The sequence below is a fragment of the Sciurus vulgaris genome (genome assembly GCF_902686455.1).
Source record: "Sciurus vulgaris genome assembly, chromosome: 11".
In the NCBI taxonomy this organism is placed as follows: Eukaryota; Metazoa; Chordata; class Mammalia; order Rodentia; family Sciuridae; genus Sciurus; species Sciurus vulgaris.
Window position 1 is genome coordinate 27,173,753 of NC_136472.1, and position 219,618 is coordinate 27,393,370.

The 219,618-nt window shown below is 43.2% G+C and overlaps 4 protein-coding genes across 14 annotated transcripts; 2 read left to right on the plus strand and 2 right to left on the minus strand.

Annotated features, from left to right (window-relative positions):
* The first annotated feature begins 12,056 nt into the window (after positions 1-12,056).
* Positions 12,057-185,820, plus strand: AMBRA1 (autophagy and beclin 1 regulator 1). Of its 8 annotated transcripts, none has more exons than XM_079103398.1 (19): positions 12,057-12,284; positions 40,174-40,286; positions 46,874-47,127; positions 47,509-47,567; positions 48,099-48,282; positions 49,071-49,243; positions 50,700-50,766; positions 51,325-52,781; positions 79,275-79,361; positions 83,877-84,053; positions 95,865-95,945; positions 96,797-96,897; positions 138,415-138,525; positions 151,864-152,052; positions 153,488-153,642; positions 166,443-166,582; positions 175,048-175,140; positions 176,396-176,589; positions 184,265-185,820. In XM_079103398.1, exons 3-19 carry the CDS (start codon positions 46,993-46,995, stop codon positions 184,753-184,755), a joined length of 3,894 nt encoding a protein of 1,297 aa, XP_078959524.1. In that variant the 5' UTR covers positions 12,057-12,284; positions 40,174-40,286; positions 46,874-46,992; the 3' UTR covers positions 184,756-185,820. The 8 variants fall into 8 exon arrangements, with proteins under 8 accessions (XP_078959524.1, XP_078959523.1, XP_078959527.1 ...); XM_079103400.1 differs by lacking the exon at positions 40,174-40,286 and having other exon boundaries at positions 12,058-12,284; positions 51,325-51,585; positions 51,745-52,781; XM_079103402.1 differs by lacking the exon at positions 40,174-40,286 and having other exon boundaries at positions 12,059-12,284; positions 51,325-51,471; positions 51,745-52,781.
* A 3,527-nt stretch (positions 185,821-189,347) lies between these two features.
* Positions 189,348-196,835, plus strand: CHRM4 (cholinergic receptor muscarinic 4). 2 transcript variants are annotated; one of them, XM_079103944.1, is made up of 2 exons: positions 189,348-189,396; positions 194,256-196,835. In XM_079103944.1, the coding sequence occupies exon 2, from the start codon at positions 194,285-194,287 to the stop codon at positions 195,719-195,721; it is 1,437 nt and encodes a 478-aa protein (XP_078960070.1). In that variant the 5' UTR covers positions 189,348-189,396; positions 194,256-194,284; the 3' UTR covers positions 195,722-196,835. The 2 variants fall into 2 exon arrangements, with proteins under 2 accessions (XP_078960070.1, XP_078960071.1); XM_079103945.1 differs by lacking the exon at positions 189,348-189,396 and adding an exon at positions 189,445-189,483.
* Positions 196,836-196,962: 127 nt separating this feature from the next.
* MDK (midkine) lies at positions 196,963-199,513 on the minus strand. 3 transcript variants are annotated; one of them, XM_079103947.1, is made up of 5 exons: positions 199,462-199,513; positions 198,544-198,620; positions 198,246-198,413; positions 197,964-198,125; positions 196,963-197,346 (listed from the first exon to the last, which is right to left on the minus strand). In XM_079103947.1, the coding sequence occupies exons 2-5, from the start codon at positions 198,617-198,619 to the stop codon at positions 197,321-197,323; spliced, it is 432 nt and encodes a 143-aa protein (XP_078960073.1). In that variant the 5' UTR covers position 198,620; positions 199,462-199,513; the 3' UTR covers positions 196,963-197,320. The 3 variants fall into 3 exon arrangements, with proteins under 3 accessions (XP_078960073.1, XP_078960074.1, XP_078960072.1); XM_079103948.1 differs by lacking the exon at positions 199,462-199,513 and adding an exon at positions 199,146-199,164; XM_079103946.1 differs by lacking the exon at positions 199,462-199,513 and adding an exon at positions 198,927-199,032.
* A 569-nt stretch (positions 199,514-200,082) lies between these two features.
* DGKZ (diacylglycerol kinase zeta) lies at positions 200,083-217,739 on the minus strand. Its single transcript, XM_079103943.1, is given in 33 exon segments — positions 200,083-200,874; positions 201,099-201,198; positions 201,423-201,456; positions 201,534-201,654; positions 202,077-202,120; positions 202,371-202,402; positions 203,369-203,508; positions 203,999-204,039; positions 204,172-204,241; positions 204,326-204,405; positions 204,510-204,610; positions 204,921-205,120; positions 205,487-205,598; positions 205,681-205,754; positions 205,853-205,915; positions 206,040-206,095; positions 206,261-206,339; positions 206,843-206,983; positions 207,071-207,184; positions 207,285-207,345; positions 207,449-207,531; positions 207,791-207,886; positions 208,175-208,246; positions 208,339-208,455; positions 208,560-208,631; positions 209,476-209,544; positions 209,906-209,962; positions 210,988-211,065; positions 211,393-211,440; positions 211,442-211,489; positions 211,812-211,920; positions 212,237-212,986; positions 217,606-217,739. Coding segments are annotated over 32 exon segments (3,360 nt in total). The 5' UTR covers positions 212,968-212,986; positions 217,606-217,739; the 3' UTR covers positions 200,083-200,757.
* Between the last annotated feature and the right edge of the window lie 1,879 nt (positions 217,740-219,618).

Sequence of the window (219,618 nt, forward strand, 5' to 3'; positions counted from 1 at the left end):
TTTTTTGCAACTTAACTCACTAGATGGTGGCATGAAGCCTGAGTGGTAAGAACAGTCTTGGAGAGATTTCAAAAGCAATTTCTGTGAGATCAGATGCAGGTGACCGAAAGAGAATCAGACCAGAAGTGGGGAAGCAAAGCTGCATTGAATGAGCTCTCTGGTGAGGTTCCCTGGTCCACCAGAGTGAGGGCTAGAGAAGCTGCACCTGGCCCCGGGCTGGGCGGCACCTTTATAGTCCGGGGGTAGGCAGGGGAAGTTTGAGGACCTCATGTCCTTCTGGAATTGGCTGGGGACTCCGCTGATCTTCAGGAGGTTTCGAGGCGCCGTTAGGGTTTATCTGCCAGCGCCTGACTGGTTGTTCCTTGGTGAATGCACAAGCTGCCCGATGCCCTGCCCCCACCCTGCTGCCTTGGACCACTCAAACATTCTGACCTTTTTGATTATATAGGGGGCCAGAATCCATCTGGCTACTTCCTGCTGACTAGGGGTGCAGGAGCATTTGGTTGACAGTGACCTGGGCCACCTTGCTGATTCGGTTGCGGGCAAACCTGAGGAGACATGGAGCGATTATCAACAGGAGTCCTAACACTAATATGGGAGTAAGAATGGGGGCTAGCCAGGTGGCAAGAGTGGAGTTTAGCCATCCTGGCCAGGGACCATCCAATTGCAGCCGTTTAAGTCTTTCACTCAGATGCCTGAGGGTTTCAACGTTCTTTTCTACCAGCACAGTTTCATCAGTGTAGTAACAACATTCTTCTTTTAGGAATAGGGGCATTCCCCCTTTGCTGTCAGAAGATCTAGTTCTCGGAGGTTCTGTAAGGAAACTTGGGCAATAGATGTTATTTGCCTCTGTAGCCAGGAGGCAGCAGATGCCTCTACTCCTTCTTGGAGCTACTGTTCTAGTCTCTGGGTGGTGGTGACTGCATAACCAAGTCCCCCTGCCTCCAACCTGGAAGCAGTGAGTGAGGACGCTAGGGAAAGTCTTACCACCACTGGTAGGAAAATGGCCTGTTTTGTTCTAGGGATGAGAGTTTGAGCAAGCCAGCCTAATTCAGCTTCACTGTACATCAGCTGAGGAACTAAAGTAGAGGGAACACAGAAGGTGAAGTGCACACTGGAACTTAAATTCTTTGTTTGGATGATGTTGCACCAGAAAAAGAATCCTGGAGGAGCAAACGTTGAGGAAGAGACCTGTATGATGTGGTTGCAAGGTGCTGAGGTAGAAGAAGTGTAACAATAAGAAAAGTTCCCTGATGAGTTGTGAAAAAGGGGTATCCCCTCAAGAGGTGAAGAGGGGGGTCCTTGAAGCTCTGAGGAGATATTAAAGGGGGAGCCAATAGGAACTGCTGTTAGGGGAGTACAGTCCAAACCTGCACAGAGATAGCAGTCTGAGATGTTGACTCTGGACAAATTGAGAAGTTGAAGACCTTGACGTACAGGACGAGCCATAAGAAGGGATCAACGCTAGGATGAGAAATTGCATCGAGTTTGTGTTGGAGTTTCTTCTCCTGCTCTTGGATGGTTACATGAACTTGAGAAAGTACCTGTGTAAAGACTTTCCAGATTTTAATTGGGGCCAAGGGGTAACTGGCCCCTGCCCAAGAATACAGTTCGCCCATATTACTGGAGGTCCATTTGGAGTCCCAAGGGTCCCTAATCTTTAGCTTGAACAGGTGGTGATCTGAGGTATAGCAGGATTCAGGGAAATGCTTCTCACAAGAGTTATAAGGGCATCCATCATAGGTTGTAGGCCACCATCTGCAATAGTCTTTGGTTTGATTAGACAAGAAGCAAAGTATAACAGGGCTTACAGAGGAGTAAGTCACACTTTTAAATTCTGTAATGTTTAGGGTAACTTCTTGGTTGCAACCTGTGGGAGAGCAGTCACCCTGCCCTATGAACTGGGAATGAGTTCTGCCATCTTGATGCCATGTCTCCTGAACATAAAAGTGCCACCTGTAGGCTGAGCTAGATACTTGAGGGAAGTGTAGGAGCAGAAGGAAGAGCAGAGGGCTGGTGGGAGATAGGAAACTGGGGACAAGAGGGGAATTTAGTTTTGAGGTTTCAGCTGGATAAGGACTGGCTTGTGGTGGGAAGCTACGATCAGCTTGGAGGTATCCCAGACTTGAGGGCTGACTAGGTCTGGGGGCAGCGGTAAAGTAGGTGGGGTAAGTGTGCTAGAAAGTGTAAGGATCAGAGGTAGGAGGAGGTGTGTAGTAGAAGCCCTGGCGAGAAGTTATAAGGTAGCTGCTAGGAGTTGAAGAACATCCCTGCCTAGGAGGGGAACTGGGCAGGAGGGAATGACCAGGAAAGAACGTGTGAAAGAGTGTTCCTCTAGAGTACAGGCTAATTTAGCTGTCTTTTTTGGGAAGGAGGATGTCCCATCATTTCCCATAACCGAGACCTGGGAAGAAAACAAAGGCCCAGAGTGGGCAGGCAAGACAGAATAAGTAGCCCCCGTGTCCACAAGGAAGATTATGGACTTACCCACTACCTGGAGCTTAGTAAGGGTGATGGGGGTCCTCAAGTCCAGGCTCCTTCAGTCTTCTGTGAATTCCAACAGCTCAAGGGAAGGGACTACCTTGCTGGCCATTCCCTGACATGGAGGTGCTGGAGAAAGGCCAACCATAGGGCAGTTGCTCTTCCAGTGTCCTGCTTATTTGTAGGTGGGACATGGCCTGGAGGGGGGCAATGGGTTTGGGCACCGATGGGCCCAGTGACCTTCTCGTCCACACTTGAAGCAAGCCCCTGGTGGAGTGGATTGCTGGTTCCCTTTTGAAGTTCTTACTAGAGCTGCAGGCTGTAGGGCAGCTACCAAGGCTTGGGTTTGGAGCATCACCTTTTTCTGAGCCTGCCTAGCCAGTTCAGCTGAATCCTCTTGGGCATTATAGACTTTGCAGGCCATTTTTACCAGATCTTGGATAGGGGTTTGAGGGCCCTCCTCAGCTTGTTTGAGCTTTTTTCTGATATTTGGAGTAGACAGAAATAAAGTGGGTTGCTAGTACTATAGCCCCAGAGGGAGAATTAGGGTCTAGTTCAGTATATTTGTTTAGGGCCTCTGTGAGATGATTAAGAAATAAGGCCGGGTTTTCATCTGGGTACTGAGTAATTTCCTTCAATTTACCAAAGTTAACCACTTTATTGGATACTGCCTGCATGCCTGCTATAAGATATTGGACCATGAGAGCACAATGGCAGTAACCCTGTTGGACTTCCTGGTAGTCCCAATTTGGTTCAGTTTCTGGGACTGCCTTGGTGCCCATGGGTAGGGTTGTGTCTGTTAGGTGGACCTGGTTGGCATGATCTTGTGCCACCTGTTGGATGTGGGTTCATTTGTCTGGGGTGAGAGTGGAAGAAAAAAATGACATAGATGTCATGCCAGGTGAGGTCGTAAGCCGGACAGAGAATCTAAATTCCTTAATATAAGTAGAGGAGTCAGCAGAGAAAGACCCTAGGCACTTCTCAATCTGGGAAAGATCCTGGAGTGAGAATGGGATGTGGACCTGCACAATGCCTTTTGTACCAGCCGCTTCCCAGAGAGGACAAAGGAGTTCCGGATTGGGTGCTGGGGGGAGCCTGATGAGATTGGGTGCAGGTGCTAATGGGGGACGAGAGAGGTGAGGAGGTGGAGGGACCTTCTGAAGAGGGATTTGGAAAAGGGGAAGGTGAAGCAGGGTGGGGAGAGGCATCTGGAGGAGGAGGAACTGTAGCTGTAGGAGAAGAGGAGGAAGTAGGGCCTGAGTACGGAGTGGGGAGGGTGGAGCTGAGAGCAGTTCCAGTGGATCTGAAAGGAGGAAGAAGACGCAGAAGAGCAGTGCAGGAGGGGTTTGGGACCGTCCCTGGCTAGGAGAACCTGGGCAACAGAACAGGTAGAGCGAAGGGAAGGATGACAGTGTAGATTCCAAAAGGCCTGAACATAAGGGACTCCTGACCATTTCTTTGTCCAGTGACAGTAATTGTCCAAATCAGTGAGGATTTGAAAGTCAAAAGTTCCCTCAGGAGGCCATTTTGAGCCATTGTCTAAAACATACTGAGGCCCGGCCACAGTTGAGTAAAAGGCCAGCCGCTTATGGCATAAGTCTTGGGCAAGTCCTAATTTGGTAAAATTAAATATAGACAGCCCAGAAGAGTCTAAGGGGACTCAATGTTTCCCATGACCTTTCAGTATCACTCGGGGGTGAACAGAAACAGAAAGAGGCACCCCAAATTCTGATTGTGCTCACCCTAGGAGCGGGAAGTGGCTGGGATGTCTCCTCAGTCTATCAGGGCCCAGATGGAATGGGCAGGCATTTGGTGCGCATGCAGGACTTACGGGCAGACCCCCATAACAGAGGCTGCTACCAGAAGGCCAAGGGAAACAGTTTGCAAAGGAACTTACCCCACTTCTGTCCGTTCTAATGAGGAGGAAAGGATGGTGCAGGAGTTCCCTGGTCTGCCCGAAGGAGAGGGTTGATCTCTCCCCGATGGGGAAGATCAAAAGACCCTCCCAGGTTTTGGCACCGAATGTGAGATCAGACACAGGTGACCAAAAGAGAATCAGACCAGAAGTGGCTAAGCAAAGCTTTATTGGATCAGCTCTTGGGCGAGGTTCCCCTGTCCACCAGAGTGAAGGTGAGGCGCCATTAGGGTTTATCTGCCAGCACTTGATAAGTTGTTCCTTGAGTGTTCGTGGGCTGCCTGATGCCCTGCCCCCATCCAGCACGTTTGACCGCCCTAACAATTTCAAGTCTATTTTCTTACACACCAAGGATAATCTCTATGCACTGAACTGACTGAACTTGGCTGGCAGTGTTTTTTCCCAGGAATCATTTTATTTCCTAACAATTCCACAAGATAACTCATCAAATGTATATACCTTTTAACTGGGCGTGGTGGCACACGCCCGTAGTCCCAGTGGCTGAAGCAGAGAATGGCAAGTTCAAAGCCAACTGCAGCAACATAGGCAGACCCTAAGCAATTTCACAAGACCCTGTTTCAAAGTAAAAATTGAAAAGGGCTGGGGATGTGGATCAGTGGTTAAGGTCCCTTGGGTTCAATCCTTGGTACCAAAAACAAATGTACACCTTTAACATCTGTTCAACCTGGATTTTTATAAGTTATTCTTTTCAGTTCATAGTTACACCATCCCCAAATGATTTAGCAGAAGGATTGGGCCTATATCATTGTTTTTGTTTATCTTTTATACTGGGAATTAAAACCAGAATACCAGAATCACTCTACCACTGAACTACATCCCTAGTCCTTTTTTTTTTTTTAATTTTTAAGTTGTAGATGGACACAATATCTTCATTTTTTTTTTTTTTTTTTTTTTTTTTGTGGTACTGGGGATCGAACTCAGGGCCTTGTGCTTGCAAGGTAAGCACTCTACCAGCTGAGCTATCTCCCCAGCCCTGGACACAATATCTTTATTTTATATATTTATTTTTTATGTGGTGCTGAGAATCAAACCCAGTGCCTCAGACGTGCTAGGCAAGTATTCTACCAGAGTCACAACCCTGGCTCCCCCGCCCCCAGCCCTTCTTATTTTTCACTCTGAGGGTTTTAGTCAGTTGCTCAAGCTGGCCTCAAACTTGTGATCCTCTTGCTTCAGCCTCTAGAGTCGCTGGTTTACAGGTGCCAGGTCTATAGTTTCTTTATTTTATTTTATTTTAATTTTACTTGTTCTTTTTAGATATACATGACAATAGAGTGTATTTTGATATATACATCCATGGAGTATAACAATCTTTTTTAAAAAGTATTTTTTGGTTGTAGATGGGCATAATACCTGTATTTTGTTGATTTTTTTTTTTTTTTCTAATGTGATGCTGAGGATGAACCCAGGGCCTCACACATGCTAAGCAAGTGCTCTACCACTGAACTATAGCCTCAGCCCAGAGTGTAACATTCTAGTTAGGATCTCCATCCTGTGATTGTACGTGATATGAAGTTTTCACTGTGGTGTATTCATATATGTACACAGGAAAATGTTTTTTTTTTTGTTTTTGTTTTTGTTTTTTTATAATTGTCTGAGAAGGTTTCTCCTCTTGAGGTCCTTTGTGTGGATTTTATTCCTCTTCCTGGCATGGTTTTAGGAAACTGTCCAGGATTTTGCTTGTCTTGTGCCAGTCTCATGTTTCCATAGAAAACTCCATCTGGCTAGCATAGGGAGTTTTCCAGATTTGTTCTTAGATGTTTCAAGACCACAAGGTTCTACCATATATCAAGGGGAAATTGGCTAACCAATTCCAAATTATAAAAAAGAGGGACCATGGACATATTCTTGGTTTAAATGGATTGAACAAGAGTTGAGTTTGAGACCAGCCTCAGCAGTTTAGCAAGATACCGTCTCAAAATATGGAAAAAAAAAAAAAAAGAGCCAGACATGGTGGTGCATGCCTATAATCCCCGCTACTGGGGGAGACTGAGGCAGGAGGATCATAAGTTCCAGGCCAGCCTTGTAAATGTTGTGAAACCCTGTCTCAAAAAAATTAAATTTGAGCCAGGCACAGTAGGGCTGGGGCTAAGGCTCAGTGGTTAAGTACCCCTGAGTTAAATCCCCAGTACCAAAATAAATAAATAAATAAATAAATTGGGCTGGGTAGATAGCTCAGTTGGTAGAGTGCTTGCCTCGCAAGCACAAGGCCCTGGGTTCTGATCCCCAGCACCGCAAAAAAAAAAAAAAAAAAAAAAAAAAAAATTAAATTTGAAAAAGGACTGGAAATATAGCTTAGTGGTAAAGCACAAGTAATATACACTTACTGGTGAGTTTGTTTGTTTTTGGTGTTGTTTTTGTCTGGGGCTAAGGATTAAGCCAAGAGTCTTATGCATGTACAACATGCACTCTACACTGAGCCACATCCCTAGCCACATAGCAAGATTTTATCCTTATCTTACACAATCTGAAAATAGCTCAGAGACTGAGCTTAGTGTCATTCTCCCTGGTAATGGAGTAGTTAGGAGGACAAGAAAATAAGACATCAAAAGATCTTACATTGAGGGGCTGGGTTTGTGGCTCAGTGGTAGAGTGCTTGCCTAGCATGTGTGAGATACTGGATTCGATTCTCAGGACCACATATAAATAAATGAATAAAATAAAGATCCATCAACATCTAAAAAATATTTTTTAAAAAAAGATCTTATATTGAGTATTCATATGTCCTCATGGCCCATTTTGCTTTCTAGAGCACACCAGGATTTTATAAATTGTGGTTTTGAGAGATAATGGATTCAGAATTGATTTCATTGATTAAAAGAATGGTGGTGCAGCTGGGTGTGATGAGCATGCCAGTAATCCCATCTACCATGGAGACTGAAGCAGGGGGATGACAAGTTTGAGACCAGCCTCAGCAACTTGGTGAGACCCTATCTCAAAGTGAAAAATAAAAAGGGCTGGGTATGTAGCTCAGTGGTAGAGTGCCCTTGGGTTCAATACCCAGTAATGCAAAAATTAAATAAAAATAAATATTTTAAAAAGGTGAAGAAATTAGTACAACCATTATGGAAATTAGTATGGAAGTTCCTCAAAAGACTAGACATGGAGTCACCATATGATCCAGCTAACCTGTTCCTTGTTATTTATCCTGAAGAACTGAAGTCATCATACTACAGTGGTACAAGCATATCCATGTTTATAGCAGCGCAATTTACAATAGCCACACTTGGGACCAGCCTAGGTGTCCATCAACAGATGAATGAATAAAGAAAATGTGGTATATACACAATGGAGTTTTTATTCATTCAGAGAGAAAAATGAAATGTCATTTCATTTCCAGGAAAATGGATGGAACTAGAGAATATTATGTTAAGCCAAATAGCAAAATAAATTAAACTCAGAGGGTTAAGGTTCATACGTTTTCTCTCCTATGTAGAAGCTAGACAGGAAAAAGGAAAAGTGGAAGCAATCTCATGAAAATCAAAGGGAGATCAGTAGAGGAAAGGAACCAAGGGCTGAGAGGTGTGGAGGGAGTGGGTACTGCTGGGAGTGATATTGGCCAAATTATATTGTTATATTGTATATTGTGTGCATGTAGGAATATGTGACAACAAATCCCATAACTATGTACAACTAAAATGCACCAATAAAAAATGTGGGAAAAAAGGTGCAGGAAGGAAGACAAAATTCTACCTTACCTGAAAACTGGGGACATCTCAAATTCCTAACATAAAATCCACAGTTTTTTTTTTTTTCATGACTACATCCTAAAACTCTCTTATGATCATCAAGTTGGAGTGATGAGATCTCTCAGTAGTAAACAGAAAGATCTCGAAATCATAATAACTGAGCAAATTTCAAAAAGTTATCTCCATATTTGTCTTGCAGAACATGAAGGATCTACCACTCCATTGAGATGTTAACTTTCTCTAACCCTTACATATTCTGATTTTTTTATAGAGAGTCCTAATTATTTTGTCATTCTACAGCCTTAAAATATTCATACATTTCGATCTGTATTGATAAATTCCATCACTGGAAATTTATCCTATATAACTAATCCCAAAGAAGGAAGCACCTCATTCACATTACTTTTTGCCAGTGGTTTCTGTCATTCTGGGTCTCTCCTCTTTCCTGCGTTGCCTTAGCTTCTACTTTTACCATTGCAGCCCCAAGTGTGTACATTACCCCCCACAGCTTAAGGAGAATAAACTACGAAAGAACCAACTTGAACTGAAAAGATAAAATCTATAATTGGCTCATTCTTCCTACTTAAGGCCTATCCCCTCTTCCTGGACCTCCACAGTAAGATGACTCAAGAACTGTTACAGAGTTATCTCACCCTAGGTTCCAGCTTGGTTTTACCACCCAGAGAATGTTAGAGATAGTTTCTCAGAACCCAGAACCAAGATAAGAAACAGTCTCCCCCTTAACCCTTAATTCAGACAATTTTCTAGGCCAACAGCCTCCAATCCTCTTTTCCTCATATAGACGTTCCATATGTATTCCATGTTATTGACAGTTGCAAGTTTTTTTTGTGTGTGTGGGTTTTCAATCCCAGTACAGGATACAAACCAAGGACACTACCACTGAGTTCATCCCCAGCCCTTTATATATTTTATTTTGAAACAGGGTCTCACCAAATTGCCCAGTCTGGTCTCAAACTTTTGATCCTCCTGCCTCAAGCTCTTAAATCAATGGAATTACAGGTGCTCTCCATCACACCCAGGTGGAAAGGTACACTTTTTTTTTTTTGTCCTAGAATTGAACCCAGTCATGTTCTAACACTGAGCTACATCTGCAGCCCTTTATTTATTTATTTATTTATTTATTTTTTAAATTTTAAGGCAGGGTCTCAGTTGCTTAAAGAATCATTAAATATGCTGAGGTTGGCCTTGAACTTTCAATTCTCCTGCTTCAGCCTGCTGAGTTGCTGGGATTACAGGTGTGAGCCATCACCAGGCATCAGTGTACCTTTTAAATCTTTTCTAGTATAGATGTCAAGTCCGTAAGACTGAGAGCTAGCTTTGCTTTCTTATTTCCCCTGAAAGGTGTTCATACCTTAGTCCTAAATCGGGGGTGGGGGAGGTCCTGTTTTTCATGGGGGTCCATCGGTGTGTCTGCAGTAGTTTTACTATTACACTGAAGCTTAAATATGCACTTGAAAGAGTTCCCTAAAGGAGACTGAGCCTGATGCAGTGGCACACTCCTGTAATTCCAGCAACTAAGGAGGCTGAGGCAAGAGGATCACAAGTTCAAAGCCAACCTTAGCCTCTCAGTGAGGACCTAAGCAACTTAATGAGACCCTGTCCCAAAATAAAAATTAAAAAGGGCTGGAGATGTGGCTCAGTGATAAAGTGACCCTGGGTTAAATCTCCAGTAAACCCTGCCTCCAAAATAAGACCTTGTCATAAATAATAAGGTTATAGCTGCTTCTTTTCAACAGCAGCAATACCTATTACACAGGAAATGTTTAGAGGCAACATATAGATCAACAATGGGGAGTGTGGCAGTATATCCCCTCAGTGGAATGTTGTGTAATCATTGAAAGCAACTATTACAGCCTTTAGTTTCTTTCCTTTTTGAACCCAGTACCTCTCACATGTGAGACAAGCACTCTACCACTGAGCTACATGCCTAGCCCATTTTAAAATTTTATTTTGAGACAGGAACTGGCTAAATTGCCCAGGCTGGCCTCAAATTTGCCATCCTCCTGTCTCAGCCTCCTGAGTGGCTGGGATTATAGGCATGCGCTGCCATGCCCAGCCTAGCAAAGCCTTTAATATGGAAATTATATGATGCAAACAACACAGTTGTTATCTCTGCTTGAATTAAGCTTTTAAAAATTCTGTGTAGAAGCCAGGTGGGTGTGGTGGCAAAGATCTGTCCTAGTGATCTGGGAGGCTAAGCCAAGAGGATTGCAAATTCAAGGCCAGCCTTATCAATTTAGTGAGACCCTCCCTGTCTCAAAAAAAGAAAAAAAAAAAGATTTGGGGATGTAACTAAGTAGTAAAATCACGCCTGGGTTCAATCCCAAGTACCAACAATATAAAGTTCTTTATATTTTTTTTATTTTGAGAGAGGGTCTTGCTAAAATTGTTAAGGGAGGTCTTGAATTTGCAATCTTCCTGCCTCTGCCTCCTCTGGAGTCTTTGGGATTACAGGCACCACCATGCTAAGCCAAATTTTGTGTTTTGAAAGCATATTTTCAAGGTCTTTCTTTCTTTTCTTTTTTTTTTTTAAATCCTTTAAAACTATGATAGAAAGTAAAAGCTTGGCTTCTTGTCCATATGAATGGCATATTGTGGATTTTTTTTTTTTTTTTTTTTTTGGATGGGGCATTTAACCACTGAGTCACATCTCTAGCCCTTTTTATATTTTTATTTTGGGACAGGGTCTCATTAAGTTGCTTAGGTCCTCACTGAGAGGCTGATGGTGGCTCTTGCCTCAGCCTCCTTAGTTGCTGGATGTGCCACTATGCCCGTCTATGGATGCTGGTCTTATACTGTATTATATACATGGGTTGTCCTTTAAATATTTTCACTGATTTAAAGGAGGATTATTTATTTACTTATTTTTGTGGTGCTTGGGATAAAGCCCCTGGCTTTGTGCATGCCAGGTAAGTAACTTGCCACAGAGCTACAGATCCAACCTTAGAAAAGATTTTTTTAAAAGTCACAGTAAAGTGTTGACTGAGGTTAATATTGTAAGAAGCACTCTGACTTAGATTACAAATTGTTAAAAGTCTTGGATTAAAAAAAACGCTCAGATTATCTTTTTTCCTTTTTTTACACCCTTCCTCTGTGGGTCTCCCCCCTACTTAGGAGGAGGTATGTTTAGATGCTTATGGCTTATATTTCGTAATCCATACAAATACTTGTGTTTTATTGGATTTTATCTGGAATGTGTGTACAATTCATACTTGTGCAGAGCATATTCATTTGTTTACTAAGAGCGATCAGAAAGAGGCCACTGAACCTGGTGATGTAACTGAGTGGCATGAGGTCTTGAGTTCAATCCCCAGCACCACAAAAAAGGAAAAGCCATTGTAGCGATGAAAATGGCAAATCAGGTTTCGAATCCAGAGACTTGTGATCATCATCTAAGAAACACACTTATGGTTTTAGGCCTTTAGAAAAAAATAAGCAACCCGTGGCTTTCCCCCACCTTAAGGTCAGAATACATACCCCTGGATTTTCCTGTGTTCTCTTGGCTTTGCTTGTAAGAGCCAAATTGGAACTTTTATAGCGATCGTTCACTTTGTTCCTCAGTCTCTCTCATATTTCATTCACCTCACTATTAGGAAACTATTGTTAAAGGAGGTGAAGTGATTTTCTCAGTTGGGATTAGTAGTGAAGTCCATAAGGGAGTCGGTGAACTATATTAAAAAACAATGTTATTGTACTGATTTGATCTTAGACACGCTTACAAAAAAACTCCAGTTCTCTATAAACAACTTAAAGAGCAGGCAACCACCAGAAAAATGGCAGAAGCGTAGAATACTCTACAGTTTATGATCTGGGTTTGTTTACTTATGCCTTGGGCCGGAGCCGGACCTTGAGTAAGGGTTGCGATGCTTTTCGACACTCGACTGCAGTTCCCTGAACGATTGCTTGGGCCTCTTCCTTTGATGTCTGGGGTGTTCGTGCGTTCGGTGATCTTTTGCGCCGTCTTCTTGCTTGATGTCTCCTGAGCGGCGGCTGCGGCGCCAGGTCGAGGGCTGAGTTATCGGCGAGGCCCTGGACCCGGGCCGCTTTCTCCCGCCGGTCGGTAGAGCGGACCCCTTGCTTCCTTCCTGCCTCTTCAGCCCTTCTCTCTGTGGCTCAGTCCGATCGCTGGGCTGCAAGCCGAGTCCTCGCCCGCCTTGCAGGTAGGCCCGGGAGGAGCCTGGGAGGCCTGGCCGGCATCCTTCCGCCGCGGGGTTGAGAAGACCTTGGCGCCGGCGGGTGGGCGAGCCGGCCGGCCGGCCTCCTAGACGCTGCCTGAGGAGAGTCTGCCAGGCTGTGTTCGGGGGCGCGACCGGAGGGCTGTCGGACCTGAGGGAGAAGCCGGAAGGAGGGAGAGGTGCTGGGGCTCCCCGGTGTGTTTTGGTAGGAAGGGGATGTTGGGTCTAGGGCGGGCTTCGGTACCCCTGGTGTGTTGGGGAAAAACAGCTTTCCAGGAACGGTTAGAGCTGTGCGTGTTTTGACCCTCCTCCTTTTCTCCCACCTAGGGCCCCCGGTGTCTTGACTTAATTGCACTGGGGATCCCCACTGAGTCTAGCCTTTGAAGGGACCTTTGAGTAGGTTGGAGGCTCGTGAAACAAGGCTCTCTGCCTCTTCTAAACCGAGTGTCATGTTATCGCCGGCCCCCCCCCCCCTTTTTTTTTTTTTTGCGCAGGGAAACAGGCTGAGGTCTGAGACCTGATTTTTTCCCTGTATCCCCGACAGGTCATTGAATGCTCCTAAGTCACTTTTTGTCATTTATCCGTTTTCTTTTTTTCAACCTCCCAATACAACAGTCACTTGGCTCACGGTTATTTGTCACTTGACTGCCTGTGATCCTTCCTTCCTAGGAATATAGATTCTGTCACTGGAGGCTTCAGAAGTTAAGGGCACCATGTGATCTTTGGGCTGGTTGTGTTTTTTCAATGTATGTTGTTTTCGCGGGAGTAGCGATGATAGTTTCTTTCTGTTTCTTGAGCAATATTTTCTTTGCTGTCCAGTTTTCCAAATGGTTGTTACTGATTTCTTCTCCTTAATCTGTTGTCCGGAAAAAAATTCAGCTGTGGTGTTAAGTGGTTAGTGTCCTACAGAGTATGCTTAAGACAAGTGTTCAGACACTTGTCTTGTTGGGATTTGTTTTCTAGGAAGTATCCAAAGGGTTTCTTTCTGAACAGTTTTGTTTCTTTTCATTGGTGGTTTAGTTTCTGCATATACTAGAGTTTAAAAGACGGGTGTGTAAAAATCATTTCAACATTGAGATACTTAAGTTGAAGGTTAAGGTGTTGTGAATACCATTATTCCTTTTCTTTCTCAACTTGGAAACTTTAGGGACTAAGTGTTCTTATTTATTTTATTTTCATTGGATCCTAGTCGGTATTCCTTATTTATTGAAAAAAAATTCAGCCTGGAGGTCGTAGATTGGATAAGTTTCCATAAATATTTAGCATCTGTTGGAGAATGGCTTTAAGAGAGTATGGAATAAATTCCTAGTTTTTGGATAGAAACTATGTAGGTCTATGTTTCTCTGAAGTTTTAGGATTCTCTTCTGAATTTTGGAAAGCCTACTGTTTCTTTAACTGTGTGTGTGTGTGTGTGTGTGTGTGTGTGTGTGTGTGTTCAGTAAAATTTATTTATTTACTTTTCTTTTGTGCTCAGTGCTTCATGTCTCACACGTGCTAGGCAAGGACTCTACCACTGAGCTACAGACCCAGCCCAATCAGTGAGATTTAAAAGAAGGGTCTTTGATCATGAGCGATTTCCTAGTTACCAGAACTGCAGTGTTACGAATAAAGGATTAATGAAAAGCCACCAGACACCTTTTTTTTTTTTGGTATGGAGAATTGAACCCAGGGATGCTTAACCACTGAGCCACATCCCCAGCCCCTTTTATTTTTTGAGACAGGGTCTTGCTAAGGACCTTAGGGCCTCCATAAGTTGCTAAGCCTTCCTTGAATTTGCCATCCTCCTGCCTCAGCCTTGTGAGTCGCTAGGTTTATAGGTGCACGCCACCATGCCGATCATCCACTAGACTCTGTGGAGAACCTGTATTGGGAATTAAGCTAAGAATGTGCATTCTCTGAACAAGTATTTTTATGATAGGAAAGAATGTATATCAGAGGAAGGAAGTTAAAGAACTGTCATTGTCCTCTGGGGATTGATAGACTCTGCATAGAATTTCAAGTTACAAGTAGTATCAGAGGCTCCTAATTAATTCTAAATAATAAATGGAGATTGCTATTGAATGACACTTAGAAATGTTAGGAACATTTTGTTTTGTTTCTGTAAGAAATGCTCAGAGGTTTAAGTTGATTTGAGGTAGACAAGAAATTTGTTGCAGGTGGAGTGGGAGGTTAATAGGAATAGAGCTTCTTATCAGCTTCTCTGCTTTGTGATAGAAGATTACACAAATTTTATGTGGTGGAATAATTTTTTTTTTTTTTTGAAGTGGGGATTGAACCTAGGGGTGCTTTATCATTGAGCTATATCCCCAGTCTTTTTCTATTTCTGCAGTGCTGGGGATTGAACCCAGGGCCTTATGCTTTCGAGGCAAGCACTGTGCCAACTGAGCTATCTCCCCAGCCCTCCTCAGTATTTTTTAATTTTTAATTTGAGACCTGGTCTTGCTAAATTGTTGAGGATCTTGGTAAGTTGCTGTGACTGGTCTCAACTTGTGATCCTCTTGCCTCAGTCTCCTCATTCACTGGGATAACAGTACTTGGTTGAATCTTGTATCATTCTATAAAAGTCAAATTGAGCTTTTTTTCCTGACTTTTTTCCCCCTGGAAATGTTTAGGTTCAGAGTATGGTAACAAAGTTCTTGGGGATTATTAAACATGTGAACTTCTTTGAATGTATTCTAGAACATGACTGGAACAGAGTTGAAACAACTGTTTTCATGATACTGGGGATTGAACTGAGTGATGCTTTACCACTAGCTATGCTCTCCAGCCCTTTTTATTTTCTATTTCGAGACAGTGTCTGTCAGAATTTCTCACTCTGCCTTAGAATTTGCAATCCTCATGCCTCAGCTTCCTGAGTATCTGGAATTACCAGAATGTGCCACAGTGTATTGGGCTGGATTTTTTTTATTAATACAGCAATAACTACCAATAATTACTCTTTTTTTTTTTTTTTTTTTTTTTTTGGTACTGGGGATTGAACCAGGGGCATTTTACCAATGAATTGTACATCCCCTGTCCTTTTTATTTTTTATTTTAGGCAGTCTCCTTAAATAGCTGAGGTTGGCTTCGAACTTTTGATTTTCCTGCTTCAGCCTCCTGTGCTACAATTACAGGCGGGTGCTACAGTTCCAGATTAATAACTTACATTTTAACTCTATATAATTTTCAAAGTATTCTCAATGTGTTTTAGGAAGCTTATTTTTATTCTTTTAAAAAAATTTAAAATTTATTCTAATTGGTTATACATTTTGATCATGTTCCTTTGTAAAACTGATGAATACTGAATCCAAATATTTATGGTCTTCAATATCCTCTTGAAGGTTGACAGTTTAGGTCAACATTTTATCTTACTCTTAAAGGAATTAGAGAAAAAGTTTTGTTTTCAACACACTAAGGTCTCTTTTGTAAGATGTAGTTCAGTTTTGATAGAGTTATTTTGAAATGAGATATACTTTTTTTGTCTAGTGGTTTGGTTTGCCCCCCAAAAATACAACAAATTTAAGTTTCACTAATCCTGGTCATTTTTGCTTCTTTCTCCTGTTGTTCCTAATAAATTCAGAGAGAGCTTTCAGTTTCTTGTTTTTCCAGAAATGCTATGATACAGCTTGTCTTACTCTTTGGGAGTAATTTGTTTGATCTTTTTAAGCCCTTTCCTCCCAAACTAATTTAAAGAGCTATTTTTTTTTCTTTTCAAAAAGTTAAAATTAGTTACTAATAAGAATTTTGGGATCAGTTATTGGTAGAATGTTTTTATGTGCCCAGTAGTGTGTGTGGCAATCTGCCAACACAGTGTGGTGAGAAGAAAATAGATTAGGGAATCAGGAGACCTGAGTTTAAGCCCTGAGCTTGCCAGCTTATTAGTTGAGATATCTTGCCCAAATTATTTAAAAAGGCTGTAGGGAAGGTAACTGTCCTTGATTGGGCATTTACTGTGTCATAATCTTTACATGTGTTCCTCATTTAATACTCTACAGTCCTTTAGGGTAGATGTTATTTTCCCCCTGGAGATACTGTTTGCTCTTTCTCTATACTGAAGCTTAGAGACGGTGAATAATTTGATGACGAGACCAGTTCTGCTCATACCCCAAGGGTACATAGCAGATTCATATCTAAGGCTATTTTTTTTCTTTTTTCTTTTTTCTTTTTCTTTTTCTTTTTTTTTTGGTGCTGGGGATTCGAGTTTATATTAGAAGAATGGGAAAGTGAATACATCTATCATTATATTTCTGTTGAAAAACACAAAGATGAAGTACATGGTAGGGTGCTTGCTTAGCAAACACAGTGCCATGTTCAATCCCTAGCACCACAAAAACAAAACAAAATAAAAACCAAAATATTAAAAGTGCTTTTCAAATATCAATTTAGAGCAGCAGTCAGCTCATCTTGGAGGTTCTTAGGTGGCTTTCTCCTTTCAAGACAGCCTTGTGTCAGACAATCATGAGGATAGAGGTGAACAAACATTAAAACCAGCCCTGGATGTGTTTACTAACATGTCTGTGGAGAGAAGTAGTGCTTGTAAGTACTAGTGAAAGGCAGGAGTTTTAGATGTTGCATGTTTACTTGGGATGAGACTCAAGATATTTACCCATTTTCTTCTAGTAAATCTTGGTTTATGTGTCTATAGATTAGTGTTACCTCTATCATCTGACTTGTTCTGTCTCTTCCTCTGCTTTAAGGGTTGATAATTTCTACTTTTCTACTGTAACTTTTGCCTTTTTTCATCATGTATTGTTCTTGTATTGTTTTTTGCCCTCCTGAAGTTTCTAGTATTCCCTCTTATAATCTTTTGGAACTTCCTTTTTTCTTTTTTGGTTTTGGTACTGGGGATTGAACCCAGGGGCACTTAACCACTGAATGACATCCCCAGCCCTTAGTATTTTTTATTTTGAGACAGGGTCTTGCTAAATTGCTGAGACTGGCTTTGAACTTTCAAATCCTTCTGCCTCAGCCTCCTGAGTTGCTGGAATAATAGGCATACACTACCACATTCAACCTTTGGCTTCTGCTTCTTTTGTTCTTTTCACTGTGCTGGAGGTTGAACCCAGGGCCTCACATATGACAGGGAAGTGCTCTTACTGAGCTACTTCCAGAACCTGTGGAGCTGTTTTGTTTTGTTTTTTTTTTCTTTTTTGGTATTAGGCATTCAAACCAGGGGCGCTTTACTACTGAACTACTTCCCCAGCCATTTTTATTTTTTATTTTAAATCAGGGTTTCACTGAATTGCTTAGGAACTTACTAAGCTACTGAGGCTGGCCTTGAATCTGTGATCCTCCTGCCTCAGCCTCTGGAGTTGCTGGGATTATAGGCAGGTTCCACCTGCCTGGTCTGGGGAGCTGTTACTTGATTGTGACTAGTTTCAGCCCTTGCCTTCTCAGATTTTTTTTTTTTTTTTTTTTTCTTTTTTTGGTACTGGAGATTGAACCCAAGAATGCTTAACCACTGAGCCACACCCAAGCCCTTGTTATTTTTTATTTTGAGAAGGTCTCACTAAGTTACTGAGGCTGACTTTGAACTTGTGATCCTCTTGCCTCAGCCTCCAGAGAGTTGCTGGGATTACAGGTATGGCGCACTACACTTGGCTACCTTTTCAGATTTTTTAAAAAATAATTCTTTTATATTGATGCATTATAATTATAAATAATAGTGGGATACATTGTTTCATTTTCATAAATGCATATAATTTGGTCAGTTTCATTATCCAGTACATTGCCCTTCCCTTTTTTCCTCTCTCCCTCTGGTCCCCTTTCTCTACTGTAGTGATCTTTCAAATTTCATGAGATCTTCCCTCTTTGTTTTTTCTTTTCTTTTCTTTTTTTTTGATGGTGCTGGGGATCAAACGCAGGGCCCTGTGCCTGCAAGACAGTCACTTTACCCACTGAGCTATCTCCCCAACCCCTTCTTTTTTTTCTTTGTAGCTTCCACATATGAGAAAAAAACAGGACTCTTGACTATGAGACTGGCTTATTTCACTTAGTATAATGCTCGCTAGTTGCATCCATTTTTCTGCAGATAACATAATTTCATTCTTTGTGGCTGAATAAAACTCATTGTAGCCAGGTGCCATGGTGTACATCTGTAATCCCAATGGTTTGGGAGGCTGAGACAGAAGGATTGCAAGTTTGAGGCCAACCTCAGCAATTTAGTTAGACTAAGCAACTTAGCAAGACTCTGACTTGTAATAAACAATAAAACAAGGGCTAGAGATGTGGCTGTGTGCCCCTGGATTCAGTTCCCTGTACCAAAATACAAAAATATAAACAACTCTGTTGTGTGTATTTATCACATTTCCTTTATCTGTTCATCTGTCAATGGACACCTAGGTTGGTTCCTTGTCTGGTTCTATAATTTGGCTATTGTGAATTGCACTTCAATAAACATGGGTATGTTTATATACCATGCATTGCTGTAGTATGCTGACTTGAATATTTTAAATTATTTTTTTGGTGGTATTGGAGATTTAACTGAGGGCCTCATGCATGCTAGGCAGGTGTTCTACCACTGACCCATGTCCCCAGCCCTAACTAGAGTTGTTTTGGATAAATTTTTAGTCTTGTTCATCTAGAAATGTTTATTGAAAGCTCATTAGATTCTGGGATACACAGGTACATATGGGTGTTGTTACCCTTATGGAGTTTATTCCAGTTGGGAGTATATTCAGCCAGATATCAGGTAAATACTGTTATGTAGGCAGCAGCAACTGCTCTGAAGGGAACAAATAAGGACTGACAGAGGATTAAAGGAAAGAGGTGGGCACTGGGTGTCCACAGGGGTTGGAACCTATAGTCATGGAGCCATAATCCTCCTGAAAAGTTGCAGTCATGATATGATTCTGTAAATTAAAGTTCCTCTGCTACAATCACCATGGAAATCTTCATTTAAGATTGGTACGTGTAATATTTGTCTGACCGTTAGTATATGATGACATTTGGCACTTCAAAGTATATCTATGACATAAATATCCAGCGTGCGTGACTGATTTTCTAACTTTTAATATGAATTTAATTAGTTCTCATTTATTAATTTTTTCCAAATTAAATATTCTTTGAAGATTGAGTTCAACATATTTGAATGTTGGATATTTGCCTTCAGGTGCATTTGTAGCAGGAAATAAGCTGAAGTACTTATGAACCTTGTACTTAGGGAATTGACTTAGGAGAACTGTGAAATTGAGAGAAGGAAAAGTGTGGGCCGTTGTTGAGTTTATATAAAATAATACCTTCTGTTTTGTTTGGTGCCTTTCTTTCAAGAAATTAAGTGTCTTGCAAACAGTTTTTACTACTCCTCATTGGAACTGTTTTTATCTGTAGAATTGAACATTTCATGATTTCATCATTTCTTTATTCCCTGCCCCCAGCATAGAACGTGTATTCTCCCATGAACCATTGTGTTAGGGGTGTGTGTGTGTGTGTGTGTATTTATGTGATATAAAATATATATAATGAAGTATCTAATTTTTTTTTTTTTTTGGTACTGGATATTGAATCCAGGGGTGCTTTTAAAAATATTTTTAGTTGTAGATGGACATAATAACTTTACATTTTTTTTTTTATTATGTGGTGCTGAATGATCGATCAAACCCAATGCTTCACATGTGCTAGGCAAGTGCTCTACCACTGAGCCACAACCCCAGCTCCAAGGATGCTTTACCACTTGAACTATATCCTTATCTCTTTTAATTTTTAATTTTTAGATAGGATTTCACTAAATTTCTGAGGCTGTCCTGGAACTTGTAATACTCCTGCCTCAGACTCCTGAATTGCTGCAATTATAGGTGTGTACCACCATATCTGACAAGTATCTAATTTTGCTTAGTTGGAGAGAATTAATATGCTTGTTTGGGGAGTGAAATTGAATATTTCAGTCTTAATGACTGGTGAAAATAAGGCAGAAAAATGTCTCTTTCCTAACTCTAGAATAATAAATAGCATAGTGGTATTGAATCTGGGCCCAAATAGCCTGGTTGGGTTCCAATCCCAGTACCACACTTACTGGCTCTACCAACTTAATCTGTGTCTCTTGTCATCTGTTAAATATCATATAGTTGTGAGAATTAAATGAATTAATACATGTAGAACTTTTAGAATAGCAATGTATATGCCAACTCTTATTATTATTATTATTATTATAACAAAGCAAAAGATTGTGTTCTTCGAAAGAAGACATAATATTGATGCTTAGATTGAAATGTGGGTGCTTTTGAGAAAACTTTATTAGGGAAGAGAAAGGTTAAACAAAATAGTTATCCCTCCTTTTCCTCAGTGCCCTTCACATTAAAATAATTAGTTTTTTAAAATTAATTTTATTTTTTTAATTTTGAAACAAGTCTTGTTAACTTGCAGAGACTGGCCTTGAACTTTCCATGCTCCTGCCTCAGCCTCGTGAGTTGCTGGAATGACAGGCATGTGCCACTGTGCCCAGCAGAAGGATGAGTCTTTACTGGGTGTAAGAAACCTCAAAAACAACAGTGACTGAAACAGAGTTCCAAATATAAGATAGATAACACATTTTTGTAAGATATTTTAGCAAAACAGGCCAGAGTCATTTTAGGACTAGAAGAACATTTCTTTGCAAAACAGGTAGAAAATAGCTAACCATCTGATTTTGCCATCTTTTTGAACTGATTGGTGCTTAAGGGATTTGGAAGTTGATAAAATGAATGGAAAAGCATGATATTTAGGGAAAAAGTCAAGGCTAACGAATCTCCTTGGGTAAAATTCCGGAAGAATGAACAACAGGGTACCATGACACAAACAGATAATCTCAGCTGCTTGTGTATTTTTTTCCCCTTGTATTGGGGATTGAATCCAGGGATGCTTTACCATTGAGCTACATTTCCAGTCCATTTCATTTTTTATTTTGAGATGGTCTCCCTAAGTTGATGAGGTTGACTTCAAACTTACTATCCTTTTGTCTTTCTTAGCCCCAGAGATGCTGGGGCATGGCTAATCCCAGCTACTTGGGAGGCAGAGGCAGGATAATATCAAGATTTTTTTTTTCTTTTTTTGTAGTAGGGATTTAACCTTGGGATGCTTTACCACTGAGCTATATCCCCAGTCCTTTTATTTTTTATTTTGAGACAGGTAATCACTTAGTCGCTGAGGGCCTCATTAAATTACTCAGACTGGTTTCAAACTTGTGATCCTCCTATCTCAGCCTTCCAAGTCACTGGGATTGCAGGCATGTGCCACCATGCCCAGTTAATTTTTTTTTTTTTTTTTTTTTTTTTTTTTTTGCGGTGCTGGGGATCGAACCCAGGGCCTCGTGCTTGCAAGGCAAACACTCTACCAACTGAGCTATCTCCCCAGCCCTTAATTTTTTTTTTTTTTTTTTTTTTTTAAATTGCACTGGGAATTGAACCCAGAGGTACAAACACTGAGCTAGTCCTCAGCCCTTCAAAAAAAAAAAAAAAAAAAAAAATCTTTTTAAAAATTTTGAGACAGGATCTCACAAAGTTGCATAGGACCTTGGTAAGGTGCTGAGGCTGACCTTGGATTTGGGATCCTTCTTACTCAGTCTCATGATTCTGGGATTACAGGCATGCACCACCTTGCCTGGTTTATTTTTTAATTATTTTGTTGTTTGTAGTATTGAGGTTTGAACTGAAGAACGTTCTACAACTGAGCTAGATCCATAACTATTTATTTTATCTTTAGATACGGTCTTGTAGGTTTGCCCAGAATGGACTCAAACGTAGAATCTTTCTGCCTCAGTCTCCAGAGTAGCTGGGTCACAGGCGTTTGCCACCGCACCCAGGTTTTTGTAGACTTTACGGTTGAATGTCATGACCTAATATATGCTTTTTTTTTTCCTCCTGGTGCTGCGGATTGAACCCAGGACCTCACACATGGTAGGTCAGCTCGCTATCACTGAGTTAAAGCCCAACCCTTTTAAAATTTTTAATTTTGAACTGGGCATGGTTGGATATGCCTGTAAATCCAGCAACACAGGAGGCTGAGACAGGAAGATTGCAAGTTCAAGGCCAGCCTCAGCAATTTAGCAAGGCCCCCAAGCAACATATTGAGACTTTCAAAATAAAAAGGGCTGGGTTTGTAGCTCAGTGGTAAAATTCCTCTGGGTTAGATCCCAGTGTTAAAAACTTTTTAAATTTTTGAGATGGGGTCTTGCTAAATTGCCCAGGCTAGCCTTGAACTCTTGGGGTCAAGTATTCCTATCTCAGGCTCCCAGTAGCTGGCTGGATTACAGGTGTGCATCTCCACGCCCAGCCCTAATATATGCTTTTAAAACAATACTCCTCTGTCTTCATTGTGGGGAGTGGTTTAGAAAGATAAGAAATGGAGGACGTATAGTTGGGATGCATTTAAGTTGTCCAGGCAAAAGATGATGATAGTCTGGATTAGGTTGTAGGCCGGTGAGATGGAGAGAAGTACAAAGATTCAGTGGCTATTTTAGAATTAGGACAGGCAGCACTTAATGATGGATTGGTTGTGTGGGAAGAGAGTAGTGTCAAAGTATAATTCCAGATTTCTAGCATGAGCATCTGATAGATGAAGGTGCCATTTCTGAGATGGAAACATTGGAGGAGTAGCAGATTTTGACTAGAGTTGGGGAGTGGAACGAAGACCTCGGTTTTAGTCATGTGAGGTGTGAGATGCTTGTGAAAACATACAAGTGGAGACATCAAGAAAGCAGTCTTTCCACTGATGTGAGGAGGTGGAGCTGGAGAGAAGTCTGGACGATTTTGGTAAATATATGATATTTGTAGGTAAAGACAATGGATATGCTCACATGGTGGAATGAGAAGAGTGCCCCAGAACAAGTTCTAAGGAATTTAAGAGAACAATCTGAGAGATAATGTTACAGAAACAGGTATATGTTTTCTTTTAAGAAGGAAGTGATTGCCAGGCACAGTGGCACATGCCTGTAATCCCAGACTGGGGAGGCTGAGGGACTAAGGCAGGGAGGCAGGGAGGCAGGAAGGTTGGAAGTTTGAGGCCAGCTTTAGCAACTTAGTGAGGATCTAAGCAATTCAATGGACCCTGTCTCAAAATAAAAAAAATAAAGAGGGCTAGAATATAGCTCAGTTGTAATGTGCTTCTGTGTTCAATCCCTAGTATCAAAAATAAACAAAAAAGGGAGGAAATAATCTCTGAACATGAGGTACAATGGCACAGTCTTTTTTTTTTTTTTTTTTTTTTTAAGGGGGTACTAAGAAATAACCATATAACCCAGGGGTGCTACATCCCCAGTCCTTTCTTATGTTTTTTATTTTGATAAAGGGTCTCTCTAAATTGCTCATGCTGGTCTTAAGCTTGCAATCCTCCTGCCTCAGTTGTCTGAGTTGCTGGGATTATAGGTATACACAGCCCATCATGCTTTTAAACTTTTCTATCTTCAGGTTTTCTTTTTTCACCTCCCTACAGAATAGGTCTTTGTATCTTGGTTTTATGGGCTTTTATTTTTCTATTCCTTATCTTTATTATTTCTTATTGCTCTTCTGTGGTCATCGTTGGTGTACTCTGAGGTCCTTAGTTAATCTTTTTATTCATTTACTCATTTATTGGTTCTATTTTCCTTTCAGTAAGTTAGATAATTATGACAATGTTCTGTATTTTATTTTATTTCCTTACATTTTTTGTATGCTGAGGACTGTACCTAGGGTCATGTTACCACTAAACTACATCCAAACCCTTTTTATTTTTTATTTTGAGACACCCCTCGTTGACATTGTTGAAAGACCCTGAATTTGAGATCCTCTTGTTTCAGCCCCCTGCCCCCAGTTGCTGGGATTACAGGTGTGTACCACTGCACCCTGCTCTATGTTTGGTTTCTTTTGTTTTCCATTTATTGCCTAGAAAATGATTAGCTTTATTGAGATAATATGAAACATTTGGTCTTCAATCCTGTCTTAAAAAAATTTTTTTTTGGTACCTGGAGTTGAACCTAGGGGTGCTTAGACATTGACCAACATCCCCAGAATCCTCCTTTAAAAAAATTTTTTTTTTTTTTTTTCTTGAGACAGGGTCTCATGAGTTACTTAGGGTCTTGCTAAATTTCTGAGGCCAACCTCGAACTTGTGATCCTTTTGAGTAGGTGGAATTATAGTTGTGTGCCACGATGCTGGGCTTCTAAAATTCTACATAACTTTCCTGTAGAATGCTAAGCATTTTGTGGACATTAACCCCCTGGTTCTAGTATTTTTAAAAAAATATCTTTATTTTTTTTTATTTTTATTTTTATGTGGCACTGAGAATTGAACCCAGTGCCTCACATGTGCTAGGCAAGCTCTCTACTGATGAGCTACAGTCCCAGCTTATTAATAACTTTAATAACTTATTGAGGTGCTGTTAACTTCACATGAAATTAACCATTTTAAGGTGAACAATTCAGTGGCATTTGGTTAATTCTAAAGTTTCCACAGTTCCCCCATGTCTTGTTTGAAGACATTTCCATCACTCCAAAGTAAAAACCTTTGAAATAGGGCAGTTTCTTCTCATTTCCCCTAGCCCCTGACAACTACCAGTCTTCATTCTGTCTCTGTGGATTTACCTATTCTGGATATTTCAAATACATGAATCATATAATCTTTGTGTTTGGCTTCTTTGACAGTATATTTTGGTAGTGTGTTTATCCACATTGGAGTAATAATCAGTATTTTGTTACTTTTTAATGGCTGAATAATATTCCATTTTAACATATATGTCATAATTTGTTTATCCATGTACCTATTTATTGAACATTTGGACTGTTTTCACCATTGGCTCTTGTAAGTTGTATTGCTGTGAACATGCATGTGCATGGACTTATATTCAATTACTTTGGGTATATACAAAAGTGGAATTACAAAGTTCTATGGTAATATGTTATTGATGTTATTGCTAAGAGTCTTAAACCAGAGATTAAAGCTAACATCTGCAGCTTCCACAGAGAGTGTGATTCGAGAGTTGTTAGGTGAACTTAAACTGGGACTCAGAATCTCATATATTTAACTTTTTAAGGAACTAAGTTCTAACATTGGATTTTATTATTTGCATTTTACTGATGGGATAATTGAAGCACAGCATCTGCATGGTTTTTAACTTCCTATCATCTACAGAGTAAGTCAGTGATGGAATTAGGAATTTAAACTCTTAATCATGTTCTTTGTCTAAGGTGACCCACATAAAACCATGTTGCATTTGCATGAAACTGTTTGAAATGGGCTTCCTATATTTTATAATCTCTTGAAGGGGTATTGTTCAGGTGGTGTTAAGCAGATGTTCTTCCATAAAGAACAGGACAAGAGGGAATATATTTTAATTGCAACAGAAGGGATATAGATTACATGTTAGAAAGAACTTCCTGACTACAAGATACTGGAATGTTACGGAGGGTGATTGTGAAATATCTTCCCTAAAGACTTAGTAACCATCTTTTTGGTATGATGTAGGTGTGAGTTTGTTTAGAAGTGATGGAGATGACAAGGATGACTTAGTAAGGTCGCTAGTAGCCCCAGGACACAATTGATGGTTAACCAAAACAATATCCCTGGCATTTTATATTATTTTATTTTTTGGTACTGGGGATTGAATCCAGGGACGCTTAATCACTGAGCCACATCATCACTGAGCCACATCTCCAACCCCCTTTTTAATTTTAATTTTGAGACAGGGTCTAAAGTTGCTGAGGCTGGTCTCAAACTTGGATCCTCCTGCCTCTGGAGTTGTTGAGATTACAGGTGTGTGCCACTGGGTCTGACTCCCTGGCATTTTGATGAGTATATTTTCTTTCTTCTTTTTAAAAATAGTACTGGGTATTGAACCTAAGGGTGCTCTACCACTGAGCTATATATCCAACCCTTTATATTTTTCATTTTGAGACAGGGTCTTGCGAAGTTGCCAAGGCCGGTCTCAAACTTGTGATCTTTCCTACCTCAGTTACTGACTGTAATACCAAGTTACTGGTATTACAGGTGTGTATACCTGGTTGTATTTTCATTTTTCTTATAAAAATAATAAACAAAGTAGGTGAATTGGTCAAGGTCTTGTGGTGAAATATTAGTCTTCTGAATCTTCATAACTTCTGTGTCCATGTTGAATACTCATCCATATGTTCCTTAACTTTTTTTTTTTCAATTGTCTTGCTGTGTCGCCCAGACTGGCCTCAATATAGGTAATCCTCCAGCCTCTTTAGTAGCTGGAATTATAGGCCTGGTGGACCACACCTGGCTTACCTATTTTTTTTTTTTTTAATCTTAAATGAGACTTTTCTTGGCTATGTGATGTGTTGTGGTTTTTCCTAAACCATAGGAATCAAAGCCAATGCCTGCATCTTCCATAGAGTGTTTGATTTGAGAATTACTGGCTGAGTTTAGATGGGGACAGAGAAAGTCTTTCCTCAAAAATTTGGTCTCTGATTGTACATGTAGAAATGGGAACACGTTAGCAGTAATAGACCAGGGTAATGGATTCTTTATATTTTTAATTTTTGTGGTGTAGGGGTTGAACCCAGGGCTTTGTGGCTGCTAAGCAAGTGCTCTATCCTCAGCCCTTTTTATTAATTTTCATTTTGAGACAAGTTCTCACTAAATCATCTAGGCTGGCCTCAAATCCTTTTGCCTCATCCTCTCAAGTATCTGGGATTATGGATGTGTGCTACTACACCCTGCCCAGTAATGGATTCTTTAAGACTAGTTTAGACAAGGGTCAGGTTAAAATTGCTTAGGTGAAGGTGCACATAATCTAGATGTATTTTTGATTTGTGCTCTTTAGAGAAATAAAGGACCAAAAGATAGGCAAACTAACATTAGTTTCTGTTATAGAACATGAACATAAAAGTATTTATTAAATGCAGAATTAAATCGCTTGTTTAAATGCTCAGTTCAGGAAATGCCAACGTTAGAGATTCAGAACAACGTAACTTATCTACCTCATACTTAGTATCTACAGTAAGGTATTTCATAAGGCAGCTCTTGTCTGTTATCAAAATCATGTTTTGAGATCTGGGGGTTAGTATCTTACTGGGAGACTGAGCTGGGAGGGTGCTGTCATTTGAATGTTTATATTGGGACAGAATTCATGTTGATATCCTGGCCCAGAAGGTTGGTGATATTAGGAAGTGTGACCTTTGGGAGATTATTAGGTCATGGGATGGAGCCTTTTTTTTTTTTTTTAAATTTCTTTTTGGTACTGGGGATTGAACCTAGGGTGCTTTACCACCTAACTACATTCCCAGCCCTTTTTATTTTTTCTTTTGAGACAGTGTCTTGCTAAGTTACTTAGGGCCTTAAGTTGCTAAGGCTGGTTTTGAATTTGTGATCTTCTTGCCTCAGTCTTCTGAGTCACTGGGATTACAGGTGTGGGCCACTATGCCCAGCATCCCCAGCCCTTTTTAAAAAATGTTCTTATTTTAAATTTCGAGAAAGTTTTGCTAAGTTTCTCAGACTGGCCTTGAATTGTTATCCCCCTGCCTCAGCTTCTAGAATTGGTGGGATTACAGTTCCACCATGGTGGGGAATAATTTTTGAATACTTACTATGTATAAGAAATTTTATTCTCCGTGTACTGACACAAATTTATAAAGTAGATGGTGTTATCTGCATTGTAAAGGATAAGAAAAAAGTGAAACATTCTTTTTTGTCAAACATTAGACTACAACTAGACAATGACTACAACAAACATTAGACTATAACTAGACAACTCTACATCTAGGCAGAGATGGAGAAAGCAGGGTTCTATTTCACTCAATGTTTTTTTAAACTATTCCTTGGAGGTACCTGGAGGTGGCCATGAGAGTTTAGGAAAACTTTTGGTTTTCCCACTTTGCTTAAACTTTCCCTTTTTGAAAAGGAAATATGGAAGACCATTAATCTAAGAAATTATAAAATAAAATTAAACAATGTGAAGATTGAAAAGATGTCTAAATTATGTAACTGCCATGCTAAATTTCAATTTAAAGATTGAAAAGATGGTCAGATTGAGTCAAAGTTTGACGTGACATGATTTCACAGCCACACATTCAGTGCTGTTCTGTTCTTAGGAAATTTGGTATTATGGGAATAGATTGAATTCTAGGCCAGCCCCTGGGTAGAATCTGAGTGTGATCTGAGAACACTTGTCTAAATTTGGAGGCCACAAATAAATGTATAATGGGGATAGACCCATCTTTAAAATTTTTTTTTTTTTGGTATTGGAGATTGAAACTGGGTGCCCTATAATCACTGAATTATATCTTCTGCCCCATTTCTTTTTTCGTTTGAAGCAGTGTCTTGTTAAGTTCCCAGGCTGACATTGAACTTGTGATACTTTCTGTCTCAGTGTCCTAAGTGCTGGGATTACTGTGCCTGGTGATAAACCCACCTTTCAAGAATGGTGTAAGAGCCAGGTGTGATGGTGCACACCTGTAATCCCAGCAGTTTGGGAGGCTGAGGCAGGAGTATCTCGAGTATTTCTCAGGAAAAGTGAGGTGGTAAGCAACTTAGTGAGACCCTTTCTCTAAATAAAATATGAAATAGGGCTGGGGAATGTGGCTCAGTGGTTGAGTGCTCTGAGTTCAATTCCTGGTACAGCCCCTCACCCCAAAATTGAAAAAAAAGGAAAAGATTGTAAGGGTCAGAAATATCAGGTTTCGAGTTCAGAGTAATCACTTCCAAAACCAGCTTACTGGTAAAATGTTGATAATGTTATTGATGACAATTTTTAAAGGTATATCAACACATCCCTTTCAAATGCCTGAAAGCTTCTACTATATCAAGAATAGGTCCTTGCTGGGCACCATGGTGCGTGCCTGCGATTCTAGTGTCTTGGTGAGAGGCTGAGTCAGGAGCATTTTAAGTTTTAAGACCAGCCTGGGCAAGTAAGTGAGACCCTGTCTTAGTATAAAAATAAAAAAATTAAAAAGGGCTAGTGATGTAGCTCAAAGGTAGAGTGCTTTTCTAGCACGTGCAAGGCCCTGGGTTCAACCCTCAGTATAACAACAGCAAAATGCTGTTCTTTACCTACTATATATTCCTTATGGGTGGTGCCTAGCATGTTTGTTTTTGATAATCTTTTTATTTATTTATTTGAGACAGATGTTAAGTTGATCAGCTTGACCTGTGGTCTAATCTGTTTCAGTTTCTCAACTGACTGGGATTACAGGTGTGTGCCACTCGGTCTCTTTATTTTTTAATTTTTTTGGAACTGGCAATTGAATCCAGGGGAGCTCTACCACTGAGATACTTCCCCAGTTCTTTTAAATTTCTTTTATTTTGAGACAGTTGCTTAGTTGCTGAGGGTCTTGCTAAATTACTGAGGCTTGCCTCTGAATAGCTGGTTTATAGGTGTGTTATATTGTGTCCAGCTTCAGATCATCTATAAATTGCTGGTTGTTTTTTTTTTTTTTTTTTTTTGTTTTGGGTACTGGGAAACCCAGGGGTGCTTTACAACTCAGCTCCATCCCTTTTCAATTTTTTATTTTTAGACAGGGTCTGCTAACTGGCTTGAAATTTCCAATCCTCCTGACTGAATCTCTTGATTTGCTGGGATTATAGGCTTGAACCACTATATAGGGAGTGAATGATTTTTTTATTCATAGGTGCAGCTATTATTAATGAATGAGAAAACTTGAATTTCTTTTTTATTGGACTTAAAAGAAGCAGCAACCCTGGAAAGGACCTGGTTTTTTATGTCTCAGAACTGCCCTTAGTGAGTCTTCAGGCAGGTTAGTTCAAGGTCTTGTGTTTAAATGCTGTTTAAGTCACATTTAATTCTAGTATACCCATGATTTGACCAAAAAAGTTAAAGTATTTTCATTACCATAGTTTCAAAAAATTACAGCATTGTTTTTTGGGAAGGAAGTTTATGCTGACTTGAACTGGCAGGCTTATGTGCATACTTACTGAGCATGTCTAGAGCAGTGTTTTGTGTAAAAGGACCTTGGGAACCTTATGCCCTGGAATCAAAAGGGGAAATTTGTTACTTATAGACTATCAGCAGAATTGAAACTAGAATAATTGTAAGAAAGCTAACATGAGAGATTATCTTTGCTTTTGGGAGGATAGATTGATTTTTCAAACCATAACACTGTTCTTCCTAAGGTTAACACTTAACTGGGCACTACCTGTAATTTCAGAGATGCCGGAGGCTCAAGGAGGAGAATCCCAAGGTATCCTCTACAAGTTAATCTCAAGATAATCCTCTACAAGTTAGTGAGACCCCCTCTCTGAAAATAAAAAACATCTGGGGTAAAGTATCCCCAGGTTTAATCCCCAGTACCACAAAAACCAAAAAATAAACAAACTCAAAAGGTTAATTCTTGCCACTTTCCAATATAGTAGTTATAGTTACAGTGTGTTGCAGTTGTGGTCTCCTCAGTAGACTGAAATGTCTTTGAGACTGGGAATCTTTTCTGTTTGTTTTCACTTCTTTTGGGGGCGGATAACCCGGGATTGAACTCAGAGGTACTCTATCACTGAGCCGCATCCCCAGCCCTATTGTGTATTTTATTTAGAGACAGGGTCTCATTGAGTTGCTTAGCACCTTTTGCTGAGGTTGGCTTTGAATCTGGATCCTCCTGCCTTAGCCTCCCGAGCCACTGGGATTATAGGCATGGGCCACGGTGCCTGGCTTGTTTTCACTTCTTTGTCCCTATCACTTACTGTAGGTTTTGGCATATGGTGTAGTCTCCCAAAAATATGATAAATGGAAAAAAAAATCCTAGTTTGAACCAAGGTCAGTAGCCATATTTTGGTCCATATTTTGGAAAATGGCTTGTAACTAAGTATACTTGTTAAATGTATTGATAATACAGAAGAACCTGAGAAAAGAAAAGAAGCTGTACTTTTGTAACTGTCAACCTTAAGTTGATCACTTACTGGCTGTTTGATGTGGGCAAATAATTTCACATTGAGGCAGGTTTTTGTATGTAAAGTAGGAGTAGGATAGGAGGGGACTTTAGAAACAGTATATAAAACATAGTGATAGTAGCTATTACAAATGAATGTTTTAAAAATAATCAGTAATACCTTTTGCAGTTCTGTTTGAAAAAGGAAGTTTTTTTTAATTAAAATTTTTTTATTTTTACAGACTGCATTTTGATTCATTATACACATATGGGTACAACTTTTCATTTCTATGGTTGTACACAATGTAGATTCACACCATTCATGTAATCATACATATACATAGGGTAATACTGTCTGTTTCATTCTACTATCTTTCTGTCCCCCCACCCCCTCCCACCCCTTTTTCCTCTACACCATCCAAAATTCCTTCATTCCCCCCCCCCACACCCTCCCCATTATATATTGTCATGCACTTATCAGAGAAAACATTTGGCCTTTGTTTTTTTGGGCTTGGCCTATTTCACTTAGCATGATATTTTTTAGCTTCATCCATTTACCAGCAAGTGTCATAATTTTATTCTTTTTTATGGCTGAGTAATATTCCATTGTATATATACCACCGTTCCTTTATCCATTCGTCAATTGAAGGGCATCTAGGTTGGTTCCACAATCTAGCTATTGTGAATTGAACAGCTGTGAACATTGATGTGGCTGTATCTCTGTAGTATGCTGATTTTAAGTCCTTTGGGTATAGGCTGAGGAGTGGGATAGCTGGGTCAAATGGTGGTTCCATTCCAAGTTTTCTGAGGAATTTCCATACTGCTTTCCAGAGTGGCTGCACCAATTTGCAACTACACCAGCAATGTGTGAGTGTGCCTTTTTCCCCACAGCCATGCCAACAATTATTATTGCTTGTGTTCTTGATAATGGCCATTCTGATTGGAGTTAGATGAAATCTTAGGGTTGTTTTAATTTACATTTCTCTAATTACCAGGGATGATGAGCACTTTTTCATATATTTGTTGATCGCCTGTATATCTTCTTTTGTGAAGTGTCTGCCCAGTTCCTTAGCCCATTTATTGATGGGTTCTTTGTATTTTTGGTATAAAGTTTTTAAAGTTCTTTTTAAACTTTGGAGATTAGTGCTCTGTCTGAGGTGTGTGTGGAAAAGATTTTCTCCCACTCTGTAGGCTCTCTTTTTACATTATTGATTGTTTCCATTGCCGAGAAAAAGTTTTTTTAGTTTGAATCCATTCCATTTATTGATTCTTGCTTTTATTTCTTGCGCTATGGGTGTCTTGTTGAGGAACTCTGGTCCTAAGCCAACGTGATGGAGATTCGGGCCTACTTTTTCTTCTGTTTTATGAAGGGTCTTGGGCCTAATTCTTAGGTCCTTGATCCATTTTGAGTTGAGTTTTGTACAGGGTGAGAGATAGGGATTTAATTTCATTTTACTGCATATGGATTTTCAGTTTTGCCAGCACCATTTGTTGAAAAGGTTGTCTTTTCTCTATTGTATGTTTTTGGCACCTTTGTCTAGTATGAGATAACTGTACTTATGTGGTTATGTCTCTGTGTCTTCTATTTTGTACCATTGGTCTACCTGTCTATTTTGGTGCCAATACCATGCTGTTTTTGTTACTATTGCTCTGTAGTAGAGTTTAAGGTCTGGTATTGTGATACCTCCTGCATCACTCTTCCTACCCAGGATTGCTTTGGCTATTCTGGGTCTTTGGTTCTTCCAGTTGAATTTCATGATTGCTTTCTCTATTTCTATGAGAAGTATCATTGAGTTTTTAATTGGAGTTGCGTTAAATCTGTATAGCGCCTTTGGAAGTATGGCCATTTTGATAATATTAAATCTGCCTATCCAAGAACACGGGAGATCTTTCCATCTTCTAAGGTCTTCTTCAATTTCTTTCTTTAATGTTCTGTAGTTTTCATTGTAGAGATCTTTTACCTCTTTGGTTAGATTGATTCCCAAGTTTTTTTTTTTTTTTTTTTTTTTTTTTTGTGGCTATTGTGAACGGAGTTGTTTTCCTCATTTCCCTTTCAGATGTTTCATCTTTTATGAATAAAAATGCTTTAGATTTATGCATGTTGATTTTATATCCTGCTCTTTTGCTGAATTCATTTATGAGGTCTGGAAGTTTTCTGGTGGAGTTTTTTGGATCCTCTAAATAAAGAATCATGTCATCAGCAAGTAGTGACAGCTTGAGTTCCTCTTTTCCTATTTGTATCCCTTTAATTTGTATCCCTTTAATTTCTTTAGTCTATCTAATTGCTCTGGCTAGTATTTCAAGGATAATGTTGAATAGAAGTGGTGAAAGAGGGCATCCCTGTCTTGTTCCTGTTTTTAAAGGGAATGCTCTCAGTTTTTCTCCATTAAGATTGATATTGGCCATGGGCTTAGCATAAATGGCCTTTGCAATGTTGAGGTATATTTCTACTATCCCTATTTTTTCTAGAGCATGAAGTGGTGTTGTATTTTGTTGAATGCTTTTTCCGCGTCAATTGAAATAACCATGATTCTTAACCTTAAGTCTGTTGATGTGATAAATTACATTTATTGATTTCCAGATGTTGAACCAACTTTGCATTCCTGGGATGAACTCCACTTGATCATGGTGCACTATCTCTTAATATATTTTTGAATTCGGTTTGCCAGGATTTTGTTAAGAATTTTTGTGACTATATTCATCAGAGATATTCGTCTAAAATTTTCTTTCCTCCATGTGTCTTTGTCTGGTTTGGGTATGAGGGTGGTGATAACTTCATAGAATGAGTTTTGGTAGGGTTCCCTCCTTTTCTCTTACGAAGGAAGTTATTGTCAGAGAAGTTTTGTTTGCTGTGACTTGTGTACGTAGGAAGACTGTTCCCTCTTATGATTGTTTTTGGTCCGGGGGCCTTGCACATGATAGGAAAGCGCTTTGCCCTGAACTGCATCCTCAGCCCCCTCTTGTAGTTTTCTGCTGAAAGGAAATAATTTAAGATTAATTCTTCTGTGGTCCTACAGGCTAGTTCCATGGCACAGAGTGGGAATGGGCTCCTTCGGGAAACCTTGCTTTTTGCAGATCTCTTTATAATGCTACTTCCATGTTGCACACTCTGCCTCTTTTTCTGACTGACTCAGCTGTTCTACATCAGCTGGGTAAACATTTGCTAGGTTTGCCCCAGCCAGAAAGAATGCTGTACTATCCTCTTGCTTGGTGCTTAGAAAAGGTTAAAAAAAATTTTTTTGAAGCTGTGATTTAGTGATAATCAGTGAAAAAGGAGCTGAGTTCAATGGCACACACATGCGATCCCAGTGGCTCTGGAGGCTGAGGCAGGAGGATAAAAAGTTCCAGGCTACCCTCAGCAACGTAGTGAGTCTCTGTCTCAAAATAAATAATGAGAAGGACTGATGATGTAGCTCAATGGTAAAGAGCCCCTGGGCTCAATCCCCAGTACCGATAAAAGAAGGAAAAAAAAAAAAAATGAAAAAGGTAAGCTACAGGGTAGTAGGTGTTTATTGTGATCCCATTTTGAGATTTTCTTTTTTGGATTGGGGATTGAATCCAGGGGTACTTTTATCACTGAGTACATTCTTAGCCCTTTGTATTTTTTTTGAGACAGAGTCTAAGTTGCTGAGGCTAGCCTGCAACTTGAAATCCTCCTGCGTAAATCTCTGGATTCACTGGGATTACTAGTATGCACTGCTGCACCCAGCATTGTGTCTGTTTTTGTGCGAACATTAGTTTTCATTTTTTTGAGATGAATCTTTGAGTGTGCAATAGTTGGGTAATGTGCTGTGTGTTACTTTTCCCAACTAAAATAACTAAATTAAAGGCACAAAATAGTTTGTTTTCGGAGTGTTCATTCTCTATGTTCTTGGCGCACATCACTTACCTTGATTTCTGGTGCTTTGCATTAGCATCAAAGCATTAATGTCACTGGAATCAAATGTCCTGGCTTCCTCCTGCTCCAGTATCAGTACCAGTATTTGGGAGAGGAGTGTTGGTTGGAAGGAGTCAGGTTTATTCAAGGCCAGCTCAGAAGAAGATAAAGGGGCAGGCTCCTCAAAGCTCTGTCCATTTAGGCTCAGGGAATGGGAGGGTTTTTGTGGGGAGGGAGGCTGGCATTGAGGCTGCATTCTGGGCAGAGCCTTTGTCAGCCAGCAAGTGTGTCTTTCTCTGGAACATCACAGAGCATTTTGACGTCCTTTAGCTAGTAACTAAGGAAGGGTGTTACAAAGGACTTCTGAGTTCTCTGAACCTGAGTTCAATCCCAGACCTTCCACATGCTCGGCAAGCAGTCTACTACTGAACTCAAAATTTTATTTTGATACAGGGTGTTTCAACTCAGATATGTCAGAGAGACTTTTTTTGCTCACCCTAGGTTAAAAAAACCTTTTTTTTTTTTTTTGTATTTTCATTTTTCATTCCTAGCATGTATATTTGAAAATATTGTTTATATTTTTTATTATATATCAATATTTATCATAATTTATTGTTATAGTGAGTTCATATTATGTATGCAGTAAACGTCTTTTGACTGGCTATCATTACTCTTGTGTTTCGTGTAGTTCCCCCTCGTGAGTGTGTGTGTGTGTGTGTGTGTATGTATGTGTATGTGTGTGTTCTTATTTGGAAAATTAGGGAAATGGAATCCGGGTTTTTAAATCTAGTGTTTTATTTTGACTGGCAGAGAAATGTGATTGGCAGGGTAGAGGGGCATGTGAACCTTTTAGCATAACTCTGCATTTAATAATTTGACTTTTCTTTATCCTGAAGCCTTGAGGGAAATTTTTCCTTTCCCTATTATAGTCAGCCAAGATCCTGACCTGGGCTGACTCTTAGGACTGGAGACACTGAACAGAGTCTCTGTTGAGCCAAGGACTGGGAGTCAAGTTCTGATATGATCTGAAGGCAAAACTGAATTTAAATCCTGCCTTGGCTACTGACTCATCCAGTGAACCTAGGTGGATTTCTTAACCTCTTCTAGGCTTTATTTTTCTTATTTGTCCAGTGAGTAATCCCTTCTGTCCCGAAGCTTGTGAGGCTGCCTAGCCTAGGTTAATGTTGTCAAACTTTGTTTTTGTTTTTGTTTTGTTTTTAATTGGTGCTGAGGATCTAACTCTGGGGAGCTCTACCTCTGAGCTACATCCCCATCCCTTTTTAAAATTTATTTATTTTTATTTTTTGGTACCAGGAATTGAATCCAGAGGAGCTTAACCATTGAACCACATTCCTACACCTTTTCATTTTTAATTTTGAGATGGGGTCTCAGTTGCTTATGACCTTGCTAAATTGCTGAAGCGGGGCTTGTATTTGTGGCCCTCCTGCCTCAGGCTCCTGGATCCCTGGGATTACTGGTTTGCGCCACCTGCCTAGCTCTTTCTTATTTTTTTGTTTTGTGTGACAGGGTCTTGCCAAGTTGCTGTGGCTGTCCTTGAACTTGTGATCCTTCTGTCTCAACCTTCAGAGTCACTGGGATTATAAGCGTGCAGATGTCAAGCTTTTTATAATATTGTTCTGTAGCTCCAGGGATTTCTAAGAATTGGGGGCAATGTGGTGCTCCAGGGAAGAGAAACTCTTTGCTAAAGATTATGCAGAAGACAGAAAGATGTGATCCTTTGTGATTTGAAATTGACTCTACTTCAGCCTCCTGATATTGTTGGTGGATGAGAGTATGATGTTGTCAAAGTCATTAGACCTATTTGTCTGAGGCAGCTGGTTTCAGTCCCCATTTCTGGGGTTAAGCTGTTTATATCTCTGTGAAATTCTTCCTTCAAAAGCTGCTATTTTTTCTTTGCTTGCAAATAGAAAAATCTCTTGCTATTTTTGTTTTTTTAAGGGTAGACTTCCTGATCTTATTGATTCTTTAGATAGCTCCAGGCCAAAAAGTTTGCTTTAATTTCTTCGTGGTTCACTGACTCTCTCTTTGTTCTTCTTTGAGTTTTTAGGAGTTTTTGTGTTCTCAGTGCACTGTTTTCCCCAGAATAATTTTCAGATAAAATTTCTATTTCCTTTTTCTTTTTCCTCATTATTCTGAGGTAAGTGGGAGTAAAGAAGATCGTCAGTCTCAAGTTTGGGTCTTATGGCTTTCTATTTCCAGTTTTGATCACACTTTGTTTTGAGCATAAGCTTTTCTGTGTTTCAGGCATTAGGCAGCATCATTGTGAGTTACTTTAGGAAGCTCTAGTAAGCAGTCTGTAGCTGAAAATCTGGTGTTTCACACCCCTCCCCCAGCTTTATAACAGCAATTAGAATTATTATGTATTTTATTTTAGAATTTTATTATGTATTTTATTTTAGAATTATTAAGTGTTTTATGAAGTTGTTAGCCCATTTGTGATATACCCTATAGAGCTCTGCCTTATACTAAGTTTGTATATCACTGGGAAGAGAGTGAATTTGAGAACAGAAATAGGTTGCATTGCTTGTTTATCATTTTGGTGCATTTAGATTGGTAACTTCTCTATCAGGTACGTTGGTTGAGCATTACCCAGTCTGAATTTCTAGATGCAGAACAGTTACTTTGGAGTATTTGTAATTCTGAACATAAATGTTGTTACTTGAGATCCAGGTTCTGTTAGTAGTTTATAGTGGGGCTTTAGTTCCTTTTTTTTTTTTTTTGGTATTGAAAATTGAGCCCTGGGGGCTCTACCACTGACAATATCCCCAGTCCCTTTTTTAATCCTTTATTTTCTTATTTTTTATTTTGAGATAGGGTCTTACTGGCCTTGAACTCAGTGGGCCTACTGAGTTGGAATTACAGGAGTGTGCCACCATACCAGGCAGCTTTGACTTCTTATGAAGGAACTGCATGGCCATACATGGGTGTTCACACCTCTGATAATCCCAGTGATTTGGGAGGCTGAGGCAGGAAGATAGCTAGTTCAAAGCCAACCTAGGTAATTTAATGAGGTCTTAACCAATTTAGGGAGACCTTTCCTCAAAATAAATAATTAAAAGGACTGGGGATGTAGCTCAGTGGTGAAGAAGCCCTGGTACCAAAAACAAACAAAAAAGGTACTGTGTACTGTGTATAATTTTGCCTGTATTAGTCTTGGTTCTATCAAATTGTTTCTTTTCAGTCTGTAAGGTGATTAATTTGACATAATCCTTGATTCTGCTTTATATAACCACCATAAATTCCTTTACATTCATTCTTTCAGAACTGCAGGTCCCAGACTTCTTTGTACCAGCTCCCATTTATTGTGTACTCTATTAATTGTTGCTCTCTAACTTGACTGTTACTTCAAAAACTTGTAATTCTGCCTTGAATTTTTGTCATCTATTTCTTCTGAAGATTCTCTAAGAACTTTATTCCTATAAGGTAGAAAAGAGGATATTTTTGCATTTAATTGACACATGGATGAAAAGTTGAAATTCAGCAAGGTTTGAAATGTCCAAGAGTCTATAAGAACACAGTGATAAAAATGGGTCATTGAGGCTTCTTACCTTTTAATCTTATCTTTACCCATTAAATCACGTTGTTGTTATATTGACTGACCTACCCTGCCCACTGCAGGATCAACTTTCTCAGGGAATAAATTAGGATGAAATTTTTATATCTAGCATTCTCAAGTTTGAAATTTTTATATCTAGCATTCTCAAGTTTGTGCTCTTAGACTAACTACTGCCTCTACTTTTCTAAATATACTGTGTTTTAAATTTAAGGATATTAAAAGTGTTGTCATCTTTTTTTTTTTTTTTTTTTTATATAGGGAATGAACTCAGGTGCACTTAACCACTGAGCGCACATTATTTTGAGTCAGGGTCTTGCTATTTTGCTTAGGGCCTTCCTAAGTTGCTGAGACTGGCCTTGAACTTGTAGTCTTTTGCCTCAGCCTTCTCAGTCACTGGGATTACATGAGTACACCATCTTGCCTGGCCATCTTTGAGATATCTCTCCCCCCCCCCCCCCGCCCCATCCATATTTTAAAACTTTCCCATAGTAATGGGAGTTGATGGATTTATTCTTTTATACTCTGTTACCTGGCTCTCTTGTGATTAATGACAGGGTCTGATGGGTGTATAATAACTGGTAGGTAGAGAATGAGTTAGTTATGGTACAGACTTTTCTCTTTTTTAAAGGTAGAAATTGAATTTATGACTTTAAATACATTTGTATCATCCCATAACTGACCACATTTTTTTCCCTAGATATTGCTGCTTTTGAGAATTTCTGTTTCTCTTTTTTTTTCTCCATAACTTTGAATATAAATGTGTACACATATTCATTCCATTCCATGCTAGGCACTATGTTAGATACTGGGACTATGCAGAAATGATTTTGCCCTCCTAGAGCTTGCAGTCTAGTAAGAAAGAGAGGTTTTTTTTTTTTTTTGGGAGGGGGGTGCTGGGGATCGAACCCAGGGCCTTGTGCTTACAAGGCAAGCACTGTACCGACTGAGCTATCTCCCCAGCCCATCAAGAAAGAGTTTTAACAAGAGATTTCAATGTGACAAAATAAAAAATATTTTGAGACACCTGGGGTTACCTAAATTTATTTAATTTTTATATTTTCAGGAAATTTCTGAATATTGAACAGGTTTTTTTTCTTTTTCCTTTTTTTTTTTTTTTTTTAAATGGTACTAGGGATTGAATCCAGGGGAGCACTCTTATCACTGAGCTACGTCCCCAGCCCGTTTTGTTTTATTTTTCTAAATTTTGAGACAGGGTCTTGCCAGGTTGCTGAGGCTAGCCTCAAACTTGTGGTTTCTAGTCTCACCTTCCTGAGCAGATGCGATTTTAGGTATGAGTAATCACATGCAACATAATAGTAGATTTTCTATAGAAAATTTCTGATAATTTGTCAGCACTGGATATTAGGTAGGTGATGTTTTAGTTCTCTGTTGCTGTATAGAAAACTACCTCAAAATTTGTGACTTAAAACAATTGTGATTATTAATTCTGTGGATTAGGATTCAGACAGGGCTGATCTGGATGGTTTTTCTGTCCTATGTTGCATCAGTTGAGGATCATTCATTTGTTTGCTTTTCAGCTGGTGATTGGGCTGGGCTAGAAGGTCCATTTGTGTTGGACCTTGATAGTCTCTCATGTGGCCTCCCTCTTTCCTGTGGTATCTTAATATTTAGGGTGTCTCTCTCTGGTTTTTCTCTCCAGGGCATCCTGTATTTCCTTACAAACCTGTGACTAGCTTTCAAGAGTGAAAGTAGAAGCTGGCTGCCAGGCCTGAAGCTAGCATATCATTCCTTCTGCTACATTCCGTGGTCAAAGTAAGATAAAAGTTCAGTTCATATTCAAGAAAAGAAGAATAGGTTCTCCCTTCTATATTTATTTATTTACTTTTGGTTCTCGGGCTTGAACCCAGGTGTGATTTTCCATTGAACCTTTTAATAAAATTTTTTATTCAAGGATAGGGTCTTGCTAAGTTGCTTAGGACCTCACTAAGTTCCTGAGGTTGGCCTCGAACGTGCAATCCTGCCTCAGCCTCCTGAGTCACTGGGATTGCAGGAGTGCCCCACCTTATCCTGCTGTTCTTGGTTCTTGATGGGTGTAGAGTAGCATATGAGTAAGAGTAGTAAGGAATTGGGGGTGTTGCTTGTTGGTAGAATGTGTGTTTAGCATGTATAAAGGGTTTGTGGTGACAGTTTTGGGTAGAATCCACAGGCAGTTACACTGAGGTAGTTAAAGAGAATCCTTATTTGGGTCCGATTATGAAATTGCAAGGGAGTAACTAGCACAAGTGTCTGTCATGTGGATGAGAAAAAGATGGCATCAGAGTATTCATGAAAACTTCATTTTTTCTGTTCTTATTATACTTATGTTTTTCATATTTATATAACCTTTTCCTGTGTGTGTGTGTGTGTGTGTGTGTGTTTGTGGTGTTGGGGATGGATTGTTCTTGGGGCCAGGCAAGCACTCTACCCTTGATCTATACTCTGAGCCCTGTGTTTCAAGTTTGTGAAAAGGATACGAACAGATTTGACAGAGTGGCACAGTTTCATTTTCTGTTGATTTTATTTTTTGAGATTTATGACTTATTCCAGGTGCCACACAAAAGTATATTTACTATGGCATCTGTCTCTATATCCTGATAGGTAATTTTTCTTTTTTTAATGCAGTAAATACAGAGTAGCTGAATTTAATGTTTTCTTGTACTTCATTGATTTCAGAGTTATTTCTTGTTAGAGGATTTGAAGTCCTTTTGTCTCTTAATAACTATGTAATTGGGGACTGGGGTTGTGGCTTAATGGTGGAGTGCTTGCCTAGCAGAGATGAGGCACTGGGTTTGATCCTCAGAACCACATTAGAAAAAAAAGCAATAAAGTAAAGGTATTATGTCCATCTACAACTAAAAAAAAAAAAAACTATGTAAATGAATTGTTAGGAGGAAGTGAAAGATTATTTTCATTTTCCTTATTTATTCTTTTATTTATTATCTAGTGGTCTACTTTTACTTATTTTTTTACTGGGGATTGAACCCTGTGATGCTCTACACTGAACTACAGCCACAGCTCTTTAATTTTTAAATTTTTAACTCAGTTGCTCAGTTTGCTAAATTGTTGCTGAATTTTTGGGATTACAGGTGTGTGCCACAGCATTGGACTAAAGGTCTTGACCTCTGATGAAATGAACATCAAAAATAGAAAGCCACCTTTCAGTTGATACATTGGAACATGATTGAGGCCCTGATATATATGGGCCTTGTGTGTGAAATATTGAGAGACAGTTGGAGATTTTATCTTTCTGTAGTAAGATAAATATGTATTTAAACTCTGGAAACAGACTATGTTCGAAATTTGAATCTACTGCTGACTTATTCTCTCAGATTCTTTTTTTTTTTTTGGTGCTAGGGATTGAATCCACAGGTGCTTAACCACTGAGCTATATTACCCTGCCCCTTTTAAAAATATTTTGAGACAAAGTCTGGCTAAATTATGGAGGTTGATCTGGAAATTGTGATCCTTCTACCTCAGCCTCCCAGGTAGCTGAGATTACAGGTGTGTGCCACCATACCTGGTTCATATGGTAAATTTTTTAATCCTCAGGCTAGCCATAATGTACATACTATCAGCAGTCATATTTTATGGATGAGAAAACTAAGGTACAGGGAGGTTAAATCACTGTTGTAAAAAAACAAAACAAAACAAAACAAAAAAACAAAACCAAGAAACATTCATTAAAAAAAAAAAAAAAAAGAGCTGTTTGTTTGTTTGTTTGTTTGATTTAGGTGCTGGGGACCAAGCCCCGGTCCTGTTCAGGTAGGCAAGTACTCTGCCACTCACTTCTATCCCCATCCTGTGCTGAAATTTGATCAGACAGTCTGATCACCAGATCCATATATATGACTATACTGTAGTGTCTTTAATTTTGAAATTATGCATAAGAAAAATAAAATAAACACTACTTTTAACTTCTCCATCTATATTTAACCACAGTTAGCACATTGGCATATACTAAAATATGCTTTATTGGTCTACATATTAGTAGAAAAACAGTTCATGAAATAATTGGAATTTTTCTGCTTCTGGGTGTATTTGTCTTCAGAATGTGTTACTTGTTTACAGTTCTAACTTGTGATGCATGGCCCCAAATTATGTGTCCTCCTGTTGTCAGGCAAAAGCTGTTTAGAGGTGCAGTATGGTTGGTGGTATTTGGATTTTGAACTTGGGGTTCTCTATGATGTCATTTGAAGTATCCTGCAGTTCCCTGTTAAAAGGTTTTATTAATGAAAATAAACACCCCTGTAATCTCAGTGACTCAGGAGCCCGAGTCAGGAGGATCACAAGTTCAAGGCCAACCTCTGCAATTGAGAGAGACCCTGTCTCAAAATAAAAAATGAAATGGGCTGAAAGATGGGGGGTGTGGCTCAGTGGCAAAGGGCCTATGGTTTCAATCCCTAGTACCAAAAAAAAAAAAAGAATAAAAAGGAAAGCTGCCAATTATAGGAAACACTATCCACATTGAGTTTTTAAAGAGTACTGGACCATTTTAGGCCTCTAATTAAAGATCCGACATTTTGTAGTTAATTTTCCTGTTATTGGGAGAACTTTACTTATGCAATTTTAGATTTAGTATGTTAAAAATTTTTCCCTCCAGTTCTGGGGATTGAACCCAGGGTCTTGTGGCAGAACCTGTGGCAGAATCACAGGTTCTGCCACTGATCTCCACCATCCTGCCCCAGGTTTTTTTTTTTAAGAATTAAATCCTTTTGTAATTTCTCTGTGTTCATATGTTAGTATGTAGCTGATTTGATTCTTAGACCTTGCCTTCATAGACATATTGAAGTGGAGGAAAGATACAGTTACTCAAATAAATTATGGCATTGGACTCCATTTTAACAGCACCTTGCAAGTCTTTGTGTGTGTGTGTGTGTGTGTGTGTGTGTGTGTGGTTTATTTATTTATTTTCCTCCTCCTTTTTATTATTATTATTAATATTTGTAATACATATACTTGTTTACAAAATATACAAAGACTGGAAAACTCAATAATCAAGTAATGCAATTAAAAATTAACAAAACACAGAAACAGGTATTTCACTGAAGAGGATAATCAAATGGCAAATAAGCATATGAAGAAAAACCCCAGCATTACTTGTTGTTACCTTGCAAGACTTATTTACTGACTTACTGTTCCTAGCAGCTTTACAAAGAAAAGTTTAGGGTCTGAATTATTAGTTTGCAAATATAGCTCTAGTAGTTTGTTGTGGAATTTTGGTTTTTGCTCTTGGGGCCCTAACCCAGGGTTTCCCGTGTGCTAAGCATACACTCTACCACTGAGCTATATCCCAGCCTTCGTACTGGTTTTTAGTTTACTTATGTAGAGGTATTTCAAATTGTATTTAATTATTGTTGCCACACAACCATAATTTTATTTTTATTTTATTTTTCCCCCCAAGTACTTTTTACTTTGAAATGTTTTTTTTTTTTTAATCTGCTATTTCTCCAGGCTTAGTGGGTACACATCTATAATCCCAGTGACTTAGGAGACTGAGGCAGAAGGATCTCAAGTTTGAGGCCAGCTTTGGCAATTTAGAGAGATCCTGTCTCAGAATTAAAAAGAATTGGGATGTAGATCAGTGACCCTTGGGTTTAATCCCAGTACCAGAGGAAAAACAAAATCTGCTACTTTGGGGAACTGTGGCATTCTGGACTCTGGTTTTAGTTTCCATTGTTTGGTGAGGGAAACCTTAAGGAACCCTGGAGGAGATTCAGTTCTAATGACAACAATAGCAGTAATGATATTACTACTTCCATATCTCTGATCTTGTTGGAGCCTTACCACAACTCTGTGAAATAGATATTGCAATTCTGGTTTTACACAGGAGGAAACTAAGTCTCAAAGAGGTTTAGTAACTTATCCACAGTCATATGGCTAAGAGGGTAAAGTAAAATTGCCATTAAATGATGATCAAATTGCAAGGGGAATCTGTAAATAAACTTAGTTCTCACTGCATTGTAGCATACTGTAGGTGATTTTTATGACTAGTGAATAAAATAAATATAATTATGTCTTAGAATTAAGCAGAAAAATTTGTCAGGTGTGTTCATGTTATTGGGTGTTATGTGTTTGGGGCAGAATCTTGGCATTTGTCTTTTGTAGATATTTCAGTCATATCCTTTTGTTTCTATGTGCGTAAAGCTTTTAGTGATTGAGAGTTGATTTGGGGACTCTAATGGCATCACAGACTATTCTTGGCACCCTCTGTCTTAATCTACTTTTACTTTAAAGGACAGTTTGGGAAACTTTTTTCCTTTTAGAAAAAGAGGAATGAAAGACACCCTTGACTTCTTCCTCAGTCACGCGCCTGTCTGACTTCAGTTTGACTTAGCTCCTTTTGTTTATAGGGAATGCAGTAAAATCTCTTCTCCAGTGACTGTTAAAGCATATCAGAGAAGTCCCTTGTCCTTTTAAAGCAAAAGCAAATATTTGTCTTAAGACTAAAGAGTTGTTTTAGACCCTGTCAGTTTTGATTGGGCAGACTTTTTCTCCTTTGAACTTTTGGTGTGTCTAGGTCCCTGGAAATTGATAAGACATGATCTTTGGTAATCCTGAGCTTTTAGTTTTTTAGTTGTCTTGATACTGATATTTGTAGCTGCTCTTTCATCTTCCTTCTGATTCCTGTAGGAACTTAAGGTTGCATCACAGTTTCTGAATCATGACCTATATTTTGTTCTTCCTCTTGAGTTTCAGGAGGTCATGTCAGTTTTTTTTTTTCTTTTTTTTTAAATACAACCGCTACTGTTTCCCTCATTCACTGTAAGTTTATAAATGGCTTAGATACATTTCCTTTAATGTACTTTTAGATTGCACTATTAGAATATAAGAATCTTCAAAGTGTTTCTTCTGAATATCTCTATATTAGGTGAAATATTGGGAACTGTATTTCTCACACCTGCCTGGCTAGTAATTATTCACTTACGTAGCACTTTGATCAAAGGGCAACCTGGGTCAGGTTCACATGTATAATTTTTGTCCTAATTTGTGAGTTGTTAGGGTCACCAAGATTATTTCCTTTGATATTTTTATTCTTAACCTATTTAGGAGGTTGACTTGCAGCTCTTCGATGTTTTCATTATGTGCATATTTATATTATTCAGTAATGATTGATAAGGACTGGAGGTGTGGCTCAGTGGTAGAGTGCATGCTTAACATAGGAGAGGGCCTGGGTTCATCCCTTGCACAAAACAAAGAGTGATAGGGGGATATCATGAGGATACAGTTTAAAATTTGTTACCTTGGAACTTTCTAGGGAACTGTGTGCTGTAGAGGTCTAGGAACTTGGGAGTCTTTTACTGTGGAATATGACTACTACTACTACTACTGCTATAATGACTAATTATTATTTTTCTTTTATCATCATCATCACCATCGTTATTATTAGCTACTGGGGATTGAGCCCTTAAACATTGAGCTGTATCACCCCCGGTCCTTTTAATTTTGAGACATGTTCTTGCTAAGTTGCTGGGGCTGGCTTTGAACTTGCCCTCCTTTCCTGCCTTAACCTTCCAAATAACTGGGATGACAGGCTTGTGCCACTGCATCCAGCTTAACTTTTTACATTTTAATACTTTGAGGAGAAAACTCCTTCAGTGCAGGCGATCAATATTTTTCCTTCTGTTTGTATTTGGATGCATCTGGTTTTGTACTTTTTAGATTGCGGTCTGTTGAGAAATGTAAGGAACTAAATACTGTTTGACATTTTACAATATGTAGTTATTATCTTTTTTTTTTTCTTTCTTGGTACTGAGGATTGAACCTAGGTATGCTATATCCCCCAACCTTTTTATCTTTTATTTTGAGCCAGGGTTCTTTCTAAGTTGCTGAGGCTGGCTTTGAACTTGTGATCCTTCTACCTCAGCCTCCTGGGTTGCTGGGATTATGCGCATGTACTACAATGTTCAGTGATTTCTTTCTTTTTATTTTAAAAAAAAATTTTTTTTGTAGTTGTAGGTGGACTTTATTTTGTTTATTTTTATGCGGTGCTGAGGATCGAACTCAGTGCCTCATACATGCACGGCAAGCACTCTGCCACTGAGTTACAGCCCCAGCCCAATTTTTTTTTTTTTAAAAACTAGATTTTAGGCCTTTTTTTATCAAGAGCAAAAGTTTTGCCTTCATGATGAAAGAAAAATATCAGATTAACTATTTTAGAGAATGACCTGTTCTTTAGATTTAAAGTAATGCTGTGGAAGATATGACAGAAAAAAATTAAAATTCTGGGGAGAAGGGTCTTTTTGGAGAAAGTATGATTAAATAGGAAAGGGATATTTTCCCCTTTGAGCTAGAATTGTAATTGCAGTGGGAAACTTCTCTTGCAGGATGGGTGTTCTCTAACATTATTCTCCATTCCTTAGATTTCCATGAGGATAACTGACAAGGACCTGAATGGCCTCATTTTAGCTGCTTCAGTGTGTGGAGCTATTACTTGCTCCTTTGTTTCTTGGGCCTGGTGTGACAGTGGCTACTGAGCACCATGAAGGTTGTCCCAGAGAAGAATGCTGTCCGGATACTCTGGGGCCGAGAACGGGGTACTCGGGCCATGGGAGCTCAGCGGCTTCTGCAGGAGTTGGTGGAAGATAAAACCCGGTGGATGAAATGGGAGGGCAAGGTAGGAAAAATGGTTATTTTTGACTTAGATTTGTAGGGATGACAGTAGAATGGGACCTTAGAATGGGTTAGTGATAGAGACCTGAGAGAATTTATCTTGTGTGGAACAATCAGAATATATGATTTGGGGAGATAGTTTATAAATTTTGAAGGAATTTAAGGACTAGAAATATCTTTTACCTTTAGAGCTAGACATTTTTTTCTGATGGTAATTTAGATTTCCCTCTCTATTTGTAACTTGATTATTGTCTCCAGCTTTTTTTTTTTTAACCTATACTTACAGTGAATTCTAATATAGAATAGCCCATGTGCTTTTGAGATAGGTTAAGCCATAGTTTATAAATATTTTAACTTTTTTTTTTTTTTTTTTTTTGTCTCCTAGAGAGTAGAACTTCCCGATAGTCCACGTTCTACCTTCTTACTGGCCTTCAGCCCAGACAGGTACCTAGTCCTTATCTGTAACTTCACATTAAGATTTGTGATAGCATCACTTTTTGTATGTTTGGACTAGCTTGAACTTTCAAGTTAATCCCTAGAGGTTTTGTGAAGCACTGTGTAAGTAGAACTTTGCCAGCTTAACATAAAAGAATAAAAAGTAGATGAGCAGTACTAACCAGAAAAGTAATGGGAATATTAAAGGAAATTGTGAACATTAAAACTTGGAAAGTTTTTCAGTAACAATCCTTTTGCCTTGGTGATATAGACTACCAATGGCATGATGGCTTTTATCAGCTGGCAAAAATATTTTATGAAGATAATAAGTGTCACTTGGGGACAGTGTGGAAAAGCCAGAAGCTTTTAAAGATTTTAGAGTATTTCTGTTGTACATAGATATACTGTCTAATGCACAAGTCTTAGTTTCTTTCATGCTAGAATGGGAATAGTATCAATTTTCTCTGTTGCCCAAAGCTGAAAAAATTTATTACCTTCCCACATGCTTCTTAATTTCACTCCAATTCTTTGATTCCCTAGGACTCTCTTAGCCTCCACCCACGTGAACCATAATATCTATATTACGGAGGTGAAGACTGGCAAGTGTGTTCATTCTCTGATTGGACACCGCCGCACTCCATGGTGTGTTACTTTTCATCCTACCATCTCAGGCCTTATTGCTTCTGGCTGCCTAGATGGGGAGGTTAGGATTTGGGATTTACATGTAAGTATTTTCTTAGGTCTTCCTTTTTTTTTTTTTTTTTTTTCCCCCTGGTATTCTAAATATAGACTTATTTGCCAATAGGTTCTTAATTCTGGAAGAGAAGCTAGCCATATTCTTACTTCATCTGAGTGCATGTAGTCATTTCTCACTTAATTCATAGTTTTCCATTCTGAGATGAAAAACTCTAGGACTATTCTTCTACCTGCCTATTGTGAGATAGAATAGGAGGTTTTAAGATGTGTTTATGATGGATTTCTAATGTTTCAGAGCAAAGATAAGAGTAAGGATTGTACTGTACTCAGATCATGATTGTCAAAGCAAGATGCTCCTTGTCCTTTTGACTGGCCCATAGGTTGTTTTGTACCATGTTACACACCTTGCTAGAGTTTTGTAGGCATTAGAAACAGAAACTGCAGGAAAGCTTGTTGCTTGTAGATTGTAAATGACTTGAAGAACTGAGCTGACAGTAATATTTGTCTGATAAATTAGTGGCACTGCCAGATCACCAGCCTTGGACATTGTTTTATAAAGGACATATTTAAAGTCTGTCCATTAAGTGGTCATTTTATCTTAAATGGGTTACTTTTTTCTTTTCTCCCCCCCCCCCCCCCCCCCCCCCCCCCCCCTTTTGGCAGTGCTGGGGGTTGATCCCATTGCCTTGCACATGCTAGGTAAATGTTGTACCACTGAGCTACACCCCCAACCCCATATGGACCATTCTTGAAGTTGACTTCCCACTCTATTAGCAGTTTATAACCAGAAAATATTTGGGCTTGGTTCATTTGCAGGGTGGGAGTGAAAGCTGGTTCACAGATAGCAACAATGCCATTGCCTCCCTGGCTTTTCACCCTACGGCTCAACTCTTGCTGATCGCTACTGCCAATGAGATCCACTTCTGGGATTGGAGCCGACGGGAGCCCTTTGCTGTGGTGAAAACAGCTAGTGAGATGGAACGGGTCCGGTGAGTGCTCCACCCCACTGGCAATGTCTGGCATAGGATTGATAGAACAGAGAACACTTACACCTCAGGAGACAGGTTGTTATCCCTGCTCAGGGCAGGTTATTATCCCCACAACTCCTTCTACCTTTTTTTTTTTTTTTTTTTTTTTTTAAAGTGGTACTGGGGTTTGAACCTGGGACCTGGAATATGTTAAGGTGAATGCTAAATCTCTAAGCTACATCCCCAGCTCTGTAAAATATTTATTTTGATATAGGGTCTCGCTAAGTTGCTAGAACTGGCCCCAAATTTGTGATCCTCTTACCTCAGTCTCCTATGGAGCTGGGATTACAGATGTACACCACTGTGCCAGGTTATTCCTGCTTTTAAACAGCTGGTTAATCATCTGGGAGCAGTTCATTTTTTTCATTCCAGTCATCATAATTTTATTAGCTTTATCTTCTGGTCTTTGTAGACCAGGGTCATTCAAACCTTTTTTTAGGTTCAAAGCTATCTATGTTTGATATAGTCCTCCTCAGGGGAACTTGGAAGAGATTTGGATGGTGTTTTAAATAGCTTGGTGGGTCACTTCTCACCCTTTCTTATCTATGGAACTGGACTATAGAGATTTCAATTTGCTAAGTATTACTTATTTAGCCTTTAAGATCAAAACACACATGGGGGGCTGGGGTTGTAGCTCGGTGGTAGAGCACTTGCCTGGCATATATGAGGCACTGGGTTCAATCCTCAGCACCACATAAAAATAAATAAATAAAAATAAAGTTATTGTGTCAATCTACAACTAAAACACACACACACACACACACATACACACACACACACACACACAGACACGTAGAGTAGGCTAAAGATGTAGCTCAGTAACAGCGTACTTGCCTAGCATGCATGAGACTCTGGGGTCAGTCCTTAGCACTACAAAAAGAAAAAAAAAAAGAAAAGAAATTGAAACAAAACAGAAAATTCTACTTATTTTAATGTGTTTTCTTTTAATCCTTTTGATATTGTAGTTGGATACATTCTGATTTTCTAGTTTCAACTATGTTGCTTGTTACTGATACTGTTCATTGCCACCAGAGTGCATATTTCTTCCCAGTGTAGCTGCTGTATGAGGGAAGAATTGAACCTTTGGTAGAGTACAGGAGCATTGTATGCTTTACTTTGAGGTGGGCTCTTAAATATGAACAGATGTATACTTAATGTAGCTGCCTCCTAAGATGCAAACCCAGGTGTTTTTCAAAAGTGAAATTGTTATTTTTGTAATATATGTTCCTTTATGTTGGCTAGAAATATTTAGCCTTACTATTTTAATCTCTTCCAATGTTTTGAAAGCATGAAGTGTATGCCTAGGTTATACCACAATTATTGGTAACAATTGTTGTAAATTCAAAGACAGTTTTTCTTTTCATTTAACATAATCTTTCTATGTATGTCTTTATTTTTCTTCCTTCTGTGATTCCAGTCTGGTGAGATTTGATCCACTTGGACACTATTTACTCACAGCAATTGTTAACCCCTCTAATCAGCAGGTAAGAATCCAACAGTTTCAATTCTGTCTGAACTGTGAGTTACTTTATAAATGAGAGCTCTAATTCTGATTGGATTGGATTTTAATTCTTAATATCTGAGTCTTTTTTTTTTCTAGTCAGGACTTTGGTTAACTTCAAATCATATAGTCAGAGTTACAGCCATAATCTTGACAGTAGAGTCAATTTTTAAACCCCCTAGTGATCAGTCACCTCATAACACTTGTTGTCAATAGGACATGTTGGGTAGATTGTCCCTATGCCTCTGGCTGCTTTACATTGAATTTCCCCCACTCTTTTTATGTCATGGAGATGCCTTTGATAAGAGAATTGGTTTGCCATCTGTACTCATTGAGATATGTTGCGAATTGCAAATGAATAATATATATGATGAATCTGAATCTGAAGGCTGTTAGTCCTTCGTACTCCAAGGGTAGAGAGTTGTTGCTCATCTAAGAAGGTGATTCTCCTTGGATGATTATTGGTCATTTTCTGGATTTACTTGGAATTTCTACCTAACTGCCTTGCTCTACCCCTGCCCCATGCTGGTCCATGTTGCAGGGTGATGACGAACCAGAAATTCCCATAGATGGAACAGAATTATCCCACTACCGTCAGCGTGCTCTCCTGCAATCACAGCCAGTTCGCCGGACGCCTCTCCTCCATAATTTCCTGCACATGCTGTCCTCCCGCTCCTCTGGCATCCAGGTGGGAGAGCAAAGCACAGTGCAAGATTCTGCTACCCCCTCACCCCCACCGCCTCCCCCTCAGCCCTCCACGGAGCGCCCCAGGACTTCCGCTTACATCAGGCTCCGACAGCGGGTCAGTTACCCCAACACAGTTGAGTGCTGCCAGCACCCTGGGATCTTGTGCCTTTGCAGCCGCTGCTCTGGCACTCGAGTTCCTTCCCACTTGCCACACCAGGACAGTGTCCCCCCTGCTTCTGCCAGAGCTACTACCCCTTCCTTTTCTTTTGTACAGACCGAGCCCTTCCATCCCCCGGAGCAGGCCTCGTCAACGCAGCAGGACCAGGGCCTCCTGAACCGGCCGTCTGCCTTCAGTACGGTCCAGAGCAGCACTGCCGGCAACACGCTCCGCAACCTCAGTCTGGGTCCCACCCGTCGCTCTTTGGGAGGCCCTCTGTCTAGCCACCCTTCTAGGTATCACCGAGAAATAGCCCCTGGGCTGACAGGATCTGAGTGGACCCGGACAGTACTCAGTCTGAACTCGCGCTCTGAGGCAGAAGCCATGCCTCCGCCCAGAACCAGTGCCTCCTCAGTGAGTTTGCTGTCTGTGCTGAGACAGCAGGAAGGTGGCTCTCAGGCGTCTGTGTATACTTCAGCCACAGAAGGGAGGGGTTTTCCAGCATCTGGGTTGGCACCTGAGTCAGATGGAGGGAATGGCTCCAGCCAGAACAACTCAGGCAGCATTCGCCATGAGCTTCAATGTGACCTGAGGCGCTTCTTTTTGGAATATGACCGGCTGCAGGAGCTGGACCAGAGCCTGAGTGGGGAAGCTCCTCAGGCCCAACAGGCCCAGGAAATGCTCAACAATAACATCGAATCTGAGAGGCCAGGCCCTTCTCACCAGCCCACCCCACACAGCAGTGAGAACAACTCCAACCTGTCCCGTGGTCACCTGAATCGCTGCCGAGCCTGCCACAATCTCTTGACCTTCAACAATGATACCCTGCGCTGGGAAAGAACCACACCTAACTACTCTTCTAGTGAGGCTAGCTCCTCCTGGCAGGTCCCCACTTCCTTTGAGGGCATGCAATCAAGTGGCAACCAGTTACCACCTCTTGAGCGGACTGAAGGCCAGACGCCCAGCTCCAGCAGGCTGGAGTTGAGCAACTCTGCTAGTCCACAGGAGGAGAGGACTGTGGGGGTGGCCTTTAACCAGGAGACAGGCCACTGGGAAAGAATTTATACCCAGTCCAACAGATCTGGAACTGTATCACAGGAAGCCTTACATCAGGATATGCCTGAGGAAAGCTCCGAGGAAGATTCCCTCAGGAGGTAAGCAGTTGTTTTCCTCTGCATCCCTGCCTTTTCTCCTCATATTTCTTCCTTCAGTCCTATAGATGGTGTGGCTCTAACTGAAGTGTCTTGGACCCACGCATCTGGTTCTGATCTCCTCATTGCATAATCTTAGAAAATTTTGCTCTGGTGGCAGAGACAGGATTGGGCCTAGGATGAGTCAGTTGGCAGTACCAGATCTATTTCTGGCTAAATCCAAGGCCCTGGCTTTGGCCTTGAAAAGAGAGTGTAGGTGAGGTTAGAGAGGCATGAGGAGATAGAACCACTGACCTCTGCCCTGCCTTTTGACTTTCTTGAAGGATTTTATATATAGGAGTAGTTACTGTGAGATAAGAAAATGTCCTAGAGTGTCTAGGAATAAGTATCAAAAGAGAACTCCTCTTGGTTTAGATTAGTATATTGTACTGGCTTTTGTATTTTGTTGCTTTAGACAACCTCCTAATCATTACCTTTTGGAATACTGCAGCTTGACAAAGGGCAAAGATACATACACACGCGCACACACACACACACACACACACAAACACAAACACACACACAGACAGATGTTTATATAAAGTAAGTGAAATTCAGAAACAATTTCTAGGTATATATCTTTGTGTATATGTGTGTGTGTGTGTGTGTGTGTGTGTGTGTGTGTGTGTGTGTTTGGTACCGGAGTATGAACCCAGGGGTACTTTACCACTGAGCTACATCCCTGGTTCTTTTTTATGTTTCATTTTGAGACAGGGTCTTGCTAAATTGCTGAGTCTGACCTTGAATTTGCAATCCTCTTGCCTTGGCCTTCTGAGTTGCTGGGAATACAGGCATGTGCCACTGCACCAGCCAGATATATGTCTTTAAATAGCATCTTAGTTACTCAATTAAGAATTTTTGTTTTGTTTTTTCATTTGTTTGTTGCTGGGGATTTTTATTTATTTCAAGATGGGGTCTCCCTTTGTTGCTCAGGCTGGTCTTGAACTCTGGTCTCAAGTGATACTCCCATTTCAGCAACCTGGATAACTGAGATGATAGGTATGTGCCACCATGCCTGACTTGGTGCTGGGAATTAAACCCAGGGCCTCATGTAGGCTCAGCACATGCTCTACCACTTAGCTACATTCCAAGCCTCAAGATTCTTTGAATGGACCTTTCAGATGGACATTCATCCTGGTGTGAGAAAAAAGAATTCATGGAAAGAAGCCTTCTCCATACATGGATTGGCATCCTGGCCAACTCTTTGATGAAAGAAACAGAGTGGGCGTAGTTGATCACCCACCACATGTTCCATGTATGGCTTTGTGCGCATTTATCTTGATTTATTAGGGACTTCTTTCTGTAATTTTGTGAAGGTCAAATCTAGCGTAATCACCAGCTTCCAGAATATGCCTATTGGATCCAAACAGCATATTGTTCTTCATTATATCCTCTGCTGAAGCAACTGAAATTTCTTTGCCATAAGATTCTAACAAGGGGAGGAATATGGATTGTGCACATAATGTACTAGTTATTTTGGGAAGTTGCTTTAGACAGTCACTCGGTCAATAAGCATTAGTTGAATGGTTATAATTTTTCCAGCACTTTGTTAGGCACTGCACACTGCACTGTGCCCACTGGAGTACACAGTTTTATTATGAATGCAACACTTATTTATATGAAATTTATCAAAAATTTAGATGATCAGCCAGGTGTGGTAGCATAGGACCATAATTCTAGCTATTCAGGAGGCTGAGGCAAGAGGATCACAAATTCCAGACCAACCCAAGTAACCAGAAGAGTTTCAAAATTTAGTAAGACTGGGGATGTAGCTCAGTTCATGTGGTCCTGTGATCAATCCACAATTCCACCAAAAAAGAAAAAGTATAGATGATCAAGTGCTTCCTTATGTGGTACTGAGATTAAATGTACTCTAAACAAACAAACAATAATAAAGGAGTCATTTCAGAAAAAGTGAGGTAACATCAAACAAGGATTAACAAACTCCATCTTGAAAGATGGTAGGATTTAGACGAAGACCTTTTTATAGGGGCTCAGCACATACTAAAGGAGTAAAGTGTATGGTGTATGTATGATAGTAGGCAGTTACTAAGGATTTAGAGTCAGGGACAAAGGGGAGCTAGGCTGGATGTGAAGGGTAGGCAAAAGTAATGGAGAATTGTCACTGTGTCCAAAGAGTGAGACCAGTCCTGGATGAAAACTTCTCAGTTCCTGGTTTTGGAATATTTTGCCTTGTATAATGACCCACATCAAAAGTTTAGGATTCTGTTGTCCTCTTTGTCAAGATAGATGAGAAGGCATCCAGCATAGCACTGATATGTAGTAGACCTCAAGGTTTATTTTAAAGGCAACCATGAAGGGACTGTCTTCTTATTGCTGTGAAAAACCTAACAATTCTTGCCTCCTTAGTGACATCGGGCTTCTGGTCAGCTTTTGTCCATTCTGTTCTGACAGTACTTCTTCATATGTGGTTCTTATGAGCAAACCCCAAGTGATTAAAATGAGAACTCTACTGTGTGATGATAATTTCACATACCAATTACTGAGTGCCTACTATGTGTTAGGAACTGATCTTTCTTTTCTTTCCTTTTCTTTTTTTCATTTTTGTACTGGGGATTGAACCAAGGGGCACTTAATCACTGAGCCACATCCTCTCCCCTTTTTTATACTTTATTTGGAGACAGGGTCTTGCTAAGTTGTGAGGCTGTCTTTGAACTCGCACTCCTCCCTCCTCAGCCTCCAGAGCTGCTGGGATTACAGGCATACACCACTGTGCTTGAAGTAACTTTGAAGTAATTTTGGGGGATTGATGGGGTGAAGTAATTTTTCCTAATTTCCAAAACTGTTCAGGGCAGGTATTACATTTCCCATTTTGCTATGAAAAGCAAGGCTCTTAGTGGAGTCAGAATTTCACATAAAAGCTTATATAGTAGGTCTCTGAGGATTTGAACTCTGGTCTGCATGACAGGGCTTTGACCAAACCTCCACCTAACATTCCTTACTATGATAACCTCATTTTTTAGTGAGCCACTTTGTTTTTCCTTCTTTGTAATTTTTTATTATGGAACTCTTCAAACATATAAAAATGAAAAGTATAATAAATGAACTCCCATATACCTATCACTTGACTTCAAAAATTATGCTTGGCCAACCTTTTTTCGCCTATATTCCCTACCAGCTACCCCAATGCAGATGTCCTATAATTTTGTCTGTACTCCTTCACTGTTTCTCTAGAATAAGACTGTCCAAGAATACTTCATGCCATGATGGAAATGCATGATAACCTTTAGCCACACTTGGTTATGGAGTAGTTGAAATGCTGCTAGTAGGATCTGAGGAACTAAATTTTAAAAATTTTATTAATTTAAATATAAATAACCACATGTGACTAGTGGCTACTTTGTGCACCTAAAATATTGATCATCATAAAGTAGGTCATTTAAAACCTGGAAACTATTAAGGATGTACCAGAAGTTTCATTTACATTTTTTTTTTTCTGGTGATGAAAATAGTTTATGTTATAGTTTAACGAAGTTTAAACATTTAAAGTTATATGTTGTAGAAAAGTCCCTTTGTCATCCTGTGATAAAAAATTTATATTTGTTTTTCACTTTTAAAATGTATAAATAATGCATATTTCTCATTATAAAATAGTGAATAGTAGTTCCATTATTTATGGAGTCACTTTTAAATGAGCTAGGTTATAGTATACCATGAGATGGCTATTGGCTGACTCAAAAATGAGGAATATTGTAAATATTCTAAGTGCACATATGTTAAAGAAGGGCCATGGCTTCCTCATACATTGGATGGCTGTATTCTGGTGTAAATCACTAGTATACACAGGTGCTAATCAGCATCTTTTGCCTTCTAAAGGGCAGATGGACCAACCCTTGCTTCTATTTCTCCAGCAGGTGTCACTGTTGGGTTACTGCTGTGGTTGCTGCTGCTTTCTGCTGCTGCTGGGCTAGGATGTCAGGGAAGAAGAGGTGTCCTTACTGTTTGTGTAGGAGGTTGGATCTTATAACAAAGCAGTTTTTATAGGTGCTATTGTCATTAAGTGAGTAGAGTTCCCAAAAGGTGATTGTACTTGAAGGGAAAGGGTTTTGTTCTTTTGTCTTATAGTGGGAGATAGGCTAAACAGGTGTTACAATCCTTGGTACTGAAGGGACAATTAATAGTGTCTTCAAATACTGAGAGTATTAATAAGTATACAGTATATTTTCAGGATAACTCTTTGCTGCTGCATGGTAAAAATCACTACAGTGTTTGTCTCCTTTTGCCTAAGGGCAGTCAAGGGCAAGCTGTCTGTGTAATTGACTGCTTTACAAGTTGGGTGTCGGGCCATATGCTTCACTACCAGAAACATCCTTTTTGGTCTGAGAGTACAGACTTATGAAAGAAAAGGTCAGGGTAATGTGACTTCTTGCAGTAGGAGTCCCTTGATCTTTAAAGAGTACTGAGAAAAAGTATTGAAATGGCATCTTTATTTAGTCCAGACTCACTGTCTGTCTGTCTTTCTCTGTCTTTTAATGCTGGGGATCACTCTTGGGAATTTGTACGTGCTAGGCAAGTGCTCTACCGTTGAACTACATAGCTCGCCCAAATGTCTCTCTTTTTTTGGTACTAGGGATTGAATCCAGGCCTTCTTCACCACTAACCTACACCCTCAGCCTTTTTTGTTTTGAGACAGGATCTCAGAAGTTACCCAGGCTGGCCTCAAACTTGAGATCTTCTTGCCTCAGTCTCCCAGGTCTTTTGGGATTACAGCTAGGTACCACTGCTTGCAGCAACTGCTTCCTCTTTCTGATGATGAAATAAAATCTTGTGGGTCTTGTGCTTGGCATCTCAGTAACTTTATTATCTCTGTTGGTCAATGCTGTTGACTTTTTTTTCTCCTTAAAGATATATCTGCAGTTTTTGGTTTTTTTTTTTTAATTTTTAAAAAATTTTTACAGATTGCATTTTGATTCATTGTACACAAATGGGGTACAACTTTTCTTCTCTATGGTTGTACACAATGTAGATTCACACCATTCATGTAATCATATATATATATATACATAGGGTAATACTGTCTGTTTCATTCTACTATCTTTCTGTCCCCCACCCCCTCCACCCCTTTTTCCTCTACACTAGCCAAAGTTCCTTCATTCTTCTTTCCCCCCCCGCCACCCTCCTCCCACAATATTTTGTCATGCACTTATCAGAGAAAACATTCAGTTTTTACACCTGCAGTTTTGATGAAGGTATACTTGATTTTTTTTTTTTTTTCTTTTTCCAAGTGCTAGGGATCATCCCAGCACCTCACACATGCTAGGTAGATGCTGTACCATTAAACTGCTTCCCTACCCACTTTTATTTTTTATTTTCAGTTAAGATCTCATTATGTTGCCCAGGCTGGCCTTGAATTTATGATCCTCCTTCTTCAGCCTTTCAAGTCATTGGAATTATAGGTGTGCACCTGCAGGCCCAGCACTTGATTTTGATATAGTCCAAATTAGATGTGAATAATTGAAAGAAATGTGAAGGTTCTGTTTCCCATTGATGCTTTATTATTATTATTTTGTTTCTGTAAAAGGCTTTTCATTGAATTTACTTAGAAGTGGGATGATGAGCATTTAAGAAAGTGTATGCTTCGTCCTTTTTTGAGAGAGGGGTCTGATCATTATCAGAATGAATGGGTTTTTTGTTTGTTTTATTTTGTTTTTTGGTATCTGGTATTGAATCCAGTGGTGCTTAACCACTGAGCCACATCCCCACCCCTTTTGTGGTTTTGTATTTTATTTAAAAAAGGTCTCACTGAATTGCTGAGGGCCTTGCTAGGTTGCTGAGGCGGGCGTTGAACTTGTGATCCTCCTGCCTCAGCCTCCCAAGCCACTAGGATTATAGGCATGCGCCACTGTGCCTGGCAGGACAGAATCCTTATATAAAGAAAACATTTTGCTTTATCTTTAACTATATAGGTTTTTTGTTTTGTTTTGTTTTTGTTTTTTAAGATTTTCACTAAGTTGCTGAACTGAGGCTGACTGGCTGACTTTGAACTTGTGATCCTTCTGCCTCAGCCTTCCAAGTAGCTTGAATTATAGGCATGTGCCACCATGCCCAGGTCTGATTATGTAAAATAGGAATAGTTGCCCCTATAAAGCCTGGTGGAATTGTTGTCTTTGTATTCAAGGTAAAACGAACCCTTAAAACCATTTGAGTTCCTACTCAGAAGTTTGGCATTTAGGGATAATGAATAGGGAAGAATCCTTAATCAAGAGAATTTCATTTGTGGTATGGGCAAATTATGTTCTCCTAGGAGAACCAGGTATTGGGAAGTCAAAAAGGGATCAAAGCTTATGTTGGAATATAGCAATTTGGTTTATAAGAGGTAAAGGAAGTTGGAGGAAGGTAAGCCCAGGCCTCTGAGAAAGGAACTGAGGAGTACATAGAGGGCTGCCCTTTATGTACTTTTAATATAACCCTAAGACTTGGGCTTGGAAAATGAATACTCTGATTAATCTGTTCACTTACTCAGTTAACATATTTATTAAGCACCTAGTTCTGTGTAATAGGAACTATTTAAATATTCACTTTAATCTCTTATTTTAGTGGGAGAATGACAATAAACAAATAAATGAAATATTTAGTATGCTAGGTGGTAACAATATGTAGAAAAAGAAAAATGTCCTAAAAATAATAGGGTATGCTGGGGTGAAAGTTTGCAGTTTGAAATAAGATAATTAGGTGAGGTTTGATAAGTGACGTTGGCGCAGAGACTTCATGGAAGTGTGGGCGCAAACCCTGCCCATATGGAGTGCAAGAGCATTCCAGAAAGCGAAGGGCAAATGCAATACCCCGGAGGTGCTTGCCATAGTCAGGTGTGTAGCTTAAGCACAATAAGGACTGGATTTATTAGGTAGGGTCTTTAATGCCATTTAAGGGCTTTTGCCTGTTCTTCTGAGTGATCTGAGAAGTCATCAGATTGGCATAATATTTTATATTAAAGATCTTCTGTTATTTAAAAGGATCACTGTGGCTGCTGGTTAAGAATAGACTGACGAGGCTCTGCTAAGTGGGGTAAATTAAAGTTATGCCAACCTCACACACTTTTAGATTAATTTAACAGTCTTTAACTGTGGTGAAAACTAGGTGGCAAGAGTGCACTGTGTGTCAGAATAAGAAAAATCTTAAATATGTGGATGAAGATGAAAAATCTTAAATATGTTCAATGAATGAATGAATCAGTTCTCTTAGTAGGCACATTACCTACAACAGTGCCTCTCCACTCCCTTATAATCCTCAAGTCAGGAAATGTGTTACTAAAACTGTGAGGAAGGAAGAGCCTTAAAAATTTATAGTAAACAGGGATTAAAAAATAGAAATTAAAATCCTGGGTTTTGCTTCTTTCAAAACTAATGCAAATTTATTTGTAAAATTTTAAACATTTTAGAAATGTGTGATTATAGTAAATAAATGTGCTCTGCAGAGCCCCTGCTCAGAGATAACCACTGTTAACAATTTGTGTGTGTTAACTCCAGAGTTTTTTTTAATGCAAATAAAAAAATTTCTTCCCTTGATGTATACATTTTGGTCATTTTTTCATGTTTAATATTCCTTTTTACAATGGCACAGTATTCCAACAATTGAATGCATCGTAATTAACTTATGCAGTGCCTTGCTGATAGAATTTGGATGTTTTTCTATCTCACAATGCTACAGTATCTTTGCATACTTGTGTTTCTAGAAGATGAATTTCTAGAAGTGGAATTGTTAGGGCTGAAGAATATGATGGTTAATGGTAAATGAAAATTAATTGTATTTATTGTTATCTTAAATAAGATGCACAGAATATTTCCTATATCCTGTTTTATTTTACTGAATATAATTTCATAGGTGTCATAATTTCAGAGATTAGGACCTCCAATCCTGTGGGTTTTTTTACCCCCCATAAATATGTTTTAAATTTCTCAGCAAATTTTCTCGCCATTTTGTTTTCAGGGTTGAGAAAGACTTGTTTTATTAATTCTAAATATCTACCACTTGGAGGTGTTACTGTATTTTCCTTCTCCAACATGCTTGTATAAGTAAAACATAGTCCCCCACCTCCATCTCTGACATTTACTTCTACATGGGTTTTGAACCACTTGGTCTTGTGTGTCTTATTAAATGATTGGAAGAATCCAGTTGGCTCATTGCTCATCATAAGGCTGTGACACTTGTATGTTTATCATCCTTAGTGATTAGGCAACCCATTTCTCTCTTTGGCAATATAGGGGTGAGAATAGGGTGGAAGAGAGGTACTATTGCTGTTAATTTTTCTTACCTTTGCCTAGTTAGGTCATTTTGTGTGTGTATGTGTGAGTGTGTGTGTGTGTCTGTCTGTCTGTCTGTCTGTGTATCGGCCTTACTAAGCATGTGTCTATCACTAAGCTACATCTCCAGTCCCCATTCATTTTGTTTTGAACCTCTTTGAATTCTGGGCCTGGTTTTTGCTCCACCTTCTACATCAGGGATTGGCAAACTTTTTCTGTAAATTTACAGGACAAGATACATTTTTTTAAACTTAATTTTTAAGTTTATTCTTAACTTATTCTTTTAAAATATTTTTAAAATTTATTTTTATTGTAAACAAAGGGGATACATGTTGTTTCTGTTTGTACATGGAGTAACAGCATGCCACTTGCATAATCATATATTTACATAGGGTAATGTTGTTTGATTCATTCTGTTATTTTTTCCTTCCCTCCCACCCCTCCCACCCCTCTTTTCCCTCTATACAGTCCCTCCTTCCTCCATTCTTGTCCTCCTCCCACCCCCCATTATGTGTCATCATCCGCTTATCAGTGAGATCATTTGTCTTTTGGATTTTTGAGATTGGCTTATCACACTTAGCATGATATTCTCTAATTTCATCCATTTGCCTGCAAATGCCATAATTTTATTATTCTTTATAGCTGAGTAATATTCCATTGTGTGTGTATATATATATATATATATATATATATATATATATATATATATACCACAGTTTCTTTATCCATTCATCAATTGAAGGGCATCTAGGTTGGTTCCACAGTCTGGCTATTGTGAATTGAGCAGCTATGAACATTGATGTGGCTGTATCCCTGTAGTATGCTGATTTTAAGTCTTTTGGGTATAGGCCGAGGAGTGGGATAGCTGGGTCAAATGATGGGTCCATTCCAAGTTTTCTAAGGAATCTCCACACTGCTTTCCAGAGTGGCTGCACTAATTTGCAGCCCCACCAGCAATGTATGAGTGTACCTTTTTCCCCACATCCTCTCCAACACCTATTGTTGCTTAAAAATGTTTTTATTAGTCCATTACACTCAAACATAATATTGGAATTCATTTTGACATAATCATACATGCATGGAATATAATTTGTTTCACTTCAGTCTCTAGTATTTCCCTTTCCCTCCCAACCTCCCATCCCCTATTCTCCTTCCTCTACTGTTCTGGTCTTCCTTGTGTTTGTTTATAGTTTTTTAAAAATCATTTTTAGATGTTTATTATTATTTTATTCATTATTTTATTCATTTATTTGTGGTGCTGAGAATCAAATCCAGTGCCTCACACATGCTAGGCAAGCATTCTGCCACTGAGCCACAACCCCATCCCCAATATAGTTTTTTTAGATTGGTGCTTTATGGATATACAAGGATAAATATTTACAAGTACATATTTGTGAACTTTGCAGGCAGTATGGTTTCTATTGTAACTTGCTCCAAAGCAGCCATAGACCAATATGGCTATGTCCCAATAAAACTTAGAGGATGGGAGCAAATTTGATTTTATATAATTTTCACATGTCAAAAATCTTTGTTGTTTTTCAGTCATTTAAAAGTGTAAAAACCATTCTTGTGTGTTGTACAAAAAGAGACAGTGACCCTGAGTTGGCGTATGAGTGTAGTTTGTCAATCCCTGCTTTATATAAAAGTGATTTGGAAGAGTCAGGTCCTGGAGTAATAGAAGGCTTCATGACAGTGTGGGCCCAGAAGAGGTCAGCAGGGGACTCCTATACTTGTTCTTGTTCTCTTTTTTGTACTTTGAATTAGATGAGTGCATAAAGAATTTGTTTCCTGTACTGTCTGCCTTGAAGCAAGGTTCTCCAGCCTCCCTTTAAGTGTTATCTTGAGAATTGCGTGCAAGTGAGGTAGCTGCCTTGGCTGGGACCCTCCAGGTCCTCAGGCAGCATGCCTGACGGGCAGCCCTTCCCCCAATGTGGGTCAAATTAACACCTGTTAGGCTGAACTAAATTATCCCTCCTCATTCCTCTCTGGAGAGGTGTGCTTTGTGTACACACTGAAACATGAAAAGATGTAATTGCTTCTGTCAGCTCAGCGGGTTGGAGCACCGTGGTGAAATCTATATATTTGCTGCAGATACATTGAGAGCAATTTCCCATGTACTCATCTTTCTCACTTGGGGTTCTCTTCTTTACTGTGTCTATCAGAGTAGTGCTCTAAAGGGTACGGAGGATGTTTCAGACAATAACACCAGGTGTAGGGGGTTCTATTTGCATAATATATTTTGCTTATTGTAATCAGTTCCAGCCCAATAGAACTAAACAGTAGCTTCCCCTCCACCTCCTGGGTTTCTTATATATTTGTAGGTCCAGTACATCTACCCACTGACCCACCTCCCTCCCTCCCTCCCTTCTTCCCTCCCTCCCTCCCTCCCTCCCTCCCTCCCTTCCTTCCTTCCTATTGAACCTTGAGGCACTTTACCACATCACCAGCCCTTTTTATTTTTTATTGAAGCTGGTCTTGAACTTGTGATCCTCCTGCGCAAGCCTCCCGAGTTGCTAGGATTACAGGTGTGTACCAGCACTCTTGACGTGCTCCTTCTTGAGAATACTCTTGACAACATGTTTGTGTGAGCAAATTCTGCTTTAATGAGTAGGTCTGGTAAATTACCCAGATAATACAGAATATTGTCAAGGTGTGTTTGGCCCTCAATGTTTCAAAAAATTGAAAATTTCCAAAATAAGTTCAGCTTTCTGTGTTCAATTGAAAAAAAAAAATTATTAATCAGGAAGCAGTGATTTGTATTTCCACATAACAGCAGGAGTTGAGTAGTTGCTGCCTCTTGAGCCAAGGCATGGACCTCTTTGATGTCTTTATGCTAGGGCAGACATGTTTCCAACTCAGCTGATTTTCTGTATATGACTATTGCTTTAGCTCAAGTGAAATGTGTTGGTTAGGTGTGGAATCTTTCCCCAGCGCCTTTCCATGGGGCTTCACACTGGGAGGCACTTTCTACCCCACCTGTCCTGTTTAGTTCACCATAGAAGCTCCCCCTCCTTGATGTAGGTTGACATGCTGACAGCACTCTCACCTGAGAAACTGCCTGATTTTTTAAAAATAACAATAATTAAAAAACTCCTCTGTTACCAAATGGGGGAAAAAGGGTTTCTCAGCTAATTTGTTGGATGAGGCTCATTTTAGAGGGTAGATCTCCATTATGTCTACTTACCCAGCATGAGAACAACCTTCTTTTGGAATATGAAGCACTTAAAACCTCTTGTCCCTGAGAATAGAGCACATTGGACAGACAGGCACATTCCAGTGAAAAGGGCATGTGACTTGGGTGTCACCTGCCAGGAAATTAAAATCCAGTTATGAGCAGAAGTAGAAAATGGTAATAATAAAGTAATCAAAGGCAGATAGTGGGACCTTGTTATAGAGAATTGCAGCTTGTTGACCTTGTGCCCCATTCCTTTGCTGCGTTAGAGGGTATAAATGCGAATCCTTTTGCCTCTTCTACTTTTCTCCTCTCCTGCATATGTTCATGTGGGTATCCCAGCTTCTTTTGCTTGTTTCTCCCTGCTGCCCTCTTAGATCACTTCACCTTGGTAAGATGACTTTTGTCATTTTCTTTCTTTGTTCTAGCTAGAGATGTAACACACACCCCCTTTTTTGGTACATGTAACATAGATGTGCCCTCAACAATTTTTCAAGTATGCACAACAGTATTGTTAACTGTTTGCACATTGTTGTACAATAGATCTTGAGAAGTTTTTACACCTTGCATGCATGATTGAAACTACACCCATTGAACAACTTAATAAGCCCCTGGCAACCACCATTCTGCTTTTGTGTCCGTGAGTTTGATTACATTAGAAACTTACCCCTCCACACACTGAGAATTGAGCCCAGGGGCACTCTACCACTGAACTATATCCCCAAATTTTCTTGTTTTTATTTTGAAACAGGGTCTCACTAAGTTTTCCAGGCTGGCCTAGAATTTGTTATCCTCCCTCAGTAGCTGAGATTACAGGCACGTACCACTGCACCTGGTAATAGTTGTGTTTTTATTTTTTATTTTTTGATACCAGAAATCGAACCTAGGAGTACTTAATCACAGAGCCACATCCCTGGCCCTTTTTTGTTCTTTTATTTTGAGGCAGAATCTTGCTAGGTTGTGAGTTTGGCTTTGAACTTGTGATCCTCCTTCCTCAGCCTCCCAAGCCGCTGGGGTTACAGATGTGCGCTACCACACCTAGCTAATAGTTTTTTAAAATTTACATTTCTCTGATAATTAGTGGTATTGAATATCTTTTCTTAAGCTTATTGACTGTGTGACATTGTTAGAGAAGTGTGTTCTAATTGTTAAAATGGTTGATTTTTTGGTAATTGAGTGTTTAATATATTTTAATATATTATTTAATATATATTTGATTTAATTATTTAATATATATATTTAATATATACCCTTTTGTGATATTTGGTTAGCAAATATTTTCACCCATTCCATAGGTTGCCTTTTTAGTCTATTGATTATTTCCTTTGCTAAAGTTTTAAAGCTTGATGTTATCCCATTTGTCCATTTTTTATTTTATTGTTTATGCTTTTGATGTTGTATCTGAGAAAACATTGCCCATTCCAGTGTCAGGAAGGATTTTTCCATTGGGAGTTTTATGGTTTCTGTTGTTCTGTTTAGCTTTAAATTTATTTTCAAGTGAATTTTTTTTACATGGTATAAGATAAGGGTTCAGGTCCATCTTTTTTTTTTTTTTTATTTGTGGATATCCAATTTTACTAGCTCTGTTTGTTGAAGATAATGTCCTTTCTTAACCATGCAGTCATGACATCCTGTGGTATTTGAGATTAAACCCAAGGATACTTTTACCACTGAGCTGTACCCGCAACCTTTTTTTAGTTTTTATTTTGAGTCAGGGCCTTGCTAAGTTACTGAGGTGGGCCTCAAACTTGTGATCCTCCTGCCTCAGCCTCCTGAGTTGTAGGGATTATAGGTGTGTGTTACATCATTCTTTTCTGTCTACTAGAGTCAGTTTGTGAAGTAAAGGCTTCCAGGAGTATGTATGAAATCCCACCATTATGGTTTATATCTCCCCAAAAGTTCATGTATCTGTATAGGAATGTTCAGTAAAATGATTAGATCATGATAGCTGTGACCTCATTAGTGGATTAATCCATTTGTGGGTTAATAATTTGAATAGACTACTAGGTGGTAACTGTAGGCATTTGGAGCATGGCTGGGGGAAGTAGGTCCCTGGGGGCATGGCCTGCACTGTATTTGTCCATGGCCTTTCCTTCTCTCTCATTTTCTGGCTGCTGTGAATTGAGCAGCTTTCCTCCTCCATGCCCTTCCCCTGACGTTCTGCCTCATCTTGGGCCCAGAGTAATGAAGTCAGCTGACCATAGACTGAGACTTCTGAAACTGTGAGCCCAAAATAAATTTTTTCCTCTTAAGTTGTTCTCATCAAGTATTTTGGTCACGGCAACTAAAAGCTGACTAACATACCCACCATTTAAAATTGAGGTAAACTGAGTAGAAAGTGAGGTTCCCTTTTGAAGGGAACGTAAGGCACGGCTGTTGTGATAGGACTGAGACTGGTTACTCTCCTTAGTTACTTGCCTCAGACACCAAATGGATCTATTTTGGAAAGTTCCATAATGCAGAACATAGTTTAGTTCATAGCAAGGGAATGGAATATTATCCTAATTTCTCCTGCCTCCCTTTTTTTCTTTTTTTCAAAGGAGGCTGGGTGCAGTGGCTCATGTCTGTAATCCCAGGTTCTTAGGATTCTGAGGTGGGGGTCACAAGTTTGAGGCCAGCCTGGGCAACTTAGTGAGAACCTGTCTCAAAATTTTATAAATGGTTGGGGATGTAGCTTAGTGGTGGAGAACTTGCCCTACTGTTAATGGTAGAAATCAGAATTGGGTTTGTGTTTCACGGAGTTGAAGGATGAACACCCCAAACAATGAGACAAGCAAGTGAGCAGAAGTTTATTTATTTATTACTTATTTTTAAAATTTGTTCTAATTAGTTACAGAAATTTATTAAAGAGGAAGTTAAAGTTCAGAAGTGTAAGAATTTCCCAAAGGAGAGTATGGGAGGAGCAAGAGTTTGGCCAGGTCTCTTGGCATTCCTTCTTTTAAAGGCATACGAGGGGAAGGTGACCAACCCCTTGTAACCTGTCCTTGAGATTTTATATTGTCGCCTGTGCCAGGCTATTGCATAAATATCTTTTTGTTAGTATGGAGTCTTTTGTCCCTTTTGGGAAACAGATGATGTTCTTTGACATGCTGGAGCATATCTCAAATAGCAGAGCATACCTCAAATGGTCTTGGTATCTGTCCTCCTTATTGATCTTCACTGTTCTTTCCTGCTCTGCCTGCCTATTTCCCCTACCTCCTAGCATGTGCAGGGCACTGGGTTCAGTCCCCAGCACCACACTTAATCAGTCAATCAGACAGTGTCTTTCTGTGTAGTCCAGGCTGCTGACTTTGAACTCTGGGGCCTCTTGCTTTAACATCCCAAGTAGCTGGTACCACATGTACACAACACCTTACCTAGCTTCCTGCACTTCTTTTCTTTTCTTTTTTTTTTTTTTTTTTTCCCAGGGGAGCCAGTGGTGGTACTGGGGATTGAACTCAGGGGCACTCAACCACTAAGCCACATCCCCAACCCTATTTTATATTTTTTAGAGACAGGGTCTCACAGAGTTCCTGCACTTTGTTTTAGTGATTTGTCCTGCTCTTGATAAGTGAGGAAGAACAAAAAGCCTTAATTTTCCAAATCCCAGAACTATCTTCTACACATAGAGAAGTAGCTATCCAGGGCTGAAGTATATCTTCAGATTGGGAACCTTACAGGAGTAGGTAGGAAAGAGCAGTGAGTCTTTCATTCTTACTTTAATTTGATCATTCTGACCAATATCAGGACTTTGCTTTACACACACATTGAGCAAATTTATAGTGAGTCTTATTGTTACAATCTGTTTTCAATGTCCATCTGTTTTCCTCCTTCCCTCCATCCTTTCTTTCCTTTCTTTGGTTTCTTTGAGTTGAGATGTGGTTTCTTTAGGGCTGTAAGCTAACTTAATGGACTTAGTTCTAATGCTGCTATTGTGACTAGATTGAAAACTGTACAAATAAATTCTTTCCTACATTGATGCATAACAAGGCACAGATCAAAATTTAGTGACTTAAAGCTACAATTTTGTTATATTTCATACTTCTTTGGATAGACTTGACTCAGAGGGTAAGTTCTCCTTGGTCTTCCTTGGTTCTCTCTAGAGCCATCTGGAGGCTCACTTGAGACAACTGGGTCTCTCTTCCTTCCGTGTCGTCTTGGGGGCTTGTCTCTCTACATGGCCTCTATAAAGTAACTAAACTTTTTACATAGCAACTTAAGACTCCCAGAAGTGATAGTTTAAGAGAAAGGAAATGGAAGCTGCCAATTATCTTACAAAGGTAGGCCCAGAACTAGCATTGCTAACACATTCTCTTAATTAAAGCAAGTCACATACCAATCTAGGTTCAGTGTGGGAGGGGACCACACAAGGGCAAGAATGCAAGAGGGTTGGGTTCCATCTTAAGGACTTCTACAGGGACCATACGTATTTCTTTTCTTTTTTTTTTTTTCCAAAGATAAAGGATTATTTTATTTCAGTGACTGATCTATATAATCACCAAGGGCACTATGTACATGCCCACAAAAGGAACTTTATTTTTTGTTCTCTTTCTCCTTGGACAGAATCTTGGTGATCTTTTCATGCTAATCTTCTCTGTATTGTTACAATTTTAGTATGAGTGCCACAGTGAGCATAACCATATCTATTTATATACAGATCACACATCTCTAATCCCAAATCCAAAGGCCCCCAACTCTGGAACTTTTTGAGCACCCATGAACATTTTTTGGGATAAGGGAATGCTTTTATTGATTGATTTTGGGTAAGGAATACTAACCTATGCTAATAGATAACCAATAGTGGGCAGTTAGTATTTGTAGTTTGAATCAAGGGTTTAATGGACTGACATACAGACTGGTGGATGGAAGTCTTACTACTCTTTTTGGTTTACTTGATGGGTTTCATGTGGTTTTCAGAGCTCAGGTACCCACATTTATGCCTTTACAGTATTCATCCTTCAACACATGTCTTTCTTTTTAGGCATAGTGAGTTCATTGGCCATAGTGCATCATATTCCCTCCATATATTTTGGAAGTTGTAATCCAAGGAAGAAGAAAAAAAAACCCAATGGGCTACTTATTATAATATATGCCATGACTACTGTACTTCACTTAATTGCAATTATTTATATATTTGTGTGCGTGCGTGCGTGTGTGTGTGTGTGTGTGTGTGTGTGTGGTAGGACTGGGGATTGATCCCAAATGTGCTTTACCACTGAACTACCATCCCCATCCCCTTTTTATTTTTTATTTAGAGACAGGGTCTCACTAAGTTGCCAAGGTCAGAACTTGTGGTCCTCCTGGCTCAGCCTCCTCAGTCACTGGGATTATAGGCACATACCACTGCATGTAGCTCTTAATGATAAAAATTTTATGACATAGGAATTTCCCCTGGAATGTGGAAGGAAGCTGAGGATAGTGAACTTGCCTGAGGTCATATAGCTAATAAGTGATACAGGTTGGAATTTAAACTACAATCTGCCTAATTCTAAAACTCATAAACACCAGATTACTTCATATTTTAGTTATTTAGTTTCTATTGAATAGTCTCAGACTCTTAAGACATATCAGGAGGTTTCTCAATCACAGCACTTTTGACATTTGGGTATAGATAATTTCTTATTGTGGGAGGCAGTCCTATGCACTGTAGGATTTTTAGTAGTAGTCTTGCCTTACTTAATAGATGGCAGTCGCACTCCTCAGAAGAAAAATCTCTCCAGAAATTACCAAACACCCCCTAGGGGAACCCTTCTCCCATTGAAAATCACTAATAAATCATTTAATGATTACTGCTGTCCTTTGATCTTTCTGTTATTTTACTATATCTTGCAAGGAACTGGCAGCAACTTCAAACCATTATTCTTATAATAGTACTGCCTGGTTCTGATGGTCTTGAGTCATGCCTTTCATTGCCGCTCCCCTATTTTTGCCTTTTTTCCCCCCTTTTGTCTGTGATTCCCCTAAATAAAATGCAGCTGGGTAAAGTGGTATTTGTAAGGACATTTTACACAGGTAACGATTCAGCAGGCATTCAGGTCTCTGCGATTATAGCCATTAGTGCTAGTAAAAGAAGGCAATTTACATGTTTTCTAATTATAGTAGAGGGGAGAAATGCATAATTTTTAGCAAGCTGGGAATTAAATGGCTTCCAGACTACACAGAGTTAATCTTCATGGGGTAGTATTGATTGACATGCTGGAGGACGATAATGTGCGATTCTTTTGGGGAACGGGGGAGGAGAGTGGAAATTGCAGTTTCTCTACTAATTGTACTTTAGGTGTCATTTATGACAATCTCATGTTGTCTAGACAGAGGGAAATGATGGAGAAATTATTCCAGTGGAGTCTCGAATGCTGAGTCCAAAAGGAATCAGGTGGTTGCCAGTCAGGATCAGGGTAGAAGGGCAAGTAGTATATCCCTAGAGGTAAAGCAGTACAAATCAAATGTTACTTAGAAAAGCAGTTCAGAAGGAACCTTGGTTATAACAAAAATGAATATACTCTGAACTTTGTGTTGCTCAAGGGCTCACAGTTGATTGTTTGGGGGCAAGCTGATAGAGTTTCCCTGGAAACTTAATCCCCAGATCACCCCCTCAAAAAGAAAAAAAAAATGTGTGTGTATATATATTATATCCTATTATAGAGTACTGTTTGTAATATGCTAATATGCCAGGTCAAGGGCTTGTCACTTTTTAATGAATGGCCTTTAGTCACGAGTTTTTAACACTTTTGGTCAGGAATGTAAAAAATCATCTTAGAGGATTATACTGGTTTGTTTGTATTAAAGTAGCAAAGGGTCCTATCAATATATTCTTTGTGGAATTAGTAGACCCAGAGTTAGACTTTTTAGGATTTATTTGTTATTTTGAATAAAGTTAACTGATGCTGGGCATAATTGTATATGCCTGTAATCCCAGTGGCTGGGGAGGCTGAGGCAGGAGGATTGTGAGTTCAAATCCAGCCTCAACAACTTAGTGAGGCCCAAGCAACTCAGTGAGACCCTATTTCTAAATAAAATACCAAAAAAGGACCGAGGATGTGGCTCAGTGTTTGAGTGTCCCTGAGTTCCATTCCCGGTACCCCGGGGGGGGGGGGGGGGGGGTTAACTGAGAAGTCATGGTTATGGAATTCTGTGTCTCTTCTTGATTTTTTTTTTTTTCTTTTTTTTTTGTAAACCATTCAATTAGGATGTACTGCCTCTTAATTAAGGTTTGAACCTACGTATACCAGCTGTTATAGAACATGTGTGTGTGTGAGTATCCTAGCTGTGGAACTTTTTATTCATTGATCTGCTCTTACTTATCCTCTGGTGGAAAGCCTGTGATCTAAATTCTTGATTTGAAAATAAGTCTGATCTATGAGTAGACTTCCCAAGCCTGCCAGCTAAAATGGATTTGAATACAGCCATCTTTGTAGATCATTTTGGGCCTTTGAGTTACCTGTAGACAATAGTGACATTTTTTATTGTAAATAAAGTTTCATAACCATATTGTAATGTGTTGAGGGTGTGTAAGAGCTAAGCATAGTGCCAGTCATTTTACGAATGTATTAAAAATAACTACTCACCAAAAGCAGAGGGTCATTTGTCCCAGAGGAACATGGCTGACTTTTCAAGCAAGCTTTTAAATAGCTAGATACATGATTGCACACCACATATAAATTTTGTTGCCAGCCTCTTCCCTTTTGGTGTCTATGTGATTATGTTGCGCTCCGATGTTACCATCTATTGTTCACTGCCCAGAGGCATTGTAGAATACATTAATGTTTGGTATAGACATTTTTGAGCTTTTCTGGTGGAAGGCATTGTGAATTGTTTATGCTTGATGATAGTAAAATCAGGCTGAGCTACACTATAGGCATATGAGCCCTTTCTGTAGTGTGTCTGTTTTTTTTTTTCCCTGAGGTTAATCTTTCAGCAGTGCCGCCTTGCCTTGGTCCACCCCACAGCAGGAGCAGGAATTGCCTGCCAGGCTCTGCTGGCAACTGTACCACGTGCTTTAAGTGCACCCCTAGAACTAGGGGGCCCTACAGTTATCAGATGAGTGCCTATCATTGGATAACTTAAATGATAATTGCTAGTGTGTGAAATGGGGAGGTTTGGAAGCCTCTGCTTTAAAGCAGAGATGTCAATTCAGAAATCATAATAGAGGTGTCGTTTCAGAACACACAATTATTATTTTTTTTTTTTTAACAAAGAATAAGGGCTTGTCATCTCCCAACTTGGGCATGCGCCTAAGGCACAGATCTAGGGCGTGCAGAGCAAGATTAAAAAAATGAAAGCTATAGTGCAACTGAGTTTCTTTGACCTTCTGCCCCTTCATTTCCCCATTCATTGCCCTCTTTCTCCTATGAGGTCTCTTTTGGCAACATACAGTCTAGGAGCATTGGTGGTAGTTTCTTAGGCAAATAGCCAGCCTTGGACTCTATAATTTAATGAGCCTCTCAGGGACCAGGCAGCATTGCATTTATCAGGACAACTATGTCAGCACTTTAACCTGAATGGCTTAAATGATGAGAATGATGAAGAGTGATGTAAGCAATTTCTGCAAACTTTGTTTCTTTAGGAATTTTGGTGTAAGTTTTTGGACACCTGGCAACCTTGTCTTGAGACTCACCAGGTCACTGAGGGGAAAAAACACAGATAAATTGTCTTGTTTCTCTTTCCTGGTCTAGTTAGAGCTGCTGTTTGATTCACTTAGATATTTATTGGTCTCTGTTACATGTTAGTTAGGATGTGAGTTTTGGTGGAGATGAAAAGATGTCTTGGACCCAGTACTTGGTTTCATTCATGTAGCTTGTAGTCCAGTGGCAGAGAATATAATTCTAAGTGACTGCAAAACAAGGAGACTTGGGAGAAGGCCTCTTAAGAAAGGTACAAAATGCTTTGGGGTATCAAGGAGGAAGGTGAATTTCTGGCTGGAGGAGTAAGTCATTTGAACTTTGAAAGATTTTTATAGGCAGTGATGAGAGAGAAGAACTTTCCAGGAAGAAGAAATGGTCAAGATAAATACAGGGTCAGGATAGTGAGGGTTTGTATAGTTTAGCTAGGACAATAATTTTAAGTGTGGTCTGGAAACCCCAAAGTCAAAAGCTACTTTTATAATAATGCTGACATGTTCTTTGTGTTTTTCACTTTCATTCTTTCACAGATGTGCAGTGAGGTTACATGATGTGTAATGTCATCATTCTGATGACTAATTGAATGTGTGCTTATGTATTAATTCCTCAGTTCTGCTGGGTGCAGTGGTACACATCAGTAATTCCAGAAACTTGGGAAGCTGAGGCAGGAGAATTGTAAGTTCAAAACCAGCCTTGGGCAATTTAGTGAAACCATGTATAAAAATAAAATTTAAAAGGTATAAGGTTGTAGCTCAGTGGTAGAACTCCCCTGGGTTAATTCCCTAGTAATGCAAAACACAACAAAACCAAGAACATACAGAAAAAGAAAACCACTGGGCTTAGAGCATATAGTATATCTAAAATGAATGAGAAGTGCTGCTGCAAAGTTTTGGGTGCCAGACATTTTATTTCCTAGGTAGAAGGGAGCTGTTAGTTTGGGTTTGACTCTGCTGAATTGAAATAGCAAATGCCACCCTGACTTTGAAACCAGGCAAGGAAATAATTCCTTAGATATGGGCCAACAGTGGCATGTTAGCTTTTGGTAGCAGGCTTTCCCTAACTGAAGAGGCCACAGTTATGAGGATTGATTGTTTCCAGTGGCTAGAGAAGGTCTGAACATGTTTGTTTGCTTTAGGATATTGATTTCCTCTGTGATCTGACAACCATTTAAAAGAATAACTTTGGGATATAATTATTTAGCAGGGAGGAGTTGTAGCGACTTGTTTATTCTGTCTAGACTAGTACCCAGACTTTCTGCTTCTCAAACTGATGTCCCCTCAAATCTGAAATGAAAAGTTTTATTTTAAAAGATAGTCCATCTCATCTACCCTGATCACTTTTTCTGTTCAATAGTTTTCTTCCACTCTTTTTATTGTCTTCCTAGTCATGAATAGTCATCAAAAGATAGAGTTGATAAACCTCTTAGAAATATTTAAAATATTAATTGAAAGGAACAAATAGTCATGTTCATTTACAGTGTTAGAACTTCTACAACTTGAATTGTGTGCCTCTTGAGGGCTTCAGCAGGGCTTAATTTCCTTCCTTCCTTCCTTCCTTCCTCTCCTTCCTCTCCTTCCTCTCCTTTTTCTCCTTCCTTCCTCCCTCCCTCCCTCTCCCCCTCTCCACCCCCACCCCTTCTCTCGCTCCTTTCTCTCTTTCTCTTTCTTATACTAGGGTTTAAACCCGTGGCCTCTCTCATGCTAGGTGAGCATTCTACCACTTAGCTATACTCCTAGCCCAGGAATCATTTTTGATGGCATTCACTAATGCATGAAATTTGATTTCTAGTTTTGTTGTTATTGTTGTTCTGTTTCTTAGTAATTATACCTTGTCTTTCAAGGCATTTTACATGAGCAAATATTTTACAGCAGGAGTGGGCATACATTTTCTGTAAAGGGCTAGGTGGTATTTTGGGCTTTGTCTTTTAACTTTGCTTTTCAAGGTCCAAAGCAGCCAAGGATAATACATAAATGAATGGATGTGACTGTGTTCAGACAAATTTATTTACAAAAAAGCTATCTCACACAGGGTTATAGTTTACCAAACTAGATTAAGAGCATTAGGGTATGGGGCTTGAGTTGTGGCTCAGTGGTATAGCGCGTAAGGCACTGGAATCGGTTCTCAGCACCAAATAGTTGTCCATTGACAACTAAAAAAAATTTAAAAAGAGCATTAGGGTAGGTTGCTGTGTGAAGGAATCTTTTATTTATTTAATTTTATATTTATTTATTCTAACTAGTTGTACATGACAGTAGATGCATTTTGACACATCATACATAAATGGAGTATAACTTCTCATACTTTTGGGTGTACATGATGTGCAGTAATCTTTTTTAGAAGTGAATAATTATTGTGAAAATGACTACCTCTTTAACTTCAGTATTTATTTTCAGATTTTTTTACATTGAATGTTTTTATTTTCTTATTTTGACATAATTTCAGACTAGTAGAAAAGTTGCAAAGACTTTAGTCATCCCTGTACCAACCCCTACCCCCCAAAAAAACCAAAAACAACCCACTGGTGAACCAGGCGCCCTGAGGGAGAAAAGAAAGAAGTTTTAAAGGGTTTTTGTTTTGTTCTAAAAGGCTTCAGTGACCTTTTGGGGGGGGCGTGTATTGGGGCTTGAACTCAGGGACATTTTACCACTGAACTCCATCCCTAGCCCTTTTTATTTTTTATTTTGGGACAGTGTCTCCCTAAATTACTAAAGCGGACCTCAAACTTGTGATCTTCCTGCCTCAGCCTCCTGAGTTGCTGGGGTGATAGTCATGTATCATCATGCCCTACTTCAGGTAATTCTTTAAAATAGTTCTAAACTGAGATTGTAGTTCAGAATGAAATAACTGCTTCAGGCCTGAACAACCCTAACTGAACCCTCCCTCACTCCTTCCTGATTTTGCATTATCAAATTGCAATATAGATTATTAAGTTAAGTCAAATTTGTGGGGGCCAGAGCAGACGGTGCACAGCTGCTATCCCATTCCATTTTCTTGTGGCATTTCCCATTGATAGCTCTTTGAAAGAGCTGACTGTAGGAGAGAAAGATCTTTAAGATTTCTAGGAGTGGTGGTGGTGATGTTTACCTATCTAGTAGCTCTATTTCTTTCTTTATTCCAAACTGGAGAACTCTATTTTCACTCCAGATAGTACTTGTGGAGAGTTTATGTTTTATCACTGATTTGTATATGTGTGGAAGTACTATTCATTCTGCTTTGCCCTCTGGATTTTGTGTATTAGCAGCCAAAATGCCGTGTGTGTGTTGTGTGTGTGTGTGTGTGTGTGTGTTTTTCCTGGTACTTCTATATTGTCTGGGAAGCAATTGGTGCCAAAAGATTCTGTAGTAAGTAGGCACAGGCGATGATTGTTCAAAGAGAACCTCATCACTGACTCCCCAGGGACAAACCTTAACATTTTGATTTTACTCTGATTTAAAGAAGTCTTTCTAATTAAGATAGGAAGTTAGGGTAGGAAGTAGACTGCAGGATTCTCAAATAGAATCATTAAAATTATTTAATCCAATCTCTTCCAGTTCAGGAATCTCCTTTATAGCATCCCTGATAAGTTATCTCATCTCTCTCAGTACTGTTGTTGCCTTGACACAGTAGGTGGCAATATTTGCCTCATAACTTACCAGGTTAATTTTCCAGGCATAAGCACTGAATATATATTGGTCACACTGGAGGATGCTCTTCACCAGAGCTCCTCTGCTTTACTAGGCAGCTGTTTGGAGGGTGATACAACAGGACTGGGACGAACTCAGAACTAACTCCAAAGCACTTAAGAATGGAACAATTGTTTAGGTTTTCTAGGGCAGCCAGCTGCTCCCAGACTTTACTTCCATTCTTTGACCCATTGACCCATTCTTTGATCCTAAAGAACTAGTTTTAGTTAATAAAATAGTAGTATTATAAGGTGACATATTTTGATCCATAGCTACTAAGTTACAGTTAGGATAGGAGCAGGAAGTTCTGATGTGCTATTGCACAGTAGAGTAACTATAGGTAATAATGTTTTATATGTTTCAAAAACTAGAAGAAAGGATTTTGACAGTTTTCAACATGAAGAATGAAAAATATTGAGGAAATAGATGTTTAATCTGACTTAAACATTATATACTATATCCATGTATTGAAGCATTACATAGTACTCTACTAATATCTACTATTTTATGTTTTATGTATCAGTTAAAATTTTTTGGAAAGAGGACTTACATGCTCTGAATGGTCTCAGAATTTTGTTTTTCTTCTTCTCCAATCTATGCAGCTCTCACTTCCCCTACTACACACAAACATTTTTGTATTTTAAAAATTCAAAGACATGTAACTGGGATTGCTTGCCTAGTAGCATGCATGAGGCACTGGGTTCAATTCTCAGCACCCCATATAAATAAATAAAATAAAGGTCCATTGACAACTTAAAGAATATACATATGTATAAACTCAAAGACATGGAGATTTTTGTGTGTCCTGATTGGAAAAAAAAATTGACAACTTAGAATGCAAGGGGAAAAAAAAGTGTTTTGGAATTGATGAAGCACATCATTTCTGCTGCTGTGAACACTGTGATATCACTGAAGAGTTGGGTGTTCAACCAGAGAGATGTATTTTATTGCTTTCCTCCTCTTCTCACTGGTTATATTGTGTTTTCTCCATTCAGTGACTTTCAATTGTGGGCATATATATAGTCCTTGTCTAGATAGAAAACATCACTTAACAGGTGGTTGTGAGGGGCTGGAGAGGTTGGAAGCCAGGTTGATGGGGCTTTGGCTTTATCTCTTCCCCAGTCTGTTATGGGAAAGGTTGCAGTAGGCCAGTTGCTGGAATAAAGTGACTGCACATGACTAACCCAAAGCCAGCTGGTTTTAATAACACTGAATTGAATTAAATCAATTGGAAAAGATTGGTAGCTGCTGTCCTTATTCTGCAGATCTGCTTTAAAGAAGAATCTGGCAGGGAACTGGAGACTCTGGGAGCCTCAGGCAAAATGCGGCTGGAGAGGAACAATATGCATTTATTTCTGGGACCACTTTTTTGTTTCTTGTCTTCTTCTTTTTTGTTGTGGTACTGAGATCGAACCCAGGGGTGCTATACTACTGAGTTGTATTCCCCATCCCTCAACATTGTGATCCTCCTGCCTCAGCCTCCTGAGTCATTGGGATTATAGGTGTATACTATTGAGCTCAACTCTAAGACCACTTTCTTTTTTTTATTTGCGGTGCTGGAGATTGAACCCAGGGCTTTGTACTTGTGAGGCAAGCACTCTACCAACTGAGCTATATCCCCAGCCCTGAGACCACTTTCTTTAGAATGTGTTCTGTGGCAGGAGCTTTACTGGGTACTAAGATACATATGAATTAAGAAGTAGTGTGGTAGCTATGGTAGACCAAGAAGCCCCTGGGCCATATTAACTGGCTCTTGTATGAGGAGGAAGAAAATATGTTCTAGCTAAAAATTTAACAAACAGAAGATTTCATATAAAAGTCCAAATTTTTGGCTTCCCTTAAAGAATAGGAAGAGCCATCAATACTGAGCCCACATTGTAGCTTGGTAACACTTGCTGGTGTTGAGTGATGGGATACATACCTTCCTGTTTGCCAGTGTCCATTACTCATGAGGAATGCATATAGTAGGCACTTGTTTCCCGGGTGGACCCTGGATGGTTCTGCATTACAGCACAGCATTTTGGATTTAAATATAGACCTTCCCTGGATTTCTTACACTACCTGTTAATAGCTGTGTGCCTTGGGCCCACATACTTAGGCCCAGTGTTCTCATGTGTGCAGTAATACCCGTCCCTAGATTGTGGTGAGGTTTAACTAAATACATGTGAAGTTCTTAGCACATTGCCTGGTACTCAGTAAGTGCTCTTTACTAATAAAGTGTGTATCATGTATGATCAGTTGTACTTTTGGTTGGGCTAGATCATATAAGGTTTTTGTCAGTTAAGAGAGCCCTAAGAATACTCTTTGTCTCAAAAAGAGTATGGGCAGAGCAGAATGAGTAGAAGATAAGGGGATGGTGGATTATAATGTCATGAAGGAACTGAACACCAAGAAAAATGTTGGCACTGCATAGTAATCTCTGAGTGCACTTAATTTTTCCCTCCTGTGTTGATCCCAGCCTTCTGTTTGTCTATTGGCAGTACTGCGAATAGAAATAAGATCCTGTTTCTGAGGCACTTGTTCATTACCCGCTGAAGAGCAGTATTCAGCATAATACAGTGGCTGCATCCAGTGTAGGAGCTCTGTAGCTCTTCTTTAATTTGTGTCTCTACATACTTAGCTTGTTGGAAGTGTATGCTCTCAGAAAATAGATCTTAGCAGGCGGCAATGGGGGATGTTATTTATCTCTCCCCCATTTTCCCTAATGAATGACCTCTGAGTTGGTAATTGACAGGGATTATTGCCATTTTTTTAATCTCTGCTAGGAGGCTGCTGGAGTCTTCCCTCATTTCATTATCCCGTTATGATGGAGCAGGATCCAGAGAGCACCCAATTTACCCAGACCCAGCGAGGTAAGGCCAAAATGAGAAATGGCACTAGGTGGGGGGAGGGGCGGCCCTTGGGGTTGCCGAGCTGTTGGAAGCCCCATCCTGTGCCTCTCTGGTCCTGGTGCTCTTTTATTCTTCAGTTACAATTTTTGAGACAGGTGATTCAGGTGATTGGGAAGTGTTGCAGGTAAGTGAACAGCACCTCTGGAGACTGAGTTTCTTGTCCTTTGTGACTCACTTCTGTCATTGGGGCACTAGAAAAGAGACCTGTCAAGGCCATAGGCCATCAGAGGATATTCTTTCTTGCTGGCCCATAAGGCTATTGCCCATCAGATGGACAACCAAAAGAGGAAGAGGAGTTTATTATTATTATTAATAGGAAAAATACTGCAAATTAAACAAAGACCCTATTTGCTATAATTACAATATCAAGGAACAGAAGCCAAGTTCCTTTAGTTACTGAATATTTGGAGACTACTTAAAGGAAGAGATAAAGGTAGAGATAACTGAACGAAACAAATTGCCATTTTATTAAAGTGCTTGCTTTATACTTTTTAGAAGATATTTGAAAAATTCTTGAAGGGATTAAAAAAAAATTCAGATCAGCTCAGGGCCCATCCTTCCATAGTGTGAACCAAGGATGAAACATTGAGCTCTTGTATAACATCTATTTGTAGAGAGCAGCACCTTGGGGTGCTCACAGCAGGATGTACTGATTTTTAATCATTAAAAAGTGGTAACCTGCACATTATTGGAGCAGAATACATTGTGAGGCTTTGCTAAAAGAAAAGTGTAGTTTATAATGGTGGGGTTGACAAATTAGCAATTTAGGTCAAATAAAACTAAATTAGTTTTCTTCAAAACTAAGGCTTTCAAGTCCACCTGAAAGCATCTTTAGACCAAGTTGATTTCAGGGATACCGAATGATTTTGTCATTGGTATAGTTATGTCATGACAACTGAACATTCTAAGATGCTAGTGAAAAGGATTCTCTGTTATCCTTTCATTTTTGTTTCCACACCCGAGAAATTGTAAACGTATTAATCAGGGAACATAGGAATTGATGATTCTTAAATAGGTAGGCAAAGCTGAGCATGGTAGTGCACTCTTTTAATCCCAGCTATTCGGAAGGTTGAGGGAAAAGGGTCACAAGTTTAGGCCAGCCTCAGCAACTTAGCAAGAGTATTTCCCAAAATTTATAAATTGCAAAAGGATCAGGGATGTAGCTCACTAGGAGAGCATCTCTGGGTTCAATCCTCAGTACTAGAAAACAACAAAAAATAGGTTAGACTTAGAAGGTGACTGAAGCCAGGAAGTTTATGTTAGCCTTTAAGTATGTTTGCAAATTATAGTTATAAGCTCTTGAAAAAGGAAGGAACATTTTTTTTTTTTTTTTTTTTTGGTAAATCAAAAACTTTGAAACAGAGATAGAAAACTTCTTGCTATACTACAGTTTCTTCTAGAACAGCGGTGGAAGTCTTATTCCCGGAAATTTTAGCCTGGCAGAGTTTAACTGTGGTTCTTAAAGACTGTTATTTGTAATCTGTTATTCCCACTTTGATTTCTTTATTACCAACAGTGTCATACTTTGTGGTGTTATCTTTTGACATTTTCTCTTTGAATGAATACAAAAGAGAGTTTTTGGAGGGAAAATTGTTTCTTCCTTGAAGAAAACTTGAGGATTTATTTAAACATTTAAAATTTCACTTGGAACACGTTAGGGTTGTTTAATGGCTTTCCAGCTCTTCCGCAGGAGGATGCTTGTCATTACCTGTTGTTTAATTTCTTTTTCTTCTTAGGCTACATCCTATATTCTGTGTATAGGTAAAGCTTTTGTACGATATCTCCTTAGCACAAAACTCAGCTTCCCTTTGTATACATAAAAGAACAAGGCTAGGATGTCAGGAATCAGTTTTTCTTCCTTTCCTTTTCCTTTCCTTTCCTTTCCTGCCATTGATATATACCATCATAGTTTTAGGGAACTTCTGTTCTATAGTGGAATTAAACAACTGGGGTTACCTAGTGCTGAATGATTATGTCCCCATATAATAGAGCAATCTTTATTATCGTCACTATCAACATTCTTTTTACCACCATCACCAATAATATTATAATCTTACCATTATTCAATGTATGCTATAAACTGAGGAAATGAGTATATTATGGTCACTTTTCAGGATTAATTCTATAAAATGAATCTTTCTCCTTGAAACTTTTCTCCTGTTATATTCTTTTCTAGTTTGATTTACTTGAACATTTAACCAGTGCTTGATTTCTGTTAGAATGTATCTGTATATTTGGTACATATAAGACCAACTCCTGAAATTTTTGTATTCTGTAATTCATCCTTGTAAAATGGATGGGAGCAGGGACCCAAATGGATGATGAAAATTCATCAATTGAGGTTTTTAGGAAATAATTCTCATGCTCTGATTATCTTGACCAAAGCATTTATATGTCTCATGCCTGCTTATTATTCAAACATAAATTATATTCAGTGTTGCTAAGTGCAGCATTTTATTGAGTATTGCAGATTTTTCAGTTCCAAAGACTGTGAGCCACCTCCTAGGGAATTCCATTTGATGGTTGACCAGAAGGACACCACCTCTGATGGCAGGCATTTCAGAGACAGCTCTAGTTTCTAGAACAGCTGACTGCAGAATCTCCTTCAGCCTGTGTTGGTAGACTTATTAAGGACAATGTCTCCAAGTTCTGAAAAGTCAGGCTGTGAGATGTTTGCAAATACTTTTTTTTTTTTTTTTTTTAATAGCTGGGATTGAACCCAGGGGAGCTTAACCACTGAGCCACATCCCCAGCCCTTTTTTGTATTTTATTTATAGACAGGCTATCACTGAGTTGTTTAGGGCCTTACTAAGTTGCTGAGACTGGCTTTGAACTTGGAATTCTCTTATCTGAATCTCCTGAACCACTGGGATTACAGGTGTACATCACCATGCCCAGCCTATTTTGTTTTGTTTTTGAGATGGGGTCTCACTCTAAGTTGCCTAGGCTGGCCTCTAATTTGCAGTGCTCTTGCCTTGGCTTCCTGAGTAGCTGGGATTATAGGTACAAGCAACTATACCTGGTAACAAAGATTTTTTGTATCATTTGGAAACAACTTTCTCTTTTCTATCAGATTCCCATTTAAAGAAAGAAAAAATGGAAAACACTCTGTTTTCCTTTTTATACTTAAACATTGTATAAGTATATGAAATATAAAAGTCCCCAAGAATCCTCATGAGGATTGCTGTCTCTTTTAGTTTTTTTTCCCTAATTGGGTAAATATATATTTTTGTATGCATATTAGTATATACATATCATTCTTCAATCCTCCTGCCTACTTAAAATTTTAGAGACCTTTCCTTGTGAGCATATAGGTATGACATTCTTATTTATAGCTCCATAGTGTTTCTTTGTGTGGATTCAGTTTATTTAGTTTGTTGCAGGGCATTTGAGTTATTTCCCAGGTTTTTAGTAAGGACGACAATGTTGCAAATCCTTGTGTGTATTCTTATGTTTTCTGTAGGATAATATTCCTAGTGGCATTATTGAGTCATAGTGTGTCTCAGGTTTTAAGTCTTAAAATTGCTTAGCAATCCACTTAATATTATCATATAAAACATTTTTGTTATTGTTCCTCATTCTTAGTTCATAGCCTCAAATTATATAACAGTGTTGTAAAAGATGTAGGAAGATCTTCAGAAAGGAGGAAATGGAATGTGGGGAATCTGGTGGTACACTAGAAGTTGTCAGGGAGTATCAAGATATTATTTAAAGCCTTGGTCTGAAGAATCTTAAGTCTAGACTGATTATTTATTGGAATAGCCCTGGTAGGAGAAATGTGCTACAATAGCCTGATTTGTAAGAATAGAAAAATTTCTGTTAGATCTTCTGTTTTCCCAAGTATATATTACTCCCAGCCCCTGTCTTGAATATTTTTTCCATGTTACAAATACCTATGATTAATGTATAAGGATAAGAGGTTTACAGGGATAGTTTTAAGGAACTAGTTCAATCTGGAGCTCTGTGTGTTTGTTGGAGAAGAACGAAGTCCTAGTGAAGTGATGGCTGTGGATGCCTTTTTTAAGCATCGAAGGGTTACCATCTCCTGTCCTATTTTCTCATCTATAAGATGAAAGAGAAGATGATTGTTAAAGTACCTTTCATTTCTTACTCTTTGCATATGGATGGTGATCAAGGAAAAGCTGTGAATCTGTTTAAGGGCACCCTGAGAAGACAGGTCCCTTGAGAAATTAAAAAGAAAGGCCCATTATTAATCCTCTTGGGAATGGGCAGCTTTGATCAGAATATGATTGATTAAACTGCCTATTTGCCTTATCTCAGAACAGAAACACTGGTGATAGTCTGATAAACATATTCTGCGGTACAAACCTCCTGGTGAGTTAAATGTCCTTTATTTTTCATGTATCCAGAGTCTGTCTCAGCAGGGAGATACCATGGGAGAGGTGAATTTACTGTCTTTCACAGTATTCCCCACATTAGTGCTAGTTTGTGTTTGTCCATCTCTGTCTCACTCAGATTATCTCCTGCTGCATACTACGCCCAGAGGATGATCCAGTATCTCTCACGGAGAGACAGTATTCGCCAGCGCTCCATGCGCTATCAACAGAACCGTCTCCGTTCTTCCACCTCTTCTTCCTCAGACAACCAGGGTCCATCAGTAGAGGGAACCGACTTGGAATTTGAGGACTTTGAGTAAGTACATACTCAGCTTGATTTCTTTCCCCTCCTCCCAAGCTGTGAGCGCTTCCAATTTGGCCACTGTCTGAGTGACAGTGGTGAATATTTTTGCTTCGAGCCCCTAAGTTATTATTTATGAGAAACAGCATGGGGTGAAGGACAGAAGGCTCAGATGCCCAGAGCACTGCCACCTCTGGCAGTTTGCTGATTCACTGGAGCCTATGGGAAGAGACAGCCCATTGGACCTCAGGCCAGGGTGTGAGAGGATGGCTGCTGCTTGCCAGGCAACATGTGTATTTTCCTGTTGCATGAACAGTGAAATGCTTCTCCCTCTGTCCACTTAGGGGCAAGTTTGGATGCATTTTGCCAGCAGTAAAGGGAACTGAACTCCTCCATTCCCTTAGCCAGGCGGACTCCTGTAATGACACACGTTCTCCAGTAGATGTTATGATTTTTTAGCACCAGGGTCCATTCAGAAAAACAGTTTACACATACGTGCCAAGGGGATGGGGTGTAACTCAGAGGTAGAATGCCTGCTTAGCATGTTTGAGGCCCTGCGTTTGATCCTCAACACAGCAAACAACAGTGGAAACTAAACCAAGCCAAAAACAAACAAAAAAACCCCAAAACCATTTATGCTGAGGCTCCTGGCACTTAGTGCTATGGAAAATCCTTGATGTCTTTCTGCCAATAATCCTGTGGTGCCTTGGGAGTTAGTGCTGTGGACTGCCTAGCCCTCTTTCCATGCATGCTTGGAAAGTTATGTTACCTCTTAGCAGTGGTGAAATGTGGGGCTCATGCCTGTGAGCTGTATCCTGCCTCGTGACTTGTCCTTCACAATGGAGTTCTGGGTTAGTTTAAAATGTTCTGTTCTCATCTTACCTTCCCTTTCTTCTGCTACCACCTCCTCGCTCTCCCTTTCCTTCCCCCTCGATTTTCCTGTGTCAGACTGCCTCCTTCCTGAGCTCCCCCAGCCCACCTGTGCTCTCACCTCCCTGCTGGCTTCAGCACGACCTGATTTCACATTCCCTTCACCTTTCATGCACTGGCTCACCATTATTTTTTCCCTAGAAGTCTTGTATTATTCTCTAGTTAGTAGTAGTGGGCTAATTTCTCTAATGCCCCTCTGAAAGCCCCTCCCCTGGCTGTTTGCCTTTCTTCTGGGGCTAATGCACACTTTAATTTTGTTTTTAATAGCAGCTGTGGATTAGTCACCTCAACATTAGTAGTCCAGATCTTCTAGTGAAGGATGTTGCTGGCTGGTTGATACTGTTGTACTGTCTGTCCATTCTTTTTCCATCTCCTACCCTCCTTCCCTACTGTAAACTGACTACTGCTTGTGGTTGCTTCTCTTAATTTCTAGTTCTGAGGAGGGAGACAGTGAAAAATTAGGGCATATACTAGCCTATTTTAATTTTTCTCCCCTATTTATCTTCCTTAACTTTGATAACTATAAGGGAAATTAGAAGATTATACAGTCACAATTTATAGTTCTTTCAGGTACAAGAAGCAGGTAAGGTACATACAGCTGAGAATCCTCCTAACAATTGTGACACTATTAAGAGACACTATTCTTTTGTTGGGTTTCCTCACCTCCACAGCATATCGTGCTTCTAATCGTGTGGCCTTATATTGACCTCTCGACTCCTCTTTCATTTGCAAAGTCATAGATTGTTTTGGCATTCTTGAGCTCTTCCCATCAAAGTTCAGTGAGTCTTCTGAAAACCAAGGGGCCATTACTCAGATCCTATCTTTCGTTCCCTCCCATTATACTGAATGAAAAGTATCAGCTATAATACTATGCTTTATATGCTTACAAATTGATAACATATTTGTAGCATATATACTAAAATATCCATTTAATATAATTGTACATCTATATCTAGATAAAGATACAGATTTGAAAACCTTGCTTAGCTGGGCAAGGTGGCATGTGCTTATAATCACTCAGGAGGCAGAGGCAGAGGGATCTCAAATTGAAGGCAAGTTCTTGGCAACTTAGTGAGATCTTATTTCAAATAAAAAATAAGATGGGATGAGCATGCATCCCTGGGTTACATCACCCACTACCACTAAAAATAACATAATATAAAATAAATAAAAAACACCACACACACACACACACACACCACCACCACCACCACCACCACCACCACACATACACACATGCGTGCGCGCGCACTCGCGCCTTGTTTAATCCTCACAGTAACCAAATGATGTAGTTATTTACTGTTGTATTTTCCTAAATGAGGATACTGAAAATTGACCAAATCAGATATGTTTCAGATGAAAGAGAACAGAAACAAGCATATTTAGTGTCCTGCACTTTTATTGTCCTGCAGATCTAAAATCCTTTAAAAATTATATGCAATCATATTTGAGCTCTTTCATAAGCTTGCTGTGGAAATAAGACCATTAAGATTTATTCTCTAGGGAGAATAGCTTTGGAGATTGGTCAACCTCATGTTAAAATTTCTGTTCTCTTATGGTCTGGATTAATGACCATCTTCCCAGGCAGGCATCCTCTCCTGACATTTATCTCTGTCTGTGGTGAAGATTGAGATGGCAGAATCCTTGTGTTTATCAAAATGCATGAACAGGGCATCCAGAAACCTGCTGTCGGCAAGTCTCTCCTGAAGTCCTCAGCAGTTGTCTTTGCATAAAGATATTCACAAGTAAAGATTTGACTGCATGTGACATTGTTGTCTGTCTGTTTGTGAGTTCAGACCACCTAGTAGAATGTCGATGACATATAAGCATAAGGAAAACTTCCTTTTTAATTTTCATTATCCTTTTGGAAAGAGGACAGGTAGCTCATAAAGACCAGATTAAGTGCTGTTTCTAATAGTTGATAAGGCCTGCAAAAGAGGTGGTATGTGTGCCTTTATGACTATTGTTCCAGCTAGCATTGTACCTTTCTTTTTTATCTGTAATTCTGAATCTAATTATAGTCCCAGAATCATCCCGAGCTCATATCCTTGCCCTTCCTGCCTCTTTCCGGAGCTGCCTTGCCTTCTAAGGCAAAGGATACCCTGACCAAAGTCCTTGCTAATGATAGCCAGCACTAGAGATGCTTCAGATTAGATCAACCACAATTATCTTCACCATACATACCAGGCACTGGATAATTATATTCAGCTTCTTAAAAATTGTTGCTAGCACAGAAGAGAACAAACCCTTCATTCCCAGTTGTGACACTGGACTTTACTTTGGGCTTTTGCCTGGGAAAAACATCTCAGTGAGAATTCTAGTCTTTCAGCCCTAAGATTAAGTCTCTTTAGATTGATTTATTTTCTTCCCTTTTTAAATTTATCTGATTTTGGGCTGTGGTTGTGGCTTAGTGGTAGAATGCTTGCCTAGCATGTGTGAGGCATTGGGTTCGATCCTTAGCACTACATAAAAATAAATAAATAAAATAAATGTATTATGTTCATCTAAAACCAAAAAGTTTTTTTAAAATTATCTGATTCCATATGGGTCTGCTTTACGCAGAAATCCATATGGCCATCAAATACACAAAGATGTGTAGTGTTGAGTGTGCCTTCTTTCTGGGTGCCAGAGATGAGTTCTGGTTTCTTCTTTTGGCATGGTATGTTCTAGCAGTAATACACATGTACAGAGGAGCCTCCTACATCAGGAGCTTCTTTCTCATTCTTTTTGTTTTTGAGGTGGGATCTTGCACTGTTGCTAAGGCTGTTCTGAAACTCATGGGCTTGCCTACAACCGCACCACCCTGAATGTGCCTGATCTTGTCTGAAACTCATGACTCAAGTGATCCACCCACCTCAGCCTCCTGATAGTTGGCACTACAGGTTTGTGCCACATTGCCTAGCTGAGCTTCTCCTTCTTTGGTGCCCTTGCTAGACATGTTCTTGTAAGTAAGTCATTAACAGGTCTGCTTGGTGCATGATGTCACTGAGGAGAGTTCTGAAGACTGTCAGCTTTGACATCTGATTGTGTGTGGCATAGGGGAAGTTTCTTGCCTTTAATTTATTAATATTTTTCATCTTCCTTTTTGGTATAATGGAAATTTAGTTTAGCCATGGCAAAGAAAAATACGTTAGATACCAGATAACACTCCTCTTATTATCAAGTGATAATCCTGATGGTTTTGTGAGATTCATATATTTACTTCATGTTCTCCTGGTTAGAAATTTGGCAGATTGAAGCCACATGTCCTTTGTAGTACTTGTTCATACCCTCTGTTCTGAGCCTGGGATTTCCAGGACTTCTGTAGGACTCAGTGACTAGCCTCTAATAAATACATGACTTATAGCCAAGAAATGAAAGGGTAACTTTTGGCATCTGCAGTCTTCTGAGGGAGATGTCATTTACTTCATTTTGAAATGGAGTTGCCTTTGTCTCTGCCTTTGACATATAAACTGTGGACTCCGAATTTAGAAGTTTAAGAAACTCAACATTGTAAAATTTTTATTCTCTCTGTAGACTGGAACCTGCTCATTAGGGATCTGCCAGTTATCTACATTTGTTGAGTGGTGATTTTAATACTTTAAAAAATTTTTTGTAGCAGTATTGGGATGCAACCTAGGACTTTGCACATGTGAGCTTCATTCCCAGTTTTTTTTCATTTTTTTATTTTAAGATAGGGTCTTGCTGAGTCGCTAGACTGGCCTGTGATCCTCCTGCCTCAGCCTCCCAAGTAGCTGGGATTATAGGAATGTAATATACCCAGCTTTAGAATTAATTCTATTTTCTTTTTAAATTCTTTTTAGTTATGACAGTAGAGTATATTTTGATATATTTATATAAACATGGAGTACATCTTATTCTAATTAGGATCCCAGTCTTGTGGCTGTACACAGAATTAATTCTTAATGTGAGATGAGATTAAAAGAAAAATTTTTTCCTATTTGCCAGAGATTTTTTGAAATTTCACTTACTTGGGTTTTGTAGTGGTTGATTATTTTTGTAAAGTAGGCTTATAAAAGGAAAGGCATAAATCTTAAAATAGGCCCTTTTTGTAGCTACACTGAGGGGAAGGGCAAGTAGATGCCTACTTATAGAAATGTGTAACAGAATGGAATGTTTTGGGGATCTTCTTATTAGTAGGTATGGCTAAAGGCTAAGATCTTCACAGAGGCAGTCCCTGAGTTGACATGACACAGATGTTAACATGTTTGATGCGACTTGCAAAGAAGGTGAACTTTATTTTGTAGGATAGAGGGAGTTGTTGAAGTGTTTAATCTGTGTAATAACATGGCCAGAAACATCTGAAAAGGTAGACTGTAATAAGTTACCACTGAAGTACTGGATACCTTTGCATGAAGAAGAGAGAATTTGAAGAAATGTGAGCAGACTTCGTGGATTTGAACTAGAGTGTAAAGACTATAGGACTTTGCAAGATGGAGAGGTGAGGAGAATGGTTGTAAGCATGGAGTTTCTAGATAAATGGAGGAACCCAAGCATAAGCCCAGAGACTGAAGGTTTATAGGGTTTATTCAGGAACCCTAAATAGAACTGTGAGTATTGGTAGTAGAAGAGAGATCGGAGGGCATGAAATGCCTGGCTGAGATGTTTGGTCTTTCTGTTTACTGCACTGGGGCTGCAGGAGCAGCCATTGTACTTTAGGCACTGACTCTAATAGCACTGGTTTAAATGACTGGCTGAGGCAGGTGTTGTGATGCAGGAGAGCCAGAGAGAGAACAACTGGCATAGGGCATTTGATGGTTGAATTTTAAGTATTAGGTCCTAGAATCCTTGTGTTTTCTTAGAGTGGGGCCTGTTTGTGGATGTTCTGAGTTCAGTCATCTCACATCTCACATCTCACACCTCACATCTCGCTTCCCACTTCCCACTTCTCCAAATGAAATTCTACCCAAGTCCTTTTCCATATTCTTATTGGAGCCAGTTTTGAACTAAGTTTGTAAATTCACAGGTGACTCCCAGAGCAGCAGTGATTCGATGTAGGCTCTCTTATCAATGCCTGTTAGCCATATTGTTTGGGTACAAGTCTTGGCTGAGCCTGTATCTTCTCATTGGATTTTGAACAGATCTTTTTTCCACATAGGCCTCTTGTCTGATCTGTTAAATGAGATTAAATGTCATCTGAAGTTTCTTGTCCTAATGTTCTTGGATCTTTGTTGGTATTGACTACTATAGGAGTGTTTCCCTTATACTCAGAAAAGATGGATAAAAGTGAAAAGACTCAGGAAAGTGAGATATTCTAAGTGTTAGGAAGTAGGCTAACAGGTACTTTTCAAGCCTCAATGTTTATACAATATGTATCCAGGCCAGTGCAGTGGTGCATGCCTATAATCCTGGCAAGGATTGGAAGGCTGAGGCAGGAGAATCACAAGTTAAGGCTAACCTCAAAATAAGAAATAAAAAGGACTAAGGATGTAGCTCAGTGGCAAAGAGCTCCTGGGTTCAATCCCCAGTACCAAACTTGAATGTTATTATAGTTCTTTATCATGGATTTTGACCTGTTGATTAGAAATATATAATATTGCTTAACAGCTTTAGCATTAGTACTCTTTCTGGACAAATAAAATATATATAAATATTTGTTTGGGGGAATGTAGAAAAAGAGAAGTAAAAGAAAGTGGAATATGTCTGGGTTGTGCCTGGGCTTAAAATGGGAAAATACAGAAGGGAAGAATTAAACAGCCAGGAAGTGTGGGGAAGAATACATAACCACTTAGATTTATATGTTTTTTATCAGAAAATGCATAATATGAATATGGATTTGCATAACGTAGGCGATGAAATTAAAAGGTAGAAAGAATAAGGGAGGAGAGGAATTTGTAAGTGATAATTATCTCTTATATTACTATTCCTTGGAGGAAAATGAAGGCTCTGCAGTTCCAGGTCGGTTGTTAAGTATCTTCTGTCAATAATTTCCACTGGGACTATGCCTTTTTCCCCAGAAATCGAAGCTCTTGCTTAAGTGTAACATCCTTGGACAGAGACTGGGGCCTCAGTTTCTAATAGCACCAAATAAGGAAGGGACTTGACCAAGATCTTGTGCCCACCAGGTGCAGGAATACTACCTGGAGATTGGGTAGACAGAGTAGCAGAGGGAAAACAAGGGTTTTTAAAATGGTCTAATTTTCAGCAACATCAACTGTGTGCTGTAAGAAGAGAATGGCCTTTTGAGCTTCTTGACACAAGAGATTCCTTTATAAAAGCTCAAGTCAGAGTCGTTTGTCACTGAGGAGCAATGACAACTTGACTGTCTGGTCAGGACTCAGACAGCAGTCTGTAGGTGTATTTTTCATTCCTTTAAATTAACAGCCTCTCTCTGAGGCAATTAACCCTGGTCATTTAGGAAAGAGGTGCTGTTGTGTTTCTCCCTTGTTCTGAAGATGCCTCGTCTTTTATTCAACACTTGTCTTGGAAACTTGATTGTTTGAAGTGCGTTTTTTCCTTGTAAAATCATTTACAAAAAGATTTTAGTTTTTTCCCCCTCTCTTTCCCAAATACCCCTCTGAGAGTTAATCAGAGATGCACAGAGTTCAACAACTGGGAAAGCCATTAATAACCCAGCTAGCTTCTATCCTGCTGACTTTAAGGCAGTTTCTGGCTGTTAAAACTGATGAGGATTTCTCTGGTGTTTCCCTGAAAGTACTCCTCTTGTGTTGGACGAGCTTTGCACAATCTGTTCTTCACTTTTTAAAGCCCCCCCCACTTTCCCACAAAAAGGGTATTGGCTGTATTGTTGAAGCCCAGTATTTAGCACCCTCCACTCTCTGGGTCCATCTTTCCCCCATTACTCATCTGGCAAACACGTTCTGGTCCATTCACATTCAATCTCCACCTGACTTAATTTGTATCATTCTGTTTGTGGATCCTTGCTTTATGTTGACCACTGACACGCATGGCAGACTCTTTAAGTTTTTTGACTACATCATTGTTTTAAGAACTTTTAGTTCATTTGGTCTTTTTTTGAAATTCTTAACCATTGTCCTTCTCCCCTTTCTTTAGCTCTCTTCTCACATCTCCTGTTTATTGAAATCTGTTTCCTAATTTCAGCTTCTTATCTGTGATTCCTCCTTGTCTTGTAGACAGAATCTGAAAGTCTTAGTTATCTTTTCAATTCTAGGTTATTGGGAGCTGTGCCTTTGGCCTGGAATTTTAGTGTCCTGGTACTCAAACTGTACTTTTTACTTCTTGTTTTCTGCCTTGCCCTTTGGTTGAGCATTCTGACCTTTGCCACCTCACCCTGTCGTTTGTAAGGTTTTTCTGGGCAGGGAGTGAGCGAGCTGTTTGGGCTGTTTTCTTACAGAAGCTGTTTCCTTCTCCCCGAGGCAGCATCTCATTTGTGTGTTTACAGCATTTCCTGTCTTCCTAATAAGTCTGGTTCCTGTCCTGTCATTTCTCTTTCTTTGCTACAGTCTTAGCATTTTAATTTGAAGACTTCTCTGCATTACTGAGTTGCCACTTAACTCTTACTTTTCTATCCTTAGCCAAGATGTCAAGCTGTGTACCAGCGCAGGCACTGCCACTTGGTATTTTTGCGCCTTTAAAAAAATTTTTTTTAAATTATTTTTTAAGGTTTCTTGCAGTGCTGAGGATGGAACCCAGGGCTTCACACATGCTGAGCAAGTGCTCAACCACTGAGTGACACTTCCAGCCTCTATTATGTTTTGTTGTTCTTTCATGGTTCTTTGCGTCTGAGAATTTGGTTGTGTCTGAACCAGAACCAGCTGATCTGTCTTATTTTTGTTTTATATCCTCTAGTAATTATGAACACTTTTAAGTCATTACCTCTAGTCACATTTTAGTCCCCTTTCCCTTCCAATTTTTTATTGTGGTAAAATTCATATAATATAAACTATTATTTGAATCCCCTGTCTTTAAAAAAAAAAAATGAACAAAGAAGCCAGGCATAGTAATGCATCCCTGTAATCCCAGGGACTTGTAGGGCTGAGGCAGGAGGATCACAAGTTCCAGGCCTGCCTGGGTAACTTGGACCTTGTCTCAAAATAAAAATTAAAAAAGGCTGGGGATGTAGCTCAGTGGTAGAGCTCAACTGGTTCAATCTCTAGTACTGTACCTCCCCTGCCACCCACCCCCCAAATAAATGGAGGAAGAAAATGAATCAGAAAGAAGTTGATTGTTTTTAGGTTTTAATAACAACAAAAAGGGATTTGTGATGCATGTCATAGGTGTTCACATTTTTTGCCAACTCTCGTGTTCGTCCATTGTTCTAAGTTGTCTCCCTGGGTCCTTTCTCCAAGCTTTGTCATCTTTGGATGTTGGCAGCTCATCAGTCCTGCCTAGTGCACTGGTGTCTCCTTCCTTGTTTACCCTTCATGCCTACTAATACCCGATAGAGTGTTCTTTGTTGCCCAGAAGGAGGTGGAACTTGTACTTGCAGGAGCAAATTGCCAGCTCCATAATGTGATTCTGTGAAGGCCAGCTCTCTCCCAGAGCTGTAGAGTAATTGGATTTGCCCCATGAAGCTTCTTTCTAGTTTAGTTTTTATCTTCTTGAGGCTTAGGGGCCTCTGCCTTTTTTCCTCCTTAGAACCCTTTTTTCCTCTTCATTTTTAATTGATGCATTATAGCTGTACATAATGATGGGATTTGTTGTTACATATGCATACATGTGCCCAAGATAACAATATAATTTGGTCAATATCACTACTCTGTACTTCTTCCCCCCACCCTCTCACTCCCCCGGTCTCTTTTCTCCATAGAGAATCTCCCTTTGATTTTCATGAGCTTCCACCTGCTCCAATCTTTCTTTTTCCTCTCTAGCTTCCACATGTGAGACAAAACATAATGATGTTTGACCTGAGTTTGGCTTACTTTGGTTAATATAATGGTCTCTAGTTTCATCCATTTTCCTATAAATGACATAATTTCATTTTTCTTTAGGCTGAATAAAACTTCATTGTTTTATAAATATATACCACATTTTCTTTATCCATTCATGGACACCTAGGCTGGTTTCATAGTTTGCTCTTGTGAATTGTGCAGCTAATAAACATGGGTATGCATGTATCTTTATAGCTATAGTGGTATAGCTGGTCCCATACATAGTCTTTTAAGGAATCTCCATACTGATTTCCATAGTGATTGTACACATAGGGATTGTTACAATCCCAACCAACAGTGTAAAATTGCTGCTTTTTCTCCACATCCTCTCCAGCTTTTGTTATTGTTTGTAGTCTTAATGACTTCCATTCTGACTGGTATGAAATCTTAGTGTAGTTTTGATTTGCTTTTCTTAGGACACTTTTTAACTTCAAAAGCTTTCCTAATTCCTCTCATGATAATTGGTTGTGCCCATTGGTAACTTTTAAATATACAATAATATAAAGCCATCATGAATTCAGTTGTACTTTTAAATGAATTGGTGTTTTAACTGATCATAACTGGATTCTGCATATCTTTGAAAAACAATAGTATGTTTAATTTGGGAGTGATCTTATGTGTTTGATATTGTGTATGTGTAATAATTTGGGGGCTCTGCAGAAATTGCATTCTGTTGGTCAGAGACTTCTGATCTCATTTTTTATACTTCCTTTTTACTTTCTATGTAGTCTTATCTCTCCTTTTGTTTACAAAGTTTCAAGTCAAAGGAATATGACAACTTAACAAAAACAATAGTGTGCTTTCTCTTTGGGGAAAATAAAAACCAAATACTTTTAATGGTTCAGCTTTCAATATACTTAGTATTGATTCCTCTTAATGCTCAGCAGCCAGTTCTACCAAGATGAAAAAACCTCTTCCTCGGCATTTGTTTCTGGTTTGTACATCTCCCAGTGGTCCACTTAAAAGAGTGTTGCCTTCACTTTGGTTCCAGGGCCAATTTGAAGATTATCTCATTGATTTGAAGATAATCCAAAGGGAGAATTTAAAAAATGTCCCAGATCAAGCTTTCAGGGGGTCAGTTATTTTGTAGAGTTGTTTAAGCAGCTAATTAACTGCTCTGTCCAACCAGTGCCCTTTGGCTTATTGTTCCTTTGATGCATTGGAAACTAAGCCACGTGAAGTTCCTTTCCTCTCTTTTCTTGTAGGAAGCAGTGAAATGTAACAGAAAGATTCAGATCTTCCTTGAATCTTGCCTCACCCTCTTAGTAGCTGTGTGAATTTGGGTATTCATCTATCTGGTTCTTAGTTTTCTTATCTGTAAAACAGAACTAATAATACCTCATGCGATAGCTAGAAAGATTAAGTGGAATAAAGTGTTAATAACCACAGTGTAGGAACTTAGTAGACAATAAATGGTGGTTATTACTATTGTTTTAATAGTCCATAAAGAAAACAGATTGTTTTTACTCAAATGACGTGGCTTAGGATTGCATTTTCTGATAGTGTCTATTATTATCATATTTTTCAGTCTTTCAAAAGCTAACTGGTTTTGTTATTGTGCTATTTTTTTCCTTTTACTTGTCACTGATTTTTCTACACAGGGATCCAAATAGATTCATTTGAAGATGACCATTTGCCAAATGATACTGGTAGGAGGAATTTTTCTTCCTTCAGGATCCCCAAAGCCAGTTTTTTCTTCGTGTCTTTCAATTCAGAAAAATGTTTATATATATATATATATTCCAGATCCTAAGACTTAAACTTGACTTTAATTTCAAATGCTGCAGTGTTCAGAGACCACATTAACTCATGAAAAATTCTCTTCTTCCTGAACTGTTAGTAAATTCCCATAGAGATTTTACTGAGGTAGTCCAGAAATATGGTATAATAATGTACCACCCAAATTAATGAACCACCAGATCACTGATTTCTGTGAGCTCATCTCTAAGAACAGGAATTTAGTTTGGGGGATTCTTGTCTTTTGGGCTGGTGGGTAATTCTGTCTTAGTGACTTTCTTATGTGTAGTCTTTTTCTTTTCCCCAGGGACAATGGTGATAGATCCAGGCACCGAGCTCCTCGCAATGCCCGTATGTCTGCACCTTCGCTTGGACGCTTTGTCCCAAGGTAAGAGTTAGGTTGTTGGGAATAGAGGGAGCCTTTATGAGAGCTAGGATTTAGTTTTAAACCTGCTTTGGGTCTTTGTATTATCCCTATCTTTAATTATTTCCTAGTGGGTCTATATACTCTAGCCCTGTCACCTGAAGACTTGGTAGATTATTAGCTACAGTGAAAATAGATAGAAAAATGGCATTGAAGTTGGGCACAGTGGTACATGCCTTGTAATCTCAACAACTTAGCAGCCTGAGACAAGAAGACCCCTAGTTTAAGTCCAGCCTGGGAAACTTAGTGAGATCCTGTCTTGAAATAAAAAGTGAAAAGGACTGTTGATGCAGTTCAGTGGTAGAACCTCCCTGGGTTCATTCTCCAGTTCCACAGAAGAAGAACAAGAAGAGGCATTGGGAATGTTTTGTTCAAAGATTGAATCCTTGGGTGGAGGGGCTTTACTTTAGAGGGGCAGGAAAGAAATGTAATTTGTCCAAGGCCAGATCCTGGGACTTTTGTTGTGTTTTTGTAGTACTGGGAATTGAGTTCAGGGTCTTACCCCTGCCAGGCAAGCATTCTACTACTGAGCAACATCCCCATCCCATATAAAAAATTTTTTTGAGACAGTATCTCACTGAGTTGCCCAGGCTGACCTCGAATGTGTGGTCCTCCTGCTTAAGCCTGTTGAGTTCCTAGGATTAAGGCATGCATCACCACACCTAATGATCCTTAGAATTCTTGCACATTTCTGGGCTTCTGTGGAATCCTTTGGATCAGTATGTCCCTTAGCCTAGATTTTTGAGTGTAGATAGTATTGCCTTTGTTTCATTCTAGTCTTTAATTGGCTTTTCACACATGATTTCTTCTTATAGACGTTTTTTGTTGCCTGAGTACCTGCCTTATGCTGGGATTTTTCATGAACGTGGACAGCCTGGTTTGGCTACTCACTCTTCTGTTAATAGGGTCCTGGCAGGTAAGGAAATGTATGTTTGGATTTTGAAATTGTGAAGGGGCAGGGAGCCAGATGAAGCTTCTCCTGCCTGTGTAGGTATGATGGTATCTCGTCATATTACTAAAAACTGTTGTGGGTTCTATACCCAGTTCCTTACTTTCAGGCAAGAATCAGGGTTGAGGAAAACCATTTATTTCTCTTGCCTATTCCTACCTCCTTCAGACATTTTTGTTATTAAAAGAAGAAGAAAGAAAAAAAAAAAGAAATTGTTTAAACCACTTGTTTTTTAATTCAACAATTAAATCCTAGCCATGTTTTTAATTGAATGATGAAGATATTTTGTTCATGTTTTGGTTGGTGAGATCCTCATGATCCAGACCCTGTGATTTAATTAGGAGCTTAATGTACACCTCTCCAACCCTTTGCTATTGCCAGCACATGGAGTTTCCGGGCACTGTGGAATCTTCTGAGGAAGGAGGAGGGGAACAGACCCATGAAGCTGACTCAGAACTCTCCACAGAATAGAAAATGGGCTGGGTAAGCCCTGATGAGGCAGTTTTTTTGTTTGTTTGTTTGTTTTTATTTTTGTTTTTGTTTTTTAAAGATATTTTTCATGTATATTTTTAGTTGTATGTGAACACAATATCTTTGTTTATTTATTTTTATGTGGTGCTGAGGATTGAACCCAGTGCCTCACAGCAAGCGCTATACCACTGAGCTAGAGCCCCAGCGATGAGGCAGTTTTATGATGACTGAATTGCTTAGTGACCAATATTTTCAGCTCTGAGGTATGATGTGACCAAGCTCTCAGATATGGTGAGAGCATCAGCTTTCAAGAAAGTTTCCAGAGAAGGAAACAAAGCAGAATTCTATTTTTGTATGTGTGACAAAGGTTGTTTCCCCATCACACTCTACCCCGACTCCTATTTCCACTGCCAGCTTATAAATTTATGTATGCAGAGGCAAAAAGGAATAAAAATCAGCCCCATTTAGGAATATCTTTAATAAGCATCTTATTAGAAATTTTGAAATGACATTCTGGTATGGAAACCTAGGCCATGTGGTAGTTTAAAGGCAAGAGAGACAGTGGCACTGTCAGGCTGGGAAAATGTCGCAGGCTTTTTTTGTGGGGGGATTTTACCACGCTGCTATGACAGCTGGCAGGCAGCTGTCGGAATCTGGACTCCCTGAAGTAGTATCCTTGACCCAACCTCAAGGCCAAGAAATCCCAGAAACCTTAGGGGGCTTCTCTGCTGTACATCAGTACTTCACAGGCCCTGGCTCAATAAGGGAACAGACTGTACTGCAATCTCCTGACAGTCTTGTCTGAGGAGGGCTCTGGCCCTAGTTGTTAAATAGACTCTGTGGCCTTGTTCCTCTCCTTGCCTGGCACTGCTCTGTGGCTTGGCTGAAGGCATGTAGAAGCTCCTTGCTGGCAGATAATCACTTGCTGCCAGACAGTAATACTACAGAGATCTTCTCCACCCTTCTTTGTTTCAGACATCTGCCTCCACCACCCCCAACAGCACCTCCTGCTCCTCTACTGCCGGCAAATCTCTGTTTTCTTGGCATTTAGCTTTTTTGGAACAGCTGTATGTTGTTTTTTTCCTCCTCCAGTAGCTCTTATCTCTATTTCCTATTCCCTGCTTTATGACCAGTGGTCTGACCCCAAGTGGCCTAATTGCACTTACGGATTTCTTTAGAAATATGGGCTGTGTTCTAGCAGCAGTTGTTTACAGATGTGGAATTTACTGAGAAAAGTTCTCTATCAAATGATGCTAAATGCCACTAGCAAAATGAAATCATTCTTGAGTTAAATTAACAGATGGTTTTTATTCACAATTAAACCAATTTCTCTTATTTTCTCAAGATTCATCTTAAGAGTATTGGTCTTTCCTTTAAAGCTGCCATCATTTGTAAATATTTGGACCTAGCACTTGGCTTTGTACTCAGTAGTATTTTAAGTGCTTTACACGTATTTCTTTTATTCAGTTTTATTTTAAAAATTAATATTATTATTTTTTGTGATGGGGGCTCTCACTGTTGTCCCAGCTAGCCTAGAACTTGCTATCCTTGAACTTGCTATCCTCCTGCCTTAACCTTCAAGTAACTGAGATTACAGGAATGTGCCACCACACCCAGCTCACATTATTTCATTTCTATGAAAGGAGTGCTATTTCCTCCAGTGGAGGAAACTTTTAACTTGCCCACAGTGATGCTGGTAGGAAGTAGAGGAGCCAGAAATGGGCCCAGCAGTAGACTTCAGGGCATGTAGTCTAAGCCACTTTCCTGGTCTGCCCAATCACAGCTGTTTTAAAGAACAAAACATCAAAATAGAATTCCTTTTTTAGGACCTTTATCTAAAACAAAGAACGAACTTCCAGGGAACTTATCTGATCTTCAGGGTTTTTCTTATTCAATTTTTCCATTTTATGTGGTACCAGGACATGACTTTTTACAACCAAGTGGTGCTTACTGAAGAAAATTTTATACTGTAACAGCCCTTTCCCCAAGCCTTCTTGTCCCCCTGAATACAGATGTTTTGCTTTTTATTAAACTTACTTGTGATCATGTATTTGAGCTATTGTAATAATGGCTTTCAAAGTGAAAGAGAAATTGGCCTTTTAGCAGTAAGCACTCCCAATTTTCCTGGAAAGGCACTTTCTCTTGTATGATTGGAATGAGATTGTGATGGTCCCAGAACAATTATATTCAGCAAGTATTTATTCTTCAGCAGTTATGTGCCAGGCTCTGTTCTGGGCTAGCAGGGTAAATAAGATGGACATGATCCCTGCTCTGAATCTCTGTGGCAGGCCATACCTTAATTTTGCTGTTTAGTTCTTGGCTCCAGACATAAGTGAAACCTTTTTATGGTGAGTGGCTTTTTGCAGGGGTGAAGCATGGACATTTGGCAGATCTGGAGGGACAAAGCAGACATTCACCTGCAGTTTTAGGAGGTCTGACCATTACTTTGGTGGCTTCAATGATTCTCCTGTGAATCCTAATCAAAGCTATTCAGAAACATCAGCAAAAATGGATATGTAGAAAATTAAGATCCTTTCAGTCTGCTTTCTCCCTCAAGACCTGGGAATGATAACAGAGAACAGAAGCTACTGCACTGGAATTCTAATAGTGTGTTAAACTCCATCCCTTCTCCCTTATTGTGGTGCCTTCTCCACAGTTCTGTGGATTGCTGGTGTCCTCCAGCCTCCCATCAACCCAGGTTCAGACTCTGAATCCATACTTAAAGAGGTGTAAATACATCTAACACTGCTACTCTACCAGGTACATTTTTGGGGAAACAGGCAGAAGTCTAGGAAGCTCCCCCTGCTGACTTTTAAGCAAAGTCTAGTTCTGTATAGTGACAGCAACTGAAATGAAGGAAATAAAGCCAAGGACTACCAGCAGTGGACCAGGTACTATCCTAAGTGTTCTGCTTTAATCATTGCATCAACCCTGTGAGGCAAGTGGTTGAGTTTCCATTTTCCAGGGAAGAAAACAGGTTCACAGAAGTTATGTCACTTGCCCATTAATACCATGAGAGGCTGTCTCTCTTCCTTTCCCTGCCCTGTATTAAACAGAAGACCTTGTACCAGGCAAGTGCTCTACCACTGAGCTACATCTCTATCTCAGACTTGGAACTTAAACCATGTCTGCCTGACTCATAAAACCTCTTATTCTATCTTCTCTGCTGTTTTACTTATTCAAGTAGGGAGTATCTGCCAAAAGGTTCTTAATCTTATAATATTTTTATGCATGTTTGAGGCTTCATAAAAGTGAAATGAGAAATCCTGACATTTGACAGCCTCCTGATAATTACTGAAAGAACAAAAATCTTCTGAGGGATAGCAACCTGGGTAATTTAGGATATTAGTTATCTGTCCTGCATAATTTTTTTGACTTTCATCCTAATGAGCATCTGTTCCTGGCAGATGTGGTCCTGATGTACTTAATTTACTATTTTGATTAAAATCAATGGGAAGTGTCAGGATTTTCCTGCTCCTGCCCACAGGTCATTAGAGCCTGGTCAAGTGTCTTAGGCTACAGATGGCTATCTGCCCAGTCATCCTAATTTCTATTATAATTTCTTCTTTGACCCCTTAGTTGTTTAGGAATGTGTTGTTCAGAATTTACATATTTGTGAATTTCACCAGTTTTCTTCTGTTTTTGATTTCTTACTTAATTTCACTGTGGCCTCTAGCACTGAGCTATATCCTTAGTCTTCTTTATATTTTTTATTTTGACACAGTCTTTTTGAGTGATTAGGCTGGCCTGGAAGTTTCCATCCTCCTGCCTCAGCCTCTAAAGTTGCTGGGATTACAGGAATGTATCACCACGCTCAGCTCTTGTTTTTTGTTCTGCCAGGCAATATAAACCTTTGGATTACTTAGTCATCTTACCTCTAATGTTGTTATTAATGCTGTTGTAGAGTTTAGTCTTCCATTTGTTTTTCATATTTTTAATGTCTTTTTTTATTCCTCAGTTTTTCCTATACTGACTTTGTGTTAAATGGATATGCTCTAATATACCGTTTTAATTGATTTTTGTTTTTTTTTTTGGGGGGGGGGGAGTGAGGAGATACTGGAGGATTAAAGCCAGTCAGCCAGTCCTGATTACTGAGTTATATCCCCAGACCTGTAAAAGTTTGTTTTTTTTTTGTTTCCCCCAGTACTAGGGATTGAACCCAGGGGCACTCTATATCTGAGCTACATCCCTAGCCCTTTTAAAATTTTAGCGTTATGACTGGATCTGGCTTAGTTGCCACTTGTTTGAGTGACCTCAAATTTATGATCCTTCTGGCTCAGTCTCCCAAGACTCTGGGATTATAGGCTAAAATTTTTTTATGTTTGAGACAGCCTCATTACGTTGCCCAGGCTGGCCTTGAATTTGCAATCCTCCTGCCTTAGCCTCTTGAAAAAACTGGGATTATAGGCCTGTGCCACTGTGCCTAGTGCTTTATTGAATTTTGAAGTATATTTTATTAGGATCTACTTCAGATTTATATAGGCTTGATTCTGGTAAGAAATAAATATTCTCCACTATGGATCCATTCCCTTCGCCCTCCTTTGTGTTACTGTTGTCACATATATTACAAATACATATTACAAACCCAACAGTTACATTGCTTTATGTAACTTTATGCCCCAGGCATCCTTCTGTTTGTTGACTGCTGTGGGTAAGAGAGCTACTCCTTTGACAATAATTTACTTATCTTTCCCTTGTTAACTTATTTTTAGTTGTCATTTTCCTCCTATTACTCTCTCTTCGATGGTCCCCACTTACTTGGTTCCTTAGGGAGTACTTTCAGGAAGCCTTCTAGTCTAGTTTGGCTACTTAGTGGACATCTGGAGCCTTGAGCTTATTGACCTTTAGGAATTAGCCTGATTTCACAACCTGATAGCATAATTGTCTAGTACATCAAATTGCTTAATCCCTCACTATCAAATCTTCACTTGAAGTCACAAATCTGGGAAAGATGGGTAATAGTTGATTCATTCGAGTGCCTTCATGTTATTATTGAAGTGAGTATGAGTAGAAATGAACAATGATTCTGGTGTTGGACCCTTTATTTCCTTGGCTGAACTCTGTCTCTCTCTGCTCTCTATCCCTCTGGTACCCAGTAGCCAGGCAAATGAAGTGAATGGCACATTCCAACTCAACATCAATTAGGATGACTGTTTATAAACTCTAGATAAATGGACAATTAGTGCTGGTGGTACTAACTAGTGCTGCTTTAATAATTAACCCAATTACCTTTCCTTCTGCTCCAGTGATGGAAGTAAACCCGATAAGGGGCTGGCTTGGTTGCCTGGGAAATAAAAGTAAATGTAGCACTCCTCCCAGAGAACACAGCCTTCCCAGCTGTCTGACAACACCCAGGTCCTTTTGCTTATTTGGTGTGCACTGATCCTGGAACATTCATGTGCTTTCTGTTCAGCCCTTTACCACATCTTACATCACTAGTGAAGGGTGTGTTATTGGGAACCTGGCTTCCAGTTTCTGTGTTGAATTGCTTGTATTTCTTTAGGCTTTTCTAGGGAAAATATTGGGCCTTGTCAGTGAATTTTTTCATCTCCTATGTCTGACTCAGTTTTCTGGGGCGTTTGTCTTTCCCCAGGAAATTTTCTCTTGATCTTTCCCCACTGCTGCTTTCTGTGCTGCTTTCCCCATTTGCTGCTTTCTGTATTGTCACTTTGGAATGTATATAGCACTTTCTCAATGCTTAACCTTTTCCAGGGTGCTTTGGATATTACAAGAGAATTAAATGCCCACATGGAGTTCATCTTCAAGCTAGGAAATAGTATGAGTTTGTGTTTTTATGGTGGGACAGGCGGTGTGTGTGTGTGTCTATAGGGTAGCTATCCTATTCTGTTCTGAGATAAGGTCTTAAATAAATTGTCAATTCTTCTGCCTCAACCTCCCCAGTAGCTGGAATTTCAAGCATGTGCCACCAAGCTGAGCTTTTTTTTTTTTTTCTGTTTTTTTTTTTTTTTTTTTTTTTTTTTTTTGTTATTTGTTGTTTGTTTTGTTTCTAGCCTTGCCACTAAAAATTTAATAATTTCCCCTAAAATTTTAACTACCATTCTGAGAGTTTCATCTGTAGCACAAATATGGGCTTGGATCAAGGCTATCTATATTTGAGTGTGGTTCATAAAAATCTTTGTGTCCACCTTCATCTTTTGAGTGAGGCACAGGAAAGATAGATGCCCTTTGCCTGTGAGGCAACATAGCAAAATGTTTGGGCTTTGGAGCCAAACTGCTTAAATTCAAATATTCATTCTGGTACTTCCTAGCACTTGTGTGTTTGAGGAGGAGTGGAGGTGCGCTCACGCGCACGTGTTACTGGGGGTTGAACCCAGGGATGCTCTACCTCTAAGCTACATCACCAGCCTTTTTATTTTTTATTTTGATTTGGGGTCTTGCTAAGTTGCCAAGTCTGGCCTTGAAGTTGTGTTCCTTCTGCCTTAGCCTCTACATTAGCTGGAATTACAGGTGTGTGCCACAATACCCAAACCCTAGCATTCTAATGTTTGGTGATTTATTTTACCTTTTGGACCTCTGTTTCTTCATCTGTACAGTATAATGGGCCTAAGAATAATACTTAGCACATAGGATTGTTTAAAGGATAAAATGAATTAGTGTAGTATTAGTATTCCAAAATCTGAAATCTGAAATATATGATACTACAAAGGAGAATTCCATACCATGGAGCATTGTTTCATGTTCAAGATTATTTAAAATATTTTATAAAATTACTTTCAGGTTATGTGTATGTGAAACATAAGTGAATTCCATCTTTGACTTGGGTCCTATTCCCAAAAAAAGTTCTTTGTTTATATGGAAATGTTCCAAAATCTGGCGTGGGGGGAGCGGATATGAAATCTTATCACTTCTAAACCTAAGCATTTTGAATATGGGATACTCAATTCATATATATTTGAAATACTTGAGTAATATTATATGGCACATAATAAGTGTTCAATAGATGTTAGCTATTATCATTATACGTTTTTTGTTATAAGCTTTGGGGCCAATATGAATTAGAATTATGGCAGTTCCCTTACTGATAGACCCATACTTCGGCCTTTCTCCCCAAAAGTGCACTTCCTGGGTCCCAAGGAGGGCTTTGACCTCTTTTCAATGATGAGTTGAAAAGTCTGGGAGCTTGGGCTCTAGGGTGCCAACATATGGTGAACTGAGGGTCTATGTTTTGACAGTTTGACAATCTGTGTATCCAGTGTTGCCTGTAGCTGTTATCCAAACAATAAAGAGTAATCCCAAAGTTTGCATTTGAAAAACCCTTGTCTTTGCTGATGAAATAAACATCTACTCTATAGATCAAGTACTTGCTATTATGTAGCCATGGCAACATGGAATTCTGAAAAATGTAGTTCCTGGATAGTTAGCATCAGAACTTGTTGCAAATGCAAATTCTTGTGCTGTACCCCAGACCTCTGAGTCAGAAACTCTGGCTTTAGGGTTCAGGAATTTGTGTTTTAAAATGTCTTCCAGATGATTCTGGTGAATTTTAAAATTTTAGAACCACTGCCTAGATTAATTTTTTAAGCCAAAAACAAAGGCAGAGGCATGAGAAAAGATGACTTGGTACCACATTAAGGGGTATGTGCACCAGGAACCCAAGATGTTGTGCTGGTGAGCTCCTGAGGTATAACTCTTGGTCTGGAGCTATTAATAATGTGAGGAAATGAATTAATTCATAGCCTGCAGAGTGCTTAGCTGGTATATTAGCCATTTTGACCCAGTAAGCATTTATTAAACTTTTTTATAGAATAGTGTTAGGTATTTGATGGTATTCAGATGAACAAGATGTTATCTCTGTCTTCTATAAGCATATTATCTACTGAATTTTGTGCTCATAAAGACCTACAGGACAGTGAGTGTTGTGCTAAATGCTAAAGTAAAAGTATAAACAGAAGACTGGCTGAGAGCTCAGGGAAACTTACATTTCTACAGCAGAAAACAAAAGATAATTTAGCTTTGTGCTGGGATATCTGTCTGCTAGGCATTTCTTTCCTAGGAGAAATGATCTTTTCTTCCATCTTTATAACTTAACTTTGCACTTGTTCCTTTCCTCTTTCAAAAAAGAAAATGTTAGTATGTCTGAATTGGGATTACCCCCCCCCCCCCCGCCACACACACACACACACACACACACTGTTTACTTGTATTTTAAGTTCTCTGGCCTCTGTCCATCTTGTGTGATCTCAAAACTTAAGTCTCACGATTGTGTACTCTAGATTGCTACTCATTTTGAAGATGCTAGAAAAGATGCTCTCTAACCTGTAATGACCCACTGTAATGCCAGAATCTTTTACTTCTCTGTTTAGGAAATAATTGGTCTGCACTTTGAGATGTTTTATAGTCCCTGAGGACAAATGATATGATGATCTAGAAATCTGCAGAGATGTAAGGAAAGAAAAAGCCAAATGTGAGGGCAAAGCCCATATTTTCCAGTGGATGTAACAGAAGCTTTCTTCAGAAATTTCTCAAGTCTAAAACTTGGTTACGATTAGTCCTGGAAAGACTTGGAACAATCCTCTTAGTTATCCTTTGTATTCCATCAGGTTTTACCTAAGTGATCAATATGAATGCTGGAAGCTAATAACCCAAGCTGACTCCTGCTTCACTTCTAAGCTCTGAGCTCACATTAATTTTTCTTTCTCTTTTCCTTTTCATGTCCCCAAGCAGCCTCTTTTATTCCAAACTGATTGAAAATGCCATGGAAGCTGGCAGACAGCACCTCTCACCCTCTCTACCAAAGTAGAGCCAATCTGTGGGTGTTAATTTCCTCTCTTTTAAACCTGCTGATCCACAAGACCAGCATGTCCCCTGGGTCCTTGTGTCTGTCAACTGTAACAACATCATTGTATGTCTTGGTTTAAGCCATGACCTGCAGGTGGGTGACTGGGGGCCTTTGGACCCCTGGGAGTGTTTCTCCCTACTTTGGTGTTGGGGATTAAACCCAGGGGCTCCACCACTGAGCTGTGTTTTATTTTGGGACATGGTCTCACACTAACCAAGAACTTGTGATCCTACTACCTCAGGGTCCTAGTGCCTCTAGTCCTGCCACTGAACCAGACTGTGATGGGGAAGCCGTGTTTCTTTGGGGTATCTCTTGAGTGTCACTCCAGAGCCAGGTAGTCGTCTTTAACCACTTCATCCTATAAAGACAGTCTCTCGTTTTACAGGGCTGTTGAAGTGAGTTCCTGGGTTCAACATGACCCAGCCCACTGCAGCTGTGTGCCATGCAGGAGGGACCCAGCTCCACTTCCCTGTCTTGAGCTTTGGGGCTGTTTTCTTCTGGGCTTACTGGCAAACAAACTTATAATTCTTACTTTTGTGGCTTGTGACTGGTAAAACAAAATCCAAAACTATTCCTTCCTAAAGCAGAGAAATTAACTGGTTTATAAAAGGAAAAGAGGGAAAGCTGCACAAGGAGGTAAGTCTCAAATGAGAATTTAAAGGGAAGTGGGGTGCACAGTAGATCCCTGGAGAAAATAGAGCATTTATTTTCACAAATGAAAATGATTAGAAGGGTGAATTGTTTCCCCAGTCGTATTTTTTTTTTATTGTAAATAAATGGGATACATGTTGTTTCTCTGTTTGTACATGGCGTAAAGGCATACCATTTGTGTAATCATAAACTTACATAGGGTAATGTTGTTTGATTCATTCTGTTATTTTTTCCCTTCCCCCCACTCCTCCCACCCCTCTTTTCCCTCTATACAGTCCTTCCTTCCTCCATTCTTGCCCCCCTCCCTAACCCTAACACTAACCCTTCCCTCCCCCCATTATGTGTCCTCATCTACTTATTAGCGATATCATTCGACCTTTGGTTTTTTGAGATTGGCTTATCTCACTTAGCATGATATTCTCCAATTTCATCCATTTGCCTGCAAATGCCATAATTTTATCATTCTTTATGGCTGAGTAATATTCCATTATATATATATGCCACAGTTTCTTTATCCATTCATCAATTGAAGGACATCTAGGTTGGTTCCACAATCTGGCTATTGTGAATTGAGCAGCTATGAACATTGATGTGGCTGTATCCCTGTAGTATGCTGATTTTAAGTCCTTTGGGTATAGGCCAAGGAGTGGGATAGCTGGGTCAAATGGTGAACCTGTCGTATTGACATATTGCCACTGGCTGCTTTTTATGTTTTTGATTTTTCCCAATAACAAGATTTCACACCACTGCCTTTATTGTGGTTTCTCTCCGAGTAGTAACATATATGAAAACAATGACATGAAAATATCCCTAGTCACCCTTGTTTATTAGAATGAAGTTTTTACTCATGCAGATAATTCTGATACTGTGACAGTCCTCTAGCAACCTTTGAAATTATCCAAAACATTGCCCATTGTACTAAATTGATGGAGTGGTTGTGGAAATACAGAATTTAGTAACTGAGGCTTAGATTTGGTCATGAGCTAGTATTAAGTCATGCTTCTAAAATGTAGTGATTATGGAATATGGTGCTTCAAAAGTGTATAGAAATCAAACCAAACCATAAGAGCACTTGTTCTATACGAAGTATTACTCTAAGCACATCTCACATATTAATTTATTTAATCTTCTCAATATTCCTGTTATAAACTCTCATTACTGATTTTTACATATGAGGAAACTGAGGCTAAAGAGAGATGAAGTAATATGCCAAAGACCACAGCTAGTACTTGAAAGGGTTAGAATTGGGATTCTGCCCATCGACCTATAGATTGGGATTTTTCATCTGGAGCCATTAAGAGGTGTAGGGTGGTTCTTCATTGGTGCAAAAATAGGCTGAAATCTGAACTTGGTTTTAAAAAGAAGAAAAATAATTGGTTCAGCTTGCAAGAGTGCTAAGGGGCAGGGGGCTACAGATTCTCTTATATTCTTGTTGTAGCTCCTTTCTGCTGGAAAGAGGACCCTGTAGCAGAATTACATTCCCAAACAATGGATCCTGAAGAGGTAATTACACTGTTGCCATTCCATTGGGAAGAAGGCTGGGGCGGTGATTACATTCCAAAACAAAGCTGTTTTGGTATAATTGCACTGTGCTGCTCTTATCAGTCTGGGGAAGGCAGGCCTCTGGTCTCCATCCTCATTTGTTTTTGAGATGGAATCTGAATAGCATTCAATTAATAGTCAAGACCCAGTCACAGGGAAGTCAGCCAAAAGAGCCAAGGGGACATTAACTTGCTATTGGCATTTTCCTTCTGCTGAAGCTTTCCAGACCTTTAAGCATCAGCAAACTTAAGAGGGAGCCTGTTTGAGAAATGTATTTACCTAATGAAAGGTAAGAGACCCCTGTTTCAAGACTGCTCCAATGTCCCCCTAGACGGTTTATGCCTCGAAGAGTAATGGTTAGGTGACAGTGAAATTTCGCCCTTCCATCATCAGCTTTCACACTATCAAAAGATGGTCCTTACTTCAGATCTTTCTCAAAAACTTCCAGCGTGTGTAGTTGTCATGTATATATCTTCTAGGTGTACAGCAAAAAGTTCCTCTAGGGTTCTGTTGAGAGAATAATACTAACTTTGGTTTAATTTAAATAGTAATCTTCAGATCTTGACTAGAGGAAGAAATCTTATGACTCAGGAAACAGAAGACTGCCGGTGACCTCCTAGTCAGTACTTGTTGAACTAGTGCAGAGAAGGAAATACACAAGTTACTGGGCCGAGGGTGGCACAGCCCTCAGGAGTGGTATAGCCTTTCTCTTGTATCAGTTAGCTTTTGCTGCCCAAGCAACCACCCCAGCATTAAGTAACTTAAAACAACATTTATTGTTAGGGTTTAGCCACAGGCTTGCTTTACTTATGAGACAGTAGCAAAAAAGACACAACATTTATTGTTCAGGTTTAGGCACAACATTTATTGTTCCTCACAATTCTTTGGGTGCTGTTCATCTGATGTGGGCCGCTTGGCCTCTCTTGTGTTCTATGGCATACATAGTAGATAGTATAATAGTCTGCCAAAGAGGTACACATCCTAATACCCAGGACCTGTGAATACATTACTCTTGGTGGCAAAAGAGTCTTTGCAGATGTGATGAAGGTTATAGATCTTGAAATGTGGTGACTGTCCTGAATTACCTTTGTAGACCCAGTATAATTACATGATCTTACTCATGTAGAAGAGGAAGGTAGAATGGTCAAAGAGGTGCAGCTGTAGAAGATGGGGATGGTTTCAACTGTAGTCAGCAAGGAAATGGGGACTTCAGTTCTTGAGCTTTAAGGAACAGAATTGTACCAATGACTCAAATCAGCCTGTAAGCTACAGATGCCCTTGACCTCCTAGAAAGGAACGTGGACTTGTCCATACCTTGTGTCTAGCCCAGTGAAACCGTTAGACTTGAAGAACTGAAACATGATAAAATTTTTGTTGCTTAAGGCTCTAAATTTCTGGTAATTTGTTTTGGCAACCATAGAAAACTAATGCAGATGGCTTTATATACATATGTGGCATTGGGCAAGAGGGTTGACTTTGAGATATCTTGTTGCTTTTCTCTTCACCAATAAATTAACCCTTTTTTATTTACAAAGTATCTCGGGACTTTTAAAAAGAAGCAAGAGATATCAGGCTTCAAGCAAGCCCTGGGGGCTTTTCAAGTCTTTTTGCCTTTTTTGTTACTGTCACATAGCTAAAGCTAGCCTGTGACTAAACCCAGTTCAGGGAGTGGATGGGACTCTAACTGGAAACATAAAACATTAGGGACCATTACTATAAACATTCTGCCCTAAGTAGATCTGAGTAGTCTAGTAGCTCACTCCAAACAAATTGCTTTTTAAAAGTGTCCTTACATATGCTGAGGACATGTTCAGCATGCCAAGGGATATACATGACTTTTAAGCATATCTTGGATCATTATTTGGGTTATTTGGAGAGAAATGAATTTATAAATGACATTCAAATAAGAATCTGGGCTCTAGCTTTCTGGATGTCTTATTTCAGAGAAACTACCTTTTCTCTTTTCCTGGGTGTTCACTGGGCTGTAGCCCTCTATTTCTGTGTGCTGGAGGGTAAAAAGATGTGCAAAAGAGCTCTGTGGGTGGTTAGACCCCTTGGGGCCACGTGTATTTCTGTGTAGGAGGAAGACTGACAGAATTAACTGTGCAAGCACTTACTAAATTGGCTGTAAGTGAACCTGTACCCATGGTATCATTTATAATCCACAGTTCCTTTAACAGAAGCAACTTGGAAGAAAAGTTCCTGAAAACAAAGGCAAGGGATCTTTGTGTGTCCAATTACTGTGGCACATCATGCTTTCTTTGGAGGAGCTGGAACTAAATTCTTCTCAAGTATGACATTTAGGCTTTTTGGTGATGTTAGTTAAACACTACTTTATGGTTTCCAAATGTGAATGCATGGATTGAGCCTCAGTGCACATATAGACAGATTTCCATATTCACCAGTCATCCTTTTCAAATAGCCTTGTTCTTTCAGAGCCATCCCATGAGGGGTGGGATGGAGCCTCTGCTGTTGGTAAGCCCTGGATTTTGCACGTGCAGTTGCATTTTAAATAGTATAGATGGCATATAAGAAAAATGTCTCCTTATTCTGGAATATTTAAGCTACTTGTGACAAGAGCGTCATGAAGCTCAGCAGGGCATCCTGTGGGTTAACTTGTTTGTTAAACATCTCTTTGCCTTGCCTCAAAGCTTAGTCAAGGCTCATAAAATGATTGTGAGGCACAAAGGGGGCCACTGCCACAGCTGAAAGTGTGCGTGTATGCTCTCTGAAAGGGAAGTGAAGTGACATCGCAGTTTAGTTTGGAAAGGGGAAAAGGTAGATTCCACTCCGGAGAGGAGATGAAGCAGTGATACACTCCGGAAAGGGAGAGTAGTGCCGAGAATGGAAATGTACAGACTGTAATCTAAAGTGCCAGGGCCTCTCCCCAAAGAAAACTAGACCTTATCTCCTATTGCCTGATAAGAGTGGGTGATGAGATTCAACCAAGGTCCTTTTCTTCTGCCTTTGCTCTGTGGCTCTCTTTCTCTTCCTCCCTCTCCCTTTCTCTCTCGTGAGTCTCAGTATTTAAATAGAATTTGAACTTTATTTTCTTTAAATCAGAACTAATACAGCTACCATAAGAACTAATTGAAAGCTAATAAAAACCACAAAGTTTCTTGATCTAAATATTTTTCATTGATGGTGCTAATTGGAGGTGACTAGGGAAAAGTGGTAAATGGTATATTATTTAAAGTTAGGTAAACTAATTTAATCTGAAAATATCAATACAAAGCTGAAGTAAGTGGTTTTAAATGCCTAGTTTCTTCACTCACATGTTGTAGTTAGAGAGACCTTAGGGATAACTTAGGAGCTCCTATTGCTAAGACGTTTCCAGCCATTCTAATTTTTGGCTTAGCTAGGAAGAATTTCAAGGTCCTGTGGGTTAGAAACAGCCTTAGCACCAACGGTTGCTGTGGGATATTTTAGATTCCTCCCCAGCACTATTCATCAACACCAAAGCCACCCCACCAAAATATTCCATCTAAATGAAAATGATGTGCTTGCTCTGCTGGCAGCTTCAAGATAAATCACCTAACCTGTCCCTGCCCTACCCATTCAGTTGCCAACCCCAAGACTCATTTATAAAATTTCTCAAACTGCCACTGGGTGGAAGTAGCAGAGAAATTGGCCATAGAATTGGAGAATACATTGCTGAAGGAAAGGCTGACTGGCTCTTTCCCCCCCTTAACTGCATGCATACTTTTTGTCCCTGTCCATCATTATTTCTGTGTACTCCCGTGTTTTATGTTTGGTTAATGTGGATTTATCAGTCTTGTGTTTTCAGGTACCAAATGGAGCCCAATCCCCTACCACCCCACCTGTCCTTTGCTTTGTGGTTTTATTGTCTCTCCAATCTGGGGGAAGGACTTTTTCTGAATGGCTAACGTAGCTATAGAGAGAGGTAGTGTTCTTTCTTGATGTCTAGAGAAAAGTTGTTAGAGTTTAAAAATTCTGGAAAAATATCTTAGTTTTGATATTTGAGATAGCTTTTACTTTAGGCTTCATGCTTTCTTCCCTCTCCTTATTTTGAATGCCACAGTTCCCTGTTCCACCTTTTTCTTAATCTGAGATGTTAAAATGAAAGTGAAATGTATGTATCAATAAATTATGCACATATGGCCTTTGATGCTTGGGCTAATTCTAACCCACAGGACTTTAAAATTATTTCTAGGTAAGAAAAGATTAGAGTGACCGGAACTTTTTCACAGAAGGCGCTCCTAAGCTTTCCCTGTGGCCTCTCCAACTGCAGCATAGGAATGCAGAAACTGGATTTTTAGAACAACTCATTTCAGCCTTGAATTGATATTTTCAGCTTTAATTAGTTTACCTAATAAGCAAGAAATTATGTTGTAGTGGCAAGTGCCTGTGATCCCAATCACATAGGAGGCTGAGGCAGGAGGATTACAAGTTCTAGGCCAGTCTCAGTAACTTAGTGAGATCCTGTCTCTAAATAAAAAATTTAGAAAGACTGGGATACAGCTCAGTGGTAGAGCACTCTGGGTTCAGTCCCCAGTACCACCAAAAAAAGGAAGGAAGGAGTAAATCATGGGATTTTTTAATGAAGAGATTGGTTGCAGCTTGACTATGTGACATTTTACAATTTTATTTGACTCATAACTTTTGTATGGGGAGCAATACTGAAATAAATTATCAAATTAGGAATGGCCTCAGTGGCCCTGTTACTAAAGGAAAAGGTTGGAATTTTGATTCCTTAGGCCTTCTAATTTTGACAAATTAAATTATCCTCAGCGCTTCTCTTAGATCTTTTTCCTTTCTTGGTTGAGTAGTCTCTTAGGGAGGGGTATTTTGTGTGCAGAGGAATAGACTCAGTCAAAGAATATTGCAAACTAATACAGGTGGGATTAGGGGGCAGTCTACTCCCCACCGATATGCAAGTCTGTGTCTCTTCACTTTTTTAAGTCAGGACCTGCACATTAAATTATTGAATATTTTACTTTGGCTTTGATGTTCTTAAATGTTGAACACTAGGAAATGTCAGGGATGCACACCATACCTCCCTTCCTTTACAAAACCAAAGATGAAGTATTCTCTTAATTGTGATTAATATTTTGTATTGCAAATTATTCCTAGCATTAGGCTCCAGATGCTGCCTACCAGATAGATTGGCTAGGGTTTGAAGTTAGTTGAGTTGTTATTCTACTTTGCCAAAAGACCTAAAATGAATCCATCCATCGCCTTTCTGTCTTTAAAGACCATGTTCAGCATCTCCTTGGAAGATGGCATATTCAGATGAACCAGTACTGTATTTCTGTGTTTGAGCCTAATCTTAACCTGTGAGCCAAGGGGAAATCTAAAATAAGTCCTGGTCCTTTGTGGATTTCTCCTTCTTTGTCCATCAGACAGCATATGTGCTTTAGAAAAGAGATTAGAATTTGATATATGTATTGGGGTCTCATTTTGTATTTGAGAAGTACATATTGATCACATGCCTCAGTATACTTGTTCATTTTTTCCTCTTATTCCTTGGAAAGTATTTTCCTCCAGTGGTTCCAATGTTCATTATAAAATTATTCAACCAGGAAAAATAACAAAACTGGTAGATTTTGTTACTGCATTCATTGCTCTCCAAATGGATAATATAGTCCTATTTTCAACTTTATATATAACGTATTCATTGGACTGTTCTTGAGTGCTACTATGTGCCCTCCCTGCCCCCACTTTTTCTTTTTTTGGAACTGGAGATTGAACCCAGGGGTGCATTACTACTGATCTACATCCCCAGTCATTTCCATTTTTATTTTGAGACAGTCTCCTGAGGGCCTCAATAAGTTGCAGAGGTTGGTCTTGAACTTGAAATCTTCCTGCCTCAGCCTCCCAAGTTGCTGGGATTATGGGTGTGTTCCAGTGTGCCTGGCTTCTCCTCCCCGCCCCTTTACATTTTTTAATTTTTTTAAAACATTTTTGTGATGCTGGGGATTGAACCCAGGGCCTTGTACATGCTAGGCAAGCACTCTCCTGCTGAGCCGTGCCCCGAGCCCCTTCCTTTTTTTTTTTTTTTTTTTTTTTTTTTTAAAGAATTGAGTGTCTCACTGTGTTTCTCAGGCTGTCCTCAGACTCCTGGGTTCAAGTGATCCTCCTTCCTAAGCCTCCTGAATAGCTAGGGCTAAAAGCACACTACTGCACCTGGCTCTATGCACTTTTTAATAAAAAAAAATTAAGTTAACTTCACTAAAAAGTCTCCCAGGTTTGATAATTATTTTTCTGCATTTTTAGTCCCTTCATTCTTATTGTCATTTTACACTCAAAAATTCTGAATTTTATATGATTCCTTACCCTCTATCATTATATCATTCTGTGACAGTTTTACCAAGTAATAGTAACACTTTGTTCTTTTCTCTTTTCTTTTCTTTTTTTTTTTTTTTTTCTCTCCTGTGCTGGCAGTTGAACCCAGGGCCTTGCCTATATAAGGGATGCATTTTACCACTGAACTAACACCCCCAGTCCCTAACTTCGTTTTATTATAGGGCTTTACTCATCAGAGGAATGTTACAGAAATACAAATTATCATTTCTCTAGGCAAGTCACCTCTCTGCTTTTCCCTGTGTCTCTTAGCCACACCTTAAGTTCCTATCACTCAAACCATACCTTAACAGCTGTCTTTACAGTAAAGCATTTACTCACCAAGCATTTTGGGGGAATTACAGTGTCTTTCCAGTTTTGGCTCCCAGAGACCAGGTCAGTTGTCTCTTCCTGGACATCATTCTGAATGACAGTTGTCTCTTCCTGGCTATCATTCTGATGTGATACAGGAGGATGTAGTTCTTAATGAGTGCCTTTGGCATCACTTGTCAATTGCTTATTTCCTAGTGATGCTGCACTGAAATATTAATCAACTACTAAATTCGAGTTGACCTCTTACCTGATGAGGCTGTTCTTTCCTGAAGATAGACTAGCACATTGGTATGCCACCAACTCTCTGATCAGTGCACTTTTACTAAAACTCTTATTGCAATGACATGTTGACTTGGAGGTCCAAAGTCACAACTGTGTACTAGAGTGGGTACAGATTGTTAAGAGTAAGAGTCTTGTGCCAAAGTGTGAGCTTGTGTTTACTGAAGCACGAGAGAGGTTTGCCTTGTGAGCGGATGACTGAATACAGGGCAGAGAGAACAGTTCTGCCCATGACACACTGCTAAAGGTCACCAGATAGGGACTCTTAGATATTGCCTCATTGTAATAGTGATTGTGGGGCTGGAGTTGTGGCTCATTGGTAGAGCACTTGCCTGGCATGTGCGAGGCCCTGCACCACATCCTCAACACCACATAAAAATAAAGAAATAAAGATATCGTGTCCATCTACAACTAAAAAATAATATATATATATATATGTATGTATGTATAAAATAGTATTTTGTTGTTGATTTTGTTGTTGTTTTGAGTCTTTTCTGATTTCAAATGAACTGCCAAAAACGTATATCATCCAAATATATGTCATGAACACAAAAATGTTGAGAGCTACTGATCTTATGTTTTAGAAAATGACATAGTTAACAGCTGACTCGTTCTTATTCTGGTTTATTCATTAGTTTGCTAAATATTTTGAGTGAGTCACTTTATCTCTGTCCACTTGGCAGGTAAAGGGGTGCTGCCTACCTACCTCCATGTTTTTTTCCAGGATTAAGAAGGAAAAATTGGTAAAGCTCTCTACCTCCCTTTGAAAAAATCATTATCTGAAATCACAAGGAATCAAAGTAGATGTTGTGCCTTACCACATATATTATTTGCAGTACCTGAGCTACTTGAAACAAGCTGGGACTGCCTACTATAGATATTTTAGTGACAGGAACACCTTAATACTAAGAGGCAGGCACTGGTGGCTGAAAAGAATCCATCTCAGTCTAATAGAAGGAGTTACTAAGAAACATCTGAATTGTGCTAGGCCCCCTTGGTGCATGAAATAGGAACTCTTGTTGAACTAAATAGAGGCAGCCGCAGCAGCAATAAGGAGGAGGTAGAACTTGTCCAGGATTTGTGCATAATCTCACAGGCCGAATGTAGCTCAAGAAGTATCCTTTGACTATCTCTAATTGTTATTTTGATCTCTTCTCAGCTTTACAAGAAAATAATGTCAACCAAAGATCTTAGGCCACTCATGACTTCTTGGAAAAAGTTAATTTGTGAAATGAAACATCAAATGCTGAAATAGAAAGTTATTCCTTAATTCTTTGGGGGGATTAAAAAAGTCAAAATAGTTTTAAAGTAAAGCATATCTTCATTTTTGAATTTATTACTGACTTGGGGAGAGACCCAGTTAAGGGGGCATAATAAGGGCAGCTGAATTCAGATTTTACCTTACCCCTTACTAACTGGGTGACCATGGGCAATTTGTTTAACTTGTCTAGTTCTCATCTTCTCCTCATCTCTAAAATCAGGATTCAGCAAAACCTTGCAGAAACTATCCCATCTAAAATTGTCAATCCTCCACTGTTCATTCCTCTTCCCTGTTAAGTTTTCATGGTACTTAACATAATTTAACGTACTATGTGGCAGACATATTAATCTTTGCTCTCTTTCCCCTAGAACGTAATTTCCATGAAGATAGGATTTTTTTGTCTGTTTTGCTCATTATGTTTCATGTAATTAATAGGCTGTCATTAAATCATTTGCCTAACGAGTACACAGACTTGATTTAGGGTAAAGGTTGAGAGCTATAAAGCACCTGCCATGGCACTTGGCACATCATAAACATTTAAAATATGGTAGCAAATGGTAAGTTTTACTTGGCTCTAAGAAAGATAATAGAGGTCTTATTTGTGTAACTGATTAATGTTTAAAATATCTTGCTACATACTTTAAAAAATGATCATAGAGGGTGGGAGGGGGCAAAAATGGAGGAAGGAGGGACTGTATAGAGGGAAAAGAGGGGTGGGAAGGGTGGGAGGGAAGGAAAGAAAAAAAAAATTAACAGAATGAATCAAAAACTATTACCCTAGATAAATGTATGATTACACAAATGGTATGCCTCTATTTCATGTACAAACAGAGAAACAAGATGTATCCCATTTGTTTATAATACAAATAAATTTTACAAATGATCATAAATCATAATGCTTAGTTACATCAAAATGTAATATATGAGGCTGGGGTTGTGGCTCAGTGGTAGAGCGCTTGCCTAGCAAGTGTGTGCCCATCTACAACTAAAAAAATTTTTTTAAAAAGAATGCAATATATGGATCTAGATGATTATAACTTTAAATAATGAGCAGATATGTATGACAGATATGGTCACACATATCTGTTGTAATCCCTAGGACTTGGGAGACTGAGGCAGGAGGATTGCAAGTTTCAGGCCAGCCTCAGCAATGTAGGGGAACCCACTTATATATCCCCTATAAACTGGCATTTCCTATATTTAGGTCCCAACAACCTGGTTTGGCTGGAAGGATGCTGGTGTAGCCAGATCCCCTGGTGAAGCCAGGAAAGCTGCCATTCAGATTCTCCAGTGCCTCAGCAATATGAGGAGAGGCAGAGAGGGGAAGGTGAGGAGGAGGACTGAGGGGGAAAGGTGAGACAGAAAGAGAGAGAGCCACTGACTGACTCAAACACTGAATAGCTCTCACCAATCACTTGTCTTAAATTGCCCCTGGATTCAGTCCCTAATCCCATAAAAATAGGTAGTTAAGTAGGTAGGTAGATGGATATTGCTGTCTTATTCTTAGGTTTGTTTTACTCTTAACAAATACATTGAGAGGAAGAATAAATTCTAGTGTTTTTACAGCATAATAAGGTGATTGTAGTTTATAATGATTTATTATATATCTCAAAATAACTAGAAGAGAGGAGTTCAAAGTTTTCCATCACAAAGAAATGCTAATTACTTTGATTTGATCATTATACATTATATAAATGTGTCAAATTATCACAGTGTTCTCCATAAATATGTACAATTGTTATGTGTCAGTTTTTTTTTTTTTTTTTTTTTTTTATAAAAGATAACATATTCAAATTGTGTCTTGTTTGTCCAGTGTATTTATACTATTCCTGGTAGTCTGATACTTGGGTACTTTTTTCTTTCCTTCTAGAATATTGGTTTTCTACAGTAAAAAACCTTGTCTTTTTCATATTTCTGGTCCCCGGTGTTACTGTTATAGCCTGTTTTCCCAGGGTTCCTAAGACATTGGGAAAAATTAAAAAAAAAAAAAAAATTATCATAGAAACAATTATTTCATTTTAGAGGTGGAAGAAGATTAGGAACTAGAAAGTTCAGCATACAAACACCACATTTACCTAGAGCAATTTCTATTAAAATAGATACGAATGCTTAAATTGCTGTTCCCTAATTGAGATAATTCAGGTTACAAAAATTTGCATTTTGGATAAGTTCCTATGCTCATATACTATAATCACTCAGTGCATATTTATTGATTAATTAATCGAAAGCTGATAAAACCTTTCTCTGTTTCCTCCTAATATGATTTCAGAGCAGGACAGTTGAAAAACAGGCTGAGTGGATGATTTGTTGTTTTTCAAATATTTTTTTGGTATGGATGATTAAATCTTGGGCCTTGTGCATGCTAAACAAGTGGTCCACCTCTAAGCTATATCTTAAACCCCTTTTTGTTTTATTTTGAAACATTATCTCAATAAGTGGCCCAGGCTGGCTTTGAATTTGCCTTAGACTCTGCAGTGGCCAAACTTGCAGGTGTGCGTTACCACACCAGGTTTATACTGAGTGTTTTAAGCAGTTTTTTAGACTTTAGAGCATTTCTTCTTCAGAGGAAATAAAGTTGCAAGGAAAAGGAAATATAAACATATTATACCATGGGAAGGGCAATAGATAAGGAGATGACTGCCACTGAAAAGACAATTTATTATTTACATTTCCCAAGAGCAGTGGTGTGCATTTATATTTTGATATAACCATAATAGTGTAAGTAACAAAAAATTTGACATAACTATTTTGGGTGGATGGGGGAGGAATGGGGGTAGGAAAAAGTCATTTCTCATCAGAGGAAGCCAATAGATACCAGCCAAATAGAAAAATCTGTAATAGAACTATGATGGTTAATTATCAGAAGAAAAACAGCAAAAATATTTGGAAAGAAATCGCCTCTTGAGAGCAGAATTAAGGGAGTGGGTCATGGTTCTTTAATGTTATACCCTTGTAATACTCATTACCTTTTAAAATTTAAGTATATATAGTACTTTGACTTTAAAGCAAAAGCTGTCCACTATGTAATTCCCTTATTTTAAAAATTTCAAAGTATTTTTGTTTCTTGCCACACAGATGACAAATTTCATGTCTTTTCTCAACCTGATATTTTTATTCTTCCCAAACTAATATTAGCACTTGAATCCTGAACACACCTTGAGCAATAGCCTCTTTCATTGCTGAAATGTCTTCTAAACTTTGTCACTGTTCCTTCAATCCTTAGCTCCTCTTTCCTCCCTAAGCATACCTGTTCTTTCTCACATGCCTGCCTGTTCCCAGTGACTCCCTCCTAAAAGGCTGTAATTGTTTGTCCCCTCATTAGACACTCACATTCCCTTTTCTTGTTTATAATGTTTTGATCAAAGTCTTATCTTGCCAACTGGATTGTGGACTCCATCTAACCAAGCAAGAAGAAGCACATCTTATTACCATTTTATATACATCTTCCACAGTGCTATGTTTGATAAATATCTGTTTAATATTCAGTTCTCACTCAGCCATCAAAAAGCTTTCTGTTTTGAGATCACTACTCTCTATTCTGGGCATGTCTCAAGACTCTGTACTTCGGTCTACGCTGGGAATCTCTGTATCTTTGTTAGCCTTCATGAGACTGAAAGCCAAGGCTTTATCTCTGCTGGTGATACTATCATTGGTTGCCTCAGTTGTTTTTACAGAATATAACATGGACAATTCCTATCTTTCAAACCCTATGACTGTTTAAACAAAATCATATCTATCTATTTCAGAAGTTTTCTATTATTTGGGAGAAATGCTAATCTGTCATTACTATCACTAGGTATTTATGAGCCTGCCTTTTTACTCTCTGTTCTAGTGATACCCTGTGCTGCAAAGAACCAAGAAATGCCAAAAGTAAACAAAGTCCTCTGCAGTTTCTCTTTGTTCTGAGAACAACCACCTGGCTTTGCATGTACCCTAGAGGGACTTCATCTGAGATATGTCCTTGCCCGCTGAGATGAGGCCCCAAAGTAACCTAAAACATGTAGATCACTAGTTCTTAATGTTTTACAGGACGTGAACTCTGAAATATTACGATTAAGGATTGGGCTCTATGCTCAGAAAAAATGTGTATGTATAACTATGTTAAAGTGCACCTAAGATTTTGGTTTTACTGAGTATGATAAGGGCAATTGATAAGGAGATGATCATCCCTGGACAAGGTGTCACACCATACCACACCATATAACACAATGTCACATGAAAAAGTACCAGGAAGTCAGGAGGCAAAACAGGGATGAAGGGGGAAGCATGGGCCACAACCTTTACTGGAGCTTTCAGGGGAAAGAATGGGTAAGGTAGGGGTAGGTTTGCTGAGGAAGTTTAGAATTAGATTATTTGAATAATTTTGTCTCAGATTTCTGGGCTATAGGAGTAGTTGTTAGTTGTCCATTCCTTGCCTGGGAATTTAGGGCTTGGTATGTACCAGTGTAATAAAGGAGATTGTTGGGTTATGGGTTCTGAATTGATTGGTTTGCAAGTTATTTACTATCTTTAGAAATTAACTAACCCTGGGAAAGGCAGTTCTTTGTCTGCAGAGCCCCCAAGATATCAATGGATCATAAAATGCAGACAATTTAAAAACATGATTATTATAAGAACACATACCTGTGCACTCATCCAAAAGGTTATTTGCTTTTGCAATGTTTCTTGAGCCTTCTGAAGTCTGTCTGTAGACCCAAAGTTCAAAACCCAACTTGGGTCCTGCAAGCTGTATGTCTTTTTAATATAGTGTTTGAGTTTATCTCATCTTAGAAAGGTTTCTACCTAAGTAACTATTAAAGCAGGAAAATGTTGCAATTGCTTGACTTTATGGAAAAGATTTTCTTTCTACATTCTTTTGACTTTTATACCAGAAGCTTATTTGTGGGTATTTTGTGCCAAGAGGATAAGCCTGTATTCCCTAATTGCTGCATCAAGTCTCTGCTCACAGGGCGTCCTGATGACATTTTAAATACATGGAAATTTTTGAATGCATGAAAATGTCTAGTGCTGATTTTCTGCTGCATTTTTGCTCTGGCACCTGCTCCTCTCTTCTTGGAGTTTATCCCATTGCCTAATTCTGTACATTGTTTCCAAACCTTTCATTAACCATTGTTGGAAATTTTGCTTTTTAACCTCAACATTCCTGCTTATCTTTTGAACAGAAACAGAACCAGTCTCTGACTGGTAGGCATTTCCTAAAGTGAAAAGCTCCCCATCTTGCCTTTTCTGACTTTTCAGAGCATGAAATGGCTGTGCTAATCCTCTTGGCCTCAAGGCAAAAGCCTTGCAGAGGCCAACAAAGGAGAAGGCCTGCTCCCAGCTTGGATCCTCCACAGGCCAGAGGGGGAAACTTTTTTACATTTTACCAACTTGTAGTGGGAAATCTGCCCACCCCTGCTTTGTTTTGACTGCAGTTATGAAAGAAGTAAAATCTTGGACTATTTTCCCTGTATGAAACCATCAATTTCTTAGTGCCTTGAGAACTGCGCTAGATAATGTTTTCAGACGTTGGTTGCTTTTGTGGAGATGCAGAAATCAAACAAGTGTTTTTTAGGAATTCTGAAGTGTTCTGCTAGTTGAGTATTTCTCAAAGCCAGATATTCTTGGAGTCCAAGTCAACAAATTTGAGTTGCAACTCTGCTTTGAACAGGGTGCTCTTGGGAGCAAGGACTCAGAGGTACCTACATCTCTTGGGGATTTAAGATGGTTCTTACTCTTAAGGAGCTGACAGTCTTGTAATAAGAGTCAGACATACTCAAGTGATCCTTTGTTTTGTATTTAATGTGAAGTTATTATATACTTTGTGTTAGAGCATTAAAATATCTCATACAAAGATGAGGAAATGGTATGTGTCTTTGTTATCAAAGGGGATGCGGGGCTAGTGTTGTGGGGGGACCAAGTGAATACACTTGGCTTGTAGATTTGAGTTGGCCCTTAGTCGGCAAAGTTTTAGGACCTGTCCTCAGGCAGAGTGAATGACCGTAGAGCATACTGCCTGAATAGGAAGGTAGGAAATTGAGCAGAAGGAAAGTGACAGAAAGAGAGAGAAAATGCTATGGGGCTTCTAAGAGGACTCTCAGGTTAGTGCGATCGGAAAAACTTAAAGGGGTCTGGAACAGGAGATAAGGGATCAGGGAATTTAAGTAAGCATTTACTAGGAGGGAGAGGGAGGAGTCTTGGTAGTGGGCAGTATGAGCAAAAATATAAATATGAGGATATGTTTGAAACACATTTACAAAATGATGTGATTGACTAGCCGTGGAAGATAAGCAGAGAAAAGTAAAAGCATAGGCAAATTGTTTAAGGGCTTTGAATAGCAGACTAGGGAGTCTACCTTAATTTAGGCATTATAGAGCCATTAAAGCTTTTTGAGTAGGTGATAGAGTCAAAAGTTTGCTTTTAAAACTGGTCAGTCCTGGCACTGAAAGATGGACTGAGAAGAATAAAGAGGAAGATAGGTTTTGAAAGGGAAAAGGACCCTTTGTTTAAAGTTAACTACTAGATGACTTCATGATGTTTCCCACACTCCAAGGGGTGTTTCGAGAAGTTTGCTGGTCTTTATGCATTCTCTGTGCTGACTAGCAACAGGGTTGGTCTTCAGAAGGTGTATGTTGCACAACATGCTGGCTATTTCACAGGTATCCTGGAGATTTGACAGCAGATTCAGTATTTCTGAGAGGTGCAGGCAAGCAGCTCTGACAGAAGGTAAGACGCTAAAACCTAACATCTTAATCTCCTTTTGCTGTCCTTTGTAAAAATTTTAAAGGGTCTAGCTAAATTGCCCAGGCTGGACTTGAACTTGCAGGCCTACCACCTTCCAAGTTGCTGCACTTATAAGTATGCACCATTATGCCTGGTTACTTTCTGGTATTTAAAAAATTGCTCACAATTGGAAGGAAGGAAGCAAACAAACAGAACATGAGCAACTGGGAACACAAAGGAAAGAACCTTTATATGCTTTCCCACAATTTTAAGCCTTGCCCATTAAGTTATGGGGGAGGTAGTAACTGGCTATCATGAAAATTTGGGGGTTTTTGAGTCCCAGTAAATTCCAAAGTGGGTAGGGAGGCTACATTCTGTTTACTTGGAATTCCTGACATAAATGATTACACCCACTGGAACATGGTCTGAGTGTTGAAGAATCAAGTTTATGCCATGGAAAGCTTGTGCTACTGCATTGGTATCCTGTGAATGACATATGGTCACACAAACTTTGTACCCCATCAAAATGGAGACTTGCAGCCTTCTGTATTCAAACTAGGAACAGTCTGTCTGCACAGTGAAAAACACACACATCACCAGCCCCCATGTTTTCTCTTCAGTGCTCTCTGATGCCATATACCATTTTACCTTGAAGATAAGAGCTTATTTTTAATGTCAGGTTAGATACATTTCTAAGGAAAGCCACTGACAACTTTCTAGTTCTTAAACTTTTTTAAATTTTAAAATTTAAAAATTTTACAAAGGAAAGTAAAAGGAGATTAAGGTATGTTTTAATGTCTTCCTTTCTGCCAGAGGTTTACAGATGGGGCCTTTGAGAAGTGATTGGAATTAAAGTTATTAGGGTTGAGCTCCCATGATTGAACGGTGGTGACTTTATAAGAAGAGGGAGAGGACCAAGCTGTCTCTTGCCATGTGATGTCCTACATACACTACCTTGGAACTCTGCCAGAAGGCCATCACCAGATGTGGCCTCTCAATCTTTGTTTTAGTCAGCTTTTGTGCTGCTGTGATTAAAAGGATCTACCAGCACAATTGTAGAGGAGGAAGAGTTTATTTGAGGGCTCACGGTTTCAAAGGTCTCAGTCCATAGACAGCTAACCCCATTCCTCAGGGCTTGAGGTGAGGCTAACTATGGCGGAATAGTGTGGCAGAGGAAAGCTGCTCACATCATCAGGAAGCAGAGGGAGCCTCCTCTCTCCAGAAACAAATATGCACCCAAAGCCATGCCCCAGTTCCCACCTCCTCCAGCCACACCCTACCACTTCAGTTAACACTGAGTTAATCCCTATCAGGGAATTAAATCACTGATTAGGTTTAAGACTCTCATAATCCAATCATTTCTCCTCTGAAACTTCTTGCATTGTCTCACACATGAACTTTTAGGGAACACCTCACATCCAAACCATAACAACCTTGGACCTTCAGACTGAGCCAAAATAAACCTTTTTTCCTTCTAACTCACTCACTCTTTGGTGTTATGTTATTGGCAATAGAAAATATGCTAATACAAGTAATAAGGGCTGTCTAGGATATATTATCTCACTTGTAGGAGAAACAGTTTAAAAGACCATCAGTTTTTCCCACCCTTGTGTATTTAATGTTTATTGTATTAATGGAAATACTCTTAAGTCCCACGATGGTACAGTATTTAAAATTAGAGGGGAAAGCAGACCCTTCTTTCATGTGGTTTATTAAAAGGAAAAATCATGCAGTACCAATTGAAAATTGATGACTGAGTGCAGAGACACAAAACACTAGAGTTCAGAACAAACTTTATGTATTAGTAGTCAGGTAACCCAACAGATGACAAGTGTTTTGTGTTATGAAAATAATATTGTGTGGGTGGGAATTTCTCTGTGATTGAGGAAAGCTTCTGGGAGGAGGTAAGATTTTATTTGGGTTTTAACACTAGAAAAACTAATCTGGATTGTCGTCTTGTCTTCTGGTTGCATCTTTTTAGCAGTATCTCAAAAATGGCTTATAAATATATTTTTTTATTGTGTGCCTGGTATTAATATCTGAACAGTGGATTTTGATTAGAAACTATTCTATATTAGCTATCCATATGGTAAGCACTGTGCTCCCAGGACTCCACAGCATGTGCCTGGTTCTAGGGACTAAAGTATCTGAGCAGGTTGTGGTGTAACCTGCCTGTTCACTATGCTCTCTCCACTTATTTTTGTTTCCTATTTTCCATTGGGTTCCTGCTCTTGAGAATAAAGGTCTGGAATCTTTTTTTTTCCACCTCGAAATCTAAGGGAAAATAGCATGTCTGCCCACCCGTGCAGAATGTCTTTTAAAGCATCTATGTACTAATATTTTTGTCAGGCCTACTTTTAGCAGAATCAGGATGTAGTTTTTACAAAATTCCTAGCCATCTTAGAAGCAGCTGCTACCACTTGGATTAGAAATAGCTAATCTTTTGACCATATTCAAAAAACTGTAGCCTGGCGTGGGGATGTAGCTCAGTAGTAGAGTGCTTGTCTAGCATGGGTGAAGCTGTGACTCAATCTCCAGTAGCTAAACAAAACAGACTCTATTCTCTTGCTTATTGCAGTGGCATAGGCCTGTAATCTCAGCTACTCAGGAGGCTGAGGCAGGAGGATTGCAAGTTCAAGGCCACCCTGGGTAACATAGGCAGACACTGTCTCAAAACAAAAACCAGTCTCTTCTAAATCCTTTATCTCAGTGTCACACATCCCAAAATAAACACTTCCCTTAGACCCATAAAATCATTGGTCTGTTAAATGTGAAATTGGTGAGCAAGATGGAGTGTTTTGGATTCTGGAGTCTGCCTTCTGATCTAGCATCACTTTTTTTTTTTTTTTTTTTTTTTTTTAATTACCTTGAGTTTCTGTGGGTTTCTTTTTTAGCCCTTGGAGCTTAGTCTTTCTGTCCCTGTGTAAATGGTAACGAGGCAGTAATAGCAGTGAAGTAGCACTATGTTGTTTGTGGAGCCTGAGTTCACCAGACATTGAATTAGACTTGGACAGACTTGAGGGTTCTGTGCCTTTCCTCTCCGAGGCCAGACCTGAATTCTTGCTTGTTGGCCCCAGCTGACTTTACTGTGTGATGCTGTACCCTGAAATGTACAGGTGCTCTTTTGACAGAAGCTTTTCACCCTTTAGAAGCTGGGCCCCCTAATGAGAATGTAGGCTCATAGAGCAGTAATTCACGTGTAGGTGGCCTGTAAGGAAAGTTTTAACAAAAGAGTTGGTTAAGAAGCTGATTTATTTTCTTGCTTTAACTCTCTTGTCATGTGCTGAGTGGGGGCGGAAGAGGAGGGGAGGGTGGGGAATGGTGCTGCTGAAAGCATTTATCTTCATTTCTGCCATCTCCCAGTGTTTATTACCCTGTGATCGACAGATGAGGAAAGCTGCCAGTCAAACCCACGTTCAGCACATTTCCATTTCCCTTCATTGCAGATTTTAGGCTTTTGAAATCTGCATCCTTTTTGCAGCAGTAAAGGTCGTTTCCCTCCTGCTGCTGACAAGCCCAAGAACCTCTGGTCCAATTTCACTCACTTGTGCTTCCACCAAACAATAAAAACCACAGGAGTCTCAGCAACTTAAGACAAGTGATTGGTGAGAGCTATTCAGTGTTTGAGTCAGTCAGTGGCTCTCTCTCTTTCTGTCTCACCTTTCCCCCTCAGTCCTCCTCCCCACCTTCCCCTCTCTGCCTCTCCTCATATTGCTGAGGCACTGGAGAATCTGAATGGCAGCTTTCCTGGCTTCACCAGGGGATCTGGCTACACCAGCATCCTTCCAGCCAAACCAGGTTGTTGGGACCTAAATATAGGAAATGCCAGGTTATAGGGGATATATAAGTGGACCTAGAGTAATTCTTAATAGTTTTATCCACCTGTATATCTTTTGTCACAGGTAGAGGCTTTGAGGAAATCCCTGCCTGGTGGGGGTGAATGCTAGGTGTTTTTTGTTTGGGGATTTTTGTAAGGTTTCGCTCCCCTCTCATCCCTAAATGCTGTGATTTTTGGAATGCTGTTCCTAAGAATCTTTCAGTACATAAGTTCTTATGAGCTTATTTGTTTTTGTCTTAAATAATGTTTGTGGGTGGAAGAAAGGTAATGATATTCATTTCTTTGAAAATGAATGTTCTGCTTTCATAATTACTTGTCCCAATTACATCATTAGTGAAAGTGCAGGTAATTGCTTCATTAGGACATATGTATTGAAGAAGGGCAGGACTCCACAGCGGTGATGAAAATGGGCTTCAGCCTTTTCATCTACCCACACAGGAGCCTCTTAGCTTGACTTTAGCGATCTAGGAGCTACCATTTGCCTTGACAGTAGCCAAAATTAACCTGGGTTTTGATACCATGGGAAGAAGGAAGAAGGACTCACTAAGAAGAGCTTACTCTCTTTTTGGGGGGTTGGGGTGGGGGGATGGAAACACAATGTTGAACTCCAGATAACATAGGTGCATGTAAGGCAATGTGACTGAATCATTGGGGTTTGCTGAATTAGGAATCAAAGTAGTCTGATGGCATCCTGCTACCCTCAGTATTTCCAAGGATCACTAGTTCTGATGGCATGAGCTCTGTCCTCTGTTTGACCTTTTTGCCTGGCTTTTTAAGGCGAATGGTTGTGCTAGGTCTAGAGGTTCCATTCTCTAGTTAGACCTAACCACTTTCCTCTAGATTTTAATATTACTCTAATCATGCCACATTTGTGAATGATTTTGTATGTGTGCTACCCTGTTTAGGCATCTCTTCTTTCAAGGCACATGTTAAAAAGCCAATACAAAACCACCAATACCATAGAGTCTACTTGGTATCTAAAGTAATCAAATTCACAGAAACAGAAAATAAAATGATAGTTACAAGGGTATGGTGAATGGGAATGTGAATTGTTTAATGGACATATAGTTTCAGATTTGCAAGATGGAAAAAGTTCTGGAGATCTGTTTGATGACAGTGTAAATATACTTCACTCGGCAAACTACAGTTAAATATGACTAAGATGGTAAATTTTGTGTTAGGTGTTTTTTACCACAACTAAAAAAAAAAACAAAAACAGATTCTTTATATTGCTTACACTTACTTTGAATAGGAAGATTGTAACCACTGCTGTGACCCTACCGAGCATCAGACTGTTTACTCTTGCTTCTCATGGCTGTTGTAAACTTTGCTGTAGCCAAACAGTCCTACTTTGAACTAAGAAAAAAAAGATTTATGAAGCTTGTGATATATAAAAAACATTTTATGGCTGTTTCTTTTCCTTTTCATGTTCACTACCCATATTCTAGGCTTACTAATTGCTGTGTTGAACTCCCAACTATCATTTATTTTGTTGGCCTTATCGAACACCTTTAATCTCAATAATATCTTTCTTGGTTCTGCCCCTAAAGCTCATGATTTGTCTGTGAACTAATATTACTTTTGTTATTCAAAGCAGGAGCTTTGGGTCCCTTAGCAATTGAATAATAAAATTTTGTTGATTTATGGGCCTCACTCCTGCAAAGAACAAATGTGATCCTTGAAGTCTATATTTACAAAATATTCACCTTTTAATTTATATTAAATATATTTCAGAATTATATGATGATTGATCTCAGTATCAGATTAGGGCTGAGGATGTAGTTCACTTCCCTAGCATGCAGGAGGCCCTAGGTTCAAAACAAGAAATTTACTTTAGCATCAGAACCGGGTACAGTGGCACATGTCTGTAATCCCAGCAGCTCAGGCGGCTGAGGCAGAAGGATAGAGAGTTTCAAAGCCAGCCTCAGCAACTTGGTAAAGCCCTAAACAACTCAGAGAGACCCTACCTCAAGATAAAAAATAAAAAAGGGCTTGGGATGTGGCTCAGTTTTTAAGCACTCCTGGGTACCAAAAAAAAAAAAAAGAAAAGGTTCAACATCAGATTTAGTGATCTGTAAAGTGGTTATTTGACAGCCTAAATCTAATAAACAGGTGAAATGCCTTACATAGAACATTTCCTGTGCCAAATGCCAAAGTCATCAATACCCACATGGTGTCTTTTTGAGTTTTGGTGGTGGTTTTTAGTGTATATGTGTGTATATGTTTACAGAAAGTGATATCCCTCTAGTATTACTCTTATCTTTAATTTTGGCCTCAAGCAAAGAATCAGTTTCATATAGGTAATATACTTAGAATTGGTCTTTGATACTCTCATCTTTTCCTTCTAAAGGAAGTAATTGTTTCCCTTTAGAAATTTGTTGTTGTTGTTTGGGGGTGGGGTTTTTTTTGTGTGTTTGTGTGTTTGTGTGTGGTTCTGGGGATCAAACCCAGAGCATTGAGTAATTTTGTAATAGGTTTCCATGCAGTATATTTCCTATAAATTTTTTTAAAACCCTATTATCTAATTCTCATATAAACCTGTGCCTCAGTTATAAACATACAATAGAATATTATTCACCCATAAGAAGAAGGAAGTACTGATTGATATGTTCTATAGCATAGTTGAACTTAAAAACATGCTAAGTGAAATAATCATACAGTTCAGTAGGTGTACTGTATGATTCTATTGCATGAATGTTCCTGAGAAACAAAACTATCATGAGAGAAAGTAGATTAGTGATTGTGGAGAGCTAGGAAGGGAGTGTGGCAGAGTGAAGGATTCTGACAGATTATGATGAAAATGTCCTGCGATTACATAGTAGTGATTATTGTACAATTGACGATGTGATGGTTACACAACTGTGTGAATATACTAACAACCCTTGAATTGAATTCTTTAAATAGGCAGACCGAAAGGTATGTGAATTATATCTTGATAAAGCTGTAATTTTAAAGAAACACACCATTGACCATTTTCCTCAATGAGAACTATAAGTGGGAACTAAGAGAAACTTGGGGCACTTCTCCCATGAGAAGGAAATCTTGTTATTTGCCATCAGGCACCCTTTCTAGGCCCCAGGGTACAGGATAATTGACTATGATTTTTAGACGAGTTTGTTAAGTGGTGACAGAGTGAGTGGGACTGAGTGCTTAGTTATGCCCTGTTCTTAGGACACATTTAAAAGACTGTATTTGAATGAAACTTTCATTCAAAGTTAAATGAAAAGATAAAGTGGTTCTTCCTAGGATTACATTCAATATGCACTTACGAAGGATGGTTTTTATGGCTAAATATTTGTTACACTGCTCAAAGAATTACCTTTCATAAACAGAAGCCAGTTCATTCACGTACAAAGAGCTTGGACAAATCCATAGAAATAGTCAAAATAACAAACATTAAAAAGCACATAAGATTTGGGTAGGCTAGACACATTAGAAGAAATACAGCGAGCCCCAATACACAAATGAAAATATGCTCACCAACATTGTAAGTTATTAAGAAGTGCAAATGGATACCAAAAATAGAAGTACCATTTTTTACTTAACAAATTGACCAAAATTTATATTAACAAATGTTTAATAAACAGCCTTATTGAGTAATTCACCTACCATATGGTCTACTTATTTACTGGTTTGCAGCCCAATGATTTTTAGTATATACAGAATTGTATAACCATCACTATTATCGATATATTTTAGAACTTTTTTGGGGATGGTGAACTTGGGCATGCTATATTCCCAGCCCTTTTTATTATTTTGAGACCGAGTCTTGCTAAGTTGCCGAGGCTGGCCTTGAACTTGGGATCCTCCCTCAATCTCCCGACCTACTACTCCCAGCATATTTCAGAACAGTTTTATTACCTTCTAAAAAGCCCCATAGCTTTAGCAGTCATTTTCCTTTTTCCCCCTCCCTCACCTCCGTCTGGCCCTAGGCCACCACTAATCTACATTTCATCTCTGCATCTTTGCGTTTTCTAGACATTTCATATAAATGGACTCCTGCTCAATGTGACTTTCTAAGTAAAGAATTTTGAAAAGTTGTTCAGTTGGAACTGCCCTGGGGTTTCTGGGCTCAGCTCTACTAACCAGTTAGCAAGCTGATTTTTACCTCAGTTTACCAAGCAGAAAGACAGTCATTTTGTCTGTTAAGGCCAATGAGTGCTTGTACCCAGCCCCATTCTTATTCCATCTTCCCAGCAGCAACACGATCAGACATGGCCATTCTGAATTATGCAGCCTCAGATGAAACAGATTTTATAGGACCAAAATGTAATTTAATCATTTCCTTCTTTGCAATTTGCCCTTTTTTACCCTCCCCAAATTAGCTTTTCTGATAGATTTGCTAATGATTCCCATTGTTCGGTATTCTCACTGAACTGTTGAATCATACTCGTCATATCCCTGTTGCTAGAACAAAACTTGGAGAGAGGCTAAGAAACTGTTTTGACAAAAGGTTCCCAAATTCTTTTTTCTAAGCAACAGAAGAGAGAATCTGAGATAAACAGAGGCAGAGAGATGCATGCAGGCCATCAAACTTGGTAGACCAATTTGGTGACTGTCAAGACTTATGATTTTTATCCCTAGGCACCTTTTTATTGTGGTGCTAGGGATTGAACCCAAGACCTCATGAATGATAGTTAAGCTTTTTGCCACTGAGCTATATCCCCAACCCTGCAAAACACATTTCTGAAGCTTCAAGCCAGTGAATTGAAGCCCCGACTCTGAGCACTGGCGTTGAAGCTCAGTGGTGAAGCACTTGTCTAGCATGTGCCAGGCCCCAGGTTAAATCCCCAATATCTACAAAAAAATTAAGTAATTAAATTAAAATTAGATGCATATTTTTTAAGACAAAACTCCTGGAACTTGAACAAAATTCTTGGGCTCTTTTTTCAGTAATAAATTTTTTAAAGAAGTTCTCTCCCTGCTCATACCCCCTTTTTTCATGGCCCTGGGGATAGAATCCAGGGACTTGAATATCCTAAGTATGAGCTCTACCACTAATCTATACTGCCAGTCCATAAAAGAAGACTTTTGGACTTATAGAAAAATTGAATGGAAAGCCCAGAAAGTTCCCCATATACCCCTTCTCACCATATTCACAGCCTCCCCCATCATCAGTATCCGATACCAGAGTGGTACATTTGCTATAATTGATGGACCAACATGGCTCTTATCATCCAAAGTACATGTTAGAGTTCACTCTTGATGTTTTAAATTCTATGGATTTTGGCAAATGTGTGATGACATATCCACCCCTATAGTATCACACAAAATAACTTTACTCCCCCCTCCCCAGTCTCTTTGTGCTTCACCTATATATCTCTCCCTCTCCCCAAACCCTTGCCTACCAACCTTCAACCTTTTTTCTGTCTCCAGAGTTTTGCCCTTTTCCTGTCATATACAGATTGGGTATCCCTTATTTGAAATGCTTGGGACCACAAGTATTTCAGATTCTGAAATATTTGCATAGGCTTAAAGTTTCAGATTTCTCACAAAGTATTTCAGATTTTGGGTTTCTGGGTTTCAGATTAGAAATGTCCAACTTGTAGTTGGAATCATATAGTATTTTGTCTTTTGGCTTCTCTCACTTAGTTAATATGTATTTAAGATTTTTCCATGTCTTTTCATACCCTGAGAGTGTTTTTTTTTTAAGCAGTAAACAATATTCCATTGTAACCACAGTTTATTCATTCTCCTATTGAAGACTGTCTTGGTTGCCTCCAAGGTTCAACAATTGTGAGTAAAGCTACTAGAAACATCAATGTGTAGGTTTTTATGTGGAAATAAGTTTGCAGCTCAGTTGGATAAATATCAAGGAGCAGGATTGCTAAATCATATGGTAAGAGTATGTTCAGTTTTGTAAGAACTACTGTACTATCTTCCAAATAGGTATGCCATTTTGCATTCCTACCATCAAATGAATGTTACTCCATATCTTGCTAGCATTTGGTGTTATCAGTATTTTGGATTTTAGCTATTCTGATACATGGGTAGTAGTTTCTTATTAAATTTGAAATTTTCTAATGAATATGGTGTTGAACGTCTTTTCGTATACATATTTGCCATCAATGTATCTTCTTTGGTGCGCTGTCTGTTCAGGTCCTTTGCCCATTTCAAAAATCAGGTGGTGCTGGGCGTGGTGGCATACATCTATAAACCCATTGGCTCGGAGGCTGAGGCAGGAGGATCCTGAGTTCAAAGCCAACCTCAGCAAAAGAGGTGCCAAGCAACTTAGTGAGACCCTGTGTCTAAATGAAATACTGGGGATGTGGCTCAGTGGTCGAGTGCCCCAGAATTCAATTCCCGGTGCCGCCCCCACAAAAAAAATCAGGTAATTTTTTTGTTTAGTTTTAAGAGGTTTTTTGGTTTGTTTGTTTGTTTTGTTTTTTGTTTTTTGTTTTTGTGGTGCTGGGAATTGAACCCAGTGCCTTATGCATGCAAGGCAAGCACTCTACCAACTGAGCTATATGCCCTGCCTGAGTTTTTTTTTTTTTTTTTTTAATACAGTTTACATAGCAATCCTTTATCAGATACGTGTTGGACAGATTTCTCTCAGTCCGTGGCTCATCTTTTTATTCTCTTAACAATCTCTTTCATAGCAGAGATTAATTTGAATGAGGTCCAATTTAATTTTTGATTTCGTGGGTTGTGTTCTTGATGTTATATCTTGAAGGTCATCAGTAAACCCAAAGTCACCTAGATTTTCTCTTAGATCTTCTAGGGATTAGATCTAGTGTTTTACATCTAGGGTCTATGATCCAGTTAGAGTTGATTTTTGTGAAAAATGTAAGATTTGTATCTGGATGCATTTTTCTTTTTCTTTTTTTGCATGTGGATATCCAGTTTTTCTGTAAGTGCCATTTGTTGAAAAGACTTATCTTTTCTCCATTGAATTGCTTTTGATTCTTTGTAAAAGATCAGCAGACTAGATTTATACAGATCTATTTCTGGGCTTGCTTCATTCATCTTTGTGTCTGTTCTTTTGCCAGAGCCATTCTATCTTGTTTGTTTGTTTTGTGATGCTGGGGATCAAACCCAGGGTCTCACACATTGCTAGGAAAGCACTCTGCCACTGAGCCATGTCTCCAGCCCTTGAAGCCCTTCTCTCTTGATTATCATAGCTTTATAGGAAGTATTGAAGTCAAATAATGTCAATTCTCCAACTTTTAAATTTCATTCTATATTGTTTTGGGTTTCTTGCCTTTCCATATAAACTTTACAGTTTCTTAATAATCATGAAGTAATTTGTTGATATTTTGATTGGAAATGCATTGAATCTATAGGTCCAGTTTGGGAAGAATCGACATAACAGTATTAAGTCTGGCTGTCCATGAACATAGGATTTCTCTCCAACTTAGTTGTATTTTTTGTAATTTCTCTCACTGGTTTTATAGCTTTCCACACATAAATCTTGAAAACATTTTATTAGATTCATACCTGTTTTTTTTTTTTTTTTTTTTTTGCTTTTGCTTTTGCTTTAGTTGCCTCCTCTTCTTCCTCCTTTTTTTGGTGTGTGTATGTGTGTGCTAATGTAAATGATGTCATAATTCAAACCATTTCTTTGTTCACTGCTGTATATTGGAAAGCAGTTGACTTTTGTATACATGACTTTTATTCTGCAGCCTTGCTGTAATCACTTAATGGTTTCTAGGTTGTTTGTTGATTCCTTGGGATTTTCTACATAGACAGGTATATCATCTGGTTTTTAGCATTCAATTCTGTGAATTTCTTTCTATGTACTGTTTTAACTGCATCCCAAAAATTTTGATAAGCTATATTTTTATTTAATTCAGTTCAGTTTTTAAATTAATTAATTAATTTGGCAGTGCTGGGTATCAGACTCAAGGCCTTGAGCATGCTAGGCAAGTGCTCTACTACTGAGCTACACTTCTAGCCCCAATTCATAATATTTTAAAGTTTCTCTTGATATTCTTCTTTAAGAAAAAAACAGAATACTGAAGTTTGCTAAGAAACATTTGTATAATTCTGTGCCTTTGATTAGTTTCTGTGATCAGTGTTATTATTAACAGTTTTGGTGCCTTTGGCAGCAGGCATTCCAATAGCGCTGCCTTCTTGAGTACCTTTTTGGAGTTAAAATGTTGGCTATATTCATCCGGTGTTGTGTTTCTCAACCAATAATGGTTTTTATCCCTAGGAAATATTTGGCAGTGTCTGGAGACATTTTTGGTTGTCACAACTGGGTGGAGATGGGTGCTTTTGGCATCTAGTGGGTGAAGTTCAGGGATGCTGCTAAATGTCCTATAATATATGAAAATCCTCCTTACCCTCCAAAAGAATTGTCTGGCCCAACATCAGTAGAGTGAAACTCAAGAAATCCTGAGTCTGGCTTGTTACATTTTGTTATTACACAGGAGAACCTTGAAACCTTAGAAATCCCTGGGTAGTCTCTCAGGATTTGGTTTCTGAGGCCAAGTGCCTCTTCTGTAAATACTTTGTGGTTCGGTCCATTAACTCGCTCTGGCACATTTCCTATATACTTTGAACTTAGCAGCCAGAGGCCTACTAATTTTTTTTTTTTTTTTTTAACAAAGTAATACTTATCCTTCCTGATGTTTCCAAGAGACAGGCAGAGTGGTCTGCAGTTCTTACAGAAGAGAACCTGGTGATAATATTCTAATCTGTTGCTGGCATCTTTAGCTCCCTAATCTGTGTTTACACGGCACTGAAAATCAATTCTCCCTGGTGCCAGTCTGTGTTCCTCCTTAGCACTCTGGCACCATTGGCAGAAAACACTTCCCTAATCTCTTCACAGTGCCACCCTACTCGTTTATTTTATTGCACAGCTGTTCTCCAGAAAATGTGTCTCGAGGCATAGATCCTACAGGATGCCTTTGGAGCTGAGGGTTGGAGTCTCCATCATTTGTGTCCCCAGTTGTGGATCCAGAGCACTTAGAACGCATCTGGTTATTCCTGAGCTGTTTTCCTGTTCATAGTTACCATCTCCATCCCCCAAATAAGCTCTCAGAATATGAAGTTTGTTTCCTCCATTTGTTTTCTTTCCTCTCTTAGCAACTAGCATTTCGTTCAACACAGACTGAAAAAAGTAATTTACTTTTTTTCCTTTTGGGTTATATAGTCTTCTAGTAAAGTTGGAGAAAATGGCAAGGAACTAAAGCTGGTAGTCAAGGGGAGATGTCAGCCATCTAGATAAGATAAGCAAGCCTGGGGAACAGTAAAAAAGCTCAGTGGAATGGAACTGGGTCAGAATGAAACTGAGTAAGTCTTTAAAAGGAAGTGATAGAACTTCTAACTAAAAAATTATTTGCATTATTATATAGTTTAGGAAAAACAAAGTTCATTTTAAGAAAATTCTGTGAATGCATTCTGTTTTATGGAATGAGGTGTTACCTGATTCCAGAATCATAAAATAACATAAAGCCGATTAAAATATTTAAAAAGAAAGACCTGGGGGTATCCTTTCTTGTAATGGTTCCCTAAATTCTCACATCAGATGTAATTATTAGAAAAGCATTTTCTATTAAGGTTAGAGGAAGGGGCATGCTTTAACTTCATCTGAATGGGATGCCACAAGGTCCTCAATAAGGGTCAGTGGGTGCATTGACAGTACCCCTAAATGCTATCTTTCTTAGGTTTTCATCTAGATCATGATTGTTTGGGATAATCTTTGAATTTGCAAGATTTAACAAATTAGGGGTACTGGTTTTTCTAGAACAGTATTTTTCAACCTTTATTTCATTATTAGCTTCCTGAGAAACCTTTTTAGACATTTTTTTTCCCAGTCTTCCTTCCATGAAATTTTAATGTCATAGATAAAATTATTTATATACTCCAGCATTTGGGAGTACAGATGATCGCAAATGATTGCAGTGTCTTTTGGGGTTAATTACCCCACTCCCCCTGACCCTCATTTACCAGTTTTAACCCCCATGAAGAAATATCACCCATGCTGAGACCTCAAAATTACAGAAGTATCATCATCTTGGAAATGAACTGTTACTTGTACCTTTCCTTACAAATTAAAACTGGGACAAGGACAGTTAATTAACTAATGTTGAAAAGTGTCTTCTGATGCAATGGCCTACAACAGTTGGATAAGAGTGAAAAGAATATTTCTTTATCTCATGCCTTGAACAACCTCTTGATCATTTGAGGAAAGATTAGGCAAACATCAGAATTAGCAGAGCAATAAATACAGCTCTCTAAAAGGAAAAAAAATAATTACAGAGCACAAGATGCTTTTGCAGTGATATGCAGAGGGGGAAGAGTAGGTTAATACTAAAGAATCCAGGTATAAAATTGTCCATCGTTCAAAAGCTGGTATGCTCTAACAAGTTCAGTTTCTGAAAATAGAAGTTGATTTGTAGCAGAGAATACCATTTAGCTTATCTAGCATCAAAGAATGTTCTATTCTCCCAAGAGGGTTTGGCACTGTCTGATCAGAAGGGTGGTTGTGTATGAAATGCACCTCAGAAGGAGGAGGAGGAAATGACATGTTCGTATAAATGAAATACAACTGCAAATTAAAGTGTCACCCTGTTAAAAAAATCCATTTTTTATTTAATTGGTTACCAAGGGGAAAATGTCATACAGAAGTATATATCTCAGGGAAGTTAAACTGTGAAATATTACAGGTAATCTGGATTCAAGGAAGTTCTTGGGTGGGGGGAATTATAAAAAAATTCTTAATAAATATATTCTGATGCCGCAAAACTAGCTCATAAATTTCTGCTGTGCTACATGCCAGGGTTCCAAAAGAGATTAACAAATATTACCTCATTTTTTCTTTACGATCTCTTTTCATCCAGTCAGCTGTGTGCTAGCTGCCTCTTCCCTGAAGGAGCCTTCTTTTGAGATGTATTATGAGGAAGAAGGTCATCTACAAAGGAGATTCTGCTTACTATCAAAACATCCAAGGACTAAAATGCTTCTGACTTTTCTGTGTTCGTGATATCCTCCCACTTTTTACTTTACTTTCTCTACATTTTTGTGAACATGCATCTGTCTCTTTAGATCATGAGCCTTCTACTATATGGTATACTTACAGGACCTGCCACAGTGTTGGCATGAAATAAATATTAAGTAATAACAGGAACGGCTGATGAATAGAATTATATTTTCACATAGAATTGTTCCTTAGGATATAATGTGTTTCCTCTTTGAGACAAGAACTTGACATATGGAACTTAACGGGGTTTTTTTCAACTTCAGTTGTGGTTGTTTCTCTTTTCTCCCTCCTACTAATCTCACTATTGTTTTCTGTTTTACAATGGAAACATGCAGATAAATAATGTAATGTTATGTCATTGTCTTCTTCCCCATCAGGGGCAGTGATTGGTGATGGACAGTCTGCTGTGGCCAGTAACATTGCTAATACTACCTACCGGCTCCAGTGGTGGGACTTCACTAAGTTTGACCTTCCAGAGATAAGTAATGGTAAGCCAATATAGAACTGGGGTTCTGGTGGAAGAGGGTATATTTCTGGTGAGCCAGAATTCAAAGCCTCACATACCACTGGATTTTTAATCATCTCACTGAGTAATTGATGGACACAGGCCATTTCTGTGGCCTTCGGCTCAGCTAAGCACTCCAGCTAACATGTCTTGAGCATCTGCCCTGAAGACTTCATGGTCTAGTAGTTCACTGGCCAAAACCTAAAAGTTAGATGGAAGTAAAAGGAACAGAAATAGAAAGTAGTATCGGTACTGAAAGCTATACCTTGTGACCCTTGAAGAGGAATACAGCGATGTTAAGTTCATTTATAAATCCAGATCCAAATGGACTGAAGTGAGTGGTTTGGTTATTTCTCTTTTACAGATATATCTGTCTAAAAATTAATTTTCCTTGCTTCTGGCCCATGTTCCCATTGTTCACTTGGAATCACAACATTGTGGACAGTTCATTTCATTTGGTGTCTAAGAAAGGAGCCTCTCACATTCCTGAGAAGTGGTAGTTCAGCCCTTGCTTGTATTCTTCTGTTGGTAGGCCACATCTGACCAGGGAGCCTAACCATCACTGCAGAATTTCTGTTAAAATGTTCTTTATTGTACTGAGCCATTATTCCCCTTGTCACTTCCTCCTATTGGGTTTTACCACTGAATCTCCATAGAATAAGCCTAATGATGCCTTCCAAGTGACATTCCTCTAGGTATTTGAAGATAAATTGCCCTTTCCCTTTAAATCTTTCTTTTCTTGCCTCACTGCCTTAGATTGCTTTTTCTGGTGTTGCTTCCAAATCCTTGGCAGTTCTGCTCATCTTCCATTTTAACTTTGGCAGAGTGTGGAGGTGGGGTGGGGAGGTGACACAGAACAGAATAGAAGACTCTTGACATGAGCTTATACATAGTACTTTGGACAGTATTAGTTCTACCTAAGATTTCAGCAGCTTTTCCTGAAGCCACTGTTGAGTTTGCAGTCACCTAAAATTTCTTGATAATTGTTATTAAACCAGAACTCAGACATTCTGCACTTAACTTGTGTGGTTGGAATCTTTTAAAAACCAAAGTAGGTTTGTATTCGTTTCCATGAAATTTTATCATAGTATCATTGATTCCTACCTAGCTCCTGCCTCTCAGTGTCTTGTTGAACTTTGATTAGTCGTCTCTCAGTCTCACATCATCTACTAATTTGATAAACATCCTTCCTCTGTCTTCCTTCAGATTATTAGCAAAAATGATAAATCAGAGCTGGGCATGGTGGCACACGCCTGTAATCCAAGTGACTCAGGAGGCTGAGGCAGGAGGATTGCAAGTTCAAGACCAGCCTCAGCAACTTAGGGAGGAAATAAAAAATAAAAAAGGGCTAGGGAGTGGGGTTTGTGGCTCAGTGGTAGAGTGCTCCTCTAGCATATGTGAGACACTAGGTTTAATCCTCAGCACCACATAAATAAATAAATAAATAAATAAATAAATAAATAAATAAATAAATAAATAAATGAATGAATGAATGAATGAATGAATGAATGAATGAATAAATGAATAAATAAATAAAATGAAGTTATTATGTCCATCTACAACTAAAAAAAAATTTTAAAGGGGGGGTTGCTGGGGCTCAGTGATAAAGCACCCCTAGGTTTAACTCCCAGTTCCAAAAAGATGATAAAAAAATGGTGAACCAGACAGGACACTGCGTGAAGCCTTGTTATATTGTGGATTTTGTCTGTTGATTTTGGTTCATAAATGAGCTCTCAAAGGCTTAGTTGTTCACATCTAAAGTCTATGTTTCCTATCTCATCCGTAGAAAGGATTTTTCAGATGCCTTAAAATAATTAAGATGTTATCTATCTGTGACATTTCCCTGTATGCCAATCTTGTCTTGTCTTCTCTGCATACCGGGGATTGAACCCTGGGGCATTTAACCACTGAACCATATCCCCATCCCTTTTTTGTGTTTTATTTGTGTTTTATTAAGAGACAGGGTCTCACTGAGTTGCTTAGGGCTTCACTAAGTTGCCACGGCTGACTTTGAACTTGAAATCCCCGTCTCAGTCTCCTGAGCTTCTGGGATTATAAGTGTGTACCACTGCCCCCGGCTGTGTGCCAGCCTTGATATCTCTATCAGACAAGGGAAATGAGGTTAATTTTTCATGTTATGTTCTTAGTGAAACCTCATCCATTTCTTTCTAAATGCTTATAATCCATGTATGTTCAATAATCTGTTCTTTAAGCCTACTGGGAAATCCATAGCAGTCCACCTTCCCTTATTGAAAACTAAAATGTGTTTGTTCATCTCTAGTCTTCTGGCCCAGATCTTACTGTAATTTATTTATTTAATTTGTTTCCTTAATTTTTCACTTTCTGTTGATATGAATTAGGTAATACATTCACTGTTCCAAATTTTTAGAAATATAAAAAGATGTACACAACAAAGCCTCCCAATCCTGTTCCTGCCACCTACCACTCCTTAACCATAGGCAACTAGTATTAGTATTAACAGTTTCTTACCTGTCTTTTCAAGGATATTATGTGTATATAATAGCAAATGCAGGGCTGGGGTTGTGGCTCAGTGGTAGAGCACTTGCCTAGCTTGTGTGAGGCACTAGGTTCAATTCTCAGCACCACATATAAATAAATGAATAAAATAAAGGTCTTTCAAGATCTAAAAAAATTTTTTTAAAAAGCAAATGCAAAGTGATGTTTTCCTATTTTTATATAATCTGAATGGCAGCACGGTGTGCATATTTTTCTGTACGGTTTTTCTTTAACAGTGTATCTTAGTGATCTTTACATATCAGTATAGAAAGTGTATTCAGAGCTGAGGATGCATAGCTCAGTGATAGAACTTTTTCCTAGCATGTGGGAGGTCACAGGTTCAATCCCCAATTACATTCAGTCAGTCAGTGAGTTTACTCACTTTTTATGGATGCCTAGTATTTAATTGTATAAGTGTTCATATCATTTTTTAACTGGTGTCCTATTAGGTTGTTTTCAACCTTTTGCTATATAAAGTACATTGCAAACTACATTGTCGTTTTGCATATGTGTAAGCTTATTGATAAGATAAATACCTAGAAGGGAGGAAAAGAATATGTGCATTGGTAATTTTGGCAGATATTACCATATTGCCCTTTGTGCAGATTGTGCCACTTGATATTCCTACCTGCTGTTTGTGAGACTACTTGATTTCCTAAACTCTTTCTGATAAAATATTATCCAATTTTTGTGTATTTGCAAATATGATAGATAAGAAATAGTATGTGCACATTTTAAATTGGTCCCAAATAAGGTTGTGTGCCTCTTTGTATACTTGACCATTTGCTGCTTTGTCTTGACCTGCCTACATGCTTTACCTCTTTTTCTGTTGTATTAATGGTCTTTTTCTCAGCAATTCTACAGAAGTTCTTTATAAATCAGAAAATTAACTTATAATAAGAGTTTCCTACCTGTCATTTATCTTTTGACTTTGCTGAAGGTTATTTTTGTCATAGAATTTTAAATCAAAATTATACAACTTTCCTTTTATGATTCCTAGTTTTTGTGTTATCATTAAGATCATTTAGTACTTTATATTTTAATTTTTTGCATTTGGATCTTTGATTCACTAGGAAACTTAGTCCCAAATAAGCAAACTATGGTCTAGCTTTCTCCCTATAATGGCTCCTCATTTGTCCCACCCTATTAATATTCCATTTGTTTCCACTGATTTGTCATGTCATTTTTCATCATGCTATTAATTTCCTATGTGTATTCAGATATATTTCTGGCTGTTCTAGTATAGTGAGCTGATTGTTCTTGGGGAGTTCCACATGGATTTCATTGTCTTTTTATGTTTTGTGGTACTGGAAGTTGAAACCAGGATGCTAACTACTGAGCTGCCTCCTCAGCCCCTTTATACATTTTTTATTTTGAAACAGGGTCTTCTAAGTTGTGGGGGCTGGCCTGGAACTTGTTGATCCTCCTGCTTCAGCCTCTCAAGTTGCTGCAATTACAAGCATGTGCCACTTTGCCCAGTGCAGGTTTCATTTTAGAAGATTTAGAATCTGGTAGAAGTAGGTTCTTGTTATTTTATTTTTTAATCCAAGTTTTCCTTTCTACTTTTGTATTTTTTTAAACTACTCTTGTATTTTTGTATCTGATATGAACATTAAAACCACCTTTTTATGCCTTCTCAAAATCTGGTAGTGTAGGGATGGATGCAGTGGTGCACACCTGTAATCCCAGCAGCTTTGGAGGCTGAGGCAGGAGGATCAAGAGTTCAAAGCCACCCTGAGCACCTTAGTGAATCTCTAAGCAACTCAATGAAACCCTGTCTCTAAATAAAATATAAAAAAGGGCTGGGATATGACTGTTTAAATGCCCCTGGGTTCAATCATGAGCACCAAAAAATTTAAATAAATTATATTTAAAATTTTAAAAAATAAAACCTGGTAGTATAATCAAAATATATATAAATATTTAAGGAGATTTGATATCTTTATCTTACCTTACAACATGGTACGATTTTCATTTTATCTAAATCTCTCTTGTATTCATAGGAATGTTTTTTAAAGTCTTCTTCATATAAATCCTATATATTTCTTAAGTTTATTGGTGTAAGATAATTTTTAAGTCTTAACTATCATACTGCATTTGTTTGCTGATTATAGTGTTTACTTTGTTAAATCTCATGGTTTATCTAAGTATGCTACCCGGAGATGATGATAATTTTACCCCCTCCATTCCATTTTATACACTTGTGGTTTTGTTGCAGTACTAGGGCTTAATGCAAGGACACACTACCACTGAGCCACATCCCATTGATTGATTGATACTAGAAATTGAAGCCAGAAATATTTATATTTGTATTATAAATATAACTTTATTTTCCTCCTATTTTGTCTGGAGCAGTTTAAATAGTAACTGGAAACACAGTAATGGAGTTACCCAAACCCCCCTTTTTTTAAAAATATGGAACATTTCATGAATTTGCATATCATCCTTATGCAAGGGTCATGCTAATCTTCTCTGTTCCAATTTTAGTGTATGTGCTGCCAAAGGGAACCCTTACTTACCTTTCTTTGCCCTTTAAAAATCTGAGTCTGATACTCCCCCCAGCCAAACATAAAAGAGCAATGACTGCTTTGATAACCTTCTAATAACTTCTTTGATAACTGAGATATTTATTTTGAGACTGGGTCTCACCAAGTTATTGAAGCTGGCCTAGAACTTGTGGTTCTCTTGCTTTAGCCCTCTGAGTCACTGGGATTACAGGTATGTGCCACTGCTCCTGGCTTAAGTACATAATTATTGAGCTACACTAGTTTAAATCTTAACTCAGGTACCATCTAGGATTGTGACTTTGGGTAGTGAATCTCTCTGTACACTTAAGTTCTTTGTCTATAAATAAAGATTGTAATAATGCAAACCTCATAGGATTGTTATGAGAATCAAATGAATTAATGCATATCAAGTACTTTGAGCAGTGCGTGGTGCTTCGTATAATAAATGATCAATGTGTTAGCTATTCCATCATGTCTTTTCCTTGGAAATTGTGCCATGATTGTGTGAAACTATGTATTGTCATAATTCTTTTTTTTTTTTTTTAGTTTTATTTTTCCATATTTTTATTGGTGCAGTATAATTATACATAATGGTGGAATCTGTTGTTACATATTTGTACATGCATGTGATTTAACAATATAATTTGGCCAAGATCATTCCCCAGTGTGTTCCCTTTTTCTCCCTTCCTCCCTCCCTTTGGTCCTTTTCCTTTACACTACTGATGTCCCTTCAATTTTCATGAGATCCTCCCCCACCCCTCTCCCCACACCTTTCTTTTTCTTTTTTCTCTCTATCTTCCACATATGAGAGAAAACATATGACCCTTGACTCTGAGTTTGGCTTATTTCATTTAACATAATGTGCTCAAGTTCCATTCATTTTCTTGGAAATGATGTGATTTTATTCTTCTCTATGGCTGCATGAAACTCCATTGTGCATACATACTGCATTTTTTAACCTGTTTATCCATTGACACTTAGGCTATTTCCATAGTTTGACTTATGAATTGTGCTGCTGCATAATATGAGTATGCCATGTATCTGTATAGTGTGTTGATTTTAATTCTTTTTTTTTTTTTTAATTCTGGGGAGATGACCTTAATTCTTTAGGATTGAAAAGTTTTTCATATATTTGTTGACTACTTGCATTTTTTCTTTCTTTTTTTTTTTTTAATATTTTTGGTTGTAGATGGACACAATATCTTTATTTTTTATGTGGTGCTGAGGATGGAACGTAGTACCCCGCATGTGTGAGACAAGTGCTCTACCACTGAGCCACAGCCATGGCCCTGCATTTTTCCTTTAAAAAATATTTTTTAAATTGTCAATGGACCTTTATTTTATTTATTTATTTATTTATTTATTTATTTATTTATACATGGTGTTGAGACTCAAACTCAGTGCCTCACACATGCTAGACTACTGCTTTACCACTGAGCTACAACCGCAACCCTGCATTTTTTTTTTTTTTTTTTTTTTGTGGTGCTGGGGATCGAACCCAGGCCTTGTGCTTGCAAGGCAAGCACTCTACCAACTGAGCTATCTCCCCAGCTCTGCATTTTTTCTTTTGAGGAGTGTCTGTTAAGTTCTTTCACCTACTTAAAATTTTTATTTATTTATTTATTTGGTAGCAGGGATTGAACCAGGAGCAATTTACCACTGAGCCATATCCCCGACTCTTTATATTTATTATTTACAGGCAGGGTCTTGCTAAGTTACTAAAGCTCATTTTGGACTCAAGATCCTCTTGCCTCAACCTCCCAAGTCACTGGTATTACAAGCATGCACCACCACACCCAGCTTGCCCATTTATTAATTGGGTTTTTTTGTTTGTTTGTTTTGGTTTTAGTTTTGGTTTTTGGTGTTAGGTTTTTTGAGTTCTTTATATATTCTGGATATTAACCCTTTGTCAGAACAGTAGCTAACAAAACTTTTATCATTTGTCTGTTCTCTCTTCACAGTCTTAATTATTTCCCTTGCTATGCAGAAGCTTTTTAATATGATGCCATCTCATTTATTAATCTTGGTATTATTTTCTGAGCTTTAGGAATCCTATTGAGGAAGTTATCTTTGTTGGAATGTTGATCCTACATTTTCTTCTAGTAGTTGCATAGTTTCTGATCTAATTTCTAGGTCTTTAATTCATTTTAAGTTGACTTTTGTGCAGGATAAGAGATAAGGATCTAGTTTCATTCTTTTATGTTTGGATAACTATTTTTTTCTTTTCATCATTTTTTATAAACACTGCCTTTTTTTCCAGTGTATGTTTTTGACACTTTGTCAAAAATCAGATGACTATGTGTGTGGATTTGTCTCTAGGTCTTCTATTCTGTACCATGGATCTATGTATTTTTATGCCAGTACCATGCAGTTTTTGTTACTATAGCTCTATAGTGTAATTGGAAGTCAGGTATTACGGTGGTGCTTCTAGCATTGCTTTTTTGACTTAGATTGCTTTTGCTTTTCTGGGCCTTTTATTCTTCCAAATGAATTTTAGGACTGTTTTTGTTTTTTTCTATTTCTGTGAAGAATGTCATTGGTATTTTGTTGGGTTTTGCATTGAACCTGTATGTTGTTTTTGGTAATATGGCCATTTTAACAATATTAATTCTGCCAATACATGAGCATGGGAAGTCTGTCCATCTTCTTGTGTCTTCTTTAATTTCTTTCTTCAGTGTTCTATAGTTTTAATTTTAGAGGTTATTCATCTTGGTTAGATTTATTCTTAGATTTTGTTTTTTTGAGGGCATTGTAGTTGGGTTTGTTTTCCTAATTTCTTTCTTAGGAGATTCATTATTTAAATGAATACCATCATTTAATAATGATACCAATATCATTACTGGTATATAGTAAAGCTAATGATTTTTGTATGTTTATTTTGTAACCTGTTCTTGCTGAGTTTATTAGCTTCAGCAGTCTTCTGGTAAAGCTTTTTGCATCTTCTAAGTATAGGATCATATCATCTGCAGTGATGATTTGACTTCTTCCTTTCCTATTTTTATCCCTTTCATTTCCTTCTCTTGCCTAATTACTGGCTTGAATTTCTAGCATTGGTGAGAATGGACATCCTTGTCTTGTTAGGGGTTTTAACGGAAAAGTTTTTAGTTTTTCCCCATTCTCTATGATGTTGGTTTTGGGTTTGTCATACATAACCCTTATCATGTTGAAGTAAGTTGTTATTGTCCTTAGTTTCTTCTGTGTTTTTATCATGAATGGATGCTGGATTTTGTTGAATGCTTTCCTCTGTCTGTTGAAATAACTATGTGATTTTTGTCTTAATTCTATTTATGTTGTAAATCATTTACTGGGATAAAAGCAACAAGAGCTTGGGATGTAGGTCAATGACAGAGCAACCCTCTGTTCAGTCCTTAGTACTATAAACAAACAAACAAATAAAATTTTTGCAAGCTTCATTTCATTCACACTACAACTTCCTGTCATTTTCTTTTTTATTGGTCATTGGTTCTGTGTTCCCCTCTTCCATCACTGAACATGACTTGTAAAACCTGAGCTTATCAGAGAGCATCATGTACAACCAGATACGATCAGTTAGTTATGACTTTCCTTTCTCTCTTTATTTAAATCACTTGAATTGTTAGAATTCTGCATTTTAAAAGTGTTCTTATGTGTGTATATGTGGGGTGGTGGGGAGTGACTGCAAGCCTGTAATCCCACAGGCTTGGAGGCTGAGTCAGGAGAATCACAAGTTCAAAGCCAGCCTCAGCAACTTGGGGAGACCCTGAGGAACTCAGTGAGACCTGTGTCAAAATAAAAAGCAGGGCTGGGGATATGGCTCAGTTGGTAGAGTGCCTGACTCGCAAGCACAAGGCCCTGAGTTCAATCCCCAGCACTGCAAAAAATAAAAAAATAAAAATAAAAAATAAAAAAATCTGGGGATGTGGCTTAGTGGTTAAGCACCCTGGGTTCAATTCCCAGTACCAGGGTTTTTTTTTAAGAGTTTGATCCTTGAGAAAATCCTGAATTCTAGGAGTTCAGGACACATATATGTTATAATGGCCAATGTCCTTTTCATGGTATTATTCTCTAGAATGAAGTTACTTTTACCTGAGGTTTGTATCATTCACACTTTTTTTTTTTTCTCAAAGTTGCCTACTTCCTACCTTTAGAACAACCTGGACCTGGGAACTGAGATCCTGAATTTTACGCATAGGTTCAGCAGCCACCAAGTTGCTGGTCATCTGACATAATCTGAATTGCATTTCACCCTTTTCTGGAGTTAGGCTAAAGATTCTTACCATGTGTTTCTCTCACTTAACATTAGAGGTTTTATGAATCTGCAAAGAGTTCAGAAGTTTATGAATAGGGCCTTATGCATAGATAATTTTGAAACTGCTTTCACAAAAAAAAATAGAACATTAAATTCAACTTTTTTTTTTTTTTTTTTTTTGGTAGAGAGGTTTGAACACTGGGGTGCTTTTCTCCAGTACTTTTTATTTTGAGAAATAAAAAATAAGTTGCTGAGGCCAGCCTTGAACTTGTGGTTCTTCTGCCTCAGCCCTCTGAGTCTCTGGAATTACAGGCATGTGCCATAAGCTCAATGTAATTTTTAAGAGTAAATTTTTTGTATGTATGTGTGTATATATGCATATGTGCACGCATATACCAAGGATTGAGCCATGGCCCTGGCTCTTTTTAGTTTTTATTTTGAGACAGGGTCTTACTAAGTTGCTGAAGCTGGCTTTGAACTTGCAGTCCTTCTGCCTCAGCTTCCCTAGTTGCTAGGGTTACAGATGTGCACCACTGTGCCTGGCAAGAATAAACATTTATTAGGTGCATGATTTGGTCACTAGGGTTCCTGGCAGAATAGACCTTAAGCAATCCAGTGCATAAGTAATGTGGGGCAGATACCACAAGGGATGTAGTGATGGGTGCCTTCAGGGATGCTTAGTGTCATCTGGAACTCTGATCTCTACCGAAATCAGAGGGGTTCAGAGATAACCAAGAGGAAAATTTCCTGCTGATTTCAACCCCCTTGGATTTTCCAAATCAGTACATAATGCATTTGCAAAGGCACTTCAACTGCTAGTCACCCCCATGGCTTCATTTGGACAGCCATCAACAGGCTACCCATTGATCTTGGTACAAGGTATTTGTTTATAATTTATGGAGCTGATAGGAAGGTAGAGCCATCTGCTCCTCAAGGCATCAGTATTTTCTACCCCCTCCATTCCCCACTAGGGTTTTTTCACTTGGAAATCATTTCTAATTGTGAGAAGATTGCATTGCAGAGTCTGGAACATGGCTTCCTGCTATCTCCTACACCCTTCTTTCTCCCTCTGGAACTGCCCCCTGAAACTCTTCAGCAGTTTTGATTTGAGAAATGTTTTCTTTCCTAGCCTTTATTTCATTCTTAGCTACCTAACTGTCTCCTCATCCTTTCCACTTCATGGAAGTGAAAGCCATTTGCTGAGTTCTCAAGTGTGGTCCCAGACCAGCAACATCAGGGAAACCTGGGAATTTGTTGGAAATGCAAATTCTCAGGCCCTGCTCCAGCAGTCAGTATTTTGATATTGCCTTCAAGTGACTGTGATGCCTGCTCCACTTTATGAACCACCATGGGCAAGTAAGGCATGGAGCACAAAAAGATTTTCATTGACATGTGAACTACTTCACATTTTCCTGCCAGCATATATTATTGATGAATCTAAAAAGGATGAGTCGTCCTTTATCATTAGTATATTACTTTCTTGTGGCCCAAGAAAACAAATAATAGAGATTCAAGAAGTCTCTCCTTGTATAAATTAACACATCAAAATTTCAGCTTTATGAGAGGAAGCTGCACAAGTGGTGAAGCAGTGACCATTCACCTTTGTAACTGACCATTTCCATTTCCACGTGGGAAATTAATAGACAACAAGCAGTGAGTGTAAGTTGCTAATTGAAGCTTTGAAATGAAAATGAAGCTGTAAATACACAGTGATGCTTGCTATAATGCAGCTACCAAATCACTTTGTGCCTATCATAGCCCCTTCATTATTGCAGAAGTACAGCTGTGGATCACTAGCTGCAAAATTCATGAAACCGAATATGCCACTAGAGAATCTGTTATAATTTTCAGCATTCTCTCTTATTTGTCATTTGCATGTCTCTCAGCTTACCACAGTAACCTGGAACATACTTGAAATTGGGTAGTATTGGAAGAGGGGACAAAATTTAGAAGATGACCATCAACTTGGAATCATCACAATAGAAACACAAACCAGTGCCTGGAATTGAGGCTGACAAAATGCTTTTGTCCATCTGCCCAATTTTTAGGATTTTCAAGCCAAACTTTCCAGAAGAAGGAAAACCTTACATATACTTTCCTCCCACCCTATCATCCCAATAAACAGTTAGATGCTTTTTTTTTATATTGGTGGAGAATTTTGAGGGTCATTATAGGCTTCTGTTTGACCAAAATACATGTTAATACCCAGTGAGCTTGATCTATGTAAGAGCAAAAAATATCCAGTGAACATTATCTACATTAAGGGTAGATAAAACTGTAGCTGCAAAACCATCTTAGAGTCCACAGAGGCCCCCTCCTTCCCTGCTTATTTTCATGTCCTGATTAATATTTTCGATTACTTTTCTCTCTCCCCTGCCTTTAGTGGTAGAGTCTAAATTATTAATCTCTTCTTATCTTTTTGAGGGTTGCATCAGCCTCAAGATTAGAAAACCAAAATGAACTCACTCTTGAAGCTTCCCACAATTCTTTTGATTCTGTGTCCCCAACTGGCATCCTGTGTTGGTACAGAGAAGGAGAAGAAGCTTGTCATGTTTTTGGCAAAAGGCTTGGGACCCTGTGTCAGGAGCAGACGGTCCCAGTGCTAACTAGATAAGTCTAGCCATACAGGCTAGAGCAGATGGTGGGTTGGGAGTTGAGCAATAGAGGCCTACTGGTGATAGCATGAGTATTTGGATGTCATTATTTTATTAGTTAGCAAACAGAACGGTCCCTCCTCGGTTTTATGTGTAATGGTGCTGTAGGTGTCAGCCCCCAAGAGTTGGCACAACAGCCTAATCAATGTGTTCTCATGTATTTTTTGATTTACTGTCATCTCTGTAGCTTCATAAGCAACACAGGGAAAGAGGAACAAATGCAGAGTTTTGTAGATTATTCTGAGTCTCTGATCCCATGAGCCCTGGAAAATCAACTCTTTGTTTTGTTTTCCTTGGGCTGATTTCCTAGGGAAACTTGCTCTTGACTTCCCAGTCTTGTCTGTTTGCTTACTGGAGTAGATTACCTAAAACCTGGTGAGGGAGCTAAGCTTGGCTCTTTTTTTTTTTTTTTTTTTTTAACCATAATGCCTCTGATGCCTCTGACAATTGGTATCTCCGTCAAATAGGAGACAGAGTAAAAAGTCACTTTACGTGCAGTAGATCTAAGTGGGACAAAGCCCAGAGGAGCTTTGAGTGTGTTATTCTGTTCTGCCTGTACCCATGGTATACATCTCATATCAAGGGTAAGACACTATGTCCTGGCAGGAAATCACACGTAGGACTTACAGAGGGGTTCAGATACAAACCAATACCAGGCATGCAGTTGCAGTTCCCATGCTGGCTAACATCTCAATAGTCCTGTCATATGGAGTGGATTCTCACAAACATACATGTCCACAGCCCCCATCCTGCTCTCTTAGCAGGCTGAGCCTACTGTCTGGCCAGTGCTATGCTTTAATCTGAGTAACTGCTAAGTGTGGACTAGTTCGGCCTATGTATATTGGTTCATGATATGGAGAAAATAGCGTAATGAGAAACAAAAAGAGCCCCAGCCATCCAGACAGGACTGGGCTTTGTTTCTCTTTATCCCCTCTTTGTGGAGTTAAGGATTAGTATTAGCAAAGAGAAAAGATTCAAATTTGTGAGACCACTTCCCTCTCTGAGATCACACAGCAGGTAGTAAGTTTCCCACCCTGGAAAGCTATACCTGCTTCTGCTTTTTCTTGGAGTCATTGGGTTTATGTTTTCATGCATCTTGGTTTTGATCTTCTGGACAGTAACAGTTTGGGAAAGCTCTCTGCTAAAATTTTTAGTAAGTTTTTCCTTACTTGATCTCTCAAGTGATGTTTCCTAAGTGTGAACTAAAACAACTCAGTAGGTAACTGTGATGTGAACATCCGGAAGTATCTACTGAAGTGTTAGGAAAGACATCTTTACTGCCTCTCATGTATCCTGTTCCCTGACATTTCAGTTTGAATAGGTTCAGGCCCTAAGGAAGGCCCCAAATTTTCTTGGTCTCAGAATTTTTCACAGCATAAACTCAGTTTCTTTTCCTCTTTCTTTCTCTGATGCAGCTTCCGTGAATGTGCTGGTGCAGAACTGCAAGATCTACAATGATGCCAGCTGTGACATTTCTGCAGATGGCCAGCTCCTGGCAGCTTTCATCCCTAGCAGCCAGAGGGGCTTTCCTGATGAAGGCATCCTGGCAGTATACTCCCTGGCCCCCCATAACCTGGGTGAAATGCTCTACACCAAGCGATTTGGTAAGGGATAGGAAGCCCAACCTAATGACAGAGGGACGCTGGTGCCATGGCATGGGCATTCCTAGGTGAGGCATGGCTTGGGTGAGAGTAATGGTCACACACTGCCCCTGCCTTCACTGGAGCACAAGCCAGAGAAAGCTTGCATTGCAGGAGCTTTGGCTAGTAGCGTTGCAGAAGAATATCAGAATAAGTAGTCCTGTCTGCTGCAGCAGCATCACAACTGTGCTCCTGTTACGATGCTGGGAGCAGGGAAGGAGCGTTTTGGTCATGGTATGGAGAACTGAGCACACATACATATTGCAAGGCAGTTTGGCATTAAAAGCCCTGCAAAGGCAGGCATGGTGGTGCACGCCTGTAAGCCCAGCAGCTCTGCAGGCTGAGTCAGGAGGAACTCAAATTCAAAGCCAGCCTCAGCAATTTAGCAAGGTCCTAAAACAACTCAGTGAGATACTGTCTGTAAAGAAAATATAGAAAAGGGCTGAGGATGTGGCTCAGTGGATAAGCACCCCTGGGTTCAATCCCTGGTACCAAAAAAAAAAAAGCCCTCCCCCCTGCAAGTATGTGTGCTCTTTGATCCAAAAATCCTACTTCTAAGGAATTAAAGTCCTATGCAAAGATTTACATACAAGGATGTTGACAGCAATATTTTTTATCATACAGAAAAATGTCCGATTATTGCTTTAAGGGATTTTTTTAAAGAGTGGCTTAAATAAATGATGATGTAATAATAGGATAGAATACAGTTAGCCTTATAAATGCTCTCAGAGGCCAGGCACAGTGACACATGTAATCATAAGGCTGAGGCAGGAGGATTACAAGTTCTAGGCCAGCCTCAGCAATTTAGCAAGGCCCTAAGCAACTTAGTGAGACCCTTTCTCAAAATAAAAAGGGCTGGGGATGTGACTCAGTGATTAAATGCTCCTTCGTTAAATCCACAGTAACAAAAAGAAAAGAAAAAAGTCTCAGGCTGAATCAGGAGGATCACAAGTTCAAGGCTAGCTTCAGCAACTTAGTGAAATCCTGTCTCAAATTAAATGGCTGGGGATGTGGCTCAGTTGTAAAGTATCCCTGGGTTTAATCCCCAATACTGAGGCAAACAAAAAAGTGCTCTCAGAAGAATATTAAGAATATTTAATGATAATGAAACATTCATAATGTATTAAGTGAAAAAAAGTAGATTTCAAAACTATTTATAGAATGATACCAGTTTTTTAATGTAGTTACATGGTAACCATGGTTAGCATTTATTAAGAACTTTCTGTGTGTCAGACACTGTACTTAATACAAGTATGTCTTCTCATTTTATATTTACTACAATCCTATGAGATAACCCCAGGGTGAGCAAACCATTATGACGATTGGAGAAAAGACTAGGAGTGTGTTTTCTTGGAATGGCAAGAACTCTGGGATATGTCTCTGTTCTGTTGTCCCTCAGGTCCCAATGCCATTTCGGTGAGTCTGTCCCCAATGGGCCGGTATGTAATGGTGGGCTTGGCTTCCCGAAGAATCCTGCTGCACCCCTCCACAGAGCACATGGTGGCTCAGGTCTTCAGGCTGCAGCAGGCCCACGGTGGTGAGACCTCCATGAGGGTGAGTGCCATTGCATTGTATACAGCTTTCTTGGGCTTGGGAGGATAGTGAAGGATAAATGGTGTGATCTCCCAGCTGAAAGCAGAGCTGTCATGGTCATAAAGAGCAAAGGGCCCCAGTCCAGTCCATCCAGAACCAGCAGGCCTCACTTCGGGGAGCTCTAGACTATTGAGAGACATGGGTTTTCTCACACCCTAAATAATGAGCTAGGTCCCCCAGAGGCCTGAGAGTATCTTCAGAGAAAGAATAAATTTAAAAACGTTCTTACCTCCACTTGAAACTTTTTAAGTACAGAGGTCCATAAAGGACTCAATGAAATATTTGTGCTTTTAAAAAAAATTTTTTTTTGAGAAAGCACACTATAAAATGTGACCATATACCCCGAAATCATAATTGTGATGGAGGATAAAGACTGTAGTCAGCCTCTGTCTTTAATTGTCCCTTGCATTTCACCAGTGGAGAAAAGGCCCTGCTTAGGGCCCTCTCTTATCTAAAGTATACCTGTCTTGTATTTCCATAAAAGCTTTTTGGGCATTGTGTGGTTAGTGGCCTTTGCACTCAGCCAAACTAATGTGCCTGAATGAGCTTCCTATATCCCATGGGGGCTCATTTGGCCAGGGTTTTGTGAAGGGGAGTCAAGCATTTGAACAGTTCTCTAATTAGATAGTATTTAAGCTCTGCTGCAGTCTTAAGAACTTGTGAATTAATTCCCTCAGTACTTTTTGTCATCTGTGTCTTTTGTAGTTTGATGCAGTTGTTGGTATATTTTTTGTATTTTTCAGTCGTGTGCTGTGTATGTTTAATCTGCCCAATTTGGTGTAGCGTAAGCTCCTTAAGGGCATATCCCCCAGGGTCCCTCACTTAGTGCTCTGCATGTAGGTGCTTGTTGAATGCCTGGAATGGGAAGGTTTTGTTTTGCTTTTTTAAGAAAATTCTAGAGATGGTGGTAGCCTGATGTGGTCCTTGATTCTCTAGCCTCTTCTACCTCTCTCCTTTTAGATATATTCTAGCTGATTATGCAAACTGCTTTTCAGGCTCCTTGAATTTGATAAGGCATTTTCTTGCCAGAGCACCTTAACCTTGAATGTCCTTGTCTCAGGTATCTACAACTGCCTGTGAGCTCTTCCCCTTCTCTGGCATCTTCCTTTTTAGAACTGATCACCTCCTCCATGTGCGACCACTGTACCTATACATAGTCTTAGGTTAATACTCATCACGTCAAACTGCCCTTACCAGTTTCATTTTGATCTCCAATCTTAGATTTATCTCAAGATCAGAGACATGTCTATTTTCTCTTTCTGAAGTACCTAATAGAGAACCTGACATTTAGTAGCAACTGAATGAATGAAAGAGAATCTCAAGAAAATCATCCTCATTAATATTTCTAGATGGTAACTAGTAAAACTACAAGTAGCACCCATCCCTGCAAGCCTCTGAAAGGGGCAGAAACAAGGCAGTCACTGCATTTTTTTTTTTTTTTTTTGGTGCTGGGGATTGAACGCAGGGCCTTGTGCATTCAAGGCAGGCACTCTACCGACTGAGCTATATCCCCAGCCCCTAGTCACTGCTCTTGACATCATATGATGGGAAAGTTCTGATTCCTCAATTCCATATGACTCTGAAAATACTTGGTGTCGGGTGAAGGAGAGATGATCATGGAAGTTTGTGAAACTTTTTTTCTTCTCTGGGTATTGGGGGATGGAAGTTTTGTTTTAGCTAATTAATCTTTGGCTTATCGTAAGCAGTCTTGGAGAGTAAAAGAGCCTGATATCTGCCCTTCACCACCCAGAATCCTAGCCCTGACAGCTGCTATTCTACCCCTTCCTGCCCAATTGTGAAAAAGTTGTCTACGGATTTGATTTCAGTAATGCCAATAGACATCCCCAGCCTCTCCTGAAAGCCAGGCCTCTTGCCCAACTCCTGGGCACAGCCTTCCAATCCTCCATCCTAGCAAGGTTTCTCTTTTTCATAAGGAGCCAAAAACATCTGGCTAAGGGGACCAGCTACAAAGTAGAAGCCAGGATGGTGGGTTCTTTTGTCATATATTGGCTGGCACTGAGGAAGTGCTGTTGGAGAACTCTGCTGAGGAGAGGTGGTAAACCACTTAGTCCATTGGTGTCCTGCTGAGGGGCTCATGGCCACCAGCCAGCTGTATGCCTCATGAAAAGAGCTATTTCTGAGACCTCCCAGAGAGAATATTTAATTCTCAGGAGGGACCATTTGCCACTAGGCAAGGGAGCTGAAGTAGCTGAAAAAAAAGTTTCTGTTTGAGAAATGTTCCTCTCATCTGAGAGACAGGATCAAGGCATCTCACGAAGCTTTTGCCCCACCTGGTGTCTACCAAGTCTGACTAAACCTTTGTCACAGGAAGACTTATAGTTTTCCAGGTCTTAGTTGTCCTCATGCCCAAGGGCACCAAAGCACCAACAAGATGTCCCTGAATTTACACTTTGATGGACAGGAAGACAATAGCTTGTGTGTGTATTTGTGCTGTAACACTGGTTAAGGCACCAGTGAACTTTTGTCTAGAACAGAGAGAGGGTTTAATGGAATGCAGATTATCTCCTTCTGCACAGCTAAGGGTTGGTGGTGTCTGCATCCCTATTGTCAACTCTGGCCTTGAGGGAGTAGTTGTGTGGGTAAGGGACTTCTCTTCCCAGCATTCCCTCCTCTTTGGTGTTACCTCTTAGAAGTCACTGTGGTAATGTTCAGAGAGGTGAACTTGTGGGCCAACATTCATTCCCAGGAGAACATCCTCCAGGGTATTGATTTATTTTAATTTTCACTAAGTGACATCTCTCCCTAAGAGAATATCTCTTACACAATCCATGTGAAACTCTTCCAAAATGAATTAGTAATTGCAGTTAACCTTGGTGCACTTAATTCTAAGCATTTCTTCAGACTTCTGGATCAGTGCTTCTCAAACTGGGGTCCTTGTTAAAATACAGATTCACCTCAGAACTAAAGTGAAAATAAGAATGTGAGCAGTATGTGTATTTTTAAAACAAGTTTCTTAGATAATTCTGGTACACATTTGAGAGCTATTCTTCTTAATATCTTCTTTCCTTCATTTTAGGTTTTTGCCCTCAGCCTTACAGCAAGGTGGAAATACTGCGTCAGGGTCTCAGGGATAGTTAGCTTGGGATTTTGTGCATCTGATGCTTTGATCCTTTGCTGATTTTTTGCAGGCATAGTAGTGTTTGTGTTCTCTTTCCTACCAGACTCAGCTTTTGGGTTGTCTGTGCCTCATGTCCCATCTTTTCCCAGATGTGCTTTCCAGGTTTCTCCCTCAACTGTCTATATGTGTAGGAGTCCTTTCTTTCCCATGTATTGACATTTTAATTTTTGTCCTTATTTCTACAATTTAGGATCCTTTTGGTCTTCCCCTTCTCTTTACTGAAACCAGCCTTAGTGCTCACTCTCTTAATTTTGGCAAATCAGGAAAAATCAATCCAGCATTTATTTTCTCACTTCCCTCCCTCTGTCCTTTGGAGATCCCTCCAGTCTAGATATGCTGTTTTCTATGACTCAGAGTCTTCTGTTTGACTCCTTTCACTTGAGCCAGTGAGGGCTTTTTGTTAATTTCTGTTTTGTTTTCAAGTTAGGCTTTAGAGACTGCTGATCTGAAGTTTTGCTGAATTCTCAAAACACTAAACTGCCTGTGTTCCTCTCGGCTTTCATTTTCTAATTGGAACAGGCACAATATTGTAACAGAAAACTGCAATTAATTTTCTAAAATAGTGACAACTTGCACATTATAATAACTTTGGTTGTAACCAAGTAAAAGCATAATAAAAATACAAAATTACAAATGAAGCCTGAAATAGTTATATACCCGACTGTTCTAGTTTGTATTGCAGGAAGTACTGTGTCATGGGGCAAAAGTCAGCAACTGGGATAGGATCAGGTGGGTAGTGTTAGCACATTTTGAGCTAGGAAGCAAGAATAAGGGTTAGTGCTTTCATCACAGGAATCAACAGGTAGGTATTCTTTGTTCCAGATAGATGGCCTCCCCTCCCCAACAGGTGGGGATTGTGGGCATAAAAATGGTTTATTAAGAAGTGGAAAAGGAGGGGCTGGGTTGTGGCTTAATGGTAGAGCATTTGCCTAGTACATGTGAGGCACTGGGTATAATCCTCAGCACCACATAATAAATAAAGTTTTCATTAAAAAAACTCACACAGTTTAAAAAAAAAAAAAAGAATTGGAAAAGAATCCTCATTATATAAACCCTGCAGATCCTAGAGGCACTAGGAACTCAACTCATGGCCTCTGGTTTACTTTTCTCTTTGGCCATTTTGTGGCTAAAGTGATGAACAAGGACACTGTCATTTGACTTTGTTGGGAGAAGAAGCTGTAGGACAAAAAGCAGTCTAGCTCCCCTTTCTTCGTGGAACAGCATTGTGTTCTTAAAGGGAAAGCCTCAAATACATAAGGGTCAATTTTATTGAGAACTTTGTGGCTACATGATAAAAATTTATTCAAGGGCTGAGTAATACCCATGCAGATTGATACCCATCCCCTTCCCCTTCCTCTCTCCTCCTCCCTTGTTGGCCTTAAGAGTTCTGCTTTTCAGTGGTAGACTGTCATCTGATTTACTTCTCTGGGTCCAACTCACAGATCTTTCCGATATTTCTGGACAATTAAGAAATGAATGGGTGTCTCCTGCTCTGAGCTGCTTATGGTAGCGTTTCATTGATGGTACCTAGAGGAGCATAAGGACTAGTGCTGTGAGGCCTTTTCCCAGTTCTGGTTAACATTCTTACCTGCCCACAGTTGACTTTACTCATACTCTAAACTGGAAGCCCATATCTGTTTGCTTCCATGCAGGAATGCAGATCTCTTTTGGCCTAAAGTTTTTTTTTTCTGGTTTTTTTTTTTTTTTTTGCAGTGCTGGGGATGGAACCCAGGGCCTTGTGCTTGCAAGGCAAGCACTCTACTGACTGAGCTATCTCCCCAGCCCTGGCCTAAAGTTTGAGCAGTAATATCTTCATCTCTGCATTTCCTTCTTTATCTGAAGGAATATTCCTTTCTTTCTTTTTTTTTTTAATGCAAGTTTAAAAAAAATTTTTTTTAAGGTACCAAGGATTAAACGCATAGATGCTTTACCACTAAACTATATCCCTAGCCCTTTTTTATTTTTTAAATTTGAGACAGGGTCTTGCTAGGTTGCTGAGACTGGCCTTGAACTTGCAATCTTCCTGCCTCAGCTTCCCGAAGATGCTGGGATTATAGGCATGTACCACCATACCTGGCAGACCTGACCTCTTTTATTTGTGTGTGTGTGTGTGTGTGTGTGTTTTAATTGTGGAGGGACACAATACATTTATTTTATTTATTTTGATGTGGTGCTGAGGATCAAACCCAGTGTCTCACACATAGTAGGCAAGTGTTCTACCACTGAGCCACAAGCCCAGCCCCCAGACCTGACTTCTTGAAGGATTATTCTTGAGTCCCTTTTCCTAGTGTTCAATTCACTCCTATCCTTGGATGGGATATCCTATCAGATACCTATTAATGTATATTTTAGTGTTACCCTAGCCATAAACATGCATTGGCTTGCTTTTAATTTTACTGTTTCACAGCCATCTTCACATAGCCTGGTTATGCTAACTATTAAAGATTCATTAAAATAAACCATAGAAAAGCGTTGGCATCCAGAGTGCTCATCGGTCCTGGGGCAGGATGGGTGCCTGGTGCCATCAGCCCTGACCATCATTTATATAACTTCACATATGTCAATTCTTCTGACCTGTCCTGCCTTTATTCTTCAGTATCTAATCTTCACTATGACTCCTTTCCTCCCTGCCCTTGAATTTAGCCTGTGATATAATCCTAATCATTCCTAGATTTTTAAGTTAATTTTCAAAAGTGACCCAGAACTCTAGTTGAATCCAGGGTAGTCAGAAATCTGAGGGAACTGAGCTGCCTCTTCAAATTGTCTGGCCTTGAGAGAGGCAAATACCAAAAATAAAGATGTTTTATTTTTGTATCCTATAAGGGTACTATTTCTTCAAGGGGAGATTGGGATAAAAGAGAGACAGTTTTGTTATCAGAAATGATTTATTCCTTCCTAAGATTCTGTCCTCGTTAATTTTCTTAAAGCTGCCTGTCAGTTGATTAAAAGCTGCTTCCGTTGCAATTATCTTAAAGTTGACTTCTGAGATGTGGTACAAAGCATCTATCCTCAAAAAGTTCCTTTCTTCAGAACATTGTAGGGAAGTGGGGAAGAGAATGGGAGAAGTCAGAGGTGTCTGGGATGCGATTTGTCAGAGATGGGAGGGGGTAAGATACAAAATTAAAAATAACATTCCAACTGCAGTCAAAGCCACTAGTTTAGGCAGATTTTTCCATGACAGATTCATACAACTCTGACAATTTCTTTTTCCCATGTCCTCCTAATAGAGTAGTCTATACTGCATTTATTCTTTTTACTCTAGAAAATCTTATTTCATCTGTACCATGGATGTTAAATCAATACTCTTGAGTTCTGAAATAAAAGCATTTGTTTATTGAGCCATTACAGATGGTAGCCAGAAAAATAAGCAGGTCCTGGGATAAGTTTCTGCCATGTCCAGCAACTAGACTAGATAGCAATTTGAAAAATGTCCACACGACCTAGAGCTGAGTATAAGCTGGGCACACTGACACATTCCTGTAATCCCTGACTCCGGAGGCTGAGGCAGAAGGATTGCCAAGTTCAAGGCCCACTTGGGCAACTTAATGAGACTCTGTCTCAAAATGAAAAATAAAAAGGGCTCAGGATGTAGTTCAGTGGTAGAGTACCCCTGGTTTCCATCACCAGTATTGCACAAAAGGAAGGGAGGTAGGGAGAGAGGGAGGAAGGAAAGGTAGAAGAAATCTTTGTCATTAGAATCTCTTTGAGGAACAGATGAACATGACAAAGCTTATAGGTCTCAATAAATCATAGGAGGTTGGCTAGAAATTACTTGAAGGCAGTAGATTGTCAATAACAAAGTTCAAAGAATTAAGAAAAGGAGCTGTTTGCTCTACATTTCTGTTGGGATGGTTTGGGTTTTACAAGTATGATCTAAGCAGATTTGTTCCTGTTTCAACTGAATGAAAGGGAAGAATTAGGTGACTTGGTATTATGATTCTTATTTTCAAATAGCCACTTTAAAAGCTGGACCAAACTGGAGTGTAGTTCATTGGTAGAGTGCTTGCTTAGCATGTATGAGGCCCTGGGTTCTATCCCCAGCAACACCAAAAACAAGCAAAAATAAAACAAAATAAAAAATTGGACCAACATTCTGTGTGTTCTAAACCCCACATAGAATATAAGGAAGGCTTGCTGGGTGTGGTAGCATGTGCCCCTTAAGCCCAGCTACTCAGGAGGCTGAGGCAGAAGGATCACAAGTTTAAGGCCCACCTCACTGATTTAGCAAGATCCTGTCTGGGGATGTAGTTCAATGACAAGGTACCCCTCAGTTCAATGCCGAGCACCGCACAAAAAGGAACGCTTCAGGGCTGGGGTTGTGGTTCAGTGGTAGAACACTTGCCCTAGCCTGTGTGAGGCACTGGGTTTGATCCTCAGCACCACATATAATAAATGAATAAAATAAAGGTCCATCAACAACCAAAAAATATATTTAAAAAAAAAAAAAAAAAAGGGAAGGCTTGGAGGTCTGGGGATATAGCTCAGTTTGTAGAGTGCTTGCCTTGGAAGCACATGACCCTGGGTTCAATCCCTAGTACCACCAAAAAAAAAAAAAAAAAAAAAAAAAAAAAAAAATAGGAAAAAAGGAAGGCTTGGAGATAGTAAATGAAATTAGTATCTGAAAAACTTTTTATAAAATCAGGTTTTCCTAGGGATGAAGAAACCCCAAGAATTCATGAATCAAAACAGATCAACACTTCAAAAGGAAGAAAAAAATGACTGTATTGTCTCTCCCCCTACCTCCTCTGAGATATGTGCATTTCTTAGCCTATAAGTAGCCATCCATTTCCACCGGAGAGGTTGGCTGTCTCATTACACTGATTTTTTTGTTTTAACCCCTCTTCCAGGAGAGCTGATTCTCTTCTAGTTATCCCCTCTTGGCAACTTAGTTTCTAGTAATTCCTAGCATTACCCAAGAGACATTTTCCCTCTTTTCAGCTCCTTTCCTCCTCAGAGCCCCCTTGACTTTTACCTTCTCCCGTGGCCCTTCCAGCCTCCATTTCTAGTCACCTTCCTCCAACCAGTTTCCATTATCTTAAGATAAATGAGATGTGCCAATTGCCATCAACCTTTTTCCACCTTCTCAAGGTTCTGCCTTCACAAATGATGAGATTCACAAATGTAAATTAAATACCACACAGTGTTTTCTTCTAGCTTCTTATCTGATCTAATCTGAGCAGTGCAGTTTGCTGCTTGGACCAATGATCTGAGCTTTATTGGCATGCAGTAGAAGATAAAGCATCTTGTTGAGAGCTGAAATACATTTTTCCTCTGAATTTTAAAGGGGGTAGAAAGATTTCCCCTGACCTCTCATTCTTTTCCAGCCTGTCTTTGAACAAGAAATATGACCCCTATAGTTTTTTTCATCTTTTTTTTTTTTTTTTTAACTGTCTTCTTTCACTCCTACTTTCTATTAGTTAAAGTGTAAAGAATGAAGAGGCAAGTGATACAGGAGACTGTGTTGGACCCCAGAAGAGGGGGATCATTATCTTTTTCTTCCCCCTCAGAGCCATAAAGATTTGGTGACCTGACTCATTCCCTATTGATGTGCTGAGACTGTGCTGACTCTAAAAAAATCTGTTCCTTCTAGCATATTGATTCTAATTTCCTTCATAGATGTTAGACAGAAATGAGAACAGTCTACTTGGGACAGGAGGGAGATTGCTGTCAGCATCTGTCACTTACCAGGGTAAAGCCTCAGCTGAGACAGGTGAAACCAGGATTCTTCAAACATGAATCGGTATTTCCGTTTTGTATCCAGCCCCACAGAGGGTCCCTGGGTCCTGATAATCCGCCTTTAGAGTAATAGAACTTGGTGTTGTACCTCACGGGATGTCACATTTCAGGGCAGGTGGGAGAGTGGTTTTGGCAGACTACCCAGTTGTGTCCTTAATATCTTCTGGGGAGGAAAACCTTTACTTGAGCTGTATTTGGGGAGCCTTTAAGTGAAGGTCAGGCATCCTTAGTGTTATCTTGGATCGTCTTTTTTATTAGTACTGATGAACTTTGCATTTACACAGCTGGTTCTCATTGAAATCTGGGAGGAGACTCACAGCTCACTCTCTCTGGGTTGGAAAGACTGGTGGCTGAAATCATAAATGGTTTGGAGTAGCTAGAGCTACCTTACCATCTGTCAGTGTCAGAGAATGTGTTGCCAGGATAGCCTCTCATCTCCAGGGCTAATTGTGAGATGTTTCCCCTCATTGAGATGTACTGAAAGCTATTCAGCTCTGACCAGGGAAAGGATTGAAACCACACTTCCAGGTGCTTTTAAGAATGAACCAGGTTCTTATTGCTGTAGGGCCCTTAGGTTGCAGACGTGTATGGCATGAAGACACCAGGAACAGCTGGCCTCCAGGACCTGGGAATCAGTGATTCCTACCCATCATGTACTCTCTGGGCTCCCATTCCCACTGTGGGTTTTACCCTCATCTCCCTCCTTCACTCCCACACTGGAGTAGGGTGAATAAGCAAGAGCTTATCAGGAATCCTGGAGGCAGCTGATCTTCACAGGGCTTTTTCTGGCTTACTGCCACAAAGCAGGATTTAGCCTAATACCCAAACATTGCAGGAGGTGGGCCCTTGGGAGCTGCCCTTGCAGCACTATTTAAGGACTTAAATTGGGGTTGGGGGTAGGGCAGAACCCAAGGACAACAAACCTAATGTCTGCCATGACTCCTATAGCCACAGAAGTTGTCAAGTGGCTAGCAAGTTCTCTGGCCAGGAGTCAGGGGAGTGGGATTTCTCAATCTTTAATTATGTCTTTCCAATTCCTCTGCAACCTTGTCTCTCCTAAACTGGGTTCATCTGTTTTATTGACCTTTTGGGAGTTTTGTTCCCAGAGCAGATTCCTAAAGTTAAGAAGCAAATTGATATTTGTTAATCCCTGTGCATGAACAGACAATAAAAGGTAACTTTGTGACATATGAGAGACTTGCTAACTTCTTTCTTGGTCTGGAAAATTTCTAGAAAAGAAGTGTGCATGTGTGTTTTGTTATTTTTTTTGACTCCCATCAAAAAACCCAGCACAGCCTGTGAGCATCTGATTCACTAAAACTTCACTGTTTATTTTTTTTTTTCCTTGCAAAGTCACTTTTTCTAGCCCTTCCACCCTATTTTCTGTAATAAGTCAATTTGATTTTAGAGGAACTTATGTTGTGAGACAGAAGTTTTTTTCATCATTAGCTCCCCTAATTGAACCCACTGAAGTCAGTAATCATCATCCTTAACTCTGGGTCTATGCATACATACCATCTGACCTTTGGGAGAGGAAAATAAACAGATTAAATTATCCCAGCCACAAGTTTTTGATCATTGCCACATTGTCCTTTTAGTGTGTTTGCCACATTGTATTTAACTGTGTAACCTACAGGTTGGACATAGACCACTGATTATCTCCTGGGCAGAGAAAGAATAAAGCCACCACACCCATTTCTTGATTTAAAGGAGAAAGGTCAGTTGGGTACAAATGGATAGGAATTGTATTGCCATCTGCATGGGTCATAACCAGTAAGGTCAGGTGGAGAGCAGGAGCCATGAATTTGTTCAGAGCTATTCTCAATATGTGTGTACAAGGAGGAGATTATCCACAGGTCAAGGAAGACGCATTCTCAAAGATTAGTATAAAAGTTTATGAATTCTGTGGGACTCTTTTTTTTTTTTTTTTTTTTTTTTTTAAATAGTCTCCTCTGCTAGACCAAAGATTTAAGGAGCCCTTCTGATTCTTACAACTAGAGTTGAGTCATACAGGGAAGGCACGAGATGTTTTTAATGTAGCATCCACAGGATGTTCAGTCTTAAGTCTCAAGCCAAATTCAATTCCATATCTATAAAAGTTTTATTCAACCTCAGGACCATAGCATGGACATTCTGGAAGGGTGCTATGAGCTACCAACCACATTTTTAGCACCTGGAAAATTACTCATTATAGGATTGTCCGAGTGTGTTAGTATATGGAGCACACACACTGTGTCTTCTCCATCTTAGAGGTAGTCCTGGTAAAGGCCTTTTAGATAAGTAGGTACCCAAGGCACATGTGCCTGTGTTCTCAAATCTAGGACTGCTTGTTGCTTGGTTTGTGTAAAGTATGGAGTGAATACGTAACTCAATTATTCTTTTATTTTTCCCTTTTTTGAATTTTACCAGAATAATAAGAAAAATAGTTATTAAGGTGGGTGTGGTGGTACATGCTGATAGTCCCAGGCATGCACCTGAGTTCATGAGTTCAGGAGTAGTCTAGGCAACATAGTGAGACCCTGTCTCAAAAAAAAAAACAAAAAAAAAAAGTTTGTGTATGTAGATAAACAACCCTAAACTCATTATGTGAATACTGCTTTCTGAATCTCTCCTTTTTTTCTTCATTGCTGGGGATTGAACCCAGGGCCTTGTGCATGAGCTCAACCACTGAGCTCCATCCCCAACCCTTTGAATTTTGAGATAGGGTCAGAGTCTTGCTGACTAACCCAGACTGGCCTCGATCTTGCAACTCTTGTGCTTTTCAGTAACTGGAATTACAAGCATGCACCACCATGCCTGGCTATGTGCTTTTCAAATAGTCCATTTTTGGTATTCCAGATGCAGGTTCCTGGTAACAGCAGTAGCAGTTAGTGCTTATTTGCAGTGCTGGGGAGGGGACCCAGGCCTCGTACATGCTAATAAGCAGGCCACTTTAGCACTGAGCTACCCCCCAGCTCCCATCATCTCTTTTAATCTCCCTAATTAGTTGAATTTAGGTGCTTTTTGAAGCCCAGATCTAGAAATGATTACACAGTGACATTAGGGCTCAAGACCAAGTCTTTCTGAGAGCCTATGCCTTTCATCCCTCTCCTGCCCTGTCCCTATTTCTGACTGAAGGTGCTTCTGAAACATCTTACAGATGAGCAGTGGAAAGAGACCAGGAAGTTTTTGCTTCAACCCAGCCCCTCGTCAAAGCCAGACTTTCCCTGAGAAAACACTAGCTTAGGGAGATGTTGAAAGGAGAATCTCTCTCTTTGAGAAAGGGAGATCGATTTAATGATGATTTATATAAGCTAGAAGGAAGTTATGTACCTGCATGTTCAAGATTCCCCTCTGCCCTACTCCCTACATCTGAATACACTTTAGATTTCCTTAACAATGCCAATTTTAACAGTGCTTTTAATTAGATGAATTAAGAATGTTCTCTGATGTTATCACCCCCTCCCGCCCCCCTGTCACCTCCAGTTCCCCATTACTGTGAGAGTGCTGTGGTTTCCATGGTAATAGGACTACCAGCCCAGGTTGCCTCTCACTAGTTGTTTTGGTCAGAGGAAAGTTTATGGGCAGTCCTTCCCAGTGTGTTGGGCTTTGGAGGGGCCTTCCCTAGGCTAGCATCTAAGTAGTGAGGTTCAAAGTGGCTGGCTCTGAGAGCACTCCAAGCATACCCCTGGTACTTATTAAAAGAAACAGCTCTCACCAAAAGTAAGAGGTCCTCCCCTCCCAGCTTCCCTGAGTTCTCAGGCATGAGCTGAGAATCAACCTATTTCCAGCCTAGTGGCTTCTCTCCTCCCTGTGCTTAATTTGTTTCTCCCTGGGTTTTGTTATTCTTGGTAACAAATTGTTTCTCCTCCCATTCTCTTTTCTTCCCGCTTTCTCCCCTACTCAGAGAGTTTTCAACGTACTTTACCCCATGCCTGCTGATCAGCGGAGACATGTCAGCATCAACTCTGCCCGTTGGCTGCCTGAGCCAGGACTCGGCCTGGCCTATGGCACCAACAAAGGAGACCTGGTGATCTGCCGACCAGAGTGAGTTGCTAAGGGGTAAGGGGTGGAAGAGTATCTGAGCCAAGACCTGAAGTAAGCAGCACTCACCTGTGGGCCTGGCCAGCTGGGCAGGGAGGGGTCCTTTAGATCAAAATCCCGCTAGAGCTGGGCACAGTGGTACATGTGTATAATCGCAGCAACTTGGGAAGCTCACACGTTTGAGGCCAGCCTCCGCAACATAGTGAGACTGTCTCAAAAATTTAAAACGCTGGAGACACCTGTAATCCCAGTGGCTCTGGAGGCCAAGGCAGGAGGATTGCAAGTTCAAGGCCAGCTTCAGCAACTTAGTGAGGCCCTAAGCAACTTAGGGGAAACTCTTATCTCAAAATTTAAATAATATAAAGGATTGGGGATGTGGCTTAGTAGTTGAGCACCCCTGGGTCTAATCCCTGGTACAAATAAACAAATAAATATTTAAAAAAAAATTTTTTTTAAAGGCTGTGGCTTAGTAGTTAAGCTCCCCTGGGTTCAGTCCCCAGTACCAAAAAATAAAATAATGAAAAAGACTGGGGAGGTAGCTCAGAGGTAGAGCACCCTTGGGTTTTATTATCCGCAATACAAAAAAAAAAAAAAAAAAAAAAAAATCCTGCTAGAGCCTACTGCATTCCCAGGCTCCTTTGTCAAATGACTATTGTAATACTTGGGAGTCTGAGGCAGGAGGATCTCAAGTTTGAAGCCCACTGAAGCAAATTAGCAAGACCCTGTCTCAAAATCTATAAAAAAAGGGCAGGGTTTATCTCAGCGGTAGAGCTCTTGTCAGCATGCACAAGGACTTAGGTTCAGTCCCCAGCACTGTTTGGGGGAGGTACCACTTTAGTGATAATGTTTTCTTGACTCTAAGGCAGTAATTTTTTTCCCCTTTGTTGTCTTTTGTTCTCTAGTTTCCTGGTGATAGTAAAGTCTCTACAGGCAAAAGGGTGGACATCAAATGTTCTTTTTTTCTCTTTGAATTCAACAGGTGGTCTTGGGTTTATGTAAATGTCATAGACATTAACTTAAGAAATAAAATTAGAAATAGACTATTGTTAAAATCCTAATTTGTCAAGCCACTGATCTCTAACAATGTTCCATGTCCTGCCTGTTTTCTTTTTCTGCATAATAGTAAAAGCAGATTGAAAAGCTCAATTTAAAGTTAAAGTGAAGTAGGGAGTAGGGAGGGACAGGGAACCAAAGCATTTCTGTCCTGATGACACTCCTTTCCCTTGCTCTGGCTTGTTGGGGGATAGAGGACTATATCCAGACCTTCATTCACTCAAGACTCTCGGAACTGGCCAGGCTTGTCATAAGTTTCCATACCCAGCCAGGTGGGGAGCAGGAAGCTCTCTGCTCTGTTGCAGATCAGGCCGATTGCTGTGCAGGACGCTGCAGGGTTCCAGCCGACTAAGTGCCACTTGTGCCTCCAGGCTGTCCTAATGCTGCTCTTTACTTGGTGTGGTCTTCTCCTAGGGTGTTTTGCAGATCAAGAGTGTGGTAGGGTCTACAGAACTGGTCTGGTGAGTGCCTGGCTATTGGAAGTATCCACATTGCATTTGGGGGGAGGGGGTGCGGTGCTGTGTGGGGAGTGTTGAACATGGGTACTTTATCACTAAGATATATCCCCAGCCCTTTTTATTTATTTATTTTATTTTGAGACAGAGTCTCACTAAGTTGCTGAGGCTGGCCTCGAACTTGAGAGCTTCTTGCTTCAGCCTCCCTGGTCACTGGCATTACAGGCATGCACCACCACACGTGGCTCAATCATACTGTCTTTCTATGGGGTCCTGTGGTGTTTTTTCCTAGGTTGTATATATGGATCAGTCCCCAGAGAGAGAAAACCTGGTTCTAAGAGAAAGTGGTGCATTCAGTCTTGAAATTTTGGAGCCTCTCTCAAAGAGAGCCTACTGTCTAGGCCTGATTTAGTAAGGCCGTTCCTAAAACCAGGGCAGTGCTTTGTCCTGTCAGCCACTTGCTCCTGAGGGTCCAGAAAGCATCTTTCACTCTCTTGTGCCTTTCCAGAACACAGCCTGCCTCTTCCATGACTCTGGCACTCTTAGCCCAGATGCTGGCTAAGAGTGATGTTTCCACTCTTTCTCCCAGTTTGTCCATGTTCCAGTCCTGAAAACCAAACCAAACCACATGAGGCTGATTATCTTCTCTCTCTTACTCCTTAGAAATTCATAAGAGAAGTCTAGTAGGCATCTTTTCCAAAAAGGATACAGAATTCTGGTCCATAATTTTATTCATACTAGCACTATTGTTACAGACCTTTCTTTTCCAGTTTCTCGGAGACCTTTTTCCTCCAACAATGTTCTTTTGTCTGTGGCTTCTACTACTCACTTTTGGCCCAAGCCAACTCCCACCTCCCTCCCTTGCAGAGTGATCTGCTCTTAGAGAGACTGAATTTCTCCCCTGCCCACCCCCCACCCTTTCTCTTTTATCTTTGCATTACTGGGAATTGAATCCAAGAGCTCTCTACCACTGAGAGGCATCCCCAGCCCTTTTTGCTTCTTATTTTGAGACAGTTCCACTAGTTGCTGAGGCTGGCCTCAAACTTGGAATCCTCATCTTAGCAGAATGTCTAATCCACTATTGTGGCCCCACAAAGTTTTCATGTCTGAAACCCTACCCCACACATTTGTAATGTGTCATAGACTCCTCAGCCAAACATGAAGCTGGCTTTGGCCTCTGTCTTCTCTTTTCTGCGCAGATGTTGTCTTCAGTGTCCCAGAATCTCAGTAGGCCTAAGACATCTTGGGCATTATAGTGAACTCATACCCACTGGGAACTCAGAGCTCTTCCTATAATAAGGTGGCATGTGGAGCAGTGTCCCATCACAGATAATTTGTTTTAGAATGGGAAGAAACTAACCCATCATTTTCAGTGTTGCCATTTCTTCTGGCTTCTTGGGTTCCCAAAGCCTTAGAGTTGGAAATTTAGGGTAACATATAAATTTAACAGGGATATGACTTTGTCCTCAGTTCTTCAAATCTTCCCCAGTTCTCAGTCAACTTTATATCTGTCATTTTTGCTTAGGCAAGGAAACTATGAACAATTTACAGGTGAGGAAGTTAAGACTCACCTGAGGCCTCCCGACGATCAGGGACAGAATTTGGCTTCCTAACTTTCCAATCCAGATCTCTTTTCTACAGCTGGTTCTTAACCGTTTTTACATCAAAAACTCATTTAAGATTCTGAAGAAATCTGTGTACTTTTGGGGATGTGGCTCAGTGGTATAGTGCTTGCCTGGCATGGGTGAAGTCCTAGGTTTGATACCCAGTACTAGGAAAGAAGAAAGCAGTGTACTCCTTTACAGAAAAATATACCATAGGAACACACATACTTTTGTAATCTGTCATGCTCTGGGTAAAGAACACAGGTCTGGAATCTGTGTAGGAGGGTCAGGTGGTCGGTGCAGTAAGAAATGAGAGGACATGCGGGAATGCTAACATCTTTTGAATAATCTGTGATAGGTCTCTGGCATAAATAGGAAAGTAGGAGCTCAGGGTGGTTGTCTTTTCCTAGGCAACTGCCTAAGGCTCACTGCCTGTCCTGGGTAATGCAGTTCCATGGCACACCCATTCCCAAGGGCACAGGATCCAACCCACCATCTGGGCCAGGATTGCAGCCCTCCCTCTGAAACAGGTGGTTGTCTGCCTTTGTCCAGACCCACGCAGCTGCACCTCATTTTGTGCTCTCTCAATACTGCTCTTGATTCTCCTCCATTGTCTTAGCCTCAGCACTGTCGCCAAGCACAAAGACAGGGAATGAGCTCTGGGTTTCTCTTGGTGGTACTAAAACCCCACTTGACAGTAGACAAAGGCATTAGAGAATACTCCCTCTCACCAGGGGAAGAATTCTTAGGACACATGAGAATATAAACAACTGGCCCTTCAGCTCCTGTACCCAGCCCTCACAGTGGTTGGTAGCCCTTGCCAGCAGTGAGGTGTGCTCTTCTTGGTTTGCTCCCCACCTGCTCTTCTCCCAGACTGCTGCTGCTGTGCCTGAGCCTGATTGCCATCTATGGTGGGGGTGCAGAGGGTAAAGTACTAGATAGATATGAAGAGTACCTGCTCACTTCCAGCTTCATAGCTTGGTTCTATAAATGGGGGCAGGGGAATGTGTTGCTAGTAAGACCATTGCTTTTCAGAGTCAGTTCAGAAGACAAAATGGAGGCACTAGTGGCAGAAGGGAAGTAGACTGAGAAGGGGTGTGTGGAATTTTGGCCAAGTGTGGGACTTCTGACAGAGCTTGAACTCTGTACTTTTAGAGCGAGCTACCACTGTAAACAGTAATTACAGTCAAGCATTACGACTCAAGGAGGGGAAAGGCCCACTTCTGTATGAAAGGGGGAGCCAGAACGACTACAGAGAGTACATCTCTGAGGCTAACCCATGAAAGCCAGGTGCCCACTCTAATGCTGGTCTCTTGGCATCAGTCCTTCTTTCCAAGGAGAAGTCATGTGGTCTAGGCCTATGTAGCCACATAACTGATAGATGGAAGAGGATTGTTGTCAAAAGGAATATTCCCCAGACATTGGGAAGTTCATGAATCACAAGTTGTGTAGAGAAAGTATTGGGATGGCTGAGGAAGTCAGGCTGGCTCTTCGTATTTAAGGAGCCCAAGAAATTCCCAGCAGTGAAGAAGCTGTTGAGCCCAACCCAGCTCACAGGTGCCGCTGAAGGGGGCCAGGTGTTAGTGGAAGTCCTTTTGAAGAGACTGCTTCTGATTGGCCTTCCCGCTCTTCCTCATCCCTTTGTGTTTGTCTTAGCTTCAAGGAACAATCTAGAGCAGTGACTCATTTTTCATCAAGAATCAAGAAAGAAGAAGTTGGTTATGATCTTTCTTAACTTTTTTTTTTTTTTTTCGGTGCTGGGGATTGAAGCCAGGGCCTGTGAAGCAAGCAGTCTACCAATTGAGCTATCTCCCCAGCCCCCATTCTTAACCTTAAAGACAGAAATCAGTGACATTGGGCCCTGAACACTAAGACTCAGTAGCCAGAGGCATTGTCTTTGACTCTGTTCCTGGTACAGTGCTGGAAATTGAAACCAGTCAGCAGGTTCTGACTACAGATGTAGAGCAGATCAGGTTCAAGTTGGACCTGGGGTGGAAAGTGAGAGTAGAACAGCACGTTGCCACAGTGGCTATAGCTCCTGTTCTGTTTGCAAGTCTACTTCTTCATTGAGCAACCCAAGCTGGGCATGGGCGTGCACAACTGTAACCCCAGCAACTTGGGAGGCTAAGGAAGAGGTCAGCTTCTGCAATTTAGTGAGACCCTGCCTCAAAATAAAAAATAAAAAAGACTAGAGATGTAGCTTAGTGGTAAAACACCCCTGGATTCAATCCCCACTACCAAAAACTTAAAAATAACTAAAAATAAAAAGGGCTGGGGTTGTAGCTCAGTAGTAGAGTACTTGCCTAGCACATGCCAGCTCCTGGGTTCAACCTTCTGTACCATGATAGGTAGGTAGGTAGGTAGGTAGGTAGGTAGATAGATAGATAGATAGATAGATAGATAGATAGATGATAGATAGATAGATAGATAGATAGATAGATAGATAGATAGATATAAGATAGAGATAAGATAAGATAGAGAGAAGATAGATAGAGCCAGCCAGCCCACTCCAGTGCAGTGCTTCTGGCTGATGGTACATGCTGCCTGAGTGGAACACATTTGAGAGCGGTAACTATCATAATATTGACAGTCTCCTTTTAGCTCCTGGGCCTTCTTGCAGCTTCCTTTCTGATGGGAAAGAAGTTTCCTGGTCAACGCAGTACATGGTTTGCTGTCATTTTGGTGCAGTTTATTGTCATAGCTAGCCCTGGCTAACAAGAATTCCAGAGGAGAGATTTGGCAGGGACCTACAGGGTGTTGCAACCTGTCGATAAATCTTGACAAATTTGTAAATGAGAGACTTCCTGGCAGCTGGCTTCACATAATGCCTAATGCTGCCAGGATTTGCTCACCAAAAAGTGCGGTGGTGACTGTTTTTGGAGGCCTCTGCAATTGACTTCTGGCTCTTTGCCTCTTTCCTAACGTAAGGTTGCCTGCACTCACCTTTGCCCTGAAGTGCTAGTGTTGTTCTCAGACAGCCTCAACCCCAAAGAAGTAGCTGAGTGGTGTTTGGAGGAGGAAACACACACACACACACACACACACACGTTTTCCCCCACTGAACGACCATTAAAGGAATGATCTGCAGCCCAGCTCTAACAGGAGCTGGGAAGGGGGTTAGTGCAGAGCAGGAAAGGAAGAGCTCTTCTGTTTTTCTGTGGCTCTCCCTGCAAAGAAATGTGTGTTCCCTCAGGTGAAGCTTGTGCCAAGAGTGTTAGCCACCACCCCCACAAAGCCATTCAGGCCTTAGGGCCTGGTCCTGCTGCCTTTTCCTAAGATGGCAAAGCCTCCTTGTGCAGTCCCCTCTCATCTAGGTCTGTCAGGCCTGTCCTATTTACTCCTATGTTTAGAAAGAAAGCCCTTCACTTGTCTTCCCAAACTCACCTTCTTCTGGATGGCACTTAAACCCCCTGACTATGATCTGTTTACTCCTCTGGAAGTAAGTTCTGTTGTTAAGGAAGGTGATCCAGGCCTCTAGGTTAAAGGCTGGCTTTTGCTAGACATTACCATACTCCTCTCACACTGCTATAACAAATTGCCACAGACTGGATGCCTTAAATAACACATTTTTTTTCTCATAGTTCTGGAGGCCAGAAGCACAAGATCAGGGTACCATCAGAGCTGGTTTCTGGTGAAGGCTATCCTACCAGCTTGTAGATGACAGCTTTCTTCTTCTTCTTTTTTTTTTTTTTGAAAGCTGGTGTCTCACTGAGTTGCCCAGTCTGGCCTCAAACTCACAATCCTCCAACCTCAGTCTCCCCGGTAGCTGGGATTATATTTGTGTGCAACCACTCTCAGCTTTCTCATTGTGCACTTGTTTGCTGGGGAGAGAAAGGCATATCTCTCTCCCTCTCAGATTGGGTCCCACCCTTATGAACTCACTTAATCTTATTTACCCCTAAAGACCCTGTCTTCAGATACACTCACATTGGGGATTAAGGCTGCAGCAGGAATTTGGGAAACCCTCATTCACTCCTTAGCAGCACTCTTCAAGAACTAGTGTACGTACCCTATTTAGAACCAGAGTGGGATGTTTTGAGTATCTCTTAGGATCTTTGCATGGACACTGGAGATCCAGTCAGTGAACTCAGAAACTCCTCTTTCTTCTGTTCCCATACTTCACAACCACCACTGGCACCCTCGTCTTAACCATAGTAATTGGTACTAGGCAACTCCTCTTTGGGGAGGGATCTTTAAAGCAAAATAGTCCAGTGTTTTGGGACCAACAACTGTTAGCCAGGATTGCTGCCTGAGGTTCCAAATCAGTATGAAAGATGAGAAGCCACTACTTCCCTTCTGGAAGCTGGTGTGAGATCAGAAGAAACTACCTAGTCGTCCATGCAGGGAAAGGTGGGCAGTCTGGAGAACTCAGCAGATATAAACTATCCCCTCTGCCATAAGCAGCACAGCCTACCATCTTGTGAAGGTTTCTCTCCTCAGCTCCATTAAGAAGTTGGCACATGCCTGTAGGGTCTGCATGAACTGAGCACATTTGCTTGACTCACTGACCCTTGCCAAGGAGGCTCCAAGTCCAAAAGAGAAAGTAGAATGAGGGCTTTTTTCTACTTAGACTTTTTTTTTTTTTTTTTTTTTTTTGCAGGGTTGGGGTGGTATAGTAGTAGGGGATTGGACACGGGGCCTTGTGCATTCTAGGCAAGTACTCTACCACTGAGCTACACCATAATTTGGTTTTATTTTTAGACTTGGTCTTACTAAGTTGCTCAGGCTGGCATTAAAGTTAAAATCATGCTATGTCAACCTCCTAAGTAGCTGGGTTACAGGTGTGTACCACCATGTCAACTCCTGTTTAGACTTCTGAGCTCCAGGCAAATTAAGAATGTATGTTAAGGTACTTTCCTTCCAGCCCCATTGCAATAGGGGAAGGATCCAGGGTGTGACCCTGAACTGTCTTTTTCCCCTGCTTCTGAGGACTGAGCATGCCCTTTGTCACCTGTCCATGGCACTGTGTCTCTCCAGTGGGTCTTGTTCCAGCCTCATAATGGCCATCAACTCCTTTCCTGGTATCTGGAAAACACTGGGAACCCACTGCCTACGTCTGGTATTGCTGTGTTAGCTGCCCCTTGGTTCCAAGGAGAAGTTGCTCAGGCTTTGTCTGGGGGAAGAAAAAGACCGAAGCACCATTGCAGGCATTTGAGCCATTTGAGATCTATCTAAAATGCTCCAGCATTGAGCATCTGGATATGGGAGCAACTCTGTTCCTGGTCTCAGGCCTGTCCAGGAGAGGCAGGATGGGCCAGCAGTCCACAGTCCCCAAAACCCATGAACTTTAAGGAGTTCTTACCACCCCTTACTAATACCTCCCACCTTTTTTCCACTCTTCCCGACTGATATTCAGGGCCTTAAACTCTGGTGTTGAGTACTACTGGGACCAGCTGAATGAGACCGTCTTCACTGTCCATTCCAATAACAGGAGCAGCGAGCGACCTGGGTAAGTTGAAGTTGAGGGCAACAACTGGCGGGGGACCTTTCCCTTCTTCCTACCTTTGATGGACTTTGGGCCAGTGCCCTCAGACTGTTCTTCAAGGCTCTGGGTTCCTCCACAATCAAAGCAGTTCCTCTTTATCCACTTCATGGTTTGAGTTTTTATATGAAGTCTCATTTGAGAAAAGTGTTCCATGGTAAGAAAGAGAACAAAACCTATCCTTTCAGAGTGTCACTGTAGAACACCCTGCCCTCCCCCTCCACCCATCCTGGCCGTGGTGTCCAGGCATACTTGCTATCCCATGAATTCTGTTCTGTGAGCCAGGGACAATGTGTGTGTGGGTTTGGTGGAGGTGGGAGGGTTGTCTTAGGACCATGCTACAGGGACCAAGCCGGCCAGGGCTGCAGCCCAGAAACAGAGATGCTCTGAGAGCTAGTAAGAGTAGAAATCTGGTACTGATCCTCTTTTCACTTAATTTGCTGTTGAAAACTACAATGTTTTGATAAAAACAAAGGCACGGTGCAGCCTGCTTTCTATAGGAGTTGCTCCAGCACAGCTGGAGGCGAGTCCCAAAAGCAGCTAGAAATTAGAATATCTCTGGACAGTCTCAAAACTGTTGGGTTTCCTTTGCTGCCAGCTACAGCAATCCCAAAGGTCAATGCCTGGGAGATGCCTAAGGAAAGGAGGAGGTGCTAGTCTTGGGCCTGGGCCTTCCTTGCAGGGCAACTAGTTGTGCTCCCTAACTTCAAGAACCTATTTTCAGTAGTCCCTAGACGAAGGATTCCAGAACAGCCTCCTTAGAGTTCCTATGCTTTCCTCCAAAGTAGAGATCTTAGTCCACGTAGAAAGTCCAAGGTTAAAATTGGAGTCTTAGCAGCTTGTAGTTAGAGGGAAGGTAAAACTAAAGAACAGGCTTTTTTACTCTTTGTCCCACAGATCTTCTTAGTAGCTTCCTGAATCTAAATAAAGGTCTTTTGAGATCACCCCCGCCCCCCCAAAATGGGCCTGTTGTTTAAGGGAGTGTCTGAACCAGCTGGATGTGCAGGTTCCTGCGGTTCTGTGGCCGCCTTTCATTGTCCCAGAGCAGGAGCTGTTCTTGGAGAAAAGTGGATACAGCCACCATCAGGAGTAGCTGTGGAAGCACAGGGCTCTCTTCTCAGCCTGCAGTCCTGGTTCATACTGTACCCTGAGAATTGGTAGGAGCCTCAGAGCTCTGTGAAGAGTGCTGTCCCAAGCCTGACCTCAGTCTATCTTTCTCTAGAACCAGCAGAGCCACTTGGAGGACAGACAGAGACATGGGTCTGATGAATGCGATTGGGCTGCAGCCCCGGAACCCCACCACCTCTGTGACGTCTCAGGGCACCCAGACTCTCGCCCTTCAGTTGCAGAATGCTGAAACACAGACTGAAAGGGAGGAACAGGAGCCAGGGACGGCGGCCTCGGGTCCTGGTGAAGGTAGGAGCAGTGTACTGCCAGATGGGGAAGTGTGGCTAGGGGTGGGTCCCTGGGAGTATCATCCACCCTCCCTGGGAAGGTGGCCTAAGACCCCTGGCTTTCTGCGCATGGCTTGAGTGCTACTCCTCAGGATGGGGACCCCTTAGATTTGGCTAATGCCCACCTGGTGGCAGTAGGAGTGGCCTCAGACAGGAACAGGGACGTTATTTCTTGAGCTGGCTCACTCTCTCCAGTAAATTGAACTACTCTGTCAGCTTCACTCAGCTCCCCCCAAGTAATCTGACATCCTGCAGAACTGGAAGGTCCCAGGCTGGTTTTCCAAAGGGAGCACACAGGGCACAGCCTGGATTGCCAGTGAGGCTGCTGCCAGCTCTCCTTCCAGAGGCATGCACCCAGGCCTCACGCTGCCAGGGCCAGTGTGTCTCCCACCAGCTGGTGTGCAGGTCTGCGCTGCCACAGGCATGGCTCTGGCACTCCTGTTGCACCGTGGTGTGCTGCTGTTTTGGCTGCAGCCAGGCATGCTGTCAGCCCCTTCCTCTCACCAAGCTCAGGTGTGGCCCAGCCAACCTCCAGAATGCTGGCTCTCTGTGCCAGCCTCACACTTTTAAGAACCAATTAGCACTTCGCAGCAGTCAGCTCGGGCCACTTTGGAGCCGTTAGCAGCTGTGTTAAACAGGCTGTTCTCACTCTTCACTCTCCTTACCCCCTGTCCCTAGCCCCCTTGCTGCTCCCAGCTCCAAACAGACATTTCTAGGTCTGGTGGAGACTTTTGCTTTAAAGAGACCATGAGAGGAGAAGCCCTGGTGTGCCTCAGGCAAAGAGTAACAGTGTGCCTGTGTTGCCCCAGGGGAATGATTTTCTACCCTGAAGTCCCACAGGGCCCTCTCCCTCTCACTGCCATGAACTGAAAATTTTCTAAGTCCCTCTTTGGTCTGTGCCCCAGCCCATCTCCTACATCAGATGCCTGTGGCTCTTTGTGGGTTGGAAACCCCCTTGCTGGGGACATGAGCACCTGGCAGTGCTGAATGAAGCAACCATCTACAATTTTGGGCCTCAGTGAGGAGGAGACCAGCCACCTCCAGGCCCACTTCTGCAGATTTCTATGGATGCTGAACTGCCTTGGAGTCCTCTAGGTCTATTCTTTTTTTCTTTCTTTCTTTTCTTTTTTTCTTTTTTTGGGGGGGTGGGTAATCAGGGATTGAACTCAGGGACACTCAACCACTGAGCCACATCCTGAGCCCTATTTTGTATTTAATTTAGAGACAGGGTCTCACTTAGTTGCTTAGTGCATCACTTTTGCTGAGGATGGCTTTGAACTTGCTATCTTCCTGCCTCAGCCTCCTGAACTGCCGGGATTACAGGCATGCATCACCACATCTGGCCCACTAGGCCTATTCTAGGAAGCTGGAGAGCCAGGCTCATGGGCAACCACAGTGCCCAGCCCGCCTCTCACTGGACATGCAGCCACGAGAACCTCTGATGAACCCAGGGAGCATGAGGGTTACCCATGAGGAGGCTGGAGAATGAGCCTCTCCTTCCCCAAGGAGCTTGAAGTTTAGAGAGAGAAACAGACACCTAAGCAGTTGATTACTTCAGTGTGATGAGCCCCCTAGCAGGTTTGTATTCATGGCACATCTTGTACATGTTGAGAACTGAGGCTGAGCGAACAGGGTGAGCGGATTACAGAGGGCCCAGTCCGAGTGAGGCCTCTGACCTGGTGGTGAAGTGCAGTAGGAGCAAGAACTGCCAACCCAAGAAGCACATCCCCTGGTGTCTCATCTTCCAGAGAATCCTCTGCTTTTTGTCTTGCTGTTTCCAGCCTGTGGTCAATTATAAGTTCCTTTCTTTCTCTTTGAGTAGTGGGGACCAAGGGCAGGCCAGAGAGAGAGAGAGCTGTCTTTCCCAGTCTCAGCAGCCAGGATGTCATTCTTTACCTGTCTATGCCCTTCGTAAAGCAGAATAGACAGTAAAGGGTAAGCTGTGGACTAGCACTGGTCAGCAGGCAGAGTAGGTAGGATGACTTGCTACCTCTGTGTGTGGCCCCACAAGCTTTGCTGAGAACTTTGCTTTTGCTGAGAGCTCTGGACTCTTAAGTCTTCAATGTATATTAGTCCCTTTCAGAAACAGGGAGGGAGGTGTAGGTTGCAAGTGGGATAAGGAATTGGCTGGTGGGTGTGTCTGTCCTGCTGTGCTGAGGCCAGGAGCCTGGTGCTGAGGTGCTTTCCCCACAGCTCATAAACCAGATACCAGATTCATCTTAGGGGAGTCAAGCCTCCCTCCTCCCCCCTCCCCCGCCAGTACTGGGGATTGAATGCTGAGCCAGTCTACCCGGAGGCCACATCCCAGCCCATTTTAAATTTTGAGAGAGAGTCTCGCCCAGGCTGGTATCAAACTTGCCATTCTCCTGCCTCAGCCTCCTGAGTGTGCCACCACACTTGGCTTCTCTGCTCATTTTGACTAAACTGGTAGCCAGGTCTGCAGGAACATGGATAGGAAAACCCTGGTCAAGGAGGTGACCTGCTGGGACTGGTTAAGGGGAGTACCACACCCCCTACAGTGTGGGGACCTGCTCTGTTTGTAGTAATCACCGTCCTGTGGCTGTGCCTCCTTTAGCCCCATTCCATCAGCACCAAAGAGTTCCTGGCTACTACTACTTCCTGGATTTTTCTCAAATCCATTCAGCTCTGTTAGCTTTCCATCTAAACTATGACAAAATACCTAAGAAAAATCAACTTAAAAAAAGAAAGATTTATTTTGACTCCTAGTTTCAAAACTTTCAGTCCATGTTCACTAGGCACCATTGTTTTTGGGCCCATGGTAAGGCAGGTCTTCATGGTGTAAGGACACAGCAGAGGAAAGCTGCTCACCTTTTCGCAACCCAGTAGCAGAGAGAGAGAAAGAAGGGGCCAGGAACAAGCTATACCCTTCAAGGGAGACATCCCCAGTGACCTATTTTCTCCAGCTAGGCCCTGCCTCCTAAAGTTTTACCAACCTCCCAATAGTGCCACCAAGCCTTCAACGCATGAGCCTTTGGGGGATGTTCCAGATCCAAACAATAAAAAGCTTTTCCCAGAACTTTAGAAAGAGCTCTCTATAGGGCCATTTGCTGGTGTTGGCTTTTTTGCTGGTCCAGCTTTAAGAAAAGAATTTCAGTTCCTCTAGAACTTGCACTTGCCTCTGCAGCAAGCTTCCTTTTACTGAGTAGGAGGTCAGTTCAGAAAGGAAGGAAAGCATTCCCTGTTTGCTCCGAGCACTGGTCCGTTGCCTGGCTGGCATGTGGTCATCATTCAGGAAGTGGAATGAATGGAGCTGAGGGAGGATTCACCTCTGAGCCGTGGGCCTATTTTTTGTCTGGTAAAGATGGTAGTTAAACCGACTACCACAGCTTGAGCCCTGGCCAAGGAAAAGTAAGTGTGAAAAGGGAGAAGCTGGAAGATAGTACCCCAAGGTCAGGATGCGCAGCTCCTCTCTGGACTCACTGAATCTTGGTTCCCTCCTTTTTTCTTCTAGGCAGTGAAACCATTTGAATTAAATGCCGTTGTCAGCATGGTGGGAAGTAACTGATCTTACCCTGGCCTCTACATCAAAAGTACCTTAGGAGGCTAGGGACATAGCTCAGTGGTAGAGCATTTGCCTAGCATGTGGGAAAGAAGACCTGAGTTCAATCCCCAGTACTGCCAAAAAAAGAAAAATGTACCTAAGAACTTGCCAAGGAAATGATCTCACATCAAAACTAAATCATTTCCCATTTTTCAGAGACAAAAGAAATACTTTTGCTACAGGGATAACGACATCAGAATTAACCCCTGTGGCCACCATTGCTCCTGGAACCATTTCCTATGGGCCTCAGTGTATTTTCCTCTTGGAGTATATGCCAGCTGCCTTCAGTGGCTCTTAGCCTCAGCGTAGCATCCCCAGGAGAGAAGCACAGCTCATGGCGCCTCGCTGAAGCCATCTACACCCAAGCCCCAGGAACCAATTGTGTGCACATTTTAAAATCTCCCATCCATATCTCTCCCCCTCCTCTCCCTCCCTCATATGCGTGCGCGCGCACCTCTCTCTCTCTCTCTCTCTCCCTCTCTCTCTCTCTCTCTCTCTCTCTCTCTCTCTGTCTCTATCTCTATCTCTATCTCTATTTCTCTCGGTACTGGGGATGGAACCCAAGGGTACTCTACTACTGAGCTACATCCTGAACCCTATTTTTAAATTTTGAGACAGTTGTCTAGGCTGACTTCAAACTTTCCATCCTCCTGCCTCAGCCTCCTGAGTCACTGGGATTACTGGTGTGCACCACCATACCTGGCTCCATCATTCTCTTTTGAGCACTTTGTATCTGGTGGTGCATCAGGTAGTATGAACCCACAGGTGTTAAGAGAGGGAGGGAACCACACTCAGAAATGAAGCCATCATCGTGTTTTGTCTCTTGAGCAAGTCCAGGAAGAAGCAGACGTAGAAGTGCCTCTGTAGCAGGGGTAACCAGCTTTCAAAATTGCGAGTCTGAAGCCCCTGTGTGTAGCCTGAGAGCCCTTTTATTCATTTGTATGTGTATTTAACAAATACACGTGGCACATCAGACTGTGTTATACACTAGACCCAAAACTGAATAAAACTTAGTCCAAGAACTTCAGGAATTTACAGCTTCGAAGAGAAATGCCACAGCCACCACTAATAACTAATAGAGCTGTGGAGCACTGCCACAGCTTTGAGAGCAGCACCCCTTCCAGCTGAGTCAAAGGGCGTTTACACTTGCCCTTGATGTTGACCAAGGAGTAGGGTGAGGGCCAAGTAGATAGAGCTTGCACGTTGTGTCCCAGCATGGATAGGCAGGGAGCAGGGTCAGGTCTGGTATAGTCAAGGCTGCTGGGTGCATGAAGGTGGTGAGCAGCGGGGTGTGATCAGGAAAGTGGCGAGGACCTCAGAGGGCCCTCTGCTCTCAAGCTAAGGGGCTTTAACTACTTTGAGGGCTCATGAAGCTGCTGGGCTTCACACAGCATTTGTACTTAACCAAAACCCAATTAGTCAGAGGTGAATTAGAATGATAATGATAGCAGCATAGATGCCAGCTGAACAAGGAGAAGACTGGAAGCAAGAAGACCATTAGGAAATACCGCCACAGTTCTAGAAGAGGGGACCAGGCCCAGAGCCTCAGGCAAGCAGTGGGAGATAGTCGAGGGCCCCAACCTGAGTGCCTGCCGTAACTCCCTCAGAGCCCCAAGGCAGCCTAGAAATGATCCATGTGAAAAGAGTTGGTAGTTCAGCAGGCACAGAGCCCGGCATGTTGAGCTCCAGCCCATGGCACATCCCAGCCCAGGCTGAGGAGATCTTCAGAGACTTCTTGTCAGGCAGTGGGCTGGGGAGGCGCTGCAAGACTGGGAGGTCCCCGTAGGCAGCTCACAGTGTAGAGACTGCATTGGCACTGAGGCCTTCGGCTTTTCTCCTTGCCCTCGGCCCCATTGTTAGAAGGCTTTGCCTAGCAAGACTCAGAGCCCTTAGGGTTTTTTTCAGTTCAGGAAGCTGGAGCTGGGCTGCTCAGGAGAAAGTTAATGAATAAGAGTAGCCACCTTGAGGGATGGGGGCAGTTCCCAAGAGGCCTTGAGACATCAGCTAAAACCCAGTAGAGCCCCAGCTGCTTAGTGCTGGGGAGAATGGTTTCAGACCTAGAGGAAGAATCAGGAGCAAGCACTTGAGAAGGGGAAGAGATCTGGGCCTTAGACACAGCTCAGCTGTGAAAATGACTGACCTTTATAAAGTAACTGTTGACCAGTACTCAGGAGACTGAGGCAGAAGAATCTCCAGTTTGAGGCCAGCCTCAGCACCTTAACAACGTCCTCAGCAACTTGGTGCAACTCTGTCTCAAATTTTTGAAAATAATTTTTTAAATGACAGGGTGTATCCCAGTGGTAAAGCACACCAGTCTTCAATCCCTAGTACCCCATGTCACCCTCGCCCTCACCGTTGTCCCCCCAAAAAGACCTGTTGACACACACCTATTATCCTAGCCACTCAGTAGACCGAGGCAGAAGGATGACAAGTTTGAGGCCAGCCTTGCAATTTAATGAGACCCTGTCTCAAAATAAAAACGAATCTTTAAAAAAGATGTAGCTCGGGCTGGAATTGTGGCTCAGTGGTAGAGCACTTGCCTGGCATGTGTGAGGCTCTGGGTTTGATCCTCAGCACCGCATACAAATAAATAAAATAAAAGATTCATTGACAAATAAAAATTAAAAAAAAAAAAAATGTAGCTCAGTGGCACAGTGTTTGCCTAGCATGTGCCAGGCCCTGGGTTCAGTGCTTAGTACCCCAGAGTAAATAAATGAGCTAGCTAATTAATTTAAAATAAATAAAAGTAATTGCTGACAAGTATCCTTTAAAAAAAAAAAAAAAACCATTAAGACCTTCAGAATTGCAAAACCCAATTGTCCAGTTAGTCTCCTCGTTTGGTCACTGGAACCATTTCTGGCTGTCTGAGAGCCTGGGTCATAGTTGCACATGGTCGACCTGGTTCTTGCCTACGGAGGGCTGATCGGGGGACTGGGCTGAAGGGTGAGGACGGAATTCCTGTTGCCGATCCCAAGCATGTGTGACTTCATTTCCTCTACCCAGCACTCTACAAGGTGAACAATAAGGTCCTTGGCCAAGGCCAGCTAGTCAGTAAGTGGCAGAGCAGAGATTTATTCCCCCACAAGGGAATGCCCAGGCCTTGAAAGGAAACAATCCCTTTCTCCATCCCTAGAGCCGCAGGTTGGAGCCTCATACCTGGGCTGGACTCTTGACTCTCTCTGAGTAGATGGCGTCAGGAGACATCCAGCCCCAGGAGAGCAGTAACTAGGAACTTGTGGAGACCAGTGGATAAAAGGAGAGAAGACCAGGAAGGCATCAACACTCTTCCTAAGGAGCAGTTAAAACCCCAAGCTTCCTCCTGGGCTTTTAGGAAATAACATAAACAGAAAAACACTACAGGAAAACAGAGTTGAAATAAAGGGGAGCAGGCTGTTTGCCTGTGGGTTGCACCCTGCAGGGTGCCTCTTACTTTCTAAAGACCAGGCAGCATGCTCCATCCCAGCCCCAGGTCTGTAATCACCAGAGGGCAGCAAAGGAAGCTGTGTGGGCCCACCTGTTCAGCCTTCTTTCAGACCACCTGCCTCTAGGGCTGAAGGGATCAGTTAAAGGCAAACTTACCTTGGGCCCAGCCTGCCTCTTTACTTATTTATTTATTTTTATTTTTTGGTACTAGGGATTAAACCCATGACTCAACCACTGAGCCATATCATTAACCCTTTTTATTTTTCATTCTGAGACAGGGTCCTGCTAAATTGCTTTTAGGGCCTTGCTAAATTGCTGAGGCTGACCTCAGACTTGGGATCCTCGTGCTTCAGCCTCCCTAGTCACTGAGATTACAGGCGTATGCCACCATGCCAGCTCCAGCCCTGCCTCTTAACAGCTGAGTATCCTTGGTCCTAGGCCTCAGTTTCTTCACCAGTAATGCAGAGGCATGAATTGGGATCCTTGAGAGATTTTGCCTCACTTTCAAGAGTCTGGTTTTCATGGTAACAGAGTTGGGCCTGTTATTCCTGCTTTTGCCTAGAATCTCCCAGCTCCTGCTAGCAGCTGCCACCTGACTCAGTGGCCCAGGCCAGCAGCTCATTCTCTCTTTCCTCTGCTTCATACCTTCCAGGTGAGGGCTCCGAATATGGCGCCAGTGGGGAAGACGCCCTCAGCAGAATCCAGAGACTGATGGCCGAGGGGGGCATGACGGCCGTGGTGCAGCGGGAGCAGAGCACCACCATGGCCTCCATGGGTGGCTTTGGCAACAACATCATTGTCAGCCATCGCATTCACCGAAGCTCCCAGACAGGCACTGAGTCTGGGGCTGCCCGCACCTCCTCACCCCAGCCCTCCACCTCTCGGGGACTGCTGCCAGAACCTGGGCAACTGGCAGAGCGAGGCCTAAGCCCCCGGACAGCCTCCTGGGACCAGCCTGGTACCTCTGGGCGGGAGCCACCCCAGCCAACCCTGCCCTCTTCCTCCCCTATTCCTGTCCCCATTCCCAGCACTGAGGGACCAACCCTGCACTGCAACCTGACCAATAATAACCACCTTCCGGATGGAGGTGGTGGCAGCAGGGGGGAGGCTACAGGCCCCAGCGGGGAGCCACGCAACAGGTAGAGACAAAGGTTGTGCACTGGTGCCTCCCCTCGAGCCACTGAGCAGAAGCCGGACCTCACAGCTGACTGGGAACTGTACACGCGGAAGCACTGCTGGCTGCACCAGGGAACAGGAGGAGCAAGAGGGTGGGGGTGAGGAGTTAGTGGGCCAGAGGCAGTGCAGTGGGCAAGGCTCGCGCCAGGGGACTAGAAGCTTCCAGAATCTGGAGTCCAGGAGGGCCAAACTGCTGGGCCTAGTGTGAATGGAGGAGCAAGTGGGTGCCTGTGCCATGAACTCCCCTTTCTCCTAGGATCTTGGGCTCAGGGGACTCGGCCCTGGACAGGAGCCCCAGAAGAGTGAATAGTCTTCCAGATCTGGCCCACACCACCCTGGACAGAGGCCAGTGGGGCAGCTTTGCTCTGTCTACCTGTCAGGTGAACAGAACCACCAGGAGCCCAGGAACAGGAGGAGTGGCATGGTCCCCAGAAACCATCCTCTCTCAGCCTTCCAGAGCTCCAGCCTCTCTCCATCATCTTATCCCATCCAGAGACACAGTCAGGGGTCAGGCTGGGCTCCCAGTTTCCTGAGGGCAGGTACTTTCCACACTTGCAAGTGTGGGGCAACTGTGGGGTGAAGGGGGACAGCCCGCTTCCCTGATACAGAACAGGGTCAAGGGACAGTGGGCAGGTCCTCACTCAGGAGTGGGGGATGTAGGCTGGCCCACCCCCAGGCTTGTCCACCAAGCTCCTCCCTCCTCCAAGGCCCCCAGAGCAGCACCTGTGGGTGTCAGTATTACCTGAGCCTAGGCCAAAGCCCGCCCAAGGCGGGGGAGGGGATGAGACTCCAGGTCAGAATGTGAGGTCTTGGTCTGTGGTTTAAGGTGTTGCATGTGGAATCTTGAACTGTACGTGTAGTTTCTAGTGGAAAAATCAAGGCTCTGATCATTTTGTTTTTAGTATGAAAATGTGATTTCCTTTCTGTTTGTCACTCATCATAGAAACATTGTGGTGGGAGGAGAGGGGACAGTCTACTGCTAATGAGGGAAACACCAAAGATCTACATCATTAAAATGATGACATGCCCCTCGCCAGGCTCCTCTGTCTGTTTCCATGGAGGATGGAGGAGGGGTGGGAATGGGAGTTGGGGGGCATGGAACTGAGCCAGGCTCCAGTGTTCCCCAGGCAGTTCAGTGGTGCTGCTGTTCTAGAGGAAAAACCCTATCTGACCCTGGCCAAGCCAGTGGGTTGAGGGGCTGCCACCTCTGCTTCACACAGTTTCTCTAGACCACCACCCCTTGCTTCTGGGGGGCCTGCTGTGGTTTGGGGCCACTTCCCAGTGGTGGGTGGGCAGGAAGGGGTGGTGGGAGGTTGTGCATCCTGGTTGCTTCCTACCCAGGACTATGGACCTGAAGAAGACAAAAAAATGGATCCCCTTCAGTCCTGGGAGACCATCTGCCTGGGTGTCTCTGCAGCCGGCAGAGAGCCTGCTCTTGTTTGCTGGCACCCTGCAGGTGCCATGCCTGCTGCCCCAGCTCTGCCTTTCCTTTGTGTCTACCAGACAGTGACTAAAAACCCTGCATCGTCCATGGGACTTGACCATTTCCAAGTTCCAATCCAGTTTAGAAAGTGGGAGATGGATATTTGCCCCAACTTTAAGAAAGATATAATAGAAATGTGAGCAAACCCTGGGTATTTTGTGGACAGCAAGTACTTTATGAGTATCCTTTTTGTGACCAGCTCTGTCCCAGATGCTATGGGATGTGCAGAATTACAGATTCTGTCCCAGCAGAGACAAAACCAAAAGATAATGGTCAAGCAAGTAATACAGAAGAGTACAAAGTTACATAGTTAGGAACACTCAAAGTTTTCTAGAAAATTATATCAGTAGACCAAACTAAAAGATCCATCAGCTAACTGTGTGGCCTTGAGCAAGCCACTTGCTTCTTCTGGGCTTCACTATTGTAGTGGCACACGGGACTTGGAGTAAGCAACCTCTCAAAGTTACTTTTAGCTCTATAATCTTGAGTCATTACAGCTCAGAGAACTCAGTGAGGGCAGGTTTCCCTTGAGAAGTAGGATTTGAGATAAATACTGAAGGATTTGTTTAGTGTAAAACACATGCCAAGGACTCCATATTATATCCCCTTGCAAAAGCCCTCTGAAGTGGTTACTGCTGTTGCCCCAGACCACATAACTAAGAGGGAGAGCCTGGTTTTGGACTTGGGCAGTGTATGATTCCAGAGCGCACATCATGGCCACTAAAATCTACAGAGGAAGACAAAGCTTAGGAGAAACAGAATGGGACCTGGAGTTGCACTGTTGCTTTGGGAACAAAGGTATGAGGAGGCCTTGTGGATGAGGTGGTCCAATTTGGGCCCTGCCTGATCCACCTCTGCTGGCTCTGGCCAAGGATGAATCCATACGCTCCCTGTTGGAGGCTGTTCCCAACACCAGCTTGTCTCCACACCAACCCCTTTCCTTGGCTGTCACCCAGTGATAGACTCCTTGGTAGCAAGGAGGACCTTTTCAGGACCCCTCACACATCACAAGGCTGCTGGGTCAGCAAGATAAAGATTGGCAATAAATTCCTTTGGATATGAGGACACTGTTCAAAGAAATGCGCAACTTGTCTACTGGACCAGTTGAATGGAAGGGAGAGCAGAGAGACTAAACCACTGTCTCCTGGTTCCCAACTCAGCTCTCCAGGGTTCCACTATGGGTTCTGGGATTAGGGGGTGGGGAGGAGAAAGCCCCAACCCATAGCAGGGATTGTGGGGAAACTGGTGTGGCTTTGCCTGGTAGTTTCAGGAAGAGCTCGACAACAACTTGGGACATTTCTGGTTTCTGGGGCTTCCAGTCCTAGGCCTTGGTTGCTTCCCCAGCTAAGATTCTGCCCTCCCGCTCCACGCACACATTTCCACTCTCCTAAGAGCATCCCGAACTCCCACCCCCGCCCCTAGGAGGAATATAGCAAAGTGGAACAAGTGCAGGACTGTCATTGTCACATGAACCAACTGAGCCTCTTTTCTGTGAAGTGGAGCAAGAACAATAGTGTTCCTTTCAACCTCAGTTATGAGGATCGCGGGAGATCAGATCGCACAGGTGAGGGAATATGGCTTCTCAGGCTAGCCTTGAACTCACCTCCAACCCTGAAGTTCCCAACTCTGACCTGACCTCGCACAGGGGACCTGACTTCCACCTCCTGTGTAGCGTGGAGAACCCCACCCAGGGCGCCCAGCTCTGGCTCTTGCTCAGCTCCCCGCTTCTCTGCGGAGAGTTTCCTGTCGCCTCTCCTCTCCATTGCCGTCCCCGCCTCCGCCTCCCCCCAACGGCTCCACGCCGGCCCTTGAGGGCGGGTGGAAGAAGGGCGGGACTTGGGTTGTTTTTCCAAGAGAAGGAACCAACCGTCTTAAGGTTATTCGTTTGGTTGCGCTCAGAGAGCTTGGGGTGACAGGTCTCAAGGCCCGGACGCGAAGGGGCGCGTTCGACCCTGCCTGGCCCGAGGAAGGGTTAAGAGGGAGACCCAAGCGCGGCGGCGGGTGCGGCGGAGTCGAGGCCTCCCGGCCGAGGCCGAAGTGGTGCTCTCCGAGGTGCTGAAGCTGCCCACTTTCGGCCCCGCGCAGGCAGGGCCGGGCGACCTGAGGCTGCCACCAGCGCGGTTCCAGAAGATCTGGGACGCTGGCGACTTGCCCTAGGGGTCTTGTCGCGGGTTCCGTCCCAGGTGACCTTTAGCACCAGGCTTTTACCTCAAGCAGCGGCAAACTCGCTCTACAAGCCGCGGCTGAATGGGCGGTGCGTCCCATCCTAGGGCTGGCAGAGCCGGTACGAACCCCTTCCGCGGCTCGGAGCGCGGATCGGGAAACCCGCGGGTCTGGGGGCGCGCCGTCTGCGGTGGGCGCGCTCTTCTCTCGCTGGCGAACCATCCTCGGTCCTGCTCTTACCCCGGCCCCGACGGCGCCCCTCCTTTCGGCTGCTCCGCGGCCGACACGCAGCTCCAAGGCTGGAAACTCCCGGCCTCTGCCCCGACGGAACCGTGCGCTGAATCCACCTCACCCACCCATAACCTCCTGTTGGGGTCAAACTACCAGCGGGCAGTGTAGCCCGGGAGTCCCGGAAAGGCGCGAAGACACTTCGGGGTCCCGGGTGCATGGTCAGGGCGGAGGCGGGAGCGTAGTCAGACCCCGGCGCCCGCTTCCTTCCCATCCCGCGAGGGGGCGCCGCGTCCCCATGACAACGCTGACACCCCCACCCCCCGAAGGGCAGCGCCCCCTGCTAGCCAGCACTGGCGACTGTGGGCGGTGCCCCCCCAGTGCCCGGACCGGGAGTCCCCGCCGGCTTAGGGGAAGGCGCAAGTCGCTGGGGTCCCCGACGCCCCGAGTGGTGACCCCCGCGCGTCGCCGCTGGGTGACCGGCCCGGGGCGGGCGGCGCGGCCCCACCACGATTGGCTGCTTCCCCGTGACATCACGCGGCTCGGGGAAAAGTGCGAGCGTGAGCGCGAGTCGGAGCCACAGCGCCGGGAGCTGCAGGCGGAGCAGGGGCCGCCCCTCGGCACCCGGTCCCCGCCCCCGGCCCACCGCCAGGCCGCCCGCCCCTCCGGCCCGCGGGGCCTCCCGTCTGTCCCGCCGTCTGTCCGGCGCGAAGGAAGCGGGACCCAGGCGGCGGGTGAGTGACTCCGCCGCGGCGCGGGGGCGGGGGGTCGGTTGGAAGAGAAGGATGCAGGACTTCCGGACCCTCTGAGGGTTTCCAGAGGTGGGTTCGACAGGAACAGGGCCCCAGACCTCTTTAGGGGCGAGCGCGGTGCTGGGAGCCGCCGAGGGCCCCGGGGGTGGGCCACCCCGCTGGAAGAAAGGCCCGGGGTCTCTCGGAGGCTGCTCCAGGTGCGCCTCTGGGGAAAGATGGTCATTCAGCTGGTCCGGGGCGGAGGAGTGCCCATCTACAGCCCTCCCAAGCCAGCGGCAGCCGTCGGGTCGGGACCCCGCACTCCATCCCTCCCACAGGCAGCTCTGCAGGGTTCTGGGCTCTGGAGCCCAGTAGAGCCTTTTTCCCGCTCGTCTCCCCACCCTCCCCTCCTCCCTTGACCGCCCGGCAGCTGCCAGCCCACTCCAGCCCATGGAGTCCTCTATCAGCGACCTTGAGCCCCGACGAAAATCCCCCCTGCCCTCTCCCGGTGCCCCTCCCCCTCCCCAGGACTAACCCCCCCCCCCTGTTGCCCAGGCTCTGAGCCCGGGAGATCCAGCCCCGAGCACCAGCACCCCACCCTCCCGACTCGCAGTGGAAGTGTGGGGCACATTGTCCGATCCGAATCCCCTACACCCTTCTTCCTCCCCTGTGCTCTGGAGTCTCCTCCCTGGTCCCAGGGACAAATCCAGGGGCCATAGCTTTCCCAGAGCCCTGGCATGACGGCCTTAAAACCGAGGACGTACGCCCCAAATCACCATACAGGATCCCAGAGCACCCATCTGCCTTGTACGGGAAAGGGTTGGGGGCTCGAGGACCCGGGAAAGCCTGGTGCCCACGCCCAGAGGCTGCTGGAACTGCGTGCGAGGGGGTTGGCGGGAGGGCGGGGCACCGGAGAGCGAGGGCTTCCTCGACCGCGACCCCGACGTGGAGGAGCCCCCAGACGGGCCCGGGAGTCATCCTCAAGCTGACCCTCTCGGCTCCCCTGAGCCCAAGGCTTGGGAAAACGGTGCCTGCGTTGGCCGCGGGGCTAGTCAGGGCCTCTCGAGCAGGGAGCAGGGATGCAGGTTGACCAGCGAAGAAGAGGAAGAATCTTACACTTGTCTGACCCAAGGCCAAGCCGGGTACCATTATAATTCTACTGCCCTTGCCCTCTCACCATTGGACACGCTGAGCTGAGCCCGGTGTCCCTCAAGGCCAGGTTGGGCGACTATCACAGCCCCTCGACAGAAGTCAATTGCAAGGCTGGACTCCGTGCCTCATCCTTGACGACGCGGACAACCCCAACCGACCGGCCAAAAGATGTCTCAAAGTCAGGGGTCCGTCGCATTCCGCAGTGTAGTCTGGGCTCAGCCCTTCCTCATCTACCCGCCAGGCATCATCCGGGCGCTGGCTCCTGGCATACCCTCTCCGCGTTCAGACAGACAGCTAAGATCTAGGCTGAGTCTCCCGGCCTCGGTTGGAATGTGACCGTCCCTCACTGGCGGCCCTGCATTTGCGTGTGAACACAAGTTCGCAAGCACAGCCACTCGAACCGTGTGCATCCTCCAGGAACGCACATGCATGTACACGCACGTGTCCTCGGGGCGCGGGCATGCTCACGCGCTCACCAGCGCACTGGTATCCAGGCGTGGCTGTGCGCACACACGCACATGCAGACAGCTACTAGCGTCTACTCGCGCTCCTCGGTAATCACACACAAACAGAACTCGCACTCGCGTTCCCGCCCACACGTTCTTGTCCCGGTGCCGGGTGGAATCCGGGAGCCCTAAACTTTCTCACCCTTGAACCCCTAGCAGAACTGAGGGCAATTTCGTGGCGACCTCAGGTGGGGTCTGGCAATGGGACCCCATGCCCCTTCCCCAAGAAGCCCTGCACAGGGTTCCTCGGTGTTTGAGGTCGGGTTGGAGTTAGGGGCGGTGGCGAGCGGCTGTCCGCTCGGGGTCCGGAGCTGGCACCCAGGGACCGACATTGCCATCTAGTGGTGCGCAAGCCCCGGGCGATCGTCCGGCATCTGGCTCGCCTCCTCAGATCCTAGGAGGGTCTGGATTCCAGGGAAACGCGCCAGAAAGAGCTTCGGTCAGAATGTCTGCGGCTGACCCCGAGGGGTCCAGAAAGACAGCTAGGATCAAGCTGTGCAAAAGGGCTTTGCCCTGTCTACAACCGGCAGGCCCCAGAACTAAACAAAATCACCTGCCATTTATTCGGCCATTTATTTGTTCAGGCTCAGCTGTACCCCATCAGGGACAAGAGGTCTCCTGTCCAAGAAAGCTAAGTGGGGGATCTGGCAGAAGTAGGAAGGGACCAAGGATCTGATGGGTTCCCCATTTGTGCGGCTTTGAAAGGGAGGACTGAGCACTAGTACTTGGGGTTTAAAAAGTGGCTCTGGGTTCTAATTCTGCCCCTGCTTTACAAACTGGGTGACATAGGCAAGCTATTTATCATTATCCTCCTCTAAAAGAGGATATTTACATCTATAAGATTAGACTACTAATATCACTACCGTACTGGGCTGTGGTAAGCAAGCATAAACCAGATAATCTATATGAAAAGCTCAGAGGGGTTCCTGTGTCACGATGACACTCAATGCACGAGAGCTGTTTTTATATTTGGCACCTCCAGCCCCACTCCCCGCTGGCCTGTGTCCTGACCCTGGGATGCTAAAGTGAGGGTTTCCTCCAGGCTGACTGGATCATTCCTGCCCACCCTGTTCTCATGGGCATGTGCCTGGGGCTGGCAGCCTCAGCGTGCTAGGTGCTACTGCCCTTCCAGTTCAGAGGATGGCACCTGAGGTTCCATTGCAAAGGCTGTCAGAGCTGAACAAAGCTGTCAGACTGAGCAGAGGCCCTATTTGGCCTTTGCCCTTGATTCCTTGTGTGACCTTGGGGTGGCATTATCTCCCTCAGTCTTTCCTCTTGTCAATCAAGGATTTGGAATTGGAGGACATGAAGACTGAGGCCAGGAGGCTGGGTCTGAGTCTTGAATGGTGGAGTCGGGCACTGGTGCCCGGCTTGGGGGCCACCGTAGGCTCTAGCCCTCAGTGCCATTTCCAGGCTGGAGATGGAGTTGAGGTGCCAGTCCCACAGCTGTTCAGGAGGTTGTCTCAGGGCAGATCCTCTATTTGGCAAATGAGAAAGGAGGTACAGGAAGGCCAGGTGGCACCCCTCAGGCCACAGAGCTCCATCCACCCTGCTGGGCTCCTAGGGAGCCAGGCCCGGGGGGGGTAAGTGCGTCTTCCTCCACACCCGGCTGCCACGCCCGCTCTTCCTCTTTCACACACACAGACGCACAGAACTGCGTATACGACCTGCGTGTGGCTGAGATGGGGCCGTGTGCGTATGTGGAATGGTTTGTGTGTTGGCGGGTGTGAAGGAGGCTGGGCTGAGCGGCTGCCCTGGCACAGCACGCTGGGCGTGGGCCTCCCTCACATGGATGGAAGAGGAAGAGGAGGAGGAGAGCTGAGGAGAGGCTGGTGGGAGGGAGTGCAGGCTCAAGGGAGGGGCTCAGCTTGGGAGACCCCAGCTGGGCAGGCCTGTGTGGGTGTGGAAGGGGCTAGCTGCAGGCTCCCCACACCCTCTCTTCCTTCTGCCATAACCCTTTTTCTGTCTTGCTTTCCCAGTCTGGCCTTAGGGCTGGCCTTGGCCCTTGGGAAATCACATGTTGTCCCTTGGCCATGGGCCAGTTAGGCTACCCCTGCACTGGCCCCCCACACCCTGGGGCTGGAGGTGAGGGCCAGGAGGAAACAAGGGAACACCGCGGCTCCTCTGTGCAGCAGCCCCTCCCCATGGAAGTGCCCAGCTCCTCCCCATCTCCTCTAGTCCCCTGGGACCTCCCCGCCACTCCCTTGGAATACCCACTTTTGTGACTCTGGCTTCCCTCTGCTAGAACCCTGGGTTATGGGACAGCTCCCACCCCATCCTACACACACCCCTCCAGCGACAGACATCAAGGAGTTGGGAAATCTTGGTTAGGTTATTTAATATCCTCATGCCTTAGTTTTCCAATGTGTAAGTAGTTAAAAAACAACTGCCTCCTACATTTATTGTGAGGACTCGGTGAGTTAATACTTTTATCATCAAAAGTGTTTGATATCCCCAGCACCCAAAAAAAAAAAAAAAAAAAGTGTTTGGTAGACAATAAGCATCAGTTGGTAAGGTAATATGTACTCTCATATTAGTGCCTTGGTCTCCAGTGTAGTATGTGCCAAGGCCCTGGGTTTGATCCCTGGCACAAACAAAAAATGAAAAGAAAAAGAAACGACCACAGGAATGAATGAGCACCTCTCACCAGGCCACACACGCCGTCTCATTTGCGAGCCTCTCCTGCTCGCTTCCCTGGGCACCAGCCGTGATGGACCTGTCTGTGCTCACACCTGTCTCTGGCCTGTGTTCGGGCCATAGTCCTTGACCAGGCTGTCTCCACAGCTCCTGCGGCTACCTCCTGTTGTCATCCCCTTCATCTCCTGGGTGAGGACTTTCCTGATCACTAGCAAGACACCATCCCTGTCCTGTCTGCCCACTCCCTCATTCTGCGCTGACCCGGCCTTGTTTTCTTTCTAGCATTTTGTTGCTGTTGCCCCTGTTTCTATGCCCCGCACCCCGTTACATTGGACAGCCTGAGATGGGAACCGTGTGCATCCCCCACTTCCTTAACCTCAGCACCTGGCACCGTGCTTGGCATCGCAAGGCTCTCAATAAATGTTGAATGAATGAGCAATGAGGAATGGGTTCTCTCATATTCTGCCAGATGATGTTCCACCATCACCTTTGCACCAGTTTGTCTCTTCATCACCACCCCCAACCTCTTCAACAGTTCACCACTTTTCTCTCTCCTTCCTTCTCCAGCCATCACCCACCCACTGCTACCAACCAATATGGCGAACTTCACACCAGTCAATGGCAGCTCGGGCAACCAGTCTGTGCGCCTGGTCACGTCAAATCATAACCGCTATGAGACAGTGGAGATGGTATTCATTGCCACAGTGACAGGCTCACTGAGCCTGGTGACTGTTGTGGGCAACATCCTGGTGATGCTGTCCATCAAGGTCAACAGGCAGCTGCAGACAGTCAACAACTACTTCCTCTTCAGCCTGGCATGTGCCGACCTCATCATAGGCGCTTTCTCCATGAACCTCTACACCGTGTACATCATCAAGGGCTACTGGCCCCTGGGCGCTGTAGTCTGTGACCTGTGGCTGGCTCTGGACTACGTGGTGAGCAATGCGTCTGTTATGAACCTTCTCATCATCAGCTTTGACCGATACTTCTGCGTCACCAAACCTCTCACCTACCCTGCTCGTCGTACCACCAAGATGGCGGGCCTCATGATTGCTGCTGCCTGGGTCCTGTCCTTCGTTCTCTGGGCCCCTGCCATCTTGTTCTGGCAGTTCGTGGTGGGCAAGAGGACAGTGCCTGACAACCAGTGCTTCATCCAGTTCCTGTCCAACCCAGCAGTGACCTTTGGCACAGCCATTGCTGCCTTCTACCTGCCTGTGGTCATCATGACGGTGCTCTACATTCACATCTCGCTGGCCAGTCGCAGCCGAGTTCACAAGCACCGGCCCGAAGGCCCCAAGGAGAAGAAGGCCAAGACTTTGGCCTTCCTCAAGAGCCCCCTGATGAAGCAGAGTGTCAAGAAACCCCCACCGGGAGGAGCAGTTCGAGAGGAGCTGAGAAACGGGAAGCTAGAGGAGGCCCCTCCACCAGCCCTGCCACCGCCACCACGCCCAGCGACTGATAAGGACACTTCCAATGAGTCTAGCTCAGGCAGTGCCACCCAGAACACCAAGGAACGACCACCCACAGAGCTGTCCACCACAGAGGCCACCACGCCTGCCATGCCTGCCCCTAACCTGCAGCCACGGACCCTCAACCCAGCCTCCAAATGGTCCAAAATCCAGATTGTGACAAAGCAGACAGGCAATGAGTGCGTGACAGCAATCGAGATTGTACCTGCCACTCCAGCTGGCATGCGTCCAGCAGCCAACGTGGCCCGAAAGTTTGCCAGCATTGCTCGCAACCAGGTGCGCAAGAAGCGGCAGATGGCGGCCCGGGAACGCAAAGTGACGAGGACCATCTTTGCCATCCTGCTGGCCTTCATCCTCACCTGGACACCCTACAATGTCATGGTCCTGGTGAACACCTTCTGCCAGAGCTGCATTCCTGACACAGTGTGGTCCATTGGCTACTGGCTCTGCTACGTCAACAGCACCATCAACCCCGCCTGCTACGCGCTCTGCAATGCCACCTTTAAAAAGACCTTCCGGCACCTGTTGCTATGCCAGTATCGGAACATCGGAACTGCCAGGTAGGCAGGTAGGCGAGCGCTAGGAGGTGCTGGCGTGGAGGTGTGCTGGGGGACCACACGGCTCACCTGCTGTGAGGAAGAGTTAGAGGCCCCCTTCCGTGCTCGCATTTGCTGAAGAGGAGAACTGAGGTCTCCAGACACTGCGAGGAAGAGGCCCCAAGGCCCTGGATGGATTCAGAGACCAGACCCCTGGTCAGTCCAAGGGGCTCAGCCTCTGAACTGGGACCACCTGGCCCATGTCTATCGTCTTGCCTCAGGGAGCTGGGGGGCACTGGCCAGGGTGGGCACCTGCCCCCGGTGGCCATCAGCAGGGCATCTGGAGAGAAGGAGGATGGCCAAGAGCATCTCAAGAGAATGGACACCCGGAAAGGGGCAGAAGCCAGGAGCATCTGCAGAGGTGCAAAGGGGCCAGTCTTGGAAGGGGTAGAAGGGTGGGGTCCCCCGTTCTGCTGTAATTGGTGCTTTCCGCCTCCCTGCACCCCGCATGTAGGCTCAGCTCCTCCCCACAAACCCCACTCCAGGGGCAGAAATTTTCCCTCCTGCAGCTGCCCAGCCGGGCTCTGGGTGGCTACGTGCGTGTGTGTGCATGTGCGTGGGGGAGCAGGCCAGGCCAGCTGAGTGTGCTTTCTCCGGTAGCTCTGTCCTTGTCACACCAGGATGGGGCAGCTGGGAGGTCAGGGATTCACTCAGGAACTGAAGTCTAGGCTTCTGTGGTCCCGTGTGGAGCCCAGGTTGCCTGAATCTGACAGACTCCCTGCCCCCAGGAGAGGGCCCATCCTGGGTTCCAGGCCAAAGGGCGGGGTGCTGCAGTGGGCAGCACCCTCCTACCTTCACTCTGCCTCTGGCCTGAAGGAGGCCTGGGTCCAAGGGAGACAGAAAGGGGGTGAAGTTGGTGACCCACACAGGCTTCAGTCACAGTGGAGGGTGAAGCAGGCAAGCACCCTCCACTCTCCCTTCCCCTGTGAGTAGAACCTTCCTGATCAGTAGTGGGCTGGACTGAAGGACCTTTGACCTGGTGAGGCTGAGTTCTTGTGAGTCATCATGGTTCCCTTCCCCAGCCCTAGCGTGGTTCTTGGGAGAAATGAGGATTGAAAGACTTAGGGGGTTTGATGGGGGCCCTTTCATGCTGTTTCCCCGGGCTCTGGGGAGTACTCATCACCAAGCCACCAACTCCTGTAAGTCTATCAACCCCTACCGCCTGTCTTCTCCCACTTTTCCACCCACAAACAAAGCTCCACAGCAAACTCCCTGGGAAGGGGCTTTTATATATTAAAAAGAAAAGCTTTTATTGGGGGAAAAAAAAAGTTGGTTCATTTTATTTATTTCTCAGTAACAGGTATCATGGTGGGGAAGAACAAGGTGGGTACTGGGAATCAAATCCCTTTGGGGAGAGGCTCAAGCTTCCCAGAATCTTGTCCCTCCCCACTTTGGGCACTTGGAGTCGGGCGGGGAGTAAGAAGACAGAGGCAGGGCATGATTGATAAAGCTAACAAGCAGACAAAGGCACTGGTAGGTGGTAGGTTAGATCTTGGGCCTGTGGGAAGGAAGGGTGCGGGCCTGGCCCTAGGTAAGGCCAGGGGCTCCTTGGCATCCCAACCTGGCCTCAGTCCTTTCCTTTCCCTTTCTTGGCTGTAAAACAAGAAAGAAACGCCACATTAGCCCAGTAACTGTGCCCCAGAGAGACCCCATCCCCCAGGTACATTAGAGAGAGAAAATCCTGCCCCCTAGTGGTTTTCCATCAGCTGACCTGGAAGTAGGTGGGACAGGGCAGCCATTATGATGCCAGATGTTCCCTACTCCCTCAACTTTATGTTTTCACCCAGGATCAGAAAACTTTCAGGTTCCTATTCCCAGGCCTGGTCACAGTAGCCCTAAGAGCTTCAGTTTCCTCACCTGGGGAAGTGGGCAGTCTTACTTCTGCCCATTGGCCCCTCTGGATGGTTATGAGTCTGGAATGAGCTGAGAGAGACCCTTCTACTGAAAAGTCCTTCCTCAACCAGAAAGGGGCAGAGGGGACCAAAGAACCCCTCCAGCTGGAGAGATAACAAAGACAAGTCGTTCGCTGGGTTCTAACTAAACGCTCCACCAGAACAATGAGAGGGTCCCCCCACTCCACCCTGAGAGGATTCAATACCTCCTGAGCAGCTCGGTGGCCCTCCCTCCTACACTTGCCCTTCAGGTTTAATCACTCCCCTCGAGTGGAGGGTAGCCCCCCACGACAGCCCCACCCTACTCCCTTCGCTGACCTTTGGCCTTGGCTTTGGTCTTGGGAGTACAGGGCTTGGTCACGCGGATGGTCTCCTGGCACTGGGCATTGTACCGGGCCTTCTTCAAGGTGCCTTGGCGGGCTTTGGTGCCTGTGCCCCCATCACATGCCCCCCAGCTCTCAAACTTGTATTTGCAGTCGGCTGGCGCGAGAGTGGCCCGGGTTAGAGATGGGGCGGCCAGTGGCCTCCCTCCACGGCTCTGCCCATGTTTCGGTGAGGCTGCGCCCCCCTTTCCTGCCCTCCGCCTGCGCCCCACCTCACCTCCAAACTCCTTCTTCCAGTTGCAAGGCACCCTGCACCGGATGCGCTGAGTCTGGGCCCCGCAGGTGCCCTCGCGGAAACCCACGCCGCAGTCCTTGCTGCTGGGGGTGCAGGGTCCCCAGGTCCACTCTGCGCACTCGCTCCCTGGGACGCCCTTCTTCACCTTATCTACAACGCGCGGGGAACAGAGTTCAGGACGCGGGGCACCGGAGACTTCCGCGGAGACCGCCTTCCTAGGGTTCCGAGCTCGGAAACCCGGCGGCCCGCCCCGGCTTCACCTGCCCGCCCCCGCCCTCACCTTTCTTTTTGGCCACCGCGGAGGTGAGCGCCAGCAGCGCGAGGAGGGCGAGGAGGAGGAAGCCTCGGTGCTGCATCCTGGTGGGAGAGCAGGGGTCAGAGTCCCTCGCCCGTCCCCTTCCCCACTACTGCGGGCCGCGTGCAGGGACCTCCCGCCCCCATTTGCTCCGTTTTCCAGGCCGCTAACGGGGCTGCGGAGGGAGGACTTGAAGTCGACCCTTCCCGCTGGCCAGGTCGCGTCTCCGGATGTGTCCCCCTGGTGTCACCGAGAGCCCGGGACGCGGCTCAGATCCCCAATCCCGCCTCAGTCCCCAGTGTGGCAGCGGCCGAGCCGGCGAGGGGCTACGGCCGCCCGCGCCCTCCGCGCCCCGCGCGCGCGCTCACTCGCTGGCTGCCTGCGCTGCTTCGCTCCCTCCCGCGCCGGGCCCGTCCCGCTCCGGCCGCCGCGGCCCCTTTTGTCTCCAGAACCGGTCTGAGCCGGTCACATGGGCCCCCGCCCCCCTTCCCGCCTCCCCCCCACCGGGGAAGGACCCGCCCCGCCCCCTCCCCTCAAACCCGCGCCGCCCCGACCCCGGCGTCCCCGCCTCCGCTCCCGCCCCGCACCCCTGCCCCGGCCTGGAGGCGCCGGTGCCCGCACGCTGGCCTCTCCCCGCCAGCTCCCGCCTCTAGACCTCCGTCCCGCCCTTGCGCTCACAGCCCCTGGCCCAGTCTCCCTCTCCCCGCCCTCTGCCTCCGTCTAAGGCCCGTCCCCATTCCCCGCCGGGCGCCCGACCCGTGGAGCCTTAGATGTGGTCCCAGGAGGGGCACGGAACTCCGGTGTCACAGGCCCCGGGGCTCTGTCGAACCCATCGAGGTCCCCTCCACCTCCCGCAGCCCCCGGGCCTCCCACGTGTCGCTGGGGAGGGAGCGCCGGCCACACCTCGGGTCGTTTCACCAAGTGGGCAGGTAACGGCTCTGCTGTTGGAAAGCCTGGTACCGGGACCCCGGAGAAAGCGCATTGGTCAGGGGTGCGGAGGGCGCAAGCGCCTTCCTTGGAGCGCAGGTTTGAGGGCGGGAGGGGGCTTCGCGGGAGGAGGAGCCCGCGGGCGTGGATCTGGTGAAACGTGGAGCTGACAGGAGCCGTCTGAAGAGTTCCAGACCCGAGCGCGCCGGCAGCGGCAAAAGCCCACCCCCTGCGACCCCGGGGCCTCCGGGCTCACCTCACCCGACCCCCCTAAACAGACCTGGGGGAGGGGGCTTGCTCAAGGCCACGGGGCAAATAGGCCGAAGGACCCAGGCCCAGCCCCCGCCCCACCTCTTTCACTTTCATTGTTAACGTCCCAGCGGGAAGCGGGAAGCCGGAGGAAACCGACTCCGCCCCTGGCCCCAGCGAGCGAGGCAGCGGGCAGAGGTCAGGAGCCGGGCAGGCCCACCCCCCAGGCGGGAACCCGGGCCTCCAGGAAGGGTCTGGGTCGACAGTGTGCGGTTCCCCCACCCTGAGGATAACCCAGCACACCGTGCGGCTTCTGGAAGGCCTACCCCGCAAAAAGAGAAAACCAGAAAGGGGAAAAAAAAAATCCACTTTACTGAGTCACACCCAGCTGTAAACATGTCACCGTGAGAGCCCCCACCCCCACCCCCAGGCCACACAGCCCGCGATGAAATGACTGGTACACAGGGAGGGTCACGGGATAGGTGCCAAGCAGGGCAGCGGGCAGGCGAGTGCGGCCGGCTCTGGGGTTTCCGGCAGGAGGCCCGGAGCGGGGTCTGGGCAGGAGAGGGGCTAAGCTCCCAGGAACCTGGGCGGGTCCAAAAGACCAGGTGGCTAGCGAAGCCTCTTCCTGAAGGCCTCCCAGACTGGGCCTTGGCCACTCTGCCCTGCCCCTCCAGCCACAGCGCTGTACTGAGCACATCTGTTGCAGTGAGGGTGGGGCTGTCCTGAAGTCGCCCAGCTCCCGTACCCCTAAAGGCCTGTCCAGCCCAGCCGGTTTCCTGTTCCCCTGTGAGCCTCCTGATCCCCTGTGGGCCTAGGGGTCAGGCAGGGGACCTCAGGGGAACAGGTAAGAGCCCCAGCTCCTCAGAGTCCAGCCCTAGGTCTGGGTGGCTTCTCAGGGGGATGGCACAGGGCTCCTTCCCTGGGGCATGGGTCCCCCTGTGGCCATCTGACTGGAATGTGGCAGTGAGGTGGACAGGGAGGGAGCTCATCCTTTGGCCATGGTCCCTCCAGCTGCCCCAACTACACAGCCGTCTCCTGGTCCTCCCGCTGGATCATCTGGTAATGCTGTCGGTTCTCCAGGTAGGCAGCCAGCTCTGTGTCCTGAGCCTTCTCAGCCCGCTGCCGGGGAGTGTCACCCTGGATTGGGGGCAGCTGCCATCAGTGCAGGGACCACAGGCCTAAGGTCCCTACCCAGCTTAGGAAAGGGCAGAGGCTTTTTCTCTGCCTTGCCTTCTCCCCTGCTGGCTCAGGTTTCTCAGGATCTGGACTTTGTCAGGGGAAGGACAGCTTCAAATTCCCAAGGGCAGTCCCCACCCCCAGGTCTGGGAATGGTTGGTTTTGTGCCCTGCTGGTCCGCTCACCTGCTGGTCCGTCTTCATGAGTGAGGCACCAGCTTCCACGATGTAGTGGCAAATGGTGCGCTGGCCCAAAGCCGCTGCCTGGTGCAGACAGGTCTCCCCACTGGGGGAGCAGAGGCTGGCTGTGGACCTCGTCTAGTCCCTTTTCAGGCTTTCTCCCAAGTGCCATCAGACAGGGCAGGAAGTTTGGGGACCAGAGGGAAGGGGCAGCCCAGAGGACAACAGGCTGGTCAGCAAAGGTTCATGGGCTCTGACTGACCAAACGGGAAGGGATGGAGAAGGCTGGTTTCCAGGGCAACCAGGGGACCTGAGCTCCCAGATACTCACTTCTCCTCCACAGCATCAAGGATGTCTGGAGGTGCTGTAGGAGGGAAGGGTGTGGTCAGAGGGGCTTGGCACCCTCCCCTCCTCCCACACGGCCCCAGGAGCACAGCTCACCGTGGTCCAGCAGGTAGCGGACCACTTCCTTGCTGCCCGTGCTGACTGCATGGTGCAGGAGCGTGCGGCTCCGCTCATCCCGGTGCATGAGGTCACCTCCGGCTCGATGCAGCTCCTGCAGCTAAGGGCGGAGGCAGAGCTGGTCTGGGCCTCGTGGGGGCCTTCTTTCTCCAGCTCACACAGGTACATATGCCAGAACAGGCTCACATGCATTACTCCTTAGGCATCGCTGGGGGGCTCTGGAGTGTTAAGGGGAGACTTCTCACCCCAGGAACACTAACCACCAAGACCTGGAGCCTGTGGCTCCCCTAAAATTTGCCCCTGAGCACCAGGTACTGGAGGAGTGGGCGAGGAAGCCCATACTAGGAGACATCTATTGTGGCCTAGACACATGGGGCAAGACAGAATGGGACACAGAGATCCGCAGAGGGCCAAATGGTGACAGATGTCAGTTCCTGAACAGGTCAGCTCTGGGCCTAACCCAGATGCCCCACTCCCTAGGGGGAGGGCCTGCAGGGGATAGCTGCATCCTGGAGCTAGTACCTTACAGAAGTCGTTCCTCTTGGCGGCCTCAATTAACTCCTCACCTGCACAAAACACCTGCCAGTTACACTCTGGTCTGAGGCTCAGGCTTGTGTTGGTGCTGAGCTCGTGTGTGTACACGTGTGTGCATCACTGTACAGAAAAGTGTTCCTGCTGGGCCCAGGTGCCGAGGGCTGGGCTTGTGGACGAATGTGCCCGCGTGGGGCTGTCCTTGTGTGGTGCTATGGGCCACCCCTACAGAGCCTCACCCTTATGACCGGGAGAGGGAATGGACCCTGGGACAAAAGGCCTCACCTTGAGGGGGTACAGCGTCCCCTGGCAGTGACCTGCAAACAGAGCAGGATGAGATGTGACCCAGCTCAGCCAGGCCCAACTGGCTGCCCTCCCTAACCCAACGGGTGGCGCCCTTCATTCTTTCAACAGTTTATTGAGTGCCTACCGCGTATCATGCGCTATGCTAGGCACGGGGGATACAGCAGGGAGCAAGACAGGTGGAGGACTTGCCCTCACGGAGCTCACATTCTAGTGCAAGGACACACACGAGTCGAGCAATAAATAAGGAAATCTGAAGTGCTATCTACACAGACAGGGTCATGTGACTGAGTGGCCTGGGGGACAGCAGCACCTTAGGGTCAGTGCTGTCTTTAGATGGCATTCCTGGGAAAGGCCTCTCTGAGGGGCATGAGCCAAGCTGTGACTGGAATTGGGGAGGTGCTCTGGGAGAAAACAAGTGTGTGGCAGCGAGGACATAAGTCTAAAGATGGGCCAGCCTCCTGCTGCAGGAAGCAAGTGTGGCTGGATTGTGGTGAGGACAGGGGAGGCTGCTGGGGTCAAGGCAGCCAGGAAACGGGTGCCAGGAGGGTCCACGACGGGGGGCTGCTGAGGAGTGCCTGCAGTGACCTGCACGTGTAGCCAGTGCAGAGACTGGGCCAGCAGAGGCCATGGAGTGCACAGCTGGAGGCCAGGGCACTGAGGTGGGGAGAGGTGGGAGCTGCTGAAGGCCAGGTATGGGGTGGGACTGAGAAGGCAAGGAGGGGGCCAGCAGGCAGAGATGAGGCTGTGCCCTGCGGGAGGCCAGAACTGTGGGCAGAGGGCTCTAAGTTGGGCTCTGGCCAAGTTCAGGTTGACGCCATTTTGTCACCAGGTGGAGGGCTGGGGAAGGCAGCTAGCTGGATGTACGCACTGCTGCTTGCTCTCAGAGGAGCTGGGCTGAAGGCAGGAATTCAGAAGCTGCCAGCCAGCAGATGGGTTCAAAGCTGGGGAAATGGAGGAGATGGGGCCCTGGGACTCACCGGGGCGTGGGGGAGCAGGGGGAGTTGGGGAGAGGGGAGGTAGGGGTTGGGAGGTCAGGCCGGGCCGATGCTCCCAGCAACTCAGGGTCCAGGATATAAATCTCGTCCTGTGCGATCTCGGTCACATAGTTGAGGTGCTCCTGTTGGCGGGGGGTGGTGGTCAGGGCTGAGGGTCAGGGCCAAGGCACCTGACCTTCCAGGTACTGATGGTAGAGAAGCCTCTGATGTTAGCACAAGCACCAAAGGGAGGCTGGGGCCATCACTCCTTCCCCCACCTCCTTCCCATTCCTGCTGTCCAAGCCCAGTCCCATGAGGCCCCCAAGCCACTTCCCTCAGCCGCCCTCTAGCCAGGTGACCTGGCCCCGAGCGCCCTCTTGCGCCTCTCTCTGCTGCTGTCTTCAAGGCCCTCCAGCGCGGCCAGCAGGCCTTTGCTGTGTGCACCATTCCAATGCACTCCAGCCTGGAGGCCTGGGCCACGCCTGAGCCACGCCTCACCCAAGTGGGAATAGATTAGGGGACATGAGAACAGGGCCAGGATGCCCGTGGAGCTAACAGGAAAGGTTTCCCTGGAGAGGGGGTGTGCGGCGCGGAGACCAGCAGCTTCTGGGGGGGCAGGCCCGCAGTGCTCACCTGGGCGCGATCAATCCTGTAGAAGCGGCTGGCAGTGGTGGCTATGGGAGAGAGAGATGAGGAAGATGAGGGGGGTCTTTGTCCAAGTCCTCTGCTGCCCAACCAGGCTCCTCAGGCAAAAGACAAGAGCAAGCGGGGGACTGCTCGGAGCTGACCCTTCAGGGCACACTCACCATCCAGGAAACACCACTTGGGGGACAGTTTCTGGCACGCTGGGGACTTGGCTCCAGCACCATCGGGCTCCTGTGGAGAAAGAGGCAGGTGTCAGGGAGGAATGGGGCTGGGGTAGGGAGGAAGGGCAGCTCAGGGCAGGTGGACCCTCCTTACCTGCTGGAGCCTCTCGATGTGAGCGCGGCAGAGCTCTAGGTCACTGTCTCCGGGAACCACCACGGTGCCCAGTGGCACAGCTGCAGGACAGAACAGCCCATCAACAGCTGGCGATCCCCACTGTCCATCCCCAGGGGACCTGGCAGCTCTCACTCCTCCCCGCCCCAGCGCCTCGAGCACTCACAGGCCTCCTTGAGCTGCTCCTTGTCATAGTGCAGGGCCTCGTAGTCGTGCATGCTGACCCTGCTCACCTGGATCCGCAGCTGCTCTGGTACTGGCTGCTGGCTGTGGGGCAGGGCTGGTGAGAGGGGACTCGGCAAGGGCCCTGCCCAGGATACCAGCCCTGGTCTAGGCACCAAACCAAGTGCTGGGAGTGACATCCTGCCCCCTCCCAAACTCCTGGGGCAGAAGGACTATCAGCTCTCCCTTTTTTTGGTGTTGGGAGATCAAACCCAGGGCCCCATACATGCTAGGCAAGCGCTCTACAACTGAGCCTCATTCTCAGCCCCTTTCACAGGTGGGGAAACCACGGATCAAAAGAGGCCAGTGTCTGGCCTCAGGTCCCGTGTCACATGGTGGCAGGGGAGGGACATACTCGCTGTGCAGGGGGGTAGCACTCCGCCGCTTGGCTTTCTGCACCATGGTGGCCTGATTGCGCAGGGCGATGCGAATGCGTGAGGCTGCGAGCTTGCAGGGCTCGCCATCCACCTGCACCGGGATGGCCTTGGCCGTGGTGAGAAGCACCTCTCGGCACTGCGTCAGCCGCTCCCCATGCCCACCCACCTGCAGTGCTGCCTGTGGGTACAGGAAGCCCTGGTCAGGTGGAGCCAGGATAGGATGGAGGTGGCAGGGGCAAGCTCTGCTCCTTCCAGAGAGGCTCTAGCCGGAGAACAGAGGAGACAGGGACCCCCAGACAGTGCAGAATAAAGGGGAGGGGGGAGATGGAGGCAGTGAGAGTAACTCCCCAATCAGGGGAGAGAAACATAAAGAGGACAGAGGCTCCGAGTCATCTCGAGTCACAGAGAGGGACAGTGAGCCTTGGGCCCAAGAAGGGAAGTGGGGTGAACTCCTCAACCCCGGCCAATGACGGGAAGCCTCAGGCCATGCTCTCAGGAACTGTGGGCAGAGAGCTGGAGGTGAGGTAGAGCCAGGTCCACTCACCAGCGATGTCATGGTGAAGCCGATGACCTCGAGGTAGCCATCGTCATGCCGCTGGGGCTCGAAGTCATGGTGTTCCCCAGGGTGGCCCCAGGGCATGGTGCCGGCACAGTACCTGAGGGTGGGCAATGGGATGGGCGTTAGCACAGTCTCTGCAGATGGGAGAGCAGGGTCCACCCAGAGCCCACCCTCCTCACCTGGGGATGTTCAGGAAAACAATGCACTGGGGCTTCAGGTCCTGAATCTTGGGGGTCAGGTCCATTCCATCACACTGGAGACAGGAATGGGGGAATGTTGGGGGACATGAGTGCCCGGCAGCCTCCTCCCTGCCTGGCCCTCCACTCCACCTGCTGGCTCAGCCCTGCTCACCACCACTCGGATGTGCTTGGCCAAGTCCTTGGAGCTGCCCATCAGGAAGTCAGAGAAGGCTGTCTGTGGGAGACAGAAGGCATCACCATCTCCTGCTGGGCCTCCCTCCCCTCTGTGCAGCTGGGCTCCTGTGTCCCGGCAGACAGACGGGCATCAGGGGTAGGGTGCTGGCCAACCTCAGACTCACCCCGGCATAGAACATCTTGTTCCGAAAGCGACTGTTGAATTTTTCCGGATTAGCCTCTGGGTAGAAACAAGTTGGGGGACAGTCAGCCAACATGCTGGTGCTGAAGTGGGGAGAGGCTGGGCGAGTGCTTTTTCCTGGGGACGAAGGTCTGCCCTCCTCAGACGCTCCTGTGCCCACCCTGCCCTGGCCTCCCAAGTTGCCCTCAGCAGGAGGTTGCCAACCTCGAGACTCATGAAATTCCAGGGTGACGTGGGCATCAAAGCCCAGGCTGAAGTAGTTGTTGAAGACATCCAGGGGCAGCTAGAAAAAGGTCAAGGGACCGAAGTGAGGCCTGGGCCTCCCCGATGCTCCCTCCTGGAGCCCAGTCCTGCCACCTTCAACGTGCTCAGCAGTCTGCCTGCTGCTAGAGGCCTTCTGCCCAGTGAACACTCCCTGCGCGCTTCCCACCTAGTCCCTGTCACCCTGCCCTCCCAGCTCCGGGAGGCTTCCCTGAGTGACTGCTGGATGCCAGCGCACTGCTTCCCTGCAGGCCACACATGGCATGTGCTCCAGAAGGGGGCCTCTGTCTTAGCTGCTTAGAACCGTGCTGGGCATGTGATAAGTATCTGCCACGTGGATGAATAAAAAGCTATCTTGTGAGGTGAGTACCCCTCTTCCCCTGGGACAGAGACAGAAATTGAAGCTTAGAGAACTGAAGAGACTCATTCAAGTTCCCAGAAGCGAGAGTGGAAGGGTGGGGCCCAGCCCATGTCTGCAGAGAACCTCAGACACCAGAGACCCTGTCCCAGCCCTGGTTGACTCACCCGGTCTGTGGCACCTTCATCTCGATCCTCAGGCCCTGCCTCAGGGTTGGGCTCTGCACGAAGGTCCCAGCGGTCCAGCTGCACCACATTCCCCTCCTCTACGTGGGAGAGGATCTTTGACACGGGCTCATCTGTGTAACCCTGGTGGGAGGAAGCAAGGACTGAGTCCCTCCTGTGGCCAGAGACTCCCGTGACGCAACCCCTCCCCCCACTCCCAAAATCGCTTACCCCGCCCCAGTTGAGGGTGCGGGCCAAGTCATTGCCAGTACCCAGAGGCAGGATGGCAACAGGGGGCGGAGGTTTTAAGCGCAGCTGGTCCAGGGTGGAGAGAATCCAGCCAACCTGGAGAAGGGCAGAGTGCGAGAGGCCAGTTTGGGCCTGGCAGGACACAGCACGGCAGGCCCCATCCAGGCTCTGGGAGAACCCACCACGCTGAACCCACCGTGCCGTCACCCCCGCACGCCAGGATCCGCAGGTTGTGCACTTTGCGGTACATTTCCAGTCTGTGCCAGGGGAGGACAAAATGGGGTCGAGAGATGCTGGCCATGCCCTGAGAGCCAGGCCAGCCCCCTTTCTATCCTCCACAGAAACCTGGCAGGTACTTACGCCTCCTTGGGCCCTCCCTGGCTCAGGTCAAAGACTTGTCGAGGATTGAGATACCAGAGGAAGGACTGGATGATCTTAGCGCCCTGTGGGGGACAGGTGGCCAAGGGGTATTGTGGAGCAGATGAGGGGGTGGGGAGGAAGAAGTCAGGGTGGAGTGGGGAGAAGCACAGGGAGAGGGAAGCAGGCCCGACAGGGGTGAGGGACAGAGATGGATTCCTCAGGATTCCTGGAGAAGAGGCCAGCGGAAGAAGCCCAAAATGGACACTGGAATGACTGCTAGTAGGCGGGTTTTGTCCCAACCCCTAAGTAAGGCTCTCAGTGGGGAGGGAAGGCTGTGCTCACCTGGTTGCCCCCACTCTTGGGGTTCACAAACACCAGCAGGGGCTTCATGAGGGGGGAAGGGGTAGGCCTGATGATGAAGGGTCTCCAGCGGCCCTCCTTGGAGACACACAGAGTTTGTGAGGCTCTCCCCTGTCCTGGAGACCCTGCCCTCATCCTCAGCAGGTCCCTGGATGGCATTCCATCCCACACTACACCCCAGGTACCACCTAGGTCAGACCTCAGGGGAAGCCTGGCCGCAGAGGGCACCAGAGCCCACCTTCAGCCCACACTGACCTGCCAAAGGCTGAGCTGGCAACATCAGCCCCAGGGGCTCCAGATCCCAAGGAACAGACTCCCCTTTCCTGTCCCACCCGCTTGTCCCTCCCACTCAGCCTCTTGTCTAACCTCGGGCCCTTTCTTGCTGGATTTCCTCTTAAAGGATGCTCTCTTTTTCTTCTTGCTGGCCTTGAGGGTGTTCTGCAAGGAAAATGGGGTGTTGATAACTAGGTGGGGAAGCTGACTTGTCTGGCAAGGGTATGGGAGATGCTGAGGGTGTGGGAAGGACTCACCTGGGGCCTCCGGGCGCGGAGGATCCAGGTAGGTGGGATGACCACGGCTGCATGGACCCCCAGGGAGCAGGGCTCCTCGATCTGCTGCAGCATGAAGCAGGAGACCTTGCTGTGGTACTAGAGGGGAGTGACGGGTGAGGCTGAGCTGGGCTGGCCTGAGACCCGGGGACCCAATCTTAGCACAGTGTGGCACAGGCCCATGGGGTGGGGTCACCTCTCACCGCTTGCTTGCACCAGGAGCAGCTGATGGCCACGATCTCCTTGCTATGAAAGGTGAACTTCTGCTGGAAGCCCTGAGGGTGGACAAGGAGGCTGGGGCACAGGGTGGCCTAAAGCAGAAACCCTGCCCCACTTTGCTGCCAACCTCTCTCCACCCAGGAAAACTGAGCACAGCAGAAAAAAACCCAAAACATACCATAAGCCCCAAGGCAGGGATGCTTAGCCCATGGCTAAAGTTAACAAAGCCTGGATACACACGTTCCAGAGGCTCCGAGGGCGACTGTGCCCAACTCCGGTTTCCCCTCCTTCCTGCCTCCAGGCCTAGCCACCCGAGGTGCGGCACTGCCTCCTGCAGTACCCACTGCATTCCCTCCCTGTCCTTTCCACACACTGTTAACAAAGCCTGCTATGTGCTGGGCACCGTGCTGGGCACTGAGAGAAAAGCAGGGAACGAGCCCCTGCATGTGTGAGGCCTGCACTTGCTAAAGGAGACAGACAAGAGGCAAAAAGTGAGTGAATAAAACAACGGTGGCTGTGCCAGGGAAGAGGCGCTTGGTCTGCCTTCGAGCCACGCTTCCCTCCAGGGCAGGAACCCGCTGCCCAGCTCCGGGCTTGGCATGCACTACTCAAACAACAGATAGCAGGCTGAGTTGGGAACAAAAAAAGTCTACATGGTTCTCCAAGAAGTCCCTCCCCAAGTTCAACGCAGGCCATGGCGACCCACTGCAATAGGAGAAAACTTCCTTGGCCCAGAGACAAATGTGCCAAGGGGCTTTGCAGACTAAGCGGCCATAGTCAGGCTAAGAGTCAGCTGGGGGACTCTGTACTCTGGGGCCACAGGTGGTGGTGTCCAGGCCAAGCTGTTCACACAGGGCCCATGGGTAGTAGGCAGCTGGCAATCCTGGGCAGGACCCTCACCTTCCCACAATGCCGACACTTGCCGTCCTGGCGCCGCCTGTGCACCCAGTGGTGCCGCACGAAGGTTGGCTGGGGGAGGAGAGAAATATCATTGGCGGGGTGACCCGGGCAGGACCCTGAGCATGGCCTCCAGCCCTCAATGTGAGGGCTGCAGTCCTGCATGTGGAGACTTCTGTCTGGGGGCTGGAAGGGAGACAGATTCCCAGGAGGGAGAGGGGGCCAGAGGCACGGTAAGGTACACGAAGCCCAGCTCTCTGCAGCAGTGCCAGTCCGGCCTCCCGCTTGGGAGACTCAGAGCCTCATCCCAGGACCTGCCCAGACCCCAAGCTGCTGAGGAGGAGCTGAGCCCCCTGGTGGCACTCTGGAAGCACTGCAGAGAATACCTCAGGGACCTGGGGCCTCCCGGACCTGAACCACAGTGCCCACGTACCTCACGGACATTCCTGGAGCCAGATTCCCGGAAGGATGGCTTACAGCGGAAATTTATCTGTGAGACATTGCAATGACCACCAAAATGTCAGAACTGCCTTTCGAAAGGGTCATCCAGAGTTGTCATTACAGGTAGTGAGCACCCCAAATTATCCCAGGAACCCTTGGAACGTGCCCACTAGCCAGAAGGATCGTGGGATGAAGAGGCTGAGAGTTCCGTGCCCCTCTCCCACTAAAACGGGATCACGGTTTACTCATTCTTCTATTCTTCCTGCCCTCTGGCACTGCAAACCAAGGTGGATGTGGGAACCATCCCTGCTCACAGCTCTGCTGGCCAGCCCCCGGAGACCCTTAGCTCATGGGTTGAAGCCAGGTTCAATTTCCACCTTCCTCAACGGGGCTGCAGTGCCTGGGGTTGTTTCTACTTCTCTTCCCAACTGTCCCTGGGCAGCCTGGGAAGTCACAGGGAGGTCTCTCTTGACAATTCCAGGGCCAAGGGAAGCAGCCCGCGCTGACCTTGCTCAGGCCACTCCTAGTCTCACACACCTTCCCAAATGCTGGTCGCGCTTCTGCAGGCTGGGGAGCCCTTGTCTTTCACGCCTCCTATTCTGACAGGCTCACTTGCCAGTGTTCCCGCCCACTTCCAGCACCCAGACGTGCCCCCAGTGGCAGACACACTCTGCCCGATAGTCCTTGGAAGAAAGGTCTCTGCACAAGCAGAATGAAGGGGACAGGGGCAGGCTTTAGCAAATTCGATGGCCTCTCCGTTTGTTAGCTTGGATAAGACAGAACGGTATCATGACCATGGTGCACTTCCTGCCATTGAGTCATGTCCAACAGACCCCCCTCTGGGTCGGGTTTGTTCAAGGCATTGGGTAGAGCAGCCGATAAACTGGGGAGCCAGGACTCAAATGCAGGCATTCTGGGTCCAGCCTCCTGGACTCTTCACTACCACCATACTGGGTCACTTCCGGCAGGCGATTGTTCGGGTAATGCACACATCTGTGTGTACATACACAAGTGTGTGGGCTGAGGGCTTCGCACCCAAGGGGGAGGGACGAGAGGCTGAGTGGCCACACCAACCTTCTCCAGCTGCTCGATGCAGGGGGTGTGCACCACAATCTTGCAGGCTGCACATTTTCTCCTGGACACAGATTTCTGCTGCAAGACAGAAAGAGAGGGCCCCTGAGGTACCAGGTAACTCCATCTCAGACACTGCCTCAGGGCAAGCAGAATTTTCTGCACCTGTCCCAGCACAGCTTCTCTGGGCCATGGGTGCATCCAGAACTCAAGACCCAGCCTCCAGCCTCAGGACAAAGCCTGGTTCTCCTGTGCGTGGGCAGCCATAGCAGGACTGCTCAGGTGCAGCTTGTGCCCACCTTTGGAAGGGCTGTAGGGCTATAGCTGTCCACCTGCAGGGGTTGGTCTGCATGTGTCCAGACCCTGCCCACCGCCAGGGGGGCAGCAGGCCCTGTAGCGCTCACTCACCAGCATCTTGGCTACGCAGTACTGCTCCCCAACATAGCAGAAGTCCCCCGGACACGTTGGTCTCAAACCAGATGTGTTCCCCATATGTTGCTGACTCCTAGACCACAGGGTGAACATGCTCAGTGCATAACCTGCCACCTCCCTGCCCACCATCAGCCCCATCTCACAAGACAGACAAACCTGTTCTAGGTACCACAACCTATTTTCCTCTGTTCTGTTTTCCCCACTCAGTACCACTTAGGTCTGGCTCAAGGAAGCCGCCCAGGAAGTATGCCCGGACTCCACTGGCCAAGGGCTCCTCTCTCAGTTGTTCAGAGGATCTTTAGGCCTGGGCTGCTCCCGTAGCCCAGACAGAGCCCAGCAGGTGCGGACACCTGTGGGGTTCGGGTACATGCCCTTCCCAGCCCCCAGCTACTCACACTCCAGTCCACAGTGCTCCGGATTTGCCTCTCGGCCTCACCACACAGGGCCCCAGGAGTCGGAGGAGGGGGTGCCAGGTGCTGGAGGCCCGACTTGGTGATGGCTTTCCTACAAAAAAGGGGACAGCTGAGGCTCTAGGGCCAGTTTTGCACTTGTGGATTCTACTTCCTTCCCCACCACCTGGGATCTCTGCCCTCATGTGACCTCCACCAAGGCCAAGACCGGGGCAGGAGGGAGGGAAGGGATCCCTACAGCAGCCCAGCACCGAGGCTCCCTGCGGGAACCTCTGCCCCTCTCAGCTTTGCTGGATGGGCTGGCTTCAGGCGCTGCCCAGAGCTGCTCACGCGTGGGCCACCCTCAGGCCAGGCAGAGCTCCAAGGCCCTCGCCCCTCGCCAGTCCCTTGGCGGCTGCAGCTATACCTACACAAGCAGGGTGCTCCAGGCCTGGGGTCCTGCCGACTTGCGCCGCAGGGCCACCTGGCGCCTGCGGGTCAGTGGGCGCACATGGGCGGGGATCATGGAGCCCACCGTGGTGCCCGAGGCTCTTCGGCCCCCAGGGCCAGGGTGCTGGCCAGAGGGCCGCTGTTGGCTGAGGCGACGATAGTGGCCATGCAGGCCCCAGAGGGCGTGATCATACACCACATCAGCAGGGAGCAGGTGGGAGGAGGCTCGACGCAGGCAGCGGGGCAGGGTTGGCAGCAGCCGGGCGCCTGTGATGTTGGGAGGTGTCCTGGTGCCTGGCTGGGTGGCACTTGTTGCCCTGGCTGTCTCAGCCTCCTCCTGGACTCCCTCCTCCACCTCCTTGTTCATGCCCACAAGCCCAGGCAAGAGCAGAGGTGCACCCAGAAGCTGAGTCCCAACAGTGGCAGGCTGAAAGGTGGGCATGGCATCCACAATGAAGCGAGGGTTGTGGGCAGGGGGTGCAGTGCTGGAGCGACGGCGGCTGGTACCCTGGGTGCCCACCCTGCAGCCCAGGAGGCAGCCCTGGGGCTGGACACTGGAGCGCCTCCGCTGGGCCAGCAAAGAAGAAGCCTGCCCTGCAGGGGAGCGACGCCGGGCCTTGCCCGTGAGCAGCCCCACACCGCTGGGCCGCCGCTGCCCTGCTCCAGGGCCTGGTGCCTTCCGCCGGAAATGTCTCCTAAAGAAGGTCTCCATGCCAGGGGCAGGCTGGTGGCTGTTGGGTACAGAGACCGGGAACATCAGGAGCTCAGCCAGGCTGTGGCCAGTCTGCCCAGGAGTCCTTTCACAATCTACGCCCCATGAACAGAGAAGGGACACGGGGGAGTTCGGGATAAGGATAACCTTGGTCTCTGGCTTCCATGAACAGTGTTTGAGGATAGGGGTGATACACAGAGGAACCCATGTTTACAGTAAAACGCTCTTCCCAGCGGTACCCCGCATTGCCCTGGAGTCCTAGGGAAAAGGAGCTTGCCCTGACCGGGCACCAAAATCCACGAAGCCCTGGGTCTAAAGGGCTTCACCCCCTTGCCAGAAGGTGGTAGAAAAGAAAAGAAAAATTGGGAGTCGGAGTCTGCCTCGGCAGCTGTGGGGCCCGGGGCCTTCCCTTCTTGTCCAGTCTTTTGCTTTTTGTGTTTCTTTTTTCTAGGACTGGGGACTGAACCCAGAGGTGCTCTACCCCTGAGTCATACCCCTAGCCTCTCACGTTTTTTGAGACGGGGTCTTGCCGAGTTGTCCACAATAGCCTCAAACTTGCCATCCTCCTGCCTCAGCCTCCTGGGTTGTGGAGGTCACAGGTGTGCGCCACTGCACACAGCCAGCCTTTGCTTTGCTCTTAATGTGGAACAGGTCAGGTTTCCCATCCTGGGACAGGAACCAAATCAAGCAATGATGACAAAACAAGGTACCCTGTAAAGGACTCCGTTCTGATAAGACCCCCAGACTCTCAACCCCAGTCCTGGGGTCAGGCTGAGGGTGGAACCTAGAAACACAGACAGTCCAACTCTGGTTCAGAGGCCCCAGGGAAACCAGGCCTTAGAAAACAGAAACGTCAGCATCCCGGGGAAAGCCCACACTGTCTTCATTCAGGGGTTGGAAGCAAGAGGCTTAGGCCAAAAGAAAAGTCTTCTTGAGTCTTGATATGTGTGCACATCCGGGTCTCTAAGAGCTTTCTGGTGCCCAATGACTCTATATTCACCTTTCTGAAGTGGTGGAGTACAGTCACTCCGTATGCAATGCCTGAAAACCCTGCCAGTTCTGCACTGAGGGAGCCTGTGACCTGCACATTGCCCTGGGATCCTGATGCTAGAAGCCCCAAGACTCACAATCCCAAGCACCTGCTGCCCAGTGTGCCCACCTACAAGGAGGCAGGGCCCCAGGCATGATCCTGCCTGCAGGGGTCTGTGCAGTTCTGAGCTCTGCTCCCTTCACCAGCTCACCTCCTCCCCTCCCTTCCCTCCTCGTAGGCCACCGGCAGCAGGTTCTTGTGCCTACACTCCTCCTAATTTTTTTTTTTTTGGTACCAAGGAATGAATCCAGGGGCACTTAACCACTGAGCCACATCCCCAGCCTTTTTATTTTCTGTTTTAAGAAAGGGTCTTGCCAAGTTGCTGAGGCTAGCCTTGAACTTGTGATCCTCCTGCTTCAGCCTCCTGAGTCACTGGTATTATAGGCGTGGGCCACCACACTGGGCCTCCTAACTTTTGAGAAAGGGTGAGAAGCTGGCACAGCTCAGGATGGTGATGCCCCCAGAGTACCTCCATCTCCTGGGCCCTGTGCCTGGGGTGCAGTCCGTGAGGGTAGGAAAGCCCCGTCACTAGCACTCACAGGATGAAATGGTGCTGCCTGGGCTAACAGGAAGAAGACTTCTGCCCGCTGAGGGTCTGGCTGAAGTCAGAACTGGACCCACGGTGGGCAGGGGATGGCTGTGCATTGAGCACCTTCTCACTCAACTTGTGGCTGCCCCATGGTCTTTCAGGCAGCTTCCCAACCTGTGCAGGTGTAAGTGAAGGGCCAGTGGTGGAGGGACCTGAGCTCCTGCACCAGCAGAGAGGGAGGCTGCTGTGCCTGAGGAAGCCGAGTGCAAGACAAGTGTCCTCACAAGCAAAGATGGTCGCCCTCAAACCAGATGGATGGAGCAGGAGGTGAGCCCCAGGGACGGGAGAGCAGGCCTGGGCAGAGTGCCTGGTATCATCCCGGCTCACGGTCGCCTGCCCGCTGTGCTGAGCCCCTCACACTTAGAACCTTGAGGAAGGTCCTGCACGTGCTACGCTCCTGACGAGGAGACCAGGTGCATGGCCAATCCCCGGGAGCCGGTGTGGCACCCCACACTACCTGGTGAGCCCTGCGGCGAGATGGGGAGGGGCCTCAGGTCTTTCCTCTTGGCCCCTGAGGCTGGGGAAGGAAATGGTGACACCAGCCTTCTCACTCGCTCCATACCTGTGACAGTGGCAGGCTCTGGGTAAGACATTTAGGGCCTCATTTGATTCCTACCATAGCCCTGTGAAGGAGGCAGGACCAGCGCTGCATTACAAGATGAGGAGAACGGTTTGAAAAGGCTCAGTCATGCAGTCACTCAGTCAGACGGTGGCAGGCCAGGACTGTGCCCAGGTCTGCCCGATTTGGGGTCTGCTCTGTGTCCCAGGAAAGCTCCTGAAGGTCTGGCTGCCACTGCTGCCAGGACACTGGCACTCCCCAGGGTGTCAGCTTTCCCCACCCGTCTGCTTAGGCCATCCTGTGACAGCTGCCCAGCCTGGAGGAGATTAGTCACCCGGACACACCGCCTGATGCTAGTGTCACCCAGAAAACAAAAGGCCACAGTGTGGGAGGGGGAGGTGCTGCTGTACTCCCTGGGTTGTGGTGAGGGCCAGGCCCTGTCTGCTGTCCCCGACCTGTACTAACAACAGGGGCCAAGAGGAAGAGGTGGCCTGAAAGCCCATCAGGACACGGGGGACAATTCACAGGTGCTCAAAGAGCTCAGCCCCACATGCTGCTGGGAGGACCAGGTCCACATCGGTGCAGCCCTCTGAGAGCACAAGACAGGCCAGGCAGTGCCAGCGCTGCCGACCGCGTACCTCCGGCCTCAGCTGCCCTGTCTGTCCCAGGAGATCATCAGACTGGCTTACGTTTTATGATGGCTCTCCTGCTAGGCACCCATACCTCTGGGCTCCTACTCTCCCCTCCCTCCAGGTCCCATGCTTCCTGTTCCTCCGGTCTCCATAGAAACCTCTGTCCTCTGGTCAGCAATCGCCTGACTCCTCACTTCCTATCTGTGCTGAGGCTTCTTCTGGGGCTAATCAGAAGCCCAGCCTGGACTTGTCAGAAACCCTGCCTGGGCCTGGAGCCTCTTCCCATGGTGCAGCTCCAAGCAGCAGCTTCTTCTCACCTCACGCTCTGTCACCTCAGGCACACCACACAGTACACGTAAAGGTCACTGGAAGAGGCCCCAGGTTCCGACACTGAGAGCACAGCAAAGTGCTCACCCCTTGGCTTCCTGCTGGAGTCTACAGGAAGACTGCCACATCCAAGGGGACAAGATGGGGAAGGGTTCCTGGGACCCCTTCTATCTCCAGCTGGCTACCAGGGGCCTGATGGGGGTGGGCCCGTGGAAGCACAAAGGACGCCTAGAGACAGGCACAGTGGGGTCCGACCACGCACTGGTGATGACCGAGGCCGTGGCAGTGGAGTCGAGGCAGATGCCCGTGGGGCCAGGTGGGCCCAGACCTTCATCAGCTACCAGCCAGGACACATGGCCTCCTGGCCAGACCACCTTACTCCTGACACCAGCGGCAAGTGAGAAAGACCAAGCATACTGGAATCCTGCGTCTGCCACTGCCACACTGGGTTGACTGACTAGTCCGAGTCTTCACGTTCTCATCTGCAAAATGGAGATCATGCCACCTAGTTCCCAAGACTGGCCCAAGGGTGGCTCTGAGGCAGTGAAGAACATGAGGTACCAGACGATACCTGGCAGAGCAGGGGCATGGCAGGGCCCATGTCCAAACGGACCAAGAGCCTGTGGTTGTCCCACCCCTAGGGTTCGTCCCTGTCCACAGTGGGGGTGGATCCCAGAATGGGAAGCAGGAGTGCCCAGGGTGGCCACGCACCACAGGAGGAACAGAGCCTGGCAGCCTGTGCCACCTGGGTGTCTGCTCACTCTGTGAGGAGTGCCCTGGGCCTCTGGCACCAGGCTGGCCCCTCTGGGGACTCCTCTGCCTCCAGAGAAACCTGCACACGACACCAGCGGGGTTCAGCTAAGTGACCATTACGCACTGTGGCAGGGCCCCCTAGTCCCCTGCTCAGTGAAGCTAGCCAGGGAGCACGGTGATCCCACTTCCAGCAGCCCCAGAGCAAGGGCCTGCAGCTGCCTCCCCAGGGGCTGCTGGCCAGAAGCCACAGCTGGTCGCTCCACTCCCACAGCCCTAGTAGGAGCAGAGGAGGTGGGAGAGCTGGGAGGGCGGCCGGCACATCCCAGGCCAGCCCGGGCCGGGAGGGCAGGGTCCTGACTTCCCCAGGCCTCTGCTTACTAAAAGGACCCTGCAGAAAACAAAACAAGGAACAAAAATGCACACGGGGCAAGTGGGCCAGTGCTGGAAAGTAAGGGAGGGACCAGGCCAGTAAAATGTTTACCTTCCAGGGTCTACCCTGGCTTGGGCAGGAGCACCAGCTTGACCACTTTTCCTTTTCCATCAGCTTTGGGGACCTGACGGGACAAGTCACTCCTCTAGGAACAGTGGTGCCTGGGCTCATTCTGATCCACCCCTTCCCAGACCCACCCAGATAAATGCAGAAGGGAGGGATTAAAAGACAAAGAAGGGTCGGGGGAGCCCCATTGACCTGATCTGGAAGGCAGGGTGGCAGGCGGGAGGTGGGCAAGCAGGTGGGGGCTGGGGTCCCCGGGCGGCTCTGGCTCCAGCTCTGGGCTACCGGCCTCTGCGGAGCAAGTCCTAGTTTGGAGAGCAAGCTGCAGTGGCTGCTTCTCTGCCCCCTCCCCCTCGCCACCCTCCTCCCCCTAGCCTGTGACAGCCGTTATGAAAATAGCCCAATTGGTAACTGACTGCACTTCCTCTCCCAGCGGCAGCTCCAGGCCCTGCAGCAGGCAGGCAGTGGGTGGGCGGGTGGCACCCGGTGGCACACAAGGCGCACGAGCCTTGCCTCCTGGCTCCTCTTCCCCAAGTCCCGGAGCTAGGCTGAGTGACAGCTCAATCAATAGCCTTTCCTCTGTGCTGCCCAGGCCATGCCTCGGCTTCTCAGGGACAGGTCTAACGGCTTCTCAGGGACAGGCCTAACTAAGGAGCGAGAGCTGGGGGTCTGGCTAGATTCCCCTTCAAGGAAACAGCGCTGGGTCCACTGGACAGGTTTTCTGGGGTTCGAGAACCCAAGCACATTGGCTTTAGACAAAACAACCACAAAAATAAATATCTGTGGAGTGTTTCACAACTTAGAAAAGCTTTCACCACCAGCATTATCACGCAGGAGACTAACGATTCCTTTGCAGGTCCTTTACTGTCTCTGATGAGCAGATGGGGTCAGAAGTGGCTGGTGGCAGACCTGATCCACAGCGTGTGTCTTCTGGCCCTGCCAAGGAGGCCTTTCAAGAGCTGCCCCTGCTTGTGCCAAGCTGAAGGATGCCCAGGATAGGGCGGCCTGTGTCACACACCCTGCCTCGACTGCCATCCTCCAGTTCACAGTCCTGCCCTGGCTCCCTGGCTGGGGTCTAGAAAGCAGCAAACGTCCTGATCCCAGATTTCTTTCCACTCTTAAAAATTACTGAAGATTCTAAAAAACGACCCCCCCCCCCCGTGGAGGCCAGGAGGGATGATAGCTATTAAAACCTACCATATCCAAAATTAAAACTGAGAAATGTTGAAAATTTTACTAATTCATTTAAAAACAAGAAACCCTTGACATGTTAACATAGATAACATGTTTATGAAAATAAACCATACTTTCTAAAACAAAATTATTAGCTAAAAGAGTGGCACTATTGCATGTTTTTGCAAACCTCTTCTCATGTCTGGCTTACTGGAAGGCAGCGGGGTTCTCGTGCTACATCTACCCCTGCAGCTGTCTGTCACGACAGGAAGCACATGAGGAAAACTGCCTCACACTGACACATAATTAGAAAAGGAAGGAATAGTTTACCAGCCTTTTCAGGTAACTACGGACAGTCTTCTTCACTACTATACCAACGTATGACAGGTAATAGTTGCCTAAAGGTTAGCTACAGGGTAGAATCTGAAACTTTATCAGTGACCTTTTTCTGGGTCTATCTTGCAGGTTGTTTGAGACAACGTTGCCCAGGCTGGTCTTGAACTCCTGAGCTCAAGCCATCCTCCAGCCTCTTCCTCAGAGTGGCTGGGACTACAGGTCATACGACCATGCCTGGGCTATCTCCCAATGTGAACTTTGTAACATCAAGCATGGTCACTGGAGGATATTAGTTTCCTGGGCTGTGCAGGTCTTCCAGATGTTGACACATTTCATCAGACAATATCAAAAGATCACATTAGCCATCACTACAGATCTCATCAGAAAGTTTTAAGTCCTGGGAAGTTATCAGGCTCTAGAAGGTGGATACAAGGTTTCCAAAAATCTCATTTGTGTTCAAAAGCTCCATGTTGCTCACTGGCAACAAATACTGATACTATTTTCCAAGTGACAGGCTCACTTCATTCATTATTGAGAAAATGTCTGCCAGATAGTCTGACTAGTTTGTCTGTCAGGTGTTTAAATGAAAATGGTGCTCCTTAAAAAAGGCGCCGGGTACAGCTTGCAACTTGACCGCCTAAGAGCTCCCCCTCACCACCTCGGCAGCAGCAAGAGCGCCTTATCTGTGCCCGCAGTTCC

Coding starts and splice junctions, on each gene's coding strand:
- AMBRA1 (XM_079103398.1), top strand. CDS start 46,993: ATGAAGGTTGTCCCAGAGAAGAATGCTGTCCGGATACTCTGGGGCCGA. Junction 48,283..49,070: donor TTAGGATTTGGGATTTACAT/GTAAGTATTTTC, acceptor GTTCATTTGCAG/GGTGGGAGTGAAAGCTGGTT. Junction 176,590..184,264: donor GGCCTCGGGTCCTGGTGAAG/GTAGGAGCAGTG, acceptor CATACCTTCCAG/GTGAGGGCTCCGAATATGGC.
- CHRM4 (XM_079103944.1), top strand. CDS start 194,285: ATGGCGAACTTCACACCAGTCAATGGCAGCTCGGGCAACCAGTCTGTG.
- MDK (XM_079103947.1), bottom strand. CDS start 198,619: ATGCAGCACCGAGGCTTCCTCCTCCTCGCCCTCCTCGCGCTGCTGGCG. Junction 198,126..198,245: donor CTGGAAGAAGGAGTTTGGAG/GTGAGGTGGGGC, acceptor CTCTCGCGCCAG/CCGACTGCAAATACAAGTTT. Junction 197,347..197,963: donor GACCAAAGCCAAGGCCAAAG/GTCAGCGAAGGG, acceptor CTTGTTTTACAG/CCAAGAAAGGGAAAGGAAAG.